The sequence below is a fragment of the Dermacentor andersoni genome, chromosome 8, assembly GCF_023375885.2.
Source record: "Dermacentor andersoni chromosome 8, qqDerAnde1_hic_scaffold, whole genome shotgun sequence".
NCBI lineage: Eukaryota > Metazoa > Arthropoda > Arachnida > Ixodida > Ixodidae > Dermacentor > Dermacentor andersoni.
The window spans coordinates 52,341,749-52,630,106 of NC_092821.1; the positions used below are offsets into that span (position 1 = coordinate 52,341,749).

General features: G+C 45.9%; 5 protein-coding genes, 1 long non-coding RNA gene and 3 pseudogenes across 10 annotated transcripts; all 9 read left to right on the plus strand.

Moving 5' to 3' along the window:
• Positions 1 to 2,380: 2,380 nt before the first annotated feature.
• Positions 2,381 to 60,206, plus strand: LOC129382101 (calcium-activated chloride channel regulator 1-like). 4 transcript variants are annotated; one of them, XM_072289672.1, is made up of 15 exons: positions 2,506 to 2,594; positions 4,822 to 4,957; positions 8,829 to 8,997; positions 10,341 to 10,638; positions 14,178 to 14,284; positions 19,019 to 19,192; positions 22,471 to 22,601; positions 27,079 to 27,193; positions 31,834 to 32,061; positions 34,278 to 34,574; positions 43,247 to 43,465; positions 52,451 to 52,721; positions 55,348 to 55,521; positions 58,678 to 58,959; positions 59,492 to 60,206. In XM_072289672.1, exons 3-15 carry the CDS (start codon positions 8,836 to 8,838, stop codon positions 60,166 to 60,168), a joined length of 3,135 nt encoding a protein of 1,044 aa, XP_072145773.1. In that variant the 5' UTR covers positions 2,506 to 2,594; positions 4,822 to 4,957; positions 8,829 to 8,835; the 3' UTR covers positions 60,169 to 60,206. The 4 variants fall into 4 exon arrangements, with proteins under 4 accessions (XP_072145772.1, XP_072145775.1, XP_072145773.1 ...); XM_072289673.1 differs by having other exon boundaries at positions 2,516 to 2,598; XM_072289671.1 differs by lacking the exon at positions 4,822 to 4,957 and having other exon boundaries at positions 2,381 to 2,594.
• On the plus strand, positions 16,494 to 16,672 carry LOC126526218 (U2 spliceosomal RNA; annotated as a pseudogene).
• Positions 60,207 to 76,696: 16,490 nt separating the features above from the next.
• Positions 76,697 to 108,054, plus strand: LOC129382102 (calcium-activated chloride channel regulator 1-like). Its single transcript, XM_072284067.1, has 8 exons — positions 76,697 to 76,862; positions 78,210 to 78,507; positions 82,055 to 82,161; positions 96,966 to 97,139; positions 100,426 to 100,556; positions 105,020 to 105,134; positions 107,282 to 107,509; positions 107,899 to 108,054. Exons 1-8 carry the CDS (start codon positions 76,701 to 76,703, stop codon positions 108,052 to 108,054), a joined length of 1,371 nt encoding a protein of 456 aa, XP_072140168.1. The 5' UTR covers positions 76,697 to 76,700.
• Positions 84,372 to 84,550, plus strand: LOC126520207 (U2 spliceosomal RNA; annotated as a pseudogene).
• Positions 108,055 to 109,786: 1,732 nt separating the features above from the next.
• On the plus strand, positions 109,787 to 214,735 carry LOC129383417 (calcium-activated chloride channel regulator 4-like). 2 transcript variants are annotated; one of them, XM_055067981.2, is made up of 8 exons: positions 177,646 to 177,721; positions 184,189 to 184,416; positions 186,647 to 186,943; positions 195,883 to 196,101; positions 197,287 to 197,557; positions 208,261 to 208,434; positions 211,831 to 212,160; positions 212,698 to 214,735. In XM_055067981.2, exons 1-8 carry the CDS (start codon positions 177,716 to 177,718, stop codon positions 213,390 to 213,392), a joined length of 2,220 nt encoding a protein of 739 aa, XP_054923956.1. In that variant the 5' UTR covers positions 177,646 to 177,715; the 3' UTR covers positions 213,393 to 214,735. The 2 variants fall into 2 exon arrangements, with proteins under 2 accessions (XP_072145776.1, XP_054923956.1); XM_072289675.1 differs by lacking the exons at positions 177,646 to 177,721; positions 184,189 to 184,416; positions 186,647 to 186,943 and adding exons at positions 109,787 to 110,006; positions 112,263 to 112,559.
• On the plus strand, positions 121,145 to 138,104 carry LOC129383430 (calcium-activated chloride channel regulator 1-like). The gene is made up of 5 exons (XM_055067989.2): positions 121,145 to 121,353; positions 130,300 to 130,570; positions 133,236 to 133,409; positions 136,578 to 136,859; positions 137,405 to 138,104. The coding sequence occupies exons 1-5, from the start codon at positions 121,213 to 121,215 to the stop codon at positions 138,076 to 138,078; spliced, it is 1,542 nt and encodes a 513-aa protein (XP_054923964.2). The 5' UTR covers positions 121,145 to 121,212; the 3' UTR covers positions 138,079 to 138,104.
• LOC129382103 (uncharacterized) lies at positions 144,756 to 149,622 on the plus strand. Its single transcript, XM_072284002.1, has 3 exons — positions 144,756 to 144,925; positions 148,096 to 148,377; positions 148,923 to 149,622. The coding sequence occupies exons 1-3, from the start codon at positions 144,895 to 144,897 to the stop codon at positions 149,594 to 149,596; spliced, it is 987 nt and encodes a 328-aa protein (XP_072140103.1). The 5' UTR covers positions 144,756 to 144,894; the 3' UTR covers positions 149,597 to 149,622.
• Positions 158,690 to 168,405, plus strand: LOC129383429 (uncharacterized). The gene is made up of 4 exons (XR_011889820.1): positions 158,690 to 158,854; positions 160,200 to 160,497; positions 162,693 to 162,799; positions 168,065 to 168,405. It is a non-coding gene; the product is annotated as an uncharacterized lncRNA (long non-coding RNA).
• Positions 165,016 to 165,194, plus strand: LOC126526219 (U2 spliceosomal RNA; annotated as a pseudogene).
• Positions 214,736 to 288,358: the final 73,623 nt, after the last annotated feature.

Consider the following 288,358-nt stretch of genomic DNA (forward strand, 5'->3'; position numbering starts at 1 on the left):
TTGGCAAGTGGTATTGATACCTCACGCTATACCTCACTCTAATAATCACCAGGGCCTGGACGAGGCGGAGCGTACGCTCTTGTCGCATGTCCCTATGGCTTCTTGTTATTCTTTTGATAATCCGCGAGATCTGTTTCGTGGTGGAACTGAGGGTTTGGATGGCGTGGGATGTTTTCAGGTTGCAGTGGATCCAAAAACCCCGAATCCCGGTCTTATTGCTCTCCGTAATTTTCTGGCCCTCTCATTATAGGTCGATGGAGCCGGGAGGCTGGCAGATTCCTCATCCGTGCATCCGGGTCCCCTTGGATTTCTCCAACGCGAAACGCATACGTCTAGCTGCCGCGAATTTCTCCACAGCTGTGGCGGCCTCCTGAAGGGCCGCCTCTTTTTGTGCGAGCGAGTCTTGGTGGCCCAGAGCATGATGTCTGCATGCAGGGCATTACCCGGGTTCGGTATCTTCCGCAGATCTTCCGCAGCGATGTTGAAAAGAATCGGGGAGGCTATCGACCCTTGTGGCGTTCATTTGTTGAACACGTCGATCTTATCCGATCGAATCTGGCCTATTCCGATGGTCGCCATCCGGTCTGTCTGGAACGTTTGATGTAATTCAATATGCACTCCCCGTGGATGATGTCGTTCAGTCCCTTGAGGGTGACCTCGTGAGATATGTTATCGAAGGCCCCGTTTATGTGGAGTGCGAGCAAGCGATGTTCTCGTCCCTTCGGGACGCCCTTGAGCACTTAAGAAAGCGTCTTGCGGAGAGAGTCCCGGCCTGAAACCCAGCATGTATAGCAGGAGGAGGTCACAGTCCTCTACGCAGTGATGAAGGCGGTCTTTGACGACCGTCTCGTACAGCTTGCCGAAGCACGTCGTCAGCGAGATGGGACGTAGGGTCTCGATCGTGGCCTTCTTTTTGGGCTTGTGAATGGCCACGATTTCGGGGTGTTTCCACTCGTCCGGTACGTGGTGCTTGCCCAGAGTTCTTCGTTTCGGTATTCGGTTAAGTCTAGGATGTGTATCGGGCTCAGGTTTTTATTCATGGCGTTGGTAGTTTTGTCGGCCCCGGGAGTGGTGTTGCGCTGTGAGGCTCGCGCCGCAACGTACACCTTGTCTTCCGTCAACGGAGCGTCCATTTGTAGTCTTGGTTCCCCTTCGTATCTTAGGAGGCAGAGTCGGACAGGGTCACGAGTTAGGTTTATGGCCTTTAGGGCGTCAATCAGGTCCTGGCCGTTCCTGGGGAACTTGGGAGCGATTTCTTTATATATTGTAATCTACGATAAAGCGTGGTGAATGTCTTATTATACTGACGCTAATTACGGCCCTGCCGTTACTTTCGCCTACTTTGCGACCATTTCTATTTTTTTTTTGTCTCACCGAGACCAGCATATTAATACCTTTCGCGGCTCGTTACGATGCCCTAGAGGCGCGGAAGAGCCATTTTTTTCACAAAGAGGTCAGTCAGATGCTCAGATCCCACGTATGCCAAACCTGTGTGAAATCGCCATCCAAATGAGACCTCGTCTTCGAAATGAAGCAATGCGATACATATTTGCTGTGGTACTTTCGATCGCCCATTGCTGCGGGCAAGAGTACCTACGATCAACAAATTTTAACGATACCGTCCGTGCTGCGATGATAAACCATGGACTCGCATGAACATGGCAAAAGGAACAACTCTATACTTGGCCCAAGCTCGGCAAAGCTCGATGTATAGCACTCAGATGTGTGACGGAGCGTGCAGGTTCCTCTCGGCTTTTAAAATCTTGCATTTTCATAGTGGCGTAAGCGGTTGGCTTTGGCTACATGGGCGTGATAACTGAAAGTGTTCGAGCACCATCTCACCGTTGCAAGAGGCCTATATTTGAATGAAGGAATTCTGGAATTGTACGTGCCAAAACCACCACAATTTGATTATGAGCACGCCGTTGTGGGGCACTCCGGATTAGTTGTGACCACCTGGGAGACTTTAACGCCTATATCTGTTCACGCAAGCTTTGGAGCGATCGAATGCGAACGCATGCCTAAAGAAGCTGTTGGCGCTACACGCATGCGCACTGGCGAGACGTCATTCGTTACGGGTATCTCAGGCTTCGGTGCCCCTGTGTTGGATCTCCCCGATAAGTGAAAACGGTAACCGTATGCAAAGTCAAAGTGGCCGTTTTTTTTCGCGCATTTTATCGCCGTAAATATCGCGACACCATCACGCATATGACGAAGACGAAAGAAAACGGGAAAACTTTATTTTTTCAAGCCACGTGCATGCGCATGTCTTGATGACGGAAAAAGACCGGATGGAGCAGTACATCCCTGGGGCGGGGGTGGGGGGGGGGGGGGGGGGGAGTATAATTTCTGAAGCAATGATCGCTGAAACTCACAAAACACGCATGCCCAGTTCTTGCTCCGCCTGCCCAGGCAAGCCCGGGCTACACTGTATAGCCACAGCGGACTCGAAAAGCACCCTGCAGTATTTGTTTTTTGGTTGAAAAAGTTGGTGACCGAGCGGTGCAAGCGGTGGCGGACTTGGATTTCAGTTGTTTGAGCAGTTGAATGGGCCTAGGATTGCATCTTGTCTACCGAGTAGCTACATGTAGCAGGTAGGTGGGTACGCTGTAAGTTCGCTTATGTTTGAAAGTAGCATTCACTTTAAGAACCTTAGCGCTAGAGAAGTTCAAAGCAATAATTTGCATCTTCTGCTGGTGCTCTATGTGGGCTCGCCGAACAGTCAGTTGGTGCTACGTTCCTCGAGGACGTCGTCGGATTTGAGAAACATGTTATCAAAGCTGCCGCGCTGCGTTACTGGTGGTTTTCGTAGAATAACACAAGTGTCTTAGGTGAAATTATATTTTTACTACTTTCAGTACACTTAGCTCACCCCGCATCGTCCCCCACACGAAGCTCGCAATACCAAAGCGCTCTCCTAAATGTCTTCCAAGATTTCGGTGCTAAGAACAGGCTTTGATGAGAACGACCCGCCCTGGTGCATACTGGTTTGGGCGTTTCGTTGCTAAGCGTGAAGGTGAAGGTAATGAATCGCGGCGGCGGCGACCGAATTTTCGGTGCATACTGCATTCGGTGCATGTGGTCAAATTGTGGTCCCCAGGTGGTCAAAATTAATCTGGAGTTCTCCTCTACGGCGAGCCCCATACTCATGTCGGGCTCGAAGTACGCAAACTCGCGGTATTTCATCGTTTTTTTTTTTAATTAGGCGCACTTTCCTGCTTCCGCTGCCTCCACTGTCCAGCTTTGTATGTCTTAATGCATGTTTGCATTTGCATGATTTATTGTAGTGGAAACAAAAGTAAACGAGCACACAAACAATTTCCCTCTTTGGCAAGAAGAATAGAAAAGTATCTCGCGACTGGTCGTTCAGGATAAGCACGAAGCTATGATGACACGCACAGGTAACGAACGGGTTAGTTCAATTCGAGTTAGAAAATGATTTGAAATGACAACAACCTATGTGCGCTACTCTCGCATTCGCTCATCGATGCGAATCCCGCAGGCACTAGTATTCAGCCGCGTGGGTGATGCATTACGATAACGGCGCGTGGAGACGCCCTGAACACAGAATCGTGTGCCGTAAGGATCGCCCGTCGAAACAGAAGGCGACGAGCGATTTTTCGGGTGGCACTTCACTATATATAACCTCTTACCGTTTGTGCTAATAATTGAACATAGTGCAAGTATCCCGAAACAGCTAGAAAGAAAAAAAAAAGATCTGCAGGTTTCATTTCAGCGCACAATTCTTTATCAGTTTCGTTCCTCCCTTCTGTTTTGTACTACTCGTGTACCTTATTACTGTTGTCATTTCCAAACGGATCCTCTCAAGTTTACGCACTTACCTTTACCAGGAATCACACTTGCCGTATCGAAATTTGTAGAAATGTATATTCAGAGCCTCTTAAAACATCTGAAGAACCACAGCTACATGTTTTAAAATGTCAATACCGGCATCCAGAAAAGTTGGCCGTATATTTCAGTACCGAAACGTATCAATTGAAACAAGACAGCAGCAAGCTAACGTATTAGAGGTTGCATTGCGCAACATTTTGATGAGACACACAGAAGAGAACCAAACACCCTAGAGCGCTCGGTCTCGTCAATATGTTGCACAATCCAACCTCTAATGCGCTATACCCACACGGCCAGTCTTCAACTTTGGCAGCTAACGTATTATAATTTCCGTAAGCAACGCTTGTCAAGGCTAGTGTACCATGCAGTGCTTCGTGATTTTCCTCTAGAAATACGCGAGGCTTGACGTGTGACCTCAAAGCAAGTCACCACGTGAATATATCTTCAGTAGCAGGTATTGTAAGAACTTGTTCTCTGAAGCGTAGTTCCTTAATTAGCAGTCTGCTTAGTTACTTTTTCGAGAAACATTCGGTAGGTGATACAACCATACTCGTCACGTGAACTGATAAGTTTTCAACGCTAGTGCATTCGGCGTTTTACGCCCAACATTGGCCGTATGGTCACATGACGGAATGTCATCCCTCGTTTTGTTTTTGATCGCTGTCACCCGTCGCATTCCAGACATTGAAAAAAGTTGTCAGAAAATGTCTTTGTCATTTTACTGCTGCCGCCTTTCCCTTTTGTCACGCGCCTATTACTCAAGTGAGAAAGATTGGAACCAAAGAAAGTTTAATAAGTTTCCTCTTTCGCTCGACTTCTGTCCCTCAATCACCGTATGAATCAAACATGATTGCTCTTGCACCGGCGAGACACCCTGCGTTGGCTGCGGATTACGTCTGGACGACCGCACAGCACGAATGCCTTCTTCTGGACCTGTTTTAAAGGCAGCGTTGCCTTTTGCGTTTGCAGAGAACATTTATATTTGCTGGGCCCCGTAGCAGACATGATATCAACCAACAAATGCCCCGGCTCCCGGAATGGCTCCCTCTGCTATGTGCTGTGGTGCAAGGCAGTAGTCAAGCGAAGTTCTTTTGTGTTCCGGCAGGTGAGATGCTGTTTGCCTTTCTGCTTCTAAAACGTCTGTCTAGCTTATCTAAGCGCGAATCCATGCGCCTAACATTGAAATGAATGTAATAGTTCTGCGGAAACCCGCAAGGTGGAGAGAAGTAATTAAAGGAAAATGACCCAATTGTAGCAACTCCTACAGGGGAAACTCATACGGGTTCCTCGAAATCAAAGCCTCGCAATTCAAGAAAAAGTCGCCCTCGTCCGAGACTCGAACCCGGGACCACCGTCTTTCCAGGGCAGCCGCTTTACCAGCAGGACTAACCAGGCGGCTATCAGGACGAAGTCGAATTTGTCAACAACGCTTCTATCTTCTGCAATACGCGCTCTAAAGTTAATAATCAAGCGTTTATTATTAAAGGGTATCCTTTGGCTTCATAGGCCTGTCCATTTTCTCTTATCTGTAAATCGTCCTCTCTAAATAACCCTGCAGGAACCATATAGGAGTGTCCCAGATAAGTTTAGCTAAGCTCTTGAACAAAAAAAAAAAAACGAGAAACGAAAACAGATTAAGAACAAACGCGTTTCAGGATGAATTTAGAAGACCTGCGATATTCAGTCGTCAGACTTCGGACAACCGAACACCGGAGGTCTTAAGATCCTGTTTCGCAATCTGTTTTGTTGATCTTCTTTTTCGTTAAAAAGCTTCGGTAAAGTTATTTGCACGTTCTTATTTTTTTAGCTACACTAACATTGCCTGTTCCAAATACCGCGATTCGAACCCTTGATATATCTTGCTTGATGAGGCGGTCAATACTCTTATGACGCATCAAAAAGCTTACCTAAATAATTAGCACAATTCCGTTGTTAACATTTTAATTAGTTACATAGCGATATACGTTTCTATCTATGAATTAGAGTCGATGAGTTTGCAAGGTACATGAACTTGGAAAAAAATTCTAAAGACCGCAGCACTTGCGAGGCAATAATTTTCAACGTGCGCATCAAAATGCGTTGGCGTTCCACTTACATTCTTAAAAACAAAAGAAAACGTTGGTTAATGACTTCATGCACAAAATTGACAGGAACACATATTCGTTTTATTTCGTCAGACACCCTGAAAATTAATAGATCGAAATATTGCAGTACATATAATTCTTTCTGAGTGGGTACGTCTTGCGAATTCATCGGCCATAATTCGTAGAAATATGTGCCATAAGAAAATAGAGAGGACATTAAGCCTAATTATATTAATTTCTCGAAAGAGCTGCTGATATATCGTGCAAGTAATGGCGTCCTTGAAGAGTAAGCTAGATGAAGGGTTAAAATTGTTCATTTTACAACAAGCAATTTCTAAAATTTGGGTAGCTAAAAAAACACCCACTGTATATATAAACACACACCAACACACGCGCACGCACGCACGCACACGCAGGCACGCCCGAGAAGAAAGGAGGTTTGTGGAAAGTTCCAAATGAAAACGGTTTGTGAGTGGTGGCGCTGGCTGGCACTCCTAGGGTTAGTTCTAGCAATAAAGCATGCAAGCCCCAGAAAGTGGATAGTAGAATGGCGCCGCGGCAGCTCAATTGGTAGAGCATCGCACGCGTATTGCAAAGACATGGGATCGTTCCCCACCTGCGGCAAGTTGTTTTTTCAGCCACTTCCATTGCCATTTACTTATCATTTCTTGAATTCAAGTAGTGAGTACGAGTAGTTTCCCCTGTGTTGTCCTCGGTGTCCTTGTTGGCTTCTTATGCTTGCTATATATATATATATATATATATATATATGGAGAGAGAGAGAGAAAGAGAGAGAGAGAGAAAGGAGTGTGCTTGCTTCTTATGATAAATAAAAACCGCGCCCCTCCGTTAACCCCATTACTACTCGTAACGATATATATATATATATATATATATATATATATATATATATATATATATATATATGCAAACATACAGGCTTAGTTTACTTTTTCTCTTCCTCTCCTCGTGCCAGCTGCACGAGTGCCCGAGCGCAAGTGTACGTCATTTTAATAATTCGAATATATACACATAGCTATTTCATCCGAAGCGACAGAAAAAATACTCGACTGCTCAATGAACATGCATCATACACTCCATCCTTTGGTTCCCTGCCCAGGTCGGGGCGAATTGAGGGGGTTCGTCTGAACCTCAACGAGTCTGCCCATGAGTCTGCGCGTTGCTTTACCGACCGCGCTGCCCTCGGATCGGGCGACTGTCTCAGCAGACACAGAGACGCTCTTATCACGCACGATGAAATTACTAAATTATTTCACTTAGAGAGAAAGGTTATCCCGCCGCCACATTCCAAGCTAAGCAGGCCGCAGGCGGTCACGCTCAGATTCTTGCAAACTAACTCCTACCCAAATCCGGCGTCCCTTAACAGCATGTATCTCGATATTTATCCTAATTGTTCTGGCCTGGCCTGCGGTGAGGTTGATACTTTGCCTCATATACTCTGGGAGTGCGGGTCGCTGGGCCCGAAGTATACCAAGGAAGAGTGGGACGCGCTCCTGCGAAGTCCCGTTTTTGAGGACCAAATCATGGCGGTCCAGCGCGCCCGCGATCGGGCCGGGCCGGCAGACTAGATCTGTCAGTCCCGTCGTGGGATTAGTCGGGTGCGCGTTTTATCGCGTTTTGCTGGAGCCAATAAAAGTTTATTCACTCATACACTCGCTCACTCGAAACCACGTGACTGAGTGATGACGTCAATCCTATTAAGGGGAGGTAGTACACGCACAAATGATTTTAATGTTTTTTGGATATTATGTCAACTCCCGCTCGCGACAAACAATCCAAAATTTGCACACCTGTGTAATGTGCTTTCGTCTTCCCGACGTATGAGCCATTGCATTTTTTTTCTTGTTTACGGGCGTAAGGGCCATTGCTGATGGTGATAGATACTTGATTTGTGCTTGTTTTCTATTGAAACATACGCTGTTCTGTACGTCGCATGCGCGATTCGAATGCACGCATGCATTGTTTGCGTCACTTTGCTGGCGGACACCTCACTTATTGACGGACATGAGAAATGCCAACCACCAAGAGGCTCACAGCTTCGTTTTTAAAATAGAAGCACCTGAATTAAGGTCACTTCTTGCAAAAAGAAAGAAGGTAGTAGATCTACCGTAGTTCAGTGTATACTGCTCCGCTTTGTGAAATCGGTGACGTTGTAATTCGTCGAGTTTTCGTTGTTCTTTCATTTTGCGTGACTGAAGCATAGCATAGAAAAACAAATCAAGCACAAAAAGAATTTTTGCGATCATACACTAAAGGCAACGTCGAAGAGAGAGTACGAATTTCTCCCGATTGCATTCAAGGGGATGATTATCATCATCACCATCACCACCACCACCATCATCAGCAGCAGCAGCCGCGTTCTCGACGACGAAGTACGCGTGCGCCACGCGCCAATCGCTGACGCCTTGTGTTCGACCAGTACCCTTCAAAGGTATGACCTGGCTAACTATTACTTGACTTTATACTTTTTGTTCGTCGTCTTTTCGTCCTTTCTCGGGTCTTTACTCCGTGGAGTGTTTCTGCGCAAGTCAGGTCGGCATAGGGTGCATCTTTTACTGTGTCATGAAGTCTTCGCGTTAAGTGGCGTGCGTTGCTTTTCTTTAGTTGCCTGTAGAGCTTGATTTGTTTGCAGCGGCGTCAACTGATTCGCCGTCTTTGTTGCGGAGTAGCGCAGTTGTTGCGGGAACGAAGGCCAGCAATGCGAAAGAGGCGGAACCCTGGGAAGGCCCGAAGTGACCTTTGGGTGGAGGAGGCCCCCAGGCGTTAGAGCTTGCTAGAAGTTTTTCAAATAGCCCATTTGTACTAAGTATACACTCCTTTGCGTGGAGGTAAAGCTTGTTATATAAATTTGCCTCATCGGTCCCGTTACAGAACAGTCATGGGCGTCTCCCAAGGGACACTCGCAGCGACCCTGTGGTTTTTCTGTTTGGCGAGCGCCATCGCTACGGACATCGACGAGAGGGATGGCGGCTATATCAATATTTTGGTATCAATCGAGCCGGAGGTCCCACCGGACGAAAACATTATCCGCAACCTAAAGGTACGTGCTGGAGGCTTCAAACTTTCTTTAAAGCTTATTTAGTAAGCTAACAGAACGTATGTTCAGCGACCGTCGTTGCATAAAACTTGATTAAATTCTGAGTAATTCTGTCCCAAGTCTCCTGATGAACTGAGGCCGACAGCGGACAGCCCGCTCAAATTTGGTTTTTCGGCCGACCATACTTCACCGAAAAATATGCACTGCAAAATGCTACATTTAACGCCTCATATATCGAAAAACGTAATGTAATCGCCTGTGTGGCATACGTCATCAATAATGAAGCTATAGGGGCTTTCGGGCTACTGAGATCTTACTTTGTTCATGGGCTTTAGTGAAGGCTACAGGACAGAACACAGAAAAGCTTGGCGGCCCGAAAAACCTATGATTACCAGAGCATAGGTGAAGTTACAAGTTTCCGTCGTTAAAAGGACTCTACATATAAATGTTATGTGGTGCTAGCAAACGCTACGTACAAACAATACAAACAGTACGTTTGTTTGACAACTGAACTGCTCATTGCGTTCCGTCTGTTTGAATTGTATTGTGCCGACTGCTTAAAAATATACTATTCTCTACTGTTTTCACTACCGTTGCAGTTCTACTTTTTCCAGTATGTTCTCAGTGTTTCCAGTGTATTTTTCAGCATGTTTTATCAAGTTATGTTTTCAGCAAATGGCGGCCGTTTTGCTTCTGTATCTTCATTATTTACTCACCGAGATATGTTATGTAATGTAATCTAAAGCCCTGTGTAATACCTGAAAAAGAGCTTTTAGGGTACATGAATAAAAAAAGTGGAGTTACACTGAAACTCATCTGCAATAATTTGTCTTTCGTAGGGAGAAAAGCGCCTTTCAAAACCACAAAGTGAAGCAAATAATATAGGACTGGTTGCACCTGCTCTACACTGTGGCGGCTATTTTGTGACGTCAAATACTGCTGGCTCGCAGAGAACTCCCCATGGAGTGGAGGTCATGCGGAAATTATGTCAACTGGAACATTTAGATGTGGGCGGTTCGAATTGAAAAGTAAAAGAGCAGTAGCAGCACAGCAAGGAAGGAGAGACTTCTAGGCGAAGAATCTGACGATTTAGTTGGACTGAATATCTTGCTCTACTGTATGTTTCCTCAATGAATGGTCAGATAAATTTCGCCTGCAGTTACAATGAAGCTTGCAAGATAGCGGTACCTGGAGACTCAAAAAGCAATTCGCAAATAGGCGAGGTATTTACCGTTTTTTTTTCGTCAGAAAAATGAAGTGGCACGTGCAATTCCATTTCGTGCTTGTAACATTGCTGCTGTATCCCAAGGCCTACAGAGTCGTAACTCGTGACTCTGGACGTGCAGGCCCTCCTGGAATCATCATCACGGTTCCTACACAGAGCAACAAACGGTCGAGTATACTTCAAGTCATTCGTCATCGAGGTACCAAAATATTGGCCAAAAAGAAAAGTGGATCGTCACCTAGGGGCAACGCAGTTCCTAAACAGCGATGTGCGAATCGTGAGTTCCAAGAGTTGCGGATTCCAGGAGCCTTGCACGGTGACGTCACAAGGCTGCCAAGAAAAGGGAGATTACGTATTCATTCCAGCGGAATATCTCCAACACCTGGGGCCCTTAACGGCGGAAACAAATGAAAGTGCTGGTAAGGATTTTTTGTTGCATTTACAAGGGTATTAGTGCGAAAAAAAGACAGCAACACATGCTGGAAGCTGCATGAAAAATACATACCGCGACAGCGGTATTCACCTCCTTATTCAGAAATGCATCTTAACTTGGAGCCCACGCTTGACTTCATATAAATGACGCCTGGCGTGAATATGCCAAGGACGCTCATTGCGTACCCTTCGGCGCAATCACGTGAAGCGTCATCTGTATAAAATAAGGCATGAGCTTAAAGTTAAGATGCATTTCTGAATACGGTGGTTAGTGTCAACACTTCGCAAAACGTGGTAGTCCGGAACCACGTCACCTCAAATGGTAGCAGATAAAAGCGGTGCTGCCGCAGTTATGCGTTCCTACGGGTCCCGAATGTTTTTTTATGACGTCTGGTTATCTAAAGCGACCCTTCTGTGTTTATGAATTTCAGAAAACTGGTTTCGCAACATAAGTATCGGCGTCCTGGGGATGCATGGTGGGTGGGTAGGTGGGTGGGTGGTTGGGTGGGTGGGTGGGTGGATGGATGGATGGATGGATGGATGGATGGATGGATGCGTAGCTCAGGAAAGATCAGGCGACAGGCGGACGCCAAGCTATTTCTATGATACAGTATTACAAATTATGGCATTATTAGTCCAATAGCGAAACAATGCTCGACTACAGCGGGACCACCTTCTCTGTGCTTGCGGAGTGCTCTTTTCCGGTATTGCCTTGATTTGCCGTGGCATATACGTGATTAATATTTTGAATTAGGTACGGCTTTCAATATTTAAAGAAGTGAGCAAATAAAATGTTACTGCTTCCAAATTTGATCTTTCACCAACTGCACCTTGCGCACCTATGAAAAATTGAGCTACATTAGCATACGCTGAAGAGGATGAAGGCTGAAAGCCTGCGCGCGCTCACGACACATTCATTAAATTACTTGACGTTCTCATTCAAATGCGTCGTTACTTCCTATGACTTGTTTTATCCCACCTAAGATCATAGGTTACAGTGCCTTAAGTCTACCGTAATTAACAATGCCTTAACTTCGCTTTAGGTAACCACAAAGGTCGTAGGTCCAACTCGCAACAAAAGTCAAGGTTCGCGAGTTCGAGTGCCCCATTTACCTGGGTGGTATAAGATCTAAGTTACAATGACCTAATTCCAAACGTCGTGGCTTCGACTCCTGCCAAACATTGAGGGTTCTACTTCCCCTACCCCCCAAAGGTCGCGGTTTCAACTGCTTTGTCTGATTTTTGGTAATTAACTGTGGCTTAATTACATTGCCCTAAATAACACCAAGTATCGTGGGCTTTGCTGCCACCAAAGGTGGTGGTTTCAATTGGTTTATTTAAGTCTATGTTCATTATAATTGTCTTAATTATTGCCGGCTTAATTAACACCAAATGTCGAGAGTTCGACTGACACCAAAGGTCGAAGGTTCCACCCTCCCCTTTTATCCCATTGAATTTTCGTGCCATTGAATTTTAGGAACGCTCAAGTTTTTGACCCATCAGCCATCCAAGGCTTTGGCCTTAATAAAGTGAATGTTTGTTGATTAGTCTTCCGAAGCTCAGGATTCTTTATTGCCACAGATTGCTTACCAATGATGCATAGTAATGCGGAAAACGCCGCGAAACATATTTGTCCTACTTTTTAGTTATTTGCAGTAAAGGTGTAATTATGCGCTGGAAGCATGCTGTAAACAACGATAGGTTAGTGCGATAGTGATTACTCACTGGTATTGCTGAAAAGACACATCCGGGGCACAGCTTCAACAGAGTAATTATTTGTCAAGCCGATGCTCCCGCGTCTTATGTTCTCTAAAGCGCTGAGTCCAACTGATTTGGCCATACACAAGTCAAGGCTTTCTTTTTAGCCAAACCAAGCTAAATGGTAGAATATATCAGTAATCATATCAATTCTGTTCAATGAGTAGTCCAATCAATAAGGTCTATTCCATTCAACGAAGTTTTGTTACACCTCCTGCACCTATTTGTGGTGCGCTGCACCTAGTCTATCGATTGTAGGAGCTACAGCAGTGGACTCTCTATACGCGTCACCGAGTGGAAGGCGAACAGGCACGGTTATACCGTGGTGTGGTGCGCCATTCATCCTGGCAGAGAGTGGGTGCAGCCATGTGCAACACAACAAATAACACCTGCACGTTTTCGTTTGTGGCGCCGCGCACCTTAACTTATTCTAAAAAAAGAAACCTATGGAAGTGCTGGTTTTCATCTACCGCGCAATTATAGTCGATAACATGCTGTTTCTCACAGGGAGACCAGAAAACCCTCGGTATGCACTCGCAAACTCGCGCGCATACAAGAACAGTAACGTATGGCGCCATACAACGAAGGAAGGCCCTCGCTTCCATGAATGCAGCGCCTCTCGTTAGCGTGAACCTTCTTACGTCGTAATACGCTCACAATAACGTGCAAGCGCTTATGCAGTATAAAGAACTGGTATTTTAAACGATAAGTAGGGGGCATGCAGTTATTGCCGACCAGCGTGCAGTAATTTCATTTACTACACTTCAAGCATCAAGGCTTCACTGACAGTTCATGCTGACTACAAGTTTACTGCGTAGCTGTTAGGCTTTAGTTGGTGGATATTTTTCGATGCGTCGTCCTCACAAAACTTCAGTGATAGAAACAAAAAGTGTATTCCTTGGTATCAAAATACAACTTGCACTATATCGCACCCATTTCAATAAAAAAGCATCATTCCAAACCACATCATTCATGGTTAGAAGCTCGTGATAACAGTGCGATGCACGTAGCGCTACCCGCATGCATTTCGCGGTAAAGATTACTGTTGTGCAGGCTGCCGCTGCGACGGCAGCTTGCGTCGTGGAGAGTGACATCATCAAGCCTTTCATATATTAAATAACCAGCCTAGCAGCGGATTTCATTACTGTTGCAGCACCGCCACGGACACAAAGCCCATGGTTAGGGCTCCTGAGGAGCAGCGTGAACACGATAATACGACCAGCCGGTAAATTGCCATTACTCGCATTACCACCATTACTCTAAATTACCATTACTACTGCTATCCTAACGCAATAAAGCATTGCATAACCGCCTCAGCAGATGTAGTTGTGGTTTTCAACAACTTCGCTGAACATCCACCTTCTCAGGGACGGGATGGCAAGTCATTGTTTTGCGAATTTTTGTGCAAATTGTAAGTTACAATTGCGGCTTCAAAGGCGGTCCACATGGTCGATTCTATCCCCATAAATCTCTCTTCTCAATTCCACCAACATCTGAAGGCATTTCAAGGCGGTTGTCTGGCCTCTTAATGTAAAAGAGGAGGCATTCAGTACGCGGAATTTCCTAAATCTTCGAGGTGTGCTATCTGCATTCAGAAAGAAAGCTAAATGTTCTTGGTCCTTTTGGATGTGCAGAAGGCGGTGCCGGAATGGTTGTTCGTGCATGGCTCTCGTTACATGCGGGATGAATGCGCTGAAGTTGCGTTTGAGAGCTGAGAAAACGTGTGTTTTATTGCGGGTGACTATTTTATTGCAACTTCTTTTTCCAGCGTATACCTTCGTGCACGAGTGGGCGCACCTAAGGTATGGTGTTTTTGACGAGTACGGTACCAGGGGAGACGATTCCTTTCCAGAGACCTACTGCGTCGATGGCCAGGTGAGCAGCAGGATTTCAGCTTGTTTGTGGGCAAGGCTAGACACATGGGCATGTTGGTAACTTATTATGAAAACACGCCCTGTGCAGAAGACAGAGACAAAGACACCCACGGCAGTGTTTTAAACCTTTGTTTGTGGAGTTGCATGCCACAAGATGTCTCTCAGGTTTCAAATAATATTAGAATAAAGCTCTAAATTATCTTTGACATTGCGCGCTTTTCAATCCGCTATGTGGTTCTACAAATTTTGGAAAAAGGGTTGAATGCAAAATATTTTTTTTTGCTTTGAAAATCCCAACTAAGGTCAAAGCAAGGTCACGCTGAAGGACGCCATCACGTTTCAATAGTGTATTGTCTGGGAAAAATGTGGGCAGATCTCCGAGATATTGCAGTCTAAACAATGTATGTACATTGCGAATTAAGGCGACTCGATAGGCTTGAACCGGTCAAAGGCCGGATATCATGCGAATTAGGACGGCGCTTTGGTTAGTACTAGAACTTCGTTAAAGAACACCAGATATTGTTCGAATTTAAGCAGGTTTCTTGCCTGGTACTGGATACAGTACAAAGAAACGCCGTACATATCGTTAATTAGGGCGGCCTGCGGTGGCAGGTAATGGTACGCGAGGGCAGTAGTGGACCGCTACACATACATTGCGTCGTTGCCCTGGCGTCATCGTCATTCCTTCGTTGTTAGTTCGTCGCCTTCATGGCATCGTGACGTTCTTTCATTGTCATTTTATCGTCATGGTTCCATCGTCAAAAAAAATAAGGCTATTGCCACCAGTTTGCTTGCGGCAGCTGGAGTTTAGTCATGCATCTTGCTGACGGCGAATGCAGCACAACAGAAAGGGTAACACATTTTCGGGGGCCGCCGAAACAATACGGGCTTCTCTGCCACAGCGACGGTCGGTGAGGCGAAACAAATGAACTCGGCACAAAGTTTTGAGTGCGCACTAATAAATCGCACGATCCTTCATTCTCCACGTGATGCACTACTCAATTTGCAAATTTCGTCACCACGCCTAAATTCCTGGCGTCCTAGATGGCGCTTCCCTTCCCGGAATCCGTTTCGTAACTGGTACACCACCGCTTTACCGCCCTGTGCAATCAGAGCTGCTCAGCTCCATCTTTTTTTACTTAACATCAACTAGAATATCGGCTATACCCATCTGCTTTCTAATCCGCATCGCCGTCTTCCTCTCTCTTAGCTTTACGCCTAACGTTTTTCCTTCCGTCGCTCTTCGTGCGGTCCGCAGTTTATTGTTGAGCACCTCGTTAACCTCCCTGTTTCAGCCCCTATGTTAGCACTGAGAGAATTCAATGTTTGCGCACTTTTGATTTCAACGACAGTTGTAAGCTCACAGTCAGGATTTCGTAATGCCAGCCGTATGCACTCTAAGCAACTTTTATTTTCCGTAAATTTTCTTTCCGTTTTATCAGAGAACACGGCTATATAATTCAGTGCTGCTGAAACAGCTATTAGAACAATTAAATAGGCGACAGCCTTACAGAATCATTAATCAGGCATCTAAGAAGCTTAGTTTGTAGCATGCTGGAGAGGAAGACGTTCCAGGACTCAACTCTTAAAAATTCAGTGCCATTCCGCACTGTCAAGCTAGATGACAAGCGAATTTGTGTATGTGGCTCCTTAATGGCGAACTGTCCATTGCCGTGCGTCAAACGCTCTATGCACGAAATTAGTAGGCCAGGCGCGACATGACGCTCCTCCACGATGTTGATCGTCGGAAGATGATGAGGTACCTAGGTGTATAAGCACCCATTCACTGTTGCAGAATGTGGTACGCCACCGTTTACTAACGAATCGCGGCATGTAGAACAGACACGCACTTCACCGCGCTCGGAGGACACACACCGCTTCACCGTAGCCAAAGCGATCGTGCGTTGGTCGACGTCCCGCAGTGCAGTAGTGGTTGTGACGTCACTCGAAAACCACAAGCGGTCGCGCACTATACAGGGCGCGCAAAATTTATTAGCCGAAAACTTTCTCTGAAACCTGGCCCTTGCTCGGGTGAAACGTTTGAAGATATCGGGATCGGGGTCACATGGACGGTTCGCATTTCTTTGCGCTTCGTGGTCCTGGCGGGTTGTACGCTTACAGGACCACCACCACATCAGTGCGGAAGGAAAGGACAGGAGATACGTAAGCGCTTGGACCGCCGAAAAACAGAGGGACGTGCGAACGTAGACATGGCTGATGCGGGTCAAAGGGTAGCGTCTGTTCTTATAAGCTTGCATTTGATACGGGTAGTACTTGAACCTAAGATGTTCAACTTATTTTTGCTAGTTGGCGAAGTGCCTAAGGCCTGCATCCCTTCCTCCGCGGTTCAGCCCGGTGCTGCACTATCTCCGGGATCGGTCCACGTATGGCGAGAAATTCTCGATGTACATGGCTTGATAGACGCACGCTATTTTTTCCAGAGCCTAGCGATATACAGCGTCCCTGTAGGAAGCACCTTGAATATATTTAACGCTCACACTAAAGACTCGAGGTCTTGTGGAAGTAGTTTCCTGGACTATTCATGGCCAGCTACCATTATTTATGGGAGTTGCGGAAACAATCAGATAGTGCTTCATCTGGAGTGCTCTTTAACACGTTATCCGCATCAATTTGGATTTCCGGCACATCTTCATGGCACTTCCCTAAGCAGTGACAAGTTCACACGGGGAACATAAATAGCCATGTCCCACGGTGAGCTACTTGTCGAATATGGGGCATGTGGCAGAACGGAAACATATGTTTCAGTTTTTTAGAAGCTGAAGCGACGTTCGGATTTTTTGTTTTGTTTTAGGGTAATCTGGTAGCACAAACTTACATCTGCGCAAGCACGCTTCATGTAAATAATGTGAGATAACTAATGGCCTCTCCCAAAAGTTCCAAGGCAGTGTTTTGTCTGGCTTCTCTTCACGTTCGTCTTTCGGGGTTGGAATTGTAATTTGTAGATTGTTTCCATTTTCCTAAATGATTACATAGGAACTGGTGACACACATCGCATTAAATTTGAGTCTCCGAATATCCCGCGTTCAGTAACACGGCGACCGACCTCTGTGCTGTAACGTGCTCGCATGCACACTTATGTGGGGAGGCACGTGGTGTTTAGAGGTGGCTGATTCTGGGACCCTATTGCACTGAGTCCCTGCCCTGCCTAAACGTTTGGCGCCATTTAATGGCACGGTCTCTCGATAATGCTTCGTCTCCATATTTGCGTTAAGCCTAGTTTCATACCTGACTCATTTTTCTTAGCCTCACACATAAATGAACGTTCCCTCTCCGCTCAATTTCTGCGCAACACGTCACATCCATTACCTCCAACTAAGTGTGTCAAGAAGCCCTAGAGTAGGTTGCTCAACACTTGGCTGTGTGTAGGGAGATTGCATTGAAACCTATGCAGCAATGTGTCTAAGTCGTGGATATAAAGTACACAAATACCGTGCTTTTGTTTCGCTTGAATCGCATAAAGAAAGAATAATTCAGTACTGGAATTTCACCGACAATTGGAATACAACTAGATGCTGCGAAACCCTGCCTTGGTAACGATGCACCGAGAGAATCATTTTTAATACATTGTTCAGCATTACCGAATGTAAGAAATACAAATGTTCAGAGAAAAGGGAAGAATCAGATGTATGCGTTATGAGACAAAGCCGGCAATATCATTACTAATATGGATGAGATCGTTCAAGTGGCTGAGGAGTTCTACAGAGATTTATACAATACCAGTGGCACCCACTAAGATAATGGAAGAGAGAATAGTCTAGAGGAATTTGAAATCCAACAAGTAACGCCTGAAGAAGTAAAGAATGCCTTGGGAGCTATGTAAAGGGGAAAGGCAGCTGGGGACGATCAGGTAACAGCAGATTTGTTGAAGGACGGTGGGCAGATTGTTCTAGAAAAACTGGCCACCCTGTATACGCAAGGCCTCATGACTTCGAGCGTACCGGTATCTTGGAAGAACGCTAACATAATCCTAATCCATAAGAAAGGGGACGCCAAAGACTTGAAAAATTATAGACCGATCAGCTTACTGTCCGTTGCCTACAAAGTATTCACTAAGGTAATTGCAAATAGAATCAGGAACACCTTAGACTCGTGAACCAAAGGACCAGGCAGGATTCCGTAAAGGCTACTCAACAATAGGCCATATGCACACTGTCAATCAGCTAATAGAGAAATGTGTAGAATATAGCCAACCCTTATATATGGCTTTCATTGATTACGAGAAAGCGTTTGATTCAGTCGAAACCTCAGCAGTAATGGAGGCGTTACGGAATCAGGGTGTACATGAGCCATATGTAAAAATACTAAAAGATTCTATAGCACAACGAATATGTTACTCTGAATATCAGCGTGCAAAAATAAATAATCAGGCGAAATGCTCGGCAGCCTTCTAAAACGCACCTAGCGGGGTCAAGAAGAGCACTTTCCTCTGTTCACCTAGATATCTGTTTTAGCTATACACCAAATACAGCAAGTAGCATGAAGTCGCTGAACCAACTGCTGTCACTTCCGAGTCACTTAAAAGGAATTAGGGTATATTCTTTTTACTTTCTTACTGCATCACGAACATTGAAGCCTTTCCACCCCAGCTAGCTCTATATCGTACTTTGACAATCAACAGAAAAACGCAGTGCTGCTTTTTCTCGTCCAAAATTCTTTTGTACACCTTTTTTCCGAGCTAAGTGCCATTTTAATTTCCTGTTTCTTTATTTTACAGGTGCAGCTGAGTGCATGTTCAGAAAATATACCTTTTACCGCCAATCTAAAGAATGGCTCACCTTGCCCGACTGATGAAAAATGCCACTTCGGAGAAGACTGCATTGTCAAGCCCTATATTGGCCATAAAACCCTTGCAGAAAGCTCCATTATGTTCATGCCGCACGTGAAAAACGTAAGAACTTTTGTATTTCCTTACGATGTGATGCGCTGACCTAAAACAAAAAGAAATATCGCCGACGAACACGATACTCCCTATCGAAAATTTGAGCGAAGCTCTGTACGCATTTTATTTTCGGCTGGCGCGGACAATCTGTCTAGCGCGGCACGTTGCAAACGGAGCGAAGTTTGGCCCGACAGCCTCGCTTATTTCGAGATCGCGAGAGCCGCCTCGTGGGTGACGCGTGGGCGCGATTTACCGAAACCCCGCCAACATACCTCCAAGACGATGTGCGCTAATCTGGTGCCATGTGGTAGCCATTTAGCGCCACACTGCGCTTTTCTTCGCATGCTTCCGCCGTACCCTCCTCCTCCGCTTTTCGCCCGATTTGTTCTGCTGCAGCCTTCTCTCCGCTCTTCTCCTCGCGGATTTCATGCCGCGCTGCCCCCTGAGTTCGAATCAGAAAGAATGAGAAAGCTTTTGCCTCAATTTTTTATTAGCCAAAAATAAGTGCATACAAGTAATTAGAAATATACGTACTACTCTAAATACCTCACACTATTTTTCTACATAGCCCCCACATACTCAGATATTTGTCCCATCGTCGCCCGAAATTTGAGATGCCCCTGTGGTCAGTCAGGGACGCACGTGGCAACCCCGAATTCTCATTTTTGTGAATAGTTTCACGGCTTATAGCGAACTCAGCATACCTGAGTTCCTTACACTTTTCAAAGCGAGACACCTTTCCCCATAAGTTGGCCATCCCCAAAACTCAGGCTGACCCATTCCCAGATTTCACTTTGCCCACCCCCACATTTCAATTTGCCACAAATTCAAAATTCACTTGGCCCAACTCAAGTTGGGCCGAGGGAAATCACCTCGAACCCACACAGGGAAAGCCAACCTGAATAGACGCCCAAAGTTCCAGTTGGCCCACCCCCAAAGTTAGGCTGGCCCAGGCACAAATAAGTTGGCCAATTTAAGTTTGCCCACCCTCACATTTCTTTGCCAACCCCTAACCTTAAACTTCCACCCCAAATTTCAAGCTGATCCGCTTAAATTAGGTTGGCCCACGTCCACACATTAAGTTGGCCTACCCCCAAAGTTGAAGTAGGCCCATCCCCGAATGCCAAGTCAGCCTATGTACAACTTCAAGTTGGCCCACTCCTAAATTTGTAGTTAGACCAGCCGAAATTTCAAGTTGGCCGGCTGCCAAATTGATTTGGCCCCTACCAAATTTCACTTTGGCCCACCACCAAATTTAGGTTGGCCCACTCGAAATTTCAGTTCGGCTCACCCCCAATGTTCAGTTCGGCCCGCCCGCAAATTTACCTTGGCATTCACCCAGATTTCAAGTTGGCCCAACCTCACCCGTTTTTAGTTGGCTCACCCCTAAATTTACCTTGGCCTACTCCCAAATTTCAGTTGGCCCACCAGCGACCCCAACTTTCAAGTTGGCCCATCCTTAAATTTAAGTCGGCCTATGGCCCAATTTCAAGTTAGCCCATACCCAAATTTCAAGTCACACACCCCCAGATGTCAAGCGGGCCAAGAGCTAAATTTAAGTTGACCCACCCCGAAATTTCTAGTTGGCCCACCCTCAGTTTAATTAGCCCAACCCCAAAATTCGGGAGGACCACCCTTACCATAACCTTCCCCATACATCTTCTATGGAGCCCTATGTATCCGATGGGTATTCTCACTGAACAATATTATTTTTGTTGATTTGAATTATCGCTCATCACTTTGTTTAAATTATGGCCTTATCGCTGGCAAAATACAAATCTTCCATACTGATACTTTTATGCTTAAATGTGTTCCCAAATTATGTACTTTTGCGCAGACACAAGGTATCAGTTTTCTCGCGTATTTTCGCGTGACGAAGCTGGAATATGCGCCAAAGGATGCCTACTCTTTAAACATCTGAGGACACCTAAGCACTTCGTTACGAGTATAACCCTATAACGCGCAACTATTCCAACCTGTTTTTATTCCAAATCGGCCATTAGCCCTCCCTCATAGGTCAGAATGGTTCGGGTCTAGCCCATGTGAGCGGGCATTACAGCCATATGGACAGAGCCCGAGACATTTTACCCTATCAATGAGGGCTAATGGCCGATTTCATTAAAAACAGATTGGAATAGTTTTACGTTATACCGGTCCTGAATACGGAAGCATTTATTTCCATTTGAACGCCGCTGAGTGGTCCTCCTGAACTCTACGCGCGCAAGCGGGTGCGTCTAGACGCTTGGCGCGTTTTCATTTGGCATTACCGAGAATCAGAACAGGCGAGAGCTGCAGTGGACGAGGAACTCGCGGATAACGCAGGATTCCGAGAGCGAGACTGAGGGTGACGTACCGCCACCGCGATGTGCTCTCTCCTCACATGACACCTGGCGCGTCATCGCAACAGCAAATGCTACCTTTCGACCGCTCGAGACATGGCGTCGCAACCAATGGAAATTTACCAGCCGGTTCGCTGCTACAGACGGGAGACGCCGACTTTTTCGCTCAATGGGTCATCTGACGCTTTCGTATCAATATAGTTGGTCTTCTCCAACCGCTCGGCTGCAAGCTCATTTACGTTACCGCGCACTTAGTGCAGCACCTTCTGGCAGAAACTGCTCACAACACTGATCAGCATTATTTTGTATTGAATAAATGGGCGGTTGCAAGGCTACCTCAATGTCATCCTTGCCCACCGCTCCGTATAACCACGGCGTCTACTACGGCGTTGGCCACGCGAATTGCGGGCGCCGTAGTTAGACGCCTTTAGCGGACGCCGTAGGGACGCGTTGCCTGCGTTCGTGTGTCCTGCGTTCGGTTTGGTAATACTTTACTGGCCTTCGCCCTGCTCCGCTGGTCTCTCGTATTTGCGATAACAGAGTCACGCATATTCTCCTTCTCTTTTCAAACTCATATCTGAGGTCTTGTTGCTTGCTCTTCCGCGAGAAAACATCACAGCGTCAGGGTTGAGGCGCTGCCTTTTCAATGACACCTCAAGGCTTTGCGATCGCTCGCAATTCGCTGGAAGCAATGAGGCAGGTAAGTGGGACGCTATATCCGGTTTTGTCGGAGCCTTCAGAGGACCCTGTTAGGTGCGGCGATTTGAGAAATATTAATTAAAATTACTCTTCGCTCATTTCTGCTCAGAGTGTTTTTTCAGCCACTCTTGGTGCGATAGGTGTCACTGGAGTCCGAAATATCGGCGACAAATTTTTTTTCAATTTTTTATCCCTTTGATGACCGTACAATAGTCCCTATACTGTCTTGTTTTTTTTTTTCCCTTACAGCTTTCCTATTTTTGTGAATCAACAAACAAAAAGCGACGTCTGCACAACAGTGCTGCCCCGACAAAGCAAAACAATATGTGTGGCGGTGCGTCTGTCCTTGACGTCATCTTAAAGAGCGACGACTTTAAAGAGTACGTGCCTTTCGGGACTTTTGACAGACTTAGCGCTTGGTATTGGTACGCTTCTTTCGACATAAGGAATCGTGGTAGGTTTCGTGAAACCTGCTCAATCACGGCAACACTGCTAAGATGTAATATTCATGTAGGCTGCTATTAGCCTTAAGTTAAAGATAAAGCCCTGACTAGCAGATGAAAAATGTAACTTAAACGCACCTTCAGAGCTTGAGTACCACGAGTACTACTACAGCTGTACCGGGTTTCTTGGGGTCGACGCGCTCAAATGGTGCATGCATACAGCGCCCACAACGCACGCATAGGAGACATAAACGCATGAACGAACCAGTTACCACAACCTACGCGCTGAAATGGAAGTCTGAGGTCTCTCGAGCATGGCGCGCACGAATAATGCAAAAGGCCAGGTCAAACAAAACACCCTAAAGCATTATCACATCAAACATGCCAAGCCGCGCGCTCTCATTGAAGTACTTACGATCAAATTTGCCGCATCAATTGGACTGTTGTCGAGACCACCAGAGATTTTTACGCAGACTTCCGAAGAAGCGTAGAAGTGAAAAGCCGAACTGGAGCGTCAGCGCTTTGCAGCGAAAAAAAAACGACAGTCATCAGCGTCAGTCAGCAACGTCGACGTAAACACTTCGAAAGCTTAATTCTCTCTTGGTTCTGACACAGGCATAGATCTCGCAGAAACTATTGCTGGGTGTCCTTAGCTACCACCTGGGAGACGCGAAGGCGTAAGAAAGCTATGGAAGAAGACGCCGTCGAACGGGCGAGCCGAGGCGCGGGCAGATCTCTGCGACAACGTGATACTTAAATGCGAAAGTGGTAAGGGTCACGTGTCGCAGAAAGTCTGGCGTACTGACGACGTCTGACATTGGACGTCGCTTCGCCGAAAGGAATTTCGAACCACGCATACCCAACTCCGCAGGCCCTCCATGTGCGCATGTGACGCAAGGAAATTACTGAAATAATTTAATTCTCAATTTAAAATACGCAGAAACATCATAACATATGAGTGACACACAACCTACACACATGAGGGCATCAGTTTTTAATTTGAATATACGAAAAAACATAATTCTGTTACGCGGAAACTCAAACACAAACGCCTTTTACCGCGATAGCGTATTGCAGCTGGCGTTTGAGGCCTTGTCGGAATGGCGCGCCATCAGAGAAATCCGGAGGAAGCTTAAGCCTCGCCTTTAAGAGTGGAACGCGATAGCATTCAAAGATCCCTGACTGCTTCTCACGCATCCCGCCAACTGGTGCTTATGAAACCATAATGTGTACTGGGAAACGCTGGCTGCGAATGCTATGCACGAAGGCGGGCTTTGTCGTAGAAACGCTGCCTCTTGCGTGGGCCGTGATGCGGTGGAGGCGAACGCCAGCTGGAGGTATGGCAAGGAACCAGGCGCGCCACTCCGTGGTCCCCGAGACGCCTGCGTGCTGGCGCGCGCAAATGACGGATACCACGGCCGGTCTGTGAATTGTATAAGCCCCAAAAAAGGTTTTTCTTTTTTTAGCTTTCGCGTAATAAAATTACGTTTTCCCTTGAAGCTAAATTACAATCCAAGAGCTATCGTGTCTGTAGGTTGTGTGTAAGTCGTAGTTAACAATTTTTCCACGTATTTTAGCTTGAGAAATTGAATTTGTTCAGTAACTAGCTTGCGTCACATGGAGCGCCTGGGTTTGGGTGGTTCGAAAATATTTCATCCAAAGAGACGTCCGAAGCCAACACTAGGTTTCCGGCGGCATGGGCTCCTTAACGCTCTCGCGCTAAACAGAAACACATCGATCGCCTTCGAGCACAGCGTTCGCCACCAGCGTTTCCCGGTGAGCATTACGTTTGCATTAGCTGCAGTAGCCGGGAAGCGTGAGAAGCTGTCGGGGATCTTTGAATAGTATCGCACTAAAGGCGAAGCTTAAGCGTTCTCCAAATTTCTTGCACTGTCGTGGATGAACAGTTCCAGGCCACAAGGACCTTCAAGGACGCCTTCCAATGAGATGTACAAGGCTTTCGGCTTAAAATGAGGCAATGCTTTATGGGCCATTTTCCTGCGCTTCAGTGCCCGTTTCTAACCGCTATAGTATTGCTTTTGAGCGCATCGCGGACAATGGAAAGGGACCCTTTAAGTCTCACAAATATCTAATAGGCCCCGATCGAAGGTAGCGTTTGAGGCTGTTAGATGCTGGATTTGCTGTTACATCGCTTACCTGACTTAGGACGCATTCGCATAGTAATAGGCAATTCGCACGCGCGGATGTCATCAGCATTGAGTTTCCCAGCTGTAGTAAAAACGTTACGTTTACCAAACTTCTAGAAAAATATGTTGTGATCACATCACGTCAAATAACTTCATTGTGCGTCTACATAAAAGTGGCCAAATAAGACACTGCCATTTATAAATGGTGCCCCCCTCGCAAGATCCCGACAGCTGCGGAACAGGAAAAAAAAAATTACCCGTAACCGTGTACACGTCGTACATACCATGGGCTGCATTTCAATGTACTGTTCTCTAGCACTTCGCTTAACGTAACCGATATATGGGATGCGTTCTGCTTTACATTTTGGTCTCTGTACATTTTTGTAATTTATAACTTACGGCATGGCTGTGTTGGCACGAAGGTCGAAAGGAAGAGGTAAATAAAGCTTTGCTTCATTATTGCGCCATGTCCGACGCTTGGCGGTAACTCTGAAATGCTGATTTCACTGTAAGGTACGCATACTTCCTGTTTGCTTCGCCGATATCGAGAGTGTGGCTGCTCCCCCAAGTTTGGACGAAACCAGGATTCTTTCTAGACACGCAGATCAACCAGCGCGGGAAACTATCGGGGCATATTACACGAAAGACAACAAGGACACGTCTGTGAGGTAGTTTTCTGTGGCTCTGACCGTTGGGCCGTGAATGTTATTGAGTCCTAGACATTTGTGCTCCCAATCCAAAATTTCATGTTCAGTGGTTTTCCAACTCGCTATAGTCTCCATAGTTTTCTTTTTTTTTTTTTTTGGTGTTTGATTCTTCTTACACAAAACGCGAAAAACGCGAAGTGAAGGCGTGCCCACGCGTCTCGTGCCCGCGACTGGAGCGTTCTCCAAAAGGTGTTTGAATGAATCAACACTGCTCAATGGCTGTCTTGCTTCAGTACGATAACTTTGAAAGTCGCAAATAAATTGACGACGACGTATCGAACCGTAAATATGACGTTTTCGAGTGCTATGCAAAAATTAATTTTCGAGCTCATGGAATTATGCAAACAAAATATAATTTTGGACGGCTTAGCTAAACGACACTGGAAAGTTCACCAATGTGCGCGAGTCGGCTGCTAACAAAACAATCGTTGATCCATTGTCCTATCTCAAACTACACCGCCGCACCCTTTTCTACTTCAAGTAGCTTGGCCCGCTTTATCTGGGGCACTTTACGCAAATACAGAAGCGCTGCATCGTGCTCGTTTCCCGAGGGCAGAATGTGCACCTAAGTGTCTCCAAATGTAAGCACCAGTTCTCCAGACCAATGCATGCCCAACTACTTTGACGATGCAGCCGGTATACAGTTGAACGCCTAAAGAACAAATGCCTCTACAGTAAAAGACATAGTACCTGTATACAGTATACGAGAAACGATTCACTGTATCCCGGGTGAATTCTTATCCCTTGTATGAATTGCCAACGCCTAAGCAACTTACACCACTGCAACAAATTTGCCTTTGAGAGGAAGAAATTTAGGCATTCCCACCGACACGATTTGTTGCTTTACAATGACTGCGACATAGCGGTGGCGCCACTACCCTCAGAAGAGGTCCCCCAGGTGCGCTCTGAGTTAGCGCTAACGGCAGCGCACTCGACGACCGTGGCAATATCCGGAGTAGACCTGGGGCACTACTCCAAAACTCACTCAACTCATATGCTGTTCGTGCAGCGAATCAACAGTGCGACGGCTGACAAATCTGTGGCAGTAGATGATGTAAGGATGTAAACCTTAAGTGACGACCGACGACGTCTTGAAAACCATCTAAGGCAGAAAGGACGAGAATGTCGGCGGAGGCGACAGTGATTAAGATGCTGTGAGCGAACCAAGAAATTTCGACCACAAGGGAGGCGATAGTAGCGGTTGACGATGTGCATCATTACGCCCCGTAGCACTCCGTTGCTCCAGGGAGCATGCCATGAATTTCGGTGCAACAAATTCTGTCAGACAAAGGAGGCACAATATAGTAGAGAGCCGTCTCGCTAAGGCGCCCTTGAATGCGCAATAAGTAAACAAATATTCTTGACTGTGCTTCGCCTGCACTGCTGTGCGCGGCACGACACGCGACCTCTACAACGCTATTACCTGCATAACGATTCATTTTTGAGGCCCCGAGCACTACGTTAACTGCTGTTGTAATGCTTCCACGCCGCTCTGTTATCTCAAGTTTTGCGTTCTTTCTGGCAGAAGCTGATATGTGCTCTTTCAAACCTTGCTTCCAGTTTAGCAGATGCAAACCCGCTCAAGCACGTTGGCGTCACCTTTAAAGAATGGCAAGAAAGGGCAGACAAACCTCAAAAAATTGTTCTGACTTTGGATGTGTCGGCTAGTATGTGGGTAAGCAGAGACTTTCGATATGCATTGTTTGCGCCGTTTGCATGCTCGTAGCAAAGAGTGGCAGTCAAACGAAAATGGCCGATGTACGAAGCGCGCACGAGTGAGCGCACACTGCCGCATGCTGACACCGCATATCCCGTTCAGAAACGTGCTAGGCGCACACAGACTCGTCGTCTTGCGCTTCCTAGAAAGGTGCCGTGCGTGCGTTTCCGAGGCTGTATCACTGTCGGCGCTCATCCCTGCGTTCCTGCACGCTCAACTGTGACGTCAGCGCGGGGTGTGCGAGGAAGGCACGTGGACGCACTGCTTACGGCAAATCGTGTACGAACTGCTAAAGAAAGAAGTGAAAGCATGAAAAAAGACGTGTGCATGTTACTGAATAAAGTAATTAGGTTACCTTACTGCGTAGCCAGTGAAAATGTAACTGTGCACAGTGTTAGTTTACGGGAACACTAAAGAGAACAATAAATTATTCTGCATCAGCAAATTGTCATTTGAGAATATTGAAAACGTCACCCCTACCAGGATAACACGCTTAGTAAACGATAAAAAACGCGATCAGGAAAAGCGGGCGGCGACGCTTCCTTATATTTCTCGCACCAGCTCGCTGTGATGTCAAGGATTTTGACGGCGTTTTCTAGGGCCTACGTAATACCTTTGCGATAAACATCGATTACATTGTGTTCAAAGTACGCCAACGATCAGGCATGTTGAACTTCAGGAACTTTTGCTGAACCAACATGGCGTAAGCACGAAAATTCACTTTGAAATACGTGACGTCACTATGGCGTCCTTTCTTCTTGACCTTCTAATCTAATCGAACTTTCATTAGGACATTGACGAAAACAGTTTTCAATCCAAGTTCATTCCGATTGAAATGATGTAGTATTTTCCTTCAGTGTCCCTTTACGGTTCTATGTTTCATAAAGTATTTGAGCTGTATATCAATAGCTAGAGTTTATATATATTTCCAGCTAGAGCACTGAACGAGCTCGGGCTTATCCGAAAGCCCAGGTCCAACCAGGCTCGTGCGCAGGGCTCTAGCTGGATGGGCATGGTTCGACCAGGTCTGCGCTAGGGCCTAGGGGCTGGGCACGTGGCTGGTGCCTGCCACTATACTTCTCCGGTGTACGCTCTCCCATATACGCCATGCGCTCAGCGGCTAGACATTATCGCTTCCGTATCACGCGGTGAAGGCCGATTTCCCGTGAGCCGGTCGAAAAAGGTCGAAAAAGTTCATGCTCGTCCACCGCAGAAAAAAAAAAACATTGGGACGTTTCACATCGTGAAAGGGAGCAATGCGCAAGCGTATATAGGTGTCATTCCCCAGTTTCTGAGCTATATGCCGTCTTGCCTGACACCCCCGCATTGTCACAAGTCACCTTGCACGTTTGTCGGGTGTTTACTGGGCACGCCAAGCCAGAGCCCCCTTGCCGGTCTTCTTGAGCTCGTGCTCGGCGCTTGCCGACGACTTCGAGGTCCGTCGACTCGGGCTCGGCCTGACGCTGCTTGCGTTGTTGCTCTGTTTGCGTTCGGCCTCTTCATCGTCATACGAACCTGCTACGACCGTAGCGAACACAGAGCTCGTAGCGACAGCCAGAGGAGGTGAACGCAGTCGCACACTAGTCCCACGACACTCGGCCTCCATCCTCCTCTTCCCACTACCGCGTATTCGTCCACAGCGTCCCGACGTGCTCCTCCTCTCCATCTCGAGGCGCGATTCTCCTCTTGCGCTTACTTTTATTCCAGCACGGCCGCCTCCGACTTAAATCTCACCGATTTCAGTGCGAAAGCATGTAGGCTTGCTCGCAAAAGAGAAACAAACGATTGTGCAAAGAAAACACAAATGGCAATACGTGCGAGAAACGCTACGCTTGCAGAATCCACACACACAAAAAAATAATACGCAAGACTTGCCTTAAACTCGCGATTGAACGATTTTAAAAACGGCTGGCTCTCCCGTGATTGAAAGTAGATGTGATGTAAGCATGAAATGGCTACAGGCAAAGCAGATTGGTCGGACATGATACTAGACACATACTTAAAATGAGTGGAGTGAATGTTCGCAATGGCACACGCCACAACACTTCCCCGCACCGTACCGAACCACGCCACACTGTGCACTGGTCCACATGGTTGCTGCCCAGCTAGAAGAAAAGCGGCTGAAAATGGCACGACAAGCAGCTAAAGACGCCATGGAGACAGAGAACTCTGCCCAGCTAGAAGAAGAAAAGCAACTGAAGGAGGGGCCACACAGCATGGCACCATCTCTCGAAGCGGCGCAAAACCCGTGCCGCGGAACTAACGGAATGTTGGTGTTCAAAGCAGCACAAGCTCTCGCGTCTGCGCGCCAAAAGATGGCAATCAAGTGCCCTGTATCCCCTTTTAGACGTCGCTATTAGAAATGACAAATAAAGCTTCACCGCACCAGAATTTTTTCCTTGAGTGGTACTGTGAACAAACATTTGGCCCTGTACAAAGGGTCGGGGGCCAGAGACCGCATTTTCACAAGTTTTCATTGTTTGCCTGGATGACCCCGTTTTGTGCTCGCAAAGATGCCCTGATGTTTTTGGTCGAGTGCCCGGATAAGGGCAGTGGCTTTTGGCTCAAGGTCACTTGAAGGTCGCCGACAACGGGAACTGAACGTTTTTCATGATTAAAAGTTGCGGTAGGAGTTTAAGAGCAGTTGGAACGACGTGGGCATAGTGTGAGTTGAAAGTGCCATCCCAAGAAGCGTCGGGCCGCTGGTTCCTCACTCCCGCAGGCGACGGCGGACACGCCGCCCACCGAGAACCCCGGCTCACTACACGTGCACACCCACGGGACCAAGACTACCAAACCAACTCTGCCGCTCGCCACGGCCACCTCTCCACTCAGTCCCCTTGTGGCACGCCGGCTATCACGTGAGAAACAGGACTAAGCATTGCTCATTCAGCAGTGCAAGACGCCACAGCGGTTGGTGGAGGCATAGGCGGCCACACCGAGCAATTCACGTACTTTGTGATCTGTTCATTGTGGCGTAAGGATCCGGCTACTGGCGAATCTTTCGCGCTGTTCTTAAACAAATCGCTGCTTCAGTTGATCGCGTAGATGGTAATTGTAAAGAATGAGCGCTGTTAATAAATGTACACGTAAGAATATAATGTAAAAACCGAAAAATGTTTCCCGTCAAATATAAGAAAACATTCGTAAAGGACGTACCTATCTACGGGAAAACAGTGGCATATTTCAGGTCGAATATATCTTTTACTTTTGTGTTTCCATGCAGAATAAACTGTATAAATGAAGACCCATATCTGCGTTTTTTTGATGGAGTTACGAAATTATCGATTTCTTCTAAATACTTAATAACCTGCCGCCCAGTATTAAACATCTCGCGTAGCATGCTTGCAAGCCAGTAAAACTTGAATAGGCAGCAATTTCTTGGAACACACGTGGTAAACACAGCATTATACAACTTGAAAGCATTCAGAGAAAGGTTTTTCAAGGCTAATAAGGAACTATTTAGCTGCCCAATAAAAATTATATATAAGCATTTTCTTTTTACTCAGTGGATAGTTAATTTTATGCCTTGGGTTTTCGATAAGGCTCATATTGGGCACAGGGAAAGGGCAGAGGGACGGCATTGCACCCGTAAACGCCGTGCACAATGTAGAAATTTTTGCCACTCACTCAACCCTGGCGGCAACCAGCGTTGTCCGTTACAAATGCAACTAACAAGCGAGGAAAATCTGACAATCATAAGGACGCCTGCTCTTCTTCGCACACTTTCAAAACAAGTGTGCCGCTTCCTGGGTGTTTTAACCTAATAGCGCAACCTCTAATATTTCTGTGTATTTTGCTCCTTCGCTATGCAGCATTCACAGCGCAAGTGTATACAATGCGCTAAAGTGTGGGTGCGTTACGAACCAATAGCCGCAGTTGAAGGCATTGTGTCCTCATTTTCCGGTTCCATGTTTTTCAAACAGCGGTTCCTCTCCCTTTCTGCTTTCTGCTCTGCTGGCTTTCAGAAAGTTGACGCCGCAAACCTGACGGCTTAGAATGATTTTTCTCGCATGTGTATGAGCCGCATACATTGTGCAGAGCCGGTTGTACTGAACTCATCCTGACGAGTCTGTCCGGCCTTCCTTGTCTATAGAGGTTATATGCAAAGAATGCGTAGTGGCCGGGGTATAGAAATACAGGAATACCATGTTGCTTGTTTCTTGCACGAGAAGTTGAAATGTCAACGGCCGTTATTAGGAAAGGTGCAAGGAACCGTTGAAGAACACAGGAGATTAAATGCCTTAGGCTGCACTGGAATTCCGAAGACTTAACATTAACGTCGGCGTCCTCCCAACCCAATCCGATCCGACTGGCAGACGGTGATTATTCTAAGTGGATGGATTCCAGGGCTAGCTCAAAAGCTTTTGCGGCAAAAAATATAGCCCGTTATCACCAAACTGAAAATTACTTTATGCTGCATGATTTCTTCAGTGCTAAGAGTTGGCCGAGACTAAAAAAGTGTATAAAGCATAGTTTCTACAGAGAGGATAAACTGGAGATCGCTAGAAGAGGCGTTCGCTCTGTAGTAGACATTAAATTAGCCGCCTTCTGCTACTGGTGATCATGCTAATAATGATGATGTCTTCATATCGCAGGATCGGGGTCGCATTGATTTCTTGAAAGAAGCTGCCAGGCACTACATACAAACTATACCTGATGGCTTGAGGAGACTGGCTATTGTAACATTCTCCACAAAGGCCACAGTTGCCCACAATATGGACATCGTCAATTCGACCACACGGCAAGGCTATATTAACAAAGTGAATGCTCTAGAACCTGAAGGTTGGACGTGTATTGGGTGCGGACTTGAACTGGCACTGGAGGTATGTCTTTTCCTCCTCATTTGCTTAGTATAGCGTTCTGAGCTTGAGGCGACAGTGTTATCTGCGCTTGCTTCAGTCTCTCGGGCCAAGATAGAGATACATACGGCAGGTTGCGATACGAACGATAGCTGAGCCGGTCGCCTATGCTTCGCTTTGGTCCCGCCTGCCTGGAAAGTTCCAACAGAAGAGCGGGCATTCTGACTAAGTCTGGTCAATATTTCAGGATGCCCGCTTCGCGTTTATTTCAGACCGAACGAGGGAGCTCCTGCTCGAGACCTATTCTAATGGTAAGGTGTAAAAGCAACGAGCATTTTACATCTATGGCATGGAACCAGGTTATACAAATCAGCTTTGTTGAAGCCAACGTAAATAATGATCTCTAGGAGTGGGGTTAGTGTTGTGTATATATATACTGACAAAGTTGTATACACTAAGGGGCATTGCAGATGAAAAAAAAAAAAAGACGCCATGAGCATTTCTTTTTGGTGTGAAGATTGTTAGCTTACCTCAGTAAGCGCAAATAATTGATACGGTTGCATACATGACATGAGCAGTCAAAAGACGAAGTGTCTAAGAATAAATGTATAACTGTGAGGGAGCAAGACGACAAAACCAGAAGTGATGTAGGGGAAACTACTACTGTTTAATTGAAGTCTCGAAACTACAAGGTGAAGTGAAATGAAAGTGGACGCAAACTTTTATGGGCCGCAAGAGGGAGTCCACCCTTTCACGCAAACGAAGCTTTGCTAAATAGGCGAAAGTGTACGTGTTCAAAATCAACGCTACGTGCTGTTAGTTTAGACAGCGCCTCTCGCCGCCTTGTTTGCTGATGTCAAACACACTTTTCTTTGTCTCCAGGTGTCGATTAGTTTACCACCGGATTAGTTTTTACCACCAGGGGATCTTTCCCGAGCTCCCGATGCACGGTATACCGGCTTTTTTCCTTTCGCCCCCAATCAAGATGCCGCCGCCGCGGCCGGGATTTCATCCCGCGACCTCGTGCGTAGAAGCGCGATACCATAGCCGCTCAGCCACCGCGGCGAGTGTTTCGCGAAATTTGCGATCTCTCCTTAAATACAGGCGAAGTCGACGCGGCTTGACTTTTTTGTTTCGTTACGATAGCAGTTATATGTACACTCCAAGCGCCTTTTGCCGTCGCCGTCGCCGTGAGGTTCCGTATAAATTCCAAGGGCGACAAAAGCGTCGACGCGCGCCATACGCTGTATGCGCGAGTGAAAGCATTCGAGGGACGTAAACATGCGGACGTAAGCGAAGAAAGCGGGGAGGAAGCGCGCCGTATTCCGGTCTGCGCACCACCCCGCGCGAAAGGTACGGAGGTGGCGGAGGGCGGGGCGCTTTCTACGCCTGGCGGCCCAGGATGCTGTATCTTGAAAGCCATCTGCGACGAGGGCAGAGTCCGCCACCCGCTGTGTTTTCTCGTCTTAGTTGGCGTTGACGCTAGAGGCACCCGGAATGTCAACTTGCCCAAAGCTGCTGCCGCGCCAGTTCATGCTTGCTTGTTTGGTGCGTGACACCATGCTTGTTAGTTTAGTTAGTATGCCTATGTTTACAAGTATATACGCCCGATAAAACTACTTTCATCACTTCGTATAGCTTTCCACTAATTTGCTATCGTAATCGATGCTTTGCCTCTCGGCCAAAACTGCCACTTTACAAATATATCTTTTTTACCAATCGTTGAGCACTAATGACGAAAAATGCAATCAGATTGCAACAGCTTCAAATCATAACCACCCATATATGCACGAATGACAAGGTTGAGCACCGTAGTTTACGTTGCTATGTTGAGTAGAGCAAAAAGACTGTGAAACTTCATTTGAAGAAATACCCGCTTGTAGAAAGGGTTTCATCATGGGACTCAGCACTTTTTTTCCTTTACAAGGGAGTGAAAGCTCTCTAGAGAAAAGAAATTCAAAATGTAGCTACCATTAAAACCAAGACATTTGCTTAAACTTTGGGTGCCGGGCTCAGATTTTGTTGTTAATCCCATTGTTGATCACTTACAATAGCGGATTTGTTTGGGTATATGTGTACACAGTTTTAAGAGGCTTCCCTTTTCCATTACTTGAATACCTTCACATTTCCTCTGCACAGAGGACTCGACACTAGCATTACTGTTGCTTCTCATTATGAGTTAGTGAGGTATCAATTACATGCAATTACTCAGTACAGCGAATGATATCCATCACATGCAGTTGCTCGATGCACCGTTTGATCCTCCACATGGCTCCCTCATTCTCCTGATAACCGACGGCCGAGAGAACCGGCCACCTTTTGTGGCGAGCGTCATGCAAAAGCTCGAGAAGTCCCTCATCGAAGTGAGCTCATTTGCGATTGGAAGAGGAGCTGACGAAAAACTTGAGGTTTTGGCAGCTGCAACGAAGGGTCAATCGTTCTGTTTCCCAGACGGCCAACCATTCAATGGCGTAAACATGGGCGTGGCGTTTGTGACAGCCAGTGCATCCGAAGTGGAACCCCAATGGCCCGTTACGGTAAGTTTAAGTGTTCCCATTTTAACACATTTGCCTCTACCTTTCTTGCCGTTCGCTTTTTTTTTGTGTGACTAATCATTGTCTTAGTTCATATAGAGCTTTCTTATGGCGTATCCACACGACGGTTGGCTCCACAGAAAACTGTTCTGCAGACAATAATTCCGAACCTCGTCTGGCTCCATATGAACTAGGCGGGCAGACGACTTGTCATGAACGATATTAGACATGACGGAGTCACTCAAGTAGGCGCCATCTGCTTCAAATCTATCAAGTTGCCGTCATGCGCTGTTTTGCCCCTTAATTCCCGACTGACCCTTATACTTTATTTTTCTATAATGACACTTCTTCAGCCAAGTCTTCCAGACCATTCGGCGCGATTCCGTAGATCCGTTTTCAATTTTTGGCGCTTTAGGTGTTTCGAGAAAGGCTCTGTCATGCTGGGCGCATGTATATTGTCTCCAAAATTTAGCCCCAGTACTCGCCAGTCGCACTGTCAGGGTTTAGAGGCGATGGATAGCGAATGTTTGCTTGTTATTATTAGTTATACGGAGCACCATGATCTCAATTTTGCGCAGCTGGATCCAGTGGTCGGCTTCAATGGCTTCGCTTTTGTTTATTTTGTTGGCTGAAATAGGTAGTCTTTTTAAGTCGAAAACTGTCTGATCGGTCAAGGTGCACTTTTGTGACCAGACGTAGAAAGCAATTTATTCTAAATTCACGTTGCTCGAACACCAGAATTCGGATGTGAGAAAAAGCTCAGCAGTTTTCGCCCGTATGCCGCAGACAAGATGCTGGCAGTCGAAATTCATTACGCTTAATCAGATAAGGTTTCGTTCGGCATGTAAAACACGTATTTGTTCCGTCGTCTGGGTCACTATAGGCGAACAAGTAAAAGACAATTGAAACACCTTAACACTTCCGTATCCAGCTTTTCTGGACACGAGGGTTTAGTTCGCGTGATTGCCACCACGTGGCGTACTGACCTTAAGCTTTCAAACTTCCCGCGGTGACGTGTGATGACGTCAACAAAACAAAAATAAGATAATTAAAAGCTACCCCTGCGTATTCAACTTCGCCACAATGCTTGTCCCACCGGCGATATCGGTGTTCTTGATAAAGCGGAGTCGCTCGTCGCCTGGAAATGATTTATCATCCTAAGAGCGTTCAGTCGCGACGTGCGACAATTGATTCTGGGCTTTTGATACCATTCTTTTTTTCTTTTCCTTCTTTTTTTGATACCAAGGAGTAAACAAGCTACACTCCAAGAAAAATTTACACCCTTTGGGACTTATCTTGTCCCACAACGATCATCGTCAACTGTCTTGCCCGCGTTTCCGTTCTTTAACGCTGCGAGACCGGTACTTCCCAGTCACGAATGGCATGCGCGTTATCAGTGAGACGCAGCATTCTCGACAGGAAAGTAGCGAGCGCCGAGTTTTCAAGAAAGGAAACGCAAGCAAGGCATATGACGATTACTGTTGTGGGACAAATATACACCCCAAAGAGTGCAACCGTTTTAAGAGTGTAGGGTAATCGTCGGAAGCACCCCGAAGCAGCCTTTCTTTAGTCGGCACATTATGTTAACTTCCGAACATCGCACAGCGTCTAGGAGAGACGCCGTCGTGTTCAGATTTTGATTTTGACTTATCGATTTTGTTAAGGTGCCCCCAATGTTTTCCCTAGCGACTTCGCTCTCCGCACTCATGGGTTAACCGCAGAGCTCCAAATCGAGATGTGCATAACTATTTAGATGGATACATGAATAAGTTGGTTTTGCACCTTGAGGCAAAAGGCACGACGCAAGAATTGCACAAACTGTCTCTGTGTGGTCGTCCGTTAACATGCTATAGCCGAAGCGGCTCACAATATTACGTCCCATTTACTGGCCACCGTGCCAGGCACACCTTTGGACATTGCATATACAGTACTTCCAGTTAGTTGTGAAAGTGCTGTCCTGTCACGGTTATCTATGTGCGTGAAAGAAGACCACTATTTAAGATTGTTGTGCAGTAATATATGTTGGATTTCTCCATATTGTCTACCATGTTTCCGTTCCGCCTATATAATATAGCCGCAATGAAGACTAGCCGATATCGAACGCCAAAATGGCTACCCACATACTCAAAACCTCGCGCGCAACTCCTGACGCTTGTATTCAAGAGTCGTGCGACTCCCAAAGACATCCTTAAGAAATGGTAAATAATAAATTATGGGGTCTTGCGTGCCAAAACCACGATCTGATTATGAGGCACGCGGTAGTGCGGGATTCCGTTATAATTTGGATTAGCTGGGGTTCTTTAACCTAAATCTAAATACACGGAAATTTTCGCATTTCACTCCCCTAAAAATACGGCTGCCGCGGCTAGGATTCGATCTCACGACCTCGTGCTTACCAGCCCCCAACACTACATCCACTAAACAACTACGGTGGGTAAAGAATGTTGGCAGTTCGAGGAAGGTGACAGTCGGCACGTGATACAATTTTTTTGCATAGTCATGGCGCGAGAATCCGTACGAGGCGTCGAAGAATGACTGTAGAGCGCATTGTATTTAATGTGATGGAGTCCGCGCCCAAAATTCTTCAGTGATTCTCAAATTCTTCAGCCTTATGTGGCGAGCGTCATGCAAAACCTCGTGAAGTCCCTCGCCGAAGTAAGCTCATTTGCTATTGGAAAAGAAGCTGACAAAAAACTTGAAGTTCTGGCAGCTGCAACGAAGGGACAATCGTTCTGTTTCCGACCCCGCCAAGCATTCATTGGCGTAAACTTGGGTGTTGCGTTTGTGACCGCCAGTGCATCGGAAGTAGAACCCCAATGGCCTATTACGGTAAGTTTAAGTGTTGCCATTCTAACACCTTTGCCGCTACCTTTCCTGCCGTTCCTTGCATTTTTTGGGACTAATCATTGTTTTAGTTCCCATCGACCTTTCTTATGGTAAATCCACATGACGGATGGCTGCACAGAAAACTGTTCTGCACACAATAATTCCGAATATCGTCTGGCTCCGAAGAGCATCCACATCAACTAGGTGAGCAGACGACTAAGCATGAACGATAGTAGACATGACGGAGTAACCGAAGTAGGTGCCATCTGCATCAAATCTATCAAGTTCCCGTTAGGCACTGTTTTACCCGTTAGTTCCCTACTAACATTTATACTTTCTCTTTGTATAATGACACATCTTCAGCAAAGTCTTCCAGACTATTCGGTGCTTTTCCGGAGATCCGTTCTCAATTTTTCGCGCTTTAGTTGTTTGGAGAGGGGCTCTGTCATTGTGGCCATTTGTATATGACCTCCAAAGCTAGCCCCATTCGGCACGCCACTAGCACTGTCAGTGTTGAGAGGCGATGGATTACGAATGTTTGCTTGTTATTATTAGTTAACAGAGCACCACGATCTCACTTTTGCGCAGCTGAATCTAGCGGCGGGTTTCAATGGCTTCGTTTTTGTTTTATTTTGTTGGGGAAAAATCGGTAGATTTTTTCATTCGAAAACGTGTCCCATAGGTGAATATGCATTGCTTGTGACCAGACGCAGAAAGCGATTGAGTCTAAATTCACGTTGTTCGAACACCAGAATCTGGATGTGAGAAAATCAGCATTTTCCGTCTGTTTGACGTAATAGTTCTGCGGAAACCTGCAAGGTGGAGAGAAGTAAGTAATAAAGGGAAAATCAGACATCCACCCATTCGTAGCAATTGCTACAAAGGAAACCCATACGAATTCCACGAAGGAAAATCCTCGCAGTTGAAGAAATATTCGTCATGGTTAAACTGCGAGCCTTTTCATTCGTGGAATCCGTACGGGTTTCCTTTGTAGCAATTGCTACGAACGGGTGAATGTCTGAGTTTCCTTTATTAGTTACTTCTCTAAACCTTGCGGGTTTCCGCCGAACTATTACGTCAAACTCTTGCCTTTGCGTCGAGTTGTTGACAAATTAGACTTCGCCCTGCCATCTGCTAGCCGCCTGGTTAGCTCAGATGGTGAAGTGGCTGCCCCGGAAAAGCGGTGCTCCCGGGTTCGAGTCCCGGATCAGGAAGAATTTTTTTCAACTGTGAGGCTTTTCTTTCGTGGCATCCGTATGGGTTTCCTTTGTAGCAAATGCTACGAACGGGTGGATGTCGGATTTTCCCTTTATTATTTTCCGTCTGTGTGTGCCGTGAACGAGATGTTGCCTCGTCCGGTATGGAAAACACGGATTAGTACGTCGTGCGAGTCCACTATAAGTGAAGCTGTTAAAGACAAAGGAATCGCGCTAATATTACAATGAAAACAAAGTACTATCTAACACCATATGAATTTGTCGCTAAGAGTTCCCACGTGAAGAAACATTTTGCAAAGGTGGGAGAATGCCCGTATGGGTAGATTGCCTGTGTAGAGACAGGGATAAAACAAGGAAACTGGCATGGTCACTACGGTACCGTTGCGAAATCGGGGGTAAGATCGGCCACGGAGACTCCAGGACTCGTGTAGTGACGTATAATAGATAAAAAGAGAAGTCTAGAGGGTCGAACATATGCCGAGAATAGGAACAAAAAGGCCACTGAGAGTGTGGTCTATTTAGTCGAAATAACTCTGTTCCCAGGTCCTCTAGGCTTTCCAAAATGTTCTTCCACCACGATATTGGCAGCTGCAGCGCGTGATAAGTACTGTTAAGCGGTTCGAGGCTGTCGATGCGGGGTGCTTCGCCACTGGCTTGTAGGCTGCCGGGTATGTGGGCCAGTCGCCTCCACGTGCTGAGGTGACCAGTGAGCTGGTGAAAACGTTGCACTCTTCAGCCAGTTCACCCTTGTCCACAGGAACGTGATGAGAAAGCACCAGCGTTGAGCTGGAAGAAGCAACAAGACTGTGCTGACTGACTGCCAAAGTTTATTGGAAAGAAACACATTTTTAAACGTTTCTTATGCGCTTCCTGGTGGTTGAAAATAGACATGGTAATAATAAAATAATATATTTCTAAAAGCAAACATAAAGCCAGAAGCGTGCCACATTCATCGCTCTTAAATTGACTGCATAGGCCAACCGCCGATTGCACTAACACGTGAACGAAGGAAAAATTTACTTCACGCCTCCCCCTATCCTTAAGGTATTTCAATGTGTGACCAGATGCTTATTGCCTTACATATGCTTCTTAAATGTTAGTTCACATATTGTATCATTCCATCCTGTTCTAGACCTTGGCAGCACTAACAAAGTTGCATAAACCTGTCGAATAGCGTCAGGGATCGGAGTAAGAGAAAGCATTTCGCTGCCATTGCCGAGACATCGTGGCTGAACCTGAGCTAGAGTGACTCAACTGGGATTGAGTGCTGTTCGCTTTCAAGGTACCTTACTTAATAAACAAGTTTGTATACTTACATGATCGTTAACGCTAAAGGAAACCCATAAAGAAGACCATAGATGACACATTTGCATTGTTGAAGAGTTCGTCATTTCGTCAAGAGTTTGCCAGCGTTCTACACCCTGCGCTAGTTACAAGACGGGCGCTCGTCCCTGCCGGAAGGAATTATTCTCTGACAAAAAGCGAGTGTTTAGCGATTGTGTTTATGCGGCCTATATTACGACGTCCATGTGGCCACATGAATTGCGTCCTGGCGACTGATCACAATGCAAGCAGCTGCATCATGAGGCTAGACCAGGCTGCCGCTGGGATGAAATGTTCGGTGCTTCTGATGCAGATATGTGGTGTGGTATTCAAAAAGGAAGAAGCAGGACCTAATGTTGTGACAAGGACTAACGTTAATGTATATGAAGAGAGCCGTGTAGATTAGAAAAAAAATGGAGATATACTTTATTCTAGTTGACATTTAAATGAAAAGATGTATCTGGGAAGGCCAGGTAATACGTAGGGCGGATAACCGGTGAAGCATTAGAGTTACATAATGACTGTCAAGGGTAGGGGAGCACAGCCGAAGATGGTAGAGAATTAGGTGGTCGGAAGTAGCTAGGAAATTTCCATGCACAAGTAGGGAATCAGCTAGCGCAAGGCAGAGGCAATTGGAGATCACTGGCAGAGGCCTGCGTCCTGCGATGAACCTAAAAGGGACACAAAAATAAAATACGTCGATCTGGATCATCGGAGTAGAAGCCTCTCGTATTTTTGTGCGTTTCAATTTCACATTTCTTGTGGAGGAAATTCCAGCCGAAGGTCCCGCTGTTGCTCCTCAATGTAAGCCGTCCGCTCCAAAGCGGAGGGTGTGACGTCTGTAGCGCAGCGTCCAGCAAGTCAAACATGTTGCGCCGAGGCAGTGGGGGGAACACTACCGATTTATTGTACACATGTACAAGGAAGCGGTGTGTCTTTTAGTCAGCATCAGATAAGGTGTTTGAGTAGAATACTGAACACATGGCACATGTGGTTATATACGGTGCGCTTGCGCGCAACGCGTATAGCGCTCGGCGCCCAAGATACGATACATCTTCCCCCGTTCGAAAAAAAAAAAACAAGAAACGGGAAAATGACGTTAATGAAAACTGACAGGCACTTCAGTTCAAGTCACTTGCGCGAAGTTCTAGTCGTAAGCCAGACGTTAAGGCGTCGACGTCGTTTGAGCTGGTGTGACGAGACACTTACTGGGCAACAAGCTCCGCGGCAAAAGACTGAGCTCTGCATTCTGTGTAGCGAGGTGACGACCTGCTTCTTTTGTCGGCGTTTCCCTTGAGGTCATTGTCGTTGTCTTTCTGGGCGTTTTCTCGGAAGGGCTGCCGGGTCAGTAGCAGGTGCTACTGGTCGCGCCTGAACACCGAGCCGTTTTCTGTGATGACTGTATACGACCTTGGGTAACCATCAGGCTTGAGAGTCTTCGCTTTCATCGCCCATGCACCTTTCTTGATCCAGACGGTATCTCCCGGGCTCAGGCGTGCCATTGGTCCCCTAGATTGGTCTGTCTGAAGGCGCCGGAGCATCTCGTGACTAGGATTACCTTCAACGCCGATAATTGTTGTGCGAATCCGTCGTCCCGTTGGCAGCTCAGTTGGCGATGCGCCGCACTCGAGTGGAGTGGTCCTGACAGGAAGCAGTCCCAGCCCGAAATATTGTTTCGCTTCGGGCGTTTTTTGAGGATACGCTTAGTTATCTGAACACCCTCTTCTTACAACCTATTGGAACGTGGGTATCCCGCACTTGACGTGACATGCCTAAAATCGTACAATTGTGAGAACAACGCGAATGCACGACATAAACATTGAAGTCTCATAGTCAGAAAAAACTTCTATAAGGATGCTGTGCCTATTAAGAATCCCACTTAGTACGTCAACAACTGTTTTGGCCATGGTGTCTTTGAGTAGTTCAACTTCCGGAAAGTTTGAAAGGGCGTCTTAAGCGCCCAGGTACGACCTCCCGCTCAATTCAAATATGCAAATGCCGACCCTGCACCACGGTTAGTCCGGCACGGGGCGCGTCAGTAGAGGCTCTCGAGGTTAGCTATATGCTTGCTTTTTGCAGATAGAACGTGTTTGGACGAACGATTATATATCCGATTTCATTCCCCGCCAAAAAACTAGTTGTCTTGCCCTGGCTTTGCTCTTGTTGATTCCCAAGTGCCCTTGGTGAATTCTTTCCAGTGTCTGGCTCTTCATGCTAGCCGTAATAACTTCATTGCAGTCTTTTTCCAGCTTATAAATTCCACAGATCGTTTCTTATTTGTTCGTCACGCACCATTTCCACAGCCAGCTGCCTACGTGCTGCTTTTCACCGAGTACTCTCTGTTTTCAATCGAAACCCAGACGCACCTTCAGTTGTCGTGACTTTAGCGCTGATACTATAGCAAAAGAACCTTCTTTATGATTAGACTGCGATTTCAATGCAAATAGTGGTGTACATTCTATACCATACGCGAGCACCAGCGATTACTCTGGAATGAACGATGAGATGGAGATAGATAGCCGACATGCTTGACTCGGACGTCAATCCCCGATGAATGACGGGTGTGCTTACGGCTATCGTTCTGATAGAGCGCTACCTATTTCTCTTGGCACACGTTCACCCATTGAAGTTTCTTTGAGTGACTCAACTGTTTTCTTCACTGTCACTGCAACGTGAACATATATTTTATGCTGCCTGTTGAGCTTTAAACCGACAGCACCAAGCTGAAGTTTCAAAACAACAGGTTTAAGAAGAGTTTGGTTATAAGTACTATTCGTTTCATTTATCTACTGATTGAATCAAAGTTTTGTAACAATTCTTCTATCAATGAATATGTTTGTGGGTGATATAAAAGCGCAATTACACTGGCAACGTCATCACTCTTGTTTATATCTGTATCTGCGACGAAGCGGCTATACTATCGTTCGAAACGTGGTCGCAACCTTGCTTCATTTCTAGGTACCAACAAATACTCGTTGAACACTTTGATAATTGCGTACGTTTATACTAGTATTATGACTAGTAGAGCAACCTTAATGTAGAAGATCCCAAGATGGAGCTTGATGAACAGGCCTCCGCGGACATTGGCGGTAAAAGTATGATTTTTCGATATGAATCGTGACTACAGTATGACGCTTCACGCAATGAAGGTGGCGCTTTGCCTTTAATGTTGTGTTTTCCACCTGTTTTTGCTGCCTGGTATATACGTACCCGTTTATTCTGCAGATAAGCCCAACATGCAATGCTCACTGCTCAGTGCGCTGGATTTTATTGTCGCAAAATTACCACAGCGCCCTTGTCTCAATGCAGGTTTTGCAAGTTAAAACGAACTTCACCGTGAGGCTAAATCAGGATTTCACCATTGATGTTGGTTTGGCAAAGAACACAATGATCTCCATTAGACTTGCTGGTTCAACCGATGGAGCACTGAAAGTGGGGGTTACGGACCCCAGTCGACGAAACTGCGCAGCCTGTGAGATCGTCCCTTACGGTGACACAACGAGGGTAACCCTGCCAGACCCCGTAAAGGTAAGGTAAACTGCCGAGAACTGAGCCTTGGCAAGGTTCGAGTTCCGGTGGTGTAGTTTGTTAGGAAGCGCGACTCTCTCGCATAATTCATCATTTGTTTTCCCCGAATGATTCACGCGCATCCTATGTGATTGTGGGGAATGCGGGTTACTGCGTCTCCAGCTACTACGAGGGTCTATGGAAGGATGGATGGATGAATGACATGAGCGTCCCCTTTGAGATGGGGTGGCGGGTTGCGCCACCAAGCTCTTGCTACTATACTGCCTAATCTCCTACCTAGGTTAAACAAGAAAAAGGGAAACACACTATACACTCACACAACCCTAATTGCGATCTGTGCTTTTGTACGACTCCGTGTTTTGTCGTTTCCCTACTTCCACGAATCCTCCAATAGCCTCTTACTAACCCCTATTGCGGACACGTTTACTTTTTCGCTGCTCTCGTTCAACCCCAGGGCTTCAAGGAGGCCAGTGGTGCCTAAATCGACTGCTCGCAGATGTATTCACATTCTAACAAAATATGCTCCAGAGTTTCCCCAGCTTTACCGCAGCAAGCACATGCTTCTTCTTTCTTATATCTCGCTTTATAGGTGCGTGTTCTAAGGCTTACCGATCTCGCTTCCAAAAGTAATGAGCTCATTTTTGAGTTGTCATTTTTTTCTGTCCTGATTTCGACCTTTTCCTTATAAGTAGTTACTCATGGCAGGTTTCTTTTCCATTGCACCCACCCATCAGAAAATGTCACCCTCTCTGACTTTCTGCTTGACGTCCTTTGTTGCTGTGTTGCCCACCCTACAGGCTGCATACTTGCTGGTAAGCTTCCTAGTTCTCTTCCTCCGCTGTGAATCAATGTTTTTCATGTACAGATACCTCAACACTCTCCCACCCCATTTACTTTCTTCGATAATCCTCAGTCGTTCTTCATACTCAATTTTACTGCGAGCTTCCCTCACTTCAAAACTAGTCCAGCCAATATCACCCTGCACAGCTTCATTTGTAGTATTCCCGTGAGCGCCCAATGCGAGGCGTCACACTCACGTTTGGTTCCTATCGAGTCCCAATCGTACCCCAGCAAACAACAGAGTTTCCAAAAGTAAGTCCTGGAACCATTACACTTTTCTACATATATGGGAGCACTTCGTACCTATTGGATCCCCATAGCGCTCTGTACTTCATTATGGCTGCATTTCTCTTCCCCCTCTCGGTTGTTTTTTCTTGTGTTTCCATATACCTATTGCCTTCGTTTATCCATATACCAAGGTATTTATATTTTGTTACACGAGCTATTTCCTGACCCTGTGTCGCCACTGTCTGTTCACTGTTTTCTCTGCATACCATAACACCTGATTTTCCAACACTACATTTCCAACCTAAATTGTTTCCTTCCTACCTACGGATATTAGACAGACATTACAAATAACTTTGCTTGTTAGCAAGCAACACAATGTCGTCCGCATAAAATAAAACCAGAAGCTGCTGCTCTACTACTCTACCCGCCTGTTTTTTTTTGAGAGATTAAACCTGATATTACTTCCTTCTACCGCCCTATCCATCCTAACCAAGTACATCATAAACAGCAGCCGGGATAAAGGGCACCCCTGTCTCAGTCCCTTGTTGATATGAACTTTTTCCTCTCTTCTCATCCCTTCCCATTCAACGCAAACGGTATTTTCTAGGTAAATCTATCTCAAAAGCTGTACACAACCGTCACCGAAGGCTTTCCGTAACAGAATATCCCGCAAAATGTTGCAGTTTACGTTGTCATAGGCTCCTGTAATGTCTAAAAAGGCCACATATAAAGTTCTGCTTTCTACTTTTGATATTTCAATACACTGAGTAAGAACAAATAAGTTATCATCTGAACGCCTACATATTCTGAAGCCATTCTGAAGTACTCCCAAAATTCCATTATCCTCTGCCCATGCTTGAAGCTTTAATTTGATTGCCTGCATTGCTAGCGTGTATATTACCAATGTAAGGGTTAACGGTATATACGAGTGAATTCTATCTTTCTCCCCATTACCTTTATAAATTAAATTTCACGAGAGCTTTCACGAGAGCTTCCTTACTTTTTGGTCCTAGTTCATTATTCAGCCTAACGGGAAACTCGTCTAGCCCTGTGGCTGTGCGCTTAGGAATTTTCTCTTCCGCTTTCTTCCAGTCGAAATTTATCAGCACCAGCTCCTTTTCCACCTGGGTCTCTCTCATGATTTTTTTTCTTCAAGTACAACCTCGTCATTGCCTTGGAAAGATTCGGCTGTTATTTTTCGGATGTAATTTATTGTCGCTTCTCCTTCTAGTCTGTTTCCATCTTGGTGTAGGATATGTTGTTGTGGACTTCCTGCCTAACAATATTATGTGGTTCCAAAATATTCTACGTGGGGCCTTCTTTTTCTCACGTATTACTGACAACCAACGTTCACTTTCAGCTTTTATCTTTGCTTGCACCAGTATTTGAACCACAGACATTTTTCCTCCCGGTATATTTCACATTTACCGGCTACTTCATCCGGCGACAACTTCGCCTTCTTTGCTCGCCTGATCTTTAGGGATGCTTCCTGTCGTTCGGCGATCGCTTCTCGTATCTGCCTGCTCCACCAGCTTTGCGGTTTCTTTCTGTATCTCTCCCGTGTTTGTCTCCTTATTTCACTTAGAAGCTTAGTATATTCCCAATCTATATTTGGCCATTTCCCAAGTTCTTCCTCGACTCTAGTGATTATATTTGTTATTTGTTCATCATTCCAATTTGGACTGTCAATTTTTCACTCCTTGCTCTCTTTCCCAACTACATATCCCATATTCAAAATGATGCGTTTATGGTAAATCCCTATGCTGCTACACCCTTCCTCATCAATGACCATTTCTGTCAACTTATGAATTCCTCCTGTCATCAGGCAGTAATCAATGGTTGATTGCCGGGTTCCCACTTCCGATGTGATCTGCCCTTCAAACTTAGACCCTGTATTCGCGATAAGGAGGTTCTTGCTCACAAAGGTCTATCATTGACTTCCCGTTGTTGTCGGTATAGCCACCTAAATCCTGTATGTGGGCATTCGTATCATCTAATAGAATAATTTCAGCACCATTCCCGAAACCCTTAATATCAGCGCCTATGCATTCCACTTACTCTTTATTCTTCTCGGCGCAATTATTTCCGGTCCACAAATACGTAACGCGCAGCCAAGTTTTTTTCCCACTCATTGTACCTGATAACCGAAGATGCTCTTGACATTTTGAATTTACTCTTTTCCGTTTGGCTCCCTGATGAATGAGCATTCCGACTCCCCCTCCCTTTCTTTCCGACTTAGTTCTGTTGCACCCTTCCCAAACATAATTCTCAATCACTGGCGGCTCTTCCGAGTCTCTAAGGTGCGTTTGTGTAACCACATACACCCTTATTTGTTCTCTAACTGCTCCTCAATATCTGCCAGTTATCCTTTCTTCTGCCGCGCAGCATGTTCATCCAGCCTATTGTATGGCGAGCTCTTTCTTGCTTTCCTCCTTTTTCTGTTATTGACCGCGATGGTATACAGACCCTTAGGGACCTTCCTACCTTCCTATATATTTCCTTAGGGGACCTTCCTCATTACTACCTACTCTGGCCTCCTGAGCGCCCGTGGGCCCCCTAAAAAAGCAACAGCGCGACCAGTAAGTCGCCAGCCCACTTCTAGTTCAAGCCTGTAATTGAAGTGGATCCCGTCTCGTTGAAAACCACCACACCTTCTCACCTCCCTGTTTACTTCGACAACCTCGAAGCCTTTATCTCCGCTCATTTTCCATATCGCCTCATTAGCAGTGACTACAGTTCTTTGTATTTGACTGTCACATACAGGCACCTCTGGCACCGTGTACACCACGATCTCTACCTGAAGGGACAGCTCGCGCAAGTCGTCCACCCCCTTCGCCAACGATGGGCTAGTCCTGTGCCTTTCCTGTTTAGGACCTCATTTAGCCCACCGGCCCTTATGACAACGTTGCGCGCGTGGGAATTTTCCGCGAGCATTGCTTTTGCTTGCTCGATGACAGAACCCAGCGTCCACCCCGGAAATGTCCCCACCGCTACTCTTTTATCGCCTTTCACTCTCTCCAAAATTGCTGCTGAGCACCTATCTAGGTTTGAATCGCTGGCGCATAACAACCATTTCACTTTCTCCTACGTCTCCCATGCTTCCCTTTGTTTTTTTCCGTGTGATTCGGACTTGTCAAGGGGCATTGACCCAAGCGCTCCTGCTTTTCCGCGTGGCGACTTCAAGGTGGGTGCCACTCTTTCCATATAACCCCTCACCACGTTCCGTGCATTCCACGTACTTTGCTGGCACTCCCTCTCCTGTCACGTCGGGGGATTGTGTTCCATTGTCACGGCCGTTTTCGTTCACAATGGCGGCCCTGTTCAGCGTTTCCTCGAGTGCTTCAAGCTTTTTCTACTACCTTCCGTGCATCACGCTCCCTATTTAGCTCATTTTTGAGCTCTTCAACCGGTTTGACAAGCTATCCCTCGAAACCCTCCAATTTCTTCAGCCTAGCATCGACATCACAGTGTGTGCCGATTCACTCGTTTTCCTCTCCATCTCATCCGTCGCCTCATCTCCCTTGTGGGACCCCCTGCGCACTGGCTGCTTTCCCGGCTGTCTTGCCATGTATTTCACGGCATTTTCTTATGCAAATATTATAATACTAGAATAATGCAGAGCACTTGCTTTCTGGTAAAAACCGATATTCAAAGGATTTAAATCCTTAAAATGTCGCAAAGTAATTCTTACCAATGTTTACAAGCAATCAATGCTGCAGAGACTTATGGCACGTTTTCGCACGTGTTCAACCACGCGGTCACGCTCTCACTTTTCTACCAACGCATACACAATAAAACCACTACTAGCTATTAGTCTTGCCACTTGCAAGCTACTATTTAAAGGCTATAAAGACTCAACGTCCCACCCGGTTTCACGTGCTGAAGCACGTGACGTGAAAGGGCGCTCTGACTATCCTGCAGAACCAAATGTGCACGAAACATTCCTGCACACACGAAAAAAAGAGAGGCAAAAGAAGAAGAAAACTATCCAATTATTATTTAAAGGCTAAAGAAAATCAGAAAATCAAAAACAGAACAAGCTCAAAGCATGCACGAAAAACCGTAGTAGTGTGAGCGCCACCTGCTGGCGGAATAACCCACGAGCAAGAAGGAAGTTGCCGCCTCTTCCTAAATTTCAGAACGTTGTCGCGTGCGCACCGATGGTAGGGTCATATGCGCGCTCGGCGACCCACCGCAGGAATTGACTGATGGCGTCGGTGCAGCACTGTGATGGGCAAACGCTTCATCAACAGTTAGGCGTACAGAATTTAAAAGCATGCTCCACGACTGCATAATCTGCCGCATTACCGAGTCTCAATAAGCCCCCTCGTCAGCCAGCCAACCCTGTGTGCTTCACCACCCGCAGCGAGGCCAAGCATCGGTTATAGCTCGTAACTTACTTTTATCAAAGAAATAATTGCAGTTGGAATTCAGCGAAGTGTAAAACGTATATTGTGCTGCAAGCAACGAACATTCAATGCTTTTACCACAAACATCGGCTAACGATACGACACCGCGTTCAATTTACAACAAGCGCCTGACCCCGCAATGCGAGAAGGCACGGGGCCTGGAATGCTGTGGACATCAGAGTATCTTCCTTTATTTTCTATGAAATTATGAAGAGGAGAAAGTTAGGTGATCTCAAACGTACGCGTTTTGGGACCGTCAGCGGTTGATGTTTAACGCGCCATCCGTTAAAATGGTATAGGCAGCCGCCATCGGCATTGAGTTGGTCAAGTCAAACGAGGCTGGCTATGCACGTTGTGCCGATTGTAGGGCCATTCCCAAAACTCGCTGTTGACTGAGCTGCGTACACCTCCAGGACGTTGCAGTACAGTCGGCGTAGTATAATGGCTGGCTTAGTATTTGCAGGAAGCTTTTCGAGACGGCGGCACTCCAAATTGTTGCTCTGCTCTTTTTTTGCGGGCAGGGAGTGCCACATTTCTATAAAACTAATTGCAGAGAAAAGACACATATATAGAGAGAGATAACTTGCAATATTAGGAAGTAAACATCCTTTTGATTTTACATATATATGTCATTTCAAACAAGCTGAGGTCTGTACATTGATTTAGGAATTTATTTATTTATTTGTTTATTTATTTCTAAAGCGCTTAATGCCACGTTTCGTCGCAGAGTGTCGCCCCCCCCCCCGTCGTTTCAGCGTTTATAGAATTGGAAACAGAGACAAAGGGGCCCCCAAAAGATTCTGGAACCTTATAACAGCACTAGGAGCTCCAACTGAAGATTTGCGCGCGATTATAAGGGGTGAAGACGGTAGCATATACTAAGGAGACGATCCCCGGTGGCACATCATAGACGTTGTTAGGGACAACTATGGCACGAAAGGAAGCGTAGTTTAGACCTAAACATATCCAGCGACAGCAGAGAAGCCGCAGAGATCAAACTTTAGCATAGAAAACTTTTGCTTGAAGACAGCAGATGATGTCCCTAATAACATGGCAGCAGGACCCGATGAAATCCCGATACAGCTAATCAAAAACATCGGTGCAAAGTGCAAGGCAGAGCTGACTAATGCCATAGAGCAGGTGATCAGAAATAAGAAAATTCCGATTGGATGGCGTGAAAGCAAAATGAACCTCATCTACAAAGGCAAAGGTGGTAAGGAGAAGACGAGCTCGTACAGGCGAGTTACAGTAACGTCGGTGATGTATACGTTGGCAATGCAAGCCATAAAATTAAAACTGTCGAAGTGGGTGTAGAGAAATGTGCTGGCGGAACTACAGAATGCGTTAAGACCAGGCAGACGCTTAGAGTATCAGTGCATAGAGATTTCAGTAGCTCAGAATAGACCTCTATTGATAGCATATTTATATATTCAAGGAGCCTATGAAAACGTAGACCGGTAATTGTTATGGGATATATTCAAGAACGAAGGCATCTAAAACAATTTTGTGGAGCTGTAAAGTGAAATATATAGAGGCAGCCGAGTACAAATTGTGTCGGGTAGTCTAAAAGGTAATAAAGTGGTGGGACTTCACCAAGCACGGAAGCAAAGACATCCTCTGCCTCCATTGTTATTCGCGACTTCTGATTTCTGTGGGGCCACTGTGGGGCCAAAATAAGTTTGAGGTGTTGCATTGAATCTGGAAAGCAGTACTGCTGCCAGCGATAACATTCGCAAATGTCATTCTATGTTTAAAATCAGATATCTTGCCTGGGTTGGAAGTTAATGATCGGTAGGCTGGTTGGTTTTGGGAGCCCATGGTAAAGGCACAAATGAAGCAATATAGGGTGATATGTGTTGGGTCCCTTTTGAATTCATAGAAGCGCAGAGCAAGATTTGAAGAAAGACTCGGGAACATGGATTACACAAAATGGAGGAAGAGGTCAAGAAAGTTGGTAACCGAGTACAGGGCAATTGAATGTGAAAATAGACAGCCAGGAGTCATCAGAAAAAAGTGAGAGAAGCAGAGACAGTGAATAAGATTCAAAAGTAGCGAAACAAAACGGACTATAGAGATTTACAAAAATGAGAAGAAAGAAATTATAAAGGACAATTTGTACGATAACACGAAGGGCAATGCATTGCTACTTGAGGACTGAGCCGGCTGCCTGAGAACAATAACGTACCGGAGCAAATATTCGGAACTAGATAATGCATGTGCACGCTGCCTCAAAAATCCGGAGACCACTCAGCACATCCTAATTGAATGCAAGGGGATTCACCTTGTGAGAACAGTATGTAACGTCCACCTTTCGGAATCGCTGGGATTTGAAGTAGACGGAAGCATCACCCGAACAGCAGTCCATATAAGTGAGAGACGTGTAGAGCGGTGGTGGGAAAAAAAGCAGGGAAGAGATTGACACGACCGGATCTGTTAGCCATAACTAGCTGTACAAGGTAGATTTTGAAGGGGAAAAAAGGAATTAAGAAGATGTACGCTAAATTGCTTGAGAAGGATATGTATGGTATCCCAGATTAAATCGAGCAGGCTAGGTGACTATTTGTCACTACTGCCACGTTTCAAAGAGGATGTCATTAAATCGTCTTCATTAGGTGAGGATCAGTACCCATTTAAATTGTGTAACTGTCTCATAGATAAAATTCATTGCTGTTACTGTGAATCCCAATCCTTCCACGATAACCATAATACACATTACGAACGTTTATCACTCCTATCAGGGGGGGGGGGAGGCAAAGGCGGAGCCGCAGAATTTCTTGCAGCTTCTTCAAGATTCTCTTAACGCAAATTTTCAACAATTTGCGCGTGCCCAGTAAAATCATTCCCCATTATGCATACAAGATTAGTCTAGAAATATTGAGAAGTGTTGTAATTGTAGGCGTTATGGGCCATCCACATTCGTGCTTGGGTCGAGAAGAATTCAAGAAATATCTAATCCAATGTGTGCTTTCAAACTTCAAGTTTTGTTCTCACTATGAATGTTTTGCTGATCTGAAAGAATAACATTCACGTTTCAATTTGCTTCAAACATTTCCTGAACAATTACAATCCCATGCAAAGAGAATTTGGCAGGGAACATCTTTTTATTTAGGGCAACGTTTGTTCGAGTTCAGTAGACAAATTAGACAAATGACAAGAACTTGGGTAAATATGACACTCAAACTTTCTTACGCACGGAAATGATATTCTTGTCTGCAAAAGCAGTGTTTTCAAAAAGTCGCGTTTATATGTTCAGTTGTGGACCACCAAGGCCAAAATTTATCAGGAACCTAATTTCCCCAATCATTTACTGGTCATTCCCTTGGAAAGTCCGTCTTGGCGATTCCTGTCGCTGAACAGAATCACTGACGCACAAATAAACAGGGTGCCGTCACCGGTCAGCAATGCCATTTCTCGCTACATAATATTTGGGTGTGTGTGTGTGGGTGTGTGTGCGCGCACATGTGTTGTAGAGTGATTGATTGACACTGTATTATATTTATTTTTCAAGACGGGTACATGGACGCTTCATCTAGAGAGAAACAGCAGCGATGAAGTCGGCGCCTGCGTGAGTGTGTTTTCACAGCCTACTGACAACAATACAGACCCCATCAGATCCAAGGCGCGAATGACGAACACGTTAGTTAGAAACAACTCCCTCGCTATTGTCATTGTTGATGTGACTAAAGGAAAGAAAATCGTTGTGAATGCAACTGTGACGGCTGAGATAACCGACCTGGATGGCGCAACCACAACCCTAAGACCCCGCGACGATGGCCAAGGTACGCATAATGTTACATGATTCTGTGATCGCTGAGCTGAATATAGTCGGCTAAAAATTAGACCGTAGCCTGTTACCAGTGGCTGCGGTGCGCAGTAAAACAGTGCCGGTTGCGAGCATCCCAGATGTTTATTGGTTCTATTTCCTAGAACTGAGTTTATACAGCGTGAAAACGACAACGACACAAGAAAACAAATACCACAGACAAGCGCTGACTGCCAACTGAAAATTTATTTGAAATTCACAGGACATTTATACCTTTTTCAGCATAGGCATACGCACACCAGTCGCAACAACAGCTGCAAATCAACAACATTATAATCTTTGTTCGAAAAATGTTATTTCTTTTCCCGACAAGGCAAGACAGGGAGTGCTTACACATTTATCCCCTTCCTTTCTAATGTGATTCTCACTCTCTTGCCTTACAGGAAAAGAAATTTTTTTGAAAGAAATAATATAATGTTGCTGATTTGCAGATGTTTTTGTGAGTGGTGTGCGTATGCCTATGCTGAAAAAGGTAGAAATGTCCGGTGAATTTCAAATAAATTTCCAGTTGGCAGTCATCGCTTGTCGGTGGTATTTGTTTCCTTGTGTCCTCGTCTTTCTTGCGCTGTTTAAGCTCAGTTCTAAGTATGAACCAACGAGCCCTCATCAAGATCATATTAATGCAAATTTCTGTTTCCCTCCTGCGATTTGTTTGGCAAGTGTAGATGCGTCTGCAGCGCACGTCCGCAGAAACGCATATATATATATATATATATATATATATATATATATATCTTTAAGCGACTGTCTGCCTTGCTTCAATGCCTTTATGACCAATGTTAGCTTCGTTCACTTAAGTAAGGTGGGTGAACCTTTCGGAACAACTTTTTTTTTCAGTCTCAATGACACGAATCCCAGTAGCATCTATAGAAATCATTGACGTCGTTATTAAAATCTGCAGAAGGGCCGAAGTCACTGTGCGAAGGTTGAATCTTGTTTGGTCATGCACCCTGCTCAATTTGTGATCTCGTATGAGATTTAGCTAAGCTTACTAAGAATAGTTTCTAGGCCTAATACCCATATGATACTCAAAAGCCAAAACCCTCCAAGAAGTCGCAAGCCACAAGCACTTAAAAAGTCGACATCTGAATGTTTTTATCTACGAGTACTATTTTACACACTTAATAGCTATTGGAAACTGCGTGCTAGCGTAAAATGTCAACTACTGATAGACTTATAGCACTCACATTTCCTCTTGTACCATTCATTATCGATTCAAGTTCGGGCAACAAACTACAAGGTTTACCTTTAATAAAATTCTTTAAATTTATTACCATGAAAGTTTTCACATGTGAAACCTTAGCAATATAGTGCACCAGATGATGGTCTTGATCACCCCCTTAACCTCACGAAGGGACGACGCGAAGTTCAAAGCACTGTTTTCTTTTAATGCGAAAGCATAAGACGCCTCTTTGCGCGAACATTTGTCGTAGTGAGCGACGTTGCCAAAGAGCAAAAACACGTAAAAAAAATGTTCGGGTCGACGTCAAGCTTATCAGGCTGGCTCCTGCAAAGAAACTGAACTAATGACTTTAAAAAGTAAATGTGGTACATCTCGGTCTGGGTGGGAATCAAACCCTGGCCTGCGGGGTGCGAGACGGGCACCCGTCGCGGAGCCCACGGTGGCTCCACAGTTCTCTGGCTGACTAAAGGTGTGCCTAGTGCGTGCATTGAGGCCGGTGGAGAGACTGGCGCTGTGTGAACGTAACCAACTCCTCAGCGACGATAACATGCCGTGCGCTTTCTGCTTCGAACACATCCTCAGGGTGACAATGTCCATTCTGTCCAACAAGAACACGTCACCGTGTGCGCCCTACTACGTTGTCGCACATTTCAAGCGTATATAGTTTCATGCGTGTCAAAAACCTAAATCGAAAACATTTCACCAAAGCGACTATAATTATTTCGCATTCCCCCACATAAGCAGTCCTAAATGTTTGTGCCTTATACATCTCTGAAAAAAGAAAGACGGCTACTTTTTAAATTTTATCTTATCAGACGTGCTTTTTTCAGCAAGACATGTGTTCTTTGGCTTCCTCCTTAAAAATGTATAACAAAACTTGTAACCCCACGCGGCGTCTGTGAAATCGAAACTGAGAGTACCGGTTTGATGCGGTAACATACAAAATGCAGCAGATCCAAAGTGCTCTGTTGGAACCAATGTACAGCGAAACTTACGAGGCAGTGTTCCCGTGAATCTTTTTATGTGTTTCTGTGTGCCTATTTCTTCTTACGTCCTAGTTTAGTCACGCGCACACATTCTATCATTGTTAATTTGGTTAGCCAATGCTTACCAATTTATACGGCCGCTAAAATTACTACCCTACTTCGTACCACGTACCCACTAATTTACTATCGCAATCCGTGCTTTGCTCTCGGGCGAGTCTGTGACTTTTCTTGAGTTACCATTTTCATATTTCTTATCGTATTAGTGTAGCTGTACAAACAAACAACAAAGATATATCATAACCACGGATATCAATTACTCAGCCCACAGCCCTAGCTAACAGCACGCCTCAGAAAATGACGTGCAGCGCAGCTGGAGCTTCTGTATTAAAGAGGTAATGGAACGAATTTTGCAGAGCCAGACGTGTACGCTGACGACGGGAAATACACTGATTACTACAACAACATTAAGGAAAGTGGAAGGTACATTTTGAAGGCCTACGTGAGTGGTGACAATGTCAACGTATCCTGTCGAACGGCATGTTCTGCGAGCTCCAATATGCCCCTCATAATGCAGAACAACACTACCGGTGAGTACCTAATTCAAGCGTTTCCATGAAACACTGGTTCTGAACACACAGACATGCTCCCACATCTTTTGCAGTATCCTGAATGAGCACAAAGAACCTACGCGTGGCATAAAGCTTGAAACAAACTATTATTAAGGATTGAATGAGATCACGTGCCGGTACGAAACGAACCGACGAGGCACATGTAAAGCGTCCTCACGTTATATTCTCCTGCTTGCACCTGGTGGTTCATTGACTAAAGGGACACTAAAGGCAAATATTAAGATAACCTGATAGACTGATACTCGAGAATCCCTAAGCCGTCAAAGTTATCGCGAACAGAGACTCGAGAAATTAAGGTAAATGCAGGACATGATTAGACACTCCCCCGGGACGTTCAAGCACTAGCCCGGTGACGAAAGCACTTCTCAGTTAAATTAAGTCAGTAGTTCTCAACCACCTGTTGAAAAAAACATTCTTATATTGTATTATAAACCGAAATAATATGCTACTTGTCCAGTTCTACTTCATTTCTAGAAAAACAAAGATGTCATTAAAATTACCCTTAACAACTAGGCCGGTGGAAAGGCCTCGTAGCCAAACTACTCCGCGCCGCCCACGCTTTCGTGTTTCAGTAGTCTTGTTAACATGTAGTGCTACGCTGGTTTGGCAGGCTGGCAAAACTAGCACAAACTGCAGGCAGCAGAGAAATAAGCTAACATGTGATATCACGAGTTGCCCGAACGGTCTACGCCGCTTCACTAAAGAGCAGCTGCAGCGGCGAATCCATCGCTCTGTCTTCCCTCGGTGTTGCCGTCTGTCGGCCGCCGCTTTTTAGGGTGGTCATGGCGTGTGCAACGTCACTGCTCCCCCGGCTGGGTGACGGGATATTTGAATTTTGAAAAAGGTATTCGCATGCTTCATATTCAATATCCTCGTAAACTAAGTCTTTTCTTGGCACGAAACAAGCGTTGCGAGGTTTCTGGAATGGTACTTAAACAGTCCACGTTGACTGAGTATTAGCCTGTAGTGCCCCCTTAGCGCACGACTGCTTGGAATGCTGCGAGCGTTTGGTCTAATCAATGCATGTGCATTTCCTAAGCACACTGCATATAGTCTGAACCAACTGAATTGATAGCTCCGCCCACAAAACCGCAACGCCCCTTCAATTTGCGCTTCCGCACCCGAAAGATAACAATGTTTTACAACTGTGAGAATTTACCTCGCACTTCTGCTTGGTTATTCATTGCACTGCATCAAAGCCAAAGCACGTAATTTGTAAATACCCGTAATTTAAGGTAAACAAAGTTTAGATGGTTACTAAACCGCACTTTTAAACGAAGATGACTCCAGAAGTTGGCTTTCGTGAACAGCAGGCACCGACAGCTATTTGCAGAATTCGGAAACAAGTTATGCATGCCATGGTTTTGACATCGCGTTTCGGGATGCAAAAAGTTAGAATAGCAGGTGTACTTTAAGTATTGCTAGTTTTCTGCAAACTGTAGCAGAAGTATTCCTACTTGCTTTCAACTTTTTGGTTTCGACAAAGACGCTGTCACGGATTTTTTTTTTCACCTTACCTTAATTTCCACCAATGTAACTACGCCAGGGATGAGGTAATCGTAACGTAATTGGGACGCAATACTTAACAATACCTGCTTATGAACTAGACGTCAACACTGTCACGATATTTCAGGAAAGCTTGAACTTCCTTATACGCAGAGTATCGCCGCTCTGAAGCGGCGGCATCATAATGCTGGAGCTACTTATAAATATTTCTCCGAATTTCTTGAATCAGTACATGCCGCATCCTAATTAGGCCAAACAAGGCGCGCCATATTGACTGACAATAGACTGCCTCCAAACCCACCAGCAAGAACTACCAAGATCCATCAACTCCACATCGTGCACACTGCCCGCATGTGTTTACAGCTTCTTCCATTATTACAAACACGCTGTTGGTCACGTCTATTTTATTAATGTAAATAGCCCGCTAAGTTTATTTGCTCGACTTTTTTGCATTTGCATAGCAATGCTCCTTTGAAGTACAATATTTGGGCTCGGGTGTTTAGCGCTTCGGGCGTGGGCAGGCACTTTGCCTTCCCTATACGTTGCCGTGACCCTAATCGGCATAGTATCCACGTTCACGTAACACAAGTTCACGACCTTGGTGAACTGATGACCTGTTTTCTTTTTCTTCCTACTTTATTCATTTCGCTGTAACAGCGCCAGCGGAAATCTTCACGTAGTCATGACTGCCTCTAAAGAGTACTCCCCGAGCGGCTATTAGTTTCTCAATATGCGGCAATAGGATCATATTCTGTTTATTAGCAAAGGCTAAAGCGCCGTACCGGGCCGGCCAGGGTCGGGCAGTGCCCAAGTATTTCGATCGCGGGCCATGTATGGGCAAGGTTTGAAAGCTCGGTGCCGGGCATCGGTGTACCAACGCGTGGCACTTTCGGGCTCGAACCGGGCTCGGACCAGAAGAGAGGGTCCGTGCATGCTCTAGTGTAAGCTACAAAAAAAAAATTATGGGGTTTTACATGCCAAAACAACTTTCTGATTGGTAGGCACGCTGTAGTGAAGGACTCCGGAAATTTGGACCACCTGTTGTTCTTTAACATGCACATAAATCTAAGTAAACGGGTGTTGTTGTATTTCGCCCCCATCGGAATGCGGCCACCGTGGCCGGGATTCCATCCCGCGACCTCGTACTCAGCAGCTAAACACCATAGCTACTGAGCAACCACGGCGGGTAGTATGAGCTACAAGGCTATCTGTTTCTTTGTATACTATTATGCTTCCTATGAAGGAACAGCAATTATCTACGCAATAAGTATAAATGCAATGGCGAGAACAAATAAGCGTGAAGCACTGAAACCTTCGTAAATGAATGCCCAAGAGCGTGTTTTTTTTTTCAAACACGTCTCCTCTCTGTGCTCGAAAAGGGATTAAGGCACAGACTGGAATGTGCTTTCAACTTACTCGTTTCCATGGCGGTGCTCAAGTGTCCTTATATGCAACTGTATTCTCATCGCATAATATTGTCCACTGCGAGCAAAACGCGGCACACTGATTGTCTACGCAAGAAGCGTTATTGAGACCAAGGGCAGTCATATATTGCTCGTTTGTTGTGTAAACCCCTCACAATATCTTCAATGTCAACATCACTTGCAGGGCAGTGTAGCCCGTCCCATAAGTATCCCAAAAGTTGCTTCCCTTCCTACAACGGCACCTTCAAGTATAAACGCCAGCGGCCTGGAGAACAGACCATCAACGGAACTTGGCATAGGGTTGCCGACGGAGGCTCATTCTATCTAGAGGCCCATAACATGAGCCTGGATCCACCCTTGAAACCTTGGAAATTTCGAGCCTGTTGTGAGAGACTCGGAAAAAATGGCACTCTCCTTCTAGAGTTGAGTTGGAATTGGGCCGGTGCTCACCTGAACTTCGGGAAAGGTTGGTATTGGAATTGGAAGCGCAGCAGGGTTCTTTAGCACATGAGCAACCGAAGAATGAAGTAAGAATACTAAGCATCGTTCCTGAACTAATCTTGCACAACTGGCTACTTGGAGCGAACTCGATGCACGTTGAGTAAAAGTAAAATATTCTGTCTGTTAAATCAAATGTGTAATCAAGAAAGGGGAAGTCAAACATTGCCGCGATTTTGCATAACGCCAACGTTGTAGCGGCCACATATAAAGATGTATGTAGCGAAGAGAAAATGGCTGTGACGTCTAAGCCGGGACATACGTGCCGCATACGATCATCCATATAAAGTTGGACGAGAAAAAAGAAAGCGATACATGAAATAGCTGCTGCTTAAACGTGTTCTGTTTGTCAAATGAGCAAAGGTTCAGTCGTATATTTCATGTAGCATCAGCATACGCGCAACGGCTTTTCTTGCAACTTCAATATAAACGTACCATGAGGAATAATCACTCACATTTTGCTTTAACATTTGTTTGGTATTATGTGTCCTCTCTAACAGCGTCATCAATTGATATCCGGGTGAGCAATGAGTCCGAAAGCCTCAAGCAGCACTTCGAGTCCCAGGAGAAGATTGATTCAACGAACTTGGTTGAGGGTACTTTAGAACCTGGTGAGGCCCGCACACATAATATTGTGACGATGTCGCTTCCCCCTGAGTGGGCAGAAGTGACGGAAGAATACACAAGGTGGAACCTCAAGTTTGCTGCTAGAACGACCAACGCCCTAAACGTGACGTCCGAGCTATCAGACATTGCAGAGTTAGACTACTTCAGCCACCGCAAGCACACATCAGCGGCTCCAGTTCCTACAAGGCACACGGCACCTGAAGGCGGAAACACAGCCGAATACAAGGATGAGTTGCACAAATCCACGACAGAAGACTCTGACGACGACGAAAAGTCCACATCAAATGCACCAAGGTGGGAGCCCACACGAGACCCGAAAGCTACGAAAGGCGGTAAAGAATCAACAGACGGACACAGCGACGAAGACAACGATGACGGCACGACGTCCGCAGCTGCAACGCAAGTGATTCTGGGTCTTCTTCTGGCAGCAGTAGTGATCGTTTCTGCCGGGCTATGGGCCCTTAAAAGAATGGAGAATCAACGCGAAGCTGTGACAGCACAAAAGAGTGCTACGGAACTGACTGCGACAACGAACTTGTCAGTGCAGTAGAGTTGAAAACGGTGGAATAAACTTCATTGAAGACACTACTTCAGGTAGTTTTACTAGGCTCGCCTCTTTTCTGCACCTCATGTTTCAGCGAATATTTCAAACTAATAGCCAAAGTTACCGCACTATACCTGACACTTCTGAACACCTCGTGGCTTCTGGCACACCAGAGGATCAGTGAAAAATTGTTATTTCAAGAACCAAGTAATATTTTTATTCAAGTTAAGCCATATTTTATAACTGCCCAATTAATGACGTTGTTCAAAACTAATGTGCTTGGCAATATCGTTATATGTCCCTCAAATCAACCACGACATGCTTTGGCGTCGGGTTACCGTATGCAGGAACCACAGCGCGGTAGGACGACAGTGCAAAATCATACAAATATCAAGTGCATTCTTTGGCAAACGAGAAAGCTGGAATTCTTTGAGCAAAGACGACATTCAATCTTGTGTATTGAACTGTCGTCGAAAATTGGATCGATCAAAAATTTCTAACATACGCTCAAACAGCAAAGACTTCTGGTTCACGAGGCGTCAACTGACTTATTGAATGTTATCAATGAATGCATGAATGTAAGTCACAAAAGTGAGCGAACAAATACAGGTGGCAGCTGATGCATGGCGGGTGCCCGGAGAATGTTTTTTATTCAAATATCCTAAAGGCCCGACAGGCATTACATAGGGGGGGAACAACAGTAAGTACAAAGCAACGCAGTACTACGATGTGTACAGAAGTCGCTGACCGTTACAAGCATATTAAAGAAAAAACTTAAAATATAAAGACTCATAGCAACAATCATGAACACGCATTCACTTGTTACAGAGAGTAGCGTTATATATACACACATAAAAATTCGGAAAGGGGAAGGATGAAGGTTTCAGCTCATGGTGACGTTTCAGGCTGGTTACAAACGCTTCGTAATCAATTACAGATTCAATGGTGCCAGGCAGAAGATGCCATTGACGGATGGCTAGGACGAGCGGCGAATAAAATAAGAGGTTAGTCAGAGCAAAGATGGGTTCGACTATGAGTTGGTGGTCAATGCGTGAAAATATGCGATGCGCTGCAGTGAGACGGGACATAGCAAAGGAAGAGTGGCTGTGATATAATTTCTGGAAAAATTACAGAATGGAAAGCGTTCTACGTCTTTCAAGAGAGCGGGTGCGGGAGTGGCAACAGCATCATGGCTCACTTTCTTCTTCTTCTTCGTGATTTGGGAGATGGAAAATACGCTCAGTTCTGCAGCCCATATGGGAGCACGGCGCAGCGTAATGGGTGATGGGGGCGGGGAAAGAAAGATGAGAGGATAGAGGGGGAAAGGGAGAGTAGGTTTCAGGCAGCAGACGTCAGCATCATCCAGGGGCGATGGCCGGCGGTCGGGCAGAGGCCGTGCGAGGCCGAAGTCTATTGGCGATCTAGGAGCCCGTTTGTGTACACATATTCAAGCAGGCTTGCCAGTGCTGGGAGGTGGTAGCGGGCCGGGAAGAGCAGGTGTGTCTCTGAGGTAGCCGGGAGTCCATACCGTCGGTAGGTGGCAGTGACTGGAGCGCGCTCCTGGGCTAATGCAGGACAGGTGCAGAGTAGGTGCTCGAGGGTCCCGGCGTCACCGCACCTTCTGCAGGCCGGCGAGGCGATGCGTCCCTTGGCATGGAGCCTAGCTGCCGTCCACACGGAGCCCGTGCGCAGACGAAGGAGTGTGGAACGGTCCCGTCGCGAGAGGCCGCTCTCAGGGAGGAGTTTTGGGGCGCGGTTGGCAGCTACCCTGCTATCCGGATGACTGGATGTGAGCAGCTGTTTGAGTTTCTGCCTGGAGAAGTCCGATGCTGCGACTGCTCTGGTGAGTGGAACGGTCGGGTGGTGGGCGGCCTTAGCAAGGACATCAGCCTCCTCGTTTCCAGTGATTCCTACGTGGGAAGGCAGCCAGTGGAAGGAGATGGCTACCCCCACTGCAGCAGGGCTGAGATTTTTGCTCTGAGGAGGGTCTCAGTGACTCCGTGTTGATGGTGATCGGAGAGTGCCTGGAGAGCCGGTCGCGAGTCACTTAGCACCGCCACTGGTTTTGTCGGGGGGTCCTCAGCCAGGAGGTCTGCAGCCAGGTGGAGTCCCGCCAGCTCAGCTGCTGTGGAGCTTGCGCGAAAAGGAAGTCGGCACTGCCTGCTCCTGCCCTCAGATGGGGTGGTACATGCCGCCGCTGCGGAGCCATTGGAGAGCACGGAGCCATCCGTGTACACGAGCAGCCTGCCGTCCAGCTCTTCCAGGAATTTGCCAGTAGCTGCCTGTTGTAGTGCTGCGGCTGGCGTACGGCGCTTTCATGCTCCATTCGGGGATAGGTGCACCTCTGGAGGCTTCTCGTGCGGTGGAGGTGTGACCGTGGGCACTGGTCGCTGTACAATCAGCTCCTCGTAGAGCTGACAGAGGCCCCCCATGCGAGATAGTGGCTGGCTCCGCAGTCGGCAGAGCAGAGCCCCACCATCTGGAGCACTGTGCAGACGGTCAATTTGCCCAAGGGCACGTTGGAGCATGTGCAGCGACAGTGGCCATTCGCCAGCCTCAGCCAGTGTGGCAGCAATTCGAGAGTGCTTTGGGAGACCTAGGATGCTCCTGACTGCACTCCTGTGCAGTCTCTCGAGTTGTTGCTTCCTGGCTGGAGATAGTAGAATCAGCGGCAGGGCATATAGCAGGATGGATGTGGCCGCCGCTTGGTTCATCCGCAGCGCCCACTTTACGGTGCAACCCCGACCACGCTGCTGCATCTTGCTCACTGCCCCCCTGGACTCTTCCGACTTTGGAGGTGACAGCCTTGACAGCAGGAATCCAGGAGAGCCGATGATCAATGGTTAGGTCTAACTACGTGACCTGCCGCTTCCATGGGACGGTGGTGTTTGCAATGCGCAGCTGTTTCACGTAGAGGCGTGCGGAGGCTAGCGTGTGTACAAGTAGTGCCTCTGTCTTTGCCGGGGACACGGAGAGGCCAATGCCACCGAGGAAGGAGATGACCGCTTCTAATGCCCTCTGTAGAGAGCCCCGGATGGCAGCGATGCTTCTCCTGGGTCTTCGTATCCACAGCGCCACATCATCTGCGTAGATAGCGCAGCAGACCGGGTAGCGGCTGTCAGCCGGTAGTGCTGCGGTGAGTCCTGCCAGTGCCAGGTGGAAGAGGAAACGGCTCAGCACTGATCCCTGCGGGACACCGGAGGTGATGTCTCTGGGATCGCTGAGCACCTTGCCTACCCGTATACGAAAACTCCGGCCTTTTGGCACTTCGCAGGCTTTCCTGGCATCCTTTCCTGGCATCCTTTCTTCTGTGGTCGCCGCTTGCCTCTGATGCCTTAGCTGACCGTTCCAAATATGCTGCACCACCAGACGAACCCGCCGGCCATCACTTCCCATACACCTACTCCCTACTGAACCCATCCGGACTGCCCTGCCCAATCTACTGCGCATTTACGTCATCAACGGTGACGTCTACCCCTGGTGCCTACTTAAACTCCCGGCCACTCGACACCGTCTTCAGTGGGCGCGGGAGTGGTAACAGCATCATGGCTCACCTTCCGGCTTTTGGTACTTCACAGGTGGGTAAGCGTTTTTCCCTGTGCGCTAGAAAAAGCGCTGATCTGTGCTTGTTGCTACTTCCACGCCCGCACGTGCTTTGTGATATTATTTGCGAATGTTTCCATATGTCTGTGCTATTACTTTCCTGTGGTGACATCGAAACTAATCCTCGGCCTAGCACGCGTTCAGAATATTTTCTTGATACACAGACGTTACCTGCTGAACCCTCCGAACAAATGGCCGTCCTCTTGCAGCTTCTGAAAGACGTTCAATTGCGATCGGTTCAGTCCTCAAAGCATCAGACAGAATTGGTTGCTGATGTCAAAGCAATCAAAGCCAGCCAAAAAAAAATATTGAGAGCAAGGTTGGCTGCATCCAAGAAAGATTGGATACTCTTGAAGATAAAGCTAATTCACCAGATCAGCCTAAGGAACACGTCACAGGTTTCCAGAAATCTGTAGCGACACGCAACACTCGGCTTGTTTCTTGGCAATCTGGCTTCAACAACCTAGAGAACAGATCGCGAAGAAACAATTTAATTTTTCATGGTATCCCTGATTCTCGCGAATCATGGGAAGAATCTGAGGCCCACATCTTTAACGCGCTAGCAACTATCATCGGCAATCTACCCGACATGGCAATTGAACGCACTCATCGTCTCGGTTCCTATTCACCTGGTAAATGCCACCCCATTATAGCCAAATTAAGCAACTACGAAGTAAAAAAGGTGCTTCCCGCGCGTAAGCTCCTGAAAGATAAAGACATCACGATCTGTAAACACTACTCACCTGCCACCCGCCATATCCGAAGTAAACTGATTTCTTTTGCAAAGCGGTTACCGGGCAAACCCCTGTTTCATCTCCGATACAACAAATTAGTTGTAAACAAGAAGCAGTACACGTACGATCCCGTTACAGAGAGCGTAACAGAGTGCACGTCACAACACACGCGTGCTAACACCGAACCGCGTACTGCGCCACCTAATCGTCCATAGGGAAGCGGGAGGGGCAGTCGAAGTCACTTATACCCCGTGTCTGTCCTTTTCACTAACATTCTAAGCATCAAAAACAAACGCGACTCATTCACTTCCACAGTCGACACGTTTAACCCAGATATCATTGCACTTACCGAAACTTGGCTGCATCCACATATTAGAGACCATGAAATCTTCTCTACGGCACATGGCTTCTCAGCTTATCGTTGCGACCGCACGATGCGTCAAGGTGGTGGTGTTCTACTGGCAATTAATAAACACCTACACTCTCAACCCATTACTATTGCTACTAAGTTGGAGATAGTCTGGGCAATTATTGAAGAAACTACGTAAAAATTATAATGGGCGTATGTTATCGCGCTCTTATGACATTGCCTCCTTTGCTAACGAATTACAAGACACAATCAATATCGTTGTAACACGCTTTCCTCTTTTACCCTTGTTTCTACTGGGTGACTTCAACATTTCAAACATAGTCTGGCATAGTGAACTTATCGTGATACACCCGTTCTTCGCGTTAGCAAAAGATTTTCTTGACTTGTGCGCACTGTTCTCTTTCAATCAACTGATAACCCAGTCCACCAGAATCGCACCGCAAGTTGGTAACACCCTTGACCTTCTGTTAACAACACGACCCGATTTTATTTCGAACATTGCTTACTTACCATCCTTAAGCGATCACTCCCTTATCCATTTCAACATCAACATTTCACGTCCGAAATCGGAAGAAAGATCAGAACAATTCACGGCTATAAGAAAGCTGACTTTGAATCTATTAACAACGAGCTCTGTATATTCCTTGATACTTTCATGACTGATTTCGATAACCGAAGTGTTCAATCGAACTGCAATATGTTTGGTTACTAGAATTCGTTTATTAACAGGAAAATTCATCCCTACCTACACTCGTTCCTGTAATGATAACGCTCCCTGGTACAACACCCACATTAAGTGCCTTTCTAACAAAAAGAAACGTTCGTACAGACTAGCTAAAACATCTGCAAACGCTCAAAGATGGGCAGCTTACAAACGCGCTAAATATAAGTACATAACAGCGCTTAAACAAGCTAAAGCTAGCTTTTTAAAGAACACATTGCCATCCATGCTAACTACTGATACAAAAAAGTTCTGGCGCACTATTAACCCAAAACATGACGATGCCATAACCCTTGTTGATAGCACCGATACTGCAATTCCCCCTGCCGATTGCGCATCTGTATTAAAAGACGTTTTTACGCGTAACTTTTCTAAACACGCTCATGTAACACTCCCAACTACACTATCTTAAGACTACGCCGCAATGCACCCTTTAATAATCGAACCCGTTGGCATAGAAAAAATAATCGCCTCATTGAAGCTCTCATCCGCTTCTGGCTGTGACTTAACGCAAAGTTTCTAAAAAGTACTAGCACATATTCTTCCATTATTCTTGCAAATATTTTCCAGCAGTCACTTGACAAAGGTTCACTGCCTGCTGATTGGAAGGTGGGGAAGGTGATTCCCCTCTACAAAACAAGTACTAAAAATTCCCCACTGAACTATCGGCCTATTTCCTTAACCAGTATACCATGCAAAATTATCGAGCATATTCTGTTTTCTCATATTGCCAACTTCTTAGAAGAAAACCCCTTTTTTTTCTCAGTTTCAACACGGCTTCCGCAAAACATATTCATGTGACACCCAACTAGTATCATTCACGTATAAACTAAACCTATTGCTTGACCACTCTTCAGTTGCAGGTCGAATTTTTTTGGACTTCGCAAAAGCGTTCGCTAAAGTGTGCCACAGCTTATTATTCTACAAGCTGCAACGACTAAACCTTGACCCTAAAATTTTTTACTGGCTTGAGGTTTTCCTCACTAATCGTTCAGTTTCTTTCAGCTAACGAAGTAACCTCTAATCTGAGTCCTGTTCATTCAGGTGTACCACAAGGCTCCGTGCTTGGAGCCTTGTGTTTCCTTCCTGTGTTTCATCTCAAATTCACCTATTTGCCGATGACTGCGTAATATACACCGAAATAACTCGCGACGAGGACGCTACCAGGCTTCAATCTGACCTTAACGCCATTTCTGCATGGTGCAATTCATGGTTAATGGAACTAAATGTTAACAAGTGTAAATTCATGCGTGTATCTCGAACACTAGTGAACCACCTGTGTACTCCCTTAATAACGCTCCATTAGAATTGGTAACTTTTTTAGACGCAACTTTTCTAAAGCACCTTCTTCCTTAAAATTAATCCTCTATAAAACTCTAATACGACCTAAGCTTGAGTATGCTGCTTCGATCTGGGATCCAGGTCAAGTAAATCTAATGCACTCACTGGAAATGGTTCAGAATAACTCGTTTCATTCATTCTAACTAGATTAGAACAGCGAGTATCAGTGCCATGAAGTCTAGCCTTAACCTACCGTCCTTGTCATCACGTCGAAAAATGTTCCGTTTGTTCCTTTTTCATAAATTATTTCATCAACCGCTGCTCATCAACCGCACTAGTAACTCCTGTTTGTTGAATTTACCCGTTTTGGTTGTAACCACTCCCCTCTATACTGCCGTAATGGCCCTGAGGGTATGATAAATAAATATAATTTGTGGAAAAAGTACAGAATGGAAGGCGTCCTACGTCTTTCAAGAGTCCTTCTCTGTAGGACTAGTATTATTTAGGTAAACGCAACTGGTCAATAAAGACTCGGACAGGAAGACGTGTTCGATACCCCTGCTTTATATATATATATATATATATATATATATATATATATATATATATATATATATATATATATATATATATATATATATATATATAGATATATAGATATATATATAGATATATATATCTTGACACGTGCACTTGTCTTTATCGGGCAACACGTTTCACCCCCTAACAAATGTTATCGCACAGCGCAGGACGCGCATGCATGTATCGAAAGTTTCTGGAATGTTCTCGATGGTTCCAACCACTGTCTGTGACCGAACTTTGTGTAATCTGATTGCATTTCTGCGCGACGCGAACAATGTAGAACTTTGTAGAAGGCACGCGGGTCCCAGCGATTACTCTAGAACATTCGACGACTGATGTATAAACGCCGACGCGCTTGACACGCTCATATTTTTGACGATCGCCGAGTGTATTCGCCGCTGTCGTCCTTTGAGTGTAGCCTCCTTTTGAGGGCACAAGTTGGCCCAATAAAGTTTCGTTAATCAAAGTTTTGCTGCCTTCTTCACTGTCACTATCACGTGACATCTGGTGGAGGTGCCTTATGTTCATGTACCGGACGCCCCCGACAAGCCGTAATCCAAGCCCGGACCGCAAAGACAACACCAACGTCGTCCCAGACCATCGAGCAAGCCGTCAGCTACAGCAGCTGCACCGGGAACACGGTTTTGTACCAGTTACGACCAAGATACGACCAATGACAGCCGCAGCAGCCCCAATAATTCTGCAGCAGCCCCAGAAACCAGCGACGTTACGCGGTTCCACATTGGAGGACCCGGAAAGCTGGCTGCAGACGTATGACAAGGTCGCTACGTTTAACAGCTGGCACAGCGACGGCAAGCGGCGACATGTCTATTCCGCATTGGACGATGCCGCCAGGAAGTGGTTCGAGAATCGAGAAGCCACATTGATGACGTGGGACCGGTTCCGAAGCGGCTCCCTGCAAACATTTACAAGCGTCGTGCGAAAAGAGAGAGCGCAAGCTCTACTGGAGACCAGAGCGCAGCTTCCGAATGAGACGATCGCTGTTTTCACGGAGGAGATGAGCCGTCTGTTCCACCACGCCGACCCGGAAATGTCCGAGGAGAGGAAAGTCCGCCTACTGATGAGTGGTGCAAAGGCAGAACTTTTCGCCGGAATGGTAGGAAGCCCACCGAAGACTGTCGACGAGTTTCTTCGTGAGGCGACGAGCATTGAGAAGACACTGGAAATGCGGAACCGGCAATTCGACCGCCGCACCAAGTCAGCAAACTACACCGGAGTTCAATCACTGGCCACCGACGACCTGCGCGAGGCTATCAGGGCAGTCGTACGGGAGGAGCTTCAGAAGATCTTCCCTTCATCGCAACCTCAAGTGGCCTCAATCACCGAAATTGTCAAAGAAGTCCAGCGATCGCTTGGAATTCCCGAGGTGCAACCACAATCATCGCAGCCCCAGCCAGGAGCGATGACCTACGCCGCCGTCGCCCGCCGTGAAGGTCCCCCTCCACGAGCGCGCCAGGGCCCTGTAACGCCGCAATTCAGTCGACCACCGCTGCAGCCGCCAGCACGCCCATCCGACGCCCAGCGCAGCTACCCAAGGAAGACAGACGTTTGGCGCGCTCCTGACCAGCGCCCGCTCTGCTACCACTGCGGAGAAGTGCGTCACATCTACCGACGATGCCCTTACCGGGAGATGGGACTGCGAGGGTTCGCCGTCAACATTCCGCGCATGCAGCAAGGTGAACGCCCTCGCGATATCGCCGACTACGTTGCCGCTACTCAGTGGAACTGTCGCCATCACCAGGCCGCTACCTGTCACCGCAGCACCGACCATACACTGGCCCAGCCCGGGGCCGGTCAGCGAGCCCATATCCGGAAAACCAAAAGCAGCAACCGATGGAGGTGTGGTTGGCGATCGTCGAACTGACGAAGATCCTCCACCACCGACGAAGACGCCGAAGAAACTACCTCAACGATATCACGACACGCCGCCGTCCCGACGAAGTCTGGAAGCAAAGAATACGACGACGAAAGATGACCTGACGACGTCACATACCAGCCGCAGGTCAACGCGACGCAGGCGTGATCCGGCGCCAAGACTTAACTGTAATGCAAGACAAAGAACCACCTACCTCGACGTGCTTCTCGATGGCGACGCAGTCGCCGCCTTAGTCGACACAGGGGCAGATTACTTCGTCATGAGTGGACACAGCGCCGTCCAGTTGAAGAAAGTTAAGACTGCATGGGAAGGCCCTCAAATTTGGACCGCTGGAGGACACCTCATAACGCCGACTGAAATGTGCACGGCAAGAATTACCATTCACAACCGGACTTACCCTGCCAACAGTGTTCACGAGACGTCATTCTCGGCATGGACTTCCTGAACCAACACGGCGCAATCATTGACCTGAAGTCGAAGTTAGTAATGCTGTCGGAAGATCAAGCGCTACCGCCGGAGAGCCTTCCTAGTCACCGCGCCTTCAGTGCGCTCGGAGATCAAGTGAGCATCCATGCCTCGCTCCAGCATTCTTATTTCAGTCGGCGCCGAAACACCCGCTTACGTAGAAGGCGTCATCTAAGGCGACCAATGTCTACTGCTAGATCGCGAAATTTGCGTCGAAAGAGGGATAGCTCGACTGCATGGAGGGAAAACTGAAGTGTTGCTCACAAACTTCAGCCAGGCGTTCAAGCACATCAAAAAGGGCACGACGATCGCATACAACCAGGAAATTCTGGAAACCAGCAATGCGTTTTTCATCTCGGATTTTGCCGCATCTACCCCGACGGCCGTAATTCCCCAGCCAGACTTCGACATGAATATAATTCTACCCGTGATTAAGCAGCAACCGCTCAGAAGTCTGCTTCGACGATACAAAGAGTGCTTTTCGACGTCATCAAGGATTCGACGAACACCAGTCGCAAAGCATCGCATAATAACCGAAGAGTGCACTCGACCATTCTGCCAGAGTCCTTATCGAGTTTTTACGCGAGAATATGAGGCTATAAGGCACCAAGTCGACGAAACGCTGCGCGACGACATCATGCAGCCATAGAAAAGCCCATGGGGATCTCCTGTAGTCAAACCCTACGCTTCTGCGTCAATTATCGTGGACTGAACAAGATCACGAAGAAGGACGTGTACCCCCTTCCACGGATAGATGACGCATTGGATCCGCTCTTCAACGCTAAATACTTCTCGTCGACGGACCACAAGTCTGGCGATTGGCAAATAGAAATCGACGAAACAGATCGCGAAAAGACCGCCTTCATCACCCCAAACGGTCTCTACGAGTTCAAAGTTATGCCATTCGGACTGTGCTCAGCGCCTGCAACGTTCCAGCGCGTGATAGACATAGTTTTAGCAGGATTGAAGTGGCAGACCTGTCTCGTTTACTTGGATGACATCGTCGTATTCGCCGGAAATTTCGACGATCACCTCAGGCGGCTTGCGACAGTACTGGAGGCCATCAAGTCTTCAGGGCTCACGCAGAAGCCGGGAAAGTGCCGCTTCGCTTACGATGAGCATCTGTTTCTAGGCCACGTCATCAGCAAATCTGGAGCACATCCCGACCCGCTGAAGACAGCTGCAATCGCAGAGTTCCCGCAACCCATCGACAAGAAGGCAGTGCGTAGATTCCTTAGCATGTGTGCCTACTACAGGCACTTTGTCAAGGACTTTTCACGCATCGCTGAGCCGTTGACACGTCTAACTAAATGTGATGTTGAGTTCAAGTGGGAAACGCCGCCGGCCGACGCATTTGAATAACTCAACCAACGCATGCAGTCGTCACCGGTACTTGCGCATTTCGACGGGTACGCCGATAGAGAAATCCATACTGACGCCAGTAGCCTAGGCCTCGGTGCCGTTCTAGTGTAGATGAGAAACGGAGTCGAACAGGTGAAGGCTTACGCTAGCTGGTCGCTGACAAAAGCGGAAGGCAACTATTCTACGACCAAAAAGGAATGCCTCGCCATCGTTTGGGCTACTGCTAAATTGCGCCCTTAATTATATGGCAGGCCATTCAAAGTCTTCAGCGACCATCACGCGTTGTGTTGGCTAGCGAATTTAAAGGATACTTGAGGACGACTGGCGCGGTGGAGCCTCAGACTACAAGAATACGACAACACTGTAACGTACAAGTCGGGACGGAAACAGTCTGATGGCGATTGCCTATCACACGTCCCTATTGACCCGCCGCCGCAAGATTAGAATGATGGCGCCTTCCTTGGAATAATAAGCGTGGAAGACTTCACTGAACAGCAACGGGCAGACCCGGAGCCAAAAGGCCTCGTCGAGTATTTGGAAGGGCACACCGACGTTGTCCCTAGGGCATTTAGGCGCGGATTAACTTCGTTCATGCTTCAAAACAATCTACCCGGGAAGAATAACTTCTCACCAATCCGCGCCAACTACCTTCTTGTTGTTCCGTCGGCGCTGCGTCAAGAAGTACTGCGCGCCCTACATGACAATCCGACCGCCGGGCACTTCGGTTTCTCCCGGACGCTGTCGAGGATACAGGAAAGGTATTACTGGCCGCGTCTGACCGCCGACGTCGCCCGTTACGTGAAGACATTCCGAGACTGTCAGCGACGCAAGACACCACCCACAAGGCAAGCGAGATACTACAGCCGATCAAGCCTCCTTGCCGACCTTTTCGGCAAATCGGGATAGACTTGTTGGGACAGTTTCCGATGCCAACATCCGGAAATAAGTGGGTCGTCATGGCGACGGACTATCTCACCCGCTTCGCTGAAGCTAAAGCTCTGCCGAAAACTAGCGCAGCCGAAGTGGCAACATTTCTCGTCAAAAGCATCCTGCTGCGAGATGGCGCCCCAGAAGTCATCGCCGACAGAGGTACGGCCTTTAAAGCGGAGCTCACCCAAGCCATTCTGCAGTATAGTCAGACAAGGCTCAAGAGGACAACTGCCTTCCACCCACAGACGAATGGGCTTACGGAGCGCCTGAACAAAACCCTCGCCGACATGCTAGCAATGTACGTCGACGTCGAACACAAGACCTGGGATGCCGTCCTGCCGTACGTAACCTTCGCTTACAACGCGGCGGTGCAAGAAACAACACAGATCACGCCGTTTAAGCTGGTTTTCAGCAGGAACCCGGCGACGACGCTCGACGCCATGCTGCCGCACGTCACTGACGCGGGGAATATTGACGTCGCAACCTATCTCCAGCGCGCCGAAGAAGCACGACAGCTCGCCCGCCTACGGATCAAGAAGCAGCCGCGTACCGACAGCCGACACTACAACCTCCGACGACGCTTCGTCAAATTCCAGCCCGGCGACCGTGTTTGGGTGTGGACCGCGATACGCCGACGAGTACTGAGTGAAAAACTATTCCGACGCTATTTCGGACCATATAAGGTCCGAAATATATAAATAATGATAGGTGTATATGCGAATACCTCCAACACTTTTCAAAAATATCCTGTGGCACGTAATGCAGTTCTAGCATTTGATCTGGTCTACACGCTGAGGCGGAGCCTACTTGCGCGAGAAATCCGAATGCCATAGTCGACTCAGTCACAAAACTTCACCCATTCAGTTTTTAATTATTTATCTTAAGCAATATATCCCAATTTGCAAACTGAATCTGGTGAGACTGCATACCGGGTCGGCCCGATTGGTTGGTTTCGAGCCCTGTTCCCTCAGCACAGCAGCACGAAGCCTAGCCATTCAACTGTGGACAACCCAGTGACCCAGGTATGCGGGACAACGGTTACAGACAAACATACCTAGCCTCCAGAAAGTTTATCAAATACGCCAATTACGCTAACGATATAGAAAGGGCAAATGCTTGCTGCAAGGATCCGAAGCAATCGCTCCGTTCACAACAGGCGCACACCTTTGCCCAAATTTACTAAGGCGTGGCTATCATAGGCATCAGCACCACCGTAGCTAATATGCAGGCCACCAAATATGCAGAATAATACGGGCGTGGTCTAACATGAAATACGAAGGCATGGCACATATTTTCGTTATATTTCTATTTTTACTGCATACTTTTAGTGAAATTAGAGAACTATAATTGTCATTTGAGGTTCTGTTATATATTTCTTCGTAATATCACGTTAGAATTCTAAAAAAAAACCTTCTATGCAACTATTTCTGTTTTATTCATTCGAACATCATGAAGGGGCAGCGCAAGACAGCGAACACAGAAGGCAGTAACACACTGGAATGCGCTGAACTCGCAACTAACTTTATTCAAAGGCATACACAACCTTTCGTACTACAACCCATAGCCACGTGCTCTCCCATCGATGGCATCACTATCAGTCTTCATCGTCTTGCGCTCCCTTTTCAATATGTTCAACCAGTACGAACTGGCCCAAATGTCGATCTTCTTACTGGTTTATTCGAATTGAATACTCCAAGCAATTGGCTACAATTTAATCCATCATTGTACATATGTGCTTTGACGCGTCTTGAAATAAAAACATTGAAAAAAAAATGGACTCGTCATTCGGGCCTGGCGAAAGTGGATGTTCAGCGAAGCTGTTGCAAAACCACCACTGCAACTGCTGAGGCGGGTATGCAATGCTTAATTGATGGTTCTTGTTTTAAACTTGTTCTTTATTGAAACGTATGCCATTCTGCGAATTGCGTGGCTGGTTTCATTGAACGCAGGTCCTCTTTGCTTCACTTTGGTGAGCGCTTGTACCCTTCGTCTTCCTGACGTATGGATGGATGGATGGATGCAAAACTTTAATAAGGTCCTGAGGTACGCGACTCAGCGCGCTGCGGGCCGCTCCCACGTTGGGACAGTCAGGCCTTGCCCGACCGCCGCATCGTGTGCCCTCTGGACAGCCCATAGTTGCGCCCCGGCATCGGGGCTCTTGATAGCGGAGAACCACTTGTCCTCATTGCTTTGTTCTGTGCCTCATAACGAGGGGCAACGCCAGAGCATATGGTCTAGGGTAGCGATGTCATTGCAGTGCCTGCAAGAACTAGTGGCATTGGTGTCGGGATAAATTTTGTGGAATAAAGCCGGGTTGGGATATGAGCCTGTTTGCAATAATCTGAGGGTCAATGCCTGCGCTCTGTTTAACTTCTTGTGTGGAAGGGGAAAGACTCTCCTGCCGAGATAAAAGTGCTGCGCAATTTCGTTGTATGTGGTCGGTTGATCTCTGTTCTCCGCCACTGCGGGCCGGCGTTGGAGTTCTCCATGGTCGCGGAAAGCGAGACCTCGCGCCTTGGAGTAGGCCAGTTCGTTGAGGTTTGTGGGGCCTCCCATGATGGATCCCATGTGAGCGGGGAACCACGTGAGAGTGTGGGTGGCGATGCTTTTGCCGTCGAGGATGCGACAGGCTTCCTTACTCGGGCCTCCCATGATGGATCCCATGTGAGCGGGGAACCACGTGAGAGTGTGGGTGGCGATGCTTTTGCCGTCGAGGATGCGACAGGCTTCCTTACACACGGCGCCAACGCTGAAGGCGTTGGCGCCGAATGGCTGCCCTGGAGTCGCTAAAGATATTGGCATGTCCGTCGTCCAGGGGGGCCAAGGCAATGGCCACTTGTTCGGCCGCACGCGATGACGTGCTTCGTACCGAAGCGGCGTTAATGGTAGAACCCTTGTGTTTGATTGACACTACCGTGAAATTGTTGCTGTTGCCATACATGGCCGCGTCAACGAAGCAGCTGCCGCCAGGAAGTTCTGCTGCGCGGCGTAGGAGCGCCACCGCTCTGGCCTTCCTTCTTTCTGCGTTGCGCTGGGGATGCATATTGCGCGGGGCGGGCGATATGATGATGTTATCTTTCTGCTCTTTCGGAAGGCCCTGGTAGGCGTCTTCGACAGTGGCCGGGGGGACGCCCATCTCAGTTAGGAGTCGTCTGCCCGCCCTGGTGCCGGAGAGCCTGAGAATCTGCGCCCTTTCTTGTGCTTCTGCAATCCCTTCCAGGGTATTATGAATACCCAACTGCAGGAGTCGGTCGGTGCGTGTGTAGTTTGGTAGTCCGAGCGCGCTCTCGATCACCCTCCTTATCATGGCGTTTAGCTTGTCTCGCTCGGCCCTCTTCCAGACGTGCATGGCCGCTACGTACGTAAAATGTCACAACAAGAAAGCGTGGACTAGCCTTAACAGATTCTCTTCGCTCAGGCCTCTCCTTCTGTTAGCTACCCGCCTGATTAGACCAATGACGCTATCCGTCTTTTTTACTAGCTTGTGAATGGTGATGTTATTCGTGCCCGCCCCTTCGAGTGCCTGACGTATGAGCCATTGCATTCTTTTGTTGCTTACGGGCCTATGGCCAATTGCTGCTGATGATGATAGATACTTGATTTGTGCTTGTTTTGTATAGAAACGTAGGCTGTTCTGTACGTCGCATGCGCGATTATAATGCACGCATGCATTCTTTGCTTCACTTTGCTGGCGGACACCTCACTTTTTGACGGACACGAGAAATGCCAACCACCAAGAGGCTCACAGCTTCGTTTTTTAAAATAGAAGCACCTGAATTAAGGTCGCTTCTTGCAAAAAGAAAGAAGGTAGTATATCTACCGTAGTTCAGTGTATACTGCTCCGCTTTGTGAAATTGGTGACGCTGTAATTCGTCGAGTTTTCGTTGTTCTTTCATTTTGCGTAACTGAAGCATAGGATAGAAAAACAAATCAAGCACAAAAAGAATTTTTGCGATCATACACTAAAGGCAACGTCGAAGAGAGAGTACGAATTTCTCCCGATTGCTTTCAAGGGGATGATTATCATCATCGCCATCACCACCACCACCATCATCAGCAGCAGCAGCAGCCGCGTTCTCGACGACGAAGTACGCGTGCGCCACGCGCCAATCGCTGACGCCTTGTGTTCGACCAGTACCCTTCAAAGGTATGACCTGGCTAAGTATTACTTGACTTTATACTTTTTGTTCGTCGTCTTTTCGTCCTTTCTCGGGTCTTTACTCCGTGGAGTGTTTCTGCGCAAGTCAGGTTGGCATAGGGTGCATCTTTTACTTGTCATGAAGTCTTCGCGTTAGGTGGCGTGCGTTGCTTTTCTTTAGTTGCCTGTAGAGCTTGATTTGTTTGCAGCGGCGTCAACTGATTCGCCGTCTTTGTTGCGGAGTAGCGCAGTTGTTGCGGGAACGCAGGCCAGCAGTGCGAAAGAGGCAGAACCCTGGGAAGGCCCGAAGTGACCTTTGGGTGGAGGAGGTCCCCAGGCGTTAAAGCTTGCTAGAAGTTTTTCAAATAGCCCATTTGTACTAAGTATGCACTCCTTTGTGTGGGGGTAAAGCTTGTTACATAAATTTGCCTCATCGGTCCCGTTACAGAACAGTCATGGGCGTCTCCCAAGGGACACTCGCAGCGACCCTGTGGTTTTTCTGTTTGGCGAGCGCCATCGCTACGGACATCGACGAGAGGGATGGCGGCTATATCAATATTTTGGTATCAATCGAGCCGGAGGTCCCACCGGACGAAAACATTATCCGCAACCTAAAGGTACGCGCTGGAGGCTTCAAACTTTCTGTAAAGATTAGTTAGTAAGCTAACAGAACGTTTGATCAGCGACAGTCGTTGCATAAAACTTGATTAAATTCTGAGTAATTCTGTCCCTAACCTCCTGATGAACTGAGGCCGATAGCGGAGAGCCCGCTCAAATTTGGTTTTTCGGCCGACCATACTTCACCGAAAAATATGCCCTGCAAAATGCTACATTTAACGCCTCATATATCGAAAAAAGTAATGTAATCGCCTGTGTGGCATACGTCATCAATAATGAAGCTATAGGGGCTTTCGGGCTACTGAGATCTTACTTTGTTTATGGGCTTTAGTGAAGGCTACAGGACAGAACACACAAAAGCTTGGCGGCCCGAAAAACCTATGATTACCAGAGCATAGGTGAAGTTACAAGTTTCCTTCGTTAAAAGGACACTACGTAAGAATGTTATGTGGTGCTAGCAAACGCTACGTACAAACAATACAAACAGTACGTTTGTTTGACAACTGAACTGCTCATTGCGTTCCGTCTGTTTGAATTGTATTGTGCCGACTGCTTAAAAATATACTATTCTCTACTGTTTTCACTACCGTTGTAGTTCTACTTTTTCCAGTATGTTCTCAGTGTTTCCAGTGTATTTTTCAGCATAATTTATCAAGTAATGTTTTCAGCAAATGGCGGCCGTTTTGCTTCTGTATCTTCATTATTTACTCACCGTGATATGTTATGTAATGTAATCTAAAGCGCTGTGTAATACCTGAAAAAGAGCTTTTAGGGTACATGAATAAAAAAAGTGGAGTTACACTGAAACTTATCTGCAATAATTTGTCATTCGTAGGGAGAAAAGCGCCTTTCAAAACCACGAAGTGACGCAAATAATATAGGACTGGTAGCACCTCCTCTACACTGTGGCGGCTATTTTATGACGTCAACAACTGCTGGCTCGCAGAGAACTCCCCATGGAGTGGAAGTCACGCGGAGAATATGTCAACTGGTACATTTCGATGTGGGCGGTTCGAATTGAAAAGTAAAAGAGCAGTAGCAGCACAGCAAGGAAGGAGAGACTTCTAGGCGAAGAATCTGACGATTTAGTTGGACTGAATATCTTGCTCTACTGTATGTTTCCTCAATGAATGGTCACATAAATTTCGCCTACAGTTACAATGAAGCTTGCAAGATAGCGGTACCTGGAGACTCAAAAAGCAATTCGCAAATAGGCGAGGTATTTACCGTTTTTTCTTTTTTCGTCAGAAAAATGAAGTGGCACGTGCAATTCCATTTCGTGCTTGTAACATTGCTGCTGTATCCCAAGGCCTACAGAGTCGTAACTCGTGACTCTGGACGTGCAGGCCCTCCTGGAATCATCATCACGGTTCCTACACAGAGCAACAAACGGTCGAGTATACTTCAAGTCATTCAACATCGAGGTACCAAAACATTGGCCAAAAAGAAAAGTGGATCGTCACCTAGGGGCAACGCAGTTCCTAAACAGCGATGTGCGAATCGTGAGTTCCAAGAGTTGCGGATTCCAGGAGCCTTGCACGGTGACGTCACAAGGCTGCCAAGAAAAGGGAGATTACGTATTCATTCCAGCGGAATATCTCCAACATCTGGGGCCCTTAACGGCGGAAACAAATGAAAGTGCTGGTAAGGATTTTTTGTTGATTTACAAGGGTCTTAGTGTGAAAAAAAGACAGCAACACATGCTGGAAGCTGCATGAAAAATACATACCGCGACAGCGGTATTCACCTCCTTATTCAGAAATGCATCTTAACTTGGAGCCCACGCTTGACTTCATATAAATGACGCCTGGCGTGAATATGCCAAGGACGCTCATTGCATACCCTTCGGCGCAATCACGCGAAGCGTCATCTGTATAAAATAAGGCATGAGCTTAAAGTTAAGAGGCATTTCTGAATACGGTGGTTAGTGTCAACACTTCGCAAAACGTGGTAGTCCGGAACCACGTCACCTCAAATGGTAGCAGATAAAAGCGGTGCTGCCGCAGTGATGCGTTCCTACGGGTCCCGAATGTTTTTTTATGACGTCTGGTTATCTAAAGCGACCCTTCTGTGTTTATGAATTTCAGAAAACTGGTTTCGCAACTTAAGTATCGGCGTCCTGGGGATGGATGGTGGGTGGGTGGGTGGATGGATGGATGGATGGATGGATGGATGCGTAGCTCAGGAAAGATCAAGCTACAGGCGGACGCCAAGCTATTTCTATGATACAGTATTACAAATTATGGCAGTATTAGTCCAATAGCGAAACAATGCTCGACTACAGCGGGACCACCTTCTCTGTGCTTGCGGCGTGCTCTTTACCGGTATTGCCTTGATTTGCCGTGGCATATACGTGATTAATATTTTGAATTAGGTACGGCTTTCAATATTTAAAGAAGTGAGCAAATAAAATGTTACTGCTTCCAAATTTGATCTTTCACCAACTGCACCTTGCGCACCTATGAAAAATTGAGCTACATTAGCATACACTGAAGAGGATGAAGGCCGAAAGCCTGCGCGCGCTCCCGACACATTCATTAAATTACTTGACGTTCTCATTCTAATGCGTCGTTACTTACTAAGACTTGTTTTATCCCACCTAAGCTCATAGGTTACAGTGCCTTAAGTCTACCGTAATTAACAATGCCTTAACTTCGCTTTAGGTAACCACAAAGGTCGTAGGTCGAACTCGCAACAAAAGTCAAGGTTCGCGAGTTCGAGTGCCCCATTTACCTGGTGGTAAAAGATCTAAGTTAAATGACTTAATTCCAAACGTCGTGGCTTCGACCCCTGCCAAACATTGAGGGTTGTACTTCTCCTACCCCCCAAAGGTCGCGGTTTCAACTGCTTTGTCTGATTCTTTGGTAATTAACTGTGGCTTAATTACATTGCCCTAAATAACACCAAGTATCGTGGGCTTTGCTGCCACCAAAGGTGGTGGTTTCAATTGGTTTATTTAAGTCTATGTTCACTATAATTGTCTTTATTATTGCCGGCTTAATTAACATAAAATGTCGAGAGTTCGACTGACACCAAAGGTCGAAGGTTCCACCCTCCCCTTTTATCCCATTGAATTTTCGTGTCATTGAATTTTAGGAACGCTCAAGTTTTTGACCCATCAGCCATCCAAGGCTTTGGCCTTAATAAAGTGAATGTTTGTTGATTAGTCTTCCGAAGCTCAGGATTCTTTATTGCCACAGATTGCTTACCAATGATGCATAGTAATGCGGAAAACGCCGCGAAACATATTTGTCCAACTTTTTATTTATTTGCAGTAAAGGTGTAATTGTGCGCTGGAAGCATGCTGTAAACAACGATAGGTTAGTGCGATAGTGATTACTCACTGGTATTGCTGAAAAGACACATCCGGGGCACAGCTTCAACAGAGTAATTATTTGTCAAGCCGATGCTCCCGCGTCTTATGTTCTCTAAAGCGCTGAGTCCAACTGATTTGGCCATACACAAGTCAAGGCTTTCTTTTTAGCCAAACCAAGCTAAATGGTAGAATATATCAGTAATCATATCAATTCTGTTCAATGAGTAGTCCAATCAATAAGGTCTATTCCATTCAACGAAGTTTTGTTACACCTCCTGCACCTATTTGTGGTGCGCTGCACCTAGTCTATCGATTGTAGGAGCTACAGCAGTGGACTCTCTATACGCGTCACCGAGTGGAAGGCGAACAGGCACGGTTATACCGTGGTGTGGTGCGCCATTCATCCTGGCAGAGAGTGGGTGCAGCCATGTGCAACACAACAAATAACACCTGCACGTTTTCGTTTGTGGCGCCGCGCACCTTAACTTATTCTAAAAAAAGAAACCTATGGAAGTGCTGGTTTTCATCTACCGCGCCATTATAGTCGATAACATGCTGTTTCTCACAGGGAGACCAGAAAACCCTCGGTATGCACTCGCAGACTCGCGCGCATACAAGAACAGTAACGTATGGCGCCATACAACGAAGGAAGGCCCTCGCTTCCTTTAATGCAGCGCCTCTCGTTAGCGTGAACCTTCTTACGTCGTAATACGCTCACAATAACGTGCAAGCGCTTACGCAGTATAAAGAACTGGTATTTTAAACGATAAGTAGGGGGCATGCAGTTATTGCCGACCAGCGTGCAGTAATTTCATTTACTACACTTCAAGCATCAAGGCTTCACTCACAGTTCATGCTGACTACAAGTTTACTGCGTAGCTGTTAGGCTTTAGTTGGTGGATATTTTTCGATGCGTCGTCCTCACAAAACTAAACAAAAAATACTTCAGTAATTGAAAAGCAAACCTTCAGTGATAGAAACAAAAAGTGTATTCCTTGGTATCAAAATACAACTTGCACTATACCGCACCCATTTCAATAAAAAAGCATCATTCCAAACCACATCATTCATGGTTAGAAGCTCGTGATAACAGTGCGATGCACGTAGCGCTACCCGCATGCATTTCGCGGTAAAGATTACTGTTGTGCAGGCTGCCGCTGCGACGGCAGCTTGCGTCGTGGAGAGTGACATCATCAAGCCTTTCATATATTAAATAACCAGCCTAACAGCGGATTTCATTACTGTTGCAGCACCGCCACGGACACAAAGCCCATGGTTAGGGCTCCTGAGGAGCAGCGTGAACACGATAATACGACCAGCCGTGGTGTGCTGGTAAACTGCCATTACTCGCATTACCACCATTACTCTAAATTACCATTACTACTGCTATCCTAACGCAATAAAGCATTGCATAACCGCGTCAGCAGATGTAGTTGTGGTTTTCAACAACTTCGCTGAACATCCACCTTCTCAGGGACGGGATGGCAAGTCATTGTTTTGCGAATTTTTGTGCAAATTGTAAGTTACAATTGCGGCTTCAAAGGCGGTCCACATGGTCGATTCTATCCCCATAAATCTCTCTTCTCAATTCCACCAACATCTGAAGGCATTTCAACGCGGTTGTCTGGCCTCTTAATGTAAAAGAGGAGGCATTCAGTACGCGGAATTTCCTAAATCTTCGAGGTGTGCTATCTGCATTCAGAAAGAAAGCTAAATGTTCTTGGTCCTTTTGGATGTGCAGAAGGCGGTGCCGGAATGGTTGTTCGTGCATGGCTCTCGTTACATGCGGGATGAATGCGCTGAAGTTGCGTTTGAGAGCTGAGAAAACGTGTGTTTTATTGCGGGTGACTATTTTATTGCAACTTCTTTTTCCAGCGTATACCTTCGTGCACGAGTGGGCGCACCTAAGGTATGGTGTTTTTGACGAGTACGGTACCAGGGGAGACGATTCCTTTCCAGAGACCTACTGCGTCGATGGCGAGGTGAGCAGCAGGATTTCAGCTTGTTTGTGGGCAAGGCTAGACACATGGGCATGTTGGTAACTTATTATGAAAACACGCCCTGTGCAGAAGACAGAGACAAAGACACCCACGGCAGTGTTTTAAACCTTTGTTTGTGGAGTTGTATGCCACAAGATGTCTCTCAGGTTTCAAATAATATTAGAATAAAGCTCTAAATTATCTTTGACATTGCGCGCTTTTCAATCCGCTATGTGGTTCTACAAATTTTGGAAAAAGGGTTGAATGCAAAATATTTTTTTTTGCTTTGAAAATCCCAACTAAGGTCAAAGCAAGGTCACGCTGAAGGACGCCATCACGTTTCAATAGTGTATTGTCTGCGAAAAATGTGGGCAGATCTCCGAGATATTGCAGTCTAAACAATGTATGTACATTGCGAATTAAGGCGACTCGATAGGCTTGAACCGGTCAAAGGCCGGATATCATGCGAATTAGGACGGCGCTTTGGTTAGTACTAGAACTTCGTTAAAGAACACCCGATATTGTCCGAATTTAAGCAGGTTTCTTGCCTGGTACTGGATACAGTACAAAGAAACGCCGTACATATCGTTAATTAGGGCGGCCTGCGGTGGCAGGTAACGGTACGCGAGGGCAGTAGTGCACCGCTACACATACATTGCGTCGTTGCCCTGGCGTCATCGTCATTCCTTCGTTGTTAGTTCGTCGCCTTCATGGCATCGTGACGTTCTTTCATTGTCATTTTATCGTCATGGTTCCATCGTCAAAAAAAATAAGGCTATTGCCACCAGTTTGCTTGCGGCAGCTGGAGTTTAGTCATGCATCTTGCTGACGGCGAATGCAGCACAACTGAAAGGGTAACACATTTTCGGGGGCCGCCGAAACAATACGGGCTTCTCTGCCACAGCGACGGTCGGTGAGGCGAAACAAATGAACTCGGCACAAAGTTTTGAGTGCGCACTAATAAATCGCACGATCCTTCATTCTCCACGTGATGCACTACTGAATTTGCAAATTTTGTCACCACGCCTAAATTCCTGGCGTCCTAGATGGCGCTTCCCTTCCCGGAATCCGTTTTGTAACTGGTACACCACCGCTTTACCGCCCTGTGCAATCAGACCTGCTCAGCTCCATCTTTTTTTACTTAACATCAACTAGAATATCGGCTATACCCATCTGCTTTCTGATCCACATCGCCGTCTTCCTCTCTCTTAGCTTTACGCCTAACGTTTTTCCTTCCGTCACTCTTCGTGCGGTCCGCAATTTGTTGTTGAGCACCATGTTAACCTCCCTGTTTCAGCCCCTATGTTAGCACGGAGAGAATTCAATGTTTGCACACTTTTGATTTCAACGACAGTTGTAAGCTCACAGTCAGAATTTGGTAATGCCAGCCGTATGCACTCTAAGCAATTTTTATTTTCCGTAAATTTTCTTTCCGTTATATTAGAGAACACGGCTATATAATTCAGTGCTGCTGAAACAGCTATTAGAACAATTATATAGGCGACAACCTTACAGAATCATTAATCAGGCATCTAAGAAGCTTAGTTTGTAGCATGTTGGAGGTAAAGACGTTCCAGGACTCAACTCTTAAAAATTCAGTGCCATTCCGCACTGTGAAGCTAGATGACAAGCGAATTTGTGTATGTGGGCTCCTTAATGGCGAACTGTCCATTGCCGTGCGTCAAACGCTCTATGCATGAAATTTGTAGGCCAGGCGCGACATGACGCTCCTCCACGATGTTGATCGTCGGAAGATGATGAGGTACCTAGGTGTATACGCACCCATTCACTGTTGCAGAATGTGGTACGCCACCGTTTACTACCGAATCGTGGCATGTAGAACAGACACGCACTTCACCGCACTCAGAGAACACACACCGCTTCACCGTAGCCAAGGCGATCGTGCGTTGGTCGACGTCCCGCACTGCAGTAGTGGTTGTGACGTCACTAGAAAACCACAAGCGGTCGCGCACTATACAGGGCGCGCAAAATTTGTTAGCCGAAAACTTCCTCTGAAACCTCGCCCTTGCTCGGGTGAAACGTTTGAAGATATCGGGATCGGGGTCACATGGACGGTTCGCATTTCTTTGCGCTTCGTGGTCCTGGCGGGTTGTACGCTTACAGGACCACCACCACATCAGTGCGGAAGGAAAGGACAGGAGATACGTAAGCGCTTGGACCGCCGACAAACAGAGGGAGGTGCGAACGTAGACATGGCTGATGCGGGTCAAAGGGTAGCGTCTGTTCTTATAATCTTGTATTTGATACGGGTAGTATTTGAACCTAAGATGTTCAACTTATTTTTGCTAGTTGGCGAAGTGCCTAAGGCCTGCATCCCTTCCTCCGCGGTTCAGCCCGGTGCTGCACTATCTCCGGGATCGGTCCACGTATGGCGAGAAATTCTCGATGTACATGGCTTGATAGACGCACGCTATTTTTTCCAGAGCCTAGCGATATACAGCGTCCCTGTAGGAAGCACCTTGAGTATATTTAACGCTCACACTAAAGACTCGAGGTCTTGTGGAAGTAGTTTCCTGGACTATTCATGGCCAGCTACCATTATTTATGGTGGTTGCGGAAACAATCAGATAATGCTTCATCTGGAGTGCTCTTTAACACGTTATCCGCATCAATTTGGATTTCCGGCACATCTTCATGGCACTTCCCTAAGCAGTGACAAGTTCACACGGGGAACATAAATAGACATGTCCCACGGTGAGCTACTTGTCGAATATGGGGCATGTGGCAGAACGGAAACATATGTTTCAGTTTTTTAGAAGCTGAAGCGACGTTCGGATTTTTTGTTTTGTTTTAGGGTAATCTGGTAGCACCAACTTACATCTGCGCAAGCACGCTTCATGCAAATAATGTGAGATAACTAATGGCCTCTCCCAAAAGTTCCAAGGCAGTGTTTTGTCTGGCTTCTCTTCACGTTCGTCTTTCGGGGTTGGAATTGTAATTTGTAGATTGTTTCCATTTTCCTAAATGATTACATAGGAACTGGTGACACACATCGCATTAAATTTGAGTCTCCGAATATCCCGCGTTCAGTAACACGGCGACCGACCTCTGTGCTGTAACGTGCTCGCATGCACACTTATGTGGGGAGGCACGTGGTGTTTAGAGGTGGCTGATTGTGGGACCCTATTGCACTGAGTCCCTGCCCTGCCTAAACGTTTGGCGCCATTTAATGGCACGGTCTCTCGATAATGCTTCGTCTCCATATTTGCGTTAAGCCTAGTTCCATATCTGACTCATTTTTCTTAGCCTCACACATAAATGAACGTTCCCTCTCCGCTCAATTTCTGCGCAACACGTCACATCCATTACCTCCAACTAAGTGTGTCAAGAAGCCCTAGAGTAGGTTGCTCAACACTTGGCTGTGTGTAGGGAGATTACATTGAAACCTATGCAGCAATGTGTCTAAGTCGTGGATATAAAGTACACAGGTACCGTGCTTGTGTTTCGCTTGAATCGCATAAAGAAAGAATAATTCAGTACTGGAATTTCACCGACAATTGGAATACAACTAGATGTTGCGGAACCCTGTCTTGGTAACGATGCACCGAGAGAATCATTTTTAATACATTGTTCAGCATTACCGAATGTAAGAAATACAAATGTTCAGAGCTTGTGGTTTGGAAATATGAGCCACCCTCCTCGAAGACTCAAAAGTAGACTGCCCGATTTCCGTTGATCCGCATCAAAAAGTGACGATTCTCTTCAAGTTTTTAGAGAGCATGATTGTGTACGTCGATGTCTTCCATGAGTTTGCGAGTTTGCATGTGTCAACTACAGATTTGCAACAATATTTATTAAGCATTTATGATTTTAGGGTCAGAGGTTATGCTACCCTATATTATAAGGCATTTGTACAAAAGTGATGCCTACTTCAACTATATTTGATAACTATTTTGTCGTGGTCTATTCCTTGAGTACGAAGAGAAGGCGTGTGCTCACTGCCACCAAAGGTCAAAATGCAATTGCATGTAAGGCCCGGTTTCCTATAGCTAAATTTCTATTGTCAGAGACTTCTGCAAGCGGACTCTTTCGATTCTCAGTTGTGCAGTGTGAGTTTTTTTGATCGAAACAGCAAGCGAGACTCAACCTGAATCTCCCGTGAAAAGAGAAGCTGGTAAAAAGCTGTGCTCGAACAAATCGAATAGAAAAGGAACCAAAAAAGAGAGTGTGAATAAATTTTACCCATGTCATCTGCTTGTAACACAGTTTATCGTGCAACCTAAAAACATTTGAGAGACTTCGCTATCAACCAGCGTTTACTGACCTTGTTCAAGACAGCGCGTTACTTTCCCCATATTTGGGCCCAAGGCCCATGTGATGTTTCTCTCATGGCACCCACCTTGTTTTGCTTTGTTTTCCTTCTGCAACTAAAACATGAAATCGCAGACAATCCGGGGCGCTCGACGAGAGCCATCCTCGGGCTGGAGCTGAAGAAGACCTTCGATAACGTTTACCACGATGCCATATTGCGACAAATAGACAAGCTAAACATCGGACTGCAAACGTAGAACTACGTCCGAGACTTCCTCACGAGAAGAACCACTCGCATGCGAGTGGGACAACTAGAGTCATATCAAATCAACATAGGGAGCTCGGTCACCCACGCAGCGCTCGGTGATCTCGCCGATGCTCCACAACCTCGTCCTGCTGGTGTTACCCGACTTATTGCCTCAAATCGAAGGACTGCATCACATGCTCTACGCGGATGATATTACGATCTGGACGACAACGAGCAGCGACGGAGCAGTCGGGCAACGTTTGCAGCAGGCCGCGCAATGAGGTAAAAAAATTCTTCATGGGAAAAGAACTCACCTGCACGGCCGAAAAATTCGAACTGCTGCTATATAGACCGGTCAGAAAGGGGCGCCCACCTAAAGGCTACAACTCCCCCCCCGCACCCGGAAAAGGAACAGATCCAACCAACGGCATCAAACTGCCTACCCATCCCAATGGTAGACAAGATCCGGGTACTAGGAATGATGATAGAACATAAGGGCGGCAATGGCGAAGCACTTCGCAAGATAACGGCAAAACCCACCAGCACGGTGCAGCTCATTCCACGCATCACCAACAAACACGCGGGCATTCCGGAAGGCACCGTCATACGACAAATACAAGCCTTCGCCATTTCTCAAATAAAGTACACGGCAGCGTTTGCGGAAAGAAACGATCTCAACGCCCTGATACGCATGCGCAAGTGTACCTAGGAACTTGCGCCCGGAGTCAGTACAAACAAGCTCTTAGAACTAGGCTTGCAGAATACGCTCGAGGAACTCCTGGAGGCGCAACAAGTGTCCCAACTCGAGCGCCTATCCAAGTACCGGCCTGGGAGACACGTGCTCGGAAAACTCGGCATCACATACCACACGCAGCACGGCATCAAAGTAGAAATTCCAAGAACTTTACGCGAACAACTATACGTACTACATTGCCTCGAAACATGCACCCCCAACAACACACGGGGAGACGTAAAGCCAGGGTACTACACATGAACCAAAGTTATTCCAACGATAAGGAGCCGGTATTCACAGACGCAGCCCGTTATTGAGACAGGAAGAGTTTCATGGCGGCAGTTACCAGCCACCGAGGCAACAACCTCACGAGCGTCACCGTGAACACGGCACATGCCGAATCAGCAGAGGAAGCGCCCATATAGCACTGGCCCTCACACAAACCAAAGCTACATACGTGATCTGCGATTCGCAAACGGCAATTCGCAACTTTGGAAATGGGCGCATCTCGCAAGAGGCGTGTCACATACTCCATCGACATCTCATACACCAGGGAGAGGCCGACTTCGATAACTGAAGGCATTTGCTATGGGTCCTGGCACACATTGGATCGAGCACTCCCAACGAAGCGGCTCGCCAGGTTGCTCGAGGCCTCACTCACCGAGCAGCATCGGAGGAAATGCCCCCGCGGGGTACTGCAAACGTCTGGGCATGGGATGATCGTATGGCCAGGTTCCACGACATCACGACACACTTCGAGTCACAAAGACGCGTATACCCATTCCCTCACGCTAGGTTAGACAGGACGTAAGTAGTACACTTCGGGCAATTACAAACAAGTTCTGAACGAAACCCCAGACTCATGCATGCCATATATCCAGACATGTGCACTACAAACAGATGCACATCGTGTGGCGAGGTTGCCACACTTAATCACATGTTATGGGAGTGTCAGGATTTAACAAACAAGTCTGGCAGTGCCAGCCTCCGCTAGCGCGTGCAGATCGCACTGCTCAGCTCGAACCTGACAGCACAACTCTGAGCCGTTCAGCGAGCCGAGGAAGCCGCTTCGAGACTAGGTCTCGGAACCGCGTCCGCGGCGGGTGCCCAGACCCACTAAAAAGACGCCGGACTCAAATCTCATTGATTTGAAAATAATATTTACATTCTTCTTCCTTTTACTACTGCCTGGCACACTTTTCGAAACACGTTTGAGTGCTATTGGCTTCACGGGAATCCCCAATTTGTTCGGGGTAGCTGCTGGAAGTTTGCGAGCTTATAGCGGTACGCGTGTGACGTCTCTTATCGATGGCGTTGACGAATGAGGACATAAGTACAGGAGGCGCCTTGAATATGTTTTTCCATAGATATTCAGACAGTATTTCTCGCTGAGCGTAGGATGTAATGAGCGCAGGATGCAGAGGACTTCACAGCGTGGCGGCAATCCTGCATTTGAATGCGAGTGCGAAAGTTAATTTTAACATAATTGTTTACAGAGCACTGAAAGATATGCGACACGAAATAACATTTTAGTGCGTGTCTGTGCATGCTCTTTACCCTAGCTGAGAAGTCTCGAAACGTATTGGTACGATTACGGTCTCCGAAATTCAGAAGCGCGTTTTGCTCAGGTCTTGGAGGTTGTAGAATATATCCTACTGCATTCTGCGCGTATTCAAGGTTTCGAATAGGAATTCAAGCGTTTTGACTATTAGAATCGCATTCGTCTAGATATTCCACTATAAGGTATTGACGAATATTTATGACTTTCGTTAATAAGGGATAGTAGTAGTTATCGGAGCCTAGTGGGAGAAGCACCGATGCAAGTAGGTACACTTCCAACGTATACTTGTGTATAAGAGAGTTGATTGTGGAGCAGAGGTACCAGTTCCTGAGTGCACAAAGGAGGCCGGTAGATTCTGGCGCGTAATCTTTATTCATTCAATCCGGCATGCCTTGCTTTAAGGCAGCCTACGAACTCTCCATCTCAACCTCTGCAAAATCAATTATCTTCCAATCTGCCCTATGTTCGCGTAGCAGCGGTTTAAAATGATGCGCAGCGTTGTTGTTCGAGGCATGTTTTCGTCAGCAAAGCCAAGGGGACTGCACACAATTGTATTGCATTTTACTTTGTTTAGAAACTATGTTGTGCATTACCCACAAGGGTAAACGAGGTTTGGACCCTCCCACGTCTACCCCTGATCGGCTCAGCCGTGCCCAGGAAAAATGAGATACTGGAGGTTGAGCTGATGTCTGGTCCTAGCTTCGCGTAGACATGACGTCTGGATTTACTCGCCTTGGGAAAATTGGCCGTCGCCTTTTCTTATCGCTCTCCATGCCCTTTAACTTCTTATTTTCTGTATTGTCTTTGCTGTCACTTTCTTGTTTCATATTATTTCCCTGTTTTCCGGTGGCAAGGAATAACCTAGTGTAATTTATCCAACCTTGGGTATGATATACTGCCTTTTAGTGATGATGTACAGCTCACGCATGCAAGTCTCCTTTTAGAGGCATTGTAGCATCCACTTCTAAGCCTCCGTGTAGGTGGCTACGATCCCTGCCGAGAAAAATTTGTGGGGCAGCAACATACATATGGGGACGGATCACCAACGAAGCTGCTTAGACTGCATACATAGGATGCATACATGGGCTGCATACATTATCAAATAATATTTTATTCATACGGCACCACACTACGCTGACACGGGTGCCGCCACAGGCACCGCACCTCCTATGCATCTTCTGCAACCGCTGCTTCTGCCGCGCCGGCACCTCGGATGCGCTTGACGTTGTAACCACAGAAGCTAAGGCCACATTCACAGGCGACGTCGCCACAATATTTCCTCCTCTCCCACCGCCCGTCACCAGTCTATCAGCGCTGTCACCACACTCTTGCTCCATCTTCCTTGCCCGTCGTCATTGCTGCAACATCATCGCCACACTATTTTCCCCTCCATAACCATCTCCATTCCTTTCCATGCACCGTGTCCCCGACACGAGCGTAAGCCGCCCAGGGTACTCCCACCCCCCGCCTGCTTGGAACTCATGCTGGGGATGAATACGGGTGCTGGAGTTAAACAGCTTCGCTGTAAAACGTGAACCTTTATGGCTATAACTTATTTACCCACCCTGCCTCATCATTCTCTCTTTCGAATAGAAGACGGACTGATGAAACCTTCATTTTCCTCTGCCATGTCAAAGATCCGAGTTTTCAGGTGACCCATAGCAAAAAATTCGACAATGCTGTAACAAATATCTCGATGTTTGTCGTCACCAGATCTTTACAAATCACAATAGGACGAGGCTACAAGGTAACGAAGACGGCAGGTGGTAAGCTCCTCTTAAGGTTCTAAAAGTTCCTTCCTTCTACAAGTTCCTATCATTCTAAAAGTTCACTGAAAGGGAACTTCTCGAAGGTTGGAAGGACGAGGATGCCATCAATGTGCAGATAATCAAACTAAATCTGACAACAAAGAAATTCCCACCAAACATTTGACCTTGACTTTTGCCCTTAGTCAACACTTCTTGAAACTATTGAAACTGGATGCACAAGAATCAGCTTAAGGCTATTTATCTTTAGTGCTCACCGATGCTTCAACTGCCAGAGATTTGGCCATGACTAGCAGAGCTGCCGGGACCGACTAACCTGGGCAAAGTGTAGTTCCCAAGATCAGCCTTCCGAAAATTGTGCCAACACACCTCCCTGTGCACTCTCGCCCCTCGGGTCTATCCTGGAAAAAAGAAAACAATTATACTGCGATGAAAATCAAAAAGATCTTCTTTAGAGAGGCATGGAAACATCTCTCCCCATCGCAAGAATCAAGCTATGCGGTATGGGGAAGTCAGGGAGTGGTGCCACAGCGGCTTTGGCGGCCGTTCGGACCGCATACCCAGGCTCGACAGGCACGCCGCCAGCCCCCCAGGCGGACGTTGCTAGCACCATTCCGTCATCAACGCAGTGGCGCCTGCAATCATCTGCGCATGCGGGCTCTGAGGCCTCTGCTCGCGCGAAAATGTCCAAAGCACCAGTGAGTGTACACCACGAACGGGCATCCAGCGTTACGGTGGAAGGGATGGACACATCGCTTGGGGCATCGATGTCGCAGACGCCGAAGGAACGACGCAGCTCTCTCGAGTGCACCAGAAAAGACAATCCCGGCATAACAGAGCCCGTAAAGCGTCCTCTCACCTGAGCTCATATTTCCCTCGTAGATACACTGCACAAAACCCTTGCTACTATACTGCTACTGCTACGGCAAAAGTCAAGGTCTAATACTGCTACTACTTTTCAATACAATCTGGCCAACACGATACATTATGGTGGCATGCATAGAAGCTATTGTTCCTGTTCTAAAACAGGGTAAGGATCCATCCTCTTAGCAAGTTCCCTGCTTCTAGCAGTAACAAGCTGTACATGTAAAGGATTTGAAACGATGCTCAACTGCCGGTTAGTGCACGGCCTCGAGTCAAACAAACTGCCGAATCCATGTTAATGTGGTTTAATAAAGCCATTCTACAATCGTTTCATCTTTAACAATTGATACACCACACATTCGTGACGCTTTTATTCACAAACAGTTTTTCTTTCCGCATTCCTTGATATCTAAAAAGCTTATGACACTACGTGGCAGTTTGGAATTTTTCGAGACATCTCAGAAATCGATATCCGTAACACAAATGTAATACAATGTTATTCATCGCACCAACTTCGTTGTCAGATTTGTCAATGCTTTATCCACGCCATTTATCCAAGAAACTGGAATAACACAGGGTGGAGTGCTTAGTTGCACTCTGTTATTGTAAAATGAATTCTCTACTGTGATACCACCAAGTATTTTTTTTCACTTACGTTGATTACGTGCAGATAAGATTGAACCCTTGCAATCTCGCTTTCTGCGCGTGACAAATTCTACATAGCCTCAATAAAGTATCAATTCGGGCGACTGAGAATGGTTTTAAGCTAAATACTGATAAAAGCTCCTGCGTTCTTTCATCAAGAAATACAGGACTGCCCGCCAATCTTGATATTGAGCTGCACAGAAAGCACCTTCATGTGAGCACGCAACAGAAATTTTTAGACATCATATTATTCGAAAACCCAAAGTTTGTTTCCCACGTAAGCTATATCAAGAACATATGCTCAAGAACAATGAATGTCCTAAAATTTTTATCGCAAACAACAGAGGGTAATTATAGGAAGTGCCTCAAGCATCTATACAGAAGTATCATGCGTGTACACCTTTTGACTATGGGACTATAGTGTATCAAACTGTCAGCGCTAGTGTCTTGAAGGTGTTTGACCCTGTTCATCATACAAGCATCCGCTTAGCGACCGGTTCCTCCAGGACAAGCTTTATTGAGTCTCAATGGAATGAGACGAAGGGTCACTTCGTTTTCAAAGGTCCTACCCCAGTTTTACGTACTTTCTCAAAACACATGCAAACCACTTATTCATCCATAAAATATATGGCCAGTGCCATCCTCTTCCACAACAGTCCTGCAGTGGGAGAACCCTTCTCTCGGCGGATGAGAATCCTTAGTGACAAAATAAGTGCCACTTCTTGAACATCAAATGTTGGCTCCAGCAACGGTATTGCTGCTGCGACAGTGGCCGCTCATAGATTGTGACATGTCTTTTGTAGAGGTTAGATTACATGTCCCGGTACACACATCTGGATACACTTCCTAGCACTTTAGGCAGAATACTAGTCCCCATAATTCTACACGGACGCATGAAAGTCGTATTGGACGCATGAAAGTCCTATTGGCAACGCTTGGGGGCACAACACTCAGACTTGATATGGTGAGGCCACATTTAGGAAGTTTGCCACCTATAACAAAAACACAACTAACAGAGGTCACTTTCTGTCGACTTCGAGTAGAACACACGTATGGCACACTCTCTTGTCTGTTGACCAGTAGTGATCATCCTGTATGTGGAATATGTGGCCAGACGCTAACTGTTATCCACATCTTGCTTGCATTTCGCGAAGTACAATAGCACCGAAAAAAACACTTTACTTTAGCATGCAGACAGCGTATTTCATTACACTCCGTATTGCTTCTTGGTGAAGACCCGCTCTTTGCCAAGAAATGAGTTTTTACACCCGAGACATCCGTACCACGGCCTCTCAATAGACCCTACGTTGTGGAAGTTGTATCTGTCGCACACTCCTCCATGTCCTCGAGTTCAAGGTTCCGGGTGGGGCAGGATTGCTGCTTTGAAAAGTATAATTATTTTAATGTTTTATGGCATCTATTAAATGGTGCACCTCACTGTAGTCACTGCCATATTTTTATTGCAACTATATACTTCATTCCAATATACAGCAATCAATTTTAGGCCTGTATACAGCCACACTATATCTGCTCAACGGTGGTCAACCGTCAATCAATCAACACCATTTCTTGGGGCTCCTTGGCCATACGTGCCCCCTGCGCCTCGAACCATTATACATCATTATATTCATATGCTGTGCATTTAATTACGCATTCGAAATTCATGCTGCTCGAATACTTGTATTCTGTTCAAATGGGAAACTTCAAACTGACATCGCTTTCAGTATTCGACCAATTATTCGTGAACTCAAACAAGCGCCTGGCCGGAGAACTAGCATGCCTGATGCCGCTTTGAAGCTCGACACATCGTTTGACGTCAGTGTAATGCCAACCAAATCTGTCTTCATGCCAACACTCCTACTGTAACGCCTCAACGGCCCTGATAGTAACCAAATAAACATGCTCAGCCTAGAGCTGCAAAGCCACGCTCAAAGGTGGAAGTGGCATGAGCTTCTTCGTCACCTTAGTGCGAACCACGTGATGGTGGCCATTCGGTATAGCGAAAAACCTCCTATGCCACTACGTAACGGCACGTTATTGGCGATTGTGTTACAAATGTTCCGTGCTGTAACATTATGGCCATCTCCGCTGAAGTGTCGGCCGTCGTCTACTTGGCGCTGGCAATGCACGCATGACTAGAGGAGCATCTCGATTATCATCCGACACCTCAGCATAGGGCCCCTATAGGATTTTCAACCAACCGTTGCGCCGAGCTAGATGGCTTCAATTAACAAATTGATGCTTTAGAAACTCAAATGATTATTTAACCATACGAAGCTCTAAGCATGACTGCTGCCTCATTGTGTCTATTAGCTCCATACAATTATTACAACGCCAAAAGCTTAGCACAAAGCAGCCAGCAAGCAGCAGCAATTTCAGACGCTCTAGTCAGTTTTAAGTTGTAAAGTGCTCAATAAACTGATCTTAAATTGCCATTTCACCGAATAGAGTTTAGTCTGTTTGGTTTAATTGTTTTGTTTAACTTCTACCAATATACTATAAACATTCGTTTATGATCCCAATCACTATTAAAATTTTCCCTGATAGGGCGTTGTGCTAATGCCTTTCGGGAAGGGATATTAAATATCTAGCAAGGGTGCAGCGGTGGCATAGAGGTAAAACATCCTCCTCGTGAGCGAGAGGACCCTGGTTCGAATGCCGGTGTCGCGCAATTTTCCACCTGATTAAAAAAATCTACCTGTTGATACAATTGCATAAACAGGCCTGGAGTGTGGCCTGATGCCGATGACCGAACCGGTAACGCACTCCCTCACGAGAGCAGGATTGGGCACCCTGGAACTACCTCCTACATGAACACAACAATCAAACCCCGGGCCTCAGTCCCCAGCGACTGCGAAGCAACTGACCACGGCGGCGGTCACACCTACGATGCAGCAGAGGGTGCTAAGGATCTTTGGTTCCGAACAGGCGGCCATTGGAATCTGAACCTGGCAACGTTTAACGCTAGAACGTTATCTAGTGAGGCGACTCTAGCAGTGCTATTGGAGGAATTAGAGGGCAGTAAATGGGACATAATAGAGCTCAGTGAAGTTAGGAGGACCAAAGAGCCATATATAGACGCGAAATCGGCGATGGGTAAAGTTAAATTAATACACAATATACTGATGGGCGACTTCAATGCCAGGGTAGGCAAGAAGCAGGCTGGAGACAAGCCAGTGGGGGAATATGGCATAGGCTCTAGGAATAGCAGGGGAGAGTTATTAGCAGAGTTTACAGAACAGAATAATATACGGATAATGAATACCTTCTTCCGCAAGCGGGATAGCCGAAAGTGGACGTGGAGGAGAGTGACCATAGTATGGTAAGAACTCGAATTGGCCTAGACTTGAGGAGGGAACGGAAAAAACTTGTACATAAGAAGCCGATCAATGAGTCAGCGGTAAGAGGCAAAATAGAGGAATTCCGGATCAAGCTACAGAAGAGGTATTCGGCCTTAACTCGGGAAGAGGACCTTAGTCTTGAAGCAATGAACGACAATCTTATGGGCATCATTAAGGAGTGTGCAATAGAAGTCGGCGGTAACTCCGTTAGACAGGATGCCAGTAAGCTATCGCACAAGACGAAATATTTTATCAAGAAACGCTAATGTATGAAAGCCTCTCACCCTGCAGGTAGAATAGAACTGGCAGAATTTTCTAAGTTAATCAACAAGCGTAAGACAGCGGACATAATGCATTCATCTTAAAACATTTTGGGCGCAAACAAACAGGGACGAAGAATAGAAGAAACACAAGGATGAAACACAAGGAAGTGCGCGTCCTTGTTTTTCTTCTATACTTCGTCCCTGTTTGTTCGGGCACAAAAATTTTAAGATGAATTTGTTCTAACTAGGTAACAGCAGATTTGTTGAAGGACGGTGGGCAGATTGTTCTATAAAAACTGGCCACCCTGTATACGCAATGCCTCATGACTTCGAGCGTACCGGTATCTTGGAAGAACGCTAACATAATCCTAATCCATAAGAAAGGGGACGCCAAAGACTTGAAAAATTATAGACCGATCAGCTTACTGTCCGTTGCCTACAATGTATTTACTAAGGTAATTGCAAATAGAATCAGGAACACCTTAGACTCGTGAACCAAAGGACCAGGCAGGATTCCGTAAAGGCTACTCAACAATAGGCCATATGCACACTGTCAATCAGCTAATAGAGAAATGTGTAGAATATAGCCAACCCTTATATATGGCTTTCATTGATTACGAGAAAGCGTTTGATTCAGTCGAAACCTCAGCAGTAATGGAGGCGTTACGGAATCAGGGTGTACATGAGCCATATGTAAAAATACTAAAAGATTCTATAGCACAACGAATATGTTACTCTGAATATCAGCGTGCAAAAATAAATAATCAGGCGAAATGCTCGGCAGCCTTCTAAAACGCACCTAGCGGGGTCAAGAAGAGCACTTTCCTCTGTTCACCTAGATATCTGTTTTAGCTATACACCAAATACAGCAAGTAGCATGAAGTCGCTGAACCAACTGCTGTCACTTCCGAGTCACTTAAAAGGAATTAGGGTATATTCTTTTTACTTTCTTACTGCATCACGAACATTGAAGCCTTTCCACCCCAGCTAGCTCTATATCGTACTTTGACAATCAACAGAAAAATGCAGTGCTGCTTTTTCTCGTCCAAAATTCTTTTGTACACCTTTTTTCCGAGCTAAGTGCCATTTTAATTTCCTGTTTCTTTATTTTACAGGTGCAGCTGAGTGCATGTTCAGAAAATATACCTTTTACCGCCAATCTAAAGAATGGCTCACCTTGCCCGACTGATGAAAAATGCCACTTCGGAGAAGACTGCATTGTCAAGCCCTATATTGGCCATAAAACCCTTGCAGAAAGCTCCATTATGTTCATGCCGCACGTGAAAAACGTAAGAACTTTTGTATTTCCTTACGATGTGATGCGCTGACCTAAAACAAAAAGAAATATCGCCGACGAATACGATACTCCCTATCGAAAATTTGAGCGAAGCTCTGTACGCATTTTATTTTCGCTATATATTGGCTGGCGCGGACAATCTGTCTAGCGCGGCACGTTGCAAACGGAGCGAAGTTTGGCCCGACAGCCTCGCTTATTTCGAGATCGCGAGAGCCGCCTCGTGGGTGACGCGTGGGCGCGATTTACCGAAACCCCGCCAACATACCTCCAAGACGATGTGCGCTAATCTGGTGCCATGTGGTAGCCATTTAGCGCCACACTGCGCTTTTCTTCGCATGCTTCCGCCGTACCCTCCTCCTCCGCTTTTCGCCCGATTTGTTCTGCTGCAGCCTTCTCTCCGCTCTTCTCCTCGCGGATTTCATGCCGCGCTGCCCCCTGAGTTCGAATCAGAAAGAATGAGAAAGCTTTTGCCTCAATTTTTTATTAGCCAAAAATAAGTGCATACAAGTAATTAGAAATATACGTACTACTCTAAATACCTCACACTATTTTTCTACATAGCCCCCACATACTCAGATATTTGTCCCATCGTCGCCCCAAATTTGAGATGCCCCTGTGGTCAGTCAGGGACGCACGTGGCAACCCCGAAGGCTCATTTTCCTGAAAAGTTTCACGGCTTATAGCGAACTCAGCATACCTGAGTTCCTTACACTTTTCAAAGCGAGACACCTTTCCCCATAAGTTGGCCATCCCCAAAACTCAGGCTGACCCATTCCCAGATTTCACTTTGCCCACCCCCACATTTCAATTTGCCACAAATTCAAAATTCACTTGGCCCAACTCAAGTTGGGCCAAGGGAAATCACCTCGAACCCACACAGGGAAAGCCAACCTGAATACACGCCCAAAGTTCCAGTTGGCCCACCCCCAAAGTTAGGCTGGCCCAGGCACAAAATAAGTTGGCCAATTTAAGTTTGCCCACCCTCACATTTCTTTGCCAACCCCTAACCTTAAACTTCCACCCCAAATTTCAAGCTGGCCCGCTTAAATTAGGTTGGCCCACGTCCACACATTAAGTTGGCCTACCCCCAAAGTTGAAGTAGGCCCATCCCCGAATGTCAAGTCAGCCTATGTACAACTTCAAGTTGGCCCACTCCTAAATTTGTAGTTAGACCAGCCGAAATTTCAAGTTGGCCGGCTGCCAAATTGATTTGGCCCCTACCAAATTTCAATTTGGCCCACCACCAAATTTAGGTTGGCCCACTCGAAATTTCAGTTCGGCTCACCCCCAATGTTCAGTTCGGCCCGCCCGCAAATTTACCTTGGCACTCACCCGGATTTCAAGTTGGCCCAACCTCACCCGTTTTTAGTTGGCTCACCCCTAAATTTACCTTGGCCTACTCCCAAATTTCAGTTGGCCCACCAGCGACCCCAACTTTCAAGTTGGCCCATCCTTAAATTTAAGTCGGCCTATGGCCCAATTTCAAGTTAGCCCATACCCAAATTTGAAGTCACACACCCCCAGATTTCAAGCGGGCCAAGAACAAAATTTAAGTTGACCCACCCCGCAATTTCTAGTTTGCCCACCCTCAGTTTAATTAGCCCAACCCCAAAATTCGGGAGGACCACCCTTACCATAACCTTCCCCTGCATCTTCTATGGAGCCCTATGTATCCGATGGGTATTCTCACTGAACAATATTATTTTTGTTGATTTGAATTATCGCTCATCACTTTGTTTAAATTACGGCCTTATCGCTGGCAAAATACAAATCTTCCATACTGATACTTTTATGCCTAAATGTATTCCCAAATTATGTACTTTTGCGCAGACACAAGGTATCAGTTTTCTCGCGTATTTTCGCGTGACGAAGCTGGAACATGCGCCAAAGGATGCCTGCTCTTTAAACATCTGAGGACACCTAAGCACTTCGTTACGAGTATAACCCTATAACGCGCAACTATTCCAACCTGTTTTTATTCCAAATCGGCCATTAGTCCTCCCTCATAGGTCAGAATGGTTCGGGTCCAGCCCATGTGAACGGGCATTACAGCCATATGCACAGAGCCCGAGACATTTTAACCTATCAATGAGGGCTAATGGCCGATTTTATTAAAAACAGATTGGAATAGTTTTACGTTATACCGGTCCTGAATACGGAAGCATTTATTTCCATTTCAACGCCGCTGAGTGGTCCTCCTGAACTCTACGCGCGCAAGCGGGTGCGTCTAGACGCTTGGCGCGTTTTTATTTGGCATTACCGAGAATCAGAACAGGCGAGAGCTTGAGTGGACGAGGAACTCGCGGATAACGCAGGATTCCGAGAGCGAGACTGAGGGTGATGTACCGTCACCGCGATGTGCTCTCCCCTCACATGACACATGGCGCGTCATCGCAACAGCAAATGCTCCCTTTCGACCGCTCGAGACATGGCGTCGCAACCAATGGAAATTTACCAGCCGGTTCGCTGCTACAGACGGGAGACGCAGACTTTTTCGCTCAATGGGTCATCTGACGCTTTCGTATCAATATAGTTGGTCTTCTCCAACCGCTCGGCTGCAAGCTCATTTACGTTACCGCGCACTTAGTGCAGCACCTTCTGGCAGAAACTGCTCACAACACTGATCAGCATTATTTTGTATTGAATAAATGGGCGGTTGCAAGGCTACCTCAATGTCATCCTTGCCCACCGCTCCGTATAACCACGGCGTCTACTACGGCGTTGGCCACGCGAATTGCGGGCGCCGTAGTTAGACGCCTTTAGCGGACGCCGTAGGGACGCGTTGCCTGCGTTCGTGTGTCCTGCGTTCGGTTTGGTAATACTTTACTGGCCTTCGCCCTGCTCCGCTGGTCTCTCGTATTTGCGATAACAGAGTCACGCATATTCTCCTTCTCTTTTCAAACGCATATCTGAGGTCTTGTTGCTTGCTCTTCCGCGAGAAAACATCACAGCGTCAGGGTCGAGGCGCTGCCTTTTCAATGACACCTCAAGGCTTTGCGATCGCTCGCAATTCGCTGGAAGCAATGAGGCAGGTAAGTGGGACGCTATATCCGGTTTTGTCGGAGCCTTCAGAGGACTCTGTTAGGTGCGGCGATTTGAGAAATATTAATTAAAATTACTCTTCGCTCATTTCTGCTCAGAGTGTTTTTTTCAGCCACTCTTGGTGCGATAGGTGTCACTGGAGTCCGAAATATCGGCGACAATTTTTTTTTCAATTTTTTATCCCTTTGATGACCGTACAATAGTCCCTATACTGTCTTCTTTTTTTTCCCTTACAGCTTTCCTATTTTTGTGAATCAACAAACAAAAAGCGACGTCTGCACAACAGTGCTGCCCCGACAAAGCAAAACAATATGTGCGGCGGTGCGTCTGTCCTTGACGTCATCTTAAAGAGCGACGACTTTAAAGAGTACGTGCCTTTAGGGACTTTTGACAGACTTAGCGCTTGGTATTGGTACGCTTCTTTCGACATGAGGAATCGTGGTAGGTTTCGTGAAATCTGCTCAATCACGGCAACACTGCTAAGATGTAATATTCATGTAGGCTGCTATTAGCTTTACGTTAAAGATAAAGCCCTGACTAGCAGATGAAAAATGTAACTTAAACGCACCTTCAGAGCTTGAGTACCACGAGTACTACTACAGCTGTACCGCGTTATTTGGGGTCGACGCGCTCAAATGGTGCATGCATACAGCGCCCACAACGCACGCATAGGAGACATAAACGCATGAACGAACCAGTTACCACAAGCTACGCGCTGAAATGGAAGTCTGACGTCTCTCGAGCATGGCGCGCACGAATAATGCAAAAGGCCAGGTCAAACAAAACACCCTAAAGCATTATCACATCAAACATGCCAAGCCGCGCGCTCTCATTGAAGTACTTACGATCAAATTTGCCGCATCAATTGGACTGTTGTCGAGACCACCAGAGATTTTTACGCAGACTTCCGAAGAAGCGTAGAAGCGAAAAGCCGAACTGGAGCATCAGCGCTTTGCAGCGAAAAAAAAAACGCCAATCATCAGCGTCAGTCAGCAACGTCGACGTAAACACTTCGAAAGCTTAATTCTCTCTTGGTTCTGACACAGGCATAGATCTCGCAGAAACTATTGCTGGGTGTCCTTAGCTACCACCTGGGAGACGCGAAGGCGTAAGAAAGCTATGGAAGAAGACGCCGTCGAACGCGCGAGCCGAGGCGCGGGCAGATCTCTGCGACAACGTGATACTTAAACGCGAAAGTGGTAAGGGTCACGTGTCGCAGAAAGTCTGGCGTACTGACGACGTCTGACATCGGATGTCGCTTCGCCGAAAGGAATTTCGAACCACGCATACCCAACTCCGCAGGCCCTGCATGTGCGCATGTGGCGCAAGGAAATTACTGAAATAATTTAATTCTCAATTTTAAATACGCAGAAACATCATAACATATGAGTGACACACAACCTACACACATGAGGGCATCAGTTTTTAATTTGAATATACGAAAAAACATAATTCTGTTACGCGGAAACTCAAACACAAACGCCTTTTACCGCGATAGCGTATTGCAGCTGGCGTTTGAGGCCTTTACTTGTCGGAGCGGCGCGCCATCAGAGAAATCCGGAGGAAGCTTAAGCCTCGCCTTTAAGAGTGGAACGCGATAGCATTCAAAGATCCCTGACTGCTTCTCACGCATCCCGGCAACTGGTGCTTATGAAACCGTAATGTGTACTGGGAAACGCTGGCTGCGAATGCTATGCACGAAGGCGGGCTTTGTCGTAGAAACGCTGCCTCTTGCGTGGGCCGTGGTGCGGTGGAGGCGAACGCGAGCTGGAGGTATGCCAAGAAACCAGGCGCGCCACTCCGTGGTCCCCGAGACGCCTGCGTGCTGGCGCGCGCAAATGACGGCCAAAAAAAGCGCCAAAAAAGGTTTTTCTTTTTTTAGCTTTCGCGTAATAACATTACGTTTTCCCTTGAAGCTAAATTACAATCCAAGAGCTATCGTGTCTGTAGGTTGTGTGTAAGTCGTAGGTAACAATTTATCCACGTATTTTAGCTTGAGAAATTGAATTTGTTCAGTAACTAGCTTGCGTCACATGGAGCGCCTGGGTTTGGGTGGTTCGAAAATATCTCATTCAAAGAGAAGTCCGAAGCTAAGACTAGGTTTTCGGCGGCATGGGCTCCTTAACGCTCTCGCGCTAAACAGAAACACATAGATCGCCTTCGAGCACAGCGTTCGCCACCAGCGTTTCCCGGTGCGCATTACGTTTGCATTACCTGCAGTTGCCGAGAATCGTGAGAAGCTGTCGGGGATCTTTGAATAGTATCGCACTAAAGGCGAAGCTTAAGCGTCCTCCAAATTTCTTGCACTGTCGTGGATGAACAGTTCCAGGCCACAAGGACCTTCAAAGACGCCTTCCAATGAGATGTACAAGGCTTTCGGCTTAAAATGAGACAATGCTATATGGGCCATTTTCCTACGCTTCAGCGCCCGTTTCTAACCGCTATAGTATTGCTTTTGAGCGCACCGCGGACAATGGATAGGGACCCTTTAAGTCTCACAAATATCTAATAGGCCCTGATCGAAGGTAGCGTTTGAGGCTGTTAGATGCTGGATTTGCTGTTACATCGCTTACCTGACTTAGGACGCATTCGCATAGTAATAGGCAATTCGTACGCGCGGATGTCATCAGCATTGAGTTTCCCAGCTGTAGTAAAAACGTTACGTTTACCAAACTTCTAGAAAAATATATTGTGATCACATCACGTCAAATAACTTCATTGTGTGTCTACATAAAAGTGGCCAAATAAGACACTGCCGTTTATAAATGGTGCCCCCCTCGCAAGATCCCGACAGCTGCGGAACAGGAAAAAAAAATTACCCGTAACCGTGTACACGTCGTACATACCATGGGCTGCATTTCAATGTACTGTTCTCTAGCACTTCGCTTAACGTAACCGATATATGGGATGCATTCTGCTTTACATTTTGGTCTCTGTACATTTTTGTAATTTATAACTTACGGCATGCCTGTGTTGGCACGAAGGTCGAAAGGAAGAGGTCAATAAAGCTTTGCTTCATTATTGCCGCATGTCCGACGCTTGGCGGTAACTCTGAAATGCTGATTTCACTGTAAGCTACGCATACTTCCTGTTTGCTTCGCCGATATCGAGAGTGTGGCTGCTCCCCCAAGGTTGGACGCAACCAGGATTCTTTCTAGACACGCAGATCAACCAGCGCGGGAAACTATCGGGGCATATTACACGAAAGACAACAAGGACACGTCTGTGAGGTAGTTTTGTGTGGCTTTGACCGTTGGGCAGTGAATGTTATTGAGTCCTAGACATTTGTGCTCCCAACCCAAAATTTCATGTTCAGTGGTTTTCCAACTCGCTATAGTCTCCATAGTTTTCCTTTTTTTTTTTTGGTGTTAGATTCTTCTTACACAAAACGCGAAAAACAACGGGAAGTGAAGGCGTGGCCACGCGTCTCGTGCCCGCGACTGGAGCGTTCTCCAAAAGGTGTTTGAATGAATCAACACTGCTCAATGGCTGTCTTGCTTCAGTACGATAACTTTGAAAGTCGCAAATAAATTGACAACGACGTATCGAACCGTAAATATGACGTTTTCGAGTGCTATGCGAAAATTAATTTTCGAGCTCATGGAATTATGCAAACAAAATATGACTACGGACTGGTTAGCTAAACTACACTGGAAAGTTCACCAATGTGCGTGAGTCGACTGCTAACAAAACAATCGTTGATCCATTGTCCTATCTCAAACTACACCGCCGCACCCTTTTCTATTTCAAGTAGCTTGGCCCGCTTTATCTGGGGCACTTTACGCAAATACAGAAGCACTGCATCGTGCTCGTTTCCTGAGGGCAGAATGTGCACCTAAGGGTCTGCAGATGTAAGCACCAGTTCTCCAGACCAATGCATGCCCAACTACTTTGACGATGCAGCCGGTATACAGTTGAACGCCTAAAGAACAAATGCCTCTACAGTAAAAGACATAGTACCTGTATACAGTATACGAGAAACGATTCACTGTATCCCGGGTGAATTCTTATCCCTTGTATGAATTGCCAACGCCTAAGCAACTTACACCACTGCAACAAATTTGCCTTTGAGAGGAAGAAATTTAGGCATTCCCACCGACACGATTTGTTGCTTTACAATGACTGCGACATAGCGGTGGCGCCACTACCCTCAGAAGAGGTCCCCCAGGTGCGCTCTGAGTTAGCGCTAACGGCAGCGCACTCGACGACCGTGGCAATATCCAGAGTAGACCTGGGGCACTACTCCAAAACTCACTCAACTCATACGCTGTTCGTGCAGCGAATCAACAGTGCGACGGCTGACAAATCTGTGGCAGTAGATGATGTAAGGATGTAAACCTTAAGTGACGACCGACGACGTCTTGAAAACCATCTAAGGCAGAAAGGACGAGAATGTCGGCGGAGGCGACAGTGATTAAGATGCTGTGAGCGAACCAAGAAATTTCGACCACAAGGGAGGCGATAGTAGCGGTTGACGATGTGCATCATTACGCCCCGTAGCACTCCGTTGCTCCAGGGAGCATGCCATGAATTTCGGTGCAACAAATTCTGTCAGACAAAGGAGGCACAATAAAGTAGAGAGCCGTCTCGCTAAGGCGCCCTTGAATGCGCAATAAGTAAACAAATATTCTTGACTGTGCTTCGCCTGCACTGCTGTGCGCGGCACGACACGCGACCTCTACAACGCTATTACCTGCATAATGATTCATTTTTGAGGTCCCGAGCACTACGTTAACTGCTGTTGTAACGCTTCCACGCCGCTCCTATATCTCAAGTTTTGCGTTCTTTCTGGCAGAAGCTTATATGTGCTCTTTCAAACCTTGCTTCCAGTTTAGCAGATGCAAACCCGCTCAAGCACGTTGGCGTCACCTTTAAAGAATGGCAAGAAAGGGCAGACAGACCTCAAAAAATTGTTCTGACTTTGGATGTGTCGGGTAGTATGTGGGTAAGCAGAGACTTTCGGTATGCATTGTTTGCGCCGCTTGCTTGCTCGTAGCAAAGAGTGGCAGTCAAACGAAAATGGCCTTTGTACGAAGCGCGCACGAGTGAGCGCACACTGCCGCATGCTGACACCGCATATCCCGTTCAGAAACGTGCTAGGCGCACACAGACTCGACGTCTTGCGGTTCCTAGAAAGGTGCCGTGCGTGCGTTTCCGACGCTGTATCACTGTCGGCGCTCATCCCTGCGTTCCTGCAGGCTCAACTGTGACGTCAGCGCGGGGTGTGCGAGGAAGGCACGTGGACGCACTGCTTACGGCAAATCGTGTACGAACTGCTGAAGAAAGAAGTGAAAGCATGAAAAAAGACGTGTGCATGTTACTGAATAAAGTAATTAGGTTACCTTACTGCGTAGCCAGTGAAAATGCAACTGTGTACAGTGTTAGTTTACGGGAACACTAAAGCGAACAATAAATTATTCTGCATCAGTAAATTGTCATTTGAGAATATTGAAAACGTCACCCCTACCAGGATAACACGCTTAGTAAACGATAAAAAACGCGATCAGGAAAAGCGGGCGGCGACGCTTCCTTATATTTCCCGCACCAGCTCGCTGTGATGTCATGGATTTTGACGGCGTTTTCTAGGGCCTACGTAATACCTTTGCGATAAACATCGATTACATTGTGTTCAAAGTACGCCAACGATCAGGCATGTTGAACTTCAGGAACTTTTGCTGAACCAGCATGGCGTAAGCACGAAAATTCACTTTGAAATACGTGACGTCACTATGGCGTCCTTTCTTCTTGACCTTCTAATCTAATCGAACTTTCATTAGGACATTGACGAAAACAGTTTTCAATCCAAGTTCATTCCGATTGAAATGATGTAGTATTTTCCTTCAGTGTCCCTTTACGGTTCTATGTTTCATAAAGTATTTGAGCTGTATATCAATAGCTAGAGTTTATATATATTTCCAGCTAGAGCACTGAACGAGCTCGGGCTTATCCGAAAGCCCAGGTCCAACCAGGCTCGTGCGCAGGGCTCTAGCTGGATGGGCATGGTTCGACCAGGTCTGCGCTAGGGCCTAGGGGCTGGGCACGTGGCTGGTGCCTGCCACTATACTTCTCCGGTGTACGCTCTCCCATATACGCCATGCGCTCAGCGGCTAGACATTATCGCTTCCGTATCACGCGGTGAAGGCCGATTTCCCGTGAGCCGGTCGAAAAAGGTCGAAAAAGTTCATGCTCGTCCACCGCAGAAAAAAAAAAACATTGGGACGTTTCACATCGTGAAAGGGAGCAATGCGCAAGCGTATATAGGTGTCATTCCCCAGTTTCTGAGCTATATGCCGTCTTGCCTGACACCCCCGCATTGTCACAAGTCACCTTGCACGTTTGTCGGGTGTTTACTGGGCACGCCAAGCCAGAGCCCCCTTGCCGGTCTTCTTGAGCTCGTGCTCGGCGCTTGCCGACGACTTCGAGGTCCGTCGACTCGGGCTCGGCCTGACGCTGCTTGCGTTGTTGCTCTGTTTGCGTTCGGCCTCTTCATCGTCATACGAACCTGCTACGACCGTAGCGAACACAGAGCTCGTAGCGACAGCCAGAGGAGGTGAACACAGTCGCACACTAGTCCCACGACACTCGGCCTCCATCTTCCTCTTCCCACTACCGCGTATTCGTCCACAGCGTCCCGACGTGCTCCTCCTCTCCATCTCGAGGCGCGATTCTCCTCCTGCGCTTACTTTTATTCCAGCACGGCCGCCTCCGACTTAAATCTCACCGATTTCAGTGCGGAAGCATGTAGGCTTGCTCGCAAAAGAGAAACAAACGATTGTGCAAAGAAAATACAAATGGCAATACGTGCGAGAAACGCTACGCTTGCAGAATCCACACACACAAAAAAATAATACGCAAGACTTGCCTTAAACTCGCGATGGAACGATTTTAAAAACGGCTGGCTCTCCCGTGATTGAAAGTAGATGTGATGTAAGCATGAAATGGCTACAGGCAAAGCAGATTGGTCGGACATGATACTAGACACATACTTAAAATGAGTGGAGTGAATGTTCGCAATGGCACACGCCACAACACTTCACCGCACCGTACCGAACCACGCCACACTGTGCACTGGTCCACATGGTTGCTGCCCAGCTAGAAGAAAAGCGGCTGAAAGTGGCACGACAAGCAGCTAAAGACGCCATGGAGACAGAGAACTCTGCCCAGCTAGAAGAAGAAAAGCAACTGAAGGAGGGGCCACACAGCATGGCACCATCTCTCGAAGCGGCGCAAAACCCGTGCCGCGGAACTAACGGAATGTTGATGTTCAAAGCAGCACAAGCTCTCGCGTCTGCGCGCCAAAAGATGGCAATCAAGTGCCCTGTATCCCCTTTTAGACGTCGCTATTAGAAATGACAAATAAAGCTTCACCTCACTAGAAGTTTCTGCTTGAGTGGTACTGTGAACAAACATTTGGCCCTGTACAAAGGGTCGGGGGCCAGAGACCGCACTTTCACAAGTTTTCATTGTTTGCCTGGATGACACCGTTTTGTGCTCGCAAAGATGCCCTGATGTTTTTGGTCGAGTGCCCGGATAAGGGCAGTGGCTTTTGGCTCAAGGTCACTTGAAGGTCGCCGACAACGGGAACTGAACGTTTTTCATGCTTAAAAGTTCCGGTAGGAATTTAAGAGCAGTTGGAACGACGTGGGCATAGTGTGAGTTGAAAGTTCCATCCCAAGAAGCGTCGGGCAGCTGGTTCCTCACTCCCGCAGGCGACGGCGGACACGCCGCCCACCGAGAATCCCGGCTCACTACACGTGCACACCCACGGGACCAAGACTACCAAACCAACTCTGCCGCTCGCCACGGCCACCTCTCCACTCAGTCCCCTTGTGGCACGCCGGCTATCACGTGAGAAACAGGACTAAGCATTGCTCATTCAGCAGTGCAAGACGCCACAGCGGTTGGTGGAGGCATAGGCGGCCACACCGAGCAATTCACGTACTTTGTGATCTGTTCATTGTGGCGTAAGGATCCGGATACTGGCGAATCTTTCGCGCTGTTCTTAAACAAATCGCTGCTTCAGTTGATCGCGTAGATGGTAATTGTAAAGAATGAGCGCTCTTAATAAATGTACACGTAAGAATATAATGTAAAAACCGAAAAATGTTTCCCGTCAAATATAAGAAAACATTCGTAAAGGACGTACCTATCTACGGGGAAACAGTGGCATATTTCAGGTCGAATATATCTTTTACTTTTGTGTTTCCATGCAGAATAAACTGTATAAATGAAGACCCATATCTGCGTTTTTTTGATGGAGTTACGAAATTATCGATTTCTTCTAAATACTTAATAACCTGCCGCCCAGTATTAAATAAACATCTCGCGTAGCATGCTTGCATGCCAGTAAAACTTGAATAGGCAGCAATTTCTTGGAACACACGTGGCAAACACAGCATTATACAACTTGAAAGCATTCATAGAAAGGTTTTTCAAGGCTAATAAGGAACTATTTAGCTGCCCAATAAAAATTATATATAAGCATTTTCTTTTTACTCAGTGGATAGTTAATTTTATGCCTTGGGTTTTCGATAAGGCTCATATTGGGCACAGGGAAAGGGCAGAGGGACGGCATTGCACCCGTAAACGCCGTGCACAATGTAGAAATTTTTGGCACTCACTCGACCCTGGCGGCAACCAGCGTTGTCCGTTACAAATGCAACTAACAAGCGAGGAAAATCTGACAATCATAAGGACGCCTGCTCTTCTTCGCACACTTTCAAAACAAGTGTGCCGCTTTCTGGGTGTTTTAACCTAATAGCGCCACCTCTAATATTTCTGTGTATTTTGCTCCTTTGCTATGCAGCATTCACAGCGCAAGTGTATACAATGCGCTAAAGTGTGGGTGCGTTACGAACCAATAGCCGCAGTTGAAGGCATTGTGTCCTCATTTTCCGGTTCCATGTTTTTCAAACAGCGGTTCCTCTCCCTTTCTGCTTTCTGCTCTGCTGGCTTTCAGAAAGTTGACGCCGCAAACCTGACGGCTTAGAATGATTTTTCTCGCATGTGTATGAGCCGCATACATTGTGCAGAGCCGGTTGTACTGAACTCATCCTGACGAGTCTGTCCGGCCTTCGTTGTCTATAGAGGTTATATGCAAAGAATGCGCAGTGGCCGGGGTATAGAAATACTGGAATACCATGTTGCTTGTTTCTTGCACGAGGAGTTGAAATGTCAACGGCCGTTATTAGGAAAGGTGCAAGGAACCGTTGAAGAACACAGGAGATTAAATGCCTTAGGCTGCACTGGAATTCCGAAGACTTAACATTAACGTCGGCGTCCTCCCAACCCAATCCGATCCGACTGGCAGACGGTGATTATTCTAAGTGGATGGATTCCAGGGCTAGCTCAAAAGCTTTTGCGGCAAAAAATATAGCCCGTTATCACCAAACTGAAAATTACTTTATGCTGCGTGATTTCTTCAGTGCTAAGAGTTGGCCGAGACTAAAAAAGTGTATAAAGCATAGTTTCTACAGAGAGGATAAACTGGAGATCGTTAGAAGAGGCGTTCGCTCTGTAGTAGACATTAAATTAGCCGCCTTCTGCTACTGGTGATCATGCTAATAATGATGATGTCTTCATATCGCAGGATTGGGATCGCATTGATTTCTTGAAAGAAGCTGCCAGGCACTACATACAAACTATACCTGATGGCTTGAGGAGACTGGCTATTGTAACATTCTCCACAAAGGCCACAGTTGCCCACAATATGGACATCGTCAATTCGACCACACAGCAAGGCTATATTAACAAAGTGAATGCTCTAGAACCTGAAGGTTGGACGTGTATTGGGTGCGGACTTGAACTGGCACTGGAGGTATGTCTTTTCCTCCTCATTTGCTTAGTATAGCGTTCTGAGCTTGAGGCGACAGTGTTACCTGCGCTAGCTTCAGTCTCTCGGGCCAAGATCGAGATACACACGGCAGGTTGCGATACGAACGATAGCTGAGCCGGTCGCCTATGCCTCGCTTTGGTCCTGCCTGCCTGGAAAGTTCCAACAGAGGAGCGGGCATTCTGACTAAGTCTGGTCAATATTTCAGGATGCCCGCTTCGCGTTTATTTCAGACAGAACGAGGGAGCTCCTGCTCGAGACCTATTCTAATGGTAAGGTGTAAAAGCAACGAGCATTTTACATCTATGGCATGGAACCAGGTTATACAAATCAGCTTTGTTGAAGCCAACGTAAATAATGATCTCTAGGAGTGGGGTTAGTGTTGTGTATATATATACTGACAAAGTTGTATACACTAAGGGGCATTGCAGATGAAAAAAAAAAAGACGCCATGAGCATTTCTTTTTGGTGTGAAGATTGTTAGCTTACCTCAGTAAGCGCAAATAATTGATACGGTTGCATACATGACATGAGCAGTCAAAAGACGAAGTGTCTAAGAATAAATGTATAACTGTGAGGGAGGAAGACGACAAAACCAGAAGTGATGTAGGGGAAACTATTACTGTTTAATTGAAGTCTCGAAACTACCAGGTGAAGTGAAATGAAAGTGGACGCAAGCTTATATGGGCCGCAAGAGGGAGTCCACCCTTTCACGCAAACGAAGCTTTGCTAAATAGGCGAAAGTGTACGTGTTCAAAATCAACGCTACGTGCTGTTAGTTTAGACAGCGCCTCTCGCCGCCTTGTTTGCTGATGTCAAACATACTATTCTTTGTCTCCAGGTGTCGATTAGTTTACCACCGGATTAGTTTTTACCACCAGGGGATCTTTCCCGAGCTCCCAATGCACCGGATACGGGCTCTTTTCATTTCGCCCCCAATCAAGATGCCGCCGCCGCTGCCGGGATTTCATCCCGCGACCTCGTGCGTAGAAGCGCGATACCATAGCCGCTAAGCCACCGCGGCGAGTGTTTCGCGAAATTTGCGATCTCTCCTTAAATACAGGCGAAGTTGACGCGGCTTGACTTTTTTGTTTCGTTACGATAGCAGTTATATGTACACTCCAAGCGCCTTTTGCCGTCGCCGTCACCGTGAGGTTCCGTATAAATTCCAAGGGCGACAAAAGCGTCGACGCGTGCCATACGCTGTATGCGCGAGTGAAAGCATTCGAGGGCCAGCCGGCGATCACGGCTGAAACATGCGGACGTAAGCGAAGAAAGCGGGGAGGAAGCGCGCCGTATTCCGGTCTGCGCACCACCCCGCGCGAAAGGTACGGAGGTGGCGGAGGGCGGGGCGCTTTCTACGCCTGGCGGCCCAGGATGCTGTATCTTGAAAGCCATCTGCGACGAGGGTAGAGTCCGCCACCCGCTGTGTTTTCTCGTCTTAGTTGGCGTTGACGCTAGAGGCACCACGAATGTCAACTTGCCCAAAGCTGCTGCCGCGCCTGTTCATGCTTGCTTGTTTGGTGCGTGACACCATGCTTGTTAGTTTAGTTAGTATGCCTATGTTTACAAGTATATACGCCCGATAAAACTACTTTCACCACTTCCTATAGCTTTCCACTAATTTGCTATCGTAATCGATGCTTTGCCTCTCGGCCAAAACTGCCACTTCACAAATATATCTTCTTTACCAATCGTTGAGCACTAATGACGAAAAATGCAATAAGATTGCAACAGCTTCAAATCATAACCACCCATATATGCACGAATGACAAGGTTGAGCGCCGTAGTTTACGTTGCTATGTTGAGTAGAGCAAAGAGACTGTGAAACTTCATTTGAAGAAATACCCGCTTGTAGAAAGGGTTTCATCATGGGACTCAGCACTTTTTTTTCCTTTTCAAGGGAGAGAAAGCTCTCTGGGGAAAAGAAATTCAAAATGCAGCTACCGTTAAAACCAAGACATTTGCTTAAACTTTGTGTGCCGGGCTCAGACTTTTGTTAACACTTCTTTTCAGACTTTTGTTGTTAATCCCATTGTTGATCACATACAATTGCGGATTTGTTTGGGTATATGTGTACACAGTTTTAAGAGGCTTCCCTTTTCCATTACTTGAATACCTTCACATTTCCTCTGCACAGAGGACTCGACACTAGCATTACTGTTGCTTCTCATTATGAGTTAGTGAGGTATCAATTACATGCAATTACTCAGTACAGCGAATGATATCCATCACATGCAGTTGCTCGATGCACCGTTTGATCCTCCACATGGCTCCCTCATTCTCCTGATAACCGACGGCCGAGAGAACCGGCCACCTTTTGTGGCGAGCGTCATGCAAAAGCTCGAGAAGTCCCTCATCGAAGTGAGCTCATTTGCGATTGGAAGAGGAGCTGACGAAAAACTTGAGGTTTTGGCAGCTGCAACGAAGGGTCAATCGTTCTGTTTCCCAGACGGCCAACCATTCAATGGCGTAAACATGGGCGTGGCGTTTGTGACAGCCAGTGCATCCGAAGTGGAACCCCAATGGCCCGTTACGGTAAGTTTAAGTGTTCCCATTTTAACACATTTGCCTCTACCTTTCTTGCCGTTCGCTTTTTTTTTTTTGTGACTAATCATTGTCTTAGTTCATATAGAGCTTTCTTATGGCGTATCCACACGACGGTTGGCTCCACAGAAAACTGTTCTGCAGACAATAATTCCGAACCTCGTCTGGCTCCATATGAACTAGGCGGGCAGACGACTAGTCATGAACGATATTAGACATGACGGAGGCACTGAAGTAGGCGCCATCTGCTTCAAATCTATCAAGTTGCCGTCATGTGCTGTTTTGCCCTTTAATTCCCGACTGACCCTTATACTTTATTTTTCTATAATGACACTTCATCAGCCAAGTCTTCCAGACCATTCGGCGCGATTCCGTAGATCCGTTTTCAATTTTTTGCGCTTTAGGTGTTTCGAGAAAGGCTCTGTCATGCTGGGCGCTTGTATATGGTCTCCAAAAGTTAGCCCCAGTACTCGCCAGTCGTACTGTCAGGGTTTAGAGGCGATGGATAGCGAATGTTTGCTTGCTAATATTAGTTATACGGAGCACCATGATCTCAATTTTGCGCAGCTGAATCCAGTGGTCGGCTTCAATGGCTTCGCTTTTGTTTATTTTGTTGGCTGAAATAGGTAGTCTTTTTAATTCGAAAACTGTCTGATCGGTCAAGGTGCACTTTTGTGACCAGACGTAGAAAGCAATTTATTCTAAATTCACGTTGCTCGAACACCAGAACTCGGATGTGAGAAAAAGCTTAGCATTTTACGCCCGTATGCCGCAGACAAGATGCTGGCAGTCGAAATTTATTACGCTTAATCAGATAAGGTTTCGTTCGGCATGTAAAACACGTATTTGTTCCGTCGTCTGGGTCCCTATAGGCGAACAAGTAAAAGACAATTGAAACACCTTAACACTTCCGTATCCAGCTTTTCTGGACACGAGGGTTTAGTTCGCGTGATTGCCACAACGTGGCGTACTGACCTTAAGCTTTCAAACTTCCCGCGGGGACGTGTGATGACGTCAACAAAACAAAAATAAAATAATTAAAAGCTACCCCTGCGTATTGAACTTCGCCACATTGCTTGTCCCACCGGCGATATCGGTGTTCTTGATAAAGCGGAGTCGCTCGTCGCCTGGAAATGATTTATCATCCTAAGAGCGTTCAGTCGCGACGTGCGACAATTGATTCTGGGCTTTTGATACCATTCTTTTTTTCTTTTCCTTCTTTTTTTGATACCAAGGAGTAAACAAGCTACACTCCAAGAAAAATTTACACCCTTTGGGACTTATCTTGTCCCACAACGATAATCGTCAACTGTCTTGCCCGCGTTTCCGTTCTTTAACGCTGCGAGACCGGTACTTCCCAGTCACGAATGGCATGCGCGTTATCAGTGTGACGCAGCATTCTCGACAGGAAAGTAGCGAGCGCCGAGTTTTCAAGAAAGGAAACGCAAGCAAGGCATATGACGAATATCGTTGTGGGACAAATATACACCCCAAAGAGTGCAACCGTTTTAATAGTGTAGGGTAATCGTCGGAAGCACCCCGAAGCAGCCTTTCTTCAGTCGGCACATTATCTTAACTTCCGAACATCGCACAGCGTCTAGGAGAGACGCCGTCGTGGGCGGATTTTGATTTTGACTTATCGATTTCGTTAAGGTGCCGCCAAATTTTTCCCTAGCGACTTCACTCTCCGCACTCATGGGTTAACCGCAGAGCTCCAAATCGAGATGTGCATAACTATTTAGATGGATACATGAATAGGTTGGTTTTGCACCTTGAGGCAAAAGGCTCGACACAGGAATTGCACAAACTGTCTCTGTGTGGTCGTCCGTTAACATGCTATTGCCGAAGCTGCTCACAATATTACGTCCCATTTACTGGCCACCGTGCCAGGCACACCTTTGGGCATTGCATATACAGTACTTCCAGTTAGTTGTGAAAGTGCTGTCCTGTCACAGTTATCTATGTGCGTGAAAGAAGACCACTATTTAAGATTATTGTGCAGTAATATATGTAGGATTTCTCCATATTGTCTACCGTGTTTCCGTTCCGCCTATATAATATAGCCGCAATGAAGACTAGCAGATATCGAACGCCAAAATGGCTACCCACATAATCAAAACCTCGCGCGCAACTCCTGACGCTTGTATTCAAGAGTTGTGCGACTCCCAAAGACATCCTTAAGAAATGGTAAATAATAAATTATGGGGTCTTGCGTGCCAAAACCACGATCTGATTATGAGGCACGCGGTAGTGCGGGATTCCGTTATAATTTGGACTAGCTGGGGTTCTTTAACCTAAATCTAAATACACGGAAATTTTCGCATTTCACTCCCCTAAAAATACGGCTGCCGCGGCTAGGATTCGATCTCACGACCTCGTGCTTAGCAGCCCCCAACACTACATCCACTAAACAACTACGGTGGGTAAAGAATGTTGGCAGTTCGAGGAAGGTGACAGTCGGCACGTGATACAATTTGTTTGCATATTCATGGCGCAAGAATCGGTACGAGGCGTCGAAGAATGACTGTAGAGCGCATTGTATTTAATGTGATGGAGTCCGCGCCCAAAATTCTTCAGCGATTCTCAAATTCTTCAGCCTTATGTGGCGAGCGTCATGCAAAACCTCGTGAAGTCCCTCGCCGAAGTAATCTCATTTGCTATTGGAAAAGAAGCTGACGAAAAACTTGAAGTTCTGGCAGCTGCAACGAAGGGACAATTGTTCTGTTTCCGACCCCGCCAAGCATTCATTGGCGTAAACTTGGGTGTTGCGTTTGTGAATTTTTTGGGACTAATCATTGTTTTAGTTCCCATCGACCTTTCTTATGGTAAATCCACATGGCGGATGGCTACACAGAAAACTGTTCTGCACACAATAATTCCGAAAATCGTCTGGCTCCGAAGAGCATCCACATGAACTAGGTGAGCAGACGACTAGGCATGAACGATAGTAGACATGACGGAGTAACCGAAGTAGGTGGCATCTGCATCAAATCTATCAAGTTCCCGTTATGGGCTGTTTTACCCGTTAGTTGCCTACTAACATTTATACTTTCTCTTTGTATAATGACACATCTTCAGCAAAGTCTTCCAGACTATTCGGTGCTTTTCCGGAGATCCGTTCTCAATTTTTCGCGCTTTAGTTGTTTGGAGAGGGGCTCTGTCATTGTGGCCATTTGTATATGACCTCCAAAAGCTAGCCCCATTCGGCACGCCACTAGCACTGTCAGTGTTGAGAGGCGATGGATTACGAATGTTTGCTTGTTATTATTAGTTAACAGAGCACCACGATCTCACTTTTGCGCAGCTGAATCTAGCGGCCGGTTTCAATGGCTTCGTTTTTGTTTTATTTTGTTGGGGAAAAATCGGTAGATTTTTTCATTCGAAAACGTGTCCCATAGGTGAATATGCATTGCTTGTGACCAGACGCAGAAAGCGATTGAGTCTAAATTCACGTTGTTCGAACACCAGAATCTGGATGTGAGAAAATCAGCATTTTCCGTCTGTTTGACGTAATAGTTCTGCGGAAACCTGCAAGGTGGAGAGAAGTAAGTAATAAAGGGAAAATCAGACATCCACCCATTCGTAGTAATTGCTACAAAGGAAACCCATACGAATTCCCCGAAGGAAAATCCTCGCAGTTGAAGAAATATTCGTCATGGTTAAACTGCGAGCCTTTTCATTCGTGGAATCCGTACGGGTTTCCTTTGTAGCAATTGCTACGAACGGGTGAATGTCTGAGTTTCCTTTATTAGTTACTTCTCTAAACCTTGCGGGTTTCCGCCGAACTATTACGTCAAACTCTTGCCTTTGCGTCGAGTTGTTGACAAATTAGACTTCGCCCTGCCATCTGCTAGCCGCCTGGTTAGCTCAGATGGTGAAGTGGCTGCCCCGGAAAAGCGGTGCTCCCGGGTTCGAGTCCCGGATCAGGAAGAATTTTTTTCAACTGTGAGGCTTTTCTTTCGTGGCATCCGTATGGGTTTCCTTTGTAGCAAATGCTACGAACGGGTGGATGTCGGATTTTCCCTTTATTATTTTCCGTCTGTGTGTGCCGTGAACGAGATGTTGCCTCGTCCGGTATGGAAAACACGGATTAGTACGTCGTGCGAGTCCACTATAAGTGAAGCTGTTAAAGACAAAGGAATCGCGCTAATATTACAATGAAAACAAAGTACTATCTAACACCATATGAATTTGTCGCTAAGAGTTCCCACGTGAAGAAACATTTTGCAAAGGTGGGAGAATGCCCGTATGGGTAGATTGCCTGTGTAGAGACAGGGATAAAACAAGGAAACTGGCATGGTCACTACGATACCGTTGCGAAATCGGGAGTAAGATCGGCCACGGAGACTCCAGGACTCGTGTAGTGACGTATAATAGATAAAAAGAGAAGTCTAGAGGGTCGAACATATGCCGAGAATAGGAACAAAAAGGCCACTGAGAGTGTGGTCTATTTAGTCGAAATAACTCTGTTCCCAGGTCCTCTAGGCTTTCCAAAATGTTCTTCCACCACGATATTGGCAGCTGCAGCGCGTGATAAGTACTGTTAAGCGGTTCGAGGCTGTCGATGCGGGGTGCTTCGCCACTGGCTTGTAGGCTGCCGGGTATGTGGGCCAGTCGCCTCCACGTGCTGAGGTGACCAGTGAGCTGGTGAAAACGTTGCACTCTTCAGCCAGTTCACCCTTGTCCACAGGAACGTGATGAGAAAGCACCAGCGTTGAGCTGGAAGAAGCAACAAGACTGTGCTGACTGACTGCCAAAGTTTATTGGAAAGAAACACATTTTTAAACGTTTCTTATGCGCTTCCTGGTGGTTGAAAATAGACATGGTAATAATAAAATAATATATTTCTAAAAGCAAACATAAAGCCAGAAGCGTGCCACATTCATCGCTCTTAAATTGACTGCATAGGCCAACCGCCGATTGCACTAACACGTGAACGAAGGAAAAATTTACTTCACGCCTCCCCCTATCCTTAAGGTATTTCAATGTGTGACCAGATGCTTATTGCCTTACATATGCTTCTTAAATGTTAGTTCACATATTGTATCATTCCATCCTGTTCTAGACCTTGGCAGCACTAACAAAGTTGCATAAACCTGTCGAATAGCGTCAGGGATCGGAGTAAGAGAAAGCATTTCGCTGCCATTGCCGAGACATCGTGGCTGAACCTGAGCTAGAGTGACTCAACTGGGATTGAGTGCTGTTCGCTTTCAAGGTACCTTACTTAATAAACAAGTTTGTATACTTACATGATCGTTAACGCTAAAGGAAACCCATAAAGAAGACCATAGATGACACATTTGCATTGTTGAAGAGTTCGTCATTTCGTCAAGAGTTTGCCAGCGTTCTACACCCTGCGCTAGTTACAAGACGGGCGCTCGTCCCTGCCGGAAGGAATTATTCTCTGACAAAAAGCGAGTGTTTAGCGATTGTGTTTATGCGGCCTATATTACGACGTCCATGTGGCCACATGAATTGCGTCCTGGCGACTGATCACAATGCAAGCAGCTGCATCATGAGGCTAGACCAGGCTGCCGCTGGGATGAAATGTTCGGTGCTTCTGATGCAGATATGTGGTGTGGTATTCAAAAAGGAAGAAGCAGGACCTAATGTTGTGACAAGGACTAACGTTAATGTATATGAAGAGAGCCGTGTAGATTAGAAAAAAAATGGAGATATACTTTATTCTAGTTGACATTTAAATGAAAAGATGTATCTGGGAAGGCCAGGTAATACGTAGGGCGGATAACCGGTGAAGCATTAGAGTTACATAATGACTGTCAAGGGTAGGGGAGCACAGCCGAAGATGGTAGAGAATTAGGTGGTCGGAAGTAGCTAGGAAATTTCCATGCACAAGTAGGGAATCAGCTAGCGCAAGGCAGAGGCAATTGGAGATCACTGGCAGAGGCCTGCGTCCTGCGATGAACCTAAAAGGGACACAAAAATAAAATACGTCGATCTGGATCATCGGAGTAGAAGCCTCTCGTATTTTTGTGCGTTTCAATTTCACATTTCTTGTGGAGGAAATTCCAGCCGAAGGTCCCGCTGTTGCTCCTCAATGTAAGCCGTCCGCTCCAAAGCGGAGGGTGTGACGTCTGTAGCGCAGCGTCCAGCAAGTCAAACATGTTGCGCCGAGGCAGTGGGGGGAACACTACCGATTTATTGTACACATGTACAAGGAAGCGGTGTGTCTTTTAGTCAGCATCAGATAAGGTGTTTGAGTAGAATACTGAACACATGGCACATGTGGTTATATACGGTGCGCTTGCGCGCAACGCGTATAGCGCTCGGCGCCCAAGATACGATACATCTTCCCCCGTTCGAAAAAAAAAACAAGAAACGGGAAAATGACGTTAATGAAAACTGACAGGCACTTCAGTTCAAGTCACTTGCGCGAAGTTCTAGTCGTAAGCCAGACGTTAAGGCGTCGACGTCGTTTGAGCTGGTGTGACGAGACACTTACTGGGCAACAAGCTCCGCGGGAAAAGACTGAGCTCTGCATTCTGTGTAGCGAGGTGACGACCTGCTTCTTTTGTCGGCGTTTCCCTTGAGGTCATTGTCGTTGTCTTTCTGGGCGTTTTCTCGGAAGGGCTGCCGGGTCAGTAGCAGGTGCTACTGGTCGCGCCTGAACACCGAGCCGTTTTCTGTGATGACTGTATACGACCTTGGGTAACCATCAGGCTTGAGAGTCTTCGCTTTCATCGCCCATGCACCTTTCTTGATCCAGACGGTATCTCCCGGGCTCAGGCGTGCCATTGGTCCCCTAGATTGGTCTGTCTGAAGGCGCCGGAGCATCTCGTGACTAGGATTACCTTCAACGCCGATAATTGTTGTGCGAATCCGTCGTCCCGTTGGCAGCTCAGTTGGCGATGCGCCGCACTCGAGTGGAGTGGTCCTGACAGGAAGCAGTCCCAGCCCGAAATATTGTTTCGCTTCGGGCGTTTTTTGAGGATACGCTTAGTTATCTGAACACCCTCTTCTTACAACCTATTGGAACGTGGGTATCCCGCACTTGACGTGACATGCCTAAAATCGTACAATTGTGAGAACAACGCGAATGCACGACATAAACATTGAAGTCTCATAGTCAGAAAAAACTTCTATAAGGATGCTGTGCCTATTAAGAATCCCACTTAGTACGTCAACAACTGTTTTGGCCATGGTGTCTTTGAGTAGTTCAACTTCCGGAAAGTTTGAAAGGGCGTCTTAAGCGCCCAGGTACGACCTCCCGCTCAATTCAAATATGCAAATGCCGACCCTGTACCACGGTTAGTCCGGCACGGGGCGCGTCAGTAGAGGCTCTCGAGGTTAGCTATATGCTTGCTTTTTGCAGATAGAACGTGTTTGGACGAACGATTATATATCCGATTTCATTCCCCGCCAAAAAACTAGTTGTCTTGCCCTGGCTTTGCTCTTGTTGATTCCCAAGTGCCCTTGGTGAATTCTTTCCAGTGTCTGGCTCTTCATGCTAGCCGTAATAACTTCATTGCAGTCTTTTTCCAGCTTATAAATTCCACAGATCGTTTCTTATTTGTTCGTCACGCACCATTTCCACAGCCAGCTGCCTACGTGCTGCTTTTCACCGAGTACTCTCTGTTTTCAATCGAAACCCAGACGCACCTTCAGTTGTCGTGACTTTAGCGCTGATACTATAGCAAAAGAACCTTCTTTATGATTAGACTGCGATTTCAATGCAAATAGTGGTGTACATTCTATACCATACGCGAGCACCAGCGATTACTCTGGAATGAACGATGAGATGGAGATAGATAGCCGACATGCTTGACTCGGACGTCAATCCCCGATGAATGACGGGTGTGCTTACGGCTATCATTTTGATAGAGCGCTACCTATTTCTCTTGGCACACGTTCGCCCAATGAAGTTTCTTTGAGTGACTCAACTGTTTTCTTCACTGTCACTGCAACGTGAACATATATTTTATGCTGTCTTTGTTGAGCTTTAAACTGGCAGCACCAAGCTGAAGTTTCAAATCAACAGGTTTAAGAAGAGTCTGGTTATAAGTACTATTCGTTTCATTCATTCACTGATTGAATCAATGTTTTGTAACATTTCTTCTATCAATGAATATTTTTGCGGGTGATATAAAAAGCGCAATTAAACTGGCAACGTCGTCACTCTTGTTTATATCTGTATCTGCGACGAAGCGGCTATACTATCGTTCGAAACGTGGTCGCAACCTTGCTTCATTTCTACGTACCAACAAATACTCGTTGACCACTTTGATAACTGCGTACGTTTATACTAGTATTATGACTAGTAGAGCAACCTTATTGTCGAAGATCCCAAGATGGAGCTTGATGAACAGGCCTCCGGGGACATTGGCGGTAAAAGTATGATTCTTCGATATGAGTCGTGACTACAATATGACGCTTCACGCAATGAAGGTGGCGCTTTGCCTTTAATGTAGTGTTTTCCACCTGTTCTTGCTGCCTGGTATATATGTACCCGTTTATTCTTCATATAAGCCCAACATGGAATGCTCACTTCTCAGTGCACTGGATATTATTGTCGCAAGATTACCACAGCGCCCTTGTCTCAATGCAGGTTTTGCAAGTTAAAAAGAACTTCACCGTGAGGCTAAACCAGGATTTCACCATTGATGTTGGTTTGGCAAAGAACACAATGATCTCCATTAGACTTGCTGGAGAGACCGATGGAGCACTGAAAGTAGGGGTTACGGACCCCAGTGGACGAAAATGCGCAGCCTGTGAGATCGTCCCTTACGGTGACACAACCAGGGTAACCCTGCCAGACCCCGTAAAGGTAAGGTAAACTGCCGAGAACTGAGCCTTGGCAAGGTTCGAGTTCCAGTGGTGTAGTTTGTTAGGAAGCGCGACTCTCTCGCATAATTCATCATTTGTTTTCCCCGAATGATTCACGCGCATCCTATGTGATTGTGGGGAATGCGGGTTACTGCGTCTCCAGCTACTACGAGGGTCTATGGAAGGATGGATGGATGAATGACATGAGCATCCCCTTTGGAATGGGGCGGCGGGTGGCGCCACCAAGCTCTTGCTATTATACTGCCTAATCTCCTACCAAGGTTAAACAAGAAAAAGAGGGAAACACACTATACACTCACACAACTCTAATTGCGAACTGTGCTTTTGTACGACTCCATGTTCTGTCGTTTCCCTACTTCCACAAATCCTCCAATAGCCTCTTACTAACCCCTATTGCGGATACGTTTACTTTTTCGCTGCTCTCGTTCAACCCCAGGGCTTCAAGGAGGCCAGTGGTGCCTAAATCGATTGCTCGCAGATGTATTCACATTCTAATAAAATATGCTCCAGAGTTTCCCTGTTCCCTGTTCTGTTCACGCAGCAAGCACATGCTTCTTCTTTCTTAAATCCCGCTTTATAGATGCGTGTTCTAAGGCATACCGATCTCGCTTCCAAAAGTAATGAGCTTCTTTTTGAGTTGTAATTTTTTTCTGTCCTGATTTCGACCTTTTCCTTATAAGTTGTTACTCATGGCAGGTTTCTTTTCCATTGCTCCACTCATCACAAAATTTCAGCCTCTCTGACTTTCTGCTTGACGTTATTTTTTGCTGTGTTGCCCACCCGACAGGCTGCATACTTGCTGGTAAGCTTCCTAGTTCTTTTCCTCCACCGTGAATCAATGTTTATCATGTACAGATACATCAACACTCTCCCGCCCCATTTACTTTCTTCGATAATCCTCAGTCGTTCGTCATACTCAATTTTACTGCGAGCTTCCCTCTCTTCAAAACTAGTCCAGCCAATATCACCCTGCACAGCTTCATCTGTAGTATTCCCGTGAGCGCCCATTGCGAGGCGTCCCACTCACCTTTGGTTCCTATCGAGTCCCAATCGTACCCCGGCAAACAACCGAGTTTCCAAAAGTAAGTCCTGGAACCATTACACTTTTCTACATATATCGGAGCCCTTCGTACCTATTGCATCCCCATAGCGCTCTGTACTTCATTATGGCTGCATTTCTCTTCCCCTCTCGGTTGTTTTTTCTTGTGTTTCCATATACCTATTGCCTTCGTTTATCCATATACCAAGGTATTTATATTTTGTTACACGAGCTATTTCCTGACCCTGTGTCGCCACGGTCTGTTCACTGTTTTCTCTACATACCATAACACCTGATTTTCCAACACTACATTTCAAACCTAAATTCTTTCCTTCTTACCTACGGATATTAGACAGACGTTACAATTAACTTTGCTTGTTAGCAAGCAACACAATGCCGTCCGCATAAAATAAAACTAGAAGCTGCTGCTCTACTACTCTACCCACTTGTTTTTTTTTTTTTTTAGAGATTAAACCTGATATTACTTCTTTCTACCGCCCTATCCATCCTTACCATGTACATCATAAACAACAGGGGGGATAAAGGGCACCCCTGTCTCAGTCCCTTGTTGATATGAACTTTCTCGTCGCTTCTCATCCCTTCCCATTCAACGCAAACGGTATTTTCTAGGTAAATCTCTCTCGAAAGCTGCACACAATCGTCACCGAAGCCTTTCCGTTACAGAATATCCCGCAAAATGTTGCGGTCTACGTTGTCACAGGCTCCTGTAATGTCTAAAAAGGCCACATATAAAGTTCTGCTTTCTACTTTTGATATTTCAATACACTGAGGAAGAACAAATAAGTTATCATCTGAACGCCTACATATTCTGAAGCCATTCTGAAGTTCTCCCAAAATTCCATTATTCTCTGCCCATGCTTGAAGCTCTAATTTGATTGCCTGCATTGCTAGCGTGTATATTACCGATGTAAGGGTTAACGGTATATACGAGTGAATTCTATCTTTCTCCCCCGTACCTTTATAAATTAAATTTCACGAGAACTTTCACGAGAGCTTCCTTACTTTTTGGTCCTAGTTCATTATTCAGCCTAACGGGAAACTCGTCTAGCCCTGTGGCTGTGCGCTTAGGGATTTTCCCTTCCGCTTTCTTCCAGTTGAAATTTATCAGCACCAGCTCCTTTTCCACCTGGGTCTCTTTCATGATTTTTTTTCTTCAAGTACAACCTCGTCATTGCCTTGGAAAGATTCGGCTGTTATTTTTGGGATGTAATTTATTGTCGCTTCTCCTTCTAGTCTGTTTCCATCTTTGTCTAGGATATGTTGTTTTGTTGTTGTTGACTTCCTGCCTAACAATATTATGTGGTTCCAAAATATTCTAGGTGCGGCCTTCTTTTTCTCACGTATTACTGACAACCAACGTTCACTTTCAGCTTTTATCTTTGCTTGCACCAGTATTTGAACCACAGACTTTTTTCCTCCCGGTATAATTCACATTTACCGGCTACTTCATCCGGCGACAACTGCGTCTTCTTTGCTTGCCTGTGCTTTCCGGATGCTTTCTGTCGTTCGGCGATCGCTTCTCGTACCTCCCTGCTCCACCAGCTTTGCGGTTTCTTACTGTATCTCTTCCGTGTTTGTCTCGTTATTTCACTTAGAAGCTTAGTATATTACCACTCTTTATTTGGTCATTTCCCAAGTTCCTCCTCGACTCTAGTGACTATATTTGTTATTTGTTCATCATTCAAATTTGAACTGTTCATTTTTCACTCCTTGCTCTCTTTCCCAACTACATATCCCATATTCAAAATGATGCGTTTATGATAACTCCCTATGCTGGTATACCCTTCCTCATTAATGACCCTTTCTGTCAACTTATTAATTCCTCCTGTCATCAGGCAGTTATCAATGGTTGATTGCCGGGTTCCCACTTCCCACGTGATCTGCCCTTCACACTTAAGCCCTGTATTCACGATAACGAGGTTATGTTGCTCAGAGAGGTCTAGCACTGACTTCCCGTTGTTGTCGGTATAGACATCTAAATCCTGTATGTGGGCATTCATGTCACCTAATAGGATCATTTCAGCACCATTCCAGAAACCCTTAATATCAGCGCTCATGCATTCCACTAACTCTTTATTCTTCTCTGCGCAATTATTTCCGGTGCACAAATACGTAACGCGCAGCCAAGTTTTTTTCCCACTCATTGTACCTGATAACCGAAGATGCTCTTGACATTTTAAATTTACTCTTTGTCCGTTTGGCTCCCTGATGGATGAGCATTCCGACTTGCCCTCCTTTTCTTTCCGACTTATTTCTGTTGCACCCTTCCCAAACATAATTCTCAATCACTGGCGGCTCTTCCGAGTCTCTAAGGTGCGTTTGTGTAACGACATACACCCTTATTTGTTCTCTAACTGCTCCTAAATCTCTGCCACTTTTCCTTTCTTCTGCCGCGCAGCATGTTTATCCAACCTATTGTATGGCGAGCTCTTTCTTGCTTTCCTCGTTTTTCTGTTATTGACGGCGATGCTATGCAGACGTTCCCTTAGGGGACCTTCCTCATTACTACCTACTATGGCCTCCTGAGCGCCCGTGGGCCCCTTAAAGAAGCAACAGCGCGACCAGTGAGTCGCCAGCACACTTCTAGTGCAAGCCTGTAATTGAAGTGGATCCCGTCTCGTTGAAAACCACCACACCTTCTCACCTCCCTGTTTACTTCGACAACCTCGAAGCCTTTATCTCCGCTCATTTTCCATATCGCCTCATTAGCAGTCACTACGGCTCTTTGTATGTGACTGCCACATACAGGCACCTCTGGCACCGTGCACACCACGATCTCTACCTGAAGGGACAGCTCGCGCAAGTCGTCCACCCCCTTCGCCAACGATGGGCTAGTCCTGTCCCTTTCCTGTTTAGGACCTCATTTAGCCCACCGGCCCTTATGAAAACGTTGCGCGCGTGGGAATTTTCCGCGAGCTTTGCTTTTGCTCGCTCGATGACAGAACCCAGCGTCCACCCCGGAAATGTCCCTACCGCTACTCTTTTATCGCCTTTCACTCTCTCTAAAATTGCTTCTGAGCACCTATCTAGGTTTGAATCGCCGGCGCATAACAACCATTTCACTTTCTCCTGCGTCTCCCATGCTTCCCTTTGTTTTTTTCCGTGTGATTCGGACTTGTCAAGGGGCATTGACCCAAGCGCTCCTGCTTTTGCCGCGTGGCGACCTGAAGGTGGGTGCCGCTCTTTCCATCTAACCCCTCACCACGTTCCGTGCATTCCACGTACTTTGCTGGCACTCCCTCTCCTGTCACGTCGGGGGATTGTGTTCCATTGTCACGGCCATTTTCGTTCACAATGGCGGCGCTGTTCAGCGTTTCCTCGACTGCTTCAAGCCTTTTTCTACTACCTTCCGAGCATCACGCTCCCTATTTAGCTCATTTTTGAGCTCTTCAACCGGTTTGACAAGCTATTCCTCGAAAGCCTTCAATTTCTTCAGCCTAGCATCGACATCACAGTGTGTGCCGATTGACTCATTTTCCTCTCCATCTCATCCGTCGCCTCATCTCCCTTGTGCGAGCCCCCGGGCACTGCCTGCTTTCCCGGCTGTCTTGGCATGTATTTCAGGGCATTTTCTCCTGCAAATATTATAATACTATAATAATGCAGAGCACGTGCTTTCTGGTAAAAACCGATATTCAAAGGATCAAAATCCTTGAAATGTCGCAAAGTAATTCTTACCAATGTTTAAAAGCAATCAATGCTGCAGGGACTTATGGCACGTTTTCGCACGTGTTCAACCACGCGGTCACGCTCTCGCTTTCCTACCAACGCACACACAGTAAAACCACTACTAGCTTTCAGTCTTGCCACTTGCAAGCTACTGTTTAAAGGCTATAACGACTCAACGTCCCACCCGGTTTCACGTGCTGAAGCACGTGACGTGAAAGGGCGCTCTGACTATCCTGCAGAACCAAATGTGCACGAAACACTCCTGCACACACGAAAAAAAGAGAGGCAAAAGAAGAAGAAAACTATCCAATTATTATTTAAAGGCTAAAGAAAATCAGAAAATCAATAACAGAACAAGCTCAAAGCATGCACGAAAAACAGTAGTAGTTCGAGCGCCACCTGCTGGCGGAATAACCCACGAGCAAGAAGGAAGTTGCCGCCTCTTCCTAAATTTCAGAACGTTGTCGCGTGCGTACCGATGGTAGGGTCATATGCGCGCTCGGCAACCCACCGCAGGAATTGACTGATGGCGTCGGTGCAGCACTGTGATGGGCAAACGCTTCATCAACAGTTAGGCGTACAGAACTTAAAAACATGCTCCACGACTGCATAATCTGCCGCATTACCGAGTCTCAAGAAGCCCCCTCGTCAGCCAGCCAACCCTGTGTGCTTCACTACCCGCAGCGAGACCAAGCGTCGGTTATAGCTCGTAACTTACTTTTATGAAAGAAATAATTGCAGTTGGAATTCAGCGAAGTGTAAAACGTATATCGTGCTGCAAGCGACGACCATTCAATGCTTTTACCACGAACATCGGCTAACGATACGACACCGCGTTCAATTCACAACAGGCGCCTGACCCCGCAATGCGAGAAGGCACGGGGCCTGGAATGCTGTGTACATCAGAGTATCTTCCTTAATTTTCCATGAAATTATGAAGAGCAGAAAGTTAGGTGATCTCAAACGTACGCGTTTTGGGACCGTCAGCGGTTGATGTTTAACGCGCCATCCGTTAAAATGGGATGCGCAGCCGGCGTCGGCATTGAGTTGGTCGAGTCAAACGAGGCTGGCTATGCACGTTGTGCCGATTGTAGGGCCATTCCCAAAAGTCGCTGTTGACTAAGCTGCGTACGCCTCCAGGACGTTGCAGTACAGTCGGCGCAGTATAGCGGCTGGCTTAGTATTTGCAGGAAGCTTTCCGAGACGGCGGCACTCCAAATTGTTGCTCTGCTCTTTTTTTGCAGGCAGGGAGTGCCACATTTCTATAAAACTACTTGCAGAGAAAAGACACATATATAGATAGAGATAACTTGCAATATTAGGAAGTAAACATCCTTTTGATTTTACATATGTATGTCATTTCAAACAAGCTGAGGTGTGTACATTGATTTAGGAATTTATTTATTTATTTGTTTATTTATTTCTAAAGCGCTTAATGCCACGTTTCGTCGCAGAGTGTCGCCCCCCCCCCCCCTCGTCGTTTCAGGCTTTATAAAATTGGAAACAGAGAAAAAGGGGCCCCCAAAAGATTCTGGAAGCTTGTAACAGCACTAGGAGCTCCAACTAAAGATTTGCACGCGATTATAAGGGGTGAATCGGGTAGCATATACTAAGGAGACGATCCCCGGTGGCACATCACAGACGTTGTTAGGGACAACTTTGGCGCGAAAGGAAGCGTAGTTTAGACCTAAACATATCCAGCGAAAGCAGAGAAGCCTCAGAGATTAAACTTTAGCATAGAAAACTTTTGCTTGAGGACAGCAGATGATGTCCCTAATAACATGGCAGCAGGACCCGATGAAATCCCAATACAGCTAATCAAAAACCTCGGTGCAAAGTGCGAGGCACAGCTGACTAATGCCATAGAGCAGGTGATCAGAACTAAGAAAATTCCGATTGGATGGCGTGAAAGCAAAATGAACCTCATCTACAAAGGCAAAGGTGGTAAGGAGAAGACGAGCTCGTACAGGCCAGTTACAGTAACGTCGGTGATGTATACGTTGGCAACGCAAGGAATAAAATTAGAACTGTCGAAGTGGGTGTAGAGAAATGTACTGGCGGAACTCAGAAGATTTCAGTAGCTCAGAATAGACCTCTATTGATAGCATATTTATATATTCAAGGAGCCTATGAAAACGTAGACTGGTAATTGTTATGGGATATATTCAAGAACGAAGGCATCTATAACAATTTTGTGGAGCTGCAAAGGGAATTATATAGAGGCAGCCGAGTACAAATTGTCGGGTAGTCTAAAAGGTAATAAAGTGGTGGGACTTCACAAAGCACGGAAGCAAAGACATCCTCTGCCTCCATTGTTATTCGCGATTTCTGATTTCTGTGGGGCCACTGTGGGGCCAAAATAGGTTTGAGGTGGTGCATTGAATCTGGAAAGCAGTACTGGTGCCAGCGATAACATTCGCAAATGTGATTGTATGTTTAAAATCAGATATCTTGCCTGGGTTGGAAGTTAATGGTCGGTAGGCCGGTTGGTTTTGGGAGCCCAAGGTAAAGGCACAAATGAAGCAATGTAGGGTGATATGTGTTGGGTCCATTTTGAATTTATAGAAGCGCAGAGCAAGATTTGAAGAAAGACTCGGGAACATGGATTACACAAAATGGAGGAAGAGGTCAAGAAAGTTGGCAACCGACTACAGGGCAATTGAATGTGTAAATAGACAGCCAGGAGTCATCAGAAAAAAGTGAGAGAAGCAGAGACAGTGAATAAGATTCAAAAGTATCGAAACAAAATGGACTATAGAGATTTACAAAAATGAGAAGAAAGAAATTATAAAGGACAACTTGTACGATAACACGAAGGGCAGTGCCTTGCTACTTGAGGATTGAGCCGGCTGCCTGAGAATAAAAACGTACCGGAGCAAATATTCGGAACTAGATAATGCATGTGCACGCTGCCTCGAAAATCCGGAGACCACTCAGCACATCCTAATTGAATGCAAAGGGATTCACCTTGTGAGAACCGTATGTAACGTCCACCTTCCGCAATCACTGGGATTTGAAGTAGACGGAAGCACCACCCGATCAGCAGTCCAGATAAGTGAGAGACGTGTAGAGCGGTGGTGGGAAAAAAAGCAGGGAAGAGACTGACACGACCGGATCTGTTAGCCATAACTAGCTGTACAATGTAGATTTTGAAGGGGAAAAAAGGGATTAAGGAGATGTACGCTAAATTGCTTGAGAAGAATATGGATGGTATCCCAGATTAAATCGAGCAGGCTAGGTGACTATTTGTCACTACTGCCACGTTTCAAAGAGGATGTCATTAAATCGTCTTCATTAGGTGAGGATCAGTGCCCATTTAAATTGTGTAACTGTCTCATAGATTAAATTGATTGCTGTTACTGTGAATCCCAATCCTTCCACGATAACTACAACACACATTACGGACGTTTATCGCTCCTTTCAGGGGAGGGGGGAGGCTAAGGCGGGGCCTCAGAGTTTCTTGCAGTTTCCTCAAGATTCTCTTAACGCAAATTTTGAACAATTTGCGCGTGCCCAGTAAAATCATTCCCCATTATGCATACAAGATTAGTCTAGAAATATTGAGAAGTGTTGTAATTGTAGGCGTTATGGGCCATCCATATTCCTGCTTGGGTCGAGAAGAATTCAAGAAATATTTAATCCAATGTGTGCTTTCAAACTTCAAGTTTTGTTCTGACTATGAATGTTTTGCTGATCTGAAAGAATAACATTCACGTTTCAATTTGCTTCAAACATTTCCTGAACAATTACAATCCCATGCAAAGAGAATTTGGCAGGGAACATCTTTTTATTTAGGGTAAAGTTTGTTTGAGTTCAGTAGACAAATTAGACAAATGACAAGAACTTGGGTAAATATGACACTGAAACTTTGTTACGCACGGAAATGATATTCTTGTCTGCAAAAGCAGTGTTTTCAAAAAGTCGCGTTTATATGTTCAGTTGTGGACCACCAAGGCCTAAATTTATCAGGAACTTAATTTCCCCAATCATTTACTGGTCATTCCCTTGGAAAGTCCGTCTTGGCAATTCTTGTCGCTGAACAGAATCACTGACGCACAAACAAACAGGGTGCCGTCACCGGTCAGCAATGCCATTTCTCGCTACATCATATATTTGTGTGTGTGTGTGTGTGGGTGGGTGTGGCGCACATGTGTTGTAGAGTGATTGATTGACACTGTATTATATTTATTTTTCAAGACGGGTACATGGACGCTTCATCTAGAGAGAAACAGCAGCGATGAAGTCGGCGCCTGCGTGAGTGTGTTTTCACAGCCTACTAACAACAATACAGAACCCATCAGATCCAAGGCCCGAATGACGAACACGTTGGTTAGAAACAACTCCCTCGCTATCGTCATTGTTGATGTGACTAAAGGAAAGAAAATCGTTGTGAATGCAACTGTGACGGCTGAGATAACTGACCTGGATGGCGCAACCACAACCCTAAGACCCCGCGACGATGGCCAAGGTACGCATATTGTTACATGATTCTGTTGTCGCTGAGCTGAATATAGTCGGCTAAAAATTAGACTGTAGCCTGTTAGCAGTGGCTGCGGTGCGCTGTAAAACAGTGCCGGTTGCGAGCATCCCAGATTTTTATTGGTTCTATTTCCTAGAACTGAGGTTATACAGCGCGACAAAGACGACGACACAAGGAAACAAATACCACAGACAAGCGCTGACTGCCAACTGGAAATTTATTTGAAATTCACAGGACATTTATACCTTTTGCAGCATAGGCATACGCACACCAGTCGCAACAACAGCTGCAAATCAACAACATTACAATCTTTGTTCCAAAAATGTTATTTCTTTTCCCGACAAGGCAAGAAAGGGAGTGCTTACACATTTATCCCCTTCCTTTCTAATGTGACTCTCACTCTCTTGCCTTATAGGGAAAAGAAATATTTTTGAAAGAAAGATTATAATGTTGCTGATTTGCGGATGTTTTTGTGAGTGGTGTGCGCATGCCTATGCTGAAAAAAGTATAAATGTCCGGTGAATTTCAAATAAAATTCCAGTTGGCAGTCATCGCTTGTCGGTGGTATTTGTGTCCTTGTGTCCTCGTCTTTTTTGCGCTGTTTAACCTCAGTTCTAAGTATGAACCAATGAGCCCTCATCAAGATCATATTAATGCAAATTTCTGTTTCCCTCCTGGGATTTGTTTGGCAAGTGTAGATGCGTCTGCAGCGCACGTCCGCAGAAACGCATATGTAGATATATATATATATATGTATATATATATATATATATATATATATATATATATATATATATATACATCTTTAAGCGATTGTCTGCCTTGCTTCAATGCCTTTATGACCAATGTTAGCGTCGTTCACTTAAGTAAGGTGGGTGAACCTTTCGGAACAACTTTTTTTTTTCAGTCTCATTGACAGGAATCCCAGTAGCATCTATAGAAATCTTTGACGTCGTTATTAAAATCTGCAGAAGTGCCGAAGTCACTGTGCGAAGGTTGAATCTTGTTTGGTCATGCACCCTGCTCAATTTGTGATCTCGTATGAGATTTAGCTAAGCTTACTAAGAATAGTTTCTAGGCCTAATACCCATATGATACTCAAAAGCCAAAACCCTCCAAGAAGTCGCAAGCCACAAGCACTTAAAAAGTCGACATCTGAATGTTTTTATCTACGAGTACTATTTTACGCACTTAATAGCTATTGGAAACTGCGTTCAAGCGTAATATGTCAACTACTGATAGACTTATAGCACTCACATTTCCTCTTGTACCATTCATTATCGATTCAAGTTCGGGCAACAAACTATAAGGTTTAACTTTAATAAAATTCTTTAAATTTATTACCATGAAAGTTTTCACATGTGAAACCTTAGCAATATAGTGCACCAGATGATGGTCTTGATCGCTCCATTAACCTCACGAAAGGACGACGCGAAGTTCAAAGCACTGTTTTCTTTTAATGCGAAAGCATTAGACGCCTCATTGCGCGAACATTTGTCGTAGTGAGCGACGTTGCCAAAGAGTAAAAACACGTAAAAAAAATGTTCGGGTCGACGTCAAGCTTATTAGGCTGGCTCCTGCAAAGAAACTGAACTAATGACTTTAAAAAGTAAATGTGGTACATCTCGCTCTGAATGGGAACCAAACCCTGGCCAGCGGGGTGCGAGACGGGCACCCGTCCCGGAGCCCATGGTGGCTCCATAGTTCTCTGGCTGACTAAAGGTGTGCCTAGTGCGTGCGTTGAGGCCGGTGGAGAGACTGGCGCTGTGTGAACGCAACCAACTCCTCAGCGACGATAACATGCCGTGCGCTTTCTGCTTCGAACACATCCTCAGGGGGACAATGTCCATTCTGTCCAACAAGAACACGTCACCCTGTGCGCCCTACTACGTTGTCGCACATTTCAAGCGTATATAGTTTCATGCGTGTCAAAAACCTAAATCGAAAACATTTCACCAAAGCGACTATAATTATTTCGCATTCCCCCACATAAGCAGTCCTAAATGTTTGTGCCTTATACATCTCTGAAAACAGAAAGACCGCTACTTTTAAAATTTTATCTGATCAGACGTGCTTTTTTCAGCAAGGCATGTGTTCTTTGGCTTCCTCCTTAAAAAGGTATAACAAAACTTGTAACCCCACCCGGCGTCTGTGAAATCGAAACTCAGAGTACCGGTTTGATGCGGTAACATAAAAAATGCAGCAGATCCAAAGTGCTCTGTTGGAACCAATGTACAGCGATACTTACGAGGCAGTGTTCCCGTGAAACTTCTTATGTGTCTCTGTGTGTCTATTTCTTCTTACGTCCTAGTTTAGTCACGCGCACACATTCTATCATTGTTAATTTGGTTAGCCAATGCTTACAAATTTATACGGCCGCTAAAATTACTACCCTCACTTCGTACCACATACCCACTAATTTACTATCGCAATCGGTGCTTTTCTCTCGGGCGAGACTGCGACTTTTCTTGAGTTACCATTTTCATATTTCTTATCGTATTAGTGTAGCTGCACAAACAAACAACAAAGATATATCATAACCACGGATATCAATTACTCAGCCCACAGCCCTAGCTAACAGCACGCCTCAGAAAATGACGTGCAGCGCAGCTGGAGCTTCTGTATTAAAGAGGTAATGGAACGAATTTTGCAGAGCCAGACGTGTACGCTGACGACGGGAAATACACTGATTACTACAACAACATTAAGGAAAGTGGAAGGTACATTTTGAAGGCCTACGTGAGTGGTGACAATGTCAACGTATCCTGTCGAACGGCATGTTCTGCGAGCTCCAATATGCCCCTCATTATGCAGAACAACACTACCGGTGAGTACCTAATTGAAACGTTTCCGTGAAACACTGGTTCTGAACACACAGACATGGTCCCACATCTTTTGCAGTATCCTGAATGAGCACAAAGAACCTACGCGTGGCATAAAGCTTGAAACAGAAACTATTATTACGGAGTGAATGAGAACACGTGCCGGTACGAAACGAACCGACGAGGCACATGTAAAGCGTCCTCACGTTATATCTGCTGCTTGCACCTGGTGGTTCATTGACTAAAGGGACACTAAAGGCAAATATTAAGATAACTTGATAGACTGATACGCGACAATCCCTAAGTCGTCAAAGTTATCGCGAACAGAGACTCGAGAAATTAAGGTAAATGCAGGACATGATTAGACACTCCCCCGGGACGTTCAAGCACTAGCCCGGTGACGAAAGCACTCCTCAGTTAAATTAAGTCAGTAGTTCTCAACCACTTGTTGAAAAAACATTCTTATATTGTATTATAAACCGAAATAATATGCTACTTGTCCAGTTCTACTTCATTTCTAGAAAAACAAAGATGTCATTAAAATTACCCTTAACAACTAGGCCGGTGGAAAGGCCTCGTAGCCAAACCACTCCACGCCGCCCACGCTTTCGCGTTTCAGTAGTCTTGTTAACATGTAGTGCTACGCTGGTTTGGCAGGCTGGCAAAACTAGCACAAACTGCAGGCAGCAGAGAAATAAGCTACCATGTTATATCACGAGTTGCCCGAACGGTCTACGCCGCTTCACTAAAGAGCAGCTGCAGCGGCGAATCCATCGCTCTGTCTTCCCTCGGTGTGGCCGTCTGTCGGCCGCCGCTTTTTAGGGTGGTCATGGCGTGTGCAACGTCACTGCTCCCCCGGCTGGGTGACGGGATATTTGTATTTTGAAAAAGGTATTCGCATGCTTCATATTCAATATTCTCGTAAACTAAGTCTTTTCTTGGCACGAAACAAGCGTTGTGAGGTTTCTGGAATGGTACTTAAACAGTCTACGTTGAGTGAGTATTAGCCTGTAGTGCCCCCTTAGCGCACGACTGCTTAGAACGTTGCGAGCGTTTGGTCTAATCAATGCATGTGCATTTCATAAGCACACTGCATATACTCTGGACCAGCTGAATTGATAGCTCAGCCCAAAAAACCACAACGCCCCTTCTATTTGTGCTTCCGCGCCCGAAAGGTCACAATGTTTTACAACTGTGAGAATTTACCTCGCACTTCTGCTTGGTTATTCATTGCAATGCATCAAAGCCAAAGCACGTAATTTGTAAACACCCGTAATTTAAGGTAAACAAATTTAAGATGGTTACTAAACCGCACTTTTAAACGAAGATGACTCCAGAAGTTGGCTTTCGTGTACAGCAGGCACCGACTGCTATTTGCAGAATTCGGAAACAAGTTATGCATGCCATCGTTTTGACATCGCGTTTCGGGATGCAAAAAGTTAGAATGACAGGTGTACTTTTAGTATTTGTAGTTTTCTGCAAACTGTAGCAGAAATATTGCCTATTTGCTTTCAACGTTTGGTTTCACCAAAGACGCTGTCACGGATATTTTTTTCACCTTACCTTAATTTCCACCAATGTAACTATGGCAGGAATGAGGTAATCGTAACGTAATTGGGATGCAATAGTTAACAATACCTGCTGATGAACTAGACGTCAACACTGTCACGATATTTCAGGAAAGCTTGAACTTCTTATACGCAGAGTATCACCGCTCTGAAGCGGCGGCATCATAATGCTGGAGCTACTTATAAATATTTCTCTGAATTTCTTGAATCAGTACATGCCGCATCCTAATTAGGCCAAACAAGGTGCGCCATATTGACTGACAATAGACTGTCTCCAAACCCACCAGCGAGAACTGCCAAGATCCATCAACTCCACATAGTGCACACTGCCCGCATGTGTTTACAGCTTCTTCCATTATTACAAACACCCTGTTGGTCACGTCTATTTTATTAATGTAAATCGCCCGCTAAGTTTATTTGCTCGACTTTTTGCCTTTGCATAGCAATGCTTCTTTGAAGTACAATATTTGGGCTCGGGTGTTTAGCGCTTCGGGCGTGGGCAGGCACTTTGCCTTCCCTATACGTTGCCGTGACCCTAATCGGCATAGTATCCACGTTCACGTAACGTAAATTCACGACCATGGTGAACTGATGACCTGTTTTCTTTTTCTTCCTACTTTACCTATTCATTTCGCTGTAACAGCGCCAGCGGAAATCTTCACGTAGTCATGACTGCCTCTAAAGAGTACTCCCCGAGCGGCTGTTACTTTCTCAATATGCGGCAAGAGGATCATATTCTGTTTATTAGCAAAGGCTAAAGCGCCGTACCGGGCCGGCCAGGGTCGGGCAGTGCCCAAGTATTTCGATCGCGGGCCATGTATGGGCAAGGTTTGAAAGCTCGGTGCCGGGCATCGGTGTACCAACGCGTGGCGCTCTCGGGCTCGAACCGGGCTCGGACCAGAAGAAAGGGTCCGTGCATGCTCTAGTGTAAGCTACAAAAAAAAAAAAAATACTTAATGGGGTTTTACATGCCAAAACAACTTTCTGATCGTTAGGCACGCCGTAGTAATGGACTCCGGAAATTTGGACCACCTGGGGTTCTTTAACGTGCACATAAATCTAAGTAAACGGGTGTTTTTGCATTTCGCCCCCATCGGAATGCGGCCACCGTGGCCGGGATTCCATCCCGCGACCTCGTACTCAGCAGCCCAACACCATAGCTACTGAGCAACCACGGCGGGTAGTGTGAGCTACAAGGCTATCTGTTTCTTTGTATACTATTATGCTTCCTATGAAGGAACAGCAATTATCTACGCAATAGGTATAAATGCAATGGCGAGAACAAATAAGCGTAAAGCACTGAAACCTTCGTAAATGAAAGCCCAAGAGCATGTTTTTTTTTTTTTTTCAAACACATCTCCTGTCTGTGCTCGAAAAGGGATTCAGGCACAGACTGGAATGTGCTTTCAACTTACTCGTTTCCATGGCAGTGTTCAAGTGTCCTTACATGCAACTGTATTCTCATCGCATAATATTGTCCACTGCGAGTAAAACGCGGCGCACTGATTGTCTACACAAGAAGCGCTATTGAGACCAAGGACACTCAAATTGCTCGCTTGTTGTGTAAACCCCTCACAATATTTTCAATGTCAACATCACTTGCAGGGCAGTGTAGCCCGTCCCATAAGTATCCCAAAAGTTGCTTCCCTTCCTACAACGGCACCTTCAAGTATAAACGCCAGCGGCCTGGAGAACAGACCGTCAACGGAACTTGGCATAGGGTTGCCGACGGAGGATCATTCTATCTAGAGGCCCATAACATGAGCCTGGATCCACCCTTGAAACCTTGGAAATTTAAAGCCTGTTGTGAGAGACTCGGAAAAAATGGCACTCTCCTTCTAGAGTTGAGTTGGAATTGGGCCGGTGCTCACCTGAACTTCGGGAAAGGTTGGTATTGGAATTGGAAGCGCAGCACGGTTCTTTAGCACATAAGCAATCGAAGAATGAAGTAAGAATACTGAACATCGTTCCAGAATTAATCTTGCTCAACTGGCCACTTGGAGCGAACTCGGTGCACGTTGAGTAAAAGTAAAATATTCTGTCTGTTAAATCAAATGTGTAATCAAGAAAGGTGAAGTCAAACATTGCCGCGATTTTCCATAACGCCAACGTTGTAGCGGCCACATTTAAAGATGTATGTAGCGAAAAGAAAATAGCTGTGACGTCTAAGCCGGAACATATGTGCCGCGTACGATCATCCATATAAACTTGGACGAGAAAAAAAGAAAGCGATACTGAACTAAACACATGAAATAGCTGTAGATTAAACGTGTTCTGTTTTTCAAATGAGCAAAGGTTCAGTCGTATATTTCATGTAGCATCAGTATACACGCAACGGCTTTTCTTGCAACTTCAATATAAACGTACCATGAGGAATAATCACTCACATTTTGCTTTAACATTTGTTCGGTATTATGTGTCCTCTCTAACAGCGTCATCAATCGATATCCGGGTGAGCAATGATTCCGAAAGCCTCAAGCAGCATTTCGAGTCCCAGGAGAAGATTGATTCAACGAACTTGGTTGAGGGTACTTTAGAACCTGGTGAAGCACGCACACATAATGTTGTGACGATGTCGCTTCCCCCTGAGTGGGCAGAATTGACGGAAGAATACACAAGGTGGAACCTCAAGTTTGCTGCGAGAACGACCAACTCCCTAAACGTGACGTCCGAGCTATCAGACATTGCAGAGTTGGACTACTTCAACCACCACAAGCACACATCAGAGGCTCCAGTTCCTACAAGGCACACGGCACCTGAAGGCGGAAACACAGCCGAATACAATGATGCGGTGCACAAATCCATGACAGAAGACTCTGGCGACGACGAAAAGTCCCCATCAAATGCACCAAGATGGGAGCCCACACGAGACCCGGAAGCTACGAAAGGCGGTAAAGAATCAACAGACGGACACAGCGACGAAGACAACGATGACGGCACGACGTCCGCATCTGTAACGCCACTGGTTCTGGGTCTTCTGGCAACAGTAGTGATCGTTTCTGCCGGGATATGGGCCCTTAAAAGAATGGAGGATCAACGCGAAGCTGTGATAGCAAGAAACAGTGCTACGGAACTGACTGCGACAACGAACTTGTCAGTGCAGTAGAGTTACAAACGGTGCAATAAATTTCATTGAAGACACTGCTTCAGGTAGTTTTACTAGGCTCGCCTCTTTTCTGCACCTCGTGTTTCAGCGAATATTTCGAACTAATAACCAAAGTCACCGCACTATACTTGACACTTCTGAACACCTCGCGGCTTCTGGCACACCAGAGGATTAGTGAAAAATGGTTATTTCAAGAACCAACTAATATTTTCATTCAATTTAAGCCATATTTTATAACTGCCCAAATAATGACGTTGCTCAAAACTAATCTATTTGGCAATATCGTTATATGTCCCTCAAATCAGCCACGAAATGCTTTGGCGTCGGGTTACCGTACGCAGGAACCACAGCGCGGTAGGACGACAGTGCAAAATCATACAAAGATCAAGTGCATTCTTTGGCAAACTAGAAAGCTGGAATTCTTTGAGCACACACGACATTCATTGTGTATTGAACAGTCGTCAAAAATTGATCGATCAAAAATTTCTAACACACGTTCAAACAGCAAAGACTTGTAGTTCACGAGGTGTCAACTGACTTATTGAATGTTATCAATGAATGCAAGAATGTAAGTCACAAACGTAAGCGAGCAAATACAGGTGGCAGCTGTAGGATGCATGGCGGGTGCCCGGAGAATGTTTTTTATTCAAACACCCTAAAGGCAAGGCAGGGATTACATAGGGAGGGAACAACAGTAAGTACAAAGAAACGCAGTACTACGATGTGTACAGAAGTCACTGACCGTTACCAGCACGTCGAAAAAAAAACTTAAAATATAAAAACGCAAAGCAACAATCATCAACAAACATTCACTTGTTACAGAGAATAGCGTTATATATACACACGTATAAAAATTCGTAAAGGGGAAGGATGAAGGTTACAGCTCAAGGTGACGTTTCAGGCTGGTTACAAACGCTTCGTAATCAATGACAGATGCAATGGTGGCAGGCAGAAGATTCCATTGACGGATGGCTAGGACGAGCGGCGAATAAAAGAAGAGGTTAGTGAGATCAAAGATGGGTTCTACTATGAGTCGGTGGTCAATGCGTGGGAATATGCGATGCGCTGGAGTGAGACGGGACATAGCAAAGGAAGAGTGGCTGTGACATAATTTGTGGAAAAGGGACAGAATGGAAACCGTTCTACGTCTTTTAAGAAAGTGGGCACGGGAGTAGCAACAGCATCAATGCTCACATTCCGCCTTTTGGCACTTCGCAGGCTTTCCTGGCATCCTTTCTTCGGTGGTCGGCGCTTGCCTCTGATGCCTTAGCTGACCGTTAAAATATGCTGCAACACCAGACGAACCCGCCGGCCATCACTTCCCAGACACCTACTCCCTACCGAACCCATCCGGACTGCCTTGTCCAATCTACTGCGCATTTACGTCATCAACGGTGACGTCAACCCCTGGTGCCTACTTAAACTCCCGGCCGTTCGACACCGTCTTTAGTGGGCGCGGGAGTGGCAACAGCATCATGTCTCACCTTCCGGCTTTTGGCACTTCGCAGGTGTGTAAGCGTTTTTCCCTGTGCGCTACAAAAAGCGATGATCTCTGCTTGTTGCTACTTCCACGCCCACGCGTGCTTTGGGATATTATTTGCGAATGTTTCCATATGTCTATGTTATTACTTAGCTGTGGTGACATCGAAACTAATCCTGGGCCTACCACGCGTTCAGAATATTTTCTTGATACACAGACGTTACCTGATGAACCCTCGGAACAAATGGCCGTCCTCTTCCAGCTTCTGAAAGACGTTCAATTGCGATCGGTTCAGTCCTCAAAGCACCAGACAAAATTGGTTGCTGATGTCAAAGCAATCAAAGCCAGCCAAAAAAATATTGAAAGCAAGATTGGCTGCATCCAAGAAAGACTGGATGCTCTTGAAGATAAAGCTAATTCACTAGATCAGCCTAAGGAACACGTCACAGGTCTCCAGAAATCTGTAGCGACGTGCAACACTCATCTTGTTTCGTTGCAATCTGTGTTCAACAACCTAGAGGACAGATCATGAATCCCTGATCGTGACATCCCTGATTATCGCGAATCATGGGAAGGATCTGAGGCCCACATCATTAGCGCGCTAGCACCTATCATCGGCAATCTACCCGACATGGCAATTGAATGCGCTCATCGTCTCGGTTCCACTTCACCCGGTAAATGCCACCCCATTGTAGCCAAATTCAGCAACTACAAAGTAAAGGAAAAGGTGCTTTCCGCGCTTTCCTAAAAGATAAAGACAACACGATCTGTGAAGACTACTCACCTGCCACCCGCCATATCCGAAGTAAACTGATTTCCTTTGCAAAACAGTTACCGGGCAAACCCCTGTTTCATCTCCCATACAACAAATTAGTTGTAAACGAGAAGCAGTACACGTACGATCCCGTTACAGACAGCGTGCTAACATCGAACCACGTACTGCGCCACCTAATCGTCCATAGGGAAGCGGGAGGGGCAGTGGAAGTCACTTATACCCCGTGTCTGTCCTTTTCGCTAACATTCGAAGCATCAAAAACGAAGGCGACTCATTCAGTTCCACAGTCGACACGTTTATCCCAGATATCATTGCACTTACCGAAACTTGGCTGCATCCCCATATTAGAGACCATGAAATATTCTCTTCCGCACATGGCTTCTCAGTTTATCACTGCAACCATACGTTGCGTCAAGGTGGTGGTGTTCTACTAGCTAATAATAAACACCTACACTCTCAACCCATTACTATTGCTACTAAGTTGGAGATAGTCTGGGCAATTATCGAAATAAACTACGTAAAATTATAATGGGCGTATGTTATCACGCTCCTACTGACATTGCCTCCTTTGCTAACGAATTACAAGACACAATCAATATCGTTGTAACACGCTTTCCTCTCTTACCCTTGTTTCTACTGGGTGACTTCAACATTTCAAACATAGTCTGGCATAGTGAACTTATCGTGATACACCCGTTCTTCGCGTTAGCAAAAGATGTTCTTGACTTGTGCGCACTGTTCTTCTTGTGCGCACCCTTGACCTTCTGTTAACAACACGACCCGATTTTATTTCGAACATTGCTTACTTACCATCCTTAAGCGATCACTCCCTTATCCATTTCAACATCAACATTTCACGTCCGAAATCGGAAGAAAGATCAGAACAATTCACGGCTATAAGAAAGCTGACTTTGAATCTATGAACAACGAGCTCTGTATATTCCTTGATACTTTCATGACTGATTTCGATAACCGCAGTGATCAATCGAACTGGAATATGTTTTGTTACTAAAATTCGTTTATTAACAGGAAAATTCATCCCTACCTACACTCTTTCCTGTAATGATAACGCTCCCTGGTACAACACCAACATTAAACGCCTTTCTAACAAAAAAACGTTCGTACAGACTAGCTAAAACATCTGCAAACGCTCAAAGAGGGGCAGCTTACAAACGCGTTACATATAACTACATAACAGCGCTTAAACAAGCTAAAGATAACTTTTTAAAGAACACATTGCCATCCATGCCATCTACTGATGCGAAAAAGTTCTGGCGCACTATTACCCCAAAGCATGACGACGCCATAACCCTTGTTTATTGCTCCGATACCGCAATTCGCCCTGCCGATTGCGCATCTGTATTAAAAGACGTTTTTACGCGTAACTTTTCTAAACACGCTCATGTAACACGCCCAACTATACTGTCTTAAGACTGCGCCGCAATGCACCCTTTAATAATCGAACCCGTTGGCATGGAAAAAATGATCGCCTCATTAAAGCTCTCATCCGTTCCTGGCTGTGACTTAATTAACGCAAACTTTCTAAAAAGTACTAGCACATATTCTTCCATTATTCTTGCAAATATTTTCCTGCAATCACTTGACAAAGGTTCACTGCCTGCTGATTGGAAGGTGGGGAAGGTGATTCCACTCTACAAAACAGTTACTAAAAATTCCCCACTGAACTATCGGCCTATTTCCTTAACCAGTATACCATGCAAAATTATCGAGCATATTCTGTTTTCTCATATTGCCAACTTCTTAGAAGAAAACCCCTTTTTTTTTCTCAGTTTCAACACGGCTTCCGCAAAACATATTCGCATGACACCCAAGTAGTATCATTCACGCATAAACTAAACCTATTGCTTGACCACTCTTCAGTTGCAGGTCGAATTTTTTTTGGACTTCGCAAAAGCGTTCGATAAAGTGTGCCACAGCTTATTAATCTACAAACTGCAACAACTAAACCTTGACCCTAAATTTTTTTACTGGCTTGAGGTTTTCCTCACTAACCGTTCACAGTTTGTTTCAACTAACGAAGTAACCTCTAATCTGAGTCCTGTTCATTCAGGTGTACCACAAGGCTCCGTGCTTGGACCCCTCCTTTTCCCCATATATATTAACGACTTACCTTGCTGTGTTTCATCTCAAATCCACCTATTTGCCGATGACTGCGTAATTTACACCGAAATAACTCGCGACGAGGATGTTACCAGGCTTCAAGCTAACCTTAACGTCGTTTCTGCAATGATGCAATTCATGGTTAATGGAACTAAATGTTAACAAGTGTAAATTCATGCGTGTATCTCGAACTACCAGTGAACCACCTGTGCACTCGCTTAATAACGCTCCATTAGAATTGGTAACAACTTACAAGTACCTTGGCCTCCACATCACCTCTGATCTTACTTGGAATACCCACATCACTCATATAATAAGTAACGCTAACAGAATGCTAGGTTACTTACGACGCAACTTTTCCAAAGCACCTTCTTCCTTAAAATTCATCCTCTATAATGCTCTAATATGGCCTAAACTTCAGTATGCTGCTTCAATCTGGGATTCAGGTCAAGTAAACCTAATGCACTCACTGGAAATGGCTCAGAATAACTCTACTCGTTTCATTCTTTCTAACTATATTAGAACCGCGGGTATCAGTGCCATGAAATCTAGCCTTAACCTACCGTTCTTCTCGTCACGTCGAAAAATCTTTGACGTCGTTATTAAAATCTGCAGAAGTGCCGAAGTCACTGTGCGAAGGTTGAATCTTGTTTGGTCATGCACCCTGCTCAATTTGTGATCTCGTATGAGATTTAGCTAAGCTTACTAAGAATAGTTTCTAGGCCTAATACCCATATGATACTCAAAAGCCAAAACCCTCCAAGAAGTCGCAAGCCACAAGCACTTAAAAAGTCGACATCTGAATGTTTTTATCTACGAGTACTATTTTACACACTTAATAGCTATTGGAAACTGCGTGCTAGCGTAATATGTCAACTACTGATAGACTTATAGCACTCACATTTCCTCTTGTACCATTCATTATCGATTCAAGTTCGGGCAACAAACTATAAGGTTTAACTTTAATAAAATTCTTTAAATTTATTACCATGAAAGTTTTCACATGTGAAACCTTAGCAATATAGTGCACCAGATGATGGTCTTGATCGCTCCATTAACCTCACGAAAGGACGACGCGAAGTTCAAAGCACTGTTTTCTTTTAATGCGAAAGCATTAGACGCCTCATTGCGCGAACATTTGTCGTAGTGAGCGACGTTGCCAAAGAGTAAAAACACGTAAAAAAAATGTTCGGGTCGACGTCAAGCTTATTAGGCTGGCTCCTGCAAAGAAACTGAACTAATGACTTTAAAAAGTAAATGTGGTACATCTCGCTCTGAATGGGAACCAAACCCTGGCCAGCGGGGTGCGAGACGGGCACCCGTCCCGGAGCCCATGGTGGCTCCACAGTTCTCTGGCTGACTAAAGGTGTGCCTAGTGCGTGCGTTGAGGCCGGTGGAGAGACTGGCGCTGTGTGAACGCAACCAACTCCTCAGCGACGATAACATGCCGTGCGCTTTCTGCTTCGAACACATCCTCAGGGGGACAATGTCCATTCTGTCCAACAAGAACACGTCACCCTGTGCGCCCTACTACGTTGTCGCACATTTCAAGCGTATATAGTTTCATGCGTGTCAAAAACCTAAATCGAAAACATTTCACCAAAGCGACTATAATTATTTCGCATTCCCCCACATAAGCAGTCCTAAATGTTTGTGCCTTATACATCTCTGAAAACAGAAAGACCGCTACTTTTAAAATTTTATCTGATCAGACGTGCTTTTTTCAGCAAGGCATGTGTTCTTTGGCTTCCTCCTTAAAAAGGTATAACAAAACTTGTAACCCCACCCGGCGTCTGTGAAATCGAAACTCAGAGTACCGGTTTGATGCGGTAACATAAAAAATGCAGCAGATCCAAAGTGCTCTGTTGGAACCAATGTACAGCGATACTTACGAGGCAGTGTTCCCGTGAAACTTCTTATGTGTCTCTGTGTGTCTATTTCTTCTTACGTCCTAGTTTAGTCACGCGCACACATTCTATCATTGTTAATTTGGTTAGCCAATGCTTACAAATTTATACGGCCGCTAAAATTACTACCCTCACTTCGTACCACATACCCACTAATTTACTATCGCAATCGGTGCTTTTCTCTCGGGCGAGACTGCGACTTTTCTTGAGTTACCATTTTCATATTTCTTATCGTATTAGTGTAGCTGCACAAACAAACAACAAAGATATATCATAACCACGGATATCAATTACTCAGCCCACAGCCCTAGCTAACAGCACGCCTCAGAAAATGACGTGCAGCGCAGCTGGAGCTTCTGTATTAAAGAGGTAATGGAACGAATTTTGCAGAGCCAGACGTGTACGCTGACGACGGGAAATACACTGATTACTACAACAACATTAAGGAAAGTGGAAGGTACATTTTGAAGGCCTACGTGAGTGGTGACAATGTCAACGTATCCTGTCGAACGGCATGTTCTGCGAGCTCCAATATGCCCCTCATTATGCAGAACAACACTACCGGTGAGTACCTAATTGAAACGTTTCCATGAAACACTGGTTCTGAACACACAGACATGGTCCCACATCTTTTGCAGTATCCTGAATGAGCACAAAGAACCTACGCGTGGCATAAAGCTTGAAACAGAAACTATTATTACGGAGTGAATGAGAACACGTGCCGGTACGAAACGAACCGACGAGGCACATGTAAAGCGTCCTCACGTTATATCTGCTGCTTGCACCTGGTGGTTCATTGACTAAAGGGACACTAAAGGCAAATATTAAGATAACTTGATAGACTGATACGCGACAATCCCTAAGTCGTCAAAGTTATCGCGAACAGAGACTCGAGAAATTAAGGTAAATGCAGGACATGATTAGACACTCCCCCGGGACGTTCAAGCACTAGCCCGGTGACGAAAGCACTCCTCAGTTAAATTAAGTCAGTAGTTCTCAACCACTTGTTGAAAAAACATTCTTATATTGTATTATAAACCGAAGTAATATGCTACTTGTCCAGTTCTACTTCATTTCTAGAAAAACAAAGATGTCATTAAAATTACCCTTAACAACTAGGCCGGTGGAAAGGCCTCGTAGCCAAACCACTCCACGCCGCCCACGCTTTCGCGTTTCAGTAGTCTTGTTAACATGTAGTGCTACGCTGGTTTGGCAGGCTGGCAAAACTAGCACAAACTGCAGGCAGCAGAGAAATAAGCTACCATGTTATATCACGAGTTGCCCGAACGGTCTACGCCGCTTCACTAAAGAGCAGCTGCAGCGGCGAATCCATCGCTCTGTCTTCCCTCGGTGTGGCCGTCTGTCGGCCGCCGCTTTTTAGGGTGGTCATGGCGTGTGCAACGTCACTGCTCCCCCGGCTGGGTGACGGGATATTTGTATTTTGAAAAAGGTATTCGCATGCTTCATATTCAATATTCTCGTAAACTAAGTCTTTTCTTGGCACGAAACAAGCGTTGTGAGGTTTCTGGAATGGTACTTAAACAGTCTACGTTGAGTGAGTATTAGCCTGTAGTGCCCCCTTAGCGCACGACTGCTTAGAACGTTGCGAGCGTTTGGTCTAATCAATGCATGTGCATTTCATAAGCACACTGCATATACTCTGGACCAGCTGAATTGATAGCTCAGCCCAAAAAACCACAACGCCCCTTCTATTTGTGCTTCCGCGCCCGAAAGGTCACAATGTTTTACAACTGTGAGAATTTACCTCGCACTTCTGCTTGGTTATTCATTGCAATGCATCAAAGCCAAAGCACGTAATTTGTAAACACCCGTAATTTAAGGTAAACAAATTTAAGATGGTTACTAAACCGCACTTTTAAACGAAGATGACTCCAGAAGTTGGCTTTCGTGTACAGCAGGCACCGACTGCTATTTGCAGAATTCGGAAACAAGTTATGCATGCCATCGTTTTGACATCGCGTTTCGGGATGCAAAAAGTTAGAATGACAGGTGTACTTTTAGTATTTGTAGTTTTCTGCAAACTGTAGCAGAAATATTGCCTATTTGCTTTCAACGTTTGGTTTCACCAAAGACGCTGTCACGGATATTTTTTTCACCTTACCTTAATTTCCACCAATGTAACTATGGCAGGAATGAGGTAATCGTAACGTAATTGGGATGCAATAGTTAACAATACCTGCTGATGAACTAGACGTCAACACTGTCACGATATTTCAGGAAAGCTTGAACTTCTTATACGCAGAGTATCACCGCTCTGAAGCGGCGGCATCATAATGCTGGAGCTACTTATAAATATTTCTCTGAATTTCTTGAATCAGTACATGCCGCATCCTAATTAGGCCAAACAAGGTGCGCCATATTGACTGACAATAGACTGTCTCCAAACCCACCAGCGAGAACTGCCAAGATCCATCAACTCCACATAGTGCACACTGCCCGCATGTGTTTACAGCTTCTTCCATTATTACAAACACCCTGTTGGTCACGTCTATTTTATTAATGTAAATCGCCCGCTAAGTTTATTTGCTCGACTTTTTGCCTTTGCATAGCAATGCTTCTTTGAAGTACAATATTTGGGCTCGGGTGTTTAGCGCTTCGGGCGTGGGCAGGCACTTTGCCTTCCCTATACGTTGCCGTGACCCTAATCGGCATAGTATCCACGTTCACGTAACGTAAATTCACGACCATGGTGAACTGATGACCTGTTTTCTTTTTCTTCCTACTTTACCTATTCATTTCGCTGTAACAGCGCCAGCGGAAATCTTCACGTAGTCATGACTGCCTCTAAAGAGTACTCCCCGAGCGGCTGTTACTTTCTCAATATGCGGCAAGAGGATCATATTCTGTTTATTAGCAAAGGCTAAAGCGCCGTACCGGGCCGGCCAGGGTCGGGCAGTGCCCAAGTATTTCGATCGCGGGCCATGTATGGGCAAGGTTTGAAAGCTCGGTGCCGGGCATCGGTGTACCAACGCGTGGCGCTCTCGGGCTCGAACCGGGCTCGGACCAGAAGAAAGGGTCCGTGCATGCTCTAGTGTAAGCTACAAAAAAAAAAAAAAAATACTTAATGGGGTTTTACATGCCAAAACAACTTTCTGATCGTTAGGCACGCCGTAGTAATGGACTCCGGAAATTTGGACCACCTGGGGTTCTTTAACGTGCACATAAATCTAAGTAAACGGGTGTTTTTGCATTTCGCCCCCATCGGAATGCGGCCACCGTGGCCGGGATTCCATCCCGCGACCTCGTACTCAGCAGCCCAACACCATAGCTACTGAGCAACCACGGCGGGTAGTGTGAGCTACAAGGCTATCTGTTTCTTTGTATACTATTATGCTTCCTATGAAGGAACAGCAATTATCTACGCAATAGGTATAAATGCAATGGCGAGAACAAATAAGCGTAAAGCACTGAAACCTTCGTAAATGAAAGCCCAAGAGCATGTTTTTTTTTTTTTTTCAAACACATCTCCTGTCTGTGCTCGAAAAGGGATTCAGGCACAGACTGGAATGTGCTTTCAACTTACTCGTTTCCATGGCGGTGTTCAAGTGTCCTTACATGCAACTGTATTCTCATCGCATAATATTGTCCACTGCGAGTAAAACGCGGCGCACTGATTGTCTACACAAGAAGCGCTATTGAGACCAAGGACACTCAAATTGCTCGCTTGTTGTGTAAACCCCTCACAATATTTTCAATGTCAACATCACTTGCAGGGCAGTGTAGCCCGTCCCATAAGTATCCCAAAAGTTGCTTCCCTTCCTACAACGGCACCTTCAAGTATAAACGCCAGCGGCCTGGAGAACAGACCGTCAACGGAACTTGGCATAGGGTTGCCGACGGAGGATCATTCTATCTAGAGGCCCATAACATGAGCCTGGATCCACCCTTGAAACCTTGGAAATTTAAAGCCTGTTGTGAGAGACTCGGAAAAAATGGCACTCTCCTTCTAGAGTTGAGTTGGAATTGGGCCGGTGCTCACCTGAACTTCGGGAAAGGTTGGTATTGGAATTGGAAGCGCAGCACGGTTCTTTAGCACATAAGCAATCGAAGAATGAAGTAAGAATACTGAACATCGTTCCAGAATTAATCTTGCTCAACTGGCCACTTGGAGCGAACTCGGTGCACGTTGAGTAAAAGTAAAATATTCTGTCTGTTAAATCAAATGTGTAATCAAGAAAGGTGAAGTCAAACATTGCCGCGATTTTCCATAACGCCAACGTTGTAGCGGCCACATTTAAAGATGTATGTAGCGAAAAGAAAATAGCTGTGACGTCTAAGCCGGAACATATGTGCCGCGTACGATCATCCATATAAACTTGGACGAGAAAAAAAGAAAGCGATACTGAACTAAACACATGAAATAGCTGTAGATTAAACGTGTTCTGTTTTTCAAATGAGCAAAGGTTCAGTCGTATATTTCATGTAGCATCAGTATACACGCAACGGCTTTTCTTGCAACTTCAATATAAACGTACCATGAGGAATAATCACTCACATTTTGCTTTAACATTTGTTCGGTATTATGTGTCCTCTCTAACAGCGTCATCAATCGATATCCGGGTGAGCAATGATTCCGAAAGCCTCAAGCAGCATTTCGAGTCCCAGGAGAAGATTGATTCAACGAACTTGGTTGAGGGTACTTTAGAACCTGGTGAAGCACGCACACATAATGTTGTGACGATGTCGCTTCCCCCTGAGTGGGCAGAATTGACGGAAGAATACACAAGGTGGAACCTCAAGTTTGCTGCGAGAACGACCAACTCCCTAAACGTGACGTCCGAGCTATCAGACATTGCAGAGTTGGACTACTTCAACCACCACAAGCACACATCAGAGGCTCCAGTTCCTACAAGGCACACGGCACCTGAAGGCGGAAACACAGCCGAATACAATGATGCGGTGCATAAATCCATGACAGAAGACTCTGGCGACGACGAAAAGTCCCCATCAAATGCACCAAGATGGGAGCCCACACGAGACCCGGAAGCTACGAAAGGCGGTAAAGAATCAACAGACGGACACAGCGACGAAGACAACGATGACGGCACGACGTCCGCATCTGTAACGCCACTGGTTCTGGGTCTTCTGGCAACAGTAGTGATCGTTTCTGCCGGGATATGGGCCCTTAAAAGAATGGAGGATCAACGCGAAGCTGTGATAGCAAGAAACAGTGCTACGGAACTGACTGCGACAACGAACTTGTCAGTGCAGTAGAGTTACAAACGGTGCAATAAATTTCATTGAAGACACTGCTTCAGGTAGTTTTACTAGGCTCGCCTCTTTTCTGCACCTCGTGTTTCAGCGAATATTTCGAACTAATAACCAAAGTCACCGCACTATACTTGACACTTCTGAACACCTCGCGGCTTCTGGCACACCAGAGGATTAGTGAAAAATGGTTATTTCAAGAACCAACTAATATTTTCATTCAATTTAAGCCATATTTTATAACTGCCCAAATAATGACGTTGCTCAAAACTAATCTATTTGGCAATATCGTTATATGTCCCTCAAATCAGCCACGAAATGCTTTGGCGTCGGGTTACCGTACGCAGGAACCACAGCGCGGTAGGACGACAGTGCAAAATCATACAAAGATCAAGTGCATTCTTTGGCAAACTAGAAAGCTGGAATTCTTTGAGCACACACGACATTCATTGTGTATTGAACAGTCGTCAAAAATTGATCGATCAAAAATTTCTAACACACGTTCAAACAGCAAAGACTTGTAGTTCACGAGGTGTCAACTGACTTATTGAATGTTATCAATGAATGCAAGAATGTAAGTCACAAACGTAAGCGAGCAAATACAGGTGGCAGCTGTAGGATGCATGGCGGGTGCCCGGAGAATGTTTTTTATTCAAACACCCTAAAGGCAAGGCAGGGATTACATAGGGAGGGAACAACAGTAAGTACAAAGAAACGCAGTACTACGATGTGTACAGAAGTCACTGACCGTTACCAGCACGTCGAAAAAAAAACTTAAAATATAAAAACGCAAAGCAACAATCATCAACAAACATTCACTTGTTACAGAGAATAGCGTTATATATACACACGTATAAAAATTCGTAAAGGGGAAGGATGAAGGTTACAGCTCAAGGTGACGTTTCAGGCTGGTTACAAACGCTTCGTAATCAATGACAGATGCAATGGTGGCAGGCAGAAGATTCCATTGACGGATGGCTAGGACGAGCGGCGAATAAAAGAAGAGGTTAGTGAGATCAAAGATGGGTTCTACTATGAGTCGGTGGTCAATGCGTGGGAATATGCGATGCGCTGGAGTGAGACGGGACATAGCAAAGGAAGAGTGGCTGTGACATAATTTGTGGAAAAGGGACAGAATGGAAACCGTTCTACGTCTTTTAAGAAAGTGGGCACGGGAGTAGCAACAGCATCAATGCTCACATTCCGCCTTTTGGCACTTCGCAGGCTTTCCTGGCATCCTTTCTTCGGTGGTCGGCGCTTGCCTCTGATGCCTTAGCTGACCGTTAAAATATGCTGCAACACCAGACGAACCCGCCGGCCATCACTTCCCAGACACCTACTCCCTACCGAACCCATCCGGACTGCCTTGTCCAATCTACTGCGCATTTACGTCATCAACGGTGACGTCAACCCCTGGTGCCTACTTAAACTCCCGGCCGTTCGACACCGTCTTTAGTGGGCGCGGGAGTGGCAACAGCATCATGTCTCACCTTCCGGCTTTTGGCACTTCGCAGGTGTGTAAGCGTTTTTCCCTGTGCGCTACAAAAAGCGATGATCTCTGCTTGTTGCTACTTCCACGCCCACGCGTGCTTTGGGATATTATTTGCGAATGTTTCCATATGTCTATGTTATTACTTAGCTGTGGTGACATCGAAACTAATCCTGGGCCTACCACGCGTTCAGAATATTTTCTTGATACACAGACGTTACCTGATGAACCCTCGGAACAAATGGCCGTCCTCTTCCAGCTTCTGAAAGACGTTCAATTGCGATCGGTTCAGTCCTCAAAGCACCAGACAAAATTGGTTGCTGATGTCAAAGCAATCAAAGCCAGCCAAAAAAATATTGAAAGCAAGATTGGCTGCATCCAAGAAAGACTGGATGCTCTTGAAGATAAAGCTAATTCACTAGATCAGCCTAAGGAACACGTCACAGGTCTCCAGAAATCTGTAGCGACGTGCAACACTCATCTTGTTTCGTTGCAATCTGTGTTCAACAACCTAGAGGACAGATCATGAATCCCTGATCGTGACATCCCTGATTATCGCGAATCATGGGAAGGATCTGAGGCCCACATCATTAGCGCGCTAGCACCTATCATCGGCAATCTACCCGACATGGCAATTGAATGCGCTCATCGTCTCGGTTCCACTTCACCCGGTAAATGCCACCCCATTGTAGCCAAATTCAGCAACTACAAAGTAAAGGAAAAGGTGCTTTCCGCGCTTTCCTAAAAGATAAAGACAACACGATCTGTGAAGACTACTCACCTGCCACCCGCCATATCCGAAGTAAACTGATTTCCTTTGCAAAACAGTTACCGGGCAAACCCCTGTTTCATCTCCCATACAACAAATTAGTTGTAAACGAGAAGCAGTACACGTACGATCCCGTTACAGACAGCGTGCTAACATCGAACCACGTACTGCGCCACCTAATCGTCCATAGGGAAGCGGGAGGGGCAGTGGAAGTCACTTATACCCCGTGTCTGTCCTTTTCGCTAACATTCGAAGCATCAAAAACGAAGGCGACTCATTCAGTTCCACAGTCGACACGTTTATCCCAGATATCATTGCACTTACCGAAACTTGGCTGCATCCCCATATTAGAGACCATGAAATATTCTCTTCCGCACATGGCTTCTCAGTTTATCACTGCAACCATACGTTGCGTCAAGGTGGTGGTGTTCTACTAGCTAATAATAAACACCTACACTCTCAACCCATTACTATTGCTACTAAGTTGGAGATAGTCTGGGCAATTATCGAAATAAACTACGTAAAATTATAATGGGCGTATGTTATCACGCTCCTACTGACATTGCCTCCTTTGCTAACGAATTACAAGACACAATCAATATCGTTGTAACACGCTTTCCTCTCTTACCCTTGTTTCTACTGGGTGACTTCAACATTTCAAACATAGTCTGGCATAGTGAACTTATCGTGATACACCCGTTCTTCGCGTTAGCAAAAGATTTTCTTGACTTGTGCGCACTGTTCTTCTTGTGCGCACCCTTGACCTTCTGTTAACAACACGACCCGATTTTATTTCGAACATTGCTTACTTACCATCCTTAAGCGATCACTCCCTTATCCATTTCAACATCAACATTTCACGTCCGAAATCGGAAGAAAGATCAGAACAATTCACGGCTATAAGAAAGCTGACTTTGAATCTATTAACAACGAGCTCTGTATATTCCTTGATACTTTCATGACTGATTTCGATAACCGCAGTGATCAATCGAACTGGAATATGTTTTGTTACTAAAATTCGTTTATTAACAGGAAAATTCATCCCTACCTACACTCTTTCCTGTAATGATAACGCTCCCTGGTACAACACCAACATTAAACGCCTTTCTAACAAAAAAACGTTCGTACAGACTAGCTAAAACATCTGCAAACGCTCAAAGAGGGGCAGCTTACAAACGCGTTACATATAACTACATAACAGCGCTTAAACAAGCTAAAGATAACTTTTTAAAGAACACATTGCCATCCATGCCATCTACTGATGCGAAAAAGTTCTGGCGCACTATTACCCCAAAGCATGACGACGCCATAACCCTTGTTTATTGCTCCGATACCGCAATTCGCCCTGCCGATTGCGCATCTGTATTAAAAGACGTTTTTACGCGTAACTTTTCTAAACACGCTCATGTAACACGCCCAACTATACTGTCTTAAGACTACGCCGCAATGCACCCTTTAATAATCGAACCCGTTGGCATGGAAAAAATGATCGCCTCATTAAAGCTCTCATCCGTTCCTGGCTGTGACTTAATTAACGCAAACTTTCTAAAAAGTACTAGCACATATTCTTCCATTATTCTTGCAAATATTTTCCTGCAATCACTTGACAAAGGTTCACTGCCTGCTGATTGGAAGGTGGGGAAGGTGATTCCACTCTACAAAACAGTTACTAAAAATTCCCCACTGAACTATCGGCCTATTTCCTTAACCAGTATACCATGCAAAATTATCGAGCATATTCTGTTTTCTCATATTGCCAACTTCTTAGAAGAAAACCCCTTTTTTTTTTCTCAGTTTCAACACGGCTTCCGCAAAACATATTCGCATGACACCCAAGTAGTATCATTCACGCATAAACTAAACCTATTGCTTGACCACTCTTCAGTTGCAGGTCGAATTTTTTTTGGACTTCGCAAAAGCGTTCGATAAAGTGTGCCACAGCTTATTAATCTACAAACTGCAACAACTAAACCTTGACCCTAAATTTTTTTACTGGCTTGAGGTTTTCCTCACTAACCGTTCACAGTTTGTTTCAACTAACGAAGTAACCTCTAATCTGAGTCCTGTTCATTCAGGTGTACCACAAGGCTCCGTGCTTGGACCCCTCCTTTTCCCCATATATATTAACGACTTACCTTGCTGTGTTTCATCTCAAATCCACCTATTTGCCGATGACTGCGTAATTTACACCGAAATAACTCGCGACGAGGATGTTACCAGGCTTCAAGCTAACCTTAACGTCGTTTCTGCAATGATGCAATTCATGGTTAATGGAACTAAATGTTAACAAGTGTAAATTCATGCGTGTATCTCGAACTACCAGTGAACCACCTGTGCACTCGCTTAATAACGCTCCATTAGAATTGGTAACAACTTACAAGTACCTTGGCCTCCACATCACCTCTGATCTTACTTGGAATACCCACATCACTCATATAATAAGTAACGCTAACAGAATGCTAGGTTACTTACGACGCAACTTTTCCAAAGCACCTTCTTCCTTAAAATTCATCCTCTATAATGCTCTAATATGGCCTAAACTTCAGTATGCTGCTTCAATCTGGGATTCAGGTCAAGTAAACCTAATGCACTCACTGGAAATGGCTCAGAATAACTCTACTCGTTTCATTCTTTCTAACTATATTAGAACCGCGGGTATCAGTGCCATGAAATCTAGCCTTAACCTACCGTTCTTCTCGTCACGTCGAAAAATGTTCCGTTTGTTCCTTTTTCATAAATTATTTCATCACCCGCTATATATATATATATATATATATATATATATATATATATATTTATATACGTTCGCGCTTCAAAACAATCTACTCGTGAAGAATAACTTCTCACCAGTCCGCGCCAACTATCTTCTTGTTCCGTCGGCGCTGCGTCCAGAAGTACTGCGCGCCCTACATGACGATCCGACCGCCGGGCACCTCGTTTTCTCCCGGGCGCTATCGAGGATACAAGAACGGTTTCACTGGCCGTGCCTAACCGCGGACGTCGCCCGTTACGTACAGACATGCCGAGACCGTCAGCAACGCACGACACCACCCACAAGGCCAGCGGTATTACTACAGCCGATCAAGCCCCCTTGCCGACCTTTTCAGCAGATCGGGATGGACTTGTTGGGAGCGTTTGCGACGTCAACATCCGGAAATACGTGGATCGTCGTGGCGACGGACTACCTAACCCGCTACGCAGAAACTAAAGCTCTGCCGAAAGGTAGCGAAGCCGAAGTGCCAAAATGTTTCTTCGAAAGCATCCTGCTTCGACATGGCGCCCCAGAAGTCCTTTTCACCGACAGAGGAACGGCCTTTAGAGCGGAGCTCGCCCAAGCCATTCTACAGTACAGTGAGATAAGGCACAGGAGGATAACTGTCTACCACCCACAGACGAATGGTCTTACGGAGCGCCCAAATAAAACCCTCGCCGACATGCTAGGAATCTACGTCGACGTCGAACACAAGACCTGGGATGCCGCCCTGCCGTACGTAACCTTCGCTTACAACACGGTGTTGCAAGAGACGTCGAACACAAGACCTGGGATGCCGTCCTGCCGTACGTAACCTTCGCTTACAACACGGTGTTGCAAGAGACAACACAGCTCACACCATTTAAGCTGGTTTGCGGCAGAAACCTGAAGACAACGCTCGACGCCATGCTGCCGCACGTCACTGACGCGGAGAACCTTGACGCCGCTACCTATCTCCAGCGCGGCGAAGAAGCCCGACAGCTCGCCCACCTACATATCAGGAACCAGCAGCGTACCGACAGCAGACACTACGACCTCCGACGATGGTTCGTCGACTACCAGCCCGGCCACCGTGTTTGGGTATGGACCCCGATACGCCGAGGAGGACTGAATGAGAAACTATTGCGACGCTATTTCGGACCCTACAAGGTCATCCGACGTTTTGGCGCACTTGACTATGAGGTCGTGCCAGACGGTATTTCACATTCACAGTGGCGCCGCGCACGATCCTAAGTGGCCCACGTGGTGCGTCTTAAATCCTTTTACGGACACTAACGAACTTCCTTATTTTGTTGTTTTTTTTTTTTGCTACGAGTGCTTTTCTTTATTACTTTCGTTTGTTTGCAGCATCGGGTCGATGCTTCTTAAGAGGGGGCTATTGACACGTGTACTTGTCTTTATCGGGCGACACGTTTCACCGCCTAAAAAATGTTATCGCACAGCGCAGGACGCGCCTGCATGCATCGGAAGTTTCTGGAATGTTATCGATGGTTCCATCCGCTGTCTGTGACCGAACCTTGTGTAATCTGATTGCTTGTGTGCACGACGCGAATAATGTAGAAATTTTTGGAAGGCACGCGGGTCCCAGCGATTACTCTAGAACATTCGACGACAGATATATAAAAGCCGACGCGCTTGACCCGCTCATCAGATTTTGGATGATCGCCGAGTGTAGCCTCCTTTTGAGGGCACAAGTTCGCCCAATAAAATGCTGGTTTCGTTAATCAAAGTTTTGCTGCCTTCTTCACCGTCACTACCACGTGACTATATATATATATATATATATAACGTCATTTACGTTTTAAGATATGTTGGGTGTCTATGCGAATACCTCAAACACTTTTCAAAAATTTCCTGTGGCAGGTAGTGCAGTTCTAGCCTTTGATCTGGTCTTCACGCTGAGGCGGAGCGCACTTGCGCGAGAAATTGAAATGCTTCACAAAGCTTCAGCCATTCAGTTTTTAAATATTTATCTTAAGAAATACATCCCGATTTGCAAATTGAATCTGGTGAGACTGCATACCTGGTCGGTCCGATTTTTTGGTTTCGAGCTCTGTTCTCTCAGCACAGTAGCATGACGCCTAGCCATTCGACCGTGGACCACCCAGTGACCAAGGTATGCGGGACAACGGTTACAGACAAGCATACATAGCCTCCAGAAAGTTTCTGAAGTACGCCAATCACGTTAACGCTATAGAAAGGGCAAATGCTTGCTGCAAAGGATCCGAACGAATCGCTCCGTTCACAACAGGCGCACATCTTTGCTCAAGTTTACTGAGGCGTGGCTATCATAGGCATCTGCACCACCGTAGCTAATAAGCAGGCCACCAAATATGCAGAATAATACGGGCGGGGTCTAACATGAAGAAATACGAAGGCATGGCACATATGTTTGTTATAATTCTATTTTTTTACTGCATACTTTTAGCGAAAACAGAGAACTATAATTTTCATTCGAGGTTCTGTTATATATTTCTTCGTAATATCACGGTAGAATTCTAAAAAACCTTCTATGCAACTATTTCTGTTTTATTCATTTGAACATCATGAAGGGGCAGCGCAAGACAGCGAACACAGAAGGCAGTAACACATAGGACAGGGCTGAACTCTCAACTACCTTTATTTAAAGGCATACACAACCTTACGTACTACAACCCATAGCCACGTGCCCTCCCATCGATGGCATCATTATCAGTCTTCGTCGTCTTGCGCTCCCTTTTCAATATGTTCAACCAGTACGAACTGGCCCAAATGTCGATCATCTTACTGGTTTATTCGAATTGAATACTCCAAGCAACGGGCTACAATTTAATCCATTGTACATATGTGCTTTGACGCGTCTTGAAATAAAAACATTGAAAAAAAAATTGACTCGTAATTCGAGCCACGCGAAAGTGGATGTTCAGGGAAGCTGTTGCAAAACCACCACTGCTACTGCTGAGGCGGGTATGCAATGCTTAATTGATGGTCCTTGTTTTAAGCTTGTTCTTTATTGAAACGTATGCCGTTCTGCGAATTGCGTGGCTGGTTTCATTGAACGTATGCACTCTTTGCTTCACTTTGGTGAACGCTTGTACCCTTCGTCTTCCTGACTTATGAGCCATTGCATTTTTTTCTTGCTTACGGGCATATGGGCCATTGCTGATGATGATAGATACTTGATTTGTGCTTGCTTTGTATTGAAGCTTACGCTGTTCTGTATGTCGCATGCGTGATTCCAATGCATGCATGCATTGTTTGCTTCACTTTGTTGGCGGATGCTTCACTTTTTGACGGACACGAGAAATTCCAACCACCAAGAGGCTCAAAGCTTCGTTTTTAAGATAGAAGCACCCTAATTAAGGTGAAATCGCTGACGATGTAATTCGGCGAGTTTTCGTTGTTCTTTCATTTTGCGTAACTGAAGCATGGCACAAAAAAACAAATCAAGCACAAAAAGAATTTTTGCGATCATACACTAAAGGCAACGTCGAAGAGAGAGTACGAATTTCTCCCGATTGCTTTTAAGGGGACGATTATCATCATCACCATCACCACCACCGCCATCATCATCAGCAGCAGCAGCAGCCGTGTTCTCGACGACGAAGTACGCGTGCGCCACGCGCCAATCGCTGACGCCTTGTGTTCGACCAGTACCCTTCAAAGGTATGACCTGGCTAAGTATTACTTGACTTTATACTTTTTGTTCGTCGTCATTTCGTCCTTTCTCGGGCCTTTACTCCGTGGAGTGTTTCTGCGCAAGTCAGGTCAGCATAGGGTGCATTTTTTACTGTGTCATGAAGTCTTCGCGTTAGGTGGCTTGCGTTGCTTTTCTTTAGTTGCCTGTAGAGCTTGCTTTGTTTGTAGCGGCGTCAACTGATTCGCCGTCTTTGTTGCGGAGTAGCGCAGTTGTTGCGGGAATGAAGGCCAGCAATGCGAAAGAGGCGTAACCCTGGGAAGGCCCGAAGTGACCTTTGGGTGGAGGAGGCCCCCAGGCGTTAAAGCTTGCTAGAAGTTTTTCAAATAGCCCATTTGTACTAAGTATGCACTCCTTTGTGTGGGGGTAAAGCTTGTTATATAAATTTGCCTCATCGGTCCCGTTACAGAACAGTCATGGGCGTCTCCTAAGGGACACTCGCAGCGACCCTGTGGTTTTTCTGTTTGGCGAGCGCCATCGCTACGGACATCGACGAGAGGGATGGCGGCTATATCAATATTTTGGTATCAATCGAGCCGGAGGTCCCACCGGACGAAAACATTATCCGCAACCTAAAGGTACGTGATGGAGGCTTCAAACTTTCTTTAAAGCTTATTTAGTAAGCTAACAGAACGTATGTTCAGCGACCGTCATTGCATAAAACTTTATTAAATTCTGAGTAATTCTGTCCCTAGTCTCCTGATGAACTCAGGCCGACAGCGGAGAGCCCGCTCAAATTTGGTTTTTCGGCCGACCATACTTCACCGAAAAATATGCACTGCAAAATGCTACATTTAACGCCTCATATATTGAAAAACGTAATGTAATCGCCTGTGTGGCATAGTCATCAATAATGAAGCTATAGGGGCTTTCGGGCTACTGAGATCTTACTTTGTTCATGGGCTTTAGTGTAGGCTACAGGACAGAACCCACAAAAGCTTGGCGGCTCGAAAAACCTATGATTACCAGAGCATAGGTGAAGTTAGAAGTTTTCGTCGTTAAAAGGACACTACATAAGAATGTTATGTGGCGCTAGCAAACGCTATGTACAAACAATACAAACAGTACTTTTGTTTGACAACTGAACTGCTCATTGCGTTCCGTCAGTTTGAATTGTATTGTGCCGACTGCTTAAAAATATACTATTCTCTACTGTTTTCACTACCGTTGTAGTTCTACTTTTTCCAGTATGTTCTCAGTGTTACCAGTGTATTTTTCAGCATGTTTTATGAAGTTATGTTTTCAGCAAATGGCGTCCGTTTTGCTTCTGTATCTTCATTATTTACTCACCGTGATATGTTATGTAATGTAATCTAAAGCCCTGCGTAATACCTGCAAAAGGGCTTTTAGGGTACATGAATAAAGAAAGTGGAGTTACACTGAAACTCATTTGCAATAATTCGTCATTTGTAGGGAGAAAAGTGCCTTTGAAAACCACAAAATGACGCAAATAATATAGGACTGGATGCACCTCCTCTACACTGTGGCGGCTATTTTATGACGTCAACAACTGCTGGCTCGCAGAGAACTCACCATGGAGTGGAAGTCACGCGGAGAATATGTCAACTGGTACATTTCGATGTGGGCGGTTCCAATTGAAAAGTAAAAGAGCAGTAGCAGCACAGCAAGGAAGGACAGACTTCTAGGCGAAGAATCTGACGATTTAGTGGGACTGAATATTTTGCTCTACTGTATGTTTCCTCAATGAATGGTATCAAAAATTTCGCCTACAGTTACAATGAAGCTTGCAAGATAGCGGTACCTGGAGACTCAAAACAGCAATTCGCAAATAGGTGAGGTATTTATCGTTTTTTTTTTTCGTCAGAAAAATGAAGTGGCACGTGCTATTCTATTTCGTGCTTGTAACATTGCTGCTGTATCCCAAGGCCTGCAGAGTCGTAACTCGTGACTCTGGACGTGCAGGCCCTCCTGGAATCATCATCACTGTTCCTACACAGAGCAACAAACGGTCGAGTATACTTCAAGTCATTCGTCATCGAGGTACCAAAATATTGGCCAAAAAGAAAAGTGGATCGTCACCTAGGGGCAACGCAGTTCCTAAACAGCGATGTGCGAATCGTGAATTCCAAGAGTTGCGGATTCCAGGAGCCTTGCACGGTGACGTCACAAGGCTGCCAAGGAAAGGGAGATTACGTATTCATTCCAGCGGAATATCTCCAGCACCTGGGGCCCTTAACGGCGGAAACAAATGAAAGTGCTGGTAAGGATTTTTTGTTGCATTTACAAGGGTGTTAATGTGAAAAAAAGACAGCAACCCATGCTGGAAGCAGCATTTAAATACATACCGCGACAGCGGTTATTCACCTCCTTATTCAGAAATGCATCTTAACTTGGAGCCCACGCTTGACTTCATATAAATGACGCCTGGCGTGGATGTGCCAAAGACGATCATTGCGTACCCTTCGGCGCAATCACGGGAAGCGTCATCTGTATAAAATAAGGCATGAGCTTAAAGTTAAGATGCATTTCTGAATACGGTGGTTAGTGTCAACACTTCGCAAAACGTGGTAGTCCGGAACCACGTCACCTCAAATGGTAGCAGATAAAAGCGGTGCTGCCGCGGTTATGAGTTCCTACGGGTCGCGAATGTTTTTTTATGCGAAGCATATTACTAGAGCTTAACCCAGCTCCTCAGGCGCGGCGGTGTCGCCTTCAATACCACGTGACACCGTGACGTCACGACAGAGGAGAAACGGGGCTGCAACTCGCGCCGTCGCTCGCGGCGTCGCGGCGGTATATAAGCAGCTGCGCTTGTTTCTAGGTGGCTTTGGCTCAACTCTTGCAAGATGGGCTGGGTGGGAATCGAACCAGAGTCTCCGGAGTGTGAGACGGAGACGCTACCACTGAGCCACGAGTACGATGCTTCGAAGCGGTACAAAAGCGCCTCTAGTGAATGCGGTGTTGCCTTAGACACGAGCTGTTTCTAAGGCTCAGGCGTGCGTCGCTTGCTCAGGCGCACATTTCGTTACCGCGCCGAACGCTGCGTTGCTCGACGCTCACCGCGTCCAATGTGGGGCGCGTAGTCGCTGCGCCATAGCCCATTGTCTTACACCCCTTGGCGGGTCGACGGGAATGCTGTCGCGTTCCACTCTTGAAGGCGAAGCAGAGTAACGCATGAGTTGTTTCTTCTACTAGCCGAACCAAATATAGCCAAGTAACAGCAGTTCACCAGGCTGAATAGTGGTTCAAGAACTAAATTAAAGGCTAGTATGCTTCGCGTCCTGGGCTTAACCTTAGCTAAGCCACAGCCATTTTTTTATAAAGTCTGGTTATCTAAAGCGACCCTTCTGTGTTTATGAATTTCAGAAAACTGGTTTCGCAACATAAGTATCGGCATATGGATGGATGGATGGATGGATGGATGGATGGATGGATGGATGGATGGATGGATGGATGGATGGATGGATGGATGGATGGATGGACGGACGGACGGACGGACGGACGGACGGACGGACGGACGGACGGACGGACGGACGGACGGACGGACGGACGGACGGATCAGGTGACAGGCGGACGCCAAGCTATTTCTATGATAGAGAATTACATATTATGGTATTATTAGTCGAATAGCGAAACAATGCTCGACTACAGCCTTGATTTGCCGTTGCATATACGTGATTAATATATTGAATCAGGTACGGCTTTCATTATTTAAAGAAGTGAGCAAATAAAATGTTACTGCTTCCAAATTTGATCTTTCACCAACTGCACTTTGCGCAGCTATGAAAAATTGAGCTACATTAGCATACGCTGAGGAGGATGAAGGCCGAAAGCCTGCGTGCGCTCACGACACATTCATTAAATTACTTGACGTTCTCATTCTAATGCGTCGTTACTTCCTATGACTTGTTTTATCCCACCTAAGCTCATAGTTTACAGTGCCTTAAGTCTACCGTAATTAACAATGCCTTAACTTCGCTTTAGGTAACCACAAAAGTCGTAGGTCCAACTCGCCACAAAAGTCAAGGTTCGTGAGTTCGAGTGCCCCATTTACCTGGGTGGTAAAAGATCTAAATTACAATGCCTTAATTCCAAACATCGTGGCTTCGACTCCTGCCAAACGTTGAGGGTTCTACTTCCCCTACCCCCCAAAGGTCGCGGTTTCAACTGCTTTGTCTGATTCTATGGTAATTAATTGTGGCTTAATTACATTGCCCTAAATAACACCAAGTATCGTGGGCTTTGCTCCCACCAAAGGTGGTGCTTTCAATTGGTTTAATTAGGTCTATGTTCATTATAATTGTTTTAATTATCCCCGGCTTATTTAACACCAAAGGTCGAGAGTTCGACTGACACCAAAGGTCAAAGGTTCCACCCTCCACTCCACTTTAGAGCTGAGAAAATGTGTGTTTTATTGCGGGTGAATATTTTATTACAACTTTTTTTCTCTTCCAGCGTATACCTTCGTGCACGAGTGGGCGCACCTAAGGTATGGTGTTTTTGACGAATACGGTACCAGGGGAGACGATTCCTTTCCAGAGACCTACTGCGTCGATGGCGAGGTGAGCAGCAGGATTTCAGCTTGTTTGTGGGCAAGGCTAGACGCATGGGCATGTTGGTAACTTATTATGAAAACACGCCCAGTGCAGAAGACGTAGACAAAGACACCCACGGCAGTTTTTTAAACTTTTGTTTGTGGAGTTGCATGCCACAAGATGTCTCTCAGGTTTCAAATAATATTAGAATAAAGCTCTAAATTATCTTTGACATTGCGCGCTTTTCAATCCGTTATGTGGTTCTAGAAATTTTGGAAGAAAGCTTGAATGCAAAATATTTTTTTTTTGCTTTGAAAAACCCAACTAAGGTCAAAGCAAGGTCGCGCTCAACGACGCCATCACGTTTCGATAGTGTTTTGTCTGCAAAAAATGTTGGCAGATCTCCGAGATATTGCAGTCTAAACAATGTGTGTACATTGCGAATTAAGGCGACTCGATAGGCTTGAACCGGTCATAGGCCGGATATCATGCGAATTAAGGCGGCCCTTTGGTTAGTACTAGAAATTCGTTAAAGAACACCCGATATTGTCCGAATTTAAGCAGGTTTCTTGCCTGGTACCGGATACAGTACAAAGAAACGCCGTACATATCGTTAATTAGGGCGGCCTGCGGTGGCAGGTAATGGTACGCGAGGGCAGTAGTGGACCGCTACACATACATTGCGTCGTTGCCATGGCGTCATCGTCATTCCTTCGTTGCTAGTTCGTCGCCTTCATGGCATCGTGACGTTCTTTCATTGTCATTTTATCGTCATGGCTCCGTCATCAAAAAAAATTAAGGCTATTGCCACCAGTTTGCTTGCGGCAGCTGGAGTTTAGACATGCATCTTGCTGACCGCGAATACAGCACAACAGAAAGGGTAACACATTTTTGGGGGCCGCCGAAACAATACGGGCTTCTCTGCCACAGCGACGGTCGGTGAGGGGAAACAAATGAACTCGGCACAAAGTTTTGAGTGCGCACTAATAAATCGCTCGATGCTTCATTCTCCACGTGATGCACTACTCAATTTCCAAATTTCGTCACCACGCCTAGTTTCCTGGTGTCCTAGATTGCACTTCCCTTCCCTTGGAATCCGTTTTGTAACTGGTACACCACCGCTTTTCTGCCCTGTGCAATCAGACCTGCTCAGCTCCATCTTTTTTTACCTAATGTCAACTAGAATATCGGCTATCCTCATCTGCTTTCTAATCCACATCGCCTCTTCCTGTCTCTTAGCTTTACGCCTAACGTCTTTCCTTCCGTCGCTCTTCGTGCGGTCCGCAGTTTGTTGTTGAGCACCTCGTTAACCTCCATGTTTCAGCCCCTATGTTAGCACGGAGAGAATTCAATGTTTGCACACTTTGCATTTCAACGACAGTTGTAAGCTCACAGTCAGGATTTGGTAATGCCAGCTGTATGCACTCTAAGCACTTTTTTATTTTCCGCAAATTTTCTTTCCGTTATGTCAGAGTACACAGCTATATGATTCAGTGCTGCTGAAACAGCTATTAGAGCAATTAAATAAGCGACAACCTTACAGAATCATTAATCGGGCACCTAAGAAGCTTAGTTTATAGCATGTTAGAGGGAAAGACGTTCCAGGACTCAACTCTTAAAAATACATTGCCATTCCACACTGTGAAGCTAGATGACAAGCGAAGCTGTGTATGTGGGCTCCCTAATGGCGAACTGTCCATGGCCGTGCGTCAAACACTCTATGCACGAAATTGGTAGGCCAGGCGCGACATAAAGCTCCTCCACGATGTTGATCGTCGGAAGATGATGAGGTACCTAGGGGTATACGCACCCATTCACTGTTGCAGAATGTGGCACGACATCTTTTACTAACGAATCGCGGCACGTAGAACAGACACGCACTTCACCGAACTCCGAGAGGGCACACACCGCTTCACCGTAGTCAAGGCGATCGTACGTTGGTCGACGTCCCGCACTGCAGTAGTGGTTGTGAGGTCACTCGAAAACCACAAGCGGTCGCGCACTACACAGGCCACGGAAAATTTGTTAGCCGAAAACTTCCTCTGAAACCAGGCCGTTGCTACGATGAAACGTTTGAAGATATTGGGATCGGGGTCACATGGACGGTTCGCATTTCTTTGGGCTTCGTGGTCCTGGCGGGTTGCACGCTTACAGAACCGCCACCACAGCAGCGCGGAAGGAAAGGACAGGAGGTACGTAAGCGCTTGGACCGCCGACAAACAGAGGGAGGTGCGAACGTAGACATGGCTGATGCGGGTCAAAGGGTAGCGTCTGTTCTTATAAGCTTGTATTTGATACGGGTAGTATTTGAACCTAAGATGTTCAACTTATTTTTGCTAGTTGGCGAAATTCCTAAGGCCTGCATCCCCTCCTCCGCGGTTCAGCCCGGTACTGCACTATCTCCGGGATCGGCTCACGTATGGCGAGAAATTCTCGATGTACATGGCTTGATAGACGCAGGCTATTTTTTCCAGAACCTAGCGATATACAGCGTCCCTGTAGGAAGCACCTTGAATATATTTAACGCTCACACTAAAGACTCGAGGTCTTGTGGAAGTTGTTTCCTAGACTGTTCATGCACAGCTACCGTTATTTATGGCGGTTGCAGAAACAATCAGATAGTGCTCCATCTGGAGTGCTCTTACCCACGCTTTCCGCATCAATTTGGATTTCCGCCACATTTTCATGACACTTCCCTAATCAGTGGCAATTTCACACGGGTAAAATAAACAAACATGTCCCAGGGTGAGCGACTTGTCGAATATGGGGCATGTGGTAGAGCGCAAACATATATTTCAGTTTCTTAGAAGCTGAAGCGACGTTCAGATTTTTCGTTTTGTTTTAGGGTAATCTGGTAGCACCAACTTACATCTGCGCAAGGCCGCTTAATGCAAATGTGGGATAACTGATGGCCTCTCCCAAAAGTTCCAAGGCAGATGTTTGTCTGGCTTCCCTTCATGTTCGTCTTTCGGGGTGTGAATTATAATTTGTAGATTGTTTCCATTTTCCTAAATCATTACCTATGAACTGGTGACACACATCGAATTAAATTTGAGTCTCCGAATATCCCGCGTTCAATAACACGGCGACCGACCTCTGTGCTGTAACGTGCTCGCATGCGCATTTCTTATTTGGGGTGGCACGTGGTGTTTATAGGCAGGTGATTCTGGGACCGTATTGCACCGAGTGCCTGCCCTGCCTGAACGTTTGGCGCCATTGAATGGCACGGCCTTTCGAAACTAAATAAATACAGCACAGCAAAAAATAAGAACGTTCTGGTATGAACAAAAGTTATACATTCAGAATATAACATTAATAACATTACAATTGACAGTAAACAAAGAAACCCAATTCCCATTCGTTAGACATACTGTGATCAGGCAATATCATGTTTTGTATTGCATGTTTAAATTTGTGAATTGTTTTACAATTGGTAGCTTCGAAAACTATGTTAGGGTACGTATTATATAGAGACATGGTTCATGTTCGATCGTTTTCGCGCCACATTTTGTCCTTGGTTTTTGTATTACTATTGATGTGTGACGTAGGTTGTATCCTGTGTCTCTACTCAAGTAACGAGTTAAAAATAGTTCACTGTTGCTGGAGATCTCTTTAAATAGCCGTATGCAGATCTTTGTTTTGTAAGAGTCTCTAATATTAGGAATGTTGTAGCGCATCATTAGCATAGAAGATCCTATCTATTATTTAGAGGAGTTATGCAACCGAACAGTTAGCCGTTCCAGTACTGCCAATTTTTCTATATCAGTTTTATTACTGTTTCTCCATATTAAGAGGCAGTAGCTAAGATGCGAGTGCACAAACGAAAAGTACAATTGTATGAGAAGCCTGAAAGGCACAAAGCATCGGATCCGTTGTAGCAAGCCTGGAGATCGTGCAACCTTAGTGCGTACCTTATTTATGTGCTCTGTCCAGCTTAGGATTTTCTGAAATGTAACACCCAGAAACGAATGGCTTGATACATGTTCTCGTTGCGATCCAGAATAAAAAAGTTTTACGTAGTAATCTGTTTGCTTATTCTTGGATTAAAAAACTGTAAATTTCGTTCTTTTTTTGCGTTTAAGTCAAGTTTATTTAGATAGAGCCACAAGCTAAGTTCTTGTAACCAATGGGTTGCGGTAACTGCTAGTTCATGAAGGTCTGCTCCGGAAAAAAAATACATTAGTTTCATCAGCGTACAGTATGATTTCCTGTCAGTGTAACGTAGGTCATTTATGTAAATAATAAATAATAACGGCCCTGATAGTAACCAAATAAACATTCTCAGCCTAGGGCTGCAAAGCCATGCTCAAAGGTGGAAATAGCATAAGCTTCTTCGTCACTGTAGCACGAAATAGCGAAAAACCTCCCATGCCACTACATAACGACACGTTATTGGGTACTGCTAAAAATGTTCCGTGATGTAACATTATGGCCCTCTCCGCTGAAGTGTCGGCTATCCTCTACATGGCGCTGGCAATGCACGCATGACGAAAGGAGCATCTGGATTATCATCCGATACCTCAGCATAGGAGCCCTATAGGATTTTTCAACCAATCGTTGCGGCGAGCTAGATTGCTTCCATTAACAAATTGATGTTTTAGAAACTCAAATAACTGTTTAACCATACGAAGCTCTAAGGATGACTGCTACCTCATTGTGTCTATTAGTTCCATACAATTATTACAATGCCAAAAGCTTAGCCCAGAGCAGGCAGCAAGCATTAGCAATTTCAGACGCTGTAGTCAGTTTTCAGTTGTAAAGTGCTTAATAAACTGATCTTAAATTGTTATTTTACTAATCAGAGTTCGGTCACTTGGGTTTAATTGTCTTGTTTAACTTTTACGAATATACTGTAAACATTCGTATATGATCGCAATCCCTATTAAAATTATTCCTAATTGGGCATTGTGCTAATGCCTTTCGGGAAGGGATATTAAAAATCTAGCAAGTGCACAACGAATATGTTACTCTTAATATCAGCGTCAAGCTGAACACTATCCCCTGTTCAGCTAGATATAATCTATTTTAGCTATACCCCAAACACAGCACGTAGCATGAAGTCGCTGAACCAACTGCTGTCACTTCCGAGTCACTTAAAAGGAATTAGGGGATATTATTGTTACTTTCTTACTGCTTCACGAACATTGAAGCCTTTCCACCGCAGCTAGCTCTATATCGTACTTTGACAATCAACAGAAAAATGCAGTACTGCTTTTTCTCGTGCAAAATTCTTTTGTACACCTTCTTTCCCAACTGTGTGCCATTCTGATTTTTTGTCCCTTTATTTTACAGGTTAGGCTGAGTGCGTGTTCACAAAATATATCTTTTACCGCCAAACTAAAGAACGGCTCATCTTGCCCGACTGATGAAAAATGCCGCTTCGGAAAAGACTGCATAGTCACACACCATATTCGCCCTGAAAAGCCTACAGAAAGCTCCATTATGTTCATGCCGTATGTGAAAAACGTACGAACTTTTGTGTTTACTTTGGGTGTGATGCGTTGTCCTAAAACAAAAACAAAAAAAATATCACCGACGATTACGATACTCCCTATGGACAATAGAGAGTTTTAGCAGAGCGTTTACGGTCCGCTCCGCTCAGACCGGCCTTTCACAACAACTGGCACGCAGCCGCTCAGCAAAACGCTACTGGGAACACTGACGCGCGAGCGCACAGCACACATAGCGGCAGCGGAACGTGGGACGCTGACCACGTTCCGCTAGGAAACTGATTTAGCGGTGCGTCAGGGAGCGTGTAGTTGCTTTCGTAATCGTTTTACCGCCAAGCTGAGAGCACGTCAGTGGCATCTCTGGAAGACGCTCTTGTTAGATGAGCGAAATCAATGCATTCTGTGCAGCCACCGGTGCGCGTGAAACGTGCGGAGCGGAGCGCAAGCAAACGCTCTGCTAAAGCTGTCTAATCTGTTTAGCGCGGCACGTTGCAAACGGAGCGAAGTTTGGCCCGACAGCGTCGCTTATTTCCAGATCGCGAGAGTCGCCTCGTGGGTGACACGTGGGCGCGATTTACAGAAACCCCGCCGACAGACCTCCAAGACTATGTGCGCTACTCTGCCGCCATGTGGTAGCCATTTGGTGCCACACTGCGCTTCTCTTCGCACGCTTCCGCCATACCCTCCTCCTCCGCTTTCCGCCTTATTTGTTCTGCTGCAGCCTCCTCTCCGCTTTTCTCCTCGCGGATTTTATGCCGCCGCTGCGCTCTGCGTTCGCTCTCATCTTTCGCTGTGCTCATTCGCTCGGTTATGCCGCCGCCGCTCGCCTCAGGAATTGGGGCCTAAGAGCTGCTCTCTAAAATCATAAAGAAACGAAAGCGCCTTTCCAAATGGCTGCAGCGCAGGAGCCTTGAACCACCCTTTAAATTTACCGTAGAACTACGAGTGTCTTCTGTGGAGTTGTGAGCACGTCAGGCAAGTTTGTAGTCGCGCGTACCAACTATTGTCTCGCCAATACGAATCACAAACGGGGGAGTAACCTTGCCTCTGTAACATTGCAGTCAGGGGAAAAAGCTTCTTGCCTTTTTCTGGAGATGCCAGTCGAAATGACGTGACGGCAGCTAACCAATCTGAAAACGTTTTGCGCCTGTGCTCACTCTGGAATTCGTGCCATTTCAGCATTCTGCACTGTAACATAAATTACACTTATAAAAGTGAATGACGGGATAAGAAATATCGGCAGATTCCACACACTGTGGGTGTTTCTGCAGTGTGTGATTTCTTCAGCATTTAATCCATCACGAGAGTGGTGAGTTGATGTTACATGTTACCTTGCGTGCACCACTGCTGTTTGTCTGCGCAGTACACAGAACACACGTGCAGATGTGTATAAGGTCTGAGAGGGTTGAGCACTATCATTGCCTCACATGGCAGAACACATCGTGGTGTGTCAAATTTTAATTGAATTGTGCAGATGTACGTAATTTATATAGTTGTACGTATACATTGTACGAGGGAGAATAAGAAAGCTTTTGCCCCAATTTCTTATTAGCCAATATAAAGTACGTACAGGTAATTAGAGATATACGTACTATACGTACGAAGTACCGCACACTATTTTTCTACATAGTCCGCACACAGTCTTGGATATTTTTCCCATCACAGCACCAAATTTGAGGTGCCCCTGTGGTCAGTCAGGGACGCACGTGGCAACCCCGAACGCTCATTTTCGTGTAAAGTTTCGCGGCCTATAGCGAACTCAGAAGACAACTACCTTACACTTATCAAAGCGAGACACGGTTCCCCATAAGTTGGCCATCCCCAGAATTCAAGCTGACCCATTCCCAAATTTCACTTTGCCCACCCCCTCATTTCAATTTGGCACAAATTCAAAATTCACTTGGCCCAACTTGAGTTGGGCCAAGTGAAATCACCTTGAACCCACCCAGGGAAAGCCAACTTGAGCCCATGCCCAAAGTTGAAGTTGGCCCACCCCCAAAGTTAGGCTGGCCCACGCCCAAATTTAAGTTGGCCAATTTAAGTTGGCACACCCTCATATTTCTTTGCCAACCCCTTACCTTAATTTGCCGCCCCAAATTTCAAGCTGACTCGCCTAAATTAGGTTGGCCCACGTCCACACATTAGGTTGGCCTACCCCCAAAGTTGAAGTAGGCCCATCCCCGAATGTCAAGTCAGCCTATGTACCAACTTCAAGCGGGCCAAGACCTAAATTTAACTTGACCCACCCCAAAATTTCAAGTTTGCCCACCCCTAGTTTAGTTAGCCCATCCCAAAAACGCGGGTGGACCACCCCTACCAAAACCTTCCCCATGCATTTTCTATGGAGTCCTATGTATCCGATGGGTATGCTCACTCAACAATATTATTTTTGTTGATTTGAACTATCGCTCATCACTTTGTTTAGATTATCGCCTTAACGCTTGTAAAACTACCAATCAACCATAGTGATACTTTCATGCTTAAATGCATTCCTAAATTAGGTATTTTTGCGCAGACACAAGGTATCGGTTTTCTCGCCTATTTTCGCGTGACGAAGCTGGAATATGCGCCCAAGGAAGCCTACGCTTTAAACATCGGGGGATAGCTAAGCACTTCGTTACGAGTATAACCCTATAACTTTAATCTATTCCAAGCTGTTTTAATTCCATATTGGCCATTCACCCTCACTGATATGTCAGAATGGTTAGGGTCCAGCCCACATGAGTGGACGTTGCAGCCATATGGATAGAGCCCGAGACATTTCAACCTATCAATGAGAACTAATGGCCGATTTTAATAAAAACAGATTGGAATAGTTTTACGTTATACCGGTCCTGGATACGGAAGCATTTATTTCCATTTGAACGCCGCTGAGCGGTCCTCCTGAACTCTACGCGCGCAAGCGAGCGCGTTTTTATTTGGCATTACGGAGGATCAGTTAGAACAGGCGAGCGCTTGAGTGGACGACGAACTCGCGGATAACGCAGGCTTCCGAGAGTGAGAGTGAGCGTGACGTACCGTCACCACCGTCACCGCGATGCCCTCTCGCCTCACATGACACCTGGCACGTCATCGCCACAGCAAATGCTCCCTTTCGACCGCTCGAGACATGGCGTTGCAACCAATGGAAATTTACCAGTCGGTTCGCTGCTAGAACAGCACACGCAGGCTTTTTCGCTCAATGGGTCATCTGACGCTTTCGTATCAATATAGTTGGTCTTCTCCAACCGCTCTGCTGCAAGCTCACTTACGCTACCGGGCACTTAGTGCAGCACCTTCTGGCAGAAACTGCTCACAACACTGATCAGCATTATTTCTGTAAAGATCATAGAAAAAAGGTCCTTGCTTTTCTCACATATTGAATAAATGGGCGGTTGCAAGGCTACCTCAATGTCCTCCTTGCCCACCGCTCTGTACAGAGTGGAGACAACTGCGGCGTCTACTACCGCGTTGGCCACGCGAATTGCCGGGCGCCGCAGATAGACGCCTTTAGCGGACGCCGTAGGGACGCGTTGCCTGCGTTCGTGTGTCCTGCGTTCCGTTTGGTAACACTTTACTTGCCTTCGCCCAGCTCCGCTTGTCTCTGGTGTTTACGATAACAGAGTCACGCATATTCTCCTTCTCTCTTCAAACACACATCTGAGGTCTTATTGCTTGCTCTTCCGCGAGAAAACAGACGGCACAGCGTCAGGCTTGAGGCGCTGCCTTTTCAATGACACCTCAAGGCTTTGCGATCGCTCGCAATTGGCTGGAAGCAATGAGGCAGGTAAGTTTGACGCTATATCCGGTTTTTTCGGAGCCTTCACAGGACTCTGTTAGGTGCGGCGATTTGAGAAATATTCATTAAAACTACTCTTCGCTCATTTCTGCTCAGAAAGAGTGTTGATTCAGTCACTCTTGGTGCGATAGGTGTCACTGGAGTCCGAAATATCGGCGACAAGTATTTTTTTTTTATTTTTTTATTCCTTTGATGACCGTACAATAGTCCCTATACTGTCTTGTTTTTTTCCCTTACAGCTTTCCTATTTTTGTGAATCAACAAACAAAAAGCGACGTCTGCACAACAGTGCTGCCCCGACAAAGCAAAACAATATGTGCGGCGGTGCGTCTGTCCTTGACGTCATCTTAAAGAGCGACGACTTTACAGAGTGCGTGCCTTTTGGCACTTTTGACAGAGTTAGCGCTTGGTATTGGTACGCTTCTTTCACCATGAGGAATCGTGGTGGGTTTCGTGAAATCTGCTCAATAACGGCAACACTGCTAAGATGCAATAAATATTGATGCAGGCTGCTATTAGCCTTACGTTAGAGATAAAGCCCTGACTAGCAGTTAAAAAATGTAACTTAAAGGCACCGTGAGATTTTGAGCACCATGTGTACTACTACATCTCCACCCGGTTTCTTAAGCTCGACGCGCTCAAATGTTGTACGCACGCAGCGCCCACAACGCATGCATAGAACACAAACGCATGAACGCACCAGTCACCACAAGCTACGCGCTGAAATGGAAGTCCGACGTCTCTCGAGCATGGCGCGCACGAATAATGCAAAAGGCCAGGTCAAACAAAACAGCCTAAAGCATTATTACATCAAACATGCCAAGCAGCGCGCTTTCATTGAAGTACTTACGATCAAATTTGCCGCATCAATTGGACTGTTGTCGAGACCGCCAGAGATTTTTACGCAGACTTCCGAAGAAGCGTAGAAGCGAAAAGCCGAACTGGAGCATCAGCGCTTTGCAGCAAAAAAAAAAAAAAAACGACAATAATCAGCGTCAGTCAGCAACGCCCACGCAAACACTTCGAAAGGCATAGATCTCGCAGAAAATATTCCTGGGTGTCCTTAGCTACCACCTAGGAGACGTGAAGGGGAAAGACAGCTGTGGAAGAAGACGCCGTCGAACGCGCGAGCCGAGACGCGGGCTGATCTCTGTGACAAGGTGATATTTAAACGCGAAAGTGGTAAGAGTCACGTGTCGCAGAAAGTCTGGCGTACTGACGACGTCTGACATCGGACGTCGCTTCGGCGAAAAGAATTTCGAACCACGCATACCCGACTACGCAGGCCCTCGATGGGCACATGTGACGGAAGGAAATTACCGAAATCATTTAATTTCTCAATTAAAATACGCAGAAACATCATAACATACGAGTGACACACAACCTACACACATGATAGCGTCGGTTTGCAATTTTAATATACGAAAAACATAATTCTGTTACGCGGAAACTCAAACACAAACACCTTTTACCGCGATAGCGTATTCCAGCTGGCGTTTGAGGCCTGTACTTGTCGGAGCGGCGCGGCCCGGTCGCTTCCTTGCACACCATTAGAAAAATCCGGAGGAAGCTTAAGAGGAAGCTTTAGCTCGGGCCCAACTCCGACGCGGCCTATTCAAATACATGTAAAACGCAAAAACGTTTTTATGAGATAACCCCTGGACCGATTTTGATGAAATTTGTTGCATTTGAAAGAGAAAGTTAAATTCTAGTGACTGTTGGAAGCGGAATTTCGATTTAGGGCGTGAATTTTCTTAAATCGATTTTCAAATATTTGACCGTTCGAAAAAAATGGAAGCACAAAGTTCACAAATTCATAGCTCTGCATCAATAACTGATATCGCGGTTCTGTAAACGGCATCCATTAGATCATTCAAAGCGGACAAATTCAATATGTCATTTTACATCTTACGTGAATTTGTTACGTTGGTTACAACGGTTTTGCAAAAGTTGTATTTCCCTACGATTAAATTATTTTATATTCATGTGTAACATATCAATTTTGTCCGCTTTAGATGTACTATTAGATGCAATTCACAAAATTGTATTATCATTTTTAGTGGTTGAGTTACAGAGTTGTAAACTTGATAGTTTCCTTTTCTGAAAATTTTCGATTTTTGGCAATTTTTAATAAAAAATTCACAAACTAACTCAAAAATTCGAAACCAACAGTCACTAGATTTTAAGTTTTTCTTTTAAATGCAACAAACCTCGTCAAATTTGGTGCATTGGTTGCCGAGAAAAACGAATTCTCCTTTTACATGTATTTAGATAGGAGCACTCGAGCTAAAGCTTCCTCTTAAGCTTCGCCTTTGAGTGGAACGCGATAGCATTCAAAGATCCCTGACTGCTTCTGACGCTTCCGGGCAATTGGTGCGTATGAAACCGTAATGTGTACTGGGAAACGCTGGCTGCGAATGCTATGCACAAAGGCGGGCTTTGTCGTAGAAACGCAGCCTCTTGCGTGGGCCGCAGTGCGGCGGAGGCGAACGCCAGCTGGAGGTATTGCAAGGAACCGGGCGCGCCACTCTGTGGCCCCCGAGACTCCCGCGTACTGGCGCGCGCAAATGACGGATGCCACGGCCGCTCTGTGAATTGTATAAGCGCAAAAAAGGGTTGTCTTTAGCTGTCGCGTAATATAATTACGTTTTCTCGTGAAGCTATATTACAATACAACAGCTAGCGTGTCCGTAGGTTGTGTATATGTCGTAGTTAACGATTTTTTTCAGGAATTTTAGCTTGGGAAATTCAATTTGTTAAGGAACTAGCTTGAGTCAGATGGAGCGCCTGGGTTTATGTGGTTCTAAAATATTTTATTCGGACGTCAGAAGCCAGCACTAGGTTTTCGGTGGCAAGGGCTCTTTAACGCTGTCGCGTTAAAAACAACCACAAAGATCGCCTTCGTGCTCAGCGTTCGCCACTAGCGTTTCCCGATGAACTTTACGCTTGCATAAGGTGCAGTTGCCGGGAAGCGTGAGAAGCAGTCGGGGATCTTTGAATAGTATCGCACTAAAGGCGAAGCTTAAGGGTCCTCCAGATTTCTTGCACTGTCGTGGATGAACAGTTCCAGGCCACAAGGCCCTTCAAGGACACCTTCCAATGAGATGTACAAGGCTTTCGGCTTAAAATGAGGCGATTTCTGGGCCATTTTCCTGCGCTTCAGTGCCCGTTTCTAAGCACTATGGTATTGCTTTTGAGCGCATCGCGGACAATAGATACGGCACCCTTTAAGTCTCAAAAATATATGATAGGCCCCGATCGAAAGTAGCGTTTGAGGCTGTTAGATGCTGGATTTGCTGTTACATCGCTTACCTGCCTTAGGACGCATTCGCATAGAAATAGGCAATTCATACGCGCGGATGTCATCAGCATTGACTTTCGCAGCTGTAGTAAAAAAAGTTACGTTTACCAAACTACTAGAAAAATATATTGTGAACTACTAACCTATGATAAAGGACCATTAACATCACGTCAAATAACTTCATTGTGCGTCTACATAAAAGTGGCTAAATAAGACACTGCCATTTATGAATTGTGCCCCCCTCGCAAGATCCCGACAGCTGCGGAACAAGAAAAAAAAATTACCCGTAACCGTAGACACGTGTTACATACCATGGGCTGCATTTCAATGTACTGTTCTCTAGCACTTCGCTTAATGTAACCGATGTAAGGTATGTGTTCTTCTTTACATCTTTGGTCTCTGTATTGTTTTGTAATATAAAACCTACGGCATGTCTATGTTGGCACGAAGGTTGAAAGGAAGAGGTAAATAAAGCTTTGCTTCATTATTGCCGCATGTCCGAAACTAAGCGGTAACTGTGAAATGCTGATTTTCTGTAAGGTACGCATACTTCCTGTTTGCTTCGCCATTATCGAGATTGTAGCTGCTCCCCCAAGTTTGGACGAAACCAGGATTCTTTCTAGACACGCAGATCGCGGGAAACTATCTGGGCATATTACACGAAAGACAACAAGGACACGTCTGTGAGGCAGTTTTCTGTGGCTCTGACCGTTGGGCAGTGAATGTTATTGAGTCCTAGACATTTGTGCTCCTAATCCAATATGTCATGTTCAGTGGCTTTCCAACTCGCTATAGTCTCCCTAGTTATCCTTTTTTTTTTGGTGTTAGAATGTTTTCACACAAAACGCGAAAAAAAATGGGGAGTGAAGGCGTGCCCGCGCGTTTAGCGCACGCCACTGGAGCGCTCTCCAAAAGGTATTTGAATGAATCAACACTGCTCAATGGCTCACTAGGTCCTAGACCACAACTTTGAAAGTCCCAAAAAATACACTGACAACAATGTATCAAACCGTAAATATGACGTTTTCGAGCACTAAGCAAAATTAACTTTCTAGCTCACGGAATTATGCAAGAAAAATATAATTTTGGACTAGTTAGCTAAACGACACTGGAAAGATCACCAATGTGCGTGAGGCAACTACTAACAAAATAATCGTTGATCCATTGTCCTATCTCAAACTACAGCCCCCCCCCCCCCCCCCCCCCGCTCTTTCTCTGTTTCAAGCAGCTTGGCGCGCATTAATTGGGGCACTTTACGCAAATAAAGAAGCGCTGCATCGTGCTCGTTTCCCGAGGGCAGAATGTGCACCTAAGTGTCTGCAAATGTAAGCACCAGTTCTCCAGACCAATGCATGCCCAACTACTTTGACGATGCGGCCGGTATACAGTTGAATGCCTAAAGAACAAATGCCTCTACAGTAAAAGACACAGTACCTGTATACAGTATACGAGAAACGATTCACTGTATCCCGGGTGAATTCTTATCCCTTGTATGAATTGCCAACGCCTAAGCAACTTACACCACTGCAACAAATTTGCCTTTGAGAGGAAGAAATTTAGGCATTCCCACCGACACGATTTGTTGCTTTACAATGACTGCGACATAGCGGTGGCGCCACTACCCTCAGAAGAGGTCCCCCAGGTGCGCTCTGAGTTATCGCTAACGGCAGCGCACTTGACGACCGTGGCAATATCCGGAGTAGTCCTGGGGCACTACTCCAAAAATCACTCAACTCATACGCTGTTCGTGCAGCGAATCAACAGTGCGACGGCTGACAAATCTGTGACAGTAGATGATGTCGTGATGATGTAAACGTAAGTGACGACCGACGACGTCTTGAAAACCATCTAAGACGGAAGCGACGAAAATGTCGGCGGAGGCGACAGTGATTAAGATGCTGTGAGCGAACCAAGAAATTTTGACCACAACGGAGGCGATAGTAGCGGTTGACGATGTGCAACATTTGGTCCCGTAGCACTCCGTTTCGCCAGGGAGCATGCCATGAATTTCAGTGCAGCAAATTCTGTCAGACAAAGGAGGCACAATAAAGTAGAGATCCATTTCGCTAAGGCGCCCTTGAATGCGCATTAAATAAAAAATATTCTTGACTGTGCTTCGCCTGCACTGCTGCGAGTGGCCCGACACGCGACCTCTACAACGCAATGACCTGCATAATGATTCATTTTTGAGGTCCCGAGAACTACGTTAACTGCTGTTGTAACGCTTCCACGCCGCTCTGTTATCTCAAGTTTTGCGTTCTTTCTGGCAGAAGCTGATACGTGCTCTTGCAAACCTTACTTCCAGGTTAGCAGGGCCGAACCCCATCAAGCGCCTCGACGTCACCTTTACAGAATGGCAAGAAAGGGCAGACAGACCTCAAAAAATTGTTCGGACTTTGGATGTGTCTGGTAGTATGGGGGTAAGTAGAGACTTTCGATATGCATTGTTTGCACCGTTTGCTTGCTCGTAGCAACGAGTGGCAGTGAAACGACAATAGCCGATGTACGAAGCGCGCACGAGTGAGCGCATACTGCCGCATGCTGACACCGCATATCCCGTTCAGAAACGTGCTAGACGCACACAGACTCGACGTCTTGCGCTTCCTAGAACGGTGCCGTGCGTGCGTTTGCGAGGCTGTATCGTTGTCGGCGCAGCATCTCCTGCTTCTCCTGCAGGCTCAACCGTGACGTCAGAGCGGGGTGTGCGAGGAAGGCACGTGGACGCCCTGCTTACGGCAAGACGTGTACGAACCTCTCAAAAAGAAGCGCAAGCATGAAAACAGACGTGTGCGTGTTACTGAATAAAGTAATTAGGTTACCTTACTGCGTAGCCAGTGAAAATGTAACTGTGTAGAGTGTTAGTTAACGGGAACACTACACAGATAAATAATTTCTTCTGCATTAGTAAATTACCATTTGAGATTATCAAAAACGTCACCCCTACCACGATAACACGCTTAGTAAACCAGCAAATGAGCAATCAGTAAAAGCGCCTGGCGACGCCTCCTTGTATTTCCCGCACCAGCTCGCTGAGATGTCATGGATTTTCACGGCGTTTTCTAGGGCCTACGTAATACCTTTGCGGTAAGCATCGATTACATTGTGTTCTAAGTACGCCAACGATCAGGCATGTTGAACTTCAGGAACTTTTGCTGAACCAACATGGCGTAAGCACGAAAATTCACTTTGAAATACGTGACGTCACTATGGCGTCCTTTCTTCTTCACCTTCTAATCTAATCGAACTTTCATTAGGACATTGACGAAAACGGTTTTGAAACCAAGTTCTTTCCGATTGAACTGATGTAGTATTTTCCTTCAGTGTCCCTAAAGGTTCTATGTTTCATAAAGTATTTGAGCTTAATCTCAATAGCAAGAGTCAATATATATTTCTGGCTAGAGCACCGAACGGGCTCGGGCTTATCCGAATGCCCAGGTCCAACCAGGCTCATGCGCTGGGCTCTAGCTGGGTGGGCATGTTTTGACCAGGTCTGCGCTAGGGCCGAGGAGCTCGGGGCTCGGCATTCGGCTGGTGCCTGCCGTTATATTTCTTTGGTGTACGCTCTCCCATACACGCCATGCAATCAGCGGCTGGAAATTAGCACTTCCGTATCACGCGGTGAGGGCTGGTTTCCCATGAGCCTTTCGTTTATATTTTATGGGTGGACGCCAATATTGTCACGCGACTAGAATACGTAAATTGTAGGGTTTTACGTGCCAAAAGCATGATCTGATTATGAGGCACGCCGTAGTGGGCGACTGCGGAATAACTCGGAGCACCCCGGGTTCTTAAACGTGCGCCTAAATCAACTTTCACGAGTGTTTTCGCATATCACCCCTGACTACAATACTTCAATCTAACCAAATATTTCGCCAGAACTTACTGCTAACACTCACTACAGTTATTTGTCTACTAAACAAAGTACCGCATGTTGTCAGAAGTGAAACAACCACAAAAATTCACGAAGCAATGCATATGCAAAATACGAGAACTATTGTTCTCAACTCTGCGGCAGAAGTGTATGTGACAACCGTGAATTTTGCTCGTAGTCTCTTATTTAGTTTTTATGAATGTGTACTCATGTAAGTCTTTTACACTACAACCAGTGTTGTTGTTACAGCAGCGTCCCCTGTATACGAGCTTGCGAAACAAAAAAATACTTCGGCAACCTTTCCTTTCTCTTGCCGAAACTCCAATATTTTTTTTCAGCAATCTGTTATTTACCAGGTTTGGAAGACTATAGTTATAAAGCAGCCATTTATTTTTGAAATGCTTCTTGCAACCACACACTAGACTTGGTATTAGATTTTGGCATAGTTTTTCTAGTGAAAGTATTTATGTTGGGTCTAAAACTGATCCTTTGTCTATGATAATGAACGTATTTTCACTGTACAGTGCAGCGCGGCGCCTTGTTACAACGAAATTAATTTTCCTACTGCAGATACATCTCTCTGCGCTTCACTGTGCGTATTCGATTCAATACTTACTAAACCTCTCCGGGTCGAAAAAGTTCATGCTCGTTCACCGCAAAGAAAAAAAAAAAAGGGGGGGGGGGGAGGGGGGGGGACGTTTCACATCGTGAAAGCGAGTAATGCAAGCGTATATAGGTGCCATTCCCGAGTTTCTAAGCTATGCCGTCTTCCCTGACACAGCCGCATTGTCACAAGTCACCTAGCACGTTGGTAAGGTGTTTGCTGGGCATGACAAGCTCGCGCCCCCTGCCGGTCTTTTTCAGCTCGTGCTCGGCGCTTGCCGACGACTTCGAGGTCGGTCGACTCGGGCTCGGCCTGACGCTGCTTGCGTTGCTGCTCTTTGCGCACGGCCTCTTGATCGTCATACGAACCTGCTACGCCCGTAGCGCAAACAGAGCTCGTAGCGACTGCGAGAGAAGGTAAACCCCGTCGCACACTAGTCCCGCGACGCTCCGGCTCCATCTTTCTCTCCCCTCTATCGCGCGTTCCTCCATACCTTCCCGACGTGCTCCTCCTCTCCAACTCGAGGCGCGATGCTCCTCCGGCGCTCACTTTTATTCCAGCACGGCCGCCTCCGACTAAAATATCACTGATTTCACTGCGGAAGCATGTACGCTTGCTCGTAAACGAGAAATAAACGAGTGTGCAAGGCAAATACAAATGGCATTACACGCCAGAAACGCTACACTTGTAGAATGCAAAAAAAGAAAAATAATAATACGCGAGACGCCGTAAACTCGCGATTGAACGATTTTAAAAACGCCTGGCTCTCCCGTAACCGAATGTAGAGGTGATGTCAGCACGAAATGGCTACAGGCAAAGCAGATTTGTTGGACATTATACTAGACAGCAGAAGCTTGATGTGGGCGAGTTGGTTTTGCATACTTGAAGAAAAGAGCGCTACATTAAGTTGGAAGTAGCGCTTTGTCCGTCGTACATGTTCTTCTTTTAGTCCGCGTCTTCGTAGCGTCTTGTCTTTTCTTCAAGCATGATACTAGACAAAAACTAAAAATGGGTGTAGTGCATGTTCGCTATGGCACACGCCAGAACACCACACCGCACCATGCCGAACCACGCCACACTGTGCACTGGTCCATATGGGCGCTGCCCAGCTAGAAGAAAAGCGGCTGAAAGTGGCACGACAAGCAGCTAAAGACGCCATGGAGACAGAGAACTCTGCCCAGCTGCAAGAAGAAAAGCAACTGAAGGAGGGGCCACACAGCATGGCGCCATCTCTCAAAGCGGCGCAAACCCCGTGCCGCGGAACTCACGGCATGTTGGTGTTCAAAGCAGCACAAGCTCTCGCGTCTGCGCGCCAAAAGATGACAATCAAGTGCCCTGTATCACCTTGTGGACGTCGCTATTGGAAATGGCAAATAAAGCTTCACCGTACTAGAAGTTTCTGCTTGAGTGATATCGTTAACAAACATAAGGAAGAGCTCGACAGCAATCTTTTATTATAAATTGCTTGGGCAGTAACTAACTTATGTGATAGGCCCTTTAGAAAGGGTCGGGGACCGGAGAGTTTTTTTTTTTTTTTTTTCAAGTTTTAATTGTCTGCCTGGATGACCCTGTTTTGTACTCGAAAAGATACCCGGATGTCTTCGTTCGAGTGCCCGGATAACGGCTTTGGCCTTTAGCTCAAGGTCACTTGAAGGTCGCCTACAATGGGAGCTGAACGTTTTTCATGCTTAAAACTTCCGGTAGGAGTTTGAGAGCAGCTGGACCGACGTGGGCTTAGTGTGAGTCGAACGTTCCATCCAAAGAAGCGTCGTGCCGCTGTTTCCTCACTCCCGCAGGCGACGGCGGATACGCCGCCAACGGATAAACCCGGCTGACTACCCGAGCACACCCACGGGACCAAGACTACCAAACCAACGCTGCCACTCGCCATGACCACCTCTCCACTCAGTCCCTTTGTGGCACGCCGGCTATCATTTGAGAAACAGGACTGAGCTGCGCTCCTTTCAGCAATGCAGACGCCACAGCGGTTGGTGGAGGCATAGGCGGCAACAACGAGCGGCTCACCTACTTTGTGTTCTTTTCATTGTGGCGTAAACATCCGGCTACTGGCGATTCATTCGATCTTAAACAAGTCGCTGCTTCTGTTGATCGCGTAGATGGTAATTGCAAATAATAAGCGCTGGTAATCGATGTACACATAAGAATATATAGTAAAAACCGGAAAATGTTTCCGGTCAAATATAAGAAAACATTCTTAAAGGATGTACCTATCCACGGGAAAACAGTGGGATATTTCAGGTCGATTATATTTACACGTGTACTTATATTTATCGGGCAACCACGTTTCACCGCCTAACAAAACTTATCGCACATCGCGGGACGCACCTGCATGTATCCGAACTTTATGGAAAGTTATCGATGCTTCTATCCGCTGTCTGTTGTCGCCGAACCTTGTGTTAACTGATTTCATCGCGTGACGCGAATGGTGTAGAACTTTGTGGAAGCCACGCGGGTCGCAACGATTAGTCTGGAACATTCGATGACTACTGTATAAAAGCCGACGCGTTGGACCCGCTGATCAGATTTTCGACGATCGCCGACCGTGTTCGCCGCTATCGTTGTGCTATCAGTGTAGCCTGTTTTGTGGGCACAGGTTCTCGCAATAAAAGTTAGTTTTGACCTTCACAGTATTGCTACTGTGTTCTTCAACATCACCACCACGTGAGAATATCTATTACTTTTGTGTCTCAATGCAGAATAAACTGTATAAATGAAGACCCATATCTGCGTTTTTCTCGATGGACCTACGAAATTATCGATTTCTTCTAAAAAATGTAATATCCTGCCGTCCAGTATAAAACATCTCGCGTAGAACGCTTGCATGGCAGTAAAACCTGAATAGGCAGCAATTTCATGGAACACACGTAGTAAACACAGCATTATACAACTTGAACGCATTCAGAGAAAGGTTTTTCAAGGCTAATAAGGAAATATTTAGCTGCCCAATAAAAATTATATATATGCATTTTCTTCCTTAATCAGTGGACAGTTAATTTTATGTCCTTGGTCTTCGATAAGGCTCATATTGGGCAGAGAGAAAGACCCGCCAACGCCGAGCACAATGTAGAAATTGTTGCCGCTCACTTAACCCTGGTGACAACCAGAGTTGTCCGTTACAAATGCAACTAACAAGCAAGAAAAATCCGATAATCATAATGACGCCTGCTTTTCTTCGCTTCTTCGCACACTTTCAAAACAAGCGTGCCGCTTCCTGGGTGTTTTAACCTAATAGCACAACCTCTTATATTTCTGTTTGTTTTGCTCCTTCGCTATGCAGCATTCAAAGCGCAAGTGTTTACAATGCGCTAAAGTGTGCGTGCGTTACGAACCAATAGCCGCAGTTAAAGGCCTTGTGTCCCCGATAACATAGCCTCCATATCTAATCCCGACACGTTCCGCTCTCAGTTACTCATGCTTTTCCCATTTAATACCGTTCACGAGTGACCAATCTAGTGTGTGTTATCGTGCATTTTTGCCATGTTGTATGTCATTTTCATAAACGGTATTCCTTTGCACTGTTAACAGTAACAAGTGTTCGTGTGCCTTCAGATATTGCTTTGTATTCCTAGTGCCTTCAATATTATAGCACTGATCCTGTTGAAAATTTGTACTTTATACCTTTACTGTTTAATATGCCCTCCTTACTTTATGCCCTGCCATAGGGCCTATAAGGTTCTTTTGAATAAATAAACAAATAAATAGCCGCAGTTAAAGGCCTTGTGTCCTCATTTTCCGTTTCTCTGTTTTTCGAACAGCGGTCGCTCTCCCGTCCTGCTCTGCTAGCTTTCAGAAAGTTGACGCCGCAAATCGGACGGCTTAGAATGATTTTTCTCGCATGCGTGTGAGCCGCATACATTGTGCAGAGCCGGCTGTACTGAACTCATCCTGACGAGTCTGTCCGGCTTTCGTTGTCTATAGAGGGTATATGCAAAGAATACGCAGTGGCCGGGGTATAGAAATCGAAGAATAACGTATTGCTGGTTTATTGCCCGAGGAGATGAAATGTTAACGGCCGTTATTAGTAAAGATGCAAGGAACCTGGGTGCACTGGAATTCCGAAGACGTAACATTAACGTTGGCGTCCTCCCAACCCAATCCGATCCGACTTGCAGACAGTGATTATTCTAACTGGATGGATTCCAATGCTAGCTCAAAAGCTTTTCCGGCAAAAAGTATAGCCCATTACCACCAAACTGAAAATTACTTTATGTTGCATGACTTCCTCAGTGCTAAGAGTTGGCCGATACTAAAGAAGTGTATAAGGCATAGTTTCTACAGAGAGGGTAAACTGGAGATCGTTAGAAGAGGCCTTTGTTCTGTAGTAGACCTTAAATTAGGCGGCTTCTGCTACTGGTAATCATGGTTATGATGATGATGTTTTCATATCGCAGGAATGGAATCGCCTTGATTTCTTGAAAGAAGCTGCCAGGCACTACATAGAAGCTATACCTGATGGCCTGAGGAGACTGGCTATTGTAACATTCTCCACAAATGCCACAGTTGCCCACAATATGGTCACCGTCAATTCGACCACTCGGCAAGGGTTTATCAACAAAGTGAATGCTCTAAAACCTCACGATCAGACGTGTATTGGGTGCGGACTTGAACTGGCACAGAAGGTATGTCTTTTCGTCCTCATTTGCTTAGTATAGCGTTCTGAGCTTGAGGCGGCAGTGTTTATCTGCGCTCGCTTCCGTCTCTCTGGCCAAGATCGAGATACACTCGGCAGGTTGCGATACGAACGATAGCTGAGCCGGTCGCCTATCCTTCGCGTTGGTCCTGCTTGCCTGGAAAGTTCCAACAGAGGAGCGGGCTTTCTGACTAAGTCTGGTCAATATTTCACGATGCTCGCTTCGCGTTTATTTCAGACAGAACGAGGGAGCTCCTGCTCGAGACCTATTCTAATGGTAAGGTGTAAAAGCAACGAGCATTTTACATCTACGGCACAGAACCAGCTTATAGAAATCAGCTTTGTTGAAGCCAACGTAAATAATATTCTCTAGGAGTGGGGTTAGTGTTGTGTTACTGACGAAGTTGTATACGCTATGAAGCATTGCAAATGAAAAACAAAACGCTATGAGCATTTCTTATTGGTTTGAAGATTGTTGATTGTTAGCTTGCCTCAGTAAGCGCAAATAATTGATACGCTTGCATACATGAGATGAACAGTCAACAGACGAAGTGTCTAATAATAAATGTATAACTGTGAGGGAGCAAGACGACAAAACCAGAGGTGATGTAGGGGAAATTACTTGTGTTTAATTGAAGTCTGGAATCCATCACGTAAAGTGAAAGGAATGTTGACGCAAGCTTGCATGGGCCGCAAGAGGAAGCCCTCCCTTTCACGCAAACCATGCTTTGCCAAATAGGCTAAAGTGCACGTGTTCGAAGTCAAGGTTACGCGCTGTTAGTTTAGACAGCGCCTCTCGCCGCCTAGTTGGCGGATGTCAAACATACTTTTCTTTGTCTGCAGGTGTCAATTAGTTTACTACCGGATTAGTTTTTACCACCAGGGGATCTTTCACGTGCTCCCAAGGCACGGGATACGGGCTCTTTTCATTTCACCCCCAATCCAGATGCCGCCGCCGCGGCCGGGATTTCATCCCGCGACCACGTGCGTAGAAGCGCGATACCATAGCCGCTAAGCCACCGCGGCGAGTGATTCGCGAAATTTGCGATCTCTCCTTAAATACAGGCGAAGTTGACGCGGCTTGACTTTTTTGTTTCGTTACGATAGCAGTTATATGTACACTCCAAGCGCCTTTTGCCGTCGCCGTCACCGTGAGGTTCCGTATAAATTCCAAGGGCGACAAAAGCGTCGACGCGTGCCATACGCTGTATGCGCGAGTGAAAGCATTCGAGGGCCAGCCGGCGATCACCGCTGAAACATGCGGACGTAAGCGAAGAAAGCGGGGAGGAAGCGCGCCGTATTCCGGTCTGCGCACCGCCCCGCGCGGAGGGTACGGAGGTGGCGGAGGGCGTGGCGCTTTCTACTCCTGGCGGCCCAGGATGCTGTATCTTGAAAGCCATCTGCGACGAGGGCAGAGTCCGCCACCCGCTGTGTTTTCTCGTCTTAGTTGGCGTTGACGCTAGAGGCACCACGAATGTCAACTTGCCCAAAGCTGCTGCCGCGCTTGTTCATGCTTGCTTGTTTGGTGCGTGACACCATGTTCGTTAGTTTAGTTAGTATGACTATGTTTACAAGTATATACGCCCGATAAAACTACTTTCATCACTTCGTATAGCTTTCCACTAATTTGCTATCGTAATCGATGCTTTGCCTCTCGGCCAAAACTGCAACTTTACAGATATATCTTTTTTACCAATCCTTGAGCACTAATGACGAAAAATGCAATCATATTGCAACAGCTTCAAATCATAGCGACCCATATATGCACGAATGACAAGGTTGAGCGCCGGAGTTTACGTTACTATGTTGAGTAGAGCAAGTAGACTGTGAAACTTCATTTGAAGAAATACCCGCTTGTAGAAAGGGTTTCATCATAGGACTCAGCACTTTTTTTCCTTTACAAGGGAGTGAAAGCTCTCTGGAGAAAAAAATTCAAAATGTAGCTACCGTTAAAACCAAGAATTTGCTTAAACTTTGGGTGCCGGACTGAGACTTTTGTTCTTAATCCCATTGTTGATCTCTTACGATTGCGGATTTGTTTGAGTAGATGTGTACATTGTTCTAAGAGGCTTCCCTTTTCCATTATTTGAATACCTTCACATTTCCTCTGCACAGAGGGCTCGACACTGGCATTACTGTTGCTTCTCATTATGAGTTAGTGAGGTTGTCACAGTTACATGCAATTACTCAGTACAGTGAATGATATCCTTCACATGCAGTTGCTCGATGCACCGTCTGATCCTCCACATGGCTCCATCATTCTCCTGATAACCGACGGCCGAGAGAACCAGAAGCCTTATGTGGCGAGCGTCATGCAAAAGCTCGTGAAGTCCGTCATCGAAGTGAGCTCATTTGCGATTAGAAGAGAAGCTGACGAAAAACTTGAAGTGTTGGCAGCTGCAACGAAGGGTCAATCGTTCTGTTTCCCAGACGGCCAACCATTCAATGGCGTAAACATGGGCGTGGCGTTTGTGACAGCCAGTGCATCCGAAATGGAACCCCAATGGCCCGTCACGGTAAGTTTAAGTGTTGCCATTTTGACACATTTGCCGCTACCTTTCTTGCCGTTTTTTTTTTTTTTTGCGACTAATGATTGGCTTAGTTCCCATATCTTTCTTATGGCGTATGCACACGACGGATGGCTCCATAGAAAGCTGTTCTGCAGACAATAATTCCGAACTCGTCTGGCTCCAGATGAACTAGGCGGGCAGACGACTAGTCATGAACGATATTAAACATGACGGACTCACGGAAGTAGGCGCCATCTGCTTCAAATTTATCAAGTTGCCGTTATGCACTGTTTTGCTCGTTAATTCCCGAGTGACACTTATACTTTATTTTTCTATAATGACACTTCATCAGCAAAGTCTTCCGGACCATTCGGCGCTATTCCGTAGATCCGTTTTCAATTTTTGACGCTTTAGTTGTTTCGAGAAACGCTCTTTCATGCTGGGCACTTGTATATGGTCTCCAAAATTTTGCCCCAGTACTGGCCAGTCGCACTGTCAGGGTTTAGAGGCGATGGCTTACGAATGTTTGCTTGTTATTATTAGTTATACATAGCACCATGATCTGTCTGAGCGATCAAGGTCTAAGAGAGACGCCGTCGTGGGCGAATTGCGATTTTCACTTACCGATTTCGTTAAGGTGCCCCCAATGAATTCCCTAGCGACTTTGCTCTCCGCACTCATGGGTTACCGCAGAGCTCCAAATCGAGATGTGCATAACTATTTAGATGGATACATGAATAAGTATGTTTTGCACCTTGAGCTAAGAAGCACGACACAATTGTACAAACTGTCTCTGTGTGGTCGTCCGTTAACATGCTATGGCCAAAGCTGCTCACAATATTACGTCCAATTTACTGGCCACCGTGCCAGGCAAACCTTTGGGCAGTGCATATACAGTACTTCCAGTGAGTTGTTAAAGTACTGTCCTGTCACGGTTATCCATGTGCGTGAAAGAAGGTCACTATTTAAGATTATTGTGCATTAATATCTGTGGGGTTTGTCTGTTCTCCATATTGTCTACCATGTTTCCGTTCCGCCTATATAATGTAGCCGCAATGTAGACTAGCAGATATCGAACGCCAAGATGGCTACCCACATACTCAAAACCTCGCGCGCAACTCCTGACACTTGTATTCAAGAGTTGTGCGACTCCCAAAGACATCCTTAAGGAATGGTAAATACTACATTACGGGGTCTTACGTGCTAAAACCACGATCTGATTATGAGGCACGCGGTAGTGCGGAATTCCGTTATAATTTGGACTAGCTGGGGTTCTTTAACCTAAACCTAAATACACGGAAATTTTCGCATTTCACCCCCATCAAAATACGGCTGCCGCGGCTAGGATTCGATCTCGCGACCTCGTGCTTAGCAGCCCAACCCTACATCCACTAAGCAACTACGGTGGGTAAAGAACCTTGGCAGTTCGAGAAAGGTGACAATTGGCACCTGATACAACTTGTTTGCATCGTCATGGCGCGAGAATCGGTACAAGGCGTCGAAGAATGACCGTAGAGCGCATTGTATTTATAGTGATGGAGTCCGCGTCCAAAATTTTATACCCGAATCACTCTGTAACAACTGACGACCACGCACCTGCTTATATATACAGTCGCCTGACAGTTGCCGGGTGCTGGCGTCGGCCACAGGACCTACCTGACCTATCTGCAACACTTGCCGACATTCTCGCCTTATTTCGCACCATCGGGTTTCGGCAGAATTCATTCAACAGCCAATTTATTTGTCCAGAATTTTGGCTAGTGAATTTATGTTTTTTTTAATCTTTAAGTCATCTTTTATATTTAAGCTAGTACTGTCCTGAGATTTCCAGCGGCTTCACCGTTCCCAAAAATGCCTGCAGTTTTGTCGGCCTCTGTTCACATATTGGGTGATCTTTAAGATACTTTGAAACCATAGCATGGCCCCCTGACCAAGCTGCTCAAAAAGATTTTTTTTTCGTGAGGTCTTCTGCAAGCTTCTGCCTACTTGCCATTTATCAACTTACCAATTTCCCTGTCACTTGTATTCTATTTTGACGACTACAATCCCACGGCGTTGGCAATATTGTAATGGCCATGGGAGTGAAGCCGTTTAAATCAATTCTACTGTAGACAGGACAGCCGCTTTTGCTAACTGCGAATGAAAATATTGTAGTAATTAGCGCCAATCATAAGCATATAAATTCACAGCCTAAAAGGTTATGTGGAACCCACGCACTGTGGGAATCGATGTAAGCGAAGCTTTTTGTTTTGTTTTCTTTTATTGACGAGAATTAGCGGTAATGCTGACTGGCGAATCTATATTTTCTTCAGCGTTTAGTGCAATACGAGAGTAGCAAGTTGATGGCAAATGTTACCTTGCGTGCACCACTGCTCTTTGTCTGCGTAATACACAATTTACAACGAGACATGTTTGCTTGAGGCGTTGTTGTGTGCCATTGTTTATAAGTTATGGGAGGGTTGAGCCTTCGCGTTGCTTCACATGGCACATCGCATCGCGGAAGACGTCTAGGCAGAACTATGAGGCTCTACGTGCTAAAGTCATAATAAGATTATGAGGCAGGCCGTAGTGGAGAAAGTCAAGATTAATTTTCACACCCTGGTGTTCTTTAACGTGCACCTAAATCTAAGTGCACGACTCCTTTTGTATTTTGCTCCCGTGGAAATCCAGCTCCCATGGTAAGGATCGAAACCACGACGTCGAGCGATGCCATAGCCGCACAGCTACCGCGGCCGACGTGCGACCGTTCTTTTAGTGTTGCCTAGACCGTACGGTGATTTAATGTGGCTTTGCATCTGCACGCCCTGCGTCAATAGTCCGCTTGACGAACTTGCATGGTGTTTGATTTTGAGAACAAGCAGAAACGTACAGTACCATACCTTCCATTTGGCCCGCAATTGTTGTCGTGTCTATAGTAGTAGCGTTTCCTTATCTTCGTTTCCGTAGTGTAACCTTTTCTCGGTCACGACCTTCCCTCCTGTATGGTAACTGCGAACGAAGAGTGGCAAGGCTGTTGTTATTCACTCTTTTCGCGATTGCCGCCGGTTTTACCCCTTCTCTGCCTCATCTCTTTGCTCCCTCTCTACCATTCTATTTACCGCTCCTCAGAACTCGCACGTTAGTATAGCAGTAAGCGCTGCAGTTTCTTCAATGGTTTTGCGGGGGAGGTCACAGGTAATTACAGCTGTAAAGAGGCTAATGTAACGACGCCCATAGAGCTCCGCAGAGCACTGTGCACATGTGACGCGATGAACGGCGCGAATGGTCTAACGAGTTTACTACAGACCTACAGGACTTCTTTTTTCAGTATGTTCATTATTTGCGTCATCCACGGGTATACTGTGGATGCACTTCCTTTATACGGCCTTGTAATAATAAATTTACTTGTTTTCAAATTATATTCTCTTATAATGTTGGATTCTTGCAATCATTGTCGTGCGTAATCTACAAAGAGTGCTCAGGCACCCTCTAATGCTTTCACTTTTTGCTTAATTACACCTGCCATTGTAATGCAAGTAAAGATAGCTTGAACTCATTTTCTCAGAGATAAACGCCGAATAAAACGCTGACGTCATGCTGAACAAAATCCACAAGGGCCGTAGTACTCGATTTTCTGATGTCCCTGTTCGCAAGCTCTTTTTTTTTTCTTCAGGATGTGATCTTGTACCGTAGAAACGTCCCTCGGACATCTCTGATGTGCCCGTTTTTATTCTCAAGCACACAGTGCGAACTGGCATTGCCGCTCTATAAACATACTGCAAAGGTGCTTGCGTTGAGCGTATGTAAGGCGAGAAACGCTGTTTCACTGTCTGTTCTCTAATGTGGGCAGTAAACCGATGTTTATAGTATCCCCGCAAACGCAACGGCCTCGAGTATGGCAACCGTAAGCGCAAGAGTCACAGTATGGTCGTAAGTTGTCGCGACAGCGCTGCTGTAGTTCACAGAGCCTGTCACTAAGGGATACGCGGCGATTGGCATTTCCCAGGATTGGCAATTGCCAGGATTGGTATTTGGTAGACGTTAATTACCAAGAACTGCGGGTGCTTACACTACCGCAAAGGACGCATGCTGGGCGGTGGCTCCAATCATTTGCTCGCTACATAACACATCTACACTGAAATTAAACTGGTCTCAGAAATTCCCACTTATATTCTCTCGACCCTTAACTGCGACTTCGCCTGCCCCCTGAACTCTTTCTTTTTTTCTCTTCTTGTACCTCGCTCCCTTCCCTATGTACGGGGACGTGCTTCCACCGACGTTCGGTTCTCCTTTTTTTTTTTAATGAATTCATTCACACATTTATTCAACCCTAAATTGCTTCAGAAGATAACGTCTCAGCTCCATAATTATCCGCTCTCCACTCCTGGAATCTGCCATCGCAAAACGATTTTGATATGTTGGATATGGCTGGGCGTCGCATACCTACTTTTCTAGAAATGTCCAGCAGCGCGCATGCAATTTTCGGTGGATCATGAGACAGTATGGAGTACCTTCTCTGCTACTTCCACACTCAACACTATGGCCCGGTTCGAAGGCAGACAACTATCGGAGAACAATATCATCGGAGCTTGGTCTAAGCATAATTCGATTCACAAGGCCACAAAAGACCAACTGTACTTTTTGACAGCGCCTGCACTGTGTGTACTGTAGGGTTCACTCTCGCTACCTCTTCATTTTTTTTCGTTATCTCTCTGTTTATATTTTGATATGTAGCATTAGGATTGTTAAAGTGGAAAAAAGTGTAAGCGTGTGAAGTTTGGCAAGCTGGTCACGTGGGAGAGGTGGAGAGGAGATGGGACCGCTCAGAGTTCACGCAGAGTGGCGCCATCTTTCGAGCCGGCGCAAATGGCGCACCGGGAAAGTCACGGACCACTAGCGTTTAAAAGAGCAAAGGCAACCCTATCTCAGCCCCAAAAGATGAAAATCAATTGTATGGTGCCCTGTATCTGCCTTTTGAATGTCGTTGTTGAAAAGGACCAATTTAATTTCAGCGTCTTAGAAGTTACATCTTGAGTGATATTGTGAAGAAACATTAGGACGAACTCGGAAGCAATATTTCTTGTAACTTGTTCGGACAGTAACTAAGATATGTAATGCGATCTTCGTACAAAGGGTTGGGGGCCAGAGACGGAATTTCTCAAGTTTTTGACTGGTTGCCCGAATGATCTCGTTTTGCTCTCTCAACGATGCTCGGCTGTTCTCGTCTGAGTACCAGGATAATGCCTCTACCTTTTGGCTCAAAGTCACTTGAATGTCGTCGACAACGGGAGCTAAAAGCATTTCATTAATTAAAATACCCTGTGGTTCCGCTTGCCACACCGTTACTCCTCGCAGGCGAAAACGTTCATTGTGGAAATTTTGCGATGTAACATAGGCAGATTTCACTCACTCTGACGGCATCATCATCTATGTAGTTCTTAAATATATATATCCTAGAGGGAAATGTGACACTAGTGTCTACGGGGGCTCTCCTGAGCGTTGCCTCAGCATACAGGGGAATGATTGGAGGTACTGGCTTCGGATTGACTTCGATTTTCAGACTAGTGGGGTTTGCATGTGGTGCAGTAAACGAAGCTGTGTTAAAATATTTTCGTGTAAAATCTAATTTTTTTTCTGCAGTATTGGATATAGTGCACAATACATTGCCTACTGTTTGTATGACTTAGAGATCGAAGCACGATTTAACATCAGGGCACACCAGGGTATGCATTGTTCTACAGTTCTGTTCCCCATTTAGCGCCAATGAATAATAATTTATTTATACAACAACAGTAACAACCGTGCATGTGCTTATGTAAAATACTCGTCAAATATTTATGGTACTAAAAATTTTGTAGTGCGAAAGTGTTGCGCCTTTGACAAAAATGTTAGAAGTGTCGTCTGCTACGACGCCTGCTCGCTGCCAACGCGAGACTTTTCTCGCAGAAGATAGGCAATTGCGAACTCTCTCGCTCTTTCGAAAGGCACACTTTCGAAAAGCACATCTGCAGCAGTGCTAGTTGGGATGCTTGTGGCCTCCTACAAGTACGCCTCGTTACATTTCATGTTGGCGTACCGCTTTATCTGAAGCGCGCGCCAGCAGCTCTTGTGGCGTGGCTTTGCGCCTACCCGTTTTGCGACAGCGGACAACAGCTGTTTTCTAAGTGCTTTAAACGACAGCAGACAACGTTTTCTAAGTGCTTTAAAGGTTCTAAGCACAGAACACGTACGTAGTATCGTGCTTGTAACAGTAGCACCTTCTTTTTGTTCTTCTGAAGTTTCACAAAGCAGGTAACACTATGGCTCCAAACTAACACACTTATCAAACCAAGGCCAGAACAATGAAAGCACGTTCCCTCAACGTTTACGATGCCGTCGCTTTCTTGTCAGGGTTTCGGCACCGCGTCGCGAAACAAACATCGGCCCAACCACAACCGCAGCGCGCCATCGTCACTTCGAGCAACAAAACAAAGGCAGAGAGCTTTGCAATGCACTGTCCCACTGCGGGTTATAGCAACTGCACTTACAGCCAAACCAAAACTGCCAAAAAATACGGGTTGACTAGTTCGCCAATCAACAGAATACCAATACGCAGCCTGTAATTCACATCATTCTCATGATAGTTGAACAATTGCAGCGCCAGAGTTCCCTCTCGTTATTTTAGTACGAAACTATGTAACAATCTGACAAAAAATGTGGGTTTATCTCGAAGGCAGTGGAATCTAAAAAATAGGAGTTGATCCCAAACGTGCTGCAGTCAACAAAGCGTCCAAACGAGTTTTCTGTACGCTACGTGACGTAATAAATCGGCGCGTGACACAGACGCCAAACGTTTCAAAATGCTGTTTTGGCACGACAGAAGCACACGTAGGATCTTAGTCTAATAGAGCAATGTGCTTCTGTCCTGCAAGTCGTAGGTTTGATCTAACCATCAATAGCACGTTCCTCCGTCAAAATATGGGCGAATTTCACTCATTTTGTAGGTAATCATCGTCATTATAATCGCCATCAGCCTATCTTATGTCCTGTGCTGTACGAAGGTCTCTCCCAGCTATCTCCGATTGCCCGTCTTGCACTAGTTGATTCAAGTTGTGCCTGCAAATTTTCTCACTTCTTCAGAGCACCTAATTCTCTGCCGTCCTCGACTGCGCTTTCCTTCCCTTGGCACACATTCAGTGGCTCTAATAGACCGCCGGTTATCGGCCTTACGCACTACAAGGCCTGCGCTGCTTTATTTCTTTCTCTTAATGTCACCCAGAATATCGGCCACCTCTGCTTGCTCTTGTATCGCGACCGCCATCTGTCTGTCTCTTAACGTTTTGCCTAACATTTTTCTTACAATCGCTCCCTGCACGGTCCTTAACTTGTTTTCGAGCTTCTTTGTTAACCTTGAAGTTTCCGATCCACATGCTAGAACCTCTACATAGCAATTATTTTAGGTTTCTTTTCCAGTATACCAGTAAGCTACCAGTTGATTGGGTAATGCCTGCCTTATGCACTCCAAGCCATTTTTATCCTCGAAATTTTCTTCTGAAGATCAGGGTCCTCTGTGATTTTCCTATATATTTGCACACTTTCAAAGATTCTAGAGGCTTACAACCAACCATGAATTCTTCTTTTCTTGCCATCTCATTGTACATTGCCATTCTCTACAGCATATTGGTACGTGACACACACCCCATATTCAACACTAGCACTTTCTGGGCTAAGGTATTCAGTCAATCTTTAGAATTCATCTTCGTCGCTTCTGAACAAGACAATGCCATCTGCAATCTGTAGGTTACTGAACTATTCGTCTTTGATCCTGACTCGTAATTGTTCCCACTTAAGTAGTTTCCTTCATTACGCGTACGTTTTCTCTTTCATGCTCAGTTTTCGGCATCGGGATGATGCTTTTTTAGAAGTGGTGCATTAATACGTGTAGATTGGTTATATTTTGGGATGCTGCTTTTCCCCGACTAACCGCTGTTTGAGTGTTCTCGATCGACACCAAACACCGTTTCAATTGTCGCAATTTTGTAGCTGATTGTATAGCATGAGAACCTTGTTTACAATTAGATAGCAAGCGCAATGAAAATGGAGGTGTGCATTATATATCCTTCGCGAGCAGCAGTGCTTACACTAGAATGTACGATGAGTCAACTATATGTAGCTGACGTGTTTGACTCGAATATCAATCCTCGATAACCGACGAATGTGCTCCCTGCTATCAATGCAATTGGGCGGTACTTGTTGTTCTGGGCACATGTTCAACCAATGAAGGGTCAGCCTACGTGACTCATCCTGCGCCAGTATCTCGTTCTTCACTGCAACTACAACATGAGAGTATATTTAACGCTGTCAGTTTTACGCTTTAAACCAATAAGGTCCAGCGCAAGTTTTGAATCTAACAGCTTTACGAAAAGTTTGATTATGCTACTATATGTTTCATTTAGTCAGTGATAGAATAAGTGCTTGCTTAAATTTATTCTATCATTGAATATTTTTTTTCTGAGCAGTATAAAAATCGCGTATGCACTGAAAACGCCAGCACACATGAGTTTTTCAGTGTCTAGGACGAAGCGGCTGTATTGCTCTTCAAAATGTGATCGCAATCTTGCTTCATTGCTGTTTACCAAAAACTATTCATCAACCGCATCGATACGTGCATAATGGTATGCTATGACTATGAAAAGTGAAGCAGCCTTATTATTATTAGAAAATCCTCATAAGAAGCTTGATGAGCTGTGCTTTGGTAACGTTGGCGGAAAACGTCTGGTTTCTTCAATATGCACCTTGGGTGGAGTACGACGCCTTGCACAATGACGGGAGGTGTTTTGCTTCTCTAATTTGCGTTTTCTACCTCTTTTCGCGGCCTAGTATACATGTTTCCCTTTTTTTTAAATAAGCCCAACATGAATTGTGAATGCTTAGTGCGCTGGGAAGTAAAGTGTCAGAATTACCGCAGCGTCCTTGTCCTCATGCAGGTTTTGCAAATTGAAAGCAACTTCAGCATGGGGATGCAGCAGAATTTCACTATTGATGCCGGTTTGGGAAAGAACACAATCATCTCCATCAGACTTGATGGTTCAACCAAACGATCACTGAAAGTAGAGCTTACGGGCCCTAGTGGACAGAAATGCGCTGTTTGTAAGGGTGTTCTCTACGGTGACACAACGAGGATAGCCCTACCGGGGCCCGTAAAGGTAAGGTGAACTTCCGAGAGCATTCCTTATGATCAGTTTTCCCTGTATGATTCACGCACTTCTACGCGAATGTTACGCAAATGTAACTCTTTATTCGGGTATCAAGTTATGTTTCCTCCTATCATTGCGAGTCACAATCTTTACATCGCACGATAACCTCAATACGTATTAGGGATGGTGGCCAGTCACTAGAGCAAAGTAGCAACACAGGGCCTCACAGACTTTTCCAATTTTTTCGAGTTCGTCGTAAGCAATAACTTTAGCAATTCGCAGGTGCCTAATTAAATTATTCCTCATTATGCGTACTTACATACTAGGTTCGCCCAAAATATTGAGAAGTGTTTAATTGTAGGTGTCTTTATCAATCGATATTTGTGCTTTGATCGAGGGACATTCGGGAAATAGCTGATGCGATTATTGCGTTCAGAGCTCAAAATTTGTTCAGAAAATGATTTTTTAAATAAGCTTCATTTTTCAATTCGCTTCCAAAAGATATTTTTAACCTTGACATTCCAATATAGTGATAATTTTGCAAGGAACGTTTCTATTTATGGCACGATTTTTTTGCTTCACTACATAACAAACAAATAGAAGAATTTAGCTAAATTTCAGGCTGAGCATTTTCTAACGTACGGAGAGAATGCTTTATCATCTAAAGCACGGTTTTGGAGAAATCGCATTTAACTGTTAAGTTTTGAATCAATAAGCCCAAAATTCATCAGGAACATTTCTCACATCATTTACCGGGCATTGCTTTGAAAAGCACTTCCTAGCAATACAGTAGCTTTTTATATTGGATTTCTGAGGAAAACCCGAGCGAGACACCAATGATCTTTGTGAGGCTCGGCTTTTCGTAAGGGGGGCCTGACCACTTTGTTGACACAGGGCAACATACAAGTTTCCTGAGGATCTGCGCGTTTTCTGAAGGTTTGATAAAAAGGGAGGCATTCCTTCCTCCTAATTGTTGCACGTTAACACGATTCTATTTGCATCAAATGTATTCAAGAATATGAACTATGATGAACGGAAAGGCTTATGCACAAGAAGCAGGCTGCAGCCATCGGTGATCAATGCCATTTTCAGCTGTAATAATCTCTCTCTCTCTCTCTGTCTCTCGGTGTGTTTGTGTGTGTTTTGTCATTTTCTACTGATTGATTGATGTACTGTACATGTCTATTCTTCAAGACGGGCACTTGGATGCTTCACCTAAAGAGAAACAGTACCGATGATGTCCAGGCCAGCGTGAGGGTGTTCTCACAACTTTCTGACAACACTACGGAAACCATCATAACCAGGGCCCGAATGATAAATGTGTTCTTTAGAGAACCCTACCGGTCAGTCGTCATTGTCGACGTCACTAAAGGGAAGAAGGTCGTCTTGAATGCAAGTGTTACTGGCAAGATAACTGACTGGCTTGGAGAAACCACTACTCTAAGACCTCGTGACAATGGCCAAGGTGCGGAGAATTTTCCTCGATCTTGTTATCGCAGAGCTCGGTTTAGTTTGTTATAAATCTTAAATATTCACAGATTTAAATAATACAAGCGCGAAGGAATAGCAAAGCTCAAATATTAAAATTATGTAGTTTGATCGGCGTGGCCCTAGACTTCCTTCGGGATCGGCCAAGAAAAGAGGTTGAAAACATGCTCTATACGCAAAGGTGTCACTAAGAAAGACGCTGGCTTCAGTAATTAAACATAAACGAAATTTCCCGTTAGCAAGGCTAAAACCGAGGACACCTAGCACGACAGCTCGTTTTTCCTTGGTCAATATCTGTTTATTGCAATTTATACTGCCACTGTAGCTACGAACACTTCGTGCGATATTCAAGCATATTGCTATTGCAATGGTTGTTTTGCCCTCATGGCGAAACTGCGATATATTTTTAACGCCACAGCGTTAAGGGCCCCGCGTCACAGAAAGCGCGGTCCTCGGCGTCTCGCGTCCGACGTCAAGCGTGGCCGTCGTTTCTGGAAAAATCATTCCGAATCACGCACACCCAACCAAGCAGGGCCCACGTGTAGCACAAATGAGCTACTTAACTAATTGGATTTCTCAAAGTAAAGTGCACCAGAAAAATATTGTAAAGTAAGACTTATACACTCCCTACAGACATAATAGCGTCAGACTGCAATTTCATTATACGAGAAAAGCTAATATTTTTACGTGGAAACTCAAACTTCTTTTAACACGATAGTGCAACAGTTCGAGGTCTGTCCAAAAGCAGGAGAGGCGTGGCCCACTCGGTTCCTTCAATATACCATCAATAACAGAACCAGAAAGCTCGCCTTCGTGCATAGAGTTTGCCGCCAGCGTTTCCCGGTAAACGTTTTGGTTACATAAGCTGCATTTGCCGGGAAGCGTGAGAAGCAGTCGGGGATCTTTGAATGCTATCGCGTTCGACTCTTGAAGGCGAAGCTTAAGCGTCCTCCACTTTTTCGTTTTTCCTCTTTTTGCAGCATGGCGCACAGTCAGTAGCGGTATTCCGCGTTCTATGTTAAGCTGTTTACGAGGTGGCGTGCCTTCATTATTGAATTTGCCGAATGCGGGTCAAACGCAGGTAACTTTGGACGTGTTACCTTGAATTTCTTGCTTGAAGGGCATCTCCCTCGAGAGGAACGGCGTACGGACTTTAAAACATTTAGCGGCTTTGAAATTACAGTCGCACAGATAGTAATAATTTTCCACACGTGTCTGGCACCGCGTGATCTACGCGGCGCGCTAGTCGGTTTTCAATTCTTAAACCTAATTAGCAGCACTTCAATTGTTTTACACCGTCCCTTTCATTAGTTTTGCTTTCGCACTACCACGATTTGTGTGGAATCCTTGAATCTGCTCAAAGGAACAAGAAAAAAAAAGAACTACAGAAATTCTGAGAATTGTCTAATAAAGCGTAAGCATTGTTTGGCTCGGCTGTGGCTTCGTTTTTACTTAGTGCTGCTTAAATCCCTTACCTAGTTTGTGCGCGTCTACCGATCGTTTTTCCAGTGGCAAAGAGTGCTTTGGCTTTAGTAGACAATTGCCAAATTTTCTCGCCGCATCCGACCCCTTCAATGCAATTGTATCAAATGAGCCGGAATGCCGAGCTCAAGCGCGCCTCGACGGAGCTGCAGAGCGGTCGAAAGCTAACACCAGGGGCGCGATCAGATGTCTTTGTTCGATACGCGTTCTATTCGGTCGCTGCAACGTCACCAAGTGGCAGTATGCAAAATTTCTGAGAACGGGGCGGAGAGTGCAGCCAATCGGCAAGCGGTGAACTCCCCGGGAGTTTACTTCCCTCGTTTGTCGTTTGCTTGCAGACAGAATACTAGAAAACGAAATGTTTCTCGTCTTCCAATTAATGTAATCTTCATCTAAATTTTGTCTTCTGAAGCTCAAAATCGTTTTCAAATAGTAGTAAGTGTGAATACTACAATTTATCATTAGTTTCTCTGCGTTTTCCCTAGGTGGTGTCGCGCACAGCGAGAACAAACAGAAAAAAGAAACGACGGGAGCAGTGGCGCAGTTTTCAAGAGGCAGCCATAACATTCCAGTTGCTCGCTCGCACCGATGATGGGGTCGACTTCGCCGTACAACCAACGCATTATTTATTTCGAGAAACGAAAGTGACGCCGGAATTCGCTTTCTGCCATTTCTTAAACCCGTTTCGCAATGCCACCCGCTCCCCTTCGTCCTTGAGGAATGCCAGTGCAAACACCGAAGTTCACAACGCAAGCGCCATTTTTCTTGAATTAAACTATGGATTGGATTCGAACGGGCTAATCAACTGCCCAACCCACCGTTTGGATCCAATCCAATTCCCCAGACGTGCCATGCGAAGCCGGTCTCGTAACGAGCGATGTTCGCTCCAAACTTCCCAACTCCCTCCGGGTTCGGCTCCTAGCAGACGAAATGCTCGATGGGAGGATGACTGACAGGAGCGTGTCGTCATTTTGACGTCACCAAAAACGTGGCTGCACCATGCGGCTGGCGACGTTGGCACGGAATAGGCCAATCGCGCGCGCCGGTAACCGAACGAACGCGCCGAACAATCATCTCCGATCGCACCCGATAGACAGTGATCCCATAAAGAAAAGAATGACGCTTGATTCTGCAACCCGTGAGGGAGCACGGCGAAGCGTCGTCAGGGGAGAGGGAGTGGGAAGTGAAAGATGATAGAGAAATAGGGATGATGTGGCCTAGCAGGCTCCACTATGCTCGACAGGTGGCAGTCCTCAGTAATGTTGCCAGCTGTTTAGTGGGCGCTTACAGGGTGTCCATTCAAGTGGAATTTACATCCACCAGGCATCGCAGCGCAGGGAGCTGGGGACACACCAGGAACAGTAGGTCAGTCTCTGTGGCCCCTCGAAGGCCATGGCGTCACAAACGGTTGATCAATATGGAGCGTTCCTGCGCCAAGGATAGACAGGCACTGTCAGGATTAGGGGCTCAATCCCACCGTTCGTAACCAGTTCTCAAGATTGGAGTCGGGCATGATATAGATGGTAGCTGGCCCATGCCGTCGTCCAACTTATCCACGCTGAGGACGTTGATGAAGGGAAGGACTGCTTCTCATTGAGAGCGAGGAATATGGGTTTATTTACAGTATCTACATAAGGACGTTGCAGTTCATCAGTCTAGCATGACTGCGAGAGAAAGTACTCAGCAGCCGCACCACAGCGGTTTATAAACACTCGGTCCTCCCTCGATCCCAAGGTGAGGGAAACGTTCGACCAGTCATCGTAAACAAGTCGCCTCTCTGCGCGAGGGATTACACACACACACACACACACACACTCACACACACTTTCTTGCGCGAGGTTTACGGTCCTCAACCGACGTCAGACGGACTTCGTAGAACTCTGGGCTTACTTCAGGAAAGGCGCCTTTTATTCATCGAGCTGACCTCTGCAGCGTGCCGCCAGTGGCCCATTGTCTTGCGTCTTGAACGGCGCGTGGGAAGGGACCTCGAACTACGTTCCCTCGGAGACTCCCCCGCTCGCGGCAGACCGGATAGGCAGTGTCGTGCTCAGGCACAAAGCCTGCTTCGTCGAAAGCATCTTGGCTCCAGCGACGGAGAGTCGAGGACGCGCGTATTGTTTGTATTGTATTGAGGACGCGCGTATTAGTGACGCCGTGGCTAGAGGTTAGCGGTGGCGTTCCAGGAAAAGTTTTGATGCCGCTGTCGCAACTGGCTGGCAAAACTTGCAACTCAGCAGGCCGTTCTTAACAGCGCCTGCATGGCCCGGAAAATCTCTAGTGTCCATTGCTGACAACCGCTGGGCAGGAAGGGAACGGCTGGTGGCCAGGGGGTGATGCTCGAAAAATCCAACAAGGACAGGCATCTGCAGAACGAACCCCACAACACGGCTTTGCGCCGAGATGACGTACTTTGGATCTCACTTTAGACCCGCTAGGCTTCAAAGAAAACATAAGAGCAGAAACAAAAAATGCTGCATTTTGCTATGCCAATTTTTGAAGCAATTTCGTGCTGACAAATTCAGCAATCATGGAGGGAATGCTGCTAAATGAGAGGGGATCTTCTTGGCTTAACAAAATTAACAATGATAACCCTAAAATTTAGGCGGGACCCTTAAACGCCGAATTCAAATTAGCCTGCTCAAACCATCCGCATTGCTATGCAACTTTCCCTTGTATCTAACGGAGAAGTTGTACTCTTGGAGAGTGAGGCTTCATCGGAGCAAGCGGCCATTTTTGTGTGACGTTTGATTGAGCCACGTCAGAGGACAGTGGTCGGTCTCGAACATGAACTTCGCTCCGTACAAGTAACACTACAACCTCTGGGCGTCGAAAACTAAACAAGCGCATTCCTTCTCTGAAGCGCTGTAGGCTTCCTCTCTTACATTTAGTTTACGGCTGCCATAGAGGATAGGATGTTCCTCGTTATCGTCGCCGACTTGACTAAGTACCACGCAAATACCTCTGTCGCTTGCGTCGCATTGAACTATGAATTCCTTGGTGTAGTCTGGCGCGCGAACCACAGGACGAGAAACCAATAGCATTTTTAAACTTTGGAAAACGTTCTCTTTGTCCTTATCCCAGTGTACGCTACTCGGTGGTTCTTTTCGGAGGGCGTCCGTTAATGGACTTGCCATTTGCGAGTAATTAGGAATCTACCATTGATAGTACCCCACAAGTCCCAAAAATGAACGAAAGTCTGTTTCCGTGCGCGGCTGAGAAAATTGTCCAACCTTAGCTATTTTCAGCTCAGCCGGCCGTCTCGTGCCCTGGCCGGCAACATGGCCCAGATAAGTAACCTGTGAACAACCAAATCTAAACTTTTCTGCTTTCATTGTTAAGCCGGCTTCCCTCAACCGTGAGAACACCTGTTTGAGGTGCGATACGTGTTGTTCCCAGCCGTCCAAAAGATTGCTACATCATCTAGATATGGCAAGGCGAACTCCTGCAAATCTTTTAGGACAATATCCATTAACTGAGAGAAGCTAAACGGCGCGTTGTTCAGCCCGAAGCTGAGTGCAAGAGGGCGAAAAGTGCCTGCAGGTGAGATGAATGCGGTATAGCGGTTGGTACTTTCTGAAAAGGGAACTTGCAGGTACCCCCGCACGAGATCTATTGTTCACATGTATTTAGCAGCGCTAACTCTTTCAATTCGTTCGTCAATTTTGGGTATCGGGTACAGCTGATCCCTAGTGATGGCATTCAACTTCCTGTAGTCAACAGACCGACGAGGGTCCTTGCTAGGGTTTTCTACAAGTATTAGCGGTGACGTGTAGTCACTCTCAGCGAACTCAATAACTCCCAACTCAAGAATGCGCTGTATCTCTGCCTCCATAATCTCTCTGTCTTGGAGACACCCTGTAAGGCTTTGATCTTACGGGTTCGGTTGATGTCAGCTGTATTTCATGCGTTATTAGTTCGGTTCAACCCGGCCGATCGCTGAACCTGTCGAGATAGTCCCCTAACACCCCTTTTAGCTCGTCTAGCTGCTCGGGTCTTAGAGCGTGCACGCTTACAGAATGTTTTACTACTTCTTCTAGGCCGATTTCAGAGTGGAGGTAGCCTTATACTCCTTAAACTTTGTACTAGTGCCATTCTGCTCTTTGATGGTATAGTTAACGACTCCGCTCAGTTCTACATACGGCTTCATCAAAATGTAGTGATATATTCTCACCTGCTTCCTGCGACCGGGCATTTTCAGAGCATAGTCAGTATCTGAAAGTTTGTGCAACACTTTAACGGGCCCGTCCCAGTGAACTTCATGCTTGTTCTTTCTTGAAGGTTTGAGGATCATTACCTGGTCTCCGGCGTTAAAAGTACGAAGCCTCGCATTCTTGTCGTAATAGAATTTGGCGTTCTTTTGTGCCACTAACATGTCCTTTTCGACTAGCTCTTTGGTTACGCTTAGCCGTTCCAGCAGATTTAGCGCGTATTCAACCACTATTGGACTCTCTCCTCTTTCCTCCCACATCTCTCTTAACATTCCCACTGGAGAACGGAGTGTACACTCCCATACACTAGGTCTGCTGGCGAGAACCCTGTAGCCTCATGCGGAACCGTTCGCAAAGCAAACAAAGTTGCCGGCAGACGGTTCTCCCAGTCCTCTTTGTGCTCGTAACAGAGCGCACGCAAAACTCGCTTAAGCACTGAATGCTCTACTGTGCTCTACACTGTTTGACTGAGGGTAATAGACGGAACTGTGCATCAACTTTACCCCGCACTTTTGGAAGAATGTGGAAGTCAGTACGCTGGTGAATACTGACCCTTGATCCGCCTGAATTTCGGCTGGAAACCCAACTCGTGCAAATACTGTCAAAAGCACGTCTACTACTTCCGTGGAGCTGAGCTCTTTCGGAGTGATTGCTTCTGGAAACTTTGTAGCCGGGCACAGCATGGTAAACAAGTACCTGTAGCCCGATTTTGTTTTTGGCAGAGGCCCTACCGTGTCTATCACAAGTCGTCTGAAAGGTTCTGTTATTAAGGGCACTACCTTTAGTGGAGCTTTCCATGTCTCTCCTGGTTTACCCGAACGCTGGCTGGCGTCGCATGATCTTACAAAGTTTTCTATATCTTTGAAACAGCCAGGCCAGTGGTATTCCATAAGCAGTCATTCCTTTGATTTGTTTATGCCTAGGTGGCCAGATCACCCATTTCCATGACAGAGACTCAAAAGGTCCTCCCTGTACTTAGTAGGTACGACTAACTGATCTAAAATCCTACCCTTTCGATCTCTGTAGTGCCGATACAACAATCCTCCCCTCTCATGTATCGTGACGTTGCGCCTAGCAATGCGTTCTTTTGCTGTGTGATGTAATTTAGCTAAGCTGTCATCATTATTTTGCTCTGCTGCCAGTGACTTTGTCCGCACGTAAGAGCTGATCAAAGTTCTTTGAGGCTGGTGATGTCTCGCTTGCGAGTGCATCAGCGCGCTCTTCCTGCAGGGGTGAACTTTGACACCCTGGCACGCTCTCATTGAGCTGGTCATCTGGCAGGCTTTCCTCAACTGTTTTTTCATCCCACGAACCTAGCTTGGATTCGGTTATTGAAATTATCTCTTTTGCTGCTTCCGCTGGAACAGCGTGTGCATTTTAATCCTTAAGCGACGCGATTTTACGAGCTTGGCCTCGCGTCAATGCCTGTACTATGCCCTCTCCCAGTTTAAGCCCGTTTTCACACAGTAACCGATTAGAACGATTCGAAAAAATGTAAGGGTACTGCAGTGACAAAAATTTGAAAACTGCAGCCTCGGTCACTAGCTCCCCGAATGGTCCACTGATATTGACTTTGGCCATGAGCAGACACACGCTGTGTTCTTCTACAACCTGTTTGATCCATGCTACTTCTCCAGTAATGTCATCTGCCGTCACATATCGCGGATGGACAATGTCCATCGTGGCGGCACTGTCTCTTAGCACCCTGCATGGTTTGCAATAACTTGCAGGTCGGGAAGATATGAGCTTAAAAGTTCCATATTCTCGTCTTTTTCATCTACGTAGGAAAAAACTATGCTAGGCTTCCGCAGTTCAAAGCGATATGTACCAGTTTGTGGCACTTACAGCAGCGGATCGGTCTAAAAAATTCGAATTTTTTTTTCTGCTCTTTTTGTACAGTTCCGCCGTTACGATTCTCTTGGCTCTTTTCTGCGGACTTTTCCTCCACGTCTACAGGTTCCGATCGTCTAGTGTGCCAACCCTTTTTGAACGGAAATGGTTTCCGCGGTTCATTTCGACCGTCCCATTTTCCTTCCTCGGCGTTCAACTTTCTACCCGTTGCGTACTCTTGGGCTAATTCAGCCGCCCTTCCCACAGTGTTTACATTCCCTATGTCTTGCACCCACAGCTTCACAGATGCTGGGATGCTTTTGTAAATGTGCTCTAGACACATGCATTCAATGATCCTGTCTCTGCTCTCGTACGCTTCCACGCTTTTCAGCCACTCCACTAGGTTTGCCTTTAAGCAATATGCAATCTCCGGAGACCCTTCGCTATCTTTCTTGGCTGTACTCCTAAACCTTTGCCCTAAAGCTTCGGCTGAAAGGCGGTATTTCTTCACGAAACTAGCCTTAACTTTGGCGTAATCATATGCATCTTGTGCACTGAGTCTGGCGATTGCTTCCGCCGCCTCACACGGCAACATAGACAGCAACCGCTGTGGCCATGTACTCGGACCGAAGTTCATCTTCTCACAAGTCCATTCAAAATTGCTTAAGAACAAGCCCATGTCGGTCCCGACCTCAAATGGCTTTAATAGCTTGTCCATGCGGTATGATTCTACCTCACTTGATCGTCCCGAGCCCCTTCACTTCCTTGAGACAACTCCAAACGTTTGCTTTCAAGTTCAAGTTGCATTTTTCTTAATTCGTGATCGGTATCGCGTTGCTCTCTCTCTGTCCGGTTGTTCGCTGTCCCGTTCTTCTCTTTCTCTTTCCCGTTTCTCTCACTTTTTTAGAAGTTCCAATCCCATTTCAATTTCTTCCTCACTGGCCTTTTCGGACATTAGCTCGAGTAATTCCGGTTTTAGCATTTCCTTGCGTACGTCTAGGCCAAGTTCCTCACCAACAATCAACAATTCTTCTCTCAGCAGTGTCCTTAACTCCATAATTGCTGCTTTACTGCCTTGGTCCTGCTCGCTAAATCTAGCTAGGAAAGCACAACCTAGCTAACACTCAAGAATCTAGCTTCCCTACTGTTCTAAACAGAACCACAAAACGAAGCCTACAGTGTCAAAGCAAGAATCAAGCACTCGCCGCAGACACAATACCACGTCGCAAACTCCATCCCACCGCTGTCAGCCAGTTGTAAGGATTGGGGGCTCAATTCCACCGTTCGTAACCAGTTGTCAAGATTGGAGTCGGGCATGAATTAGATGGTAGCTGGCCCATGCCGTCGTCGAACTTATCCACGCTGAGGACGTTGATGAAGGGAAGGACTGCTTCTCGTCGCGAACGAGGAATATGTGTTTATTTACAATATCTACAGAAGGACGTTGCAGTTCATCTATTATGACTGCGAGAGAATGTCCTCAGCAGCCGCACAACAGTGGTTTATAAACACTCGTTCCTCCCTCGATCGCAAAGTGTGAGGGAAACGTTCGACCAGTCATCGTAAACAAGTCGCCTCTCTGCGCGAGGGATTACACACACACACACTCACACACACACTTCTTTGCGCGAGGTTCACGGTCCTCAACCGACGTCAGACGGACTTCGTAGAAATCGGGGCTTACTTCAGGAAAGGCGCCTTTTATTCCCCGAGCTGACCTCGGCAGCGCGCCGCCAGTGGCCCATTGTCTTGCGTCTTGAACGGCGCGTGGGAAAGGACCTCGAACTACGTTCCCTCAGGGACTCCCCCGCTCGCGGCAGACAGGGTAGGCGGTGCCGTGTTCATGCACAAAGCCTGCTTCGTCGAACGCATCTTGGCTCCAGCGACTGAGAGTCGAGGACGCGCGTATTGTTCTTCCTACACAGTCGACTTAGTGACGCCGTGGCTAGAGGTTTGCGGTGGCGTTCCAGGAAACATTTTGACGCCGCGGTCGCAACTGGCTGGCAAAACTTGCAACTCAGCAGGCCGTTCTTAACAGCACAGAGAAGGTGCTCCAGAGTCTCGGGGTCGAACACCATCTGTCGCAGCAGCGCGAGAGGCGTCGCGTGAGAGAAGAGTGCATCGCCGCGATGGCAGCTTTCGCAAGCTTGTGTTATGTTCGTGTTCCTTGTCCGCACTACCTCTCTCCGGCGCTTTGACTGCGTCTTGGTAAGGCCCAATGAAAACGCGCCAAGCGTGGCAACGCGCTCGCTTGCCCGCGAGGTGTTCAGTAATCAAAGGACGCTCAGCAGCGTTCACTTGGCATTTTGGGCAACACCAAATCTTAAGTAGGCCCATCCCCAAGTTTAAAGTTGGCTCGTCCCCAAATTCCAAATTGGCTTACCCAAAAAATATGCAAATTGAAACCGCTCCCCCGAATAAAATTTCAAGTTAGTCCACCCCAAGTTTAAGTTGGCCCATGTTGAAATTTCATTTTGCCCCACCCCCAAATTTGTTTGTCCACAACCAAATTTGATGTTGGTCACTCCAAAATTTTAGTGGGCCCACCTTCAAGTCTCAAGTTGACTCAAATTCAAACTTCAAGTTGACCCACCCTCGAAGTTCAGTTGGCCCATCCCTACTATAAGTTGCCTCATGCATTTTCTAGTGAGCCCTACGTACCTCTATGAATATTGTTTTTATTTTTTAGCTTGAAATTGTTTCTTGTAGCCTTAGAAAGCTACCAATCATCTACATTTACGCTTTCATAAGGAATAAATGGCTGAACTTTGCTAATTACGACGCATTTTTGTGCAGACACAAGGCGTTACACATTTCGCATGATGCGGCTGGCGTGCTCACGAAAGAAAGCTTACGCTTTAAAATTTATCAATACAGTGAAAATTGATTACTCAGCACACTCCCGAGCATGGCGCTACAGAAAACGAAGTGAAGCAGAGATTGTTTAACGATGTTATTGTTCTGTTGTGGCTGAAGCTTCAGTAATAAAGAGTTGCTGGCGCAAATTTTGCAGCCGCTGGCGCTTGTTGGAATCGGTTGTGCAAGACAGGGCTAATTGGAGATCACAGTGAGAGGTCTTGTCCTGCAGTGGACATAAAATAGGATGATTATGATGATGATTATGATGATGACTATGATGATGATGATGCCAATTTTGCAGACCCAGACGTGTACGCAGATGACGGGAAGTACTCTATTTACTACACTAAGTTTACTGGAAGTGGAAGGTACATCTTGAAGGCATACGTGAGCGGTCACAACGTTAACGTATCCTGCAGGAGGGCATGTTCTGCAAGCTCCAATATGCCCCTCATTATGAAGCAGAATACTACCGGTGAGTACGATCACTCAGACGTTTTCATGAAACACTCGTACTGAATGTAGAAACAGGATGCCTGCTTTTTGTTGCAGCCTCCTCCATGAGCACGAAAACCTTTTGCTTGGCATAAAACTAAAACAAACCCTGTGTCACGTAGTGAATGAGGTGACATACCGACGGGAAGCAAACCGACAACCCACATGTAAAGTCCCGTCAGATTATTTTATGTTGTCTGCAACTGATAGTTCATTCACAAAGGTACTACTGCTTAAAATGCTGCGAGTATTGGGTCTGCTTGATTCAAGTGCATTTAAAGGGTACATTACCCTATAGCCGGGCCACTTCAAATATTGAAAACAAACTCCGCCCGCATAATCGCGAGGCCCCTGTCATCCGTTCCCAGAGCCCGAAATAACTATGCACTGTTGCACGGTTATCTACCGCAAAGACGCAAAGCTATATAGGGTGTAATTTGTGAATGACCGTAATTTAAGGTAAAAAGATAACAGCTGACTACACAACCTCCATCAGTGGTGACACAAGAAGACGGCTATTGTCTAGGCCAGGCACGAGCAGCGACATGCAATTGCACATTATGCATGCCAGGTTTTTCACACAGCTTGTCGTGCTACAAAAACATAGAATGATTTATTGCTATAGGTATGTATGGTACAACTGTTTTATTTTGTGTGTAGCAAACTGAAGGAGAAATATCGCTCATTGGCTTTCAAAGCCACAGTTTTGACGAAGTTTGTATCAGGGACTTCTTTAAATCTTCAACACTTCCTAATTTCCCACCAATGTGTCTGCGGCATCTATGAGGTAATCCTAACCCAATGGTAATGCGATACTTGACGAGTCTTTTAAATGAATTAGACGTCAACACCGCCACGATATTTCTGACAGGCATGAAGGTTCCCCCAACAGAGTAATGCAGATCGGAAGCGATGGCATCGTAAGCTTGATCTATTATTAATGAGGACCCGAGCCGGGATCGGGCCTAGGACCTTCTGGCTAGGGTCGGATAAGCGTGCGCTTCCTGTTTCTAACTTCGCAAGACGCCTACTTTAAAAATACCTACCCTTACGTTTTTTACTAAGAGGCGCCTCTGGGTGGCACAAGACACAGATGTAGGTCCCAATGACCACCCGTGCCTACCTGTGCACCGCACCTGCTTCCACGTTCGCGGTATTGGGAGACTCGTCAACGAAGTTCCGAGGTTATTCGCATCTGATAAGTTTTTTCTTTTTCTTTCTTCTTTCTTTTCTGCACAGTTTCAGTAAGGGATGAGTAGTGCTGCTTGCTGGAGGTGAACCTAGCTTTGTTACATTTGCCCGCCTTTTCAGCGATGCATTCCAACGCTTCACAAATTGCATAAATGTGCTTATCATGGACTGCCTTACAAAGGTAAACGAAGTGGCCCGTAGGTCCGTAGTAATTAAAATAGAACAGTTAAATACATTTTTCGGTGATCCTTGCTGCCGTGATCGTCGTTGTCACAACGCAACAAAAATTCATAATTGTTTTCCTTCATCGAAGCATTAGCGGGCCGGCCGCGCTGACAAACATTAACGCGGTGCAGAAAAGAAGTGAGAGGGCAGCGAGACATGAGTGCTGCCTTTCGTTAACAAAAATCAAGCGGTAATCATACCTGCCAACCCAGAATTTTCGAAATGTTTAAGAATTTGAACTATTCATGATTTTACGAATGTTGCCGATAGTTTTACGAAAAATCATTTCTGCACGTCGGTCTCTGTACGTGCCGTTGCAAGCCTCTGTTGGTGAAAGGAAGCAAGAGGGATGCTTGCATCGACCAAGATAATACCATCTAGCCCTGAAGTAGGTGAAATTCGCAATCGCCAAATAACTGAAGTCGTCACCGTGATCTAGAAACTATTGGACGCTTGTCAATTTTCGCTTTTCCAAGTTTTTGGCACGCTCGGTGTGCTATGTTTGGAGTTAAGCCATTACTCGAATGCGTTTGTCGTATCGCTAAAAAAACGAGTGATCAGGTTATTTTTTTTTTTATATTCATGCCATCGTCACCGCTGAACTGGGCGCAAGCAGGAAATCATATCCTAAACGGAATTTTGGTGGGAACTGAACGGTGATCCTACACCGATATATCTCAACGTGCCAGCACCCGAGCTGAACCGGAACCATAACAAAACAATAATAATTACCGGTTAGCCGCGCAACGGTTCTGGCATATGGGGCGACGCGATTACTAAACACGTTCACGATTTTTGGAATTACCTATTTCAACTGGCGCGTTATGCCTATTTCTTATAAGTCACAAGCTGAGCATATAAATATACGACAATACGTACAGACGATGGGCACTTGCCGTTCACCTCGGCCAACTCTATTTGGACTTATGGTCTTGGCTTTGCGAGTTGCACTCCGTGTCCGAAACTTTTCAGGGACTCTGCGTAATCGCCAGTTTTTTGGAACCTATAAATTATGTGCTTTGTTTGCAACAAGGCGAATTCACGTTTTCATAGCCGTCATATGGAATTTCTTTCTTGTGTGTGTGCGTGTCGTGTGTTAGGTCGCGTGAATGTGCACGTGGGTGCATATTTCTTTGGTTTGTCTTGACCCTAAGTGTTATTTAAGAAAACACGCCACCGCTAGAACTGTAGTGGTTGCAGCAACGCGAGTAGTCAGTTCACGCGCAACGCAACGTTGAAAAACGGAGAGAACAACCGACCCTGAGCTTGCACGTCCTCCGTTCGTGTTGGGGCCCTTCCAACATCCGGATTCCGGCAGAGTAAAAGCTCGCTCATATCACGAAACACATTAACTAATCATTGACGGAAAACTGGATGCCACTTGGATTAAGCCAAACAAAGGAATAAGATGGCATCTCATTCTACACACATTAACTAATCATTGACGGAAAACTGGATGCCTTTGGATTAAGCCAAACAAAGCAATAAGATGGCATCGCATTTGGCATGAAATTTGGTAGCATATGAGCATTACCCATATGTGTCACTATTTATCTTTTATATATAAGTTCCCCACCAAATTTACTGGTTCGAGCTTCAGCATTTTATATTTTAGCGTTCTTTGAAAAACAATATTCATACCAATTAATCAGTGGTATGGAAGTGACAAAATAATAAATCGCTTTTGAATGGCATGTTCCTTAAACACCTCTCAAGTCCGTGCGCGAGAACTGACTGAGCCATCCAGTAGAATGTCTTTTCACCAACTCGTTTCCTTAGCGGTGTTAAAATCTCCTTATATGCACCTGTTTACGTTTACTCTTCCCATGAAATCAGCTACTGTAAATAACACGCAGTACACTGATAGTGTTCACAAGGAGCTTTCTTGACAGCAAGGACAAAGCCGTGTTTTGTTTCTTTGTTATGTCTGAAACCCTCACAACAATATCTTTATTTGCAGAATCACCTATAGGGCCCTGCAATGTGTCCGATGAGTATCCCAAAGAGTGTTGCGAACTGTCCAATTCGTATCCCAAAAAGTGCTTCCCTTCCTACAACGGCACCTTCGAGTACGAAGCCCAGCGGCCAGAAGAAGAGACAATTAACGGCACTTGGTACAGGGTTGTCGATGGAGGATCATTCTATGTTGACCACAATATCACCGAAAGCATGTACCCGCCATTGAAACCTTGGAAATTTCAAGTCTGTTTTGCGAGACCAGGAAACAATGGCACTCTTCTCGTTGAGATGAGCTGGAATTGGGCGGGTGCACACCTGAACTCTGGAAAAGGTTGGTATCAGATTAGCTCTGAAAGCGCAGCGTAGTACTTTACCACGTAAGTACGCCGAAGAACGAAGTGAGAGTGTGAAGCATGGTTCTGGAATTATTTCCCGGAGAACTGGTCACCTGGAACGAATTCGGCGCGCGTTGAGTAGAAGTGCAATACTCTGACTGTTAAATCAAACGTGTAATCCAGGCAAATTGAGATCAACCCTATCCGTGACTTTTCGTCACGCCACCTTTGTTGCGGGGCAGAATTAAAAATGTATCCACGAATCGAAAATAGCGGTGATATCTAAGCCCGAATGTATGTACTTTGTATGGTGATACAGATATAACATAACGAGAAAAAATGGATACTGAAATGAGGGCACAAAATATAAGCTGTTTAAAAGTATTCTATCTGTAAGATGAGGACAGGCGCAGTGTAGTATCGAATACGTGCTGGCGTGTTTTGTTACCAATGCGAGATATACCTCGCATGAGAAATCATTCGCTCAGGTTTTGCTCTAACATTTGTTTCGTTTCATGTGTTCTCTCTAACAGCGTCATCAATCGATATCCGTGTGAGTAAGACGTCCGCAAGTCTCGAGGAAAACTTCGAGTCACAAGGGAAGATTGATTCAACCGATTTGGTTAAGGGAACCTTAGAACCTGGTGAAGCGTTCGAGCTTAACGAAGTTACCATATCACTTTCACGGGACTGGGCAGAAGTTACAGAAAAATGTACAAGGTGGCAGGTTAAGTTTGCGGCTAGAACGACGAACTCCCTTAACGTGACTTCAGAGCTTTCAGATGTAGCAGACTTCGACTACTTCGACGAGGAAAAGTACACATCAGAGGCTACAGTCAGCGTGCCTACAAGAACAGCAGCAGCTGAAAAAAGTACATCGACAGGCGGAAACACAGCCGAAAATGATGATGTGGCGTTTACATCCACGATTCAAGACTCTGACGACGACCAAAAGTACACATCAAAGGCACCGAGAAAGGAGCCCCCGAGATACACGAAAGCTGACAAAGGCAATGGAGAATCTACAGGCGGACACAGCGCCGAAGACAGCAATGATGGCACATCCACATCTGCAATGCCTTTGGTTCTGGCACTTATTGTGGCTGCGGTGGGGATCGCTTCTGCCGGACTATGGGCGCTTAAAAAGATCAAGGATGAGCGCGAAGACGTGGTGGAAAAAAAGGGTTCTATTGAATTGACCGCCACAACAAGTGTGTCAGTGCAGTAGAGTTGAAAACTTTGGAAGGTAATAAGCTTCACTCAAGGCGAGACATCACGTAGTGTTTTTAGACTCGCATGTTCTTATTGAGCCTGTTTCACCGAAGATATTTAATTCCTAATATTACGACACTGCACTTTACATTTTTCAATAATTTGCTGTTTCTCGCGCACCTGAAGATCAGTGAATATTTATTTCAGCAACTGCATAATATACCTATTCAAATAGCAGCAAGACGTGGTGGAAAAAAAGGGTTCTATTGAATTGACCGCCACAACAAGTGTGTCAGTGCAGTAGAGTTGAAAACTTTGGAAGGTAATAAACTTCACTCAAGACGAGACATCACGTAGTGTTTTTAGACTCGCATGTTCTTATTGAGCCTGTTTCACCGAAGATATTCAATTCCTAATATTACGACGCTGCACTTTACATTTTTCAATAATTTGCTGCTTCTCGCGCACCTGAAGATCAGTGAATATTTATTTCAGCAACTGCATAATATACCTATTCAAATAGCAGCAAGACGTGGGGGAAAAAAGGGTTCTATTGAATTGACCGCCACAACAAGTGTGTCAGTGCAGCAGAGTTGAAAACTTTGGAAGTTAATAAACTTCACTCAAGACGAGACATCACGTAGTGTTTTTAGACTCGCATGTTCTTATTGAGCCTGTTTCACCGAAGATATTCAATTCCTAATATTACGACACTGCACTTTACATTTTTCAATAATTTGCTGTTTCTCGCGCACCTGAAGATCAGTGAATATTTATTTCAGCAACTGCATAATATACCTATTCAAATAGCAGCAAGACGTGGTGGAAAAAAAGGGTTCTATTGAATTGACCGCCACAACAAGTGTGTCAGTGCAGTAGAGTTGAAAACTTTGGAAGGTAATAAACTTCACTCAAGACGAGACATCACGTAGTGTTTTTAGACTCGCATGTTCTTATTGAGCCTGTTTCACCGAAGATATTCAATTCCTAATATTACGACGCTGCACTTTACATTTTTCAATAATTTGCTGCTTCTCGCGCACCTGAAGATCAGTGAATATTTATTTCAGCAACTGCATAATATACCTATTCAAATAGCAGCAAGACGTGGTGGAAAAAAAGGGTTCTATTGAATTGACCGCCACAACAAGTGTGTCAGTGCAGCAGAGTTAAAAACTTTGGAAGTTAATAAACTTCACTCAAGACGAGACATCACGTAGTGTTTTTAGACTCGCATGTTCTTATTGAGCCTGTTTCACCGAAGATATTCAATTCCTAATATTACGACACTGCACTTTACATTTTTCAATAATTTGCTGCTTCTCGCGCACCTGAAGATCAGTGAATATTTATTTCAGAAACTGCATAATATACCTATTCAAATAGCTGCAAATGATACAACTGCTGGATTGAGAATGTTGCTTGATAATTATGCGTTTGGCAGCATCCCTTAGACAAGTTTGATAATAGGCATCCCTCAATTCCGCCACGATTTGCAGTGAGGTCGAGTTACTGTCTGCTGAAACTACAGCGGGATCGAAGGATAGTGGAAGAGCATGCAGAATTAACGCACCTTCTGCGACAATCTAGAAAGGTGATGAAAAGGGGGTCAACCAAGGGACCCGATTTTCTTTATTAGTCATAAGAATCCAACAAACATAAAGCATCGCTTGCGAAATGCGAAGGTTGTGGGATCGTTTCTCACCTGCGGCAAGTCGTTTTTTTCATCCACTTTCATTTCGATTATTTCATCCTTCCTTTATTCATTTATTAGGCACAAGTAATTTCCCCTATGTTGTCTTTGGTGGGAGTCTTTGTTGGCTTGTTATTATAAATCTAGAAAGGTGGCATTGCTTAAGCAAGGAGGGTGTTCAATTTGGTATATAGAACAGTCGTCGTAATATGTCAATCATAAATTCTTAACATGTTTTACATACAAAGACTTTCAGTGAACGAGTTGCCAATAAAATCATTGAATCAGCAAATAAAAAATTTAACGCACGATAGCTAGCGAACAAGAATGGGTAGCGGCTGCAGGATGCATGGTGGTTGCAAGGGGAATGTGGAAAGGCGGCTGCATGATTACAACAAAGGCGGCAATAATGGGCTTTAAGTATTTCTTTTATATGCTTTGGTAGGGTGACATTTTAGGGGCAGGATTCATTGTAAGCTTACTCACAAATGGAGATGAAAACGAATAGTGTATTGTGAGATAACTAGTCCCGGTTGCGTCGACTAACTTCAACCGTATATTTACGGCGCCACATTTTACCTGAACGGTTGAAGTGGCACAATAATCGTAGAGGCTCTTGATTACCCTGAGCATATCTTCTGCGTCAGGCAGCTATTAGCCAGGTATTGTGCTCCTTGGAAACGTCACACGTGCACGCAAAACAAGAACTCGCTACTCCACCCGACATGCAAAGCATTCATAGAGATAGCAACATCATTCGGGAATTAAGTTTCGTAGTTTTATCTGCCGCGTAACTTGCAGTAAACCTTCAATTACTAATTATAATACCAATCTTTTTGTCACGTGCGCACATATTGACACGTCTTCTTGTTTGTCTTTATCGGGCGACACGTTTCACCGCCTAACAAATGTTATCGCACAGCGCAGGACGCGCCGGCATGTATCGGAAGTTTCTAAAATGTTATCGATGCTTCTATCCGTTGTCTCTGACCGAACCTTGTGTAATCTGATCGCATGTGTGCGCGACGCGAATAATGTAGAACTCTGTTGAAGGCACGCGGGTCCCAGTGATTACTCTGGAACGTTCGACGACTGATGTATAAAAGCCGACGCGCTTGACCCGCTGGTCAGATTTTCGACGATCGCCGACCGTGTTCGCCGCTATCGTTGAGCTATAAGTGTAGCCTGTGTTTGTGGGCACAGGTTCGCCCAATAAAAGTTAGTTTTGTCTTTCACAGTATTGCTACTGTGTTCTTCAACGTCACCACCACGTGACAATATAAACGTGAAAGAAAATATCACTCTGTGGACGAAAAGACTCGCCCTGACCACGCTGGCGCAATGAAGAGCGGGGGCAGAGAAGAGCTAATGCTTTGTGCTGCCTGTTGCTGAAACAGAATTTCCAAACATGGGATTACGCAATTTCCAGGCACTAGATGCGCGGGAACACAGCGCAGACGGAACGATCTGCCATCTTACAGAAAATACAGAAAAAGGTCATTCGCATCATTGCGAATGCCCCCTTTAGTGCTCACACTCAACCTCTTTTCGCATCATTAAAAGTAACACCAATTAATGACCTATAGAATTTATTGCTAAGTAAACGATATGAAAGAAAACGGAAAAATCATGACGCATTCTATGATCACACAGCTAACTTACGGCCCAAAGCTAACTACTACCCAACAGGTAACAACAACGTCTGGTATGTGCCATCCTTTCGTACTAACTACGGTCGTCAAATGCCCCGACATATAATTCCAACTCTTCTTAATCGGCGCGATGAGCACCGAGGACCTCAGGATACGGTTTTCTTCTTACTTTCTGTTCTTACTGCAATTTTGCGCCTCCTTTCTCCCTTTTTCTTTTCTTGTTATTCCTTTTGCATTCTTTAGTGTTCCTGAGCTTTTCGTGTTAATTCTGCTGCCTTCATTTGTTCTTTATCGAAAGAGGATGTTCACTAATTTTTATTGAATATAATGTTTACCTATGCACTGTAGTCTCTTTTTATTGTTCTGTCCGTGTTCTGTTGCTGCCGGTTTAGCCAAGCCAGTCATAGGCTTTTTGGGTGCACCCCTAACATCCCTGATGTTGAAATAAAGGTATTTGTATTTGTATCTTGGTTCTCCCAAATTTCGCACCCATCGTGGGCTGCAGAAGGTACGTGCTAGCGAAGCTGCCATAGGTGCGCATGTGTTCAGAACATGGCGGTTCGTGAGCATTTCATGTTACTTGGTGCCATCTTCCTGTCGAGCAGGAAGATGGCACTAACTCCGGAGGCTGCTGCGTATGGCGCGTCTGTGCGATTCCCGTCGTGAATACGTTTGCGGTGCATGCAATGCAGGCGTCTAGGCGCGCCGAGGGTCGATAGCTTCGTGTGCGCTATAACTCCCATACGCTCGCGCGTCACTCGCGTGCACAAAATGAAACGTCATTCCATTTTTTTTTTTTTTGCATTGGTGACAGTGAGTAGCCTACCGCTTTTCACCTGAATATTTGTGGCCTGTAGAATTCCGGAGCACTAGAACACAGCGAGGTGGGCCGTACGAGGGCGCAGAGTGCACTCTTTTCTTTTCGAGGTGACGCTGTTCGCAGCAGGCGTACTCGGAAGACCTAGTCTGGATCTACGCGTGGGCGCTCATTGTGCATACACAAAACGACGACACAAATATAAGTATCGCTTGGAAATGCAGATGACTTCTTCCGAGTTCATTCTACTATACAGTCATTCACTTCGTACTTCGCAAGATGTTGGGTAACGTGGTGCCCGTGATTCGTATGCGGAGCAAGATACACAAGCTTCGTGTATAGGTCGATATGCGAATTGTAAGGTGTTCATTCGAAAATTCTTACGTAAAAGCAAATATAAGGGCATCTATAATTGAAAATATTGTAGTTTATACTTGAAAAATGAGAAAAAAGATGATGTCGGACTCATACATACGTAAAACTTGAGTCAAAGTTTAAGCGACGAATATGGGCAGCAGCACAATCACGAGTAAAATATTTGTGATCTGCATAATTATCGCATCTGTTTATTCATCATCAGCCTAGTTACGCCCACTGCAGGGCAAAGGCCTCTCCCATACTTCTCCAGCTACCCAGGTCATGTACTAATTGTGGCCATGTTGTCCCTGCAAACGTCTTAATGTCATCCACCCACCTAACTTCCTGCCGCCCCCTACTACGCTTCCCTTCCCTTGGAATCCAGTCCGTAACCCTTAATGGCCATCGGTTATCTTCCCTCCTCATTACATGTCCGGCCCATGCCCATTTTTTTTTTCTTGATTTCAACTAAGATGTAATTTACCCGCGTTTGTTCCCTCACCCAATCTGCCCTTTTCTTATCCCTTAACGTTACACCTATCATTCTTCGTTCCATAGCTCGTTGCGTCGCCCTCAATTTCAGCAGAACCCTTTTCGCAAGCCTCCAGGTTTCTACCCCGTAGGTGAGTACTGGTAAGACACAGCTGTTATACACTTTCCTCTTGAGGGATAGTGGCAACCTGCTGTTCATGATTTGAGAATGCCTGCCAAACGCACCCCAGCCCATTCTTATTCTTCTGCTTATTTTAGTCTCATGATCCGGATCCGTGGTCACTACCTGCCCTAAATAGATGTATTCCCTTACCACTTCCAGTGCCTCGCTACCTATCGTAAACTGCTGTTCTCTTCCGAGACTGTTAAACATTACTTTAGATTTCTGTAGATTAATTTTCAGACCCACCCTTCTGCTTTGCCTCACCAGGTCAGTCAGCATGCATTGCAATGGGTCTCCTGAGTTACTAAGCAAGGCAATATCATCAGCGAATCGCAAGTTGCTAAGGTATTCTCCATCAAATTTGATCCCCAATTCTTCCCACTCCAGGTCTCTGAATACCTCCTGTAAACATGCTGTGAATAGCATTGGAGATATCGTATCTCCCTGTCTGACGCCTTTCTTTATTGGGATTTTGTTGCTTTCTTTGTGGAGGATTACGGTGGCTGTAGAACCGCTATAGATATCTTCCAGTATCTTTACATATGGCTCATCTACGCCCTGATTCCGTAGTGCCTTCATGACTGCTGAGGTTTCGACTGAATCAAATGCTTTTTCGTAATCAATGAAGGCTACATATAGGGGTTGGTTATATTCCGCACATTTCTCCATGACCTGATTGATAGTGTGAATATGGTCTATTGTTGAGTAGCCTTTACGGAATCCTGCCTGGTCCTTTGGTTGACAGAAATCTAAGGTATTCCTGATACTATTTGCGATTACCTTACTAAATACTTTGTAGGCAACGGACAGTAAGCTGATCGATCTATAATTTTTCAAGTCTTTGGCGTCCCCTTATGGATTAGGATTATGTTAGCGTTCTTCCAAGATTCCGGTACGTTCGAGGTCATGAGGCATTGTGTATATAGGGCGGTCAATCTTTGTAGGACAGTATTCCCACCATCCTTCAACAAATCTGTGGTTACCTGATCCTCCCCAGCTGCCTTCCCCCTTTGCATAACTCCCAAGGCGTTCTTTACCTCTTCCGGTGTTACTTGTGGGATTTCAAGTTCCTCTAGCCTACTCTCTCTCACCTTATCGTCGTGGGTGTTACTGGTACTGTATATATCTCTATAAAACTCTTCAGCCACTTGAACTATCTCATCCATATTAGTAACGATATTGCCGGCTTTGTCTCTTAACGCACAGATCTGATTCTTGCCTATTCCTAGTTTCTTCTTCACTGCTTTTAGGCTTGCTCCGTTCCTGAGAGCCTGTTCAATTCTATCCATATTACAGTTCATTATGTCCACTGTCTTACGCTTGTTGATTAACTTCGAAAGTTCTGCCAGTTCTATTCTAGCTGTAGGGTGAGAGGCTTTCATACATTGGCGTTTCTTGATCAGATCTTTCGTCTCCTGCGATAGCTTACTGGTTTCCTGTTTACCGGCGTTAGCACCGACTTCTATTGCTCACTCCTTAATGATGTCCATAACATTGTCGTTCATTGCTTCAACACTATGGTCCTCTTCCTGGGTTAAAGCCGAATACCTGTTCTGTAGCTTGAGCCGGAATTCCTCTAGTTTCCCTCTTACCGCTAACTCATTCATTGGCTTCTTATGTACCAGTTTCTTCCGTTCCCTCCGCAAGTCAAGGCTAATTCGAGTTCTTACCATCCTATGGTCACTGCAGCGCACCTTGCCGAGCACGTCTACATCTTGTGTGATGCCAGGGTTCGCGCAGAGTATGAAGTCGATTTCATTTATGGTCTCACCATTCGGGCTCCTCCACGTCCACTTTCGGCCAACCCGCTTGCGGAAAACGGTATTCATTATCCGCATATTATTCTGTTCTGCAAACTCTACTAATAACTCTCCTCTGCTATTCCTAGAGCCTATGCCATATTCCCCCACTGACTTGTCTCCGGCCTGCTTCTTGCCTACCCTGGCATTGAAATCGCCCATCAGTATACTGTATTTTGTTTTGACTTTACCCATCGCCGATTCCACGTCTTCATAGAAGCTTTCGACTTCCTGGTCATCATGACTAGATGTAGGGGCGTAGACCTGTACAACCTTCATTTTATACCTCTTATTAAGTTTCACAACAAGACATGCTACCCTCTCGTTAATGCTATAGAATTCCTGTATGTTACCAGCTATGTTCTTATTAATCAGGAATCCGACTCCTAGTTCTCGCCTCTCTGCTAAGCCCCGGTAGCACAGGACGTGCCCGCTTTTTAGCACTGTATATGCTTCTTTTGGCCTCCTAACTTCGCTGAGCCCTATTATATCCCATTTACTGCCCTCTAATTCCTCCAATAGCACTGCTAGACTCGCCTCACTAGATAACGTTCTAGCGTTAAACGTTGCCAGGTTCATATTACTGAATACTTATTATGACTGGAACAATAAAAATAGGCTGTTTTCACTGGGATTCCAGTTTTTATGAGAGGTTTATAAGATTTTCAAACGATGTTGTCGTTAGGCTTACCTCTTAAGCAGGCCCATGAGATTATCTTTCCTGTCCCGAGCCAATATCGATAGACGTGCAGTAGGACAGTGCTTACTGCTGGACTTTCTGAAATCGTCCTGCTGTAACTCTGCAAGTTCCGTCGCTCTGTGATTACCTTTACCTATAACGTGCATCGGAAGAACAAATCAATACGAAAAATGAAATGACCATACACTGAAGGCATCGTCGACCAGATAGGTCCAATTCTTCGCTAGATTTATGACCATTCCCACTGTGTAGTTTGATTCCACTTGGTTTAGCATCACTGTCATCATCAGCAGCAGCATATTAATCATCATCATTACCATCATAATCATTAGCGTTTTTGACGACGAAATGCGTGTGTACCACGCATCTGTTCTAAAAAGCTTTCAAAAATTTTCAATACTGCTTCGCGAATCTACACGTTCTTCAAACGAATCTAAAGAGATTCGTCTAAGTCACCCGTTTCATGGCCGATTCCGACAGTAGGTCTGAGCCACACTTAGAGGCAAACAAACAAACAAACTCATCCGATTATTGGTCATTCCACTATAGTGGGCACGAGCCACGCTTGCAGGCAAAGCAACCACCCAACAAACTGCTCCTGAGGCCGCTTTATCGTCTGGTATTCTTCTACGGTAAGTTTTAGCTAAATATTCATGAAGTGTGTGCTTTTCATATGTAGTTTTTTTTTTCATATGTAGTTTCATATGAGCACGCAAATATGCATGAACTAGCTTGGCTCTGATCCTAGTAGGTTGGCTAGGTATGTATGTGTTCTTGTGAGGCCGAAGCTTAGCTGGGCTGAGCCAGGCCTTGATGAGGACGAGTTCGCATGAAACCGGCCGGATGATATCAGATTAGTCACGAGGTTGAGTGAGCTCGCCTGAGGATGATTTGAGGGAGTGAGCCTGAGTGAGCGTTCAGGTAAGAGTATAGCCTGTGTACACATCGGGATGAGTTCCGTTTATTCTTCTCAACTATGCCTTTCGTGCCCACAGTTTAGCTTACTTACGCTCTCTGGCCCTCACTCTCAGTATTCCCGTATTCGTTCGCTTTTACATGCGCGACGGTTTGCTCGCCGCAAACTACACATACTGATTACCTATTCATGCTTACGAGAATTGAAGGGGAGCAATCGGGTCCGCCCCTTCACGTTTCCACTGACTTCCACATATTCATTGTCACACATTCACCTGCGATTGTGTAGACAATTCCTATCCTCAAAAATTATTTTTCACAGTTTGTTACATAACTGAGCAGCTCGCAGCTGCAGGCATTATTTAACCATGTAATGCCCAGACACATTTCCACGCCAACGAAAATCGGAACTTGCTCATTTTCATTTCTTGCTACGAAGAGTAAATTCCTACAAAAAAGGGTGTGTGAGCAAAATTCAATTAGTATATAAATTATTTCATTCGTCGGACAATCGAGACCAGAAAACTCGCTGCACCATATCTAAAACAATATAATATGTTTAATGCACTAATTTCTTTCTGGTTCAACCAGATTTTTTTTAGCAAGCTCCGCATTGCAGAAGTAATGCGTGAGGTATTGCGGGGTCGACTGTTGTAAGCAATTCAATCAGCAGTGCTCAACCAGGATTTTGTGACCAGAGAGCGTAAATGGAATAATTCAAAATGACGAGTACACTTTCATCTGATTTATATAATGGGTGAGGTAAATCCCTAGCGTGGCGTCAAACTAGAGCGTTTATTAATCTTTCATGCCGGCACAGATGTAAAGCGGCACTTGCTATAGCAGGAAGTTAGATGTAACCACGAGAACGGCGGGTCACACTGGCTTTCAAGACACAGATTCAACTATCATGGCGGAGCCATCCTCTATGTCACTGTCCATCCTGGCACGGAGATTACATGAAGTCCTACTTGATTCATTTGATGAACTCACACATGGCCACAAACTCGGGTTCAGTTTGACTCGTATCACTCGTGTCCAGGCGCTTGAACTCATTGAGGGTCGCTGAATCCAGTTCGCGCGCATCCCCCGAGGCCGATAAGATTATTGGAAGAAAGACAGCGGACCTGGGCTACATTGCAAAATCACATGGCCATTTTCCGCGTAATTCCGAGCAGTTGTACTAAGAACAACATTCGAGGCTGTCTGCGTGAGACTCACCCGTCTGTACACTTGCTCGTATCTAACACCATCGACGCTTAACGTCTGTTAAAGGAATGTTTTTACAAAAGGTGTAATTAAACAACAGTAATTACTCGTTCAGTAATCGTATGCGAAGCTCCTAATGAAGGCAAGAATGTTAAACTTACGCCACACATTACGCTTAACATGTCTCTCGTCTCCACCAATCGTGAACTCGGTGTCCAATGCAGTCGAATTTCTCTACAAAGAAATGAACTGTATAACGAATGAGGAATCGTGTGAGGGTTCCATTGTGAGTGGTGGAGTGCGCAACGTTTAAAACGAAGTGACCCGAATAACGAATGATCTCGGAGTCCCTGAAAACTTCTCTTTAAAGGCGTTCGACTATGCAGTTCTTCCAGAACTCCGGAATAAACAGCAATTTGTGCAATTACGATACTGTGTAAATGCGTAATTTAAGAGAACTGCCGTAATTACGTCACCCAAGTTTAACGTTTGCCGTACCACACCCATAATATGCTTCCAAATTTGACGAATTATGGGAGTGTGATCCGTTCCGTTCAATAAAGTAAATGAGCTCGGGAGTTTAAGCTTCCAAATCAATAATTTGAATATGAGGCACGTTGTAGTAAGGACTACAGATTAATTTTAACCTCCTGGGTGTCGTTGACGTCCAAGAAATTTGAAGTACACCAGCACCTTTGCATTTCACCCCAATCGAAAAGCGGCCACCGAGTTTGGGGTCGGATCCACGATGGCCGACTTTTCGCTGTGCCAGCTCACTATGCGACGAAACCAAAGTCTCCCCTCATGTGGCTTGTAAAAAAATGAGACGGGGATAAAATATTCATTAGTGAGCAATGACACAAGCCACGTTACAAAAACGAAACGACCCCGCTCAACATCAATGTCAACGCACCAGCCTTTTCAGGGTTAGAGCACGTACAACCAGGAGCATTTGTTTGCCATCCACGTGGCTTGGCGCACGGTTCCGATTCCTGGCACAGCAAGTCGCTACGAATTGCGCAAACCAACTCTTTTTAATAATCCTCTATATGGTTTTGTGTCGACACGACATGTGAGATTTACTGCTTCTCATCATTACCATTGCAGAGAAGTCATGGCCGTGACCATGGGTGCACCCGCAGCAATGTTGTTGTTATTCTACATCGCGACTGTCGTCTTTGCAGCCATAGACAAAAGTGACGGACGCTTGTCACACTGTCATCTTGGTATCCATCCACCCGGCTGTTACAACCAACGAAGACATCGTCCGTAATCAAAAACGATGTGCGCAACTGCAGCTTTCTTCAAAAGTTATTCAAAAAAGCAAACATGAATACAGCTAGGCGACAAAAAAAAAACGGCAGCAGGGGAGACGGGACTGTGACCAAAGTGCTCATTGATTGTGAAAGTGGCGAAACCCCGAAAGAAGTGTCAAAATCAAGGACATCTTCGTGACTCTGCAAAGGGCGCGTTACAGAACGCAAGCATTCGATGACTCACAAACTAAAAGCTGTACAACGACGCTTGTCGGAAGTGTGCAGTGAGGAATGCCACGAGCAACCCGGCAGGGAAATGGGAGGCGAAGGGTAAACGGATGTAGATGTTTCGTTTGCAGGTGCCAACAAGTATTTCGGCAAGTGCTGCTTGCGAAACGAGTTTGGGTCGATATGATAGACTGTAGATATTTCGTTTCAATAATTTAGTTCACGGGCCGTTCAGGCGTTATAGAAAAGAGTGGATGATAAAAACAAAAAAAGATAGAAACAGCAAGAACAATAACAGTAAATTGTTTATTACAGGTTATGACAAAGTGTGGACATGAACACTGTTGAATGTTGTATACAGAAGACGGAGGCGGGAAAGTGACTCCAATCCCTCCTTAGTACTGGGAGTAAAGTATTAAGAACACACGATAGTTCCTTATACTGGAACACCAACTTTGTGTATTTCGTCAACGCGTGGTGACACCGAGTTAGGAGTGATTTGCAATTATTGTTTCACATGTTTCGTTGGTGTAGCATATATTATGAAATGCACATGGCAGAGAAATTCCACAGTGCAGAGACAGGTCAAGAAGGTTTCGCAATTTTTTTCATTTGTGAGAGGACTGGAGACAGGGAGTAATACACTCCGATAAACCTAGCAGAGTGGTTCTGGACGCAAGGGAGTTAGTGTGCGGGTCTCGGACACTTGACACACTCACTAGGGCACACCAAAGCCTTTTAAAGTAGTAGTCTTAAGAAGCAGTCAGATAAAACTTACGACGAAGAAATCCACGTGTTCTTTCAGCATAATTTGTAACGCGATCCATACACGTCTGCCAGGAGAGTGTATCGGTAATATGCACACTGAAGTGCTTGTACGCGCTAACAAGGTCCAAAAGGCTGCCATCAAGAGAATATATATATGGTTCAGGTGGTTTAGTCATACGCCTAATTGGGATGGCTTTGCATTTCTTTTGTTTCAAGAATCAAGTATTGCACGAGCTGGAAAGGTTGTCAATTTCAGACTGAAGGGTAGGGAAGGTGCATCGGTGATGTTAGAAATTTCTCTGTATATAACGCAGTCGCTCGCAAGAGGACCTCATACAAGAATTAACAGAGTTTGTAAAGTCGTTAACAGATAAGGAACGTCTATGACCAATACGGATCATTTATTACCGAACCAAACTAGAGTCTAGTGTTCCACGCTTCTATGTAGTCTGGAATGTGGAACTATCTTTCAGGTCTTATGAGCACTTAATGCTACCTCTCAACGTGCAGGTCATGCTTAAGTCAGCTTCACAGTTCTTACAAACTGCGACAAGCGGAAGAGTATGCTTCAAGAGGTTCATCAATGAATTCCTGAAGTCTTGGCCGAAAAGGAAAGATGCACGTATTCTTGGGACATCATACTACCCAAAAAGCGATGTGAGAATCAGGAATTCCTCACTTTGCGGAGACGATGGACCCTACACGGTGACATCAAGGGGCTGTGGGCAAAAAAGGAGATTTCATTCATCTTCCAGCTCATTAGCTTCTAAACTTGAGTCCCTTGACAATGGAAAAGAATGAAAGCTCTGGTAAGCAATTTTTCTGTTGCGGTTACATGGCCTTTATGCGAAAAACTTGGGGCTGAATCCATCTCGCGATGAGTGTCGACGCTAGCGCGATTAGCATTGAAGCCATGTTGTGAGCACTGTATTGCTTTGCCGAAACTGGTCATTAATCAGCAGCGCATGGAGACAGGTTCCCCTCACCCGCTACCCCTGGACTCGCTACTCCGTGTAGTGGCGTTGCCTTCAAGACAATGCATAACTAGATTCTGAGCACAATAGTCAAACAAGATTATAGTCAAACAAGACTTTATGCGAAAAACTTGGGGCAGAATCCATCTCGCGATGAGTGTCGATGCTAGTGCAATTAGCATTGAAGCCATGTTGTGAGCACTGTATTGCTTTGCCGAAACTGGTCATGAATCAGCAGCACATGGAGACAGCTTCCCCTCACCCGCTACCCCTGGACTCGCCACTCCGTGTAGTGGCGTTGCCTTCAAGACAATGCACAACTAGATTCTGAGCACAATAGTCAAACAAGATTATAGTCAAACAAGACTTTATGCGAAAAAGTTGGGGCAGAATCCATCTCGCGATGAGTGTCGACGCTAGTGCAATTAGCATTGAAGCCATCTTCTGAGCACTGCATTGCTTTGCCGAAACTGGTCATGAATCAGCAGCGCATGGAGACAGCTTCCCCTCGCCCGCTACCCCTGGACTCGCTACTCCGTGTAGTGGCGTTGCCTTCAAGACAATGCATAACTAGATTCTGAGCACAATAGTCAAACAAGATTGTCTGTACATATGTAACGAGGATTCCATTTTGCCCAGCACAGTAGCATTTTACATCAAATGGTTTCTTAATGTTATTCAAGAGAGGCACATACCCACTGTCACATGACCGGTGACACGACGTAGTCCAAGGTTTGATTTCGAAATAGCCCCCTAAGCAGAGTATCTCGATGCTCGACCCTTTCGACAAAGAACTACCTTTTGAACCCAAGTTGGCGTAAAATAGGCCACGTGTGGACGGACGGACCGACAGCGAAACACCGCAAACTGAGTAAGCTCGCTAAAGCATGGCACTAGATATTACAGCAAATATTCAAAAAATTCGTTCCCTTCCGCTCTGTGCAGAAGAATAACCAGCGAAGCTAAATTGGTATGACTGTATTGACGACTACATTGATTTATATGTTTTTTGCTATATTGACTGAATAAAGACACACGTAACTTCGTGGATATCACCGACTTTATTTTGTCTCATTCTTACCACAGTGACAATAGCTTTGTGGTCGCTGTGATACATCGCGATCAGTTGTACTGCGATGCTAGTCACGTTCTTGCCAAAGTTTAAATCCATACATGACCGGTGACACGTGGTCAGCACATTGACGTCCGAGTAGCATTCAATTCCAAGCCCTTCCAACAAGAAGGATACAATCTACTCGCCATCGTCGCTGGTAGGGCTGGAAAGGTCTCTTGCCCAAGTGCAAGCACCCCTTCCCAGCCCTTTCGCGACGAGCAAGCGAGCTAGATAACAAATCGCAGTCAATCCCCTTCCCCTTCTTCTTGTCCCTCCCTCTCTACTTGCTAACCGAAGAAAGCATACATTCAGAGCGATCGCCGCGACTGATAACATCACGCGGAATCTGGTGGACTGATCGCTCCGGCGCATTTTTGTGAACATCTCGGGCCACATTTTTTTTTTCAATCCTAGCCATAGACAGCTTCGCGGTAAAAATGAAAATCTTCATATTGGTGACGGTTAAGCGCTACTAGTGCACTGATTTGCAAGAATCTCTAACTTCCAAAATTTAGCCCAGGATAACAGACAGCGCACAACTGTGAATTATAGTAGTAGGGATTTAATTCCCAAAACGTACATCTCACCTGGCTGACTGACCACTATTACATGCCACGGGAGATACCCATATACGTCGTTCTAATGACCACTAATACGCGCTGTCGACACTACAGCGTTTCGAACAGACCGCATTGTGCCCGCCAGTGTGGCAATGTTGCTCATCAGCTGCCCCTGACCGCAATTCATATGAGAAGAAGCTAGCATTGAGTGAACGCACTTGGGCAGTCGAAGCTTACAGAACAGTGTCGAGGGGGGGAGGGGGGATCAGCGGGCAAGCTAGGCTCCAACGTAAAGGGGACGACTCGTTAAGAGTAAGCAAAAGTGAGCACGCTAATGTAAGAGATAGGTGGGCGCTTCGTTTTTAAAAGCCGAGCCTATCGCACTGGAATATTCCTGGCCACAGCTACAGCCAATCGCATATTTTCAACGGAGACTACAGAACACGAATCCCTAGGTGCGTGCTAAGTTTTGCTTGTTTTTCTTATAATCGGTTCTTTATGCGTCGGAGGGGGCTGAAAAATGTGTGCGTTACTGCGTGCGTTGATTGCATTACTTTATCTTCTACTGCAGCGTACACTTTTGTGCATGAATGGGCTCACCTGCGTTATGGCGTGTTTGACGAGTACGGCACACGTGGAGACAACGAATTTCTGGAAACGTACTGCGCGGGTGATAAAGATAGTAGCAGGCGTTCAACTTGTTTGCGGAGTGCGCTAGACATTTTCCTCGCGCAACTCCGTCACCGAAATCGTTAATAGTGACACTGAAGTGATTCACTCTACTGCGTGCTGGCTGGCTTTAATTTGGAATTTCAATATACCTGCACTGAAACTTCGTGTGCCCGCAGTGCAATCATTCCGATTACCGTTCTGGCACGAAGGTAATAGTAGAACAAGATTCCAGGTTGTCGTTACCTTCGTGCGCTTGCAGCTCAAGATTGTAGTCACTTATCTGAGGCGCTCAATATCTTTCTTTTTCATTTACCTATGCATAATTTTGTTGACGCTATAAAGCACAAGAAAAGTGGAAAGGAAACGCATTGTTTTCTAAAACTTGTTAAGGGCGTTAACGTAATCTGTTTCCCGCGGTCTTCCGTACAGTTGAATTCACGGCGCCGATGACAATATAACTAAGGCAGTTGAAAAAAGCATAATTTTATCACCTTTCTGCCTGAATGACGTGTCTATTTTAATTTTTTTATTTACTAAGCAAGTTATCCTTGACATATGGAAGGGTCTAAAGTTAGTTGCACAGAAAAAAAAAGGTGGCGTCATAAAAGATTCGTTTCAGAATTAAGGTAAGCGCATCCGTAGGGTTAAATAGCACAAGTAGGAAAAGGCGTGGAGGAGGAAATTGCAAGAAACTCTTCGACGTCGTGCAGCAGAACATAAGACAAGCATGGCTAAAACATCATTGGGGTGGAAAGGGAAAGAGTCATAAAAGAAGAAAACGATAGAAACAGAGACGGCAAATTTCATGCACTGGATAGAAACAAAAATACCATAAAAGTTCACAGAAACGGCAAGAAAGAAATCAGACGAGAGAACTTCTGTGAAAAGGCAAAGGGAGTGCCTTGCTACTTGATGCTCTATTGGGGGCGAGCTCCACCACTGGAAAAGCTGGCGCCGCCGTCGGCGTGACGTGGCATGAGGGATCACGTGGACACAGTGGCCGCGTCGGCTGCTTCGGAAGCGCCGAAGCGAGCTGAGAACGAAAGTTTAAAGTGCCACCTGCGCTTCGGTTCTGGTTAAGTGGTGAGGCTTTCCCGCCTTGGGGGGTGTCTGCTTGACAACATTTGAAATCACTATAATAGGTAGTGGCTGCCTTTCGAGATGTGCAGCATGGTAGACTACTGCTCGGTGCCGCAGTGCCGGACGTACGCAACGGAGCCCGGTGTCAGCCTTATTCACACGTCGCCGCAGGACAAGAAGCTGCATGAAACATGGCTCGCGAAACTTGGAACCGGCAAGCAGCCATCGTCTACAACTCGGATATGCAGCAAGCACAGACGCGAGGAATATTTCTGCCATGGCGCCGGGACTGTGATGTTCGGTGAGTAGCAGAAAACACGGACTGAGACGTTCGCTCGCGCTCCCTGTCCGTCTAATGTCACGACGGTCTTGTCTATGAACTTGCTGATGCTAGACACTGGCAAGTTCACTTGAATGAAAAGGGAGTGGTAAGAAGCACATTAAATAAAGGCATGGCATATGGTTATGTTTGTGTTATGAATTAACTGATTGGATTATGAAAAAGAAGCAGTGCGAAATCGCCCGCTCGCTGCATACAGTGCTACGCAACTTCAGAAATAATATTGCAACGTCCAAGAATTTAAAAGAAAGAGAAATGTTGAATCGACGCGACGGCACATCAGTCGCCATAGGCGTTGAATTTCCTTGTTAAAACCAAATCGTCTTTGAACAGCTTTGATAACGTCCACGCAACAATGGTTGCTTGTGGACTGCCAAATGCTCATATGCTGCGGCCTAAGGCTCATAGTACGGTGCGAAAACGCTATCAGTGAAAGCGAAACATTGTGCGCGGACATGCACGTAGACGCGCAGTCGGTCGCCGCGAAACCGTGTGATCGCTGCATTGAGGCTTCGTTCTGTTATGCGCCATTTGATTATACAGACCGCCCATTATGAGAACACATTTCACATAGTTTGCGCTCCGCGATTGCCGACCTTTCACGCAAAAAGCCGCTTCGGGAGACTCCATCGCGGCGACCGCGCGCAGTGGCTTTCACTGTACGTATTCGGTAAAGAGATGGCGTCTGTTAAGGAGCGCCCTGTCGGTTCTTGACTGCTGGAGCCTGTACTGCTGCGCACCCATTTGTGCCTTCTTGAGCTCTTCAAGTGTGTTGTGAGTACCTAGCTTGAGTAGCTTGTCGTTCGACTTGTTTCTGGACAGATGCAATGCCGTCTTGTATGCTTTCCTGATGAGAGTCTCAGCTTGTTCTCTCTCTTGTTGCGTCATGTCGTGGTACGAGAGTGAGTACGTGACCCTGCTGACCACCAGGTTCCTGACCAGCTTGATCGTGTCCCCCTCCTTCATGCCGCTCCGTCTTTGCGACACTCTCGTCATTATCCTGCCGACTTGCTCCTTCGATTGCTTCAGCAGGCGTGTCCGCACCATTTGTCCGCACCTAGCGTGTGTCCGCACCGTTTGCTGCTCTGGATCCACATGCCGAGGAGGCGTATTATGTCCTTCTCTGGTATGACTTGACCTTCCAGATACACTTCTATTTTTTCATTGGTTGTGTTCCTTCCAGTTCTGAGAATTTCCGATTTCTCGGTTGAGCACGCTAGGCCTCTCTCCTTGACAAATTGTTCGACGCATGTTGTCGCCTTCTGAAGCTTTTCTTCTTTTTGGCTCAACGAGCCCTGATTTACCCAGACCGTGATGTCGTCCGCATACATGGCATGCTGGATGCCCTCGATCTCGTTCAGTTTCTGGGCTAGCCCGACCTTCGCGATGTTAAAGAGAATTGGCGAAATGACCGAGCCCTGCGGGGTACCCTTGTTAGGCGTGTCAAAGGTATCACTCCGCAGGTCTCCGAGTCCTACTGTCGCCGTGCGCTTTGACAAGAATGCCCGCACGTATTCGTGGGCTCTCTTGCCGCAGTTGGTCTTGTTTAGCCCTTCCATGGTGGCTCCGTGGCTGACATTGTTAAATGCCCCTTTTAGATCTAGGGTCATGATGACGTTTTCGCCTGCTTTGGGGTGTTGTTAAGGATCTCTTCCTTTATTTGTAGCAATACATGCTGTGTTGACAAGTTCGCCCGGAAGCCAAACATGCTGTGGAATTACAGTTCGTTGTCTTCTAGGTGTCGCTGTATTATTTTGGTAAGCAGACCGAAAACATACACTCGACTGCTCAATGAACATGCATTTTATTACATTCTCGACAGCGATTGCATGGATGTGCGGCTTTCTGTCGTATCCGTCTTCATCGACGCCGTTGGCCTTTGGTTTCATTGCGTTCGCCATCGGCTCACCTTCTTTAAAACAAAATGAACGTAACATTGGACTAGCCCAGAAGATAGGACTGGAAATATGGGAGAGCATGGTCAATATTGTCACGTGGTCGTGACGTCAAAGAACACAGTAGCAATACTGTGAAACACAAAACTAACTTTTATTGGGCGAACCTGTGCCCACAAAAACAGGCTACACTTATAGCACAACGATAGCGGCGAACACGGTCGGCGATCGTCGAAAATCTGATCAGCGGGTCAAGCGCGTCGGCTTTTATACAACAGTCGTGGAATGTTCCAGACTAATCGTTGGGACTCGCGTGCCTTCCACAAAGTTCTACACCATTCGCGGCAGGCGATGAAATCATATAACATAAGGTTCGGCGACAACAGAAAGCGAATAGAAGCATCGATAACTTTCCAGAAACTTCGGATACATGCAGGCGCGTCCCGCGCTGTGCGATTACATTTGTTAGGCGGTGAAACGGGGTCGCCCGATAAAGATAAGTACACGTGTCAATATGCGACATCTTGACCGCTGTGCGTGCTTGCGTCAGGGAAAATCCTACTATCATTTCTATACCTAGCATCTCTGCGATGTTGTCACACTGTTAAACGGTCATGTACGCTCAACACACCTCAAGTTTTCTTTATCTCCTAAAGGGTGGAGTCCGCCTATACTGCTATAACAATGCGTTACCAATAGTGGGTCAGAAACCTCCATTTGCCACACACCATCACGTATAAATAACCGCTAAGTCACTATCGTATGGATGCTTCTTTTGTGCCAGAGTCAGTCTGAAACGTCGGTCACTTGAGTTACGCGCATATTTCTCGCATTCTCCCAATGTGAGACCTAGCAACTTGAGAGGCTAAGTTTGATTGCTCTGCCTTCGGGAACGACTCAGAATTTTCATCAGACGAATACAATACTGTCGCCTTAGAACTCTAGAAACACGTATGAAGAACGGCTACGTTATTGAGGTTTCGATTGTAATGTAGCGTAACATTTGGATGTAGCGGCACTGCTTCGGCAGGGTAGTTGTCAGACAGGTCACTCACCACGAGAAGATGGATATACCTGTTATCTCAATACAGTGGCTAACTCATTATTTTTTAGTCCAGTGCCATTGTGAAAAAAATTACGGTCAGCGTGTCATTCAAGCCGGGCCACAAAATAAATTGACAAACAATGTCTCCTCACACAAAGATCCAGATGCAGTGCTTGTGCGCACGACCGCTTTGCGGTTTTCCTCAAGGGTATTGGGCGTTCCGAGTGCCTTATGTTCTTCTGGTTGGGAGCGTGCAAAATGTGCAACTAGTAGGCCACTAAGAACCCTGTCCGCCCACGTTTTAACTCGTTTTTCGCACATTCATAGTAATCCTGAAGCCCCCTTTGAACATTATCCTTGCAGCTGTCACGAGTCCAGCAGCTTCCGCCTATGCCTGTTCGCTTGCTATCGTGTCTCTTTTTTTTTCATTGATGATAACATTTAATGAATGAATTGGCAAGTCGGTGACTACACGTCTTTGTTGGGGAAACATAGGTTAGGGAGTATTTATTGATATTTTATGACGACTGCTCTATACGCAAAATTTAATGTCGTCTGGGCTCAAAGAATGCAAACTTTCTAGTTTGCCACAGAAGACACATATTTTACACGCTTTTACCTTGTCCGCTTATGTGTGTGTGAGTGATTTTTAGGAAGGGTGAAGAGATAAGTGGAGCGCCGTAACTGACTCTCAGGCGAGGTCACCTCAAGAGCACTGATCGAGGAAAGGGAAGTGGGGCGTAAAAGAAATGAGAGAAATAGCCGAGCGGGGAGGAAGGAAGGTGGCCATTAAAAAAAGAAAAGACGCGCGCTTATCGCACTGTGGTATCAGCTTACGTTGGCCCGGTGCCAAAGCATTTCACGGCAGATTTGTGGGATAGGTCTTACTAAACTTGTCAAAGGGATGCTGCCAAACACACAAGCTTCCAGCAGCATTCAACGTCTTGAATATATGTTGTAAATAGAATAAAAATATATATTTGTTTCAGAAATAAACATTTTTCACTGATATTCAGGAGCCCCAGAGGAAGTCGGTTCTTCATAGATGTCAGGCATAGCGCAGTAATTTAAGGAATCGGTTCGGGATATTTGCTGAAACACGATGCACATTAAGCACGTGCCGACGTAGTAACATTACCTGAATTAGTGTCTTCAATGAAGTTTGTTACCTTCCAACATTTTCAACTCTGCGGCACTGACATACTTGCTGTCGCAATCAGTTCACTAGCACTGTTTTTCGCGATCACAGCTTCGCGTTTATCCTAGATTATTTTAAGGGCCCATAGCCCAGCAGAAACAATCGCTACTGCTGCCACAAGGAGACCCAGAACCAGTGGCGTTGAATATGTGGAAGCCGTGCCATCATCGCTTCCTTTCTCTTCATCGCTGTGTCCTCCTGTAGATTCTTTACTGCCTTTCGGAGCTTCCGGGTCGCTTGTGGGCTCCCGTCTTGACGCCTTTGACGTCTACATTTGGCCGTCGTCAGAGTCTTCTGTCGTGGATTTGTACATTTCGTCGTTGCATTCGGCTGTGTTTCCGCCTGTCGATATTGGGCTACTTTCTTCAGCTGCTGTAATTCTTGTAGGCACGCTGACTGTAGACTCTGATGTGTACTTGCGGTGGTTGAAGTAGTCTAAATGTGCTATGTCTGATAGCTCGGACGTCACGTTAAGGGAGTTGGTCGTTCTAGCAGCAAACTTGAGGTTCCACCTTCTGTATTTTTGTCACTTCTGCCCACTCACCAGGAAGCGATATCGTCACAACATTATGCGTGCGTGCCTCACCAGGTTCTAAAGTACCCTCAACCAAGTTCGTTGAATCAATCTTCTCCTGGGACTCGAAGTGCTGCTTGAGGCTTTCGGACTCATTGCTCACCCGGATATCGATTGACGACGCTGTTAGAGAGGACACATAATACCAAACAAATGTTAAAGCAAAATGCGAGTGATTATTCCTCATGGTACGTTTATATTGAAGTTGCAAGAAAAGCCGTTAGGCGTATACTGATGCTACATGAAATATACGACTGAACCTTTCCACATTTGACAAATAGAACACGTTTAAGCAGCTGCGATTTCGTGTGTTTGTCTCAGCATCCCTGGCTTTCTCGTCATATTTTATATGGATGGTCATACATAGTACGTATCTTCGGGCTTAGACGACACAGCTATTTTCTTTTCGCTAGATACACCTTTATATGTGCCCGCTACAACGCTGGGGTCATGAAAAATCACGGCAAGGCTTGATTTCACTTTTCTTGACTGCACATTTGATTTACTAGTCAGAGTATTTCACTTTTAGTCAACGTGCAAAGAGTTCGTTTCAGGTGACCATTTGTGCAAGATTAATTCACGAATGATGCTTAGCACTCTGACTTCCTTCTCCGGTTGTTTATGTGCTAAAGAACCATGCTGCGCTTCCAAATGTCATTACCAACCTTTCCCGAAGTTCAGGTGAGCGCCGGCCCAATTCCAGCTCATCTCAAGAAGGAGGGTGCCATTTGTTCCAGGTCTCTCGCAACAGGCTCGAAATTTCCAAGGTTTCAAGGGTGGATCCAGGCTCATGTTATGGGCCTCTAGATAGAATGATCCTCCGTCGGCAACGCTATGCCAAGTTCCGTTGATGGTCGGTTCTCCAGGCCGCTGGCGTTTATACTTGAAGGTGCCATTGTAGGAAGGGAAGCAACTTTTGGGATATTAATTGGAGAGGCTGCTACACTGCCCTGCAAGGGATGTTGACATTGAAGATATTGTGAGGGGTTTACACAACAAGCCAGCAATATATGACTGCCCTTGGTCTCAATAACGCTTCTTGTGTAGACAATCAGTGTGCCGCGTTTTACTCGCAGTGGACAATATTATGCGATGAGAATACAGTTGCATGTAAGGACACTTGAACACCGCCATGGAAACGAGTAAGTTGAAAGCACATTCCAGTCTGTGCCTTAATGACTTTTCGAGCACAGACAGGAGATGTGTTTAAAAAGAACATGCTCTTTGGCATTCATTTACGAAGGTTTCAGTGCTTTACGCTTATTTGTTCTCGCCATTGTGTTCATATGCATTGCGTAGGTAATCGCTGTTCCTTCGTAGGAAGCATAATAGTATACAAAGAAACAGATAGCCTTGTAGCTCTCACTAACCGCCGTGGTTGCTCAGTAGCTATGGTGTTGGGCTGCTGAGTACGAGGTCGCGGGATGGAATCCCGGCCGCGGTGGCCGCATTTCGACGGGGGCGAAATGCGATAACACCCGCTTACTTAGATTTATGTGCACGTTAAAGAACCCCAGGTGGTCCAAATTTCCGGAGTCCTTCACTACGGCATGCCTCATGATCAGAAAGTCGTTTTGGCACGTAAAACCCCATAATTTTTTGTAGCTCACACTAGAGCCCGCACGGGCAATTTCTTCGGGCCCAAGCCCGGTTCGAGCCCGAAAGTGCCACGCATTGGTACTCCGATGCCCGGCCCCGAGCTTTCAAACCTAGCCCATACATGGGCCACGATCGAAATACGGGGGCACGGCGCGACCCTGGCCGGCCCGATACGGTGCTTTAGCCGTTGCTAATAAACAAAATATGATCCCCTTGCCGGTTATTCAGAAAGTAACAGCCGCCCGAGGAATATTTTCTAGAGGCAGCCATGACTGTGTCAAGATTTCCGCTGGCGCTGTTGCAGCGAAATAAATAGGTAAAGTAGGAAGAAAAAGAAAACAGGTCATCGGTTCACCATGGTCGTGAATTTTCGTTACGTAAACGTGGATACAACGCGGCACTGGGGCACGGCAACGTAGAGCGAAGTCAAGAGTGACTGCCCACGCACGAAACACTAAGCACTAAACCCAAGTATTCTACTTCAAAGGGCGATTGGTATGCAAAGGCAAAGAGTCGAGCAAATAAACTTGGCGGGCAATTTACATTTATAAGATACGCGACCAACAGCGTGTTTGCAACAATGGAAGAAGCTGTACACGCATGGGGGCAGCCTCCACTAGGTGGAGTTGATGGATCTTGGCAGTTCTTGCTGGTCGGTTTCGGGGCAGTCTATTGTCATTCCATATGGCGCCTTGTTCGGCCTAATTAGGATGCGGCATGTACTGAGTCAATAAATTCGAAGAAACGTTTATAAGTAGCTCCAGCATTATGATGCCGCCCCTTCCGAGCTGCGGTACTCTGCTTATAAGGCGATTCGAGCTTTTCCGAAATATCACGGCGGTGTTGACGTCCAGTTCATCAGCAGGTATTGTTAAGTATTGCATTATAATTGAATTAGGATCACCTCATCGCTGGCGTAATTCCATTGGTGGAAATTAAGGAAAGGTTTAAGATTGAAAAAAAAAATGCGGGATGGCATCTTCGTCAAAATCAAAAAGTTGAAAAGAAGCGATATATCTGCCACAGTTTGCTGCAAACTACCAATAATTAAAGTTCACATGTCATTATAAGTTTATGCATCACGAAACGCGGTTTCAAAACCATGGCACGCATAACTTGTTTCCGGCTTCTGTAAATAGCAATCGGTGTTTGCTGTACACGAAAGCCATCTTCTGAAATCACCTTCGTTGAAAAGTGCGGTTTAGTAATTGCCTAACCTTTTGTTACCGCAAATTATGAGGAGGCAGACACGTACACGTGTTAATCGCGTTAATTGTTTGCGTTTTGTTTCGCATGTGTGGCTGCATTTCGCTTGCGTTGTTAAGCTATCACCCTTCACATAGTTTTCCACTTCATTTCCCTTCCTTCACTCAGGCATATATAACGTGTGCTATCCTTGCCAATAAAACCAGTTGGTCAGCGCTTCTGTGTACGTGTCCCCTTCTTGTTGTCGTCTGTTTACGCGGTTACCCATATGTTTCCAGAAACCTCGCAACATTTGTTTCGTGCCTACGAAAGACTTCGTTTACGAGAAAATTGAATCTGAAGGGTCTGAATACGTTTTTCGAAATTCAAATCTCCTGCCATCCAGCCGGAGGAGCGGTGACGTTGCATAAGCTCTCACCACCCTTTGCTGCCGTCGGTGAGTAAAACGGCGCCCGACAGACGGCGACCCCGAGCCAAGGCACAGCGGTAAATTCGCCGCTGCAGCTGCTGTTTGGTCAACTGGCGTACACCATTTGGGCATCCCGCGACATCACATGACAGTTGAATTTTCTGCTCCTTGCTGTTTGTGCGAGTTTTGTGAGCCCACAAAACCAGCGCAGCTCTACACGTTAACGAAACTACTGAAACGCGAAAGCGTGGGCGGCGCGGAGTGGAGCGACAATGAGACCTTTCGACCGCCCGCGTTGTTGTCAGGGGTAAGTTCAATGACTTCTTTTTTCTAGAAATGAAAGAGAACTGGACATGTAGCATTTTATTTCATCTTATAATAGAATACAAGGATGTTTTTTGCAACGAGGGGATGAGTGCTAGTGACATAATTTAACTGAGGAGTGCTTTCGTCTTCGGGCAAAAGCTTGAATGTCTCGAGGAAGTCTCTAATCATGTCCTGCATTTAACTACATTCCTCGGTTATTAAGGCTCAGTTCGCGATAATACTGACACCATAGAGATTCTCTAGAACTAATCTATCACTTTAGCTTAACTTCATATTTGCCTTCAGTGTCCCTTTAATGATTGAACCACCAGGTACATACAGCAGAATATAACCTGAGGATGCTTTACATGCGCCTCGTTGGTTCGTTTCCGACCGGTACGTGATTTCATTCACTCCGTGATGGTAGTTTTCGCTTTGAGCCTTATGCCACGCATAAGTTCCTTGTGCTCATGCAGGATGCTGCAAAAGACTTGGGACCATGTCTGTGCGTTCAGAACCAGTGTTTCATGGAAATGTTTGAATTAGGCACTCACCGGTAGTGTCGTTCGGCATAATGAGGGGCATATTGGAGCTCGCAGAACGTGCCATGCGACAGGATGCGTTGACATTGTGACCGCTCACGTAGGCCTTCAAGATGTACCTTCCACTTTTGTTAAAGTTGTTGTAGTAGTCAGTGTATTTCCCGTCGGCTGAATACACGTCTTGGTCTGCAAAATTTGGGCCGTCAACTCTTTAGTACGCAAGCTGCAGCCACAAGGAAACATGGTTACACAATCTTCGCTGCACGTCAATTTCTGGGGCGCGATGCTAGGGGAGTGGGTTGAGTCGTTGATATCAGTGGTAACGATATATCTTTGTTGTTTGTTTGTGCAGCTTTACTAATACGACAAGAAATATGGAAATAGTAACTTAAGAAAAAGTCAGTCGCGCCCGAAAGCCAAGCACTGAGTGCGATAGTAAATTAGTGGATACGTGCTACGAAGTAAGGGTAGTAGTTTTAGTGGCCGTATAAACTTCTAAACATTCGCTTAGTAAGAATATTAACAATGATAGAATATGTGCGCCTGACTGAACGAGGACGTAAGAAGAAGTAGACACACAGACAAAGCGCTGTCTCTCCGTATCAGCTTCTTTCTGCGTCCTTGTCCGTTCTACGTCCTCGTTGTGTTTCTAGGTCCGCACTAGTGCCAGTCTTCGATAAAAAAAATATCATTTAAATTTACACGCTACTCGGCGGTATTGAACCCGTGCCATGCGTGTAATTCGCGGCGGCGTCGCTAGATGGCCCAGCGTGTGCAGTGGGAAGCCCAAGAAGCCCGAAAGCATACATGTTTAGGCGTTGGCATCACGGTGTCGCTACATTGCTTCAGTGCTAATTGTACTCGCGTCGACAGTCACTGTGAGATGTGTTCTGGCGGACTTTTTCTCTGGCTCAGACAAAGCCCACCCGGTAACATTAGAGAACGAGGCTTCAATGAAATTTCAGGAATTCTAAAAGAAATAGATAAACAAATACCTTTCCAAAACGAAGACGATGTCTCTCTATTGTATAGTAATTCGAGCGTGTTCATTCAATATGTTGGTATTTTCATTGTAAGAACAACGCATTTCACACTAGCAGAGTAAATGTGCCGATTCCATACCATACAGGCGTTGAACGAATTAATGTAATTAAGGTGTCATAATCTCCACAGCCTTTTCCTGGATTGATCATATTCCGCACATGGCCTGAAAATTCTCATCCGCAGTTGGGGCTTCGTCGCATGTTCAGTACACAGTTCTAATCCTTGTAAACATATCATACTATTATACGTTATTTCTATCTACCCCCAGTTATCGACAGCTAGTCTAGGGAACAACGACGCATACTAACAACTAATGTACATTCGCCGAGAAAAATAGGTACAAGAGACAGCCATGATTTTATTTAGCAAAAAGTCCTTCCTTGCAGCTGCGCGCCTTCTAAGCATATTACTATATACCAGCTAAGGCTATTTCTAGCATATCGAAAAAGGTATTGTAGGTAGCCACCCAATATCACTGCAAGCTGCATGGCTAGCAGAAAGAACAGTAATTAACCCAGCGCAGTAGCCGTAACAATTGTATGTGCGATGGCCGCCAACAAACGACAACAATCAAAGACTATCCCATAGTCTTGCAGTGGTACTCAAGAAAATTCTGAAATTCTGAGCACAAACGCTTGGCCAGGTCACACCAAAAGTAAAAACTTCAATGACGCTTTCTCACTTTCATGAAGCGAATATATTTGAGGATGCTTTTAACTTTGCGAAATGTATAGATTCGACAGCCGTGAGGCTCACAAAGATGTTTTTGATTGCCATCTGCTACTTCGTAATATTGAATCACCCGATCAGGGCAAGACAACGTTTGAAAGAGTGCCAAGGTCTGTCACAGTTTCCTGCTTTCTTTAGTAGAGCTTGATTTAATTTTAGCGCAGCCACACTCGGCATTAACTACCAACTTTCTGCATACTTACTGAAGCACTCCGTTCAGCTGGCTCCTCGCGCACAGTGACTTCCTTGTTAATTCACTACAAGCATTTGTTTCCCTTGTTTTTGCACTTAAATCAGCACCATGTTGTAGCTACCAGTACAAATGGAAGAACTATGCATAACCATGCACACAAAAACGCAATCACCCATTCACTTAGTGCAGAAAAACTCTGTAGACGGTGAACGACATGTTTCCACCCTACTGCGGCCTCCAAGTGATAGTTTATGCTTATCACAGATGGAAACGCGCTATAGATGCATTTCATACCTTATTACTCGCACCAGTGGTATATGAACATTGAAACAGTACACAATGCTACAGAATTCGAGCATTCTGAGAGAAACTTCTTTTGCCAGTCATCCCGGACTTTCCCGAGAACGGCTGCGTGCTGGTGGTGGTGGTTTGGTGGTGGTACTGCTGCTCGTGTTTATTGCCGAATAGCTCACGCTCAGATGGATGAATGGATTGATGCTAAGAGGGCCCCCTTTGAACGCCACCAGGCTCTTGTTACTGTTCCTTATGCCCAACATATATTTAAGAAATAACGAAGAGCAAAGAAACAATGAAGAAAAAAGCAGCATGCCCAACATAACGCTTTCTTCACCGCTAAAGGGAATTCCGTTTTTGTACGTCTCCGTTGTTTTTGATCTCCCTACTTTTGTGCCACCAAACTTCCAATCGCCTCTTACTACTGTCTATAGCGGACACGCTTACTTCCCCCCCCCCCTCTCCTTGCTGTAGCTGAAACCTAGGTGTTCCAAGGAGCCAGAAGAGCCTAAGCCGACTGCTGGGTAGATATCTTGACCGAACGGTGAAGTCACCTTCTCGGCTTCGGGACAGAGGCGTTATTTAGGAACGATGGCTGACACCACTTCGCCAGCAGTAGTGAAAGGTAGAGGGGGAAACGGGCCTGAGCAAGTGGGTTGTTGACCGCTTGCGCAGAGGGCGAGGAGGACCGCTACGCGAAAGACGGGAGAGGACGGGTGAGAGGACACAGGAGAAGATGACGTCACGTTGCGCGTGCCTTGCGCCGCCTGGCAGCCACGTGGATGGTTGCACCTGCACCTCCAAGGGGAGGTTGGGTGCCCCAAACAAATGGCGCAAAAAGCCAGCTTGCCTTTCTTAACCCACGTAAAGCTGGTTGCCTTCAAAGGTGCATTGCATTGCAGAGCTCCTCGCTCGCGTCATCCTCGAGCCAGATAAGAAGCACGAGAACACTGCCTCGTAAGTTTCGCTGTACATTGGTTCCAACAGAGCACTTTGGATCTGCTGCATTTTTTATGTTACCGCATCAAACCGGTACTCTCAGTTTCGATTTCACAGACGCCGGGTGGGGTTACAAGTTTTGTTATACCTCTTCAGGGAGAAAGCCAAAGAACACATGTCTTGCTGAAAAAAGCACGTCTGATCAGGCGAAAATTTAAAAAGTAGCGGTCTTTTTTTTTCAGGAATATATAAGGCAGATACATTTAAGACTGCTTATGGGGTGGAGGTGTGCGAAAGCATTATAGTCTCTTTGGTGAAATGTTTTCGATTTATGTTTTCGACATGCATGAAACTATACACGCTTGAAATGTTCGACAACGTAGTAGAGCGCACACGGTGATGTGTTCTTGTTGAACAGAATAGACATTGTCCCCCTGACGATGTGGTCGAAGCAGAAAGCACACGCATGCTATCGTCGCTGAGGAGTTGGCTGCGTTCACACAGCGCCAGTCTCTCCACCGGTTTCAATGAAAGCACTAGGCACACCTCTAGTCAGCCAGAGAACTGTGGAGCCGCCGTGGGGTCCGGGACGGGTGCCCGTCTCGCACCCCGCAGGCCAGGGTTTGATTCCCATCATGACCGAGATGTAGTGCATTCTCTTTTTAAAATCATTAGTTCAGTTTCTTTGCAGGAACCAGCCTGATAAGTTTGATAAGTTGATAAGCCTGATGATTTTTTTACGTGTTTTTACTCTTTCACATCGTCGCGGACTACGACCAATGCTCGCGCAATGAGGTGTCTAATGCTTTCGCATTAAAAGCAAACAGCGCTTTGAACTTCGCATCGTTGCTTCAAAAGGTTAACGGAGTGATCAAGACCATCATCTGGTGCACTATTGGTAATGTTTCGCATGTGAAAAATTTCGCGGTATTAAATTTAAAGAACTTTAGTAATGTTAACCTTGAAGTTTAAACATTATGTGGTTTTAAGTGCAAAAACCACTTCTTGATTATGATGCACACTGTAGTGGAGGACTCCGGAAATTTCGACCACCTGGGGTTCCTTAACCCGCACCTAATCTAAGTACACGTGTGCTTTCCGATTTCACCCGCATCGAAATACAGCCGCCGTGACCGGGATTCGATCCCGCGACCTCGTGCTCAGCAACCTCGAAGCTTGTTGCCCAAACTTGCTTCGATAATGAATGGCACGAGATGAAATGTGAGCGCTATAAGTCTAATAGTAGTTTGACATTTTAAGCTTGCACGCAGTTTCCAATAGCTATTTGGTGTGTAAAAATAGTACTCGTACATAAAAACGCTAAAATGACGACTTTTTAAGGGCGTTTGGCTTGCGACTTCTTGGAGGGTTTTGGCTTTTGAGTATCATATGAGTATTAAGCCTAGAAACTATTCTTAGTAAGCCTAGCTAGATCTCATATGAGATCACAAATTGAGCAGGGTGCATGATCAAACAAGCTTCAACCTTGGCCCAGTGACTCCGACCCTTCTGCAGACTTTAAAAACGGCGTCAAAGATTTCTATAGATGCTACCGGGAAAGTTGTTCCCCAAGGTTGACCCACCTTAGTTAAGTGAACGGAGCAAACACTGACACCAAGGAAAACATAGGGGAAATTGCTTGCGCTTAATAAATGAAATAAAGAAGCGATAAATAAATGGAAATTAAAGCGGATGAAAAAACAACTTGCCGCAGGTGAGAACCGAACCCACGACCTTCGCATTTCCGGAAACATTCGCGAAATGCGAAGTTGTCGCGAACCGAACCCACAACCTTCGCGAAATACGAAGGTTGCGGGTTTGGTTCCCACGTGCTTCAAGTTTTTTTTTTTTTTTTTCATCCATTTCAATTTCAATTAATTTATCGTTTCTTTATTGCATTTATTAAGCACAAGTAATTTCCCCTATGTTGTCCTTAGTTTCAGTGTTTGTTGGCTTCTTATGGTATGACGAATAAAAATCGGGCCCCTCGGTTAACCCTCTTTCTTCTCGTTTATTGGATAACGAGGGTGTCGAATCCGGCAACATTGATGCCTTCAGGTAGCATGTGTGAGTTTCGATGGGGGCGAAATGCGAAAACACCCGTGTACTTAGATTTAGGTGCACGTTAAAGATCCCCAGGTGGTCCAAATTTCCGGAGCCCCCCACTACGGCCTGCCTCATAATCAGAAAGTGGTTTTGGCACGTAAAAACCCATAATTTAGCATATGTGAGTTTATTGACCAGTTGCCTTCATCCAAAAAGTACACGTTCTCGTGAAGCCTGCGACAGAAAGGAGGTTCCATGTCCGCCGCCGAGGTCTGTGAGTGATGGCGCTGGCTAACACTCCCAGGGTTCTACTGGGACACATATATACCCAAGAAAGTGAATGGGGAAGCGGCGCCGCGGTAGCTCAACTAGTAGAGCTTCGCACGCGACATGCGAAGGTAGAGGGTTCGGTTCCCATCTGCGGCAAGTTGTGTTTTCGTCCGTTTTAATTTCCATTAATTTGTCGTTTCATTATTTCATGTACTAAGCACAAGTAATTTCCCCTATGTTGTTCTTTAGCTTCTTATGATATGACTAATAAAAATCGGGCCCCTCGGTTACCCCTCTTTCTTCTCCATATATATATATATATATATATATATATATATATATATATATAGCTCTCGTAGCCATTCGTGCCACGGAGTGCGCTGCAGCCGCATCTACACGCCAATCAAATCTCTGAAGGGAAACGTAACCAACAAAAATCGGGGATGCTCGCAACCAGCACTGTTTTACTGCGCACCGGAACCACTACTAACAGGCTACAGTCTCTAATTTATCGCCAACTATATTCAGCTCAGCAATAACACAATCATGCAACATTATGCGTACCTTGGCCATCGTCGTGGGGTCTTAGCGTAGTGGTTGCGCCATCCAGGTCGGTTATCTCAGCCGTGACGCTTGCATTCAAAACGATTCTCTCCCCTTTGGTCACATCAACAATGACGATAGAGCGGGAATCGTGTCCAACCGAAGTGTTCATCATTCGCACCCTGGACCTGATGGGTTCCGTAATGTTGTCAGTTGGCTGTGAAAACACTCTCACGCTGACGCTAACATCATCGGTGCTGCTTCTCTCTAGATGAAGCGTCCAAGTACCCGTCTGGAAAAATATAGTACAGTATCAGTTAATCACTGCACACACACACACACACGCACGCGCACGCGCGCACACGCGCACACGCGCACACACGCACACGCACACGCACACACACACTTTTATATTGCTACGTCGGATCCTGCGTGCTGAACTTTGAAGAAAACCCCGATATATATATATATATATATATATATATATATATGTATAGAGATGTAGCTAGAAATGGCATTGCTGACCGGTGCTGGCCCCCTGCTTGTTTGTGCATCAGCGATTCTGTTCATCGTGTTTACATGACAGGTTCCGGAGACACGAATGCCTCCTTTCTCATCAAATCTAATGGAAAAGCGCAAGTTCTTCGGAAGCCTGTATGTTACCCTGCATCAACAACGTGGTCAGACCACTCTCGTGGAACCGAGCTACATCAAGATCGTTGGTTTGCCGTTCAAGTTTTCAGCAGAAATCCAACGACAAAAGCTACAGCAATTGCCAGGACGTACTTTGCGAAGGAATGACCGGTAAATGATTGGAGAAATTAAGTTCCTGATAAATTTCGGCCTTGGTGTTTCCCAACTGAACCGTCAAACGCGATTTTTCGAAAACACTGCTTTTGCTGCCAAGAATATTACCTCCGTATGTAAAAAAGTTTCGGCGTGATAGTTACCCAAATTCTTGTCATTTGTCTAGTTTGCCTACTGAACTAACAAAACGTTACCCTACATAAAGAGATGTTCCTTGGCGAATTCTCGTTGCATGGGATTGTAATTGTTGAGGAAATGTTTCAAGCAAATTGAAATGTGAATGTTATTCTTTCATATCAGCAAAACATTCATTGTGAGAACAAAACTTGAAGTGTGAACGCACACATTGGATTAGCTATTTCTTGAATTTTCCTCATCCAAAGCACAAATATGGATGGAGAAGAACGCCTACCATTACAACACTTCTCAATATATCTATGCTAATCTTCTATGCATAATGGGGAATGATTTTACTAGACAGGTGCTAATATTTCAAAGTTTCCTTAAGAGGATCTTGAGGTAAATCGCAAAAATATCTGAAGCGCCGATTAGTCTCCCCCGCCCAACCTAATATGACTGACAAACGCCCGTAATATGCAATGTGATTTTCGTGGAAGGAATGGGATTCACAATGATAGGAGGAATCGTAATTTTATCTGGGCCCAGATGGGCACGGATGTGCTCACCTAATGAAGATGATTTAATGACGTCCTCTTTGATACGTGGCAGTGAGAAATAGTCACCTAGCCTGCTCTATTTATTAAGTTATATTATACATAACTTTAATAAGCATCTTTGCATACATCTCTTTAATCATTTTTTCCTTCAACATCTACCTTGTACCGCTATTTATAACTAACAGATCTGGTTATGTCAATCTCTTCCCTGATTTTTTTTCCACCAACGCTCGAAACGTCTCTTGCTTATCTTGACTACTGACCGGGTGATGCATCCGTCCACTTGAAATCTCAGTGATTCTGGAAGGTGAACTTCAAATACGGTTCTCACAGGGTAAATCCCTGTGCATTCGATTAGAATGTGCGAGTGGTCTCCGGATTTTTGCGGTAGCATGCACATGCCTTATCTAGTTCCGAATATTTGCTCAGGTATGTTTTTGTTCTCAGACAAACGGCTCAATCCTCAAAGAGCAAGGCACTGCCCTTCGCGTTATCGTACAGATCTTCCCTTATAATTTCTTTGAATCCAGTTCACTGTCTCGGCTTCTCTCACTTTGTCTCTGATGACTTGTGGCTGTCTATTTACCCTTTCAATTGCCCTGTACTTGGTTGCCAATTTCCTTTACCTCTTTCTTCATTCTGTGTCCACGCTTTTCAGGTACAGATACTTGTGCACTTTATTCACCGATTCATGCATGTTCCTGTGTATTTCTTCAAAGATAATATTGCTCTGCTCTTCTCTGAATTCAAAAGGGGCCCAACACATGTCACCCTGGACTGCCTCATTTGTGGTTTCACCGTGGGCTCCCATAGCCAACCGACCTACCGATCTTTGGCTAACTTCCAACGCAGACAAGATATCCAATTTTAAGCATAGAATGACATTTGCGAATGTTATTGCTGGCGCCATTACTGCTTTCCAGGTTAGATGCACCACCTCATACTTATTCTGACCCCACAGCGTTCGGTTTTATTATTGCTTCACTCTGCTTCCCCTTTATTTTCAGATCATCTTTGCGGGTGCTTGAGTAAGTCTTTCCTTCGTTTATGTGTACGCCGAAGTATCTATATAGCTTTACTATGGGTATGACTTGCTGATAAACTGACACCACGTAATTACTCGTCTCTTAATTAAAGATCATTATTCCCGATATCTCTGTGATAAACTTAACGTCTTGATTTGTCGCTGCGTTGCCATAGATATTCCTAAGTGTGTGCGAATCGCTTGTATTGCCCCTAGCAGCACGTTGTCGTCCCCACTGTCGTTCAGTTGCATCAGTTGTCCACTACGCATATAGGATGAATTAAATCCTATTTTGCTGTTTTCAGTCGTCTTCGTGCGCTCTTAACAGAGTATGCGAACAAAGGAGACAGAGGACATCCTTGTTTCCATCCTTGGTGAAGACCCACCACTTTATTACCTTTTAGACAACCCCATACAATTCGTACTTGGTTGTCTCTATATACCTCGCTCAGCAGCTCCGCGAAATCGTCATCCATTCCTGCATGCTTGAGGATATTCCACGACAATCCCTTTCTACGTTTTTATGGGTTCCTTTAATATCTAAAAATGCAAATCAATAAAGGTCTATTCTGAGCTACTGAAATCTTTATCAACTGAGTTAGTATAAATATATATTCTAAGCGGCTGCCTGGTCTTAACGTATTCTGTAGTTCCCCCAGTACATCATTTCCCTCCACCTTCTTCGGCAGTTCTAATTTTATGGCTTGCATTGCCAACGTATGTATCACCGACGTTGATGTAACTTGCCTGTACGAGCTCGTCTTCTCGTTATCATCTTTGCCGTTGTAGATGAGGTTGATCTTGCATTCACGCCATACAACCGGAATTTTCTTTGAACTGATCACCTGCTCTATGGCATTATTCAGCTGTGCCTTGCTCTTCGCGCCGCGGTTTATGATTAGCTGTATTGGGATTTCATCGGGTCCTGCTGCCGTATTATTAGGTACATCATCTGCTGTTTTCCAGGAAAAGTTTTCTATGCTAAAGTTTGACCTCTGAGGCTTCTCTGCTGTCGCTGGATATGTTTGTCTAAACTACGCGTTCTTTCGTGCCAAAGTTAACCCCGACAACGTCTGTGATGTACCTCCAGGGATCGTCTCCTAAGTATATGCTACCGCCTTTATCCCTTATAGTCGTTTGCAAATTTTTAGTTGGAGCTCCGAGTGCTGTTATAAGGTTCCAGAATCTTATTGGGGGCCCCTTTGTCTCTGTTTCTAATTCTATAAACCCTGAAACGACAGGGGGGGGGGGGGGGGGCGACACTCCGCGACGAAACGTGGCATTAAGCGCTCTAGAACCGCGTCCATTCCTAACTAAATGTACAGACCTCAGCTTTTTTGAAATGACATACATATGTAAAATCACAAGGATGTTTATTTTCTGATCTTGCAAATTATCTCTCTCTATATATGTGTTTGTCTTCTGCAAGTAGTTCTATAGAAATGTGGCGCTGCCTACCCGCAAAAAAAAAATCAGCTAAATTATTTGGAGTGCCGCCGTCTCGCAAAGCTTCCTGCTAATGCTAAACCAGCCACTGTACTGCACCTACTGTACCGCAACGTCCTGGATCTCTACGGGGCTCAGTCGACAGTGAGTTTTGGGAATGATCATAGAAGTTGAGCAACGTGCACATCAGCCGGCCTCGTTTGCCTAGGTCAACTTAATGCCGACGGCGACTGCCTATCCCGTTTTCACGGACGGCGCATTAAACAACAACCGCTGACGGTCCAAAACGTATGCGTTTGAGATCACCTAACGTTCTCCTCTTCTTAATTTCACAGAAAATAAAAGAATTTACTATGATGTCCACAGCATTCCAGGCCCCGCGCCTTCTCGCATTGCAGGGTCAGGCGCTTGTTGTGAATTGAACAGCTGTCGTATCGGTAGCCGATGTTCGTGCTAAAAGCATTGAGTGGTCGTTGCTCGTAAGAAGACATACGTTTTACACTGTGCTCGATTCCAACTGCAATTATCTTTTGATAAAAATAAGTTACGAGTTATAACCGATGCTTGGCGGGTGGTGATGCACACCGGGTTGGCCGGTTGACGAGGGGGGGGGGGGGCGGGGGAGGGGGCTTATTCAGACTCAGTAATGCTGCAGACTATGCAGTCGTGGAGCATGTTTTTAAGTTCCGCATGCCTAACTGCTGATGAAGCGTTCGCCCATTACAGTGCAGCACCGACGCCATCAGCCAACTCCTGCGGTGGGTCGCCAAGCGCGAATGTGACTCTACCATCGGTACGCCCGCGATGACGTTTCGAAATTGAGGAGGAGGCGGCAACTTCCCTCTTCCTCGTGAGTTACTCCGCCAGCAGGTGGCGCTGGCACTACTACTGTTCCATAGTCCCTCGTTGTAGCTGGACACTCACGAACTCCTATTCCCCACCATCACATAGGATGCACGTGAATCATAAGGGGAAAACAAATGACACATGATGCGAGAGAGTCCCGCTTCCCAACAAACTACACCACCGCAACTCGAAGCTAGCCGATGCTCAGCTCTCGGCAGTTTACCTTACCTTTGCGGGATCTGGCAGGGTTATCTTGGTTGTGTCACCGTAAGAGGCGCTCTTGCAGGATGCGCACTTTTGTCCACTGGGGTCCGTAACCTCTACTCTCAGTGCTCGATTGGTTGAACCAGCAAGTCTAATGGAGATGATGGCGTTTTTAGCCAAACCGGCACCAATGAAGAAATCCTGCTTTATCCCCGTGGTGAAGTTCTTTTCAACTTGCAAAACCTGCATCGTGACACGGACACTGTGGTAAGTTGGCGACTTTACTACCCAGCGCACTGAGCTGTCAGAATTACCTGTTTACCTTTTTTAAAAATAAACGGGACTATATGTACTTGCCGAAAAAAAGAGGCGGAGGACACAACGTAACATTCAAAACGCCCCCTCCATTATGCAAAGCTTCATACTGTAGTCATGATCCATATCGAAGAGGAGGAGGAGGAGGAGGAGGAATAAACTTTATTTGTGCACAGCAGATTTGAGACCTAGGCCTCTACCTAAACGACGGCCTCGAGCCCTTGGGCCCTGGCGGCATCTTCGGCCTGCTGGATTGCCATGAGTTGGTCTTCCGGTGCACAGCTGAGCAACGCGGTCTCCCACTGCTCTCTATCGAACAATCATACATTTTCCGCCAATGTCACCGAAGCCCTGTTCATCAAGCTTCATCTTGGAATCTTTTGCAATAAGGTTGCTCTACTACTCAAATACTAGCATAAAATAGGGCAGTTATCAAAGTGGTCAACGAGTACCTGTCGGTACATAGCGCTGAAGCAAAGTTGCAACTACATTTCCAACGATAGTACAGCCACTTCGTAGTAGGCACAGAGAATAACAAGACTGACGACGTTGTCAGTGCAATTGCGTTTTTTATATCACCCGAAAAACATTCATTGATTGAATAAAGGTTACAAATCATTGATCGATGAATCAATGAAACGCATCGTACCATAACCAAACTCTTCTTAAAGTTGTTGGTTTGGTACTTCCGCTTGACGCTGTTTGTTTAAAACTCAACACAGACAGCGTCAAATACATTTTTCACGTTGTAGTGGTAGTGAAGAAAGAGAGACTAGCACAGCTGAGTCACTCAAGCAAACTTCATTGGGCGAACGTGTGCCAAGAACAAGATGTAGCGCTCAGTCATAATGACAGGCGTGAGCACACTCGTCAGTCATTGACAATTAATGTCTGAGTCAAGCACGCCGGCTATCCCTCGCCGACTCATCCTTCATTCCAGTGTAATCGCTGGTGCTCGCGCATGGTATAGAATGTACACCACTATTTGCATTGAACTTGCAGCCTACTTATAAAGAAGGTTCTTTTGTGACAGTACCGGCGGCAAAGTTACTACAATTGAAGGTGTGTCTGGGCGTAGATCAAGAACATTCAAACAGTGGTTACTCGCGGAAGAGCAGCGACCTCAAAATACAACCAATGTACACGTATTAATGAACCACTCTTAAGAGGCGTCTTCCCGACGCGGCAAACAGAACATGAAAGTGAAAACGTACGCGTAAAAACGAAAACTAACAAAGCACGTTCTATATGACTGTCACAGGGCTGCCATGGAATATGAAAAGAGGGTTGATTAGCAAACAGGCAAGAAGTCACTGCACAATCAAGCAATAGAGGAAGCATACGTGACGACTGAATACGTCACCGAAGCTACCGAAGCCAGACGCTAGTTTAATTTGCGCATAATTGAGGTCATTGCGCTCTGTATACCTGATAATAACAAGCAAACATTCGTAATGTATCGCCTCTAAACTCTGATAGCTCTAGTGGCGTGCCCCGTGGGCCTAAATGTTGGAGACCATGTACAAGTGCCCACATTGACACAGCCTCTCTAAAAGACTTAAGGCGCCAGAAATTGATAATGGATCTCCATAACATTGCCGAATGGTCTGGATGACATCGCTGACGAAGCGTCATTACACAAAAGTAAAGTACGAAAGTCAGTTGGGAACTAACGGGTAAACCAGTGCATTACGGAAACTTGATAGGTTTGAAGCAGATGGCGCCTACTTCGGTGACTCCGCCATGTCTTATATCGTTCACAAGTAGTCCTCTGCTCGCCTAGTTCGTCTCTGGATGCTCTTCAGAGCCAGACGGGCTTTGGAATCACTGTTTGCAGAACCGTTTTTTGGGAGCCATCCGTCGTGTGGATACACCACAAGAAAGCTCTATGGGAACTAAAACAATTATTAGTCGCAAAAAAAAAAGAACGGGAGGAAAGGTAGCGGCAAATGTGTTAAAATGGCAACACTAAAACTTATCGTAACGGGCCATTGGGGTTCCTCTTCGGATGCACTGGCTGTCACAAACGCCGCACCCATGTTGACGCCATTAAATGGTTGGCTGTCTCGGAAACAGAACGACTGGCCCTTCGTTGCAGCAGCCAGAGCTTCAAGTTCTTTGTCAGCTTCTCTTCCAATCGCAAATGAGCTTACTTCGATGAGGGACTTCACGAGGTTTTGCATGACGCTCGCAACATAAGGCGTCCGGTTCTCCTCGCCGTCGGTTACCAGTAGAATGATGGAGCCATGTGGAGGATCATGCGGTGAAGTCAGAACCTGCACGGGAAGGATACCATTCGGTGTAATGAGTAATTGCGTGTGGTAGATACAACTTAACTAACACATAATGAGAAGGAACAGTAACGACAGCGTCGTGTGCTCTGTGCAGAAGCGCTACGGTATTCAAATATCGCAATTGCGAACTCTCGTAAAACAGCCTAGACATACGCCCAAACAAATCCTCAACTTTACAGATCAACAATGGGATTTTCAGCAGCAACCAATGTTTAAGAAATAGTCTTGTGTGTAGCGGTAGCTACGTTTTGAAACATTTTGTTCTATAGAGAACTTTCATACCGTTTAAGGAAAAAAATACTCCGTCTTACCAGGAAACCAGTGCTACAAAGAGGTATTATTGGTTCAAATGAAGCCTCACAATCTATTCGCTGTACTCCTTACAAAAACGTAAACTACCGCGCTCGACCTTCTCATTCATGCATATGGATTGCTATAATTTGAGACTGTTCCGATCTGATTGCATTTATCGTCGTTAGCGCTCAACGCAGCAAAATATATATATATTTAATAATATCGCAGTTTCGCCCGAAGGGCCAACCATCGACTGCGATAGCAAATTAGTGTAAGTAAGGAAAGTAGCTTCATCGGCGATATGAGCTTGCAAATATAGGCATACTAATTAAATTAACAAGCACAGTGTCACGCGCGCACCCCCAAACATGAACACATCTCACTCGATGAGCGCGCAAACTCGCTATCAACACTCTGAAGGGTGAAAGCGCGGCAGCAGCTGCCAGCGAATTGACCTCCGTCGTGCCTCTCGCATCAACGCCAACTAAGCCGAGAAAACACAGTGCGCGCCGGACTCTGCCCTCGTCCGAGATGGCTTGCAAGATGCAGCGGCCCCGGCCGCCTGAAGTAGGATGTACCCCCATCCCCACCCTACCTCAGGAGCGTGCGCAGGGCGGTATACGGCGCGTTTCGTCCCCGCTTTCCTTCCTTGCGTGCGCATGATTGAGCCGCGATCGCCGGTTCCCATTATCACGATTTTACTCGCACATACAGTATATGGGGCGCGGCGATTATCGCCCCTTGGATTTTATACGGAACCTCACGGCGACGGCGACGGCACAAATGCGCCAGGTGTGTTTATATAATTCCTATCGCAATAAAACCGAAATTACGACATGTTATCGTTACCTGTCTTTCACGAGATAGTTCAACCTTCGCGGATCAACCACCGCCGTGGCTTAGCGGCTATGGTGATGCGCTGCTAAGCACGAGGTCGCGGTAGCAAATTCTCGCCGCGGCGGCCGCATCTCAATGGGGGCAAAAAAAAGAAGAAGAACGCCGGTGTCCCGTGCATTGGAGGCACGTTAAAGATGCCCTGGTGGACAAAACTAATCCGGAGCACCCCACTACTGCGTGCCTCATAATCAAGTCGTGGTTTTGGCACATAAAACCCCGGAATTCATTCATTCATTCAAGCTACGCGAGAACATCCAAATCTCAAGGGGACGTGCACAGAGCTATTATGCATGAGTAGAGTGAACAAAACAAAAGCGTTTCTTTTTGTATCCGCGCCTTGGTCGCTTTGAGCTCCCCGCTATTGAACCAAATGTTTCAAGCGGCCCCAACTTCAGCTTTCTATCACGCGAAATAACAAAAGCGCGAGACCTCCCGACGTTATTGTGACGTGTAAGTGCGAAAGATCCATTATTACGCTTAACAAAATTGAAATTCACGTTCCAGAGGGAGAAGAACACGGCTGGCCGCGCATTTATAGGGCACTGGCACCTCGGAGCTGCCGGTGAGATTGGGCCACATCGCGTGTGATACCCGGAGTGGTTACTCAGTGACTATGGTGTTAGACTGCTGAGCACGAGATCGCGGGATCGAATCCCGGCCACGACCACATCGCGTGTGATACCCGGAGTGGTTACTCAGCGACTATGGTGTTAGACTGCTGAGCACGAGGTCGCGGGATCGAGTCCCGGCCACGGCGGTCGCATTTCGATAGGGGCGAAATGCGAAAACACCCGTGTACTTATATTTAGGTGCACGTTAAAGAACCCCAGGTGGTCGAAATTTCCGGAGTGCTCCACGACGGCGTGCCTCATAATCAGAAAGTGGTTTTCGCACGTAAAACCCCATAATTTTATTTTAATTTTTTTTTAACATCGCGTCTAATAAACAGATTGGGTGCCAGTATAACCTTGTTGGGACCTTTCGGCATATGCACAACATTCTGCCTACCTTTCTTCAGTGAAGATCCGTTTTATCGGCATTTTTAAACGCCCCGTTGCACACCGTCACGAACATCGACGGGACGGTGGCCGCGCCAATAAAATGACACCACTCTCACATTCTTACTCTGTCATTGTTTCGCACTTCTAATATTTAAAGGCTGGGAAATTTGTGATAGAAGGCACGCGCTGTCGGTGTTTTGCGTCATGACATTTGCTTGTCGGCACCTATTCTGTAAAATTTAAGGAATAATTTTGTCACGAACGTGAAACCTAGTATGAGCAACTTTCATTGATATAATGGTGGTGCAAAATAACCCTCCTATATCGCAAGTCACATATCATGGCGTGGCAAATAGGATACGTACGCCTGAAGATATACGGAACCGTGGGCCTACGGCGAGACTTCGCTAGGAATGTCATATAATTGGTATCACAATACATGTACATGTATTTGATTGAAACGTAAATATAATCAGGAAACGCAAAATTAAAGTGGACAACAGGATGAAAACATCCTAAAATCGGCTGTAGTGCATGGCGTCATCCACCCGCATGACTTTTTGTGTATTGAGGTACACGTATGGATGAGACTTGGCGCTATAAATTAGCGCCGCTCAAAGCCAAAGCAGGGGATGTAGAACACATTTCAAGCCCCAGAAATCATTACATAGCGAGGGTCTAGTACGTGACAATACTGGTACTGGAAGACAAGCTACGAGTCCTCTTTGGCAATTTGCCTGCTTCTCTAGTCACGTATTTATTGACACCAGGAGACAAAGTGCATTTCCCATGCACCAACTTGGCGGTAGGAGGTGCTTGCTAAATTACCAGTACATAACCTTAACCTTGAACACGTACACTTTAGCCCAATTGGTAAAGCAGCATTTGCGTAAAACGGAGTATGCGCGTTCAGCTCCCACCTGAGGCCGGTTAAGCTAGCGTCAACTGTCACATAAGTTTACCTGATGATTTATAGACTTCAATCAAACAGAAGATTTTTTCCCCTACGCCAGCTCTTGTTTTGACGTCTTGCTCCCATACACTTGTCAATTTATACCTAGACACTTCGTCTGTTGACTGTTGATACCATGTACGCCTCCGTATCAATTATTTCCGCTTATTGATGCAAGCTAATAATTTTCCTACCAATAAGCAATGCTCATAGCTTTTTTCCCCCTTGCAATGCCCGATAGTGTATACAAGTACTCCAGTAACGCAGCACTAACGCCACTCTCAGGAAACATTATTTACGTTGGCTTCAACAAAGCCGACCTGTATAAGCTGCTTCAGTGCTGCAAATGTAAAATATTGGCTCGTCGTTTGACACCTTACAAAGGCCTCGAGCTGCATCGCTCTCGCTGCGTTCGTTATAAACACGAAATGAACACCACGAAATATTGACCAGACTTAGCCAGTCAGCCCGCTTCTCTATTTTAACTTTGCAGGCACGCGCGACGGACGCCACGGATAGGCGACCGACTCGGCTATCGTTCGTATCGCAACGTGCCGTATGCATCGCGATGTTGGCCCGACAGACAGAAATGAGCGCAGATAAACACTGCCGCGTAAAGCTCAGAACGCTTTACCAGGCAAATAAGAATGGGAAGGCGTACCTTCCGTGCCAGCTCAAGTCCGCAGCCAATGCATGTCTGGCCCGCAGGTTCGAGACCATTCACTTTGTCCATAAACCCTTGCCGAGTGGTCGAATTGACGATTAGCATATCGAGGGTCACTGTGGCATTTGTGGAGAATGATACGATAGCCAGTCTCCGCAAACCATCAGGTATAGCTTGTATGTAGTGTTTGGCAGCTTCTTTCAAAACAGCCATGCGATCCAGACCCTGCAATACAAAAAACATCATCAAAATCACCATCATCATCACACAGTAGCAGAATCTGGCTAATTTTATGTCTACTACAGCACTAAGGCCTCTCCCAACTATCTCCATTTTACCCTCTCTGTAGAAACCACGCTTTACTACACTTTTTCAGTCTCGGCCAACTCTTGGCACTCAAGAAACCATGCAACATAACGCAATTTCCAGTTTGGTGGTAACGGGCTATATTTTTTTGCCGCAAAAGCTTTTGAGCTAGCACTGGAATCCATCCACTTCCGCGCTCGTGTCCGCCGCTTGTCAGATTCGAGCTGGAAAAGACCGGCAAGAGGGGTGGGTTAGGCGCGCCCGGCAAACCCGTGTACATAGGTTTAGGTATACCTTAAGGAACCCTGGGTGGTCCAAATTATTTCGGAATCTCCCACTACTGCGTGCCTCATAATGAGGTCATGGCACTGGCACGTAAAACCCTACAATTCACGTATTCTACTCAAGTGACAATATTGCTACGGAACAGTATTTGCGAGAACCAAGAGGCGAGCAGTGTGAAGAGAACGATTGGAGGTTAGCGCGGGCTGTTGCCTCTTGGCCAAGTGCGGCGTATTACGTTGTAAATATACTTCTATATAGCTTTTCGTCTGCGTCTCCCTACGTAACAATATTGAAGTCCACTCATAAAAAATATAAACGGAAGGCTCATGGGGAAGTCGGCGCTCAACGCGTGATAGGGAAGCGGTAATTTCTAGCCGCTGATTGCATGGCGTGTGTGGTAGAGCATAGACAGGAGAAGCATACTGGCTTGTGCCGAGTTCGAAGCTCCTCGGCCAGACCGCACACCTGGTGAACTCATGCTCACCCAGCGAGGCCCTTGCAAACGGACCTGGTCGGGCCTCGGCTATCGGGTAACCCCGAGCCCGCTCACTGCTCTATTCGAAAATATATATTGGCTCTCTTTTGCTAGTGAGTTTCAGCTCAAATACTTTCTAAAACATAGGACCTTAAAGTAACACTGAAGGAAAATACTACACCAGGTCAAACGGAAAGAAGGTTGTTTGAAAACTGTTGTCATTAATTTCGCAATAAAAGATCGTTTAGATTAGAAAGCGAAGATGAATGTTTGACTTTGGAATTTCAGTGACTCACTCCCCAACGCCGGGACGCCATTGTGACGTCACGTATTTCAAAGCACAGTTTCGTGCTTACGCCGGGTTGGCTCAGCAAAGGTTCCCGAAAGTCGACATGTGGGATCCATGGCGCCCTAAGAACACAATGTAGTTGCTCTTTATATATCGCTAACGAATTACGTAGGCCCTCAGTAACGCTGTCAAAATGCATGACGTCACAGCGATCTGGTGCGGATAATTCAAGGCGGCGTCGCCACCCGTCTCTCGTCAATTCGCTTTTTCTGGTTCACTAAGCGTCTTATAATGGCAAAAGTGGTCTATTCGACATTGTAAAAAAAAGGTAATTTACTAATAGAGAAGATATTATTTTTCTTGTGTATCCGGTAACTGACACTTTTCATGGCTACTACTTCTTCACTGGCTATGCAGTAAGGTAACCTAACTACATGATTCAGTAACATACACGCATCTGCTTTCATGCTTCCACTTCTATTTTAGCATTTCATACACGTGTTGCTCGAACGAAAGCGTCCGCATGACTCCTTCGCACACCCGTCGCCGACGTCGTGCAGGAGCGTACAGGAAATGCAGGAGATGCTGCGTATACAACGGCAATGCTAACAGCCTTTCTAGGAAGCGCAAGACGTCAAGTCTCTCAGCGCCGAACACGTTCCTCAACGTGATAGGCGGTGTCGGTGTGCGCAGTATGCGTTCATTGGTGCGGGCGTCGTACATCGGCCACTGTCGTTTCACCGCTACTCTTTGCTAAGAGCAAGCAAACGGCGCAACAATAGACATCAAAATTATCTTCTTACCGACATACTACCCGACACATCCAAAACCAGAACAATTTTTTAAGGTTCGTCTTCCCTTTCTTGCCATTCTTCGAAGGTGACGTCAATATGCTTGAAGGGGTTCGGCTCTGCTAACCTGAAATCAAAGTTTGGAAGAGCAAGTATCAGCTTCTGTCAGTCAGAACGCAAAGCACGAGATAACACAGCAGCGTCGAAGCTTTGCGTTATAAATTCCAGTGAAACACCTTGATAACGCAGTGCTCGGGACCTTCAAAATACATCGTTATGCAGGTCATTTCCTTGTAAAAGTCGCGTATCGTGCCGTTCACAGTATAGGACAGGACAAGCACTCTGAAGAAAAGAACATTTTTTTTTAATATCCATTCAAGAGAGGCTAAGTGAAATGGCTAAGTTTTCTGTGTCTGCTTTGTCTGCCAGAATTTATTGCATCCAGGTTCGCGGCATGTTCATAGGCAAGATGCAGGAGCCAGGCAAAGTAAAACTGCAGATCGCAGATTGGTGCTATCGCCTCCCTTGTAGTCAAAATTCTTGGTTCGCTTACAGCATAATAATCCCTGTCGCCTTCGGTGACATTTTTGTCCTCCCCGTCTTGGACGGTTTGCAACACGTCTTCGGTCGTCACTTACGTGTACATCACGACATACCTCTACTGCGATGGATTCGTCAGCCGTCGCATCGATTGATGCATTACAACGAGCAGCGTACGAGTTGAGTGATTTCTGTGGCTAGCGCAGCAGGAGTACTTCCCACGGTGCTTCGCTCGTCAAGTGCACCGCTATGAGTTCTAAAGCAGGCCACACCTTAGGGACATCTTCGGAAGGTGCTGGCGGCATCGCTGAGTGGCCATCTGTTGTAAAGCAACAAAACAGTCATCGGAAACACCTAAACTCCTTCATTGCACAGGCGAATTTGTTGTAGTGACCTTAGTTGTATGAGCGTTCACAATTCAAATGAAGGATAGCAAGTCACCCGAGTCATAATCAATGCTTCTGATACATGCCATATCGCTGTAGGAACCTTCGTTGTGCTGGCGTTCGACGATATACTGGTAACATTGTCGAAGTAGCTACGTATGCATTGGTCTAGAAAAATAGTGCTTACATTTGTGTACGCTTGCGTGCAGGATCTGCCCTCAAGGATCGAGCATGGTGCAGCGCTTCTGTATTTGTGTATATATAAAAAAGAACTTAAACCACGTGTCCCATGCTGACGCGGGCCAAGATACTTAAAGAAGGCGAGTGAGGGAGTTATGAGATTGGACGATAGATCAACAATTGTTTTGTTAGCACTGACCTCGAGCACACTGGTGAGCTTTCCTGTTATCAATTAGCTAATTAGTCTGAAGTTATTGTTTTTTAGTGTATACTTGCACAAGGTGGGAATGTTAATTTTCTTGTCGCATTCGAAAACCTCATATTATAAGTTCGGTACGTTCATCCCAGTTATTTTATTGCGTCATTCAAAGATGTGCTGCAGAACCAAGTCAGCCAACCAAGTCAGCCGCAGAGTAATGTTGATTCTTAGAAATTCTTTTTTAGAAAGCGCTCCAGTCACGTGCGCGAAACGCGATTTACGTCAGAGTTTTAAAACAAGAAAACAGACAAAAAATGCTAGAGAAACTGTAGAGAGTTGAAGAACTGCTGAACGTAACCTTTTCGATTGCATGCACAAATGTTTAGGTTTCAAGACATATGCTTCAGAATGGCGCAAGGTCACAAAAATACATGTGTTCTTGTTGTGTTTTGTGCAACATGACTCGACAATTTCCTGTGCTGGGTTACCTGCGTGTTTAGAAAGGATCCTGGTTTAGACCAACCTTGCGCAGCAGCCACACACGACAACTTTGATACAAATTGGGAGTTGGCATACGTTTCAGTGGATTAACAGTTTCAAGCTTACGGCGCAGGCATCGGACATGCGCCAATAATAAAGCTTTGTTCGCATCTTCCTTCGGAGCTACGTGCCACCGATGACATGTCGTAGTTCACAAAAAAATAATAATAAACAGAGACCGAGAAACTTAGGCAGAACACATCCCTGATGTCGGTCAAATTAAGTGAACTGTTCGAGAACAGTACTTAGAGGCACTTGCACATGGTATGTAAAATGTGCAGGCCCCTGTAGCGACAAAAAAAATTGACGGGAGATTAATTGGTCCTTCGTGATAAGATAGCAGTTAACAATACCATTTTCTAGTTATGTGGTAAACTCCACATTTCTGACTAGAGCCATCGAACTCTATGCTGATAACATGCACGCGTATAAATCAACTGCTACTATGCGAATGCGCCCTAAATCACGTGAGCGATCTAAAAGCAGGTGTAATTCCAAACGCTACCGTCAAGCGGGGCCGATTAGATATTCGTGAGAGTTAAAGGGTGCGGAAAGGATGCTAGATGTGTGGTCCACGATGCGCTCGCAGAAAGGCGATAACGGTTGGACACGGGAACCGAAGTGGTGGGAAGAGACCAAGAAAGTAAGGCTGTAGTACTGTGCACGTTGTACGTCTGTGTCAGAACCGTGACAGCGTCAAGCTTTCGGTGCGTTTGCGCGAACATTGTGGCCCGTCGCTTATGCCTGACGTTGTTTTCGGCACAACGCTGACATTCCCGTTCGGCTTTGCGCTTTTAAGCTTCTTCGAAAGTCTTCCTAGAAATATCTGGTGGCTTTATCAACAGTCCAATTCATGCCGCAAGTTTGATCGTAAGTACTTCAATGAAAGCGCGCTGCTTGGCGTGTTTGAAGCATTGATGCTTTAAGCTGTTGCACTCGTCTTGGCGTTTGGCATGATGCATGGTTTGTGTGTGCCGTAATCGAGACACGTCAGACTTCTATTTCGGTGCGTCGCTTTGGGTGACTGATGCGGCCATAAATTAGTGTTTGTGTCTTGTACGCATGCTTTGTGTGCCCGTTATGCGCCTGGCATGAGTGACGCCAGGTGGAAGACTTCCATGTGATCGCGCCTTGCTGTTTGCGTAGTGTTCGAAATGCGCCACAAAGCCACAAAGCAAACCCGCTAGATTTGCAGTTGGAGTCATGGTGTTCAGATTCTGCAGGTACCTTTCCTTTACATCTTGCTCTGTCAGCCAGCGCTTTATTTTTAACGTAGGTGAATACCAACTACATCAATATTCATTACGTTTCAGCAGCGTTGTTCACATGATTAACCACATATTTCACGAAACTTATCGTATTTGCGCGATGGTGAAAGAAGTCTAGTAATACGGAGCGCTGAGTGTCAAAAATGACCAAAAGGCACGCACTCTTTGAAGTCGTCGCTCCAGTGGATGACATCAAGGACAGCGACACCGTTACACATCTTGTTGTGCTTTGTCGGAGCAGCACTGTTGTGCATGCGTAGACTTTGATTTGATTCGCAAAAATGGGAAACCTGCAAGATGAAAATAGAACTTGTCAGTGAGAAAACAGGATCAGTGACGATTGTACACTCACTAACGCTTCCCTGGATTCGAGTCCACATCCCCTTATTGCTTAATTAATCGCACACAGCCCATTATTTCAGTACGCATGAAAAGCAAGGAGGTTTTTCCTATAATCTTTACAGAAAGCGCGCTGAGCATAGTGCTGAACAGTTTCCGCAGGAAGAAGCTCCGGTTAGTGACCGGTAACGTAACTCAGCTTCCAGCAGAACGGCTGGAAAAGACGTTCAACAATCTTGCTCATTGCTGAACTTAGAGTTACTAACACACTGTGTGTAGCACTATGATTGTGGCGCAGTGCTCTCAGTAAATGCAGCTGCAAAAATCCCTAATCTGCCAAGAGGAAAACTATGTGGCTCACGCATCTTGCGTCCTGCTCCCAATTCAATATTACCACAAGCTTATGCAGGATTTCAAGCATCACTAATTTACCAGTTATTTTTGTGAATGGGGCATTGAAGGTATGCTATACGTATGTACTTGTGTTAGGACGGCACCCCCGCTTCTGAGGGCATACTTTTGTAAGAAATTCAACATCTCCCGCCGGAGGGCGAAGTCAGTGGCGTTGCCGCTAAATGACGTTGGCTGCTTTTCCGTCGACGTCGCTCATGCCGGCGCCACCACGCCGGTATTTCTTTCTGTGGCACGTCGTCCCGGCTGTGTCGGCCATGTTTCCAGTCAGATTGGTGAAATTTCGCGTCTAGAGAAATGAGCCCTGTTTTGGTCAGCGCTGGACAGCAACGATGGGCCGGCATCTGGGGTCGTTTACTGCAGCGTCGTGTCGTTTGTGCATCTCTTAAACTCTGTTACGGTTGCGTAGAGAGTACGAACCTTTAACTGTCCGTCATCGACATGATTCGCTTAAGGGCCGCACCCAGCCAAAATTCTGGGACAAACAGTGGTTTTTACACCTGTATGTACGGTGCACCACGATTGGGTTGACATTATAAGTGTCACTGTGGTGAGAGGAAGTGTATAGTTATTCTTGTTTATTTTTGAGATATTTGTAGTAAATAATGGAATATTAATGAAAATGCGTACAATAAAAATACGTTTCTTTCACCTTTTTCTAAAACTTAAGACAGGGAAATCGGTACGTTTTCCATAGGCGAATTAATTTCCCAGGGGGACCTAATGCATTCCACATTACTCACAACCACCCCTTCCCAGTCAGTGAGTGACGCTTATTATGGCTGCGTGAGCTTGCTATAAGGCGTTTTTTTTTTTCTAGCAGCTAGTTGCGTCGTTAGGAATGAGGATTCCGCTTCAGTCGGCACTGCACGGCATTTAATGTATTCAGCGTCGGGTGTGCACGATCACAAGAAAAGCACGAGACACAGTGTAGGGCACTTTTGCACCTTGCCGTGCCTTTGTTTTCTTTTCAGTAAGTGCTTTGAATTTATATACTACGTTTCACCTTTACGGGCAACATCTTCTCCGGCGTTTTGTCGTGTTTATTGTGTGCTACTAACATAAAATGTTCCCTACGAAACATGCCCGCAAATCAACCATCGTCAATGGCACCAAGGGTTGAATGCATGAATGTGTGGTGTTCAATGGCGCAAGGGCCAGGTATGGCCAAAGAGCGCCATGTCTGTAGTATTGAGGTGGCAGTGTAGTTATGAGGCCTATGGAGTTGATGTGGCGTGGCTGTAAGCACCCAAGGTTGGAGGTCAAGCTTAGAAGTTCTTGCTCAAAGTCAGCGAATGCCTTACAAGTTGGCTGCAGCTCTATCAGAGCTCCCCGAGAGTGACAGCACAGCGCTTTCGTCATAGTCTTTCTTTTCGTAGACACACTGTCGTGTTTCCTAAAAATCCAGAGCAGAGAAGAACAATGAAATGTCATAACTCCAAGAGCGAGCATGTGCGCCAAAGCAATCGCCGATTGGTTGCGTGCCGTCACGTGGTCTCGACTCGCATCTGTAGAAAATACTACGGGCCTCCTACCTGATCGCAAAGTCTTGGAGGGAAGTTTATGCTCTGTATGTGATTTTTGTTGCTTAGCCAGGTTTTGGAGTGCATCACTACCAATTCCAGTCACACTCGACAGCCCCACGGTATAACACTGATAGTCATTCACTAAAATTAACGGATAGCTCGAGGCCTCTGAAATTCAAGCATTCCGCAAAACGCTGTCGTTTCCACAATTCATGTTTTATATAAACATAATAATATTAAAAGAAGGAAATCTTACGTTTCGTACGTAGGGCATGAACATGATTGAGCTTTCTGCTGGGCTTTCAGAGCCAATAAAAGGGGAGACGTTGCAATTTTCGTCAAGGTGACACTCGTCATCGATACTACATTCCGAACCATCACTTAGTTGAGCCGTGAAAGATATCTTTTCTGAACAAGCATTCAGCTTCACCTGTAAAAAAAAAACGAACAGAAAGCCAGAACACTAGCAGATCAGGTCAAAAAGGCTTACAAAACTATTTTGATGCAAAAAGGAGGTGCGGCGTGCAGACAGGACACAAGAGTAGACAAGTGGACAACACGAACGCCGACTACCAACTGAAGGGTGCACTGAGGCGGAAAAAGAAAGACACAAAACTTATTTGCGCAAGTTCAGGAATGGCAACACCACGTGTCAGTCGGGTACAAGTGCCGGCCTACGTGAGAGATAACTGCTAAGGCACTTAATCTCTTCCTTATGTAATGTAATCGAAGGCTGACTCACGCAAGCACTTCCACGATTTTAGATATGCCATGTCTCTACCATAAGACGCGTATCTTCATTCTTATGCCTGTAAAATATCGCGCAATCATCTAACTTTTGCGTGCAGTTACAATCTTCGCAATGTAAGGAAACATTAGAAGGTGATCCACCGGTTAACGACATTTTATGTTCCATTAGCCTCTGATGGATACACCGTCCGGTTTTCCCTAGGTAGAACTGGCCACTGCTAAGGGGAATGTTATAAACCACACCCATACGACAGTCAGTAAAGCTGTTGTTATTACTGTGCTTGACTGGACAAATATCTGTTCTTTTTTTGCCTTTTACCGGCTCGTTTTTCCTCTGTACAGCAGCGCCTATCTTACCTAGCTTATTGGGAGCAGTGAAAGCAACATTAACATCATATCTACTTGCAAATTTTGGAAGCCTGTGCGACACTGAATGAATGTACGGAATAGGCACTACTCTTTTTTTTTGCTATTACTGCTTTCTGTAATAATGTCCGTCCCCCTCGAAACCGACTTCTTTATGCGCTCAGCCACAGTGGCCACTGCTACACTAGGATAACCTGCTTGTAATAGGCGCCGGACCTGCGTACTAAAACTGGCGCTCATTTTGTGCATGCAGCATCTTGTGAAAGAAGACTTAAGGCACGACATGGCAATTTCATTTTTTACTGCTTTGGAATGCTTGGATTGAGGCCTAGTATCGGCTTCGAAGATCTTGGGGAGTACTGCCAACAAGCGTGTTTTTGTTGAAGACCAAGGAAATGTCAAGAAACTGAATTACGCGTTGCTGAGAAAATTCCTTGGTAAACTTTAGTCCTCCTCCATAAAGTTTATATTGCTCAGTTACTGAGGTAGCAGCGCAATCGAATTCTTCCCTATTGCAGAAAATCAGGTAATCATCAACGTAACGATATATTTTGATAACGCTATCACCTAAGGCTTTCTCTAAGCAGCTGTCCACCTTACTAAGGTAAATATGGCTAAGACTAGGGGCAACCTTTGGGGAAATGCCTGATTTCTGCAGAAAAACTCTATCTCACCACCCACTCAGCGTTGACTTCATGTACATTGAAATATTTCTGGAAAAGCTGCCGTGGAAACACCGCATCTGTCAATAAAAGATCTCCCCAAGATCTTCGCAGCCGATGCTAAACTTTCAATTCAAGCATTCCAAATTAGTAAAAAATGGAATTGCCATGTTGCGCCGTAAGTCTTCTCTCACGAGATCCTGCATTCACAAAATGAGCGCCAGTTTTAGTGCGCAGGTCCGGCGCCTATTAGAAGCAGGTTATCCTAGTGTAGCAGTGGCCACTGTGTCTGAGCGCATAAAGAAGTCAATTTCGAGGGGACGGACCTGATTACAGAAAGCAGTAACAGCAAAAAAAAAAAAGTTGTGCCTATTCCGTACATTTATTCAGTGTCGCACAGGCTTAAAAACGTTCCAAGTAGATATGATGTTAATGTTGCTTTCACTGTTCCCAATAATCTAGGTAAGATATGCGCTGCCGTAGAGAGGAAAAAGGAGCATGTAAAAGGCAAAAGAACAGATATTTGTCCAGTAAAGCACAATAAAGAAAAGTTTTTCTGACTGTCGTATGGGTGTTGTTTATAAAATTCCGAGTAGCTCCGGCCAGTTCAACGTAGGGCAAACAGGACAGTGTATCAATGAGAGGCTAATGGAACATAAAAGGTCGTTAACCGGTGGATGCCCATCGAATCTTTCGCTACATTGCCGAGATTGTAACTGCACGCTTGAGTTAGATGAATGCGCGATATTGTACAGGCATAAGAATGAAGATATGCGTCTTATGGTAGAGGCATGGCATATCTATAATGGTGGAAGTGCGTGCGTGAGTCAGCCTTCGATTACTTTACATAAGGAAGAGATTAAGTGCCTTAGCAGTTATCTCTCACGTAGGCCGGCACTTGTACCCGACTGACACGTGGTGTTGCCATTCCTGAGCATGCGCAGGTGAGTTTTGTGTCCTTGTTCTTTCGCCTCAGTGCTCCCTTCAGTTGACAGTCGGCGTTCGTGTTGTCCACTTCTCTACTCTTTTTTCCTGTCTGCACGTCCCACTTCATTTTTGCATAATGAATCCTTAACAACCAGCTCAGCTTTCTGTCGTTCTAAAAACTATTTTGTCATGCAAAAAGCGGACCTTCACTTCCTGATGAATAACAAGGCGATAACAGTCGGTAGGTGGCGCAACAAGAAGGTGGGAGAATGTCGCTCCATGTCGCTTCACCACAAACATCGAGTTTTTGATAGTTACGCTGCTTCTGACGTGAGGCACGGCAAAGCAACACGGGCACTGAACGGTTCCCGAGAGCGAAAAACAAAATGGCTTGGGATTGATAGAATTTCAATTCGGACTGTGCGTTCGCGGTACGTCCTCTAATAAATAATTATTAATATTCGGCTGCACATCGATTCAGGCACTTTAGAAGCCTGCCGAGGATTTGGCCTGCTTATTTGTGCGCTAGAGGCCATATTGATGAACTTGAAAAAAAGGGGTACCAGATAACACAAAGACGAGCACACAAGGAAAAGGCGTTAGACATTGACGGACGCTGGACTTTCAACTGTACTTTATTGAAACTTACACTGCCGCACATAACCTCCGACGCATGTGCATATTCAAATCATCCCAAGACATGTGCAGCTGTCTTGGGAGGAGTTGAAGATCATCATGCACCAAGTTGCCCAAGAGCTTGCGCTATGGCCATGTTGAGACATGCACTGGTTGTGCTTTTGTTACAGCGTTTTAAAGCACTCGCTTCTTTTGAATCGTTCCTTAGTTTCGCACCTTCGCCATCATTTCTAGTGGACTCTCTGTCCATACAGCAGACCTAGGCCGCGTGCCAAGATGCAGCGCACCGATGAAAGATTTTTAGCTTGCCTGGTATTCCGGTATACCTGGCCGACTGGGCAGACGGCTGGCTTAAGCGCAGACGTAAACATGAGATGTTAATGGTAATCTTTATTGCCATTCATTTTGAAACCGAGTAGGGACAAATAATACTCTAGCCTTCTTGACTTAAACAGGCTTTATTACTACTATCGTTGTTCAGTCTTTTGCCGATCTGATCTGGATCTTTACTTTCGTATTTGGACCGTCTGTAACTATACAGTACCATTACCTACACTTGCAATGAGTCGGGTTTTATCAAACTCTTTCCTGCTTTTTGTGCACTAATACTCTAGTAGTCTATTACTTATCTCCAATGCTGGCGAGGTAATCCTTTAGTCTTCATCGAGTCGCAACGTTTCTGGAAGCTAGACACTCCTTACGGATCTCGCCGGGTCATATTATTTTGGCATTCCTTTACGATGTGCAAAGCCGTTTCCGGGCTTCTTATTTTTCCAGCACACACACCCCTCATTCAGTGGCGCATATTTGCTCCGGTATGTTCTTGTCCACAGGCAGCAGGCTACAGAGCTTCAAGTACCAAGGCGCTCCCCTTCGCCTTTTCATAGAAGTTCTCCCGTCTGATTTCTTTCTTGCCGTTTCTGTAAATTTCCATGTTTTTTTTTGTTTCCATCCAGTGCATGAAATTCACCGCGTCTGTTGCTATCGCTTTCCTTTTTAATGACTGTTTCCCTTTCCACCCCAACGATGTTTTAGCCATGCTTGTCTTATGTCCTGCGGCACGACGTCGTCGGGATTCTTGTAATTTCTGACTGCAGTTGGTGAGGCCTACGTTTCCTCCTCTGCACCTTTCGCCATCTGTGTTATTTAACGCTACGGATGCGATTACCTTAATTCTGAAACAAATCTTTTATGACGCTACCTTTCTTTCTGTGTAACTGTAACTAACTTCAGTCACTTGCATACGTCAAGGATAACTTGCGTAGTAACTAAAAAAATTTAAATAGATGTGTCATTGAGGCAGAAAGGTGATAAAATTATGCCTTATTAAACTTCCCTAACTATCTTGTCATCGGCATCGTGGATTCAACTGTTCGGAAGGCCATGGGAAACAGATTACGTTAACACCCGTAACAAGTTTTAGAAAACAACGTGTTTCCTTCCCACTTTTCTTGTGCTTTATAGACTCTTCATCAAAATTATGCATAGGTAAATAAAAGGAAAGATTGAATGCCTAGATAACCGACTATAATCTTGCGCTGCACGCGCGCGAAGGTAACGACAACCTGGAACCTTGCTCTACTATTACCTTCGTGCCAGAAGGGTAATCGGAATGCTTGCACTGCGGGCACACGAAGTTTCAGTGCGAATGTTTTTAAAATTTCAAATTAAAGCCAGCCGGCCCGTACTAGAGTGAATCACTTCAGTGTCACTATTAACGATTTCGGTGAGTGAGTTGCGCGAGGAAAATGCCTAGCGCACTCCGCAACAAGTTGAACCCCTGCTACTCACCTTATCACCCGCGCAGTACGTTTCTGGAAATTCGTTGTCTCCACGTGTGCCGTACTCATCAAACACGCCATAACGCAGGTGAGCCCATTCATGCACAAAAGTGTACGCTGCAATAAAAGATAAAGTAATGCAATCAACACACGCAGTAACGCACACTTCTTTTTTTCAGCACACTCCGACGCACAAAGAACGGATTATAAGAAAAGCAAGCAAAAAATAGGACACCCCGAACTATTTGTGTTCTCTAATCCCCGTTGAAGATATGAGGTTAGCTGTAGCTGGTGGCTGGGAATATTCCAGTGCGATTGGCTCTGTTCTAAAAACGACGCACCCACCTCTCTCTTTCCATTGACGCGCTCACGTTTGCTTACTCTTAAGGACTCGTCCCCTTTACGGCGGAGCCTAACTTGCCGAGTGATCACCCACCTCGACACTGTTCTGTAAGCTTCGAGTGCAAAAGCGCGTTCACTTAATCCTAGCCCCTTCCCATATGACTTGCGGTAAGGGGCAGCTGATGAGCAACATTGCCGTACTGGCGAGCACAATGTGGTCTGTTCGGAACGCTGTGTAGTATTAAGGGTAAATCCGGCAGGTGAGCTGTACGTTTTGAGAATATAATTACTAATAGTATAATTCACAGTTGTGCACTTTGTATCATCCTGGGCTAAATTTTCGCAAGTTATAGACTCTTGCAAATCTGTACACAAGTATCGTTTCACCGTCACCAAAATGAAGATTTTTTCACCTTTACGCGAAGCTATCTATGGCGAGGATTTGACAAAAAAATTTGTCCCGAGATGTTCACAAAAATGCGGAGCGATCAGTCCAACTGATTCAGCGTGATGTGATCAGTCGCGGCGATCGCCCTGAATATATTCTTTCTTCGGATAGGCCAGCAGAATGGGAGGACAAGGCGGAGGGGAAGGAGACTAACTGCGACTTATCTCGCTCGCTTGTTCCTCGCGGAAGGGCTGGGAAGGAGTCCTTGCACTTGGGCAAGAGCCCTTTCGAGCCGTACCTGCGACGATGGCGAGTGAATTGTATCCTACCTCTTGGAACGGTTTCGTATCGAGAGCTGCACGGACGTCAATGTGCCGACCACGCGTCACCGGTCGTGCGTGATTTAACCTTGGCAAAAACGTGCTTAGCATCGCAGTAATACCGATCGCGGTGTATCACAGCAATCACAAAGCTGTGGTGACTCTGCTAAGAATGAGGCAAAATAAAGACGATAAAATAAAGAGTGGAAGGACATCTTTTCTTTTATATTTGCTGTAAAAATTAGTACCATTCTTTAGCAACCCTACACAACTTCCGTCTGTCTGTCCGTCCGTCCGCCCGCCCATCCGCACCTATTTTACGCCAACTTGGGTTAAACAGATAGTTCTCGGTTTAAAGGGTCGAGCATCGAGCTACTCCGCTGAGGGGTCCATTTGGAAATCAACCCTTGGACTACGTCGTGTAACCGGTTATGTGCCAGTGGGTATGTGCCTCTCTTGAATAACATTACCAAACCGTTCGATGTAAAATTCTACGCTGCTGGGCAAAATGGAAACCGCGTTACATATGTACAGACATTCTTGTTTGACTATTATACCCAGGCGCGCGTCATGCATGAGCTTGAAGGCGACACTGCTACACGAAGTAGCGAGTCCAGGGGTAGCGGGTGAGGGGAACCTGTCTCCATGCACTGCTGATTCATGACTAGTTTCAGCAAAGCGATACGGCGCATCACAACATGGCTTCAATGCTAATCGCAATACCATCGACACTCCTCGCGAGATTGATTCTGCCCGAAATTTTTCGCATAAAATTCATGTAACCGCTACAGAAAAATTGCTTACCAGAGCTTTCATTCTTTCCTGATGGCGGAGGACTCGAGCTCAAAAGGTAATCAGCTGGAAGATGAATGAAATCTCCTTTTTCCCCACACCCCCTTGATGTCACTGTGTAGGGTCCACCGTCTCCGCAAAGCGAGGAATTCTCGATTCTCACATCGCTTTTTGCGTAGTATGACGTCCCAAGAATAAGTGCATCTTTCCTTTTCGGCCAAGACTTCGGGAATTCAATGATAAACTTTTTGAAGTATACTCTTCCACTTGTCGCCGTGTGTAAGAACCGTGATGCTGACCTAAGCACGACCTGCACGTTGAGAGGTAGCAGTAAGTGCCCACAAGACCTGAAAGACAGTTAAACGTTCCGAACTACATTGAAGCGTGGAACACTAGAGTCTGGTTTGGTTCGGTAATAAATTATCAGTATTGGTCATAGACGTTCCTTATCTGTAAACCAGTTTACAAACTCAGTTAATTCTTGTATGAGGTCCTTTTGCGGGTGATTGCGTTATGTACAGAGTAATTTCTGACACCACCGATGCGTCTACCCTACCATTCAGTCTGACATTGCCAAAATTTTCAGCTCGTGCAATACTTGATTCTTGAAACAACAGATTAACAAAGCCATTCGAATTACTTGCATGACTAAACCACCTGAACCGTATATCTATTCTTTTGATGACAGCCTTTGGGACCTTGTTAGCACGTACAAGCATGTCGGTGTGCATATTACCGATACATTCTCCTGGCAGACGTATATTGATCGCGTTGCAAATTATGCTGAAAGAACACTTGGATATTTCTTCGTCGTAAATTTTATCTCGCTGCTTTGTCCCAAAAACTTATAGTTTACGAGGTTTTGATGTGCCCTAAGGAGTACGCGTCAAGTGTGTGGAACCCGCACACTAACTACCTTGCGTCCAAAACCAGAATGACTATCGCACTACAAACTTTTCACAAATGAAAAAAAATCGTGCAACCTTCTTGACTCTTCTCTGCGTTGTCGAATTTCTCGCCCACGTGCGCTTGACAATATATAGTACACCAATGAAGAATCTGAAACAATCATTCCAAATAACTCTTAACAGCGTGTCACCGCGCATTGACGGAAGACACAAAGCTGGTGTTCCAGTATCAGAAACTATTCTGAATTCTGAATAGGTTGTTCCCAGTACTAAACAGGGATTGGAGTCCCTTTCCCGCCTCCGGCTTCTGTTTACAACATTCAACAATGTTCATGACCGCACTTGGTCATAACCTGTACTAGACAGAAGAAATTCAGTTTGGCCTAGTTAGTGTTTACTGCATATCATATTGACAGTAAATAAAGACGGGGACAGCGGAAGAGCACACAAAAACAACCCGTGCGGTACGTGTTGCTTTTGTGTTCTCTCACGCTTTCCCCGTCTTTATTTGCGGTAAATATTTGCTGTAATAAACGATTTACTGTTATTGTTCTTGCTGTATGTTTCTTTTTTCTTGTTATCATCCACCATATTATATAACGCCTGAACGGCCCATGAAGGAAAATAGTAAAATGAAATATCTACAGTCTATCATATCGACCCAACGTCGTTTCGCAAACTGCACTTGCCGAACTACCCGTTCGTACCTGCAATCGAAACGTTTACACGCATTTACCCTTCCCCACCCATTACCGTGCGGGGTTGCTCGTCGCACTCCTCATTGCACACTTCCGCCAAGCGTCGTTGTACCGCTTTTAGTTTGATTCATTGAATGCTTGCGTTCTGTAACGCGCCTTTTGCAGAGTCACGAAGGTGTCCTTGCTTTTGACGGTTCCTTTGGGTATTCGCCATTTTCACAATCAATGCGCACTTTGGTCGCAGTCTCGTCTCCCCTGTTGCCGAATTTTATTGCCACCTTGGTATATTCGTGTTCGCTTATTGAATAACTTTTGAAGAAAGCTCCAGTTGTCGCACATACTTTCAGGTTCCACACGATGTCTTCGTTGGGAGTGACATCCGGGTGGATGGATACCAAGATGTCAGTGTAACCACCGTCACTTTGTCTATGGTTCCAGAGATGACAGTCGCGAAGTAGAACGACAACATTGCTGCGGGTGCACCCTTGGACACGGCCATGACTTCTCTGTAATAGTAATGATGAGAAGCAGTAAATCTGACATGCCATGCCTACAAAAAGCCACGTAGAGGATTATTATAAAGAGTTGGTTTGCGCAATTCGTAGCGACCTCCTGTGCCAGGAATAGAAACCGTGCGCCCAGCGACGTGGGTGGCAAACAAATGGTCCTGGCTGTACGCGCTCTTACACCGAAAATCCTGGTGCGCTTACACTGACTTTGAGTGGGGTAGTTTTCTTCTGTGACGTGACTTATATCATTGCTCACTAATGAATATTTTAACCCCATCCCTTTTACTACAAGCCACATGAGTGGAGACTTTGGTTGAGCCGCATAGTGAGCTAGCACAGCGGCTCAACGTTTGTTCGACCCCAAACTCGGCAGCGGCTTTTCGATTAGGGCGGAAGTGCAAACTCGCTGGTGTACTTCAAATTGTTGAGACGTCAATGACATCCAGGAGGTTCAAATTATTCCCTAGTCCCCATTACAACGTGCCTCAAGTTCAAATCATTCATTTGGAAGATGAAACACCAGAACTCATTTGCTTTATTGAACGCAACAGATCACGTTCTCATAGTTCGTCGAAGTTGGAAGCATATTATGGGTGTCGTACGGCAAATATTAAATTTGGGTGACGTAATTAAAGCAGTTCTATAAAATTTCGCATTTGCACAGTATCGCAACGGCACAAGCTGCCGTTTATTCCGGAGTTGTGAAACAACTGTACAGTCGAACGCCTTTAAAACGAAGTGTTCCGGGACTCCGAAATCATTCGTTATTCGGGTCACTTAGCTCTAAACGTTGCTCACTGCACCACTCGCAATAGAACCCTCACGGGATTCCTAATTCGTTACACAGTTCATTTCGTCGATGAGGAATTCGACTGTATACGACACCGAGTTCACAATTGTTGCAGATGAGAGACATGTCAAGCGTAATGTGTGGCGCAAGTTTTACATTATTGCCTTCACTAGGAGATTCGCAGATGATTACTGAACGAATAATTATTGTTGTTTAATTACACCTTTTCTAAAAACATTCCTTTAACAAATATTAAGCGTCGATGGTGTTAAATTCAAGCAAGTGCGAAGACGGGTGAGTCTGACGCAGACAGCCTGCTAAAGCTTGCGGTTTCATTACAGGAATCTTGTTCTTTGTACAACTGCTAGGATCCACGCGGTAAATCGTCGTGTCATTTTCCAATGTGGCCCAGGTCTGCTGTCTTTTTTCCAATATATTGGCCTCGGAGGTGCGTTACCTTCAACCCTCTATTCAGTGACCCTCAACGAGCTCAGCGCCTGGGCACGAGTGATATGAGTCAAACTGAACCCGAGTTTGTGGCCATATGCGAGTTCAGCAAATCTATAAGACAGGACTTCATGTAATCTCCTTGCCAGGATGGACAGTGAAACAGAGGATGGCTCCACCATGATAGTTGTATCTGCGTCTTGAAAGCCAGTGTGAACGGTCGTTCTCGTGGTTACTTCTGACTTCCTGCTATAGCGAGTGCCTTTTGGCATCTGTGCCGGGATGAAAGATTAATAACCGCTCTCGTTTCACGTCGCGCGAGGTATTTACCTTGTCCGCTGTAAAAATAAAATGAAAGTGTGTTGGTAATTTTGAATTATTTCGTTTACGCTCTCCGGTCCCAGAATCCTGTCTGAGCACTTCTGATTGAATTGCTTACAACAGTTGACCCCGTAATGCCCCACGCATTACTTGTGCAATGCAGAGTTTTATAAAAAAATCGGATTGAACAAGAAAGAAATAAGCGCATTACATATATTATAATGTTTTAGATATGCTGCAGCAAGTTTTGTGGTCTCCATTGTCCAACAAATGAAAATATTTGTATAATAATTGAATTTTGCTCACGTACCCTTTTTTTTGTAGGAACTTACTTTTCGTGGCAAAAAATGAAAATGAGCAAGTTCCGATCTTCTTTGACGTGGAAGTCTATCTGGGCATTACATGGATAAATAATGCCCGCAGCTGCGAGCGGCACAGTTATGTAACAAACTGTGAAAAGTAATGTTCGAGCATAGGAAATGTCTACGTAATCGCAGGTGAATGTGTTACAGTGAATATGTGGAAGTCAGTGGAAACGTGAAGAAGGGGAGCTGATTGCTCCCCTTCAATTCTTGTAAGCATGAATAGGTGATGAGTGTGTGCAGTTTGAGGTGAGGAAACCGTCGCGCATGTAAAAGCGAACGAATACGGAAATACTGAGAGGGAGGGCCAGAGAGCGTAAATAAGCCAAACTGTGGGCACGAAAGGCACAGTTGAGAAGAATAAGCGGAACTCATCCAGATGTGTACACAGGGTATACTCTTACCTGAAGGCTCACTAAGGCTCACTCACTGAAATCGTCCTCAGACGAGCTCACTCAACCTCGTGACTAATCAGTTATCAGCCGGCCGGTTTCATGTGAACTCGTCCTCATCAAGGCCTGGCTCAGCTCAGCTGAGCTTCGGCCTCACAAGAATACATACATACCTAGCCAACCTGCTAGGATCAGAGCCAAGCAAGCTCATGCATATTTGCGTTCTCACTCAGATTCGCGGAACCACTGGTTCACTAAATCTAACACAACAAAGGGCGCACACTCATGTAATCACACAAACAGACTCAGTTTGTATCAAAATGACACGGGTGCTGCTCCTTCTGAGCTGATTTGCTGTCTCCTTTTAAGATGCGCTAAGTTATCTTTGTGAAGACTAAAGCTGTTTTACTGGCCTCATCACTCCCTGTTAGCGCGTTGAAATTCACAGAAACGATAAGTACATCCCACACTCGCGACCTATAGACACCCGATGTATGAATGCCAATGTTTTCTCCGCTTGGCCCTTTTTTGTTTTTACGCCCGTACCCCTCCATGTATGTGCAGGCATTTTCTACGCAGCAGCCGCCAGAGTAAAGCGCCCCCACCACCAGCGCCAGTGGGAAGACGGCGCATTTCCTTCCTTGTGCACGCGAGATTGAACAGCCATCTTGGGCTCACCGTCGCACGCTTTCACACGCACACAATGCGCAAAGCGCGCGATGGCGACGTTATGACGAGACGAACCGGCTTGTTCATATCGCGATCAAAACCTCCAGCCACTGTCAGAGGATTCTCCGCTTCGCCACGTTGTTCCTTCCCCCACTTCCCTCAACGTCGCCTGGATTTTTCTCTAGGTTTCTCCGCGTCGCCTCGTTCTTCCTTCCGCCACTGCGCTGAACGCCGCCTTGATTTTCCTTTAGGTTTCTCCGCTTCGCCTCGTTGTTCCTTCCCCCACTTCGCTCAACGCCGCCTGGATTTTCCTCTAGGTTTCTCCGCTTCGCCTCGTTGTTCCTTCCCCCACTTCGCGCAACGCCGCCCGGATTTTCCTCTAGGTTTCTCCTCTTCGCCTCGTTGTTCCTTCCCCCACTTCGCACAACGCCGCCCGGATTTTCCTCTAGGTTTCTCCGCTTCGCCTCGTTGTTCCTCCCCCCCCCCCCCCCTTCGCTAAACGCCACCTGGACTTTCCTCTAGGCTTCTCCGCTTCGCCTCGTTGTTCCTTCCGCCACTGCGCTCAACTTCACCTAGCCTTTCCTCTAGGTTTCTCCGCTTCGCCACGTTGTTCCCTCCCCCACTTCAGTCAACGCCGCCTGGATTTTCCTCTTGGCTTCTCCGCTTCGCCTCCTTGTTCCTTCCCCCACTTCGCTGAACGTCACCTGGGTTTTCCTCTAGGTTTCCACGCTTCGCTTCGTTGTTACTTCCGCCACTGCGCTCAACGTCACCAAGCCTTTCTTCTAGGTTTCTCCGCTTCGCCTCGTTCATTCCCCCACTTCGCTCAACGCCACCTGGAATTCCTCTAGGTTTCTACGCTTCGCCTCGTTGTTCCTTCCCCCACTTCGCTCAACGTCAACTAGACTTTCCTCTAGGTTTCTCCGCTTCGCCTCGTTGTTCCTTCCCACACTTCGCTCAACGTCACCTGGGCTTTCCTCTAGGTTTCTCCGCTTCGCCTCGTTGTTCCTTCCCCCCCCTTCGCTAAACGCCACCTGGACTTTCCTCTAGGTTTCTCCGCTTCGCCTCGTTGTTCCTTCCCCCACTTCGCTGAACGTCACCTAGCCTTTCCTCTAGGTTTCTCCGCTTCACCTCGTTGTTCCTTCCCCCAGTTCTCTCAACGACGCCTGGATTTTTCTCTAGGTTTCTCCGCTTCGCCACGTTGTTCCTTCCCCCACTTCGCACAACGCCACCTGGATTTTCCTCTAGGTTTCTCCGCTTCGCCTCGTTGTTACTTCTGCCACTGCGCTCAACGCCGCCTTGATTTTCCTCTAGGTTTCTCCGCTTCGCCTCGTTGTTCCTTACCCCAGTTCGCTCAACGCCGCCTGGATTTTCCTCTAGGTATCTCCGCTTCGCCTCGTTGTTGCTTCCGCCACTGCGCACAATGCCGCCTGGATTTTCCTCTAGGTTTCTCCGCTTCGCCTCGTTGTTCCTTCCGCCACTGCGCTCAACGCCGCCTGGACTTTCCTCTAGGTTTCTCCGCTTCGCCTCGTTCTTCCTTCCCCCACTTCGCTCAACGCAGCCTGGATTTTCCTCTAGCTTTCTCCTCTTAACCTCGTTGTTCCTTCCCACACTTCGCTCAACGTCACCTGGGCTTTCCTCTAGGTTTCTCCGCTTCGCCTCGTTGTTCCTTCCCCCCTTCGCTAAACGCCATCTGGACTTTCCTCTAGGTTTCTCCGCTTCGCCTCGTTGTTCCTTCCCCCACTTCGCTGAACGTCACCTAGCCTTTCCTCTAGGTTTCTCCGCTTCGCCTCGTTGTTCCTTCCCGCACTTCTCTCAACGCCGCCTGGATTTTCCTCTTGGCTTCTCTGCTTCGCCTCGTTGTTCCTTCCGCCACTGCGCTCAACGTCACCTAGCCTTTCCTCTAGGTTTCTCCGATTCGCCACGTTGTTCCTTCCCCCACTTCGCTCAACGCCGCCTGGATTTTCCTCTTGGTTTCTCCGCTTCGCCTCGTTGTTCCTTCCCCCACTTCGCTGAACGTCACCTGGGTTTTCCTCTAGGTTTCTACGCTTCGCTTCGTTGTTACTTCCGCCACTGCGCTCAACGTCACCTAGCCTTTCTTCTAGGTTTCTCCGCGTCGCCTCGTTGTTCATTCCCCCACTTCGCGAAAGGCCACCTGGACTTTCCTCTAGGTTTCTCCGCTTCGCCTCGTTGTTCCTTCCCCCACTTCGCTGAACGTCACCCAGCCTTTCCTCTAGGTTTCTCCGCTTCGCCTCGTTGTTCCTACCGCCACTGCGCTCACCGCCGCGTGGATTTTCCTCTAGGTTTCTCCGCTTCGCCTCGTAGTTCTTTCCCCCACTTCGCTTAACGCCGCCTGGATTTTCCTCTAGGTTTCTTCGCTTCGCCTCGATGTTCCTTCCCCCACTTCGCTCAACGCCGCCTGGATTTTCCTCTAGGTTTCTCTGCTTCGCCTCGTAGTTCTTTCCCCCACTTCGCTTAACGCCGCCTGGGTTTTCCTATAGGTTTCTCCGCTTCGCCTCGATGTTCCTTCCCCCACTTCGCTTAACGCCGCCTGGATTTTCCTCTAGGTTTCTCCGCTTCGCCTCGTTGTTCCTTCCGCCACTGCGCTCACCGCCGCGTGGATTTTCCTCTAGGTTTCTGCGCTTCGCCTCGTAGTTCTTTCCCCCTCTTCGCTTAACGCCGCCTGGATTTTCCTCTAGGTTTCTTCGCTTCGCCTCGATGTTCCTTCCCCCACTTCGCTCAACGCCGCCTGGATTTTCCTCTAGGTTTCTCCGCTTCGCCTCGTAGCTCTTTCCCCCACTTCGCTTAACGCCGCCTGGATTTTCCGATAGGTTTCTCCGCTTCGCCTCGATGTTCCTTCCCCCACTTCGCTTAACGCCGCCTGGATTTTCCTCTAGGTTTCTCCGCTTCGCCTCGTTGTTCCTACCGCCACTGCGCTCACCGCCGCGTAGATTTTCCTCTAGGTTTCTTCGCTTCGCCTCGATGTTCCTTCCCCCACTTCGCTCAACGCCGCCTGGATTTTCCTATAGGTTTCTCCGCTTCGCCTCGATGTTGCTACCGCCACTGCGCTCACCGCCGCGTGGATTTTCCTCTAGGTTTCTTCGCTTCGCCTCGATGTTCCTTCCCGCACTTCGCTCAACGCCGCCTGGATTTTCCTGTAGGTTTCTCCGCTTCGCCTCGATGTTCCTTCCCCCACTTCGCTCAACGCCACCTGGATTTTCCTCTACGTTTTTCCGCTTCGCCTCGTAGTTCTTTCCCCCACTTCGCTTAACGCCGCCTGGATTTTCCTCTAGGTTTCTTCGCTTCGCCTCGATGTTCCTTCCCCCACTTCGCTCAACGCCGCCTGGATTTTGCTATATGTTTCTCCGCTTCGCCTCGTTGTTGCTTCCCCCACTTCGCTCAACGCCGCCTGGATTTTCCTCTAGGTTTCTCCGCTTCACCTCGATGTTTCTTCCCCCACTTCACTCAGCGCCGCCTGGATTTTCCTTTAGGTTTGTACGCTTCGCCTCGTTGTTCCTTCCGCCACTGCGCTCACCGCCGCGTGGATTTTCCTCTAGGTTTCTCCGCTTCGCCTCATAGTTCCTTCCCCCACTTCGCTCAACGTCACCTGAGCTTTCCTCTAGGTTCCTCCGCTTCGCCTCGATGTTCCTTCCCCCCCTTCGCTCAACGCCGCCTGGATTTTCCTCTAGGTTTGTACGCTTCGCCTCGATGTTCCTTCCACCACTGCGCTGAACGCCACCTGGACTTTCCTCTAGGCTTCTCCGCTTCGCCTCATAGTTCCTTCCCACACTTCGCTCAACGTCACCTGAGCTTTCCTCTAGGTTTCTCCGCTTCGCCTCGATGTTCCTTCCCCCCCCTTCGCTCAACGCCGCCTGGATTTTCCTGTAGCTTTCGCTGCTTTGCCGCTCGCTCAGCGCGCTCCTTCGTACAATGCGCCTTCCTCACGCCTTCGAATACACATTCGCCAATTGCGCTAGCTGCCCAGTTATGCTTTCGCGTAAAGGGCTGTTGTTTCAGCTTAGATTGAGGCAAGGTTAGCGAAGAAGGAAACAACGATGGCTGAAGAAACAAAACACTTCCGAAGTAAACTCAAGCAAATAACATTTTATTCAAAGAAATGAATATTCCTAATACATTTTCATGTGTTACGAGGAACGAAAGAGACAACTCTCTTTCGCTCTTTCAGTAAAAATAGTGCATTCCCATTTTCCAGCATTTTCTAGTAAAAAGAGGCGTTCATGCCGCTTTCAACTGCCATGCACTGGCGCTCTTGTAAGCTCCCGAAAAGCCTGCTCGTAGAGGTTGTCCGCTACTATACGCCCCCGCCCCTCACCCGCATGGTTCTGCTAGTCACCGTTTGTCTGAATTATAGTGGCTCTGAGCTACACAACTGTGATCAATCGTGAGTTAGTGGGGTCAGTAAAAAAGTATAATTTACGGCAATCAGACAGAAACGATTGAAATGCCAACTAAAATAAGCCGGGACGTGATAAGGTGCTGTCAATGTGGCAAGCCTAAAAAAATTAGTCTCACTCCTATGTCAACAAAAATAGCGTCCCTCCTTCTGGCACCAATAATACCAAACCCAAGTGCGGAGCAACGGGAAGGAATGCTCTCCAGCGACCGTCAGGACGTCCAACTAGGGCTGATCCGACGGGCCCAGCTGGCAGCGGCATCCAGCGGAGCCCTGGACTAGGGGCAGACGGCCATTGCCAAGAAGATGGAAGACACCATCTGACTCCGCGAAATTCATAGAATTTTCTAGAGCTACATAAACGTTTTTCCTCCGCCTCCTCCTCCTCCCTCCTTCTTTATCGGATATGGCACCACAGTAACTTGTTCTTTCGGAAGTGACGCGCGCCATCTGCTTGTCAGGAAGATGGCGCTAACTAACATGAAACGCTGCCGAGCCGCCATGTTCTGAACGTAGGGGCTTCTATGGAAACTTCCCTACCCCTGATCTTACTATGTGCAGCGCCGCTCTAGAAAAGCATATCCTGGCCATCCGGCGTGCCCGCGACCGGGCCGGCCGGTGGGCTAGACCTGCCGGTCCCGACGTGGGACTAGCCGGGTGCACGATGAATTCGCGTCACCACCGGACCGGCAATAAAGTTTATTCACTCACTCAGTCCACGACGGGTGCAAAATTTGAGAGAACCAAGATGGTGGATCGTTCCGTGTGCTCTGTTTTGCCGCGCATCTAGTGCCTGGAAATTGTGTAATCCCGAGTTTGGAAATTGTTTCAGCAACGGGCAGTACAAACCATTCGCACTCCTCTGCCCCCACTCTTTATTGCGCCAACGTGGTCAGGACGAGTCTTCTCGTCATCAGAGTGATATTTTCTTTCACGTTTATATGTGAGCACGTGACATAACGATTTCTATTATCATTAGTAATCGAAGGTCTACTGCAGTTTACGCGACAGATAAAACTACAAAACTTAATTCCCGGATGATGTTGCTACCGCTATCAATTCTTTTCTTGTCTGGTGGAGTTGCGAGCCCGCTTTACGTTCAGGTGTGACGTTTCTGAGGAGCACAAGTCATGGCTTATTCCTGACGCAGAAGATATGGTCAGGGTAATCAAGAACCTCCACGATTACTGTGCAACTTCAACCATTGAGACAAAATGTGGCGCCGTAATTATACGCCTGAAGTTAGTCGACGCAACCGGACTTGTTACCTCTTAATAGACGTTATTCGTTTTCATCTGCATCAGTGAGGAACCTTGCAAGGAATCCTGCCCCTAAAGCGCCACCTTAACAATGCATATAAAAGAAATACCTAAAGCCTGTTATTCTCACCTTTGTTGTAATCCTGCAACTCCCTTTCCACACTCCCCTTGTAACCACCATACATCCTGCAACCGCTGCCCATTCTTGTTCGCTTGCTATCGCGCGTTAACTTTTTTATTTATTGATTCAATGATTCAATTGGCAACTCGTTCACTGCAAGTCTTTGTTGGTAAAACATGTTAAGAATTTTTGATTGACATTTTACGACGACTGTTCTATATACAAAATTGAACACCCTCCTTGCTTAAGCAATGCCACCTTTCTAGATTTTTCATAACAAGCCAACAAACACTCCCACCAAAGACAACATAGGGGAAATTTCTTGTGCCTAATAAATGAATAAAGAAAGGATGAAATAATGGAAATGAAAGTGGATGAAAAAACGACTTCCCGCAGGTGAGGAACGATCCCATAACCTTCCCATTTCGCTAGCGATGCTCTGTTTGTCGGCTCCTTACGACTAATAAAAAAAATCGGGCCACTCGGTTGACCACCTTTTCTTCACCTTTCTAGATTGTCGCAGAAGGCGCGTTCATTTTGCATGCTCTTACACTGTCCCTCGATCGCACTGTAGTTTCAACAGACAGGAACTCAACCTCACTGCAAGTCGTGGCGGAATTGAGGGATGCATATTATCAAACTAGCATAAGGGATGCTGGCAAACGCATAATATTCAAGCAACATTCTCAATCCAGCAGTTGTAACATTTGCTGCTATTTAAATATGTATATTATGGAGTTGCTGAAATAAATATTTTTGACTGACCCTCAGAAGCACGAGAAGCGGCGAGTTTTCGGAAAATGTCACGTGCAGTGTGGTAATTGTAGGAATTTAATATCTTCAGTGAAACAACAGGCTCAAAAAGAACGTGCAAATCTAAATACTCTACCTGATGTCTCGTCTTGAGTGAAGTTTATTAACTTCCAAAGTTTTCAACTCTACTGCACTGACACACTTGTTGTGGTGGTCAATTCAATAGCAGCCTCTTGTTGCCCCACGTCTTCGCGTTCATCCTTGATAATTTTAAGCGCCCATAGTCCGGCACAAACGATCACCACCCCAGCCACAATCAGAGCCAAAACCAAAGACATTGCAGATGTGGATGTGCCATCATTGCTGTCTTCGGCGCGGTGCCCGCCTGTAGATTCATTGCCTTTGCCAGCTTCCGTGTAGCTCGGGCGCTCCTTTCTTGGCGCCTTTGGCGTGTACTTTTGGTCGACGTCAGAGTATTCAATCGTGGATGTAAACGCCACATCATCATTTTCGGCTGTGTTTCCGCCTGTTGATGTTGTGGTACCTTCTTCTGCTGCTGTGTGCCTTGTGGGCTCTGATGTGTACTTTTCCTCGTCGAAGTAGTCCAACTCTGCTACATCTGACAGCTCGGAAGTCACGTTAAGGGAGTTTGTCGTTCTAGCAGCAAACTTAACTTGCCACCTTGTATATTGTTCTGTAACTTCTGCCCATTCAGGAGAAAGCGACATGGTAACTTCGTTAAGCTCGAATGCTTCACCAGGTTCTAAGGTTCCCTCAACCAAATGGGTTGAATCAATCTTCCCCTGTGACTCGAAGTTTTCCTCGAGACTTGCGGACGTCTTACTCACACGGATATCGATTGATGACGCTGTTAGAGAGGACACATGAAACGAAACAAATGTTAGACCAAAACTTGACCGAATGATTTCTCATGCGAGGTGTATCTCGAATTGGTAACAAAACACGCCAGCATGTATTCGATACTATATTGCGCCAGTCCTCATCTTAGAGACAGAATACTTTTAAACAGCTTATATTTCGTGCCCTTATTTCAGTATCAATTTATCTCGTTATGTTGTATCTGTATCACCATACAGAGTACATATATTCGGGCTTAGATATCACAGCTGTTTTCGATTCGTAGATACATTTTTAATACTGCCCGCACCAAAGGTGGCGTCACGAAAAATCACGGATAGGCTTGATCTCAATTTGCCTGGATTACACGTTTGATTTAAAAGTCACAGTATTGCACTTCTACACAACGCGTGCCGAATTCGTTCCAGGTGACCAGTTCTCCGGGGAATAATTCCAGAACCATGCGTCACTCTCACTTCGTTCTTCGGCGTCCTTATGTGGTAAAGTAGTAGGCTGCGCTTTCAGAGCTAATCTAATACCAACCTTTTCCAGAGTTCAGGTGTGCACCCGCCCAATTCCAGCTCATCTCAACGAGAAGAGTGCCATTGTTTCCTGGTCTCGCACAACAGACTCGAAATTTCCAAGGTTTCAATGGCGGGTACATGCTTTCGGTGATATTGTGGTCAACATAGAATGATCCTCCATCGACAACCCTGTACCAAGTGCCGTTGATTGTCTCTTCTCCTTGCCGCTGGCGTTTGTACTCGAAGGTGCCGTTGTAGGAAGGGAAGCACTTTTTGGGATACTTGTGTGACAGTTCGCAACACTCTTTGGGATACTCATGGGGCACTTTGCAGGGCCCTGTAGGTGATGCTGCAAATAAAAATATTGTTGTGAGGGTTTCAGACATAAGAAAGAAACAAAACACGGCTTTGTCCTTGCTGTCAAGAAAGCTCCTTGTGAACACTATCAGTGTACTGCGTGTTATTTACAGTAGCTGATTTCATGGGAAGAGTAAACGTAAACAGGTGCATATAAGGAGATTTTAACACCGCGAAGGAAACGAGTTGGTGAAAAGACATTCTACTGGATGGCTCAGTCACTTCTCGCGCACGGACTTGAGAGGCGTTTAAGGAACATGCCATTCAAAAGCGATTTATTATTTTCTGTCACTTCCATACCACTGATTAAATGGTATGAATATTGTTTTTCAAAGAACGCTAAAATATTAAATGCTGAAGCTCGAGGCAGTAAATTTTGTGGGGAACTAATATAAATGATAAGTGGTGACACATATGGGTAACGCTCATGTGCAACCACATTTCATGTCGAATAAGAAGCAATCTTATTGATTTCTTTGGCTTAATCCAAATGGCATCCAGTTTTCAGTCAATGATTGGTTAATGTGTTTCGTGATATGAGCGAACTTTGACTCTGCCTGAATCCGGATGTTGGAATGGCGCCAACACGAACCGACGCCACGCACTCTCGGGCTCGGTGCTTCTCTGCGTTTTTTAAACGTTGGGCGTTGCGCGTGAATTGACCACTCGCGTTACTACAACCACTGCAGTTCTAGTGGTGGTGTTTTATTTAAATAACAGTTGGGGATCAAGACCAACCGAAGAAATATGCACCCCCGTGCACATGCACGCGACCTAACACACGACACGCCCACACACAAGAATGAAATGATATATGACAGCTATGAAACGTGAATTCGCCTTGTTGCAAACAAAGCACCTAATTTTCAGGTTCAACAAAACTGGCGATTACGCAGAGTCCCTGAAAAATTTCGGATACGGAGTACAACTCGCAAAGCCAAGAATATAAGTCTCAGTACGGTTGGCCGTAGTCAACGGCAAGTGCCCATTGTCTGTACGTTTTCTGGTATATTTATATTCTCAGCTTGGGAGTCACAACAAATAGACATAACGGGCCAGTTGAAAGAGTTTATTCGAAGAATCGTTAACTTGTTTAGTAGTCGTGTCGCGCCATGTGCCAAAACTGTTGCTCGGCCAACCGGTAAATACTGTTTTATTGTGGTTCCGGTTCTGCTCGGATGCAGGCACGTTCTGAAATATTGGTTTAGGATCACGTTCAGTTCCCACCAAAATTCCGTTTATGATATGATTTCCTGTTTGCGCCCAGTTCAGCGGTGACGATAGCATGAATAAAAAAAAAATAACCTGATCACTCGTTTTTTTAGGGATACCACATACGCATTCGAGCAATGGCTTAACTCCAAACGTAGCACACCGAGCGTGCCAAAAACTTGGCAACACGAACATTGACAAGCGACAAATAGTTGCTAGATCATGGTGACTTCTTCAGTGACTTGGCGATTGCGAACTTCACCTACTTAAGGGCTAGTTGGTATTATCTTGGTCGACGGAAGCATCCCTCTTGCTTCCTTTCACCAACAGAGGCTTGCAACGGCAGGTATGGAGACCGACGGGGAGAAATGATCTTTCGTAAAACTATCGGCAACATTCGTAAAATCGTGAATGGTTCAAATTCTTGAACATTACAAAAAATTCGCTGTTGGCAGGTATGATTACAGCTTAATCTTTGTTAACGAAAGGCGGCACTCATGTCTCGCTGCCCTCTCACTCCTTTTCTGCACCGCGGTAATGTCTGTCAGCGCGGCAGGCCCGCCCATGCTTCGATGAAGGAAAACAATTATGAATTTTTGTTGTATTGTGACAACGACGATCACGGCATCAAGGATCACCGAAAAATGTATTTAACAGTTATATGTTAATTACTTTAGACCTACGGGCCACTTCGGTTACCTTTGTAAGGCAGTCCATAATAATAATATTTATGCAATTTGGGAAGCGTCGGAATGCGTTACTGAAAAGGCCGGCAATTGTAGCAAAGCTAGGTTCACCTCCCGCAAGCAACACTACTCATCCCTTACTGAAACTGTGCAGAAAATAAAGAAGAAAAGAAAGCAAAAGAAAAAGAACATATCAGATGCGTATAACCTCGGAACTTCGTTGGCGAGTCTCCCAATGCCACCAACATGGAAACAGGTGCAGCGCGCAGGTGGGCACGGGTGGTCATCGTCATCATCATCATCAGCCTAGTTACACCCACTGCAGGGCAAAGGCCTCTCCCATACTTCTCCAGCTACCCCGGTCATGTACTAATTGTGGCCATGTTGTCCCTGCAAACGTCTTAATGTCATCCGTCCACCTAACTTTCTGCCGCCCCCTACTACGCTTCCCTTCCCTTGGAATCCAGTCCGTAACCCTTAATGACCGTCGGTTATCTTCCCTCCTCATTACATGTCCGGCCTATGCCCTTTTCTTTTTCGTGATTTCAACTAAGATGTCATTTACCCGCGTTTGTTCCCTCACCCAATCTGCTCTTTTCTTATCCCTTAACGCTACACCTATCATTCTTCTTTCCATAGCTCGTTGCGTCGTCCTCAATTTCAGGAGAACCCGTTTCGTAAGCCTCCTGGTTTCTGCCCCGTACGTGAGTACTGGTAAGACACAGCTGTTATACACTTTCCTCTTGAGGGATAGCGGCAACCTGCTGTTCATGATTTGAGAATGCCTGCCAAACGCACCCCAGCCCATTCTTATTCTTCTGGTTATTTCAGTCTCATGATCCGGGTCCGTGGTCACTACCTGCCCTAAGTAGATGTATTCCCTTACCACTTCCAGTGCCTCGCTACCTATCGTAAACTGCTGTTCTCTTCCGAGACTGTTAAACATTACTTTAGATTTCTGTAGATTAATTTTCAGACCCACCCTTCCGCTTTGCCTCTCCAGGTCAGTGAGCATGCATTGCAATTGGTCTCCCTAGTTACTAAGTAAGGCAATATCATCAGCGAAACGCAAGTTGCTAAGGTATTCTCCATCAACATTTATCCCCAATTCTTCCCACTCCAGGTCTCTGAATACCTCCTGTAAACATGCTGTGAATAGCATTGGAGATATCGTATCTCCATGTCTGACGCCTTTCTTAAATGGGATTTTGTTGCTTTCTTTGTGGAGGATTAGGGTGGCTGTGGAACCGCTATAGATATCTTCCAGTATCTTTACATATGGCTCATCTACACCCTGATTCCGTAGTGCCTTCATGACTGCTGAGGTTTCGACTGAATCAAATGCTTTTTCGTAATCAATGAAGGCTATATATAAGGGTTGGTTATATTCCGCACATTTCTCTATCACCTGATTGATAGTATGAATATGGTCTATCGTTGAGTAGCCTTTACGGAATCCTGCCTGGTCCTTTGGTTGAAAGAAGTCTAAGGTATTCCTGATTCTATTTGCGATTACCTTAGTAAATACTTTGTAGGCAACGGACAGTAAGCTAATCGGTCTATAATTTTTCAAGTCTTTGGCGTCCCCTTTCTTATGGATTAGGATTATGTTAGCGTTCTTCCAAGATTCCGGTACGTTTGAGGTCATGAGGCATTGTGTATATAGGGCGGCCAATCTTTCTAGGACAGTGTTCCCACCATCCTTCAACAAATCTGCTGTTACCTGATCCTCCCCAGCTGCCTTCCCCCTTTGCATAGCTCCCAAGGCGTTCTTTACCTCTTCCGGTGTTACTTGTGGGATTTCAAGTTCCTCTAGCCTATTCTCTCTCTGGTTATCGTCATGGGTGTTACTGGTACTGTATAAATCTCTATAAAACTATTCAGCTACTTGAACTATCTCATCCATATTAGTAACGATATTGCCGGCTTTGTCTCTTAACGCACACATCTGATTCTTGCCTATTCCTAGTTTCTTCTTCACTGCTTTTAGGTTTCCTCCGTTCCTGAGAGCCTGTTCAATTATATCCATATTATAGGTCCTTATGTCCGCTGTCTTACGCTTGTTGATTAACTTAGAAAGTTCTACCAGCTCTATTCTAGCTGTAGGGTTAGAGGCTTTCATACATTGGCGTTTTTTGATCAGATCTTTCGTCTCCTGCGATAG

Coding starts and splice junctions, on each gene's coding strand:
- LOC129382101 (XM_072289671.1), top strand. CDS start 2,548: ATGGGCCTAGGATTGCATCTTGTCTACCGAGTAGCTACATGTAGCAG. Junction 22,602..27,078: donor AAGAGCGACGACTTTAAAGA/GTACGTGCCTTT, acceptor CCTTGCTTCCAG/TTTAGCAGATGCAAACCCGC. Junction 55,522..58,677: donor AATGCAGAACAACACTACCG/GTGAGTACCTAA, acceptor CATCACTTGCAG/GGCAGTGTAGCCCGTCCCAT.
- LOC129382102 (XM_072284067.1), top strand. CDS start 76,701: ATGGGCGTCTCCCAAGGGACACTCGCAGCGACCCTGTGGTTTTTCTGT. Junction 76,863..78,209: donor ACATTATCCGCAACCTAAAG/GTACGCGCTGGA, acceptor CTGGACGTGCAG/GCCCTCCTGGAATCATCATC. Junction 97,140..100,425: donor TCATGCCGCACGTGAAAAAC/GTAAGAACTTTT, acceptor TTTCCCTTACAG/CTTTCCTATTTTTGTGAATC.
- LOC129383430 (XM_055067989.2), top strand. CDS start 121,213: ATGATCTCCATTAGACTTGCTGGAGAGACCGATGGAGCACTGAAAGTA. Junction 133,410..136,577: donor TATGCAGAACAACACTACCG/GTGAGTACCTAA, acceptor CATCACTTGCAG/GGCAGTGTAGCCCGTCCCAT. Junction 136,860..137,404: donor TCACCTGAACTTCGGGAAAG/GTTGGTATTGGA, acceptor CCTCTCTAACAG/CGTCATCAATCGATATCCGG.
- LOC129382103 (XM_072284002.1), top strand. CDS start 144,895: ATGCCCCTCATTATGCAGAACAACACTACCG. Junction 144,926..148,095: donor TATGCAGAACAACACTACCG/GTGAGTACCTAA, acceptor CATCACTTGCAG/GGCAGTGTAGCCCGTCCCAT. Junction 148,378..148,922: donor TCACCTGAACTTCGGGAAAG/GTTGGTATTGGA, acceptor CCTCTCTAACAG/CGTCATCAATCGATATCCGG.
- LOC129383417 (XM_055067981.2), top strand. Junction 186,944..195,882: donor AACCCCAATGGCCCGTCACG/GTAAGTTTAAGT, acceptor GTCCTCATGCAG/GTTTTGCAAATTGAAAGCAA. Junction 208,435..211,830: donor TATGAAGCAGAATACTACCG/GTGAGTACGATC, acceptor CTTTATTTGCAG/AATCACCTATAGGGCCCTGC.